Raw genomic sequence first — 288,358 nt, forward strand, 5'->3', positions numbered from 1 at the left:
CTTCGTCAGACAATTGTTAGCCTCATTTTCGTAATCTGCCACCACAAAACCACTCCTTTTTATAGATTTACATGCAGTTTTTTCGAAATTTTCCCAAATTTCTCCACCCTTTAACGTGTTTTGGCTGCAACACAACCACCTAACCTTTGTGAACATCGTTATTTACGAACCCAAGTTCACCACAGGATCAACATAGCTCAGCTTTAACCAACACTTTTTCGACTTTTTTCACACCACATCTCCAGTTGCTTTCTAGTTCACCTTTCTCTCTCCCCATATATTTTTATTTTCATTTTCATTTTCATTTCAGCTTCATGTTACAATTTTCCACCTTCTAATACCATGTCACCCTCACAACATCCCCACAATGACCCCATTATGTTTTATTTACATTCCCTCCGCAAACATGCCTTCGCCCTAGCCAGATTACTCCCCCACATTTTATTTATTCAGGTTTGTCTGACGTTTGGCATTACCCCCAAAGGCCTCACACTTAAAGTTCCCACATCTCGCTGTAACCCTTCTTTCCATCAGTCTCTATACCAGCTCCAAACTGAACAATCCATTGCCCTCACCCATCTAATCCTTCACCTACACATCAGCTCAGCCAATGAACACACCTGTCAACTCCTGTGCCTAACCAAAGTCCTCAATCTTTCCTCTCCCACATCTACAGCGGCTGTTCAGAGCATCCTCCTACAGGCCAACCACAAATTAGAACAGCATGCCACCCTCCACCTCAAAAAACTATCCAATCTCCTGGTTTCCCACCTCTGGAAAGGCAACTTACTCACCCTCCACAACCTTTCCAGCAAACCTCAACCTCCTCTCATTGCACACAGACCCAGTCTCTCCCATCTACTCAATCTCCCACTACCAGCTCCACTCCCCCCAAAACCTCAAAATTCCAATCAACACAATCTGGAACCACAACACCCTAATTCAGTAGTTAACCCTTCCTCCAAACCTCTCTCCCAATCCTAAACCTCTGTCCTATCCAAAGGCCTCACCTTCAGCCCTACTCCCAGATTCAACCAAACAGCCCTTGTCAAAGATTTACTGTCCTACACTCATACTCTATGCTGGAAATATCACTTTGCCATGAAAAAAAATAATCCTAATCCTACTCCTAATGATCCAACTCCCCAAGACACTATCCAAATTGAACCCAGCCTGGAACAGTTCCATCCTCCATCACAGTGGGATCCACCTCCTCTTCCTCAAAAGCACCCTCTCCAAACCTTCCAGGAATTTCTCACTTCCAGCCTTGCCTCTCAATCCTTCTTAAAAAACCTTCATCCTACTCCCAACATCACCACTGCTGAAGCCCAGGCTATCTGTGATCTGAAGGCTGACCGATCCATTGTAATTTTTATGGCGGACAAGGGTTCCACGACCGTGGTACTTGATCGTCGGGAGTATGTGGCTGAAGGACTGCGTCAGCTTTCAGATAACACTACATACAAAGTTTGCCAAGGTAATCCCATTCCTGATGTCCAGGTGGAGCTTCAAGGAATTCTCAGTACCTTAGGTGCCCTACAAAACCTTTCACCTGACGCCATCAACCTCCTGTTCCCACTGACACCCCACATCCCTACCTTCTCCCTACTTCCTAAAATTCATAAACCCAAACATCCCGGCCGCCCCATTGTAGCTGGTTACCAAGCTCCCACAGAACGTATCTCTGCCTATGTAGATCAACATCTTCAACCTATTACATGCAGTCTCCCATCCTTCATCAAAGACACCAACCACTTTCTCAAATGCCTGGAATCGTTACCCAATCTGTTATCCCCGGAAACCATCCTTGTAACCATTGATGCCACTTCCTCATACACAAATATCCCACACATTCAGGGTCTCGGTGTGAAAGAGCACTTCCTTTCACGCTGATCACCTGCCACCCTACCTAAAACATCTTTCCTCATTACCTTAGCCAGCTTCATTCTGACTCACAACATCTTCACTTTTGAAGGCCAGACATACCAACAATTAAGGGGAACAGCCATGAGTACCAGGATGGCCCTCTTGTATGCCAACCTATTTATGGGTCGCTTAGAGGAAGCCTTCTTGGTTACCCAGGCCTGCCAATCCAAAGTTTGGTACAGATTTATTGATGACCTCTTCATGATCTGGACTCACAGTGAAGAAGAACTCCAGAATTTCCTCTCCAACCTCAACTCCTTTGGTTCCATCAGATTCACCTAGTCCTATTCAGAATCCCATACCACTATCCTCGACGTTGACCTCCATCTGACCAATGGCCAGCTTCCGTCCACATCAAACCCACCAACAAACAACAGTACCTCCACTATGAAAGCTGCCACCCATTCCATATCAAACGGTCCCTTCCCTACAGCTTAGGTCTTTGTGGCAAACGAATCTGCTCCAGTCCTGAATCCCTGAACCATTACACTAATAACCTGAAAACAGCTTTCGCATCCCGCAACTACCCTCCCGACCTGGTACAGAAGGAAATAACCAGAGCCACTTCCTCATCCCCTCAAACCCAGAACCTCCCACAGAAGAACCCCAAAAGTGCCCCACTTGTGACAGGATACTTTCCGGGACTGGATCAGACTCTGAATGTGGCTCTCCAGCAGGGATATGACTTTATCAAATCCTGCCCTGAAATGAGATCCATCCTTCATGAAATCCTCCCCACTCCACCAAGCATGTCTTTCTGCCGTCCACCTAACCTTCGTAACCTCTTGGTTCATCCCTATGAAATCCCCAAACCACCTTCCCTACCCTCTGGCTCCCACCCTTGCAACCACCCCCAGTGTAAAACCTGTCCCATGCACCCTCCCACAACCACCTACTCCAGTCCTGTAACCCGGAAGGTGTACATGATCAAAGGCAGAGCCACGTGAGAAAGCACCCACGTGATTTACCGACTGACCTGCTTACACTGTGAAGCTTTCTATGTGGGAATGACCAGCAACAAACTGTCCATTCATATGAATGGACACAGACAGACAGCGTTTGTTAGTAATGAGGATCACCCTGAGGCTAAACATGCCTTGGTGCACGGCCAGCACATCTTGACACAGTGTTACACAATCCGGGTTATCTGGATACTTCCCACTGACACCAACCTATCAGAACTACAGAGATGGGAACTTGCCCTTCAATATATTCTCTCTTCCTGTTACCCACCAGGTCCCAACCTCTGCTAATTTCAAGTTTCCGCCCCTCGTACATCACTTCTCATTCAACAACATCTTTGCCCCTGTACTTTCGCCTCGACTGACATCTCTGCCCAACCTCTTTGCCTTTACATATGTCTGCCTGTGTCTGTATATGTGCAGAGGGATGTGTATGTGTGTGTGTGTGTGTGTGTGTGTGTGTGTGTGTGTGTGTGTGTGTGAGTGTATACCTGTTCTTTTTTCCCCCTAAGGTAAGTCTTTCTGCTCCTGGGACTGGAATGACTCCTTACCCTCTCCCTTAAAACCCATATCCTTTCGTCTTTCTCTCTCCTTCCCTCTTTCCTGATGAAGCAACCTTGGGTTAAGAAGCTTGAAATTTGTGTATGTGTTTTTGTGTTTTTTATTGTGTCTATCTACCAGTGCTTTCTCGTTTGGTAAGTCACAGCATCTTTGTTTTTATATATATTTTCCCCACGTGGAATGTTTCTTTTATATATATAAATACCACAGATAAATATTTATATGACTTAGTGCTGGCTATTTACAGGTTTTCTTGTGCAAAAATGACTAATTATTTCTATTCAAGAATTCCCTTATAGTACATATTGTTGAATGACAAGAGCTCAGATGGAAACCCAGTTCTAAGAAAGGAAGGGAAAGCAGAAAGGTGGAAGGAGTATATAGAGGGTCTATACAAGGACGATGTACATGAGGACAATATTATGGAAATGGAAGAGGATGTAGATGAAGATGAAATGGGAGATGCGATACTGTGTGAAGAGTGTGACAGAGCACTGAAAGACCTGAGTCGAAACAAGGCCCCGGGAGTAGAAAACATTCCATTGGAACTACTGACGGCCTTGGGAGAGCCAGTCCTGACAAAACTCTACCATCTGGTGAGCAAAATATATGAGCCAGCGAAATACCCTCAGACTTCAAGAAGAATATAATAATTCCAATCCCAAAGAAAGCAGGTGTTGATGACATTGTAATTCTGTCAGAGACAGCAGAGGACCTGGAAGAGCAGTTGAACGGAATGGCCAGTGTCTTGAAAGGAGGATATAAGATGAACATCAACAAAAGTAAAACGAGGATAATGGAATGTAGATGCTGAGGGAATTAGGTTAGGAAATGAGACACTTAAAGTAGTAAAGGAGTTTTGCTATTTGGGAAGCAAAATAACTGATGATGGTCGAAGTAGAGAGGATATAAAATGTAGACTGGCAATGGCAAGGAAAGCGTTTCTGAAGAAGAGAAATTTGTTAGTATCGAGTATAGATTTAAGTGTCAGGAAGTCGTTTCTGAAAGTATTTGTATGGAGTGTAGCCATGTATGGAAGTCAAACATGGACGATAAATAGTTTGGACAAGAAGAGAATAGAAGCTTTTGAAATGTGGTGCTACAGAAGAATGCTGAAAATTAGATGGGTAGATCACATAATTAATGAGGAGGTATTGAATAGAATTGGGGAGAAGAGGAGTTTGTGGCACAACTTGACAAGAAGAAGGGACCAGTTGATAGGACATGTTCTGAGGCATCAAGGGATCACAAATTTAGCATTGGAGGGCAGCGTGGAGGGTAAAAATCATAGAGGGAGACCAAGAGATGAATACACTAAGCAGATTCAGAAGGATGTAGGTTGCAGTAAGTACTGGGAGATGATGAAGCTTGCACAGGATAGAGTAGCATGGAGAGCTGCATCGAACCAATCTCAGGACTGAAGACAACAACAACAACAACATAAGAAGTTTTTGCTGAGAAACTTCTTTAAGCTACTTTTGAAAACACTTTTCCTATCTATTAGAAATTTTATTCACATGAATAGATTCTCAAACAGTTTTACAGCTGCATATTTCATTCTATTCTATGCCATAGTTAGATTCATTAAAGAATAATACAGATCATTTCTCCCTCTAATACTGTTACTCTCAAACACAGATGAACTGTAGATGGTAAATTTCATAAATGTACCGTGAGGCTGTGGTTAATACTCCTACCACTTGGAGATACCTGCAAGTTGCAGTGTGCTTGAACCCCAAACATAATCCTAATTAGTTTCTTTTGTGGAATGAATAATTTTTGCTGAAGGTAGCATTACAACTCTGCATGTGTGTTGGCCTCTTCAACAAGTTTCTCCCATTCTGCCTTTTGTACAGTTTCTCCTGGGTGGACATGAATGTGAAATGTGTAGATTACATTTTTTTTTGATGAGTATTGTATGAGTAACTTGTGAGTTTTACCAAGGAACAATATATTATGCTATAATGTATGCCTATTCCATGGAATTGAGATTCTGTGTTTGAACTCTGACCTCTTTTGTCATTACTAGTCTCCTTCTTGGCTTATGATCTGGACGTGATCCATAAGGTGTGTTTAACAAAGGTTCATCTTGCTGTATCAGCCAATGTAAGTTATTAACAAAACTGAAAACAGAGTTGTTTGGGACTTAAAAAATTGTGTCAGTGTTGAAATCATTTGCAATCCTAAACCTTGCTTGTCTAGAGTAGACATGTGCCTTTACAGAAATTCTTCATTGTTAGGCACCATCTTAAAAAATAATTAAGAACTTTTGTTTAGCTCATCATCAAGACGTGCCGCCAGTTAGAAAACTAAACCTTTCTTTCAGATTCTATGAGCCTGGTGGCTGCTGCAAATAATTTAATAAGATTCACTTTCAGATTTTGTAAAAGTTGCGAGATAACATCCCAGGCAGGAAAGCCTGGTCACAGGATTCTAGTTCTGGTATGAGATTTCATTTGCAAAAGCTACACTTGTTACCTTATATTGGGAATCAAGATGAAACCACAATTTTGAGTTACGGAATTCATTGTTGTACAGTGAACGGACTAGCAGCATCTACCATCAGCATATGCACATACCTTAGGTGACTTCATCCTCATGTAACCAGAAATTTGAAGCTTCCAAATGCAAGTTGAAAAGCGTTGCAAAGAGGGTGTGCCTTTGTCTGACTGCTTTACTAATGGTAAACCAATTATTTAGTTCTCCATCCACTCGCATCACAATCTGGAATCCAGCCAATGTTGCTTAAATGAATGAAATATACTAAAATGGTATACCAAGGAGTAGCAAATAATTTAGCATTTCAGCCCTGTCAAGACTATTAAAGACTTACTTGAAGTCTACAAGGAGTTTATGAAGCTCAATATTATACTCATATGCATTTTAATGTACTTACCTCAGTGCAAATATCTGATCTGTTGTTGATCTGTTAGGCTGAAATCCACACAGACATTCTCTCAGAATCACGTAAGTATATGGAGCTCGACTATTGTAGATAACACTAGACATAACTTCATAGGTTACATTCAGCAGCATAATTTTGCAGTAATGTGAACAAAAAGTCTTGTCTCCTTCCTTATGTATTGGTTGAATTACACATAAGGTCAGATCATGTAGGATTCTTTCCTAAATCCAAATCAACTTCATGAATTTTTAGGTTCACTTATGGAGATCATTTTCCTCATTATTCAATGTGTTTGCAGTTATTCCATCAGTTACTGGTGCTCTGAAAATTTTTTAGACAAAGTACTACCTTCTATGCTCCCTCTAATACGGGTCCGTCTATCTTTGGGCCTGTAGTGTGTGGTAGGGTATCTGCTCTCTCCTGGTAGGATTTTCTTCCAAAATTCCCTTGAAATACTCTTGATCTATCTGGGATACCTTGTTTATCTGTCAGCAAATTTTCCCCTTTGTTCTTGCAAGCTGATATTTGCAGTTTGTATTCTTGAGTTCCTTCTTTCATTTTCTTATAAATTCCATTCCATTGTTAGTGCTCCTCCATCTTCTCTATATCTTTATGAATTCCCTTATTTCCCTCCTACATATTCTTGCTGCCTCCTGCTCTCTCTGTTAATAATGCCTGATTTGATTTCATGTTTCATTGTAAGCATTTCTGTCTTGCTTCCTTTTTACATTCCACTCTGTCTGTCTACATTCATCATCATACCATTTCTCACTTCTAAGTCTACTCCCCCCCCCCCCCCCCCCCCGGTGTTTCACATAGTATTTTTAATAGAGCTATGTTCTTTGTCTATATGGTTCTCTGCCATCTTTTATTTGTAACGTCTCTCACAGCTTCTGTTGATATTTTTGAACAGTAGACTTATGTTATAGTTCTTCTGTATTCAATTTCTTTACTATGGTAGTATTTCCTTTGGCCATCATAGCAAGTTTCTGTTTCATTTTTGCTCCTACTAGGTAATGGTCAGAATAGGAATTAGCTCCTCAGAAAGTGCACACATTTTCCAAATCAGATTCCTACCTCTTCGATACCAATATATGGTCTCTTTGGTTTACTTCCTTTGTTCCTGATATTTCCCAGGTCCCTTTGTAGAAATTTTTGTAGGGAAACTTTAACCCACTGCCTTTAATATGCTTAATGTAGCAAACTGGGCAACTTTCATACAGTCATTATTAATTTCATCAGGCAAACTTTCTATACCAAACACACTTCTGAAAGCCTCTTCCTTGCCCTGTTTGGCATTGTATTCACCAAAGACTGTTTTATCACAAACTTCCTCATATGATCAAAGAAATCATCTACCATATCTTCATCTGATTCTTCTTTTGGTGCATCTATGTTCACAAAGGTTACATTGTGAAGTTTCTCTTTTATATGCAGAGTATATGGTCTTCATTATGTGGAGTGAAAGCAATAACAGATCTACATTTGTACTTGGAGATTACAAAACCAAATCCATATAGGTGTGCCATTTTAAAAGATAGCAGGATTAACAGATTCTACTCAAAATCCAACTTAAATAAAACTGATTTTGTCATTCTTCTAGATGGCTCAAATAACAGTTATTGCAATGAAGCGTCCAAGTTCATAAAAGAACTGAAGAAATGTTTAAATAACTTATTATATAGCGCTAATCACATTGTAAATGTAGTGCCTTGTTATTATTTGCCTTTCTGGTCCTGTGTTAACTGTAAAGTTTGTGTTTGAAATAAATAAATATCAGAAATATGTTTTAACTTTCAGAACACAGAAGTAATAGACATATACAGCTCAGATCGAAGGTTTTTCACAGCTCATGGACTCCATTTAAATATTTTAGGGAAAGAGCTACTAGCAGAAAAATAATGCACTCATGTCCTGAGGCAAAAAGTGCTAAGCTTTGAAATTACAGCAGAGCACTCTCAACAGCTTAAAGTTATTCCATCAAGATATGCAGTAGTGGAAACTAACCAAATACATGCAGCCAGTCCACCAGCTGAAACCAACCCACAACCAGTAGACAGTCCAACAGCAACAAACACTCTATTCCCAATTAGAAGTATCAAACAACTGTTACACCTAAAGGATTTTTTAGTGTCAGTAAGCCTAAAACAGGTAGGAAGGTAAAAAATGATTTCATTCAAGACTGTGCCAATTCCCAAACATTTCTACCAAAAAGTGTAAATATGAATTAATAGAGGGAAACATTCCACATGGAAAAAATATATCTAAAAACAAAGATGATGTGACTTACCAAACATATTTAAATATGTCTGCTTGTGTCTGTATATGTGTGGATGGATATGTGTGTGTGTGCGAGTGTATACCCGTCCTTTTTTCCCCCTAAGGTAAGTCTTTCCGCTCCCGGGATTGGAATGACTCCTTACCCTCTCCCTTAAAACCCACATCCTTTTGTCTTTCCCTCTCCTTCCCTCTTTCCTGATGGGGCAACAGTTTGTTGTGAAAGCTTGAATTTTGTGTGTATGTTTGTGTTTGTTTGTGTGTCTATCGACGTGCCAGCGCTTTCGTTTGGTAAGTCACATCATCTTTGTTTTTAGATATAAAAAGTGTAAATAAGAAAACAAATAAGAGGAAGTGTGACAGTCTTATAAGAATGCTATTCTTGAGACTTTAGACAGAAATACCAGTAGTTTCATAATGTACTTGAACATAAATGTACAACCAAACATAATAAAGAGTGAATAAAATTGATGAATTGTATACTTTAATTTCAGAATGGAAAAAATATTAAAATCATTTGTTTAAATGAGCATTGTCTTACAAAAATTTGTATTAAAGCCTTAAATAAGCTAAACAATTTCAAAGTAGTGTCAATTATTTGTAGAATAATAGCATGCTTGGAGGCTCCGGCATATTTGTAAATAATGTAGTAGGGTATAAAGTGAAAGATGATTTCAATTTTCTAAAATGCGTATTTGAAAACTGCTCAATTGAAGTAGGAAAACATAATGTTGTTATTGTATAAATATACAGAATCTCAATTGTAGAGGTAACAAAATTATTTTTATAATAGTTAATGGAAATAATGAGAATAGTTAATGAAAATAATAAGAAAAAGAAAAGGGTTTTAATAGCTGCTGATTATAATATAAATTTATCACATGAAACCAGTGACTCAATAAAGCCTACGGACTTAATCCAAAAATTTGGTTTCAATATTAACTTCCTGGAAGTCACAAGAAGAAATAAAAATACAATCTAATTATAAATTTGATGATTCAAGGAAGTTATGTGCATTTTAACATATTTTTAGGAAATGGTTGCATATATTCAATGAAGTATTTCTATTTAGAGTATGTCACACAAAAGTGTCTAATGAGCTACATTGGATCATTGTTGTATGAAATGTATCCAGTGGGGAAAAAAGACAACTGCACAAAATATGGCTACGATCCTGTTTTCATTAATTAAGTCATTAATTATGTATAAAATCACATTTAAAAACGTAGTAAAAACAGAAAAAGAAGTGGCTAATAATAATTACATATTGGCTCAGGAACACAAATCAAAGGCAGTTTAGTCTGTTGTAAAATAAGAACTGTGAATTAGAACTGTCAGCAAAGATATATCCAAAATTAAGGAGGGAAATAAAATTCTCACAAATCCAGCTCAGATGTCAAAAATCAGATGTAGATGCAGATGCTTATACAGAAAAATTACATTTAGGTCAGAAGGCAGAAGAATACTTTCACAAATTTGAGAAAATTGCAGCCAAAGATTTAGAAAAAACTATATTCCAGCTAAAAAACCGAAATTCTGCAGGGTGGAGTCACATACCTACCAAAGTAGTTAAAGCAGCTGCTAGGAAAATAGCGCTCCCCCTTTGCTCAGTAATTAATAATTGTTTGAAGAAGGCACCTTTCCAGATGCCCTAAAGTAGACAGAGGTAAAACCGTTGTTTAAAAAAGGCTCAAGAGAAGATGTAGGGAAGGACCACCCAATCTCTATTCTTCCAATATTTGCAAAAATATTTGAAAAATTGTTGGAAATGCAAATTAAAAAATAATACAAAAGCAAACATAATATCATATAATCAATATGGCTTTCAAAAAGCCAAAAGCACGATAGAAGACACTAATGAGGTTGTGAAAAAAATGAGTTCTGCCTTAGACAAGTAGAGAAAAGCTGCAGGATTATTCTGTGACCTCACAAAAGCATTTGATTGTGTAAAACATCATTTGCTCCTGTATAAAATGGAAAGATATGGAATTGGGGGTTGTGTTTTGAAATGGTTTAGGTAATATTACACAAACAGAAAACAAAGGTTAGTTATATCATCAAGCAAGAGAAATTTCTTCTCTGAATGGATAAGTATTTCACAAGGACTTCCACAAGGTTCAATTCTGGGTCCAATTTTATTTCTGCTTTATATAACTCAGTTTTATTCACCAATGATAATTCTGCCCTCGACAAAAGCAATGACTTGGAACAAGTTCCCTCAATTGCCACAAATCTACTAGGCAGTTTATAAAATTGGTTCCAACTAAATGGATTGAAACTGAATACTGGAAAAACATGTACTGCAATTTAAAACTAAATCCCACATTAATCATGGAAACCAAAACTTTAAAGAAGCAGGTCGTGTTAAGTTTTCAGGAATGCTTCTGGACCAAAATTTATCCTGGTCTTCACATATTAAGTACTTAGCACATAAATTAAACAGCCTGACCTTTGCAATGAAGATTTTGTCCTATTCAACTACCAAGCAGATTACCACATCTATTTTGAGTCAGTTATAAGTGACTTTTTGGAGTAACACAAGCAAAATGATTAGAATATTAAAATTACAAAAATCTGTTGTTATAAAAATCTGTAATGCAAAACCAAAAGAATCTTGTTGCCACGTGTTAAGAAATTAAAAAATATTAAATGCCCCTATTTGTACATTTATGAACTGATTATTTTTATCTACAGTAACCATAAGTTGTTCATAGACAATAATTTTAAACATCAGTACAACACTACACTAGGAACAAGGGGAATTTCATGCTTCCCTCTCATAGATTAAAGCTATATGCACAAACCCCAGAATACATGGGCATGAAAATTTATGGTATTCTCAAAACGAAACAAAGCCACACTATGGAGCTAGGGCAACTGAAACAAAAGCTATGAACATTGTTAGTACAGAAAATCTGTTATTTCTTAGAAGAATTTTCTAACAACAATGTGAAAATCTGAGCAATAAAGCAAATGGGTGTTAATTAAGCTTAGCAGTTTTAGGTCAAATGAATGACTGTAATAATTATTTTTTTATGTTAATGCTATTATTATACATTGTTTCTGTAACACATCTGAACTGTAACTTCAGTGTTGATGAGTACCCTGTACATTAAATCACTGATTTAACTGTGTATGTTATGGGAAAATAAAAATTCTTATTTCTAATTTCTCTTGTCTTTCATCTTTTTCTGAGTAATACAGAGATAATTTCTGTGTGTGTGTTATATATATCACAACTTCCCTCCCTACCTAATTTCCTGGAGTGCAACTACTTCCATTCCATATCTTAGTCCCTATTCACCTACAGCGATCACATGTCCTATTTGTAACGGTCTATGTGTTTCCCACGTTTCAAATTTGAGCACAGGTGTATCCATATTTCTGTTCCTTGGTGTAATTCATCTTTATGCAGGTAATATAAAATACTTTGTTAAATTGTTTGTGATGATAGGCTTTTTATAATGAAGGGGTCTTCTCCCAGTGCACAACTCTCGATCCTGGAGGGCCAGGCTTTTGTTTTGGTGTTAGCTCCCCAAGGGGGATTGTGAGAGGGTCCACTGGGTGGCAAAGTCAAAAAATATTCTTCATGTAACTTCTGTTTTCATATGAGGGTTGTTCAATAAGCAATGCAACACTTTTTTGTGAAAGTAGGCTGATTAATTCAAAATTTTCAAATTTGAGCACAGGTGTATCCATATTTCAGTTCCTTGGTGTAATTCATCCTTATGCAGGTAATATAAAATACTTCGTTAAATTGTTTGTGATGATAGGCTTTTTATAATGAAGGGGTATTCTCCCAGTGCACAACTCTCGATCCTGGAGGGCCAGGCTTTTGTTTTGGTGTTAGCTCCCCAAGGGGGATTGTGAGAGGGTCCACTGGGTGGCAAAGTCAAAAAATATTCTTCATGTAACTTTTGTTTTCATATAAGGGTTGTTCAATAAGCAATGCAACACTTTTTTTCTGAAAGTAGGCTGATTAATTCAAGATTCCAATGTTGTTGTTGTTATCTTCAGTCGAATAACTGGTTTGATGCAACTCTCCATACTACTCTATTATGTGGAAGCCTCTTCATCTCCGAGTAACTACTGCAACCTACATTCACTTGAATCTACTTACTATATTCATCTTTTTATCTACCTCTATGATTTTTACCTCCCATTCTTCCCTCCAGTACTAAACTGGTGATCACTTGATGCCTCAGAACGTGTCCTACCAATTGATCCCTTCTTGTGTCAGCTTGTGTCACAAATTTCTCTTCTCCCCAACTCTTCTCAGTACCTCCTCATTTGTTATGTGGTCTACCCATCTAACGTTCTGCATTCTTCTGTAGCATCACATTTCAAAAGCTTCTATTCTCTTCTTGTTTAAACTGTTTATTGTCCATGTTTCACTTCTATACATGGGCAACACTCCATACAAATTCTTTCAGAAAAGACTTCCTGACAGTTAAATCTATACTCGATGTTAATAAATTTCTCTTCTTCAGAAACACTTTCCTTGCCATTGCCAGTCTACATTTTATATCCCCTCTACTATGACCACCATCAGTTATTTTGCTGCCCCAATAGCATAACTCAGTTACTACTTTAAGTGCTATGTGTGGTAGCCGCATGGTCTTAGGCACCTTGCCACTGTTCGCATGGCTCCACCCACTGGAGGTTCAAGTCCTCCCTTGGGCATGGGTGTCATTAGCGTAAGTTAGTTTAAATTAGATTAAGTAGTGTGTAAGCCGAGGGACCAATGACCTCAGCAGTTTGGTCCCATTAAGAACTTATCACCAAACCAAACTCATTTCCTAATCTAATTCCTGCAGCATCATCTGATTTAATCTGATGACATTCCATTATCCTCGTTTTGCTTTTGTTGATGTTTATCTTATATTCTCCTTTCAAGACACTGTACATTCTGTTCAACTAAATACCTAGGAATTATAATTAAGAACAACTGAAATTGGAAGGAACACACAGAAAATGTTGTGGGGAAGCTAACCAAAGACTGTGTTTCATTGGCAGGACACTTAGAAAATGTAACAGATCTACTAAAGAGACTGCCTAAACTATGCTTGTCTGTACTCTTTTAGAATACTGCTGCATGGTGTGGGATCCTTACCCAATAGGAGTGATGGAGTACATCAAAAAAGTTTGTAGAAGGGCAGCACATTTTGTATTATCGTGAAACAGGGGAGAGAGTGTCACTGAAATGATACAGGATTTAGGGTGGACATCATTAAAACAAAGGCATTTTTCATTGCAGTGGAATCTTCTCACAAAATTCCAATCATCAACTTTCTCCTCTGAACGTGAAAATATTTTGTTGACACTGAACTACATAAGGAGAAATGATCACCATGATAAAATAAGGGAAATTAGAGCTTGCACGGAAAGATATAGATGTTCATTCTTTCCACACGCTATATGATATTGAAATATTAGAGAACTGTGAAGGTCGTTTGATCAACCCTCTGCCAGGCACTTAAATGCAATTTGCAGAGTATCCATGTAGATGCAGATGTAGAACTACTCTTCTAAGTCCTTTGCTCTGTCTGACAGAATCACAGTGTCATCGGCAAACCTACTAGTTTTTATTTTTTGTCCCTGGACTTTAATTCCTATTCCAATTTTTTCTTTTGTTTCCTTTACTGCTTGCTGAATATACAGATTGAATAACGTTGGGAATAGGTTATGGCCCTGTCTCACTCCCATCACATCAACCACTGCTTCCCTTTTGTGCCCCTCAACTCTTATAACTGCCATCTGGCTTTTGTACAAATTGTAAATAGCCTTTCATTCCCTGTATTTTACCCCTGCCACCTTTAGAATTTGAAAGAGAATATTCCAGTCAACATTGTCAAAAGCTTTCTCTAAGTCTACAAATGCTATAAACATAGGTTTGCCTTTCCTTAACCTGTCTTCTATGAGAAGTCGAAGGGTCAATATTGCCCCCAGGTGCCTACATTTCTCTGGAATTCAAACTTATCTTCCCTGATGTCAGCTTATACCAGTTGTTCCATTCTTCCGTAAACAATTAGTATTTTGCAGCCATGAGTTATTAATCTGGTAGTTCAGTAATTTTCATGCATGCCAGCACCTGATTTCTTTGGATTTGGAATTATTATATTCTTCTTGAAGTCTGCAAGTATTTCGCCTGTCTCATAAATCTTGCTCACTAGATGGAAGAGTTTTGTCATGGCTGGATCTCCCAAGGCTATCAGTAATTCCAACGGAATGTTGTCTACTCCCAGTGCCTTGTTTCGACTTAGATCTTTTTGTGCTCTGTCAATTTCTTTGCGCAGTACCATATCTCATCTTCATCTATGTCCTCTTCCATTTCCAGAATATTGCCCTCAAGTACATTTCCCTTGTATAGACAGTCTATATACTTCTTCCGCCTTTCTGCTTTCCCTTCTTTGCTTAGAACTAGTTTTCCATCTGAGCTCTTCTCCAAAGGTCTCTTTAATTTTCCAATAGGTGGTATCTATTTCACCACTAGTGATATATGCTTCTACATACTTTATGTTCTCTTTCACCTGCTTCATTTAACGCATTTTTATATTATCTCCTCTCATCAATTAAATACAATATCTCTTGTGTTACCCATCGATTTCTACTAGCCCTCATCTTTTTACCCACTTGATCCTATGCTGCCTTTACTATTTCATCTCTCAAATCTAGCCATTCTTGTTTTACTGTATTCATTTCCCCTTTTCTTGTCAATTGTTCTCACAAACTCCCTGTGACACTCTCTACAACCTCTGGGTCTTTCAGTTTATCCAGATTCGTATCTTTTTGCAGTTTCTTCAGTTTTAATCTCCAGTTTGTAACAAATAAATTGTGGTCAGAAACCACATCTGCCCCTGGAATTGTCTTACAATATGCACCTGCTTAGCTGGGTGGTAATGTGCTCGCATCCCATGCAAGCGGGCCCGGGTTCAATTCCCAGCCTGGTCCACTTGGGGACTGGGTATTGTGTTGTCCTCGTAATTGTTTCATCCTCATCACCAGCACAGAAGTCGCCCAACGTGGTGTCTGAAATAAGACTTGCACTTGGCGGCCGAACTTCCCTGGATGGGGCCTCCCACCCAATGATGCCATACGCTCATTTCCATTGTTTATCTTACAATTTAAAACCTGGATCAAAATCCCTGTCTTGCCAGTATGTAATCAGTCTGAAACCTTCCAGTGTCTCCAGATCTTTTCCACATATATTACCTTCTTTCATGATTCTTAAACCAAGTGTTAGCTATGATTGAATTATGCTCTCTGCAAAATTCTACCAGACAGCTTTCTCTTTCATTTCCCCCAGTCAATATTCTTTGTCTCCCTTAACTATCTGAATAATTTCTTTTATCTCATCATACATTTCTTTAATCTCTTCATCATCTGTGGAGCTAGTTGGCATATAAGGTTGTACTAGTGTGGTGGGTGGGTGCTTCATGTTTATCTTGGCTACAGTAATGGGATCACTATTTGCTGTCTATAGTAGCTTATTCACGTTCATATTTTTTTATTCATTACTAAATCTACTTCTGCATTACCACTATTTGTTTTTGTATTTACAACACAGTATTCACCTGACCAGAAATCCAGATCCTCCTGCCACTGAACTTCACTAACTCCCACTATATCTAGCTTTAACCTATTTGTTTCCCTTTTTAAATTTTCTAACCTACCTGCCCAAATAAGGGATCTGACATTCTACGCTCCAATCCGTAGAATGCCAGTTTTGTTTCCCCTGATAACGATGTTCTCCTGAGTAGTTCTCGCCCAGAGAATCAAATAGGGAACTATTTTACCTCTGGAATATTTTACGCAAGAGGATGCCATCATCATTTAACCATGCAGTTGAGCTGCAAGTCCTTGGGAAAAATTACGGCTGTAGTGTCCACTTGGTTCCAGTTGTTTGTCTGCACTAGCACAGCAAGGCCATTTGATGTTACAAGGACAGATCAATCAATCATCCAAACTGTTGCCCCTGCAACTACTGAAGCAACTGATGCCCCTCTTCAGGAACCACATGTTGGTCTAGCTTCTCAATAGATACCCCTCCATTATGGTTGCACCTATGGTATGGCTATCAGTATCACTGAGGCACACAAGCCTCCCAACCAACAGCAAGGTTCATAATACAGGATTCCAATAGATAATGTTATTTCCCACTCTTCTTGCTGCAAAATTCTTTTTTCAATGTAATCTATGTTCAATGCAACGGCCTTTCATCGACTTTCTGTGAGGGCCAACAGCAAGGTTCATAATACAGGATTCCAAAGATCATGTTATTTCCCACTCTTCTTGCTGCAAAACTCTTTTTTCAATGTAATCTATGTTCAATGCAACGGCCTTTCATCAACTTACTGTGAGGGCCTGTATGCCTGCATGGTACCTCTCTACTGATCAATGCTGCATCTTGCTGCATCAATAACCTCTGCATCATATACATACTGTTTCCCATGGAGTGCATCATTAGACCAAACAGATGAAAGTCGGAAGGTGTGTGATCTGGGCTGTAGGGTGACTAAGGAAGAACAACTGTCCAATGAAGTGTTGTGAGCTCACCTTGGGTGGGCAGATTTGTGTGAGGCCTTGCACTGCCATGTACAAGGGGAAGTTTTTTACATGTTTGTGGTGAGGAGCACATTGAACTCATTTCTTCAATTTCCCAGAGTAGCACAATACACTTCAGAGTTGATCATTGCACCACGAGGGAGAACATCAAACAGAATAACCCCTTCACAGACCCAGAAGATCATCACCATCATTTTACCAGCTGAGGGTGTGGCTTTGAACTCTTTTTTTGGAGGAGAGGTAGAGTAGTGCCACTCAATGGATTGCCATTTTGTTTCCAGTTTGAATGAATGAACCCATATTTCATCACCTGCGACAATGTTCAACAAAGAACTATCATGATCAGCCTCATAATCACGCAAACAATTCCACACAGATGGTAGTTGATTGCTCTTTATGGTCTCCTGTTAGGCAGCAAGAAACCTGGGCAAACACCCTTGAGTAACCCAACTGATGGACAAGAATATCAGCAGTACCAACAGAGATGTCCGGTTGTGCAGCGACCTGTTTGACTGTGATCTGTCAATCACCTCAGATAAGAGTCTCCACATGTTCCAACACTACAGGAGTCACAACTGTGTGTGGCCAGCTAGCATGTGGGAGATCGGACAGGTCTGTGCAGCCTTGTTGTGATGATGATGCCTCACCCAATGGCTCACTGTGCTTTTGTTCACTGCCAGGTCTCTGTAGACATACTGCAATTGTCTGTGAATATCTGTGATGCTCTGGTTTTCAGCCAAAAAAATCTCAATGACAGCTTTCTGCTTGTAATGCATCTCCATTATGGATGCTATTTTGAAGGCTATGTACAGCACTGCCACCTATCAGAACATTGTGAAATTAAAGAGGCTGAAGTGGGAATATTTCACAATGTCCCAGAACAAATTCTGCATTTTTTGCACTGAAATTGGCTGAGAAAAAAGAGTTACATTGCTTATTGAACGTCCCTCATGTATTAATTGTCAATTTTATTGTCTTGTATTTGAAATAATTTTAAAACTGATTTACATAGCTATTAACATCTATTATATGGGCTTGTACAAACGTGTTGTTAGTGTGAATATCTCAATAACACTTGTTATGCAATGAAACTGAATTGCAGATGTTTACGTAACATTTCTTATACGACATTGTTGATGAAGTTCAGCATTGTCTCCTCTGAGGAACTCCTTCATTATCCATGTGACATTGGAAACTCTTTATCATACTTGTGATGTAAAAGTGTCTACTGGTGATCTCCACCTGCTGCATGCTACCCGAAGAGAACGTCAGACAAATAACAAAATGACACAAACACATATACATACTGATACATAATACTGTACATAAAATGTGTAACTGTGTGCCATTATCATATGAATAAATGATAGGATTACTCATTTATACAAGATGATGAGGGTACAGAAAACTTTACATTTCTGACTTAAAATGGAAAATTCATTATTTAACCCTCGAGTGGGTGCGTCTGTGTATAAAGTGTGCCAACAAAAAATAAAATGATTTAGTACAGTTCCATTTTTGTTTCACAACTGCAGACCCATACCTATTCCTTCATTATTGCTTCAGGTGACACAATGATAATTTGTGTTGTCATACGCTCAAGTGAGCAGCAGTAATATAAAATATAAAGTGAGCTAGGCAGAAAAAATTTATGATCCATGCAACAAAAAAAAAGCCCCTGATTATGAGCTAGCAGCATAATGCTACATTGAGGCAGTTGTCTATGAGATAATTAGTGATCAAATAAGCAGCTGGATGGGATCTGATCCCACTGCATTGCTTAATGCTCTGACTGGGTCATTATTGTCTCTGTAACACCTGTCCTTGGCAACTGTGTGTTGTACTGAAAATTTATTTCGTTATTGTTTAATAAAACAGTGGTGTAGCTTATATTACATAAGTTAATTTTCTTGTTGTTTAAATAAACTAAGATTAAATTGTGATTTTGGTCTTACATGACTCACCTTGGCATAAATGAAGCTATTCTATATATGTGTACAAACAGGGGTGGCTCCTATACAGGTTTGCAGGTTTGCGCTACCCCCAAGGAATAATTTTGTTCAACTGTCTTTGCCTTCTGAGCATCCTATACTAGTGGAGAAGTAGCACTCCATTTATCTCTTTTGAAACGCCTAGGCTCCAATTGTCGAACGCAGCGGAGTTGGACAGAATGTGCCAATGGCAACAGGGAGTTGCACTGTGGCTGCAAACGTGGACTTGGGTGTCTCAGAGAGGGTGCGGGGTGCGGAGGCAACGCTTGGCAACACTGTAATTATATGTAGGTCTTGTGTGTATGAACACCTCACCCAGGCCACCCTGCCAGCCGCAGGAAGTGGGCCCGAACTCTTCCGAAGGGAAACAGAACTATCAGATCTTCAAACAAAGCAGGATTCTCGCGCCCCCTTACCAGTTCAGGTGTAGCTGCGAGCGAACTATTTCCTGTACATTGTGTTAGTTATTTTAGTGTGTGCTACAGTGAATTTTGAGGCTCAAGTGACAAGTGAATATGTGAAATAATGAATCAGGTAATTTCATTGCTCTCTGAACCCTTCAGTTCACGGAAGTTTGAAGCAAAATTAGAAATCAAGAGGATAGGTAGGCCGACTCCTGCTTTAACAATTTCGCAAACCGTTAAAATGAAAAGTCACCAATTCAATAGGAAATTTAACTCTGAATTATACAACAAGCATGAATGACTGTGTGGTTGTGACACGAAATATGCCTTATTTTGTTTTCCTTGTTTATTATTTGGAGGAGATCTTTCATGGTCTAAACACACAGCCTGTGACATTCAACACCTCCATGACAAAATTATAAAACACAAACTTTCTTCAGTCCATGTAAATAACGTTTTGGATATGGCAAGTCTGGGCAATATAAATATAGCTACCCAATTAGACAGTGGGTACAGATGGTCCGTGGCAACCAAAAAGTTACCAATAATAGGTACATATTGAATCTAATTATTAACCGTATTCGTTTCTGTGGTTCGTTGGAAATTGGCCTTAGAGGATATGAGGAGACTGAATCATCTTCCAATCCTGGTATTTTTCATTCCTTGATTAATTTTAGTGCAGAATTAGACTCTGTATTAAAATTGCATTTAGAGAAAGCTACAGTTTTCAAAGGAACCTCAGATCCATCCAGAATGAACTCCTCCAGTGCATGCTTCAAGTCTGCCAAGAGGAAATTAGAAAGGAAATTAAGGGTGCTGAGTTTATGGCCGTAATAGCTGACGAAAGCAGTGATGTAGCCTGTGTTTTCTAGATGGTTATAGTATATAGGTACATCATTAACGGAAAACTAGCTGAAAGATTTTGGGACTTCATAGCACCAGAAAAGCATGATGCCCAGTCTTTGGCAACGTCCATCATCAAATAGATAAATAGTGATTTGGGGAACTGTCCACATAAGCTAATAGCGCAAACATATGATGGTGCAGCAGTCATGAGTGGTTCATCACGTGGCGTGCAGGCTCTTGTTAAGGAAAAGTTTCTCAATGCTTCATACATTCATTGTTATGCCCACCAGTTGAATCTCATTATGCTTAAAGCCTCTTCCATTAATAAAAATGTGTGAATATTCTTCACTAAACTGCAGGGACTTTGCAGCTTCTTTTCAGCATCTCCTTAATGAACAGCTGTTCTCAATGACATAGTACGAAAACGACTGCCATGTTCAGTGCCTATTCGTTGGAATTTTCAGTCAAGGAGCGTCAATACTGTTTTTGAATATAGGGAAGATATTATCATGTGCATGAATAATATGAGCCAGGGGGAAAAACTGTGTAATGAGAACACGATCCTGTAAGCTTGTGGCTTAGTAACAATTTTGAAGGACGAAAAGTTCATTTTTTGGCTTTCATTTTTTCATAAAATCATGATCCGTGTGGATATTTTGTATAACCAGCTACAAAAAAGGGATATTGACCCGACTTATGCACCAAATCAGCTGACAGCTTTTGAGCATGAAATTGTGATCATTAGGGAATGAGTGAGTGAAAATTCAACAGGTTTACATGAGTACCATAAAAGAGAGAGAACTGAAGATGGCGCAGCGATGTGTAATCTACTGTGGGAATCAAAAGAAGTATGTGATGTCATAAGTTACGAGGCAAAAGAAAGATTCAAGTTCACTGGACACCTAGTTGTAGCCTCTCTCTTTCTACCAGAGAGATTTGCTACTTACTCTTCCAGTTTTCCAGAAACTTCTTTCAGAGCTACTATTGAATGCTACTCATTTTTGGAAGTAAAGTAACTTCGAACAGAACTCTCTGTTATTTATGGAAGAGAGGAGTTCAAAAGCATGTGTGGAGCTTTGAGCTTTCTGAATTACATAACAGACAATAATCTTTGTGGTACACTGAGCGAATCTGTGGAGCTCCTGAAAGGGATAATTACGATTCCAATGACCACATCAAAAGCAGAACGTTGTTTTTCTTCGCTGAAACACATCAAAACCTTCTTGCGGAATACTATGGAGCAAGAAAGACTATCAGCACTCACAATGCTCTCTACTGAACGAGACCTCGTTTTAGGAATTGCAGACTTCAATCAAAGAGTGATTGAAAGATTTGCAAATATGAAGGAAAGAAGAATAGAGTTCCTGTACAAGTGGTCACCAACACATCCAAATTCAGAGATAAAAGTGAACGGTGTTAGCATCAGTCCTGTTGAAAAAGGTTAGTAAGGCATGCCTACCACTTTTTGAGTACATAGAGCTGCAGTTGATTTTAATTCCTTTTATTCTGCAGAAGTAATACTTTATTCTGTGTACACCTTTTGGTTTTATTGTGAGTAGATGCCGGAGTGACATGAGCGATCATTCTGTTTATATCAGGTGTTACAAAAACATGAGAAGTGTACTGATTTTCTCTCATTTGTTGATGTTTTCCTTCGTGAGCAAAGTGCACCACCATCTTCTTTGGTTATGAGCCGCCACTGTGTACAAAGTGCACCACACGCCTGCTCGTGTTATGAAAAACGGCGTGTCCGCTTAAGGGTTAATAGGGCAAATTTCTGTATCCTCACAGCTGATAACCTAGTCTACAGAGCACGGACTGTGCTATGATGTGGGATACAGTTTGACTGGCTCCACTGCTAGGGTCAGTCTGACTTCGGTAACCCTGCCAGTAGCTACTCTACTGCTGGCATAGCCCCCAGCTTCCTCAGATCACAGAAGCCTATCACCTGGCATGGAAGATGCTTTCGACAAGGGAATGTTCCTTGGGGAGGGACTGATGAGTGACCCCAGAATATTATCTCGTAAGATTTCAGCGAATGAAAATATGCAAAATATGTTAACCTACTGACTTGTGTATCCTCAAAGTTTGCAATTATTCATAAGGCAAAAGCAGTTGGATATAAAAGTTTTAGCAGGTTAAATATATGGTTTTTCCAGTTTAAGTTTTCATCAATGTGTCCATGTAGAATGTTCTACCTTATTTATTATTTCTTATTGGCATATTAGTTTAATAGGAGGTGTGATATTTTTGACAGTACAAAACTTGATGAGCAATGTTTTTTCAATGTTTAAAGTTAGTCCATTTGTGCAAAAGCAGTTGGTAACTTTCACAAAAACATAATTTACTATTTTCTCTGATGATGCTTCCTTGCTCAGCTTTGCTTGTAAGCTTATATCATCTGTGAACAGGACTAATTCTGCCATCTGACTGAAATAAAATGGCATATCATTGACATAAAGTAAGAACAATTATGGGCCAGTGGTCAAACCCTGTGGGACTCCCACAGTAAGTTTTCCCCTACAGATGATGTGGCATCGCTCTGTGTGTTATTCAAACAGCCTGGGTTAACTTTCTGAATTCTTTTTCTTTAATAGGAACTAAGCCAGGCATATGCTGAATTATGTATTTCATAAAAACAACAATTTGGAAAGGGCAGATCGCTACTCGCAACATAGAGCAGATAAGGTGTTGGGTTTCAGAAAAGTACAATGAAGAAGTCAGCTTAATTTTTCTAATAAAATATCTTTTTTGACACAATCAAATGCCTTCAGTAAGTCACAGAAGATCTCAATTGGTTAAATGTTTTCATTCAAAGATTTTATTAAGTGCTCAGTAACCATATAAATAGCTGACTCAGTAGAATGGGCCTTTTGAAATCCAAACTGTTATTGGCTAAGTATCCTATTACTATACAGCTGGTAATACTACAATGTATACTACCTTCTCAAAAATTGTAGAAAATGATGTAAGGAGTGACAATGGGTGGGTATTTATTGACACCTGAAGAATGGGGATGTGAGATTAATTTTTATTTCACCAAATGTTCTCTGTATTGCTCTTTTGTGTATTGTTTTGTTTTCTCTTATGAACTATTTACACATTTTAATAACTAATTACTAAAAATATCTGCTACATATGAAACGTCTTTTACAATGCTCCATCTCTTTAACAAATACAGTATCATCTCCTGTGGCTTATTTCCCTGTCTCTCCTTAACAATATTTCCTATTGATTTGATTTTCTTGTCCGGTTTGTTAATTTCAGACAAGATGCACATACTCATAGATTCTTTACAACTTTTCTTAGCATGTTGCTGTACTGTTTATAAACTGAAAGTACCAGGAGATTCAAAAGGAAAGAACAGACTACAGTTGTTCATTACAGACAAACTATAAAAGATAGAAACATGGAATTTGTGCATAGTCAATCCATTGTTCAAGTGCAACTTGCATTTTCCCATTGATTCAGCAAGTAATCACCTCTCCATTAGAAGATTTATGACCGCCATAAAAAATTCTTGTAAGTTGGTTACATATGCAAAGGGAAGAGCACGTGTTGGCCACGCACGTCTGATGAAAATGTCAAGTGTATTTGAGATGCGTTCACATGGAGCCCATGGGGGAGGGGGGAGTCCAAAAGAAGGGCAGACTAGGAATTTCAACTTCTTCAAACAATGGTGTTGCATTATCTCAAATAATGCCTGCATAAGAAGCCTTACAAATTGCAGTTATTGCAGCAATTGCATCCCAGCAACCATAACAGAAGGTACAAATTTTGCATTTCAGTTCTCAAGGATACATGCATACATCAACCCTTGTTCCATAGATCATGAATACGACATTTGGTAATGATGTGGAATGTGTCACTTTAACATAAGTTCTCTTGATATAATTTTTTTTTTCAGATACTACCTCATATCTAAGTATTCATATATTGAATGGAAGGAGTTGTCATTCATTAATTCTGTTAATTTGCTTTTAAATGTTGGTTGGCTATCTGTCAGTCTTTTAATACTATTTGGCAAATGACCAAAGATTTTTGTGGCAGCATAATTCACTTCTTTCTGTGACAAAGTGAGATTTAATCAAGGATAGTGATATGGCAGAGAACACTTTCTCTGAATTATTGAATGAATCAACTTTTTGGATGAATTGACATTTCATCTATTGGGTAAAGTAAACCACCATAATGTAAGAATTTGGGGATCACAAATCCTGACATTGTCATCAAACATGAAAGAGAGAACTGAATGTGTTTTGTGCCATTTCTTTATTTATTTTATTTATTTATTTATTGTTCCGGGGGACCAAATTAAGGAGAAGTCTCTATGGTCATGGAATGAGTCAATACATGAAATTAAAACACGATATTAGAAACAGATAAAATGAAATATAAAAAAACATATTCAGCTGACAAGTCGTAAGTTTAAATGAAGAAAATCAACAATGTAACACTGAAATTTGCTTAATTTTTTAGCTTTTCCAGGAGCTCCTCGGCAGAATAGAAGGAGTGAGCCATGAGGAAACTCTTCAGTTTAGACTTAAAAGAGTTTGGGTTACTGCTAAGATTTTTGAGTTCTTGTGGTAGCTTATTGAAAATGGATGCAGCAGAATACTGCAGTCCTTTCTGCACAAGAGTCAAGGAAGTGCATTCTACATGCAGATTTGCTTTCTGCCTAGTATTAACTGAGTGAAAGCTGCTAACTCTTGGGAATAGGCTAATATTGCTAACAACAAACGGCATTAAAGAAAATATATACTGTGAGGGCAATGTCAGAATTCCCAGATTTTTGAATAGGGGTCAACAAGACGTTCTCGAACTTACACCACATATAGCTCGAACAGCCCGTTTTTGAGCCAAAAATACCCTTTTTGAATCAGAAGAATTACCCCAAAAAATAATACCATATGACATAAGTGTATGAAAATATGCGAAGTAGACTACTTTTCGTGTTGAAGTGTCACTTATTTCAGATACTGTTCTAATGGTAATTAAAGCAGCATTTAGCTTCTGAACAAGATCCTGGACATGGGCTTTCCATAACAGCTTACTATCTATCTGAACGCCTAGGAACTTGAACTGTTCCGTCTCGCTTATAATATGCCTATTCTGTCTGATCAAAATATCGGTTCTTGTTGAATTGTGAGTTAGAAACTGTAAAAACTGAGTCTTACTGTGATTTATCGTAAAATTATTTTCCACAAGCCACGAACGTATTAAATGAACTACATTATTTGTTACTGTTTCAATATTACACACAATATCCTTCACTATCAAGCTGGTGTCATCAGCAAACAGAAATATTTTTGAATCACCTGTAATACTAGAAGGCATATCATTTATATAAATAAGAAACAGCAGTGGCCCCAGCACCGACCCTTGGGGAACGCCACTTAACAGTGCCCCATTGGGACTGAACATCACTACCACTCTCAATATTGCCGACAATTACCCTCTTCTTTCTGTTCTTAAAGTATGAGGTGAACCAATTGCAAGCTACTCCCCTTGCTCCATAATGGTCCAACTTCTGCAATAATATTTTGTGGTCAACACAGTCAAAAGCCTTCGTTAAATCAAACAAAACACCTAGCGTTCGCAACCTTTTATTTAATCTGTCCAAAACCTCACAGAGAAAAGAGAATATAGCATTTTCAGTTGTTAAACCATTTCTAAAACCAAACTGAACATTTGACAGCAAATTATGTGAATTTAAATGCTCCAGTAACCTTGTATATACAACCTTCTCGATAACTTTAGCAAACACCAATGGCATAGAAATAGTTCTAAAATTGTCAACATTATCAATGTCTCCCTTTTTATAAAGTGGCTTCACCACCGAGTACTTTAATCGGTCATGAAACCAACCACTCCTAAAGGAAAAGTTACAGATATGGCTGAGAACTGGGCTAACATACATAGAACAATACTTCAGTATTCTTCTAGATACCCCGTCATATCCATGAGAGTTCTTGGTCTTTAGTGATTTAATTATTAACTCAATCTCCCTCTTGTCAGTATCATGGAGGAGCATTTCAGGTAACAGTCTCAGAACACTTTTTTCTAAGAGCGCTATATGAATCCCTGTTGGGACTAGGTTTCTATTTAGTTCACCTGCTATATTCAGAAAGTGATTATTAAATACTGTACATATATGCGACTTATCAGTAACACGGACATTCCCACTAAGCACTGATTCTATATCCTCGACCTGTCTCTGCACCCCCAGCAACTTCCTTTACTACTGACCATATGGTTTTAATTTTATCCTGAGACTTAGCTATTCTATCTGCATACCACATACTTTTTGCCTTCCTAGTAACATTTTAAGCACCTTACAATACTGTTTGTAATAGGCTGCTGCATTTAGATTTTCCATCTGTTGTTTTTCTATTTTCTATTCACAAAGTTTATGGATCATTCTTTATTGTGGAGGAAAGTGACAGGAATGTCATACCTGAACATGCTGCAAAATTGGGTGTTTTGTCAACCTCATAAAGATTCAAATGATTTCTTTTTTATGCATGACTGCATTCTGCCTCACTTTCACCTTGAGGTGCAGCATTATCTTATCAACATCATCCAACAATGTTGGATTGGAAGAGCCAGACAACAAGACCTTGTTCATTGCTTTTTGTCTCCCAGGTCACCAGAGCTCTCACATTGTGATTTTTTTCTATGGAGATATATAAAAGACAGTCTTTGTTCCACCTATGGCAACTACTCTTCAAGATCCACGAAATCAGATTGTTGAAGCTGTTGATTCAATATACAGGGATCTGTCAATTCATGTGTGGAATGAAATGGGCTACCATTTCGATGTGTAATGGGACAACCTCCTCTAACACTACCCTTTTTTTATATGGAAATAACCGATACCATGTATACTATCGATTCTTGTATAGGTGAACATTCTCAGGTTTTTCACTGAAGGAACTTCGTTTGATTTGTATGTGATGTTTTGTGCTTCAGACTAGAATGTATAAAAAGAAATTAAGTTGTTGCAATCGATACAGCTAAAATTATTTTTGTGTTAGAAATATCTGGCAGGCTTAAAAATTCATATTATTAATTGCACAATCTAGTGCTGATTATTAAATTTATTTTTTGATTCATTTACAAAATAATGCTATATCTTGGTGATGATTCTTCTTTTGTCAAGGAAGTTTGTAAACCATTTTGCTTTACTTTGGAATATTGTGAGTTTGCAGAATGTAACGTAGTAGTGGACATGCCTCTGATGGAGACAGACATATTTATATGATCGACACTAACAATGTAATTTGGTATATTAAGTGGAAATTTTTAAAAATGGTGTGATATTTAATAATGTGACAAAGAATAAAATTCAAGAAATATACAGGCAAATTTTCATCAGTTATTTAGTCATGACAAACCCACGACGTTAAATCAAAATTTCAACCATAAGAATGTACCCCTAGATGCAAGACTTGGAGCCAATAACAAGAGAAAAAGAAGATAAGTAAAAAAATTTTCTTTTGTGTATCTTACACCTCTCGAAGCTTTTGAAACTAATGAAGACACTAAGAAAAATTTAATAGCAATATGTGAGAGGGTAAGATTACAAGCGAGGGCATCAGCTGTGGTCTGTTGACTGATAACGAAGTTTTGTCTGTAGCAGAAGAAGAATGGATTTTGGATTTGTGTCATTTACAGATTGTATATAAATGAACTTCAATCACTCCATGAAAGAAGACCCAAGCACTGCCCTACAAAGTCAGATCAACAGTGACGAGATAATATTAACAATGATGGACTGGATGAATTGAAAGAGGACTTTACAGTTACGATGAGGGACAGCAATAAAAAAAAGGTAAGTATAGACTATTTGTGGAATTAATATTTTTGTGGACTCGGGTGATTGCTAGGAAAATGAACAGAGACAAGGATAGTGGTGATGAAGTGAAAGCTGTAGGACGTAGCCTAGACATGTTTGAACCAAATGAAAGTGTAGTCAGCAAAGAAACAATTAAAAATGATGCTAAGCAGTTGATTTTGGCAAAATTGAGTGCAGTTACTGATCATTTAACGGAAATATGAACTGTAAATAATGATAAAATGGACAGGGTACAGTACCAAATAGACCAACATAGTAATAAGGTTTTGGAACTGATAAATGGCTTGTCAGATGGTCTAAAAAGTGTGAATGAAAAAGCTGATGTATTAGAAAATATATTTATTGTTTTTGAAAACGAGTTCATGGCCTAACCTGCACAATAAACAAACAATGTTGATGACATCAGAGTTGAACAGAAAGCCATAGCAGGAAAAAAGGAACAGAACTTCAGTAGTTTAGATCAAAAAATTTTAAATGTTGAAAACAGCATGCTAACTAATGTAAATGTTTTACATCAAAAAAATTCAGTAGTTCAGGAAAATTATATGCACAACAATCTGTAATAAAATAATAATTGTATTGCGTGATCGAACATTCCAAAAAAAGTTTTCCATCAGTCAATTTACATCCAGTGGATTTTCTACACCACTGTAGAGATAATTTAGTGTTGGGCATGAGTGATGACGAAAAAATTAAATTTGTTAAAAGATGTCTTGAAGGTGAAGCTCTGTCTTGGGTAAATCTAAATTTAAGTCAGTGGGAAACATACCAAAGTTTCGAAAAAAGTTTTTTAAATAAATTTTGATCATAATCTGAAGAAGGGAGAATTAAAAGTGAATTTCTGAATGGCCCAAAGTATAGAAATATGGATGATACCCTGAAAGAGTTCTGTAAGAATCAACTTAAGAAATTAACTCATCTTGACAAACCATTTGACGAAATGACATTATTTGATGCACCAAAAAGGAGATTACCAGAAAGGTTGGAGTGGTATTCAGCACATGGATCTGACGATTGCCTTGAACAATTTTTACAATATGTTGACAGGTTGGAAAGGGCATTAGAAAGAAGCATGCATAATAATCGAAATGATAGAGATCACAATGGTAATAACTACACAAACAGAGATAACATGGTAATTTCTATCAGGGTCAAAATGGTAACAGAGACAGAAATTTTAACATCAGCAGAATAGCAATAATAGGGATAACCATGGGCAGTTCAATAGGAGAAACAATCATAGAGGTAACTACTCAGGAATCGGCAGTCTGTCTCAATGAAGGTCCACAGTTTTGGAACAAGGAAAAACAACAAATATGGGATCCCCAATTTACACTTGCAATTAGAGAATAATAACAGTGTTAATAATGTGGCACAGGTATCTGAAGTTGGACAGAAAGAGCATCAGGTATCTCATTTATGTTTTGATCAAAAGTTATGCCTTGCAGAATAATTCTAGGGACTTAGGAACCTGTTACACCGTACGTGCCATTTGGCTTCTCCCACCCAATACCAGTCCCTCAGAACTGCGGAGATGGGAACTTGCACTCCAACACATCCTTTCATCCCGCCATCTCCCTGGACTGACCTACGTTAACCAACCTCACCCCCATTTACTCTTCAGTCTTCTCCTCTTTCCCTTTCCTCTTTAGCCATTCACACATCTTTTCATCCTACATAGTTGTGTTTATCTTTATACTATATACCTCTTTACTTCTGTATGCATCCTTTTTGGTTTGAAGCTGGCACAGTACTTACAGTAGAATATCTTTGGCTTCCCTCTGACACCCATGCCTCCATCTTTGCTACCCTCCCTGTTTACCTTTCCCCTGTTGCTTCATAACTTGGGTTGTGAGTAACTGAATCTACTTTCCCTTCTTCCCCTTTTTTCTTCTCTCTCCTCCCTAACGAAGGAACAAAATTCAGAAAGCTAGGATAAAAATTTTCTGTTCTGTTTTGTGTATCTATCGGCTGTACTGAGCTGAGGTAAGTACTTGCCAGCCCCTCTATCTCTTTGTTAGTATTTGTTTCACAGCTTTATGTGAGATTTTCCACTAATCATTTAGATCACCTATATGGTCCACATCCTTCATTGTTTTGTCCATTTTGTTAGCTATTACTTACATCTGTCCATCTGTCATCTAAAGTTCCATGAGGCTTTTCGCGGATGATGCTGTAATATACAGAGAAGTTGCAGCATTAGAAAATTGTAGCGAAATGCAGGAAGATCTGCAGCGGATAGGCACTTGGTGCAGGGAGTGGCAACTGACCCTTAACATAGACAAATGTAATGTATTGCGAATACATAGAAAGAAGGATCCTTCATTGTATGATTTCATGATAGCGGAACAAACACTGGTAGCAGTTACTTCTGTAAAATATCTGGGAGTATGCATGCGGAACGATTTGAAGTGGAATGATCATATAAAATTAATTGTTGGTAAGGCGGGTACCAGGTTGAGATTCATTGGGAGAGTCCTTAGAAAATGTAGTCCATCAACAAAAGAGGTGGCTTACAAAACACTCGTTCGACCTATACTTGAGTATTGCTCATCAGTGTGGGATCTGTACCAGATCGGGTTAACGGAGGAGATAGAGAAGATCCAAAGAAGAGCGGCGCGTTTCGTCACAGGGATATTTAGTAACTGTGATAGCGTTACGGAGATGTTTAGCAAACTCAAGTGGCAGACTCTGCAAGAAAGGCGCTCTGCATCGCGGTGTAGCTTGCTCACCAGGTTTCGAGAGGGTGCGTTTCTGGATGAGGTATCGAATATATTGCTTCCCCCTACTTATACCTGCCGGCCGCAGTGGCCGTGCGGTTAAAGGCGCTGCAGTCTGGAACCGCAAGACCGCTACGGTCGCAGGCTCGAATCCTGCCTCAGGCATGGATGTTTGTGATGTCCTTAGGTTAGTTAGGTTTAACTAGTTCTAAGTTCTAGGGGACTAATGACCTCAGCAGTTGAGTCCCATAGTGCTCAGAGCCATTTGAACCATTTGAACCTACTTATACCTCCAGAGAAGATCACGAATGTAAAATTAGAGAGATTCGAGCGCGCGCGGAGGCTTTCAGACAGTCGTTCTACCCGCGAACCATACGCGACTGGAACAGAAAAGGGAGGTAATGACAGTGGCACGTAAAGTGCCCTCCGCCACACACCGTTGGGTGGATTGCGGAGTATAAATGTAGATGTAGATGTAGATGAAACACTTTCTCTTCTTCGGTGTCATATGTATATATATATTTTCGTCACCAATTGTGCTAGTTTCATTTCCCTCCCTCCAATTATCTTCTTCCGTTTACAGTCCACTTATCTTTATTTATTTATTGATTGATTTATTTATTTAACATTCGATAGTTTCAACGTTCGTTTTTCGCTGTTTCCCAGCCAACAATCACTACCAACAATCTATCTAACAAATTTCCACACCTACCAGTACCATCCATTTCCGTCGATTTCTTGTTGCTGGCGATCTTTTTATGCTATTGGCTATCTTTATCTGCCACAGCCAATTTTTTTGTGACATTTTTGCGCCACCCGCGATCTTTTATGCGCCACCCGCGATCTTTTTTTCGCCACTCGCGATCTTTATGCGCCACTTGCGATCTTTTTTGTGCAACGTGTGTTCGTTTCCCCTGATCTGGACATACTTGCTTGGTCTGGTCAACCGTTAAGCTTTTCGGTAGGGGAAGACCCCTCTCGGACGGTGGAGCGTTAGGAAGACAGAAAGATATTAAGGGCATCGTCCAGGGAGTGGAGAGGGTGCAGCTTGGACATCTGGACCTTGAAGGTCCGAACGAACCGTTCAGCCAATCCGTTGGACGCCGGGTGAAAAGGAGCGGTGTGAATCAAGCGGATGCCCAAGGTGGTGCAAAAAGCCTTGGATTCGGCTTAGGTAAACTGAGGGCCGTTGTCAGTCACCAGCGTCCTCGGAACACCCTCAATTGCAAAAATGCGGGAAAGCACTTGGATGGTTCGGGCGGACGTTGTGGAGGTCATGAAGGAGACATAAGGGAATCTGCTACCAGCGTCGACCAGGATAAGCCAGGAAAATCCAAGGAAGGGACCCGCAAAATTGAGGTGTAACCAGGACCATGGAGTAGGAGCATCCGGCCATGGGACAAGGCAGCGCGGTGGCGCCGCTTGCTGCTGCTGGCACGACGGACAGGAACCCACTATGTGCGCGATGCAATCTACAGAAAAGTAATCCAACAAGCAAAAAAATTATACAATGATAAATTTATAAAGGAATCTAACAATAAAATGAAAGGCTTGTGGACAGTTGTAAAAAATGAAACAAACAGTAAGCAGCATGTTATAAGCAAAACATTAAAACTAAACCTAAATGATCCCCACAAAATAGTAAATGGTTTTAATGACTACTTTAGCAAAATAGCAGAAAACTTGATAAAGAAAAACTGCCACAGGCCAAATACTCAACACCAAACACTAATGGAAACCATATCAGTACAGGCATCAATGTTTCTTCACAAAGTCTCCAATACTGAAGTACTTATAGCTGTAAAAGGACTAAAGAATAAGTACTCTAGTGGCAGTGACAACATTCCTGATTTAGTTGTAAAGAAATGTGGAGAATCCATTGTAGAACCCCTAACCCACATAATAAATGCATCCTTTACAAATGGAGCTTTCCCTGACCTACTAAAGACTTCTAAAATTACCCCACTTCACAAAAAGGGCCCTAAAAATTATGTAGCCAACTATAGGCTCATAGCACAACTCAGCTCATTCTGAAAAATGTTTGAAAAATTATTTCACACCAGATTGGAAGACTTTATTAACAAACTATCCTGATTAACAAAACACCAGCATGGTTTTAGAAAACAAAAGACAACTACCACAGCTATTTATGAGTATCTCAACAAAACCTTAAAAGCACTGGATAATAAGGAAATCACTACTGGTATCTTTTTAGATTTATCCAAAGCCTTTGACGTAATTGATCATACTATACTCCTTAAGAAGCTAGCAAATAAAGGTATAAGAGGAATTGCAAACAAATGGTTAGAATCTTACCTGTCAAACAGATTACAAAAAGTTGAAATTAATTTTGAATAAAAGAATACAACCACCCATCAATGTATTGTCCACTCGTCTGACACAATGCCTATTAGATATGGTGTACTTCAAGGCTCAATCCTGGGACGCATACTGTTTCTGCTATACATTGATGAGATAAGCACGAAACTTGTTACAAGACATACCACACTATTTGCTGATGACACGAGTATACTGATAACAGGTACTGATATAGAGGACTACAACCAAAAAATTAAACCGCTTATGTCATCACTCAGAAAATGGTTCAACGAGAACAAACTGATGATTAATATACAGAAAACAACGTACATCAATTTCAGACTCTCATCCCAAAAACAAGAAATGCCCAATGTGATTCTAAATAACCAAGAGCTTATGTGTGTGGACTCTCAAGTTTCTTGGCATATGGCTTGAAGGAAATCTTAAGTGGGAGACTCACACAAATTATATCTCAAAAAAGCTATCAACTGTGTGTTACATTTTAAGGATACTCAAAAAATCAGTCACAGAATCTGTTCTCATACATGTATATTATGCTTACTTCCACTCTACATTACAGTATGGAATCATATTTTGGGGGAACTCACATGGGGGTAGATATATTTTCAAAATGCGAAAAAGGCAATACACATAATATGTAACCTAAGACATAACGAATCATGCAGACAACATTTCAAAACAAATGGCATTGTGGCACTGCCCTCTGCTTACATTTATAATATTGTCTCATTTGTCAAGTCATACCTGTTAAACAATCACTGCATATTAAAATTCAATGGAGATATTCATAACTATGCAAAAAGGCAGCAATCTGACCAACATATGATTCAGTCCAGAACTAGCTGCTACCAAAAAAGTGTTTTAAATGTTGGGATACAAATGTAGAATAAATTACCAAATGAAATCAAAGCAACAAAGAACCCAAGAGCCTTCACACATAAGTTAAGAAAATATCTCTTGGACCAATGCTTTTATGCAGTTGTTTTTTTTTTTTTTTTTTTTTTTTTTTTTTTTTTTTTTTTTTTTTTTTTTTTTTTTTTGAAAGGGCTTAAAATTGTAAACAATTTTATAATAAATGTTCAATTAGGTTTGAAAATTATATACTGTGCATGTCTATGAAATATACTGGATTATTATATACTGTGCATGTCTATGAAATATACCGTACTGGATTATTTTACTATTACATTTGTATTTTACTTTACAACCTTTTTATTTACTGTTTTGTTAAAGATAGCTAACTTCCCCATTACAAAATAATGTAAAATCAATTTATTAAAAATTACTTGCAAATATGTCCTCTTGGTCTGTCCAATATCATATGTACAACCGTACAATTCTGTGATTTGTATTAACTGTTTTGTTTAAGATAGATAATTTCCTCGCTACAAAATAATGTAAAAATCAATTTGTAAAAATTACTTGTAAATATGCTCTCTTGACCTGTCCAATATCATATGTACAACTGTACAATACTATGATTGCCTGTATCAATAAAATACAATACAAAAATTGCTGCATCCAAACTCCAAGTTTTCGTTTCTCGTACATTTTCATGATTTCAATTTTTCCCTATAAAATCAAGTAATTTGCGTGTTTGCAAATGGTAGTACCACAGTCACGAAACACACACTTCTGAAGGTACAGTCGCAAAGGATATAGTTAACCATTTTGAATTCCCGAATGGTTATATCTTTGGCAGTCACATGAAACAACGCGCGCTACCTGTTGGTATGCACATTGTTGCCTTAAATTTCAGTAACTGTGCCTGTTGCCATGCTCTTTTTTAAGATATATTAACTGCATTGTGGAGGTAGTTTTCAGTGTACCCATTAGTCCTTAATAATGTTTATTACTTAGAAGAAATATGTTTGTAAAACCTGTCACACTTTTGCCGAATAATTTAAAAGTGTTCGTAGTTTAGAGGTGGCTGCTACTTCGTGGTGTCCGTTAGAAGTTTCTGTTGTGGCATTGGGATGTTAAGTTATCCAGCTACAGAATTTTGAAAATTAACGTATTTCAGATGGCGAAGCCACGTCTCATTCAGAGATTTGAGTGTACACCAGAACTTTTTCACTAGACACATTTAATTTGTATCCAAAAGTGTTACAGTGTATGAAGCTTTGAAATGCGATTTTATGTTTCTGAATAATCCTAGGTCGTGTAGATATTAATGTAACTCTGTCTGGAAGAAATGAATAATCGGATTGTCACGTTCTGTAAGTTCTAGTGAACTTTTCGGTGGGCTACAGGCATGCAAGAACGTTTCAGAGATAAACAACATGCTGAATCTCAGCCAAATTTTTCCTGGAATTTCATTTGAGATAACATAATCAATTCTGTTTTCAAGTCGGTGAGAAAGATAGACACCCCAAAACTATAGAAAAATTTTCCAGTTTTTTCAGAATGACTTTCTCTACTTAGCGCAGTGTGCGCCGAAATGAGAGGTCCTGCAATTACAATTAAATATTCGTAGTGAAATTCCAGAACGCAGTACGCAAAGACCCGCTGCAAGTTTCTTTGAGTTGTGGACGGAATGATTGGTAGACCGGAACGCGAAGAACTGTTTTTTGAGTCTTATAGGGGACTCATAGGGCGCTTGATGTAACAGAATTTTTGGCAGTGCTTCTACTCGTGAAGATGTACGCTACACTTGCCTCTAATTTCATTATTGAAGGATTAAAGAAAGAAAGCTCTAGTCACTAAAACGTCACGGAAGTGTTGTGCAGCATTGAGATGAATAGCCATATGAACTTTACGTTGGCATTTATCTCAGCGCATTACATATTTCACCCTTCACATGAGAATGAGATATGAATAATTAATTACGATGTATACCATATAGATGTATACAATTTTGCATTTTCTTGTTACACTGCATTATCGAATGTAGCATAAGGGTTTTGAATATGTAGATAAACGTGCAACGACGCCTGTTGCGAGAGAACAGTGTAGCGAGTAGCCGTTGTTGCGCCGCCAGTGTGCAACAAACAGCTGAAGTGCAGTATGCGCGTGACGTCACAGAGAAGCTCGCTTATTGATTACGGAGGAGACTATTCACAAGCAGAACGCAACTGACAGCGCACATGGCGGGGGAGTGAGGTGTGGAAGCGAGGCAGCACAAATTAAACTGACAGAGCTCAAGGTAAAACCGCGAGCGCATTGTTGCGAACAGTTTAGTTGCCTTCAATCCAAACGACATGTTACCCTGACATTAGAGATATCATTAAAATGCATTCCTTAACTCCGTACTACCGGTACTCTTTTCGGTCATCATTGATTATAGAGCCAAACGGAAGGTGGAGGAATGAAAGAAAACAGTCTTGTTTTCAAAAGCATTTGCGCTATTCTTCAATGTGCAACTCTGTGGAGTATAATTACGTTACAACCAGTAAAAATGAGAGGAAAAGAATGTTATTGCTCACCATGTACAGCAAATGTCTTTGCACAGTTGTGTTTAACTTAATAACATTGTAGATAGCTGATGAGAACTCCTCGAACAACTTAAGCAAAGAGCACAGTTTTCCATAGAATGTATATGAGCTTATATTTGAACGTATGTCAGGATACCGAAGTATGTCTCCTCATTTTCATATTTTTATTTTCATATTTATTTGCCTGTAGACAACTGTTGTGTTGTATAGGCATCGTCATATCAGGAGAATCTATTGTCTTTAGTGAAAGAAAATGGTGAAACAGCACTGACGACATGGACTGGGATTAATCATACTGTTTCATCATCTAGTATGAGCATCCATTACCTCCCATCCTACACCTTCCATAAGATCTGATATTCTGTTTCGCCAGAATCAATAATGCCTTCATAATAAAAATTTGTACACGACTGCTTCATCGCCTGTTTCTTATGGGTTGTAGACATAGTCGTAATGTTCAGAATTATTTGCCAGAATCACGGCAACCAGTTATATTAGGTAGAATTTAGGGTTACTTAATATCATTTGTATTCTATATCCAAGTGTATTATGCTGCCAAATTTTTCATGCAATTTAATTAACATTTTCACAATTATTTGTGATGTGTCAGTGTAGAGTCTACACTGTTAAGAGTGAAAATGTAGGCCGACAATAGTGGAAGAGAAAGGCAGTTGTAGTGCAGAATTGAACATTAATTGAGAAAGTAATAGCCATTAAATATAAATACTTAAAAAATGGCAATTATCATTATATATTGGTCTCAGAACCTATACAGTTTACCAGATTACTTATTCATATTATCTTCTGTCACTTGTAAACACTGTTTTGAAGTTGTAGTCATTCAAATGATTATGTGGTCTGTTCAATTGATTTAACAACATGTGACTACAGTTTCACCCTCAGCAGCATTTTACATACCTTACCTGTTGCATTCTCCTAGACTTCTGCTGATAACGTTTTTACATAAGTGATAATGAATGTTAATTCTTTGACATGTCCTATATTACACGTACGTTTACTGTACACAATGTAATCTTACAGGGTCAAATAAAATTCAATTCAATTCAACATATAATTCTTTTAGCATACTGGTGTCTCTAACCGCTCATCATATGCTTTCTATGTTCCACAAAGGGTGATACTGTTTCCTTCATTGCAGGCTGTCGAGAAGGTTTTAAAGATGCCTCTTCATTCAGCATTGGTGTACCTACTAACATAATACTCTTACAGAACAGTCTCTTTTCTTCCATTAGCTGTATGCTTATTTCTTCTGATGTCTCAATACATATTAAACCATTTCTCTGTGTGCTTCCCAGCCATTACATCTGTTCCTACAATCCAAAGATTAGGCTGTACACCAGGGTTGTTAAGTCAGAAGCAGCATAGTGAGTAAGAAAGGAGAAATGGAAGAAACAGAGGAGAAGGAAAGAAAATTTTTAAGGAAACACTCAGACCACAAAAAAGAAACAGTGTTACGTACGGCTACATATAAAAGAGGAAAAATGAAGATCCAAACAATGAGGTGGAGAAGATCACAGACAATGTACGCAAGAGAATGATGAAGTTTTATGGGCACGTGTTCCGTCACTTCTTCAAATACATGGATGTGAAATCTAAAATGCAATGTAGTAATGTGCTGTTTATGAAGTCTTTATTAAATCATCCTAGTAAAACCGTCCTCATTTTTTGCAAACTAAATTTATTAAACTTGTGGATAGGATCTTCTTTTAATAAACCTCCTCCATCTTGTGAAGTAAATAAACAGCAGTCACTGGTGACTGAAGCAAGAATTTCTATTGTATACCTAAATGTAGAGAGACAAGCTTTCAAGAAGAAATCATTTTTATCTTTGTAGGTACAGCAGTGTTCTGAGATAATTCGTGTTGGTAGGTTACAGGTCAAGCCCAGTGAGTGAATGCTTGTGAGCAATCTCTGTTGCAGTGGCTGTGTTACTTGGGAAAGACCACCACTGCCCATATGTGGTAAGGGACCCTCAAGCATGATCGAGGTTAAAATTCTCATGAAGTAACTGCTTTTAGTCTCCTTGCTGTTTAGCATGAATGTAAAATTTGGAGGAGTCTGACAATTACAGACTAGTAGGTAACTTAACAGGAATAGCACTTCCACTTACCTGACAGAATTTTGTATGACTAAAAGTAATTGTTAAGCAGAGTGATTTTTCAGCATAAACCTGGCTCTTCAGTGTTGTTGTTGTGTAGATAATACATTTTGGAAATGCCAGTGGATGGAAGATATGCTTGTGTTGCAGGGAGTATGAAAAATATTCTGAATTGTTGATTTACGATCCATCGAGTGTAGATGTAAGAGGTTGCCTTTCATCAAGAAATTCATAAAGGAATTCAAATAGTACACAGTCATTTATATGGTAAAATGGCAGGTCATTACAGAAATGTCACTATCATAATGTTGACATTAGGACTGCTAACTGAGTGGGAAAGATCTTGGAACTGTTGCACTGTGTGGTTTGAGGAATCCAGGCATTTCCTTCACCATTTACAGTGTAAATTAAGAACATTTCATCCCACCATTGTCTCTCAGGTCATTCTGGAGGCACATATACAACAGGCATAACCTAATGTCTGTATTTTCTTTGACCTTTAAAAGGCCTACAACATTATGTGGAGGTATAATATCCTGGGACAGCTCTGTGTGTGTCGCTTCCGTGAATGCCTCCATGTTTGTAGCTTTCTTTCTCTCCTTCTGTTATTTTTGATGTGGACTCAGTGATGGTATGTCAGACCTTTTAAACCAGAGAATGTTGTCTTTCAAGGCGGTATTGGGTCATTCCATGTCAAATCAACACACCTATTTTACCTCACCATTTTAGATTTTGCTAAAATTTAGTATACTTATAGTGGGTGCTGAGACTAAGAAAAATTCCAAATTTCAATTTTTTATCTCAAACCATTCCTGAAATATGAATATGTAAACTTTTCAGAAACTAGCCAAAAACATGTGAATGGATGTTTTTTAAATTGCCCTAGGGCTTGCCCTAATTGAGTTAGAGAGCTGGGAAATGTGTCATTTTGCAGCATTTTGGATGCTCTTTCCAGGGATACACAACAAAACATAGCTTCTAATTAATAACCTTTTTCAAAATACTAATTAATATTTTGATTTAATTTTTTTTACAAAAAGTACATAATTGAAAATTTTCAAAATATTTCCACAACTACTTCATACTGTTGTAAATCACATGGCAAAATATAAATGTGGGATGATGATGAGTCCATTGTTAAAAAAAATTATTCTGGACTCTTGTTTTTCACTAACAGCCGTAGTTTGGCCAAATTGGCTGTTAACAAACAGGAATGTCATTAATACTGAAAGGTAAGTAAAAAAAAAGTATTAGAAATATCAAAACATTACCTTATTAAAACAAAACTAATCAGCATATTTTATAATTGGTTGTTTAGTTTAATTTCATTCAACTTAACTAACAGTATATTAACTGATAAAACAAAAAAGTTTGATCATTTAACTACAAACTGAAATAAAGTATGAAAAATTACAAGTATTTACATAATACTTCTGGTCCATGATGTTTGGAATGAAACTATTTAAAAAATTAAATACAAAATGCTTGTTTTTGAGCTAAATTTAACACAATAGGTACTAACAGTAATTTTGAAACAACTTTCTATAAAATATATATTAACACTAACCTGAGAAAAAATTAAGTTTTGAGTTGAATGCAGTTTCCCAATAAATTGTCTTGGAACTTCACAGATTACATTTTAATAAAGCCAACTGGGTTTGGTTTACATCTCTTTCATTAAGAATGTATTTTCTCCCTGTCAGAGCAAATGGATTTACTTTTGTGAGAACATCCACAACTAACACCCACAGGACATCTGCATGTGCAGAATAGGAGAATGACTTAGCCAGTCCACATGGATGAAGAAAAATTATTTTCACTTCATCAAGCTCTTTGCTTTTTTTTTTCTCCATATGAATTCTTCAGAAGTTTTTTGAACAATTTCCAGATTACAGCGGTCAACTGACAGCCACTGTCAGAACTGAACTCATTCAATTAAGTTTTCATCAAAAGAGTCTTGTAAAATTTTAAGTATGACAGTTTCTCCTGGGCAATATTCACAGTTTCCCATGTTGCAATCAACTGATGATGGGTTGCAAAGCATTTTTGCAATGCACTGCTTACAATTGTTTAAGCTGGTGTTTGATACTGTATTTAGTTTGGCATTTTCTATCATTAATTTTGTATTTTGGTAAGCCAGCAAATACACAATCTTTCAGTCTCAACTCAGCAAATTTAGAGAAACCTATTTTTATGTTAGGAAACTTATCTTTAAAAAGGTTTGTAAGCTTCTTTAAGGTTACACAAAATAAGTCTTTTTGATATTTTTGTTTTACTTCACTTGTTTCTGTAACTGTCACACAATCTTTAATACCTCTCTAACTTCATCATTTTCATAAAATGAATGTACAGTTTTGACAGTTTCTGTTGGTAAACACTTCTGTGGTTTTGGGTTTGGACCTTCCATGAATCCTCTCTCTTTCAAAATTTTTTTGGACTGCTGAACAACGTAATTAGGAGCATTAAATTACCTCATTATTTTCCTGACACTCCACTTTTCAGGTAAACTTTATTAAAATGTAATCTGAGAAGTTCCAAGACAATTTATTGGGAAACTGCTCTCAAATCAAAACTTTATTAGTTTTTTTGCTGTACTTATAGAATTATTATAGTTTGTTTTGAGATTTTGAAGAATATATTCATCAGTATCTGACGGAGAAGTTTCAGCAGCAACAAAAATTTTACGCGTCACTGAGGAGGAGATTTTTTTTTTCATTTTTGATTTGGAGTAACGCCTAGATGCTACTTTTTTTCTTATCAATTGGGGACTCACCTATTTCTTGAAGTGATGTGTTAAGTTTTTGAACAACCAGTGAAGTGAGGGTCTTGGTCTGGGATGATTATCTCTGATCCAGAAGAATCTTCTTCAACACTTTTATCATTGATGGCCTCTAGTGTAATTTTCAATGGTATTTGTGGAAATAATTTAGGCATCCATGCTGTGACATTTCTCAGTTTTTTTTTCTGTCTAAATTAAAATGTTTGACTTCTTCAATGGATTACAACACTGCACTCTTACAGCACTGCACTTTTTACTTGGTTCCATATTTATACAAAAACCACTTATAAACTCTCCTACAATTTATTGATTTACTTGTAAATGAACTATTAAATATACTTGATACAAACTGGTCAGCATAGAGGTAACAATTGATTTGCACTAAAGCCACAGTGCACAATAATGCTGTAGGCACACTAAGCCTTAGAAAGCAACAATCTTATACCCTCTCAACAATGACTCCAGTCTCTGAATGATTGTAAAGACATTAAGCATTGTGCTTGTTTCAGCTTCTTCACAGCCTGCTGCATACATAGACAGGAACACAAGCATGCTCAGCCGTCATACAGTGGCTAAAGTCTGTGCTAATGAAATGTGCATTTTTGGACCAGAAGTGTTACATCAATAGTCTACTTACATGTTTTTCACACCTTATTTAAATCTAAGGTATAGGTCCCACACTCAACATTTCGTTTTGCCCGTTAATAGACTACTAGTTTAAACTGTAAGAAACTAAAAAAATAAGCAATCAGTTATAGAAAATGTTGTTTAGCTTTGTTTCACAAAGGTGATATTTTGATATTTCTAGTACTTTTTTACTTACCTTTCAGTATATTTTATTGAAATTCCTGTTTGTTGAAGGTCAGTTTGGTTAAACTATGGCTGTTAGTGAAAAGCATGAGTCCGGAATAATTTTTTTGAATAATGAACCCATCATCATCCCACATTTATATTTTGCCATGTGATTTACAATAGTATGAAGTAGTTATGGAAATATTTTGAAAATTTTCAATTATGTACTTTTGTAAAAAAATTAAATCAAAATATTAATCAGTATTTTGAAAAAGGTTATTAATTAGAAGCTATGTTTTGTTGCGTCTCCCTGGAAAGAGCATGAAAAATGCTGAAAAATGACACCTTTCCCAGCTCTCTAGCTCAATTAGGACGACTTCTAGAGCAATTTAAAAAAAGGCTGTTCACACATTTTTGGCCAGTTTTTGAAAAGTTTACATGCCCATATTTCAGGAATGGCTTGAGGTAAAAAATTGAAAGTTAGTATTTTTCTTAGTTTCAGCATATAAAGTATACCAACTTTCAGCAAAAGCTAAGGAGGTGAGGTCAAATTTTTATTTAAAGTGTGTTGATTTCACATGGAATGACCCTATTTTAAATGAATTCGGTTTTGTATATTACACATAAGAAGTAAAATGCCTACAAGGAACCCTATTCAGTGCTCCTTATCTGCATGTGATTTTTCAGTATTCTGCTTTTTGTCCAGCTTTGCAGCACCTAAACAACAGTTGCAACTACCACTAAGTTCCTGGAGGTAGGGCATTTCAACTAGTGACACTGTATTTTCGACTTTAGAATACTTAGAATTATGGTGATTACTTCAAATTTGGAAGATTAAAAAGTTTTTGTGTCTCAGTTTGAATTATTATTCCACCTACTAAAAGAATTGGAAGGTATTTTCCTTCAAGCATTCAACATTTTAAATTGCATCAGGCACTAGATATGAGGGAGCAATTTTTATTGAATATTCGTTGGACCCCAGGTTTGTATAGGTCTACTAGTGCTTCAAACTTGAAGACAGTTGGTGCAGTCTAGTATGAGAAAATTAGGCTGGCCAGATGTTCTTTTTGGGTCAGTCCAATTCACAAGCCTTGCATCAAGGTTGTTGAGCAGTTCCTTTGCTTCACATGGAACTCTTCTTGGTGCAGAAAGGCAATAAATGTGCACTACTCCACAACCGCTGATGCATGTAATCATTGTTCACCCTACCCCCCTCACTGGTATGATACTTCAACAGTCATTTGGGATCATCTTGGCATAGCATTGTGCACACTCACAATTGTTTGTACTTCTTGCAGAATGTTGTAGTGGAAAACTGGGGTGGAATTCATTATTTGTCTCATGACATAAATTAAGAGCTAAAATGATTTTACAGTTGGTTATAAATTGATATACGTGTCTACTGATTTACTATGTAAACCAAAAGAATCCCCCCACTGAAAATTTGGTGTAATGCCGTGTTATCTCTTTGAATCACTTAAATTTGAATAAGTTTGCAATAAAAGTTTGTTAGAATACTAAACTGTATGCAGTGAATATGTATGAAAAGCTGTTAGGATAGTTTTTGCAGTTTATAATGGTGCTGTGTTCCAGAAAACATAACTGAAGATGGTTGTCCCAATGCGCAACTGCTGCTCGGTGTTCACGCTTCGTCAGAGCACAATGCTAATAGCTATTGTTGAATTGGTGAGTTAACTATTATTATTATTATAATACATTATTTTCTTAGAAGTTGTCAGAATCAATAATGAAATAGTAACTCTAATGTGAACCACATCCTAGCCATGATAAATACTGTCCTGAGAATGACTAATTCTTAGATAGGTAGTAAAAGGCCATGGAATTTTGCAGAAATATTAGCGAAATATGTGGCTATTTGAATATTGAATTTCATATAGGCATTGGGACATTTGTGTGTGTTATTTTGTTCTATTATTATGACTTGTTCATATAGGACAAAAGCAAGTGTTCACTCTCAGATCAATCTGTGTTCTGATACAGTATGCATTGTAGCTGACTTGTCAGTTGTAATATACATACAGGACGAAGTTAATCTAAAGTTGTGGTGTACTAGGTGTTACATCTGTAGATAGATGAAATTAATCACCACTCAGCTAGACAAAATTAATCACCTGTATACGTACATAACAAAACAAGAGATATAATTACACATTCAGGTAGGTCCTACTTACAGATGAAGTAGCCTAATAAATAGTTATCACTCTTGAAATCTTCTACACTATAATAGCATTTACTGGTGAGGTCTTTTTCTAGATCTCCTTCAGTATTTTTGATGTATGTTGTTTCCACTTCCTAGTTTTATTTATAAATTTCATACCCACTTGTAAAATTTTTTCATGCAGGTTCATTCTCTGGCTAGATAATGTTACTTCTTCTTGCACCTATGTTCTTAGCCTACTTCCTGAAATTGTTCAAAAAATATATAGCTCAGTCTGTAAACATTCTGTTTACAATGATCATGTTGTTAATGGGTTCCATAGGGGTTCAGGTCTTTTTTACTTATAAATACTTTGTAGCAAGTCCCTGGCAGTGGAAACAATCTTCCTTCTGATATGAGTTTTCTTGAGGATGTGGACATGGTTATGGATAATGATGGTATTAATAAATTATGAGACAGAATTGATGGCCAATACTTACCTTGAGGAGGTGAAATGAGTTGTTTTGTTGAGGGACACATAAAGGTACAAGTGAAACTCTTCCTATAGATATGTTGGTGAAGGTTAAAAAGGAGGGATTGGTTTTACTGATGGCTAGAGATTAATTGAGCAAAAGACTATGTTGCCAATACTAAGTGTGATGATGAATAGACTGTCTAGGGATGGGTGCATGATATATCTCTCTTCCCTCATCCCTACGATTCTCTACTCTGGCTCACATTTGTGCTCAGAGGCGAACCCTGGAAATGTATCCTCTGGTGCTCTGCCTGTTCTACTTCTAGTGGTAAGGTGTCTCCTTTCTCTTCTTAATCAAATAAATTTCTGTCTCCATGCCTTACTAAGGTTGTATTCATGGTCACTGTTCATTAGCTGGTCTCTCAGTTGCATTTTGATGTAGTCATTAATGACACAGTACCAATATTTTAACATATGTGTCAAAACCGTACTGTGATCATAATCCGTTTTGTCCAATTCCAATAGACATGGCACTTCTACCACCAATTAGTTTGGTTGCAATAATAAGAGATACTGTTGGTGTTCATGGGGGCAGTCTTTGACAAAACCCCAGACACCAGGCTTAGATAGTACAAGAAAGTCCTTGACACTATCAGCAAATAGTGTCTGTAGCCAGTGGTGTTTCCTGAGATTCAGTTGACCTTTCCAAATAATACATCCATGTATTGGGCAAACACAAAAGCTACATTATTCTCAGGTTCCTCTTTCATTTCTGCCATTTTTACTGTTAGTGTGATGTAAAGAACTTGCAGAAGCTGCCATTCTGTATAGCTGTTCCTACAGAAAACTATATGCAGATATTCTAGTTCTTGGGTGAGACTCTCCATTTCCAAGAGGGTATGAGCCCAATGTACCAATATTTTGAGCATTGTGTTCCTTTTCACTTGATGGTGGTAGATGTTTGCTTGCAAGTACAAGTCATCTACATCCACATCTATACTCCAAACGACTGTGGAGTGCATGGCAAGGGATATGTCCCATTGTCTAGTTATTAGGATTTCTTCCCATTCCATTCATGTATGGAGTGTGGGAAGAATGATTGTTTGAATGCCTCTGTGCGAATTGTATTTATTCTAATCTTATCCTCATGATCAATATGTGAACAATAAATAGGTGGTTGTAGTATATTCCTAGAGTCATCATTTAAAGCCAATTCTTGAAACATTGTTAATAGCTTTTCTTAAGATACTTTACATCTATCTTCAAGAGTCTGCTGTTCAGTTTCTTCAGTATCTCTGTGAAACTTTCCTATGGATCAAACAAACTTATGACCATTTGTGCTGCTCCTCTCTGTATACATTCAGTATTGCCTGTTAGTTCTATTTGGTATAGGCCCTACATGCTTGAGCAGTATTCCAGAACTGGTCACACAAATGATTTATAAGCAGCCTCCTTTGTAGACTGATTACACTTCCCAGTATTCTGCCAATAAACCAAAGTCTATCACCTGCCTTACCCATGACTGAACCTATGTGATAATTCCATTTCATATCCCTACAAAGTGTTACACTCAGGTGTTTGCATGAGTTGGCTGATTCAAACAGTAACTCATTGATATTATAGTCACACAGTACCTCACTACAGATAACTGCATCATCTGCAAAATGCCTGAGGCTACTATTAATATTGTCTGAAAGGTCATTAATATAAAATATGAACAGCAAAGATCCCAACACACGTACTTGGGGCACATGCGAAGCTACTTCTACACCTGATGATGACTCTCCATCCAAGATGACATGCTGCATCCTCCCTAACAAAAAGTCCAGTCACAAATTTCACTTGATACTTCATATGATCAACCTGAAATCAAGAAATACTGCATCTACCTGTCTGCCTTGATCAAAAGCTTTCAGTATGTCATGTGAGAAAAGTGCAAGTTGAGTTTCACATGATTGATGTTTTCGGAATTCATGCTGTTTGACATGGAGGAGGTCATTCTGTTCGACATAGCTCACTTGGTTTAAGCTCAGAATATGTTCTAAGATTCTACAGCAAATAAATGTCAAAGATATTGGATGGTAGTTTTGTGGATCACTTCTACTACCATTTTTTGCAGATGGTGAAACAGCCACAACAGATTTTAGTTAGAAGAGGGACTAACAGCCACCAATTCAGTATAGAATCTTATGGGGATTTCAACGGTAGCTGGAGCTTTGTTCAGTTTTAACAATTTTAACTGTTTCTCAATACCACTGACACTAATACTTATTTCACTCATCATTTCAGCGGTATGAGGATTAAATTGGGGCACTTCTGTCTTACAGTAGAAGATTTCAGTATATCATTTCGGCATATATGGCAGGAAGGAGTCGAAGTAAAGGAAGAGAATATGCTAACAAAAGGAATGTCAGTAGATATAGAAATGATAAAATTGAACAAAGCTCCAGGGCCCGATGGAATCCCTATCAGATTCTATCCCAGATTTATGGCTGAGATAGCCTCTTTTCTAGCCATAATCTAGTTCGCAGATCCCTCTAACAAAAAGCCATGCCCATTTCCTGGAAGAGAGCACATATCATGCCAGTCTACAAGAAGGCTAGTAGATGTGATCCACAAAACTACCATCCAATATCCTTGACATCAATTTGTGTAGAATCTAGGAACACATTCTGATCTCAAACTTAGCGAGATATCTCAAACAAAATGACCTTCTCCATGTCAACCAGTGTGGATTCCGAAAACATCAACCATGTGAAACCCAACTCACACTTTTCTCACATGACATACTGAAAGCTTTGGATCAAGGCAGTCAGGTAGACGCAGTATTTCCTTATTTCTGAAAAACAATTGACTCAGTACCACATTTACACTTATTGTCAAAAGGACAGTCATATCGAGTAGACTTCGATTTATTGGTAGAATAGTGAGAAGCATAATCAGTCTACAAAGGAAATTTGTGCGACCAATTCTGGAATATGCATAAGAGTGTGGGACCCATACCAAATAGGACTAACAGGGGATATTGAATGTATACAGAGAAGGGCAGCACAAATGGTCATAGGTTTGTTTGATCCATAGGAAAGTGTCACAGAGATACTGAGTTAAATAAACTGGCAGACTCTTGAAGATCGACTTTTCAAGATAGATCTTGAGAAAGTCTACTAACCAAGTTTCAAGAACGAGCTTTGGATGATGACTCTAGGAATATACTACAACCCCCTATGTGTCGTTCACATAGGGATTGTGAGGATAAGATTAGAATAATTACAGTACACACAAATGGCATTCGAACAATCATCCTTGCTGCATTTCATATGTGACTTGAATGGTAATAACCCTGTTCACTGGTACAATGAGACATACCAACTGCCATGTACTTCATGGTGGTTTGCAGAGTAATGTAGTATGTAGATGTAGATGTAGAAGTAGATAACATGGTTAATAATAATAATAATAATAAAGATTTTATTGTCTTTAGGCCATTACAGCAATTGACAACATCAAATGAAGATACAATTTATAATACAGTGTGATAAGGTATTGACTACTGAAATATTTTTGCTTATATTACAATAAATGTACAGTGGGTCATCTGTTGGATTACTGCATTTTACAGTTGAAGAATTCATTGATATCATAGAATGGATGGGCAATAAACCATTCATGCAGTCTTTCTTTGAATGTATGTTCAGGAAGATCTTGTATAGCAAGTGGCAGCTTATTAAATAGTTTGTGCCCTGTGACTTCATAGCTATTTATTGATTTTGATAATCTGTGGTAAGGCGTGTATATGTGTTTGATGCTTCTTGTATTGTAACAATGTACATTTTCTCTATGTTTCACATCTTGTAGGTTCTTCTTCGTAAAGATTAAGACATTGTATATATAGAGGTTTATTACTGTCATAATTTTTTGTTTAGTAAATAAGGGTTTGCAGTGAGCCTTATGTGAAGAATTTGTAATTATCCTAATGGCTTTCTTCTGCAATAATAAAATGTCATGTATATGACTACAGTTACCCCACAAGATAATGCCATAGGATATTATACTTTGGAAAAAATGCAAAATAAGATGATCTGATGTATGTTTCAGGCACACAATTTCTGAGTTGTCTTAATAAATAAATTACTCTAGATAGCTTACTACTAATATAGTTTACATGGTGGTCCCAGGATAACTTTTCATCTAAATAAACTTCCAGGAATTTAACAGAAATAGGGTCATCAGATAGTGGCTTGTCTCTTAGAGTGAAGATTATCTGCTGAGTTTTATTTTCATTTAGCAGGAAACCATTTGCTCTGAACCAATATGCTGTGTGAGTGAGTGTATTTTCAGCACAGGTTTTAAGATCATTAAGATTGCTGAAGTTAACAAGAAGTCAGGGAAATAGAGCAAGGAGGCAAAGGTAGCAATTACTACAAAAATTAACAGAAATTCAGAATACAGTTTCCAAGGGAGAGCTGGATGATTTAAGATGTGATTAGGAGAAAAAAATATTAAGAATTAATAGGTCGCTAGAATGCTATAGTAAAAAAGCCTGAGAGACATATCAAAAAAGTAGAACAAGTATCTCAAAAAAAAAAAAAAGATTCAGAGCACAAGTAACAGCAAATAATGAGAAGAAGGATAAATTAAGAAAACACAGAACACACATAAACAACATAGAAAAATTACTGACAGTGGCCAAATCAAAAATAGAAGAATCTCACCTGGAAAATGAGAGCAAAATTGTGGCAATAGAAAAGACGGTGAATGTATGATTAAGTTCACTGGAAACAGTACAGAGGAAGACTAAAGAAGATATTGTAGTCACTGAACATGAATTTTTCCAAAAAAGAGGGGCCTAAATGCAGTAATATGAATGTTTCCAGACTGAATTTTCACTCTGCAGCAGAGTGTGCTCTGATATGTTTGCTGCACTGATATGAAACATTCTGACATTAAAATTGTGTGCTGGACTGAGGCTCAAACTCGAGACCTTTGTCGCTTGTGGGCAAATGCTCTATAGCACTGTAGTAGTAGTAGTAGTAGTAGTAGTAGTAATAGTCATAGTCATAGTAATGGTGATGCTGGTCATGATATGGAGGTTCCAGACGTGAACTAAGACATGAACCCTGCACCTTTGCCATTCGCGGGCAAGTTCTCTAGACCCATAAAAGACGAAGGTCTTGAGTTCGAGTCTCAGTCCAGCACACAGTTTCAATCTACCAGGAACTTTAATATGAAAGCTGTTGTGGCATGTAGTCACAAATGGAATTTATAAAAAGCAATCCATTTCACAGATTTAATGCCAAAGGTTGGTTACACCCAGTCATATTATTACAAAACTTCAATGCAAAGGTGAAAAAAGTCATTAAACATCCAACATTTAAACGACATGTCATAGTCAAAATATTAATTCAAAATGCACTTGTATGTGTGTGGTTCCCAATGAAGAAAATTCAGCAAAATATTTGCTTTGTTGACAGATTGGTAGAGGAGGAAACAGCAAACTAGATACAGCATCTACAAAAGGACAAGATAATGTATAAGGAATTTTGAGAATAACTTCGTAGCAAAGTGATGGTCACAAAGCCAACAGGAAGGCTTAATAAAAACTAATATTCACCAGCCATACAAGAGTGGGGAAGTGCTACTGGAACAAAAGCACTGTTTAGAAAGTCCATTCAAAGACGTCATACACTGGGTGTAAGACAGCAATTATTACTGTAACATATGTGGAACAGATCGTGAAATCAGCAGATCGACCATGCAGAAGATTAGTGGAAATTGAGGAAGAAGGATTAGTGAAAATGGAGATAGTATTGGATACCAAGCAAGAAACAATGATAACCAACGAGGAGAATTGGAGATAGGAAGAATGGAAGGGGTACAGATATAGATGACTTTTTACACCAAGAGAAGACAAAATGTGTAGTCAAAAATGTGAAAACAACAGGGAGAGGAATTGTAACAAGAGAAACATAGCTTAGTTCAAGTTAAGTCCTGTCTTGGAATTGTTGCAGAGGGATGGCAGATTAAATCAATAAAAATTATAAGGACAAACGGACTTAATGAAGACCAAGAGGAACTGCTAGAAGAAAAGGAAATTGTTGAACCAGAGATAGTTAACCCAATTATCACTCAACATATCTACAGTAGGGAAGTAGTAGGGCTCTTTGACTCAGTTAGCATAGTGTGTGTGTGGGAGAGGGAGGGGGGGGGGGGGGGGGGCACGCGTGCACATGTGCGTGCAGTTGCCAAGAGCTTATATGGGACATTAATAATTCAAAAGGCTGATATTCCAAGCCTTCCAGCTATCAGCTTTAGAGTAAGCCAGACAATTGTTTGTAGAAGTAGCTGTATAAAAAGTCAAGTATTGGTGGATGTTACAAAAGACAGAAGACAGTAGGAAGTAGTAGCATTAGTAATAGTGTACCCAAGTGTAAAATTTTTCATCACAACTGAGCGGATGGATAAGGTGGAACAAAATGAGACTATGCAACGGAGGGGGATATATGTAACTAGTTTCAAAAGGGAGAATGTAACAAATTATGTGCCAAAGTTTGCTAAGATATGCAGGAAGAACTGGTGACATCTGAAAATCTATAGCATGCAAGAGAAGAGCAAGAAGAATATATGTACAAAAAATGAAGTACAGAAGAAATTGGGAATTGCAAATAACAGATCCAGAGGAAAGTTGCAAATGTGTAAGGGTTAAGGTCAGTTGCAACACAACAAATGTCAAAGACGCTAATAAAATACCAAAGGGTTTTCTCTGAAGAAGTGTGTTGTAAACTTGGGTCACCATGCAAGATAAACATTAAACCACATCAACCTTTTCATATCAAATAGTACCTCATTTCAAGAACCCCTCCCAATAAAAAACTTGGTGGACGCTATCTTCAGGAATCATTATTGATATTGACAGAAATATGAGATTAACATCTAACAGTAATGGAGTAGATGCTGAAAAGGTTTGAAAATGTAGAATCATGATTAATCTTACGAAATCCAAGCCTGGAAGGAAATAAATGAAATTATCAGGTCACATTATAACAGTGAAAGAAAGAAATACATGTTTTTGTTGTTGTTGTTGTTGTTATTGTTGTGGTCTTCAGTCCTGAGGCTGGTTTGATGCAGCTCTCCATGCTACTCTATCCTGTGCAAGATGCTTCATCTCCCAGTATGTACTGCAGCCTACATCCTTCTGAATCTGCTTAGTATATTCATCTCTTGGTCTCCCTCTATGATTTTTACTCTCCACACTGCCTTCCAATACTAAATTGGTGATCCCTTGATGCCTCAGAACATGTCCTACCAACCAATCCCTTCTTCTAACCATTTTGTGTCACAAACTCCTATTCTCCCCAATTCTATTCAATACCTTCTCATTACTTACGTGATCTACCCATCTAATCTTCAGCATTCTTCTGTAGCACATTTCGAAAGCTTCTATTCTCTTCATTTCCAAACTATTTATCGTCCATGTTTCACTTCCATACATGGCTACACTCCATACAAATACTCTCAGAAACGACTTCCTGGCACTTAAATCTATACTTGATATTAACAAATATCTCTTCTTCAGAAACGCTTTCCTTGCCATTGCCAGTCTACATTTTATATCCTCTCTACTTCGACCATCATCAGTTATTTTGCTCCCCAAATACCAAAACTCCTTTACTACTTTAAGTGTCTCATTTCCTAATCTAATTCCCTCAGCATCACCTGACTTAATTCGACTACATTCCATTGTCCTCGTTTTGCTTGTGTTGGTGTTCATCTTATATCCTCCTTTCAAGACACTGTCCATTCCGTTCAACTGCTCTTCCAAGTCCTATGCTGCCGCTGACAGAATTACAATGTCATCGGCAAACCTCAAAGTTTTTATTTCTTCTCCATGGATTTTAATGCCTACTCCAAATTTTTCTTTTGTTTCCTTTATTGCTTGCTTAATATACAGATTGAATAACAATGGGGAGAGGCTACAACCCTGTCTCACTCCATTCCCAACCACTGCTTCCCTCTCATGTCCGTCGACTCTAATAACTGCCATCTGGTTTCTGTACAAGTTGTAAATAGCCTTTCGCTCCCTGTATTTTACCCCTGCCACCTTCAGAATTTGTTTATGATTCTTATGGCTCTTTTCTGGAGTTTGAAAATTGTGTTCATATTTTGTGCATTTGTTCCCCAAAAAAGAATGCCATAGCTAAGAAATGAGTGTACATATGAATAGTATGTAACTAAAAGACACTGCATGTTAGATTAGATTAGATTAGATTTACTTTCGTTCCGATTGATACATAGTAATGAGGTCCTCCAGGATGTGGAACATGTCAGAAAACAATAATACATGACAAATATTTACAACTAAAACAAATACGCTAATGTACCATTCCACAGGTCCCAAGTGGAATGATCATCATTTTTTAATGAACACTATATGAAAGAGTCATTTTACAAATACTAATGCATTGAATTTAAAATAAAAAAGTTTTTTATTTATTTATAAGGCAATAAACATGTAATACAACTACTATAATACTTATTTACAATGAACACCTTACTGCACTGAAATGGTGCAGAAGTTAGATTGTACTTACACACACACACACACACACACACACACACACACACACACACACAAATTTTCAATGAACACAATGCTGCACTGAAACTGTGCAGAAGTTATATTGTACTTATATACAAATCATTTGGTTTTACTGAGAAATTCATCAATGGAGTAGAAGGAGTTGGCCACCAATAAATCCTTTAGGCTTCTCTTAAACTGAATTCCATTGGTTGTTAAGCTTTTTATGGCTGCTGGCAAGTTATTGAAAATGTGTGTTCTTGAATAATGCACACCTTTTTGTACAAGACTAAGTGACTTTAAATCCCTGTGAAGATTATTCTTATTTCTAGTATTGATTCCATGAATTGAGCTGTTGATTTGAAAAAGTGATATATTTTTAATGACATTTCATTAAGGAATAAATACATTGGGAAGTTGCCTAAACAGGCTTCTGCAGGATGTTCTTGAGTGATGATAGGGTTCTAAGGGCATAACATACTGATGACATTCTGTTTGCAAGCAACTTTGTGTGTTCACACCACTTCAACTGAGAATCGGTATTCATTCCTCGAAATTTTTCATTTGTTACACAGTTTATAGAGGTGCCATCTACATTTAATTTAACATTGTCATTTTCCCTCTTCAAACTGAAATTAGTTTTCTTTATGTTCAGTGTCACTTTACTGTTTATTGACCAATTGTAAACTTCCTTGAGAGCTTCATTTGCTTTCTCTGCAAGGAGTTTTCTTGTTTTCTCAGTGGCTATAATATTGCTGTCATCAGCAAAGAGAATTTTTTCACCATGAGTGACACTACTAGGAAAGTCATTGATGTATACCAGGAATACTATTGGTCCTAATATGCTACCTTGTGGAACCACTATATTAATGTATTTTAGTTCTGATTAGTGTTTTACTAAATGTTTAGATCTATTTCAAGTACGTGTTATCTCTACTCTTTGTACCCTATCTGCTAGGTGTGATCGAAACCAGTCATTAGCTACCTCTATTACTCCTAAAGGTTCTAATTTATTTAACAGAATCTTGTGGTCAGCTGTATCAAATGCCTTATAAAGATCCAAAAATATATGTGTGACACACTCATCTTTGTCAAGAGCATCAAGTGCAACCTTTGTGAATTCTACTATGGCTGACTCCGTATTTTTGCCACTTCAGAAACTAAACTGTGATTCGCTTAAAAGATTGTATTTATTCAGGTAATTCATTAATCTGTCTTTCATAATTGCTTCTATTATTTTTGAGAATGCTGACAGCAGGGAAACGGGCCAGTAATTTTCCATGTCTTCTGCATTACCTTTCTTAAGCAAAGGCACAACTCTTGCCTGTTTTAACTGCTCTGGAAATGTCCCTGATATGAAAGATTCATTTATTATTTGTTAAGGGGCCTTGTATGACTTCTATACACTGTTTCAGCACACACATTGGTACTTCGTCTAAGACTACTGACTTTTTATTTTGTAGTTTTTCAACAGTTTTATTGACTTCATTCTCTATGGTTGGAAGTAACATCCTTGTATTTAGTGCAACATTATTTACAGGTGTTATATTTGTTATGGGGAATTTTTGCTGTAACTTCTCTGCAATACTTGAAAAATGCTCATTTACATAGTTTACTTAGTGTTGTGGATCATTTATTACCTTATCCCCCTCACTTAACAGTATGTTATTCTGCATTTCTTTGCCTCTCCCCATTTCCTTTTTTATAACATCCCGGACTGCTTTGCTTTTATTCTCTGCATTATATATTATTTTGTCATTAAATGACTTTTGCAGCAATCAGCACCTTACTGTATATCCTTTTGTATCTATGATAGAAATTTAAGAATTCTGGATCATTGTGACTCTTTTCCATGGGTCTGAGGTATTTAAGTGTTTGGAGGACTTCTAATACCTGCTGTTATCCATCTGTTTTTGTGAGATGTTGATACAGACATGCATACTTTTGGAAATTCCTTTTCAAAGTTCAATTTAAGTACTGTAGAGAAGTTAGAGAATTTCATATTCACATTGGTTCCTTATACACTTCATCCCACCTTTGTTTTGGTAGTTCCTTTGAAAAATCTTTTATTTTGATTTGTGATGGATGTCATTTGTAGGCTTGTAGTTTAGGGAATGATTCGATGGCTGATTTTACTGTTGTTATTTGGCAGAGATGGTCTGATAGTCCAAGATCTTTTACAGCTACATCACATTTTTCTTGTCCATATTTGTAACCAATTGGTCAATTACCGATTCAGTCATTGTAGTAACTCTTGCTGCACTATTGACCAATAGGGACATGCCAAACCTTTGAAGGATATTTATGAGGGTGCTGCTGGAGTCATTTATGATATTAGTGTTGTTGTTAATTTCCCCACACAGAATAATGTTGACCTTTGTACTTGAGACTTTATCTAGAACTTGTGTTAATTTATTGTAAAAAGTGTCCACACTACCACTGGGAGATCTATACACACATAAATGATTAATTTCTTGGTGATACCAACTCCTGTTAATTCAATAGCTGGTATTTCAATGTGTTTGCCTTCACTTGCTGTACTGAGGTCATGTCTTGATTTGAACTGTGTTCCTTTTCTGATATAAATGCATGATCCTCCACCCCTTGAGGTAGTTCTGCAGTAAGAGTTTGCCTTTTCATACAATGATAACACTACATGTTGGATTCCTGTCTCTCTACATCAGTGCTCAGCAACACAAAATACTGTGCAGGTCAAAGATTGGAGCTCAACTTCTAATAGTTGTATTTTATTTCTATTGATTGCATAATTTGAGGATTGTTAGGTTTGTGAAATGCCCGTGTCACTCTTTCCAATTGTTTATTTTTCTTTGTGACAAATGGTATGTGTGATATTTGGAGTGTTAAAATCTGTCTTGTGAGAGATTGTTTCAGCATTTTTTAAAGTGCTGGAGATATTCTTTTGGCAGGGGAACCTGTTATCTGGATTTATTTTAAAAAAGACTTACTTTTCCTATCCATGACAACAGGTATTTGACCATGTGTGACCCCGAGATCCACACCCTATACTTTCATGAATCAGCCTTACCAATCTTCCCTTCCCAGTCCTGTTTAGGTGTAGGCCATTCCTAGTGAAATACCATCTGTTGATAGCCCCAAAGGGCACCAGAGAAACATTGACAAAGCTGGCCGCCCTCAGAGCCATCCCTAACCCCACATTGATTCACCTCACAGCTCCATCAAGGTGTGGCCGATCATGACGCCAGAACAGCTCAACAAAGTGTACGTTGGGGCCATGAGTCAGGAAAGCTATCTTGTCCAGGTCAGCACTGAAGTCATATGCCCCATCCCTGTCCAAACTGTCCCCCTCCCCCCCCCCCCCCCCCTCCAACCCACTATCACTTCATGGTCCTCTTTTGTAAAGTCCATACATAAAGACCTAAGTCTTCTATCACATGACTTAGCCCTGCATTTGGCTTGAAGGTAACTGGTGGCCTGGTACGCTGCCCCTAAACTTTCCTGTAACTGAGGGCCTACACCTCAACCATGGCTACTACCTAGCACAGCAGCACTTTCTTCTTCCTAACACTTTATACAGTCCTAGGCTTCTTGGCCTTGGTTGAAGTGTGCTGCACGTTTTCTGCTCCTCATTCTACCTGAGGCTCTTCTCCACTTAGCTCTGGCAATGGTAGATACCTGTTTTTGGTGTTGATGATAAAACTGTCAGATCGTGTTCTCTCTCTTCCTATCCTCCTACCAGCTGCCAGTTCCCAACCACCCTCCTCCCCCTATCTCCCTTGATCCCTGTCAGTTCCTTCCTTGCTTCCTCCAACTGTCCTGTAAGGGCAAAGATTTTCCTTTCCTGTTCCCCAATCAAAATGTTCCTACTGCACACTCTGCAGTTCTAGGAGAGAGCCTCTTCTGTTCTCCCAACATTCTCCCCACTGCATCTCTCCAGTGGAAATATTTCCTACAAGATTGGCAACAAATCCCTCTACTCACTACCCTACAACAGCTACCAGATTTCTCACTCACGGTCAGTTTCAAAAGAATAATTAAGTTTAAAGAATGTTGTAAAATTTGTAAGGATGCAAGATTGGCTGTATGTAAACAAAAAAACGACACAAAGGTCTTATGTGCGGTGGTTGTTGTCTTTGTACTAATTTAGAGATACAATGACAGAAGAATGAATTAGTAATTACTTTGCTTTTAGAGAATTTATGTATCAAGCGTGTTTGGTCAGGTTTTTAAAACGTTTATAAGTTGGAAAAATTTAGGCCTAGATCGCATCTGTCTAACTAGTAAACAACCCGAAATGTGTTAGTTAAATATTAGAAACGTTTAGTTACACTTTTATTGCACAATAGACACTTATGACACTAGTAGCTGTCTTTTTTAACAAATTTTGCTTCATCAAGAAAATTTGAATTGAATGTTTTGTGTTTGTCACACAAAATTTTGGGTTATGTCGTGATTTTTGGGACTGCAGATAACACGAATTTTTTCAAGAACAAGCTCTGCTGGGACACTAATACTCAGCTGTGCAACAAGAATGGACATTACAGCAATATATGAAACAGAAAATTTAAATTTGACACTATTTCCTCTTAAATAAGTTCTTTAGTTGTTGTTGTTGTGGTCTTCAGTCCTGAGACTGGTTTGATGCAGCTCTCCATGCTACTCTATCCTGTGCAAGCTTTTTCATCTCCCAGTACCTACTGCAACCTACATCCTTCTGAATCTGCTTAGTGTATTCATCTCTTGGTCTCCCTCTACGATTTTTACCCTCCACGCTGCACTCCAATACTAAATTGGTGATCCCTTGATGCCTCAGAACATGTCCTACCAACCGATCCCTTCTTCTGGTCAAATTGTGCCACAAACTTCTCTTCTCCCCAATCCTATTCAATACTTCCTCATTAGTTATGTGATCTACCCATCTAATCTTCAGCATTCTTCTGTAGCACCACATTTCAAAAGCTTCTATTCTCTTCTTGTCCAAACTATTTATTGTCCATGTTTCACTTCCATACATGGCTACACTCCATACAAATACTTTCAGAAACGACTTCCTGACACTTAAATCAGTACTGGATGTTAACAAATTTCTCTTCTTCAGAAACGCTTTCCTTGCCATTGCCAGCCTACATTTTATATCCTCTCTACTTCGACCATCATCAGTTATTTTGCTCCCCAAATAGCAAAACTCCTTTACTACTTTAAGTGCCTCATTTCCTAATCTAATTCCCTCAGCATCACCCGACTTAATTAGACTACATTCCATTATCCTTGTTTTGCTTTTGTTGATGTTCATCTTATATCCTCCTTTCAAGACACTGTCCATTCCATTCAACTGCTCTTCCAAGTCCTTTGCTGTCTCTGACAGAATTACAATGTCATCGGCGAACCTCAAAGTTTTTATTTCTTCTCCATGAATTTTAATACCTACTCCGAATTTTTCTTATGTTTCCTTTACTGCTTGCTCAATATACAGATTGAACAACATCGGGGAGAGGCTACAACCCTGTCTTACTCCCTTCCCAACCACTGCTTCCCTTTCATGTCCCTCGACTCTTATAACTGCCATCTGGTTTCTGTACAAATTGTAAATAGCCTTTCGCTCCCTGTATTTTACCCCTGCCACCTTTAGAATTTGAAAGAGAGTATTCCAGTCAACATTGTCAAAAGCTTTCTCTAAGTCTACAAATGCTAGAAACGTAGGTTTGCCTTTCCTTAATCTTTCTTCTAAGATAAGTCGTAAGGTCAGTATTGCCTCACGTGTTCCAGTGTTTCTACAGAATCCAAACTGATCTTCCCCGAGGTTGGCTTCTAGTTTTTCCATTCGTCTGTAAAGAATTCGTGTTAGTATTTTGCAGCTGTGACTTATTAAACTGATAGTTCGGTAATTTTCACATCTGTCAACACCTGCTTTCTTTGGGATTGGAATTATTATATTCTTCTTGAAGTCTGAGGGTATTTCGCCTGTTTCATACATCTTGCTCACCAGATGGTAGAGTTTTGTCAGGACTGGCTCTCCCACGGCCGTCAGTAGTTCCAATGGAATATTGTCTACTCCGGGGGCCTTGTTTCGACTCAGGTCTTTCAGTGCTCTGTCAAACTCTTCACGCAGTATCATATCTCCCATTTCATCTTCATCTACATCCTCTTCCATTTCCATAATATTGTCCTCAAGTACATCGCCCTTGTATAGACCCTCTATATACTCCTTCCACCTTTCTGCTTTCCCTTCTTTGCTTAGAACTGGGTTTCCATCTGAGCTCTTGATATTCATACAAGTCGTTCTCTTATCTCCAAAGGTCTCTTTAATTTTCCTGTAGGCGGTATCTATCTTACCTCTAGTGAGATAGGCCTCTACATCCTTACATTTGTCCTCTAGCCATCCCTGCTTAGCCATTTTGCACTTCCTGTCGATCTCATTTTTGAGACGTTTGTATTCCTTTTTGCCTGTTTCACTTACTGCATTTTTATATTTTCTCCTTTCATCAATTAAATTCAATATTTCTTCTGTTACCCAAGGATTTCTACTAGCCCTCGTCTTTTTACCTACTTGATCCTCTGCTGCCTTCACTACTTCATCCCTCAAAGCTACCCATTCTTCTTCTACTGTATTTATTTCCCCCATTCCTGTCAATTGCTCCCTTATGCTCTCCCTGAATCTCTGTACAACCTCTGGTTCTTTTAGTTTATCCAGGTCCCATCTCCTTAAATTCCCACCTTTTTGCAGTTTCTTCAGTTTTAATCTACAGGTCATAACCAATAGATTGTGGTCAGAGTCCACATCTGCCCCTGGAAATGTCTTACAATTTAAAACCTGGTTCCTAAATCTCTGTCTTACCATTATATAATCTATCTGATACCTTTTAGTATCTCCAGGGTTCTTCCATGTATACAACCTTCTTTCATGATTCTTAAACCAAGTGTTAGTTATGATTATGTTGTGCTCTGTGCAAAATTCTACCAGGCGGCTTCCTCTTTCATTTCTGTCCCCCAATCCATATTCACCTACTATGTTTCCTTCTCTCCCTTTTCCTACTCTCGAATTCCATTCACCCATGACTATTAAATTTTCGTCTCCCTTCACTACCTGAATAATTTCTTTTATCTCATCATACATTTCATCAATTTCTTTGTCATCTGCAGAGCTAGTTGGCATATAAACTTGTACTATTGTAGTAGGCATGGGCTTCATGTCTATCTTGGCCACAATAACGTGTTCACTATGCTGTTTGTATTAGCTTACCCGCACTCCTATTTTTTTATTCATTATTAAACCTACTCCTGCATTACCCCTATTTGATTTTGTGTTTATAACCCTGTAGTCACCTGACCAGAAGTCTTGTTCCTCCTGCCACCGAACTTCACTAATTCCCACTATATCTAACTTCAACCTATCCATTTCCCTTTTTAAATTTTCTAACCTACCTGCCCGATTAAGGGATCTGACATTCCACGCTCCGATCCGTAGAACGCCAGTTTTCTTTCTCCTGATAACGACATCCTCTTGAGTAGTCCCCGCCCGGAGATCCGAATGGGGGACTATTTTACCTCCGGAATATTTTACCCAAGAGGACGCCATCATCATGTAATCATACAGTAAAGCTGCATGCCCTCGGGAAAAATTACGGCTGTAGTTTCCCCTTGCTTTCAGCCGTTCGCAGTACCAGCACAGCAAGGCCGTTTTGGTTATTGTTACAAGGCCAGATCAGTCAATCATCCAGACTGTTGCCCTTGCAACTACTGAAAAGGCTGCTGCCCCTCTTCAGGAACCACACGTTTGTCTGGCCTCTCAACAGATACCCCTCCGTTGTGGTTGCACCTACGGTACGGCTATCTGTATCGCTGAGGCACGCAAGCCTCCCCACCAACGGCAAGGTCCATGGTTCATGGGGGGGAGTTCTTTAGTGGACAAAGAAAATACCTGTGATCTCACTCGGCAGCCATCTTGTAACACATACATATGTGCACTCTTACACACACACACACACACACACACACACACACACACACACACACACACACTCCTGTGCAGCTACATTTTGTGTGTGTGTGTGTGTGTGTGTGTGTGGGCGCGCGCGCGATAACTTAGTGCTTCTACTGTCTGATGTGTTGTCTCTTTTACTCCAAAATTATTTACAAATTTAATAAATTGCGTGTTACCCCAGGATATCTACTGGGTCATGTCAGATTGCTTCCTTCTTCTTCCATTTCTTTCCTCCAGTCCATATTTGCCTATTTTTTCCCTCTCTTCCTTTTCCACATAGTACAGTGTATTATCTCTGTAACAGTCTGGATAATTCCTTTTATTACATCATACATTTATGATGTTTTTATGCAGAATGAAAATTTTACCAAGGCCGGGATTCAAACCCAGGTCTTCTGCTCATTAGGCCACCCTGGCACAGTGGCTTTGCGCAACTGCACTGAATACTACGCCTCCGTCCTCAATCTGAATCCGCATTCCTGCCTCAGCCCTCATGGTATTCCCCCAAAACTTGAACAGCATTGCAGATGCTCTCCAACTGTAATGGAATAGCACCTCAGAATTGAATGAAATGGGGTATCCTGCTTAAAACCCAGGCATAGGTGCTTTAATCAAATGAAATTATATGATGGTGTATATATACAGACTGAAGTGACAAATGAAAATTTTTATCGAGGCCTGGACTTGAACCCAGGTCTCCTGCTATTCCGGTACAGTTGGAGAGCTTCTACAATCTGTAATGCTTCTTGAGTATAGGGGTAATACCAAGTGGGTTGAGGTGGGAATGAGAATTTTGATTGAAGAGGGAGGTGTGCTAGGGTAGCATGTGCAGTTGTGCAAAGCCACTGTGCCAGGGTGGAGTAGTGGTCAGTGCATCCGCCTAGTGAGCAGGGGATCCAGCCTTGGTACAAAGTGTCATTCGTCACTTCAGTCTGTGTATGTACATTGTAGATGTTTGGAACTTGAAAAGGTCTCCAGAACCCTGTTGATTAATTTGCGTAAAATACCTGTTTTGAAAAATTTCAGTTTAGAATAATCTTGAAATCTTAAATCCAAGTGCCTATCACTATTATGAAACAGTTCATAATAGATGCAATTACAGTTGATATTTTTCCTCTTCAAAGGTTCTCCTACTTGCTCACAGTCATCAAGTAGCGCAGTTATGGAGTGGAGAGTTTCTTGGATTTTCTGTTCACAGTACAAAATCTCACTTGTTTGATTCTGATGGATATTGTACAATACAATGGTTGGAGTAAGTATTTGGTTAAATGTGTTCAAGAGGAAAACAAATTTGAAATCTTCTAAAGATGCCAAAAAGCCTTTAATTGGTGATAAAATATCTGAGTCAGTTTCTTGACAATGTTCTGCATAGCACTAAATGCATCGCAAGGTTTGGTTCTGTTTCTTCACACAGCGTTTACGAATCTTGATAATTCCATTGCTTTGCATGGACATGTGGATTATGATGTTGCAAAGATTTAACACATTTAAAAGACCTTGGAAAAAGAAGCTGCATGTCCATTAACCAAACTGAAAAACAGTTTACACTCTGGTATCCAAACTGTTACCACTGTAATTACTGAAAATACTGCTGCCTACCATCTTTAGGAACCAAATGTTAGTCTGGCTTCTCCACATCTACATCTACATAGATACTCCACAAGCCACTGCGTAATACGTGGCATCGGGTATCCTGTACCACTACTCGTCATTTCTCCTCCTGTTCCACTCAAAAATAGAGCGATGGAAAAACAACTGTCTCAATGCCCCTCCACATGAACCCTAATTTCTCATATCTTATCTTCGTGGTCCTTATGCCTGATGTATGTTGACGGGAGCAGAATCGTTTGACAGTCAGTTTCAAATGCTGGTTCTCTAAATTTTCTTAATAGTGTTTCCCGAAAAGAACGCTTCCTTCCCTACATTGCTTCCCATTTGAAGTTGTCAAAGCACCTCTGTAACACTTATGTTTTGTTTGACCCTACCGGTAACAAATGTAGCAGCTCTCCTCTGAATTGCCTCGATGTCTTCCTTGAATCCGACATGGTACAGATCCCAAACATTCAAGCAGTACTTAAGAATAGGTGCACCAGTGTCTTATATGTGTTCTCCTTTACAGGTAAACCACTCTTTCCTAAAATTCTCCCAATAAACCGAAGTTGACAGTTTGACTTCCCTACCATAGTTTTCACATACACCTCTTCAGTGTGGTTGCACCAGTGGTATGCTATCTGTATCATTGAGGCTTGCAAGCCACTCCATCATGGCAAGGTTCATGGTTTGTGGGCATGACAGATGTCACATTTAAAAATTTTACGTAGTAATGTATCTGAAGCGTTTATCGAGTATTATTGAGTTCTCTTTGTGCAACATATTGCAGAGTCATCATATAGGGTATTTAACATAATTCATTTCACATATCAGTTGAATACTGTGTTTTTAGTTAGTTTGTAACTCTTAACTTCTTGACATACTTTCCTCACTACAATTCAATGGTCACCATAGTTATTGTATTGACTTGAGAAACTGTTCATATTTTGCAGCCCAAAAAATGGTATCTGGATCTTCTTTAAGCGTGATATGAACCACATGATCCTACTGTATTTCTCATAGGAAATAAAGCTTTTTTATCTTTTTTTCAAGTTCATACATTTTGCTGTTTGCCTCCAAGGTGTAGTTTACCATATCTACATACATCAAAGAAAGTTTTGCATCACCTTGGTTCTGACAGTTCTGGAACCTGTACAGAAAATTGGTTTAAAGATCAACGTAAACATCATTTCAGCCCTTTTTATTGCTCATGAAAAGCTCACACTGCATGTTGTACCACCATACAGCCAGACCTTCAGAGGTGGTGGTCCAGATTACTGTACGACATCGGTATCTCTAATACACAGTTGCACGTCCTCTTGCATTGATGCATGCCTGTATTCGTCGTGGTATGCTATCCTCTAGTTCATCAAGGCACTGTTGGTCCAGATTGTCCCACTCCTCAACAGCGATTCGGCGTAGATCCCTCAGAGTGGTTGGTGGGTCACAGCCATTGTCAATCTAGCCCAGGCATGTTCGATAGGGTTCATGTCTGGAGAACATGCTGGCCACTCTAATCGAGCGATGTCATTATCCTGAAGGAAGTCATCACAAGATGTGCACGATGGTGGCGTGAATTGTCGTCATTGAAGACTATTGGCTTGCCAATATGCTGCTGATATGGTTGCGCTATCGGTCGGAGGATGGCATTCACGTATCGTACATCCGTTACGGTGCGTTCTGTGACCACCAGCAGGGTACATTGGCCCCACATAATGCCACCCCAAAACAGCAGGAAACCTCCACCTTGTTGCACTTACTGGACAGTGTGTCTTTGACATTCAGCCTGACCGGGCTGCCTCCATACGCGCTTCCGATGATTGTCTGGTTGAAGGTATATGCAACACTCATCGGTGAAGAGAACATGATTCTGATCATGAGCGGTCCATTCGGCATGTTGTTGGGACCATCTCTACTGCGCTGCGTGGTGTCGTGGTTACAAAGAGGGACGTCGGGAGTGAAGTTGCGCATCATGAAGCCTATTGTGCACAGTTTGAGTCATAACACGACATCCTGTGGCTGCACAAAAAGCTTTATTCAACATTGTGGCGTTGCTGTTAGGGTTCCTCCGAGCCATAATATGTATGTAACAGTGATCCACTGCAGTAGTAGCCCTTGGGTAGCCGGAGTGAGGCATGTCATTGACCATACCTGTCTCTCTGTATCTCCTCCATGTCCGAAGAACATCGCTTTGGTTCATTCTGAGACACATGGACACTTCCCTTGTTGAGAGCCCTTCCTGGCACAAAGTAACAATGCGGACATGATTGAACTGCAGTATTGACCATCTAGACATGGTTGAACTACAGATAAAATGAGCCATGTACCTCCTTCCTGGTGGAATGACTGGAATTTATAGGTTATCCGACCCTGTCTGTGTAATAGACGCTGCTCATGCATGTTTGTTTACATCTTTGGGTGGGTTTAGTGACATCTCTGAACAGTCAAAGAGACTGTGTCTGTGATACAATATCCACAGTCAACATCTGTCTTCAGGAGTTCTGGGAACCAGGGTGATGCAAAACTTCCTTGACTTGTGTATATGTTTATGTCATTGTTACACATAGCGTGTTGTCCTTTCCCTAGTCTGATCTTGTACTAGTGAAGTGTACCTGTATGTGAGGGCTGTGGTTTTTGATAGATTTTATTTCAACTGATATTCTAAATGCGAAAGTTTGTTTGTCTGTTACTTTTCATGACTAAACTGCTGAACACATTTTTTTTTAATTTAGTATAGAGATAACTTGGATGCTGAGGAAGAACGTACACCACTTTATAAAGTGTGTAGTACGAGATATTTATTGATATAAAGAATATAATGTGAATTAGGGAAAAATATTTTTCTTTGAAAAAGATATTTACTCTTTGACTTTTGAACTTTCTCATATATGTAAAAATGCTTTTGTTGGTTAATATGTTCTACATAACATGATTCGAAGTTATGAATACAATGTTTGTACAATCCTCAACATGTTTCATCCATACTTAAATATTGATATTATATGTGCAAAAGTAACTTTGTTACATTTTCACAACTAAACCACTGAAACGATTTAGATTACATTTGGTATACAGATAGCTTGAAGCCTGAGAAAGAATATAAGCTACCTTAGAAGGTTAAAAATCGACCACTAAGAAGGTGAAGTAGAGAATAGAACATCTGTTTTTACATCAGTGAACATAAACCATGTTGTAAAAAATTATTAAATTTGTTGCATAATGTACATCATGTAGTATAATGCTTCGATAGCATGATGCATAGATACATGCTCCTGCCCATCCCATCGTTCAGCAGCAACGCTACATGTGCTTCCATCATTGTGTGTTTGGGGGGGGGGGGGGGGTTGTTGATCACAAGCCGTGGTGCTGTCTACTATTTTGTCTGCTACCTCTGCCACTTTCACATCAGAGCATTTCTGATGTCTTTTTGCTAACACCATGTCCCATGAGCAACTCAGATGGAAACTGATGCCCCAGCTGACAAGATCATCATGTACTTGTACCTCTACTGTCTCTTTGAGGACTGAAAACCAGAACCTGATGGTGCAGCAGTGGACCTTTGTCTATTCAGAAACAAACATGGCCTTCATTGTTGCCTTCCTCTCCAGACTTGTCTGTTTGGTTGAGGCAAACACTCCTCACATGCTCTGAACAGCACTGTGATATGGGTCGCTGTGTGTAGCCAATGTACTGCATGCCACACTCACAACTGATGCTGTAGGTGCCAGGTGGTCTCTGACAGACCCAAGCATATTCTTGATTTTAACTATTTTCTGCTCAAAGGTTACAATCGAGAAAGACCAACTAAAACTGCAGGCACCTGGCGTCAGTTGCGAGTGTAGCTAGCAGTATGTGGTGTACGCGGAGCTGCAGTCTGCATATTTTGGTCACCACACTTACAGGTATGTTTCATGGACCAGGTACAGCCCCTGTCTGTTAATAAATAGAAGAGACAACGTACTGTTTACAGTCAATCTGCCAACAGCTGCCACAGTGTCTGGGGCTGCCAGCTTTGCCATTGTGGCATGCAAGTCACAACACACGGCACTGCAAAGTGTAGGCGCTAATCTATGTCCATGAGGCCACATGCTTTCATGATGCTGCACATGTATCCTTCTGCAGACCTGTACTTAGGGCAGCACTCCACCCAGTGAGGGTCAGTTACTTCCTGAGCTCCGAGCGATTAACAGCTGCCATAAGTTTCCACTACGAGTCTTCAATGGGCCCCACTGTCACTGCAATACCCTGCTGCCTGCCAAGGTGCTGTTGCCCTTGGACTGAGCCACATCTGCAACTGTGCTTCCACCAGCTGTTCCTTGTGCACCACTGCATAGTAGTCATTGTGACTGCCCATGAGTGGAACTATGTCATTACGACACCTTGCTGCTCACCAGTTGACTGCCTCTGAGCTCCCAGCCTCAGAGGACTGTGTCGTCATTCATCTTCCTTGCTCCTCAAGACATTACAATTCTCAAGTTGTGTAGACATTATTCTCAGAAGTTGTATTTAGTTTGATTCTTATAATAAACACTTGTTATTTCAAAGAGTACATTTCTCTACATTCAGGCACACCACTCAGCAAAGGATATTACACATTACATCAGCCGAACATTGTGATGTACCTTGCAGCTCTGTTTGGAGCAAGGGAGGAGCCTTCACCTTGGCCAGACTGACAAGTCTGCAGTGGCACAGATGATGTGCAATGCCAGCGAGTTGTGGGATTCGGTCATCAAGGAGGTGATGAAAACAAAAGTATATGATGATCTTGTCAACCAGTACAGTGGTTTCCAACTGAGCTCCTCATAGTATTCAGTGTTTGTGGTATTCAGTGCTTGCAAAAAGTACATCAGGAACATTGTTGTGAAAGTGGGAGCAGCAATAGGTAGAATAGACAGGCACATCAGGACCAGGGCTCAATGCCCAGACCTCCGTGGAAGGGCCAGCACCAGAATGGAATTTCTGGAACCCTTACCAGCCAGTCCTCCCTCCCTCCTGCCACAACCACTGGACATAACAGCTCCTCTGAAGGCAATGGGTTGGTCCACCTGTAAGGCTATCTGTAGAGAAATCTGTGGTCTAGTGGTTATGAATGAATGAACTGGGCATTAAACTGACATGTCACTTGAGGATGATGACTCAGTGACTTGTTGAAACATTGCAACAACATGACTGCACAGTGTGGCTGTTAATCTGAGAATTTCATCAGCAAAACAGTTTGACCTTACAAATTTGGCATACAATTTATCCACAGTGTTTATTACACCTCTTTACATGTTCTGAAGTTGACAGGTTTTTCCTTCATTGTTAACAAGGCTAGAAGTTGAGAAAAGGGGAGGGGGGGATACTTCATTGAACTCCACCTTTTACAATTTTTATCTTTAATGGGGGTTTCAAGCCAGAAAATTGTGAATGCTGGTAACAAGTAGTTCCATATGTACTACTAAAAATGCTGTCTACTGTGTGTGTTACTTTGTCTTCTTGTATTTATTTTCTTGTTTTTGAATTCAGCTGAACGTGTAATGTGCAGTAATGCAAAATACTCTCTTATGAATTAACACTTTTTTCCACAGACACCTTCATGTACCACATATTAAAAAAAAACCATTTCTCTGTGAAGCTACACTGAATTGATTTCAGTTCTTCACCTCTATTACCTTAATTACTGTAGAATGTAATTCAGCATATTCTGTGTAGGTCCTACGAAGCCTCTCCCTGTAGTATTTCTTCCATCAGACAACTAGCACTATATCTGTGGATTTCCTTCACCGTATAAATGACTTACACATTTATTATTCCCAATTAATGTCTTTATTTATTAAGCAGTTTCTGCATAGTAGTCAGTACCACACCAATTCTGCTTCTTCTTTTTCTACTGACTCTGCCTAATATTTCATGCCACAAACCATAATAAGACTCTTGACAGTGTTTCATTTAAATATCATATTTCTCATTTAACTGAACATCGTTTGCCAAATATCTATTATCATGCAAAACAGAACGCTTGATTGTGTCACTCTGAGTGCTGCATGTTATATGTTCATATGTAGATTGCTGTATAACAGTATTGCTCCTCAATTACATTATGTAACTTATCTCTGTTTCAGTTATTGACAGCAATTATCCTCTTTCTTTTGCTACTTGGTTCAGCACATGCCCAAGAAATAGCTAGGATGCTTCGGTATGACATTACAGATAGTGAAGAAAGGCAGGGAACTGAACCTGAAGATATTGACTTTTCAATGAAACGCACACCAATTACAAATAATGAACTCCAGTTACAAACTGCTGAACATGAGCTTTTGGGTGAGTGCAATAACTGCTCATTACCAGTTTGTCACATAGATGATTTTAGTGTGATTCTCTTTATGTTTACAGTAGATGAATGTTCTTCTTTTGACAGTTCATAAAATTTATTTGTTTGTCATGAAAGTAACATGACGTTATTTAAAATTACCAAACCCTGTACAATATTGATATCATTATCGTGTGTATTAGAAAAGACTAGTATAAAATGTACTATGTATGTATAAAACAGCTTCAAACATCTGATTACTTTCCAAGTGAGTTAATGTGTTAAATATTTGATGTTAAAATGTAAGCAAGACAAAGTTTAGAAAAGGTTTGAAATTATACTTTAACCCTGTGGCGATTAGCGTCCACTACAGTGGACAACTGTTAATGGTCACTTCTTTGGCATTTTCGATCAGTCCTGAGGCTGCAAATGCACACAGTTCACTGCAGTGTGCACTCCCTACTGGTGTTGTGTCCTGCATGCATTTGCAGCCTCATGACTGATTGGAAACGCCAGAGAATTGACCATTAAAAGTTGTCCACTGCAGGTTTAAGGTTTTTGGAAATTGATAAGTGTTCTCATTGTGAAACACTGGATGAATACAATCTCGATAATTTGAGCTCCACTGTAAGCAAGAGCAAGTTCTTCACACATCTCAATGTTTATGATGTCATATCTGCTGGACTATTTGTCATACTATGATATAATTTTGCAGGTATATTCAGTGATATATGTAGATACTGTCTCCAAACAGTGTTGCAAATAGAGTTGGTGGCAAAGAAGTAATGAATTTAAAAGCCATGCCTGATGCTGAAGTTCTACTGCATGAACAGTGAAAACGTAGTAAATGATAAACTTTTTTCTCATTAGTTTGTGAGAAATGTCACCAACAATAAGTGTCTCAGAGATTTGAAATTGTATGTAAAGTTTGCTGGAGGTTGCTAAGTGCTCTCATTCTCAAATATTGGATGAATGAAGTCCATGTATCTATGTGCTGTCAGTTACGCTGCTTCGAGACAAATACACAGTTTCCAGCTGTAATACTTGTCTTATTGTGTTCAACTTTTAACTAAGGTTGTATCTCTTAATGAGCAGATTATGGCATCATTTTAAATTTTGAAATTTGGCCAATAATTACACAAAGTATTGAAAATCAAGTTTTTGTTGGCCCTGGAGGCTATTATGCTACCTGCAACTGGTACTGGGTTCTGGGATAGTCACTTAGTAGTATTGATGGTTTATGACACAGCACTTTCACACAATGTTGATTCAGCAATTAGTGACATCAAACACTTCTGCTGTTACCTTTATAAGGTGTGCATTGGCCATGCAAAAACTGCTGTAGTAGGTGAGATGATATTTGTGGTGATCTTTATTCAGACATTGCTAACTCCATCTGAAAGCCCCACTTCTGCAGATTGCTTCAACAACTTGCAACTCCAAATCAGTCTGCTAAAAGACTTCCAGGTTGTCCACTGTTCTTTATGACACAGAGGCAGTTCTAATGCTTTAGATGACAAGAAGCGACGTGAAGCTGGTTTGCAAAGTTCCTACCTCTCACCCATAGGTTGACTTATTTGGTATACAGAGCCAGTCTTCTTCTCTGGATAGCTGGCCATGTCAATCTCCAAAAACTTCTTCTCCGAAGAATAATGCTGGTTAAGGGAATTTATCAGACTCTCTCTCTACTCTTGAAATAATTTGGTACTCAAAGAATACTTTTAGTTCAGTCATGGTATATTTCAACTTCCACAAAAAAACAAATTCACCACTTCTCATATAAATATTTGGACTTGTGCGAGTCAACGAAGTCGTCAAACATTAGGCTCTATTAGGATACATTTACAACAGGGTTGGTTTAATAACCACCAGAGAATATGAACATGTCTTGCTTCTAGCAAGTCCAACACATGAATTACTTAAAAGTCTGATCTCATTTCTTCATTTGGTCTTAACAATCATCCCAGTCACTAAACCACCAAAGAATAGCACAGGCTCTTCTCTACACATACACTGAAACTCTATGGATCGTGCAGCAGGTACTTGTCGGCTGCCGCATTGTCCACATTTTGCTTGTGACTGTTTTTAGACTGCACACACAAACATTCAATGCGCAGTAGGTTGGATTCATCTCTCTCGCACTTCCGTTTAAAATATTGTGGGTTCGAGATGGAGGAAGGCCAAGTGGTTCTAGAATTTACATGGAAATTCCCGAAGCACTACATATTTCCCCTCTCAGATCGAACACGCGATATTTTATATACCATCATTATGTACATGTATATCACATAGAATAACAATTCATCTTTCAACAGTATACCTTGTTCTTTTAAGAATCGTGAATACCCTTTTTCTTTTTATTTAGCTACGCCTTATTTTTTTCATTTTACTTTAATTATAAAACGCGAACATTTCAATCAGTGTTGGAGTTAGCTCTTTCAGTAGGCCTAAAAATCGTGAGGACCAATTTTTTATTCTATTTTTTCTGCTCTTTATCCAATCGTAAATTCCAGGTGTTCAGGACACTTGAGTACTTTATTCTTTATTCTAATTCCTTGTACTATTTTTCCTTAGTACATACTAGTATCATTATTTATAGTAGTTTGTAGTCTGGGGAAGTCTGGGCAAAATAAAAGTGTTCCCTTTTGACACTCGTAAACTTACCTAAAACATAATAAAGCTAGTGGTGTATAGAATTCAAACTTACCAGAATAATTCCTATTAAATGTGTGACTTCTGTCACGATAATGTCCTTTTCCCCTAGGATCAGTACCTATACCTTACATGTGGGTTGATCCTAGGAGTGCACTTCCTCCTTCTGTTCTGGTACGTACACCCCTTTATAAAATATCCCTATTCACCAGACCACAGGTCTTCCTATCTCTTTGTAGGTACACCTGCCCTTTATTCTTAGCAAATGCTGGGTATGTCCCCCTTATCCTTTATGAGTAGGCCTCATGGTTCATTGTCCTAGTATACATCTTTATGTACACTATAATTAAATATTTCCTGGTAAAAATAAATCTATTTTACACTTCACACTCACTTCTTAGTACCTCCTCTAATACCCTAGAGTCCTCTTCCACTTCTCAACTTCTATAATCTTGTAGATACTATGTCTACACATATTATTCAACTTGTGGTAGATACTATGTCTACCTGTATTAATCAACTCTTAGTAGATACTATGTCTACACATAATGATGGAGTCCCACTACTCTATGACTCACTCACACTTCATCAGAGTGTTTTCTACCCTGACTTTTCTTAAATGATTATCATGATTAACTCCAACCTTGCTTATCACTGTTTTATGATTATTCCACAAGCTTTCTCTATACACAAGATAACACAAAAAAAGGAACGACGTAGAACTGTCACTTAAAAAACAATGTGTGTATCTTTCCAGATGTACACATATCTTTTTCCCCTACAACCCTTGGTGGTTCTTAATCCTTCTAATCTGTAACTTCATTGTTTGTGTATTCGTATTTTTTTGTGTGTATGCAGAAGTGTTTTTGTGTAGTCTGATTCTTTGGCCTTCTTATCTGAAGAAAAGTTGAAGGTTATTGGAAACCACGGAAACTAGGAAGGACTTCTGTGATAGAAATAGATGAATATGGAAAGAAGGAGAAATAGATAGGTCCTCAAATGAGAAGTAAGAAAGGAAAAAAGGTAGATGTGGTTGCTAAGATTGAAGAAGAGAAAGAAGACAGCCCCAAAGACAGGAAACCATTCCCATCACCCTTCCCCAGGATCTCTACCTCGCCGGTACTTGAGTGAGAAGCCGGAGGAGGTATGGTGTTAAATCATCTCCTACAGAACAGACATTCCCACGTTCACCGTTGAGGTCCGCGAAGAAAATCTTAGCAACCCTATGGAAATGGCAAATAGTGAAGAATCAGGCACACTTGTTTGTGAGGGTCGTTTGAAAGGTGTGATGTGTGTTTTGTGTTAGTCACGATTTATCTGTCAGTGTAAATCATGCTTTTACCTACACTACCCCCCCCCCCCTTCCGACATTGATACAAACCCTCCCATCTCTCATAAAAGGTATAAAATATTCTGTACCAAGTATAAAATTATATATTACATTATAACAGTCATTTAATTAGTCAAACAATATTATGTTTTCCACAGATATAATATTCCATTCAGCTTACAAATAAAAATATGCTTCAATGACTTTAACTCGATTATCTTACATTCAGTGTGAGAATGGTATTCTCATGATTTCAGAAATTATTTTGAAAGTTACGTGCCAGATATGGTTCTCCCTACTTATGTAGAACTATGTGACAAACAAAGGATTACCAGGCAGCTTTCAAGAAAACAATTTTTGGAATCATTGTAATTATGATTCATATTAATAGAATAAACAAGTTAAATGACGTTGATTTCACCCAGACTTCTGGCCACAGATTTGCACAGAAAACTGGTGAAGAGATTAATTACAAGGACTAATTAAGGCAAAAATAAAACCTAACTGTATGTGGAGACCGCGTCAGCTGCAGTCAACATTGCAATCGAAACCACGGGAGAGAATGGCTGGCTAGGCAAATTTAATCATCTTATTTCAGGTATAATATGCGTACCAATTCCCACTTCATGTCACTGCCGAGTAAAGTAAGGATAAGTTGGGGCGAGCCGGGACGAGTCATGAAGACAGGTAGGGGCAACCCTGGAACAATAGAGGGAGACACAATCAAAATTCCTAGCGGGCACAACCCTCTAACAACCGAGTACAACGCAGTCAAAATTCCTAGTGGGAACAACCATCTAACAACCAAGGATGACGCAGTCAAAATTCCTAACAGGCACAACCCTCTAACAACCGAGGATGACGCAGTCACACACCAGGAGCAATTTTGGGTGACGTGATCACAATTTCTCAAATAACCTCTAAGTGGAGGTTGATAGAATAGTGTAAGAAGTTGGGGGAATTCAGTGCAGGTAAATTTTATTACAGAAGAAACACCGAAAACAGCTTGGGATCTGATGGTCGTCACTCTGCCCGTTAACACAGAATGTTAACGTCTCTGGGAGATATTCAACTTTATGTCCTTTACATTGTACTTTCCTTTTTATGACCCACTAAAAATAATGTCTTGGGATGGATTACTGTTCGAACCTGGTATTGTCCTTCATACATTTGGAAAAACCTGTGTGTGCTGTTTTACAAGGGCTAGGTCATCGACATTGTACCGTGGTTATACAGCTTTCTCATTATGCTTACTCACTCTTTGTCATGCCTTTTCAACTAAATTTCGAGAAACTATTTCCTGATTCAGTTCATAGTTGACAATAAGATGTCCAGACCAAGTAAAACATTTAATGAGAGGTTCTCCTACAAAGGGTTTGCCTATTACTTCCAAAGGTGTTAATCCAGTTGATAAATGTGGTAATTCATTTAAAATAAGTTCAAAATCTTTAATTTTCGTTGCCCATAAGGTATGTTTTTTGTGGCAGTAGGTGCAGCATAATTTCCCAATTTCGTTCATAACTCTTTCGTACGGGTTATAGTTGGATATTAATACTTAATGAATATTCTTCCATAGCTAGAAATTCTTTAAATTCGTTATTGACAAATTGTGACCCATTATCTGTGAGACATCGTTTTGATTTTCCCACCTCCAGAAAGTACTTTGCAAACAGTGTATAACCATCTGTGTATTTACCGTATTTACTCGAATCTAAGCCGCACTCGAATCTAAGCCGCACCTGAAGAATGAGACTCGAAATAAAGGAAAAAAAAAATTCCCGAATCTAAGCCGCACCTGAAATTTGAGACTCGAAATTCAAGGGGACAGAAAAGTTTTAGGCCGCACCTCCAAATAGAAACAAAGTTGGCCCATTGTGATACGAGACACAATTTAGGTCGAATGAATGACGATACAGCTACAGTAGTTTGGTTCGAGTCGTAACCTTAGCAGTTAAGCTTTGCCACGTAGCCATTGCTATGCGTCAGGCGCTCCGTCCGTATTTATACGGGTACCCTTCCTTTTTCACGTGTTTCGTCTGGTTTGAATCGATTGCTTATTTTGCTTTGGTCTGATAAGTGCCGTTTTCTTTGTTATAGGTGTTTGCGACACTCTTAAGCTGAAAATACATTACTGCACTGTGTCATGCATTGTTTGTCGCATTCTGATAGTGCGTGTTTACGGACTGTCGCGACTCGCGGCATGGCTTGCTTTTGTGCGCGCTACCGCCGCACCGCCGCGTACAATAAAAAGAGAGGAATCGTCTCATTAGCGAAACAATGGCAAGAGACGTTACTTACACTGCTGCTTTCTTTGATAATGATCAACAAGAATCAAATAATAGATAGAACATGTTCTGAACGAGGGTTAGGCGAAAATTTTCTCCGTTTGAAAATCTTTGCGGCCGCTTCTTTATTACATCAAATTCTGCACAGAAATTAGAGTCATCTTAGATTTAAAAATCTAGTCACTTGCCGTGCTTCATTTCTGACTGAATCACTATTAGGCATAAGAATAATACGAATATAAACATGACACGATACGTATATTCTTCCGCGTTTGCTGTTGTCTCATTCTAGTTTCGTAGTTTATTAGGCAGACAGGATTTAAATGAGATAGCAGCAAACACGAAAGAATACATTGCAAAATGTTTATATTCGTATTATTCTTATGGTGAAGAGAATACTGTATGTGATTCAAATTTCATCAGGTTCCTATTAGCAACTATCTCTTCTCACAGATAGGAAAAAATTCAGAACGTAGAGTTGGCCATATTGACAAACATCCCAAACAGTCTTGCCAGTCAGATTTTCGTAGTACACTGAAATTGTGCTACATTCGAAGATGAACAATATGGAATTTGTATTTACTTCGTTGGATAATGTATGAAAATGCAGTGGTCGAAACTCGCGGCGGAGAAAAAAAGCTCGTCTTCCACTTTTTTTAAAAAAAAAAAAATTATTTACTGACGCAGAGGTTTTGGCGCCAGTATTTATCTTTGTGCCTACAAAGCATGCCCGCGTAGCGCTACATATATTCGACGGTAGAAGTTAGTTGTGGTGGCACGTACCAACATTTTTCATAACTTCCGCTTGGTTTGCACTCGATTCTAAGCCGCAGGCGGTTTTTTGGATTACGAAAACCGGAAAAAAGTGCGGCTTCGATTCGAGTAAATACGGTACTCTTTTGATAGGATATAACTTAACGTATTTTGACCAGCACACTGTGATGACCAAAATGTATGACACATCTCCCTTTTCTTTAGGAACTGGTCCAAAAAAATCTGCTGCTGTAAGATCGTGTAACGATTTAGGAATAATTTGATACGTCTTGTATTTAACATGAGTGTTACTCTCTTTCACCTTTTGACAGAGTTCATAGGGCCTAAAAGATGCTACCTTATGTCTTAGCTTCTTAAAACAATAGAACTTATTCATATGAGCTATACACTTTTTCATTCCGAAGTGTCCATATTCGGTATGAATATATCAAACAATTTCACTTTCCATTAACTTCAGAATGCAAATGCGTCAATGTTGCGGTGTTATACTGTCTCTCCAAAACAAATTATGAACCTACAATTTTCCACTTTCCTGCTCGATTAGGAGGTAAGGAATTCCTGATACATATAGCAAACATTTCTGAAAAGTAGGGATCATGATGGATGTTGTATGTTATTCTTTGGGCCACCTCTTGTATCCTGGTGTGAGTATATTCTACTGTCATAAAATTAATTGCAAAAATTACGCAAGTCCCTCCGTATGTTTTAACTCTTCCATGTCTACTGGTAACCTAGACAAAGCGTCCAGTACAATATTCTCAGAACCTTTTACATACTGTATCCTAATGTCATATTCCTGTAGGAACAACATCCATTGCATTAATCTAGTATGTAACAACCGACTACTCATTAAAAAAGATAGAGCTTGGTGATCAGTATAGACATGGATTTCTGATCCCCAAACTAGTGTTTGGAATTTTTGGATACTCCATACTATTCCCAATAGTTCTTTTTCAGTAGCTGTGTAATTTAATTCATGTTTATTAAGACCACTGCTAGCAAAAACTATTGATCTACGATTTACATTATGTTGTGCACACTCTCCTTGAAAAAGTTCTTCTGCGATACCCCGAAATTTTAAATGGCTCACCCATACTCGGATGGTGTAATATGGGTGATTCTACCTGTGCTCTTTTTACATTTTCAAATGCATCATTTGGCTCTTGATCCCAAACCCATGGGTATTCCCTTTCTTAATAATCATAAAATTCTTGGGTTGTTCAGTTCTTGACATTGTATATACCACCTACAGTATCCGGCCATTCCTAAAAATCCCTTCAACTGTCTTACGTTTCTGGGGGATGGATTTTCTTTAATAGCTTTTATGCTCTCAGGATTCGGTCTAATCCCCTGCACCCCTACAATATGCCCTAGAAACTTAAGCTCTTGTCATGCAAAGTGCGATTTAGACAATTTCACTGTAATACCTTTTTCTTTAAATTTTTTCAGGGTCTTACTCAAGGTTAGACAATGTTCTTCCCAGGTAGCAGAGATTATGAGGATATCATCTACATATATTATTAAATCCTTCAATAAATCTCTTCCTAGTGCCTCATCCAGAGCACATATAAATATGGATACTGAGATATTTAGTCCGAACAGTAACACATTGAAATGATATGATTTACCATCAAACAGAAACACTGTATTCTTCTTTGATTTGCTAATATCCCACTGTCAGGACCATCATGCTAAAACACCTTGCTTTTTCAAATTTGGATACTAATTCATCGATGTTAATTTGTCTGTCTCATTCTGTCTCTATATGCTTATTCAATGTATGCGCATCTAGCACTAACTGCACACCTCCTGTAACCTTTTTCACCACTACTAAAGGGTTATTCATGACACTAGAACTATGTTCTATTATATTGTTGTCAATCATTTTGTCAATTTCCTCCTTAACTGCTTCTTTCAAACTTACCAGTATTGGATATGGCTTACAGAAAAATGGAATGTCATCTATGATTTTAAACTTACATGTGTAATTGCTGATATTACTGGGGCGATCGGAAAATACTACCTCATATTCCATTAGAATTTTATATAAATCTAGTTTTTGTTCACTGTTCAAATATTAGAGATTCATTTAGTTTGTTTTGTATGTCAGCTCGATGTGATACAGGAGTTACATTATCGATCTCTGGTGACTATCGTGCCGTAGCAGTTAATCGTAAACATTGACATTCAGTTGTTTGTCGTGCAATGTAATTATCAGTTACAAATGGTATCCAACATTTACTGTCATCTTTACCAAAGCAAATAAGACTTTCCTCGAAATTCAATATGATATTAAATAACCAATCTAGGCCAAATAAAACATCCCTGTTAATATTTTATACTATTAAAAGTGTTTGACGAAATCTGATATTTCTGATGTGGCAGTTCACTTGGGTTTCATGTTTCATAACCTCACTTTTCGTTCCGGCTATACCAACTGTGGAAGCTCCAGTTACTGGTAACAGCAGTAAGTAATGCTTAATCTGTAATGTGTTAAAGAACACACTAGAAATGGAGTGACACCCCACTCCCCGAGTCTATAAATATGTTAACTTCAGAAGTCTCCATGGTTACTGCTATTATTGGTTGTGGATTGCTGGTAGCCAAGCTTGGTTCTTTCAGTAACAACCATTCTTTTGTAGGTATTTTGTGTGTGAAATTAACATACTTATTCTGATTTTCACTTTGGTGTATGCTCTTGTTGTGATCCTTATTTAAGGCATCAAGTGCGTCCACAAAGGACAACAATTCTTCTACTGTTTTCCAGCTGCTACACAAGATGTCTTTTCTTGCATAGGTAGGTAGGCGTCTGATTAAAATTCAAACTAACCCCTCTTCTTCCATTGGCTTATCTAAGTACTTCACTCACATTAAAAGTCCAGTCAAAATACTTTCTCATTGTTCCCCGTGTATTATTGGTCCCACAAATCTGATATTAGTTTTTTGTGCGCACTAACGGACCAGTATTTTTCCTTAAATTTCTTCCCCAAGAAGAAAAGTTCTCGATATTTACAGTACCTCACTCTCCGTCTTCCCCTAAAAGATACCCAACAGTAAATTCAATCTTTTTTTAATCTTCCCAGTTCTTTGGCAAGGCTTGGTTAAATCTTTTCAGGAAATGAGTGGGATGTACTTCCCCCATTCGGCTTAAACTTAGGGAATTGCCTAGGTAACCCTGAATTGGCTCCCCATTGTAAACCCGTCATTACCTCACTAGTCAATACCACATTAGGAGAAGTCATCCTCTTATCTACCTTGTCCTGAATAAGTTTGAATTCTTTTCATAATTCATCCATACCTTTCTTGGTATCATTGAGTTCAGAAGATAAGACAGGAGATACGTTCTCAGAGATTACTCTCACGGCAACTTTTTGGTCAATTATTTCTTCTACCTGTTCCTCCAGACTACTTATATTTATTAAGTCTGAGGTTGCTAGTTTCTCTTTAAAGTTTCTTTCCACGTTATCTACTTGAGTGTTAACGCCTGCAATTTGCGATTGGACTATCAGTATTAACTTATCCTGCTTTTCAACACTCTCTCTCAAATTGTGCAGGCTTTGCTTTACAGCATCAAATGTAACATTACATACATTTTGAAATGATCCTAACTTCTCACTAAGTTCAGATTCTACATTATTACATTTATATTCAATATCAAATTCTAACTTCATTTCAGCTCCTGAAATTGCTCGTTTTGTCTCTGATTAAAGTCAGTGAACAGTTGATTTACATGACTGCTTAAAGAACTAGTTGGTTCATGTTTCAAATCTATTTTAAAATTTTCTACTTTAGTAGTTAAAGTGTCAAATTCAGTTTTCAAATTTTCCATGGCTTCACATAAATGGCTAAATTTCTTACTTTGTTCATCTACTTTAGCACTTAACAATCCTAAAGTTTCACTCTGAACATCCAATTTATTATTTAATTGAGTTTTCACTGAATCTAGTTTAAGACATTGAGCATTTGGAGTTGTATTTAGTTCCTTTCTTAAAGAAGCATTTTGAGCAGTTGAATCTGTCCTCTGGCCATCTATTTTATCATTTAAAGTTTTGATCAAATTCACTAATTCAGACCAGTCTGGCACCTACTTACTCACTTTCATTGCCATGGCTGGTTCTGAAGTTTCTCCAACCAACTGGACATTTTCCATGATTTTACCAATTTTAGATCCAGTAAGCATTTAAAAAAAATAATTCTAAGTATAATAAATACACAAATACAGTCTATTGAACAGTTTCTTCAACTTTATACTCAAACAATTATTGTTTTACGCTCACCTGGCGTAGAGTTTTAGGCTGCGTCAGTGAGCAGGTGTAGAATCAGCACCGGTGAACAGCAACTGGTGCGGGCGGCGTTTGTTGTTGGTTTCCACGTCGGCGTCACCACGATGTGTGTGAGAGCTGTATACCCCCCACAGTGGATCTTCTTAGTTGAATTATTCTCGTCGTATCTCTTCTCAGTCTAATACGTCGAGGTCTTCTTTCTGTTCTTTGAATGTTATTACTTCCTTATGTCTTTCCCTTTGCTGCATTCACAAATTTCCTTGTTCATTTGATTTCTGGGCTAAATCAAGTTTCTCGTAACTGTTTTCTCATCTTGTTATACTCGGGTGCTATGGCAACATGCAACATCAACTTTTCTCGTTTTCGTCTCTGTGTCCCATTTGTTCTTCGATTCCTTTTTGACCGGTCGCCATGTTCTAACTTGTTAGACAATAGAATGTGTGGAGTAAATATACAAACGTTATGTATTCACCAATTAATGAGGTGTTGGATTATGCAGAATAACATTCTCGCATTTCACACATAAATATCTCTGTCTTCTCATATTTCACTCATATTTTGAGCTTTAGAAACGAATTATATAAACATTCATAAGCGAGTTGGTTTAAGAACCACTTGTAATTTATGAACATGTCTTGCTTCTAGCAAGTCCAACACACAAATTACTTAAAAGTCTAACCTCATTTCTTCATTTGTTCTTAACAATCATCACAGTCACTATACCAGCAAAGAATGGCACCGGCTCTTCTCTACACATACACTGAAACTCTCTGGATTGTAAAGCAGGTACTTGCCAGCTGCCGTTCAGCCACTGCGTCCAAATTTTGCTAGTGACTGTTTTTAGACTTGCACACACAAACATGCAATGCGCAGTAGGTCGTGTTGGGAAGCAGCCTACTCACGCCATATGGAATTCATTTGCTTTCCATTGTGTGCCAGCCTAGTTCGCTGTAACTAGCTATGTCATCACCAATGTTGCGCAATACCTTAAAAGTAAAGTAAATAATCTGAAAGTTAATAGCATGTCAGGAATGATGCTAAAATGATAATGTGTTAAGTTTCAGTTTGGTAACTTTAACAGTTTTCGAAATTTGGCCGTTTTGCGTAAAAATAATCAGCTCAATAGGAAGGAGCTAGAAACTTCAAAATTTATATTTGGATTCCTCTTTCATTGTAATTTAATGGAAACAGCATGCTAGATCTCACAAAGTAATATTTTGGTTGAAATTCATGATTTTCTGTTTTTGTGTCCTAAAAGTACAGAAACAAGATAGATTAAGTAAGTAATTAGATAAAGCTAGGATGTTTAGACTTAGGTAGAATGGAGATACACTATAATAGCAAAGATGCGAGAAGTTTCCAAAAGGTAGCTATAAAACTAAAGCTGTAGCATCTCTTCAAAGGGGAAGTTCAGAGCTCATCTATTACGTGCAGTACAACTAAAATAATTCTCTCACTAAAAGTATTTAACCTAGCCACATCAGAATTTTATTATAGATACTTACCTTTGTGCCAATAGCACAATTAAATTGAGAGCTTCATTGGCCTTCAGCGAATGAAGCAATTAATTATTTAGTAACTTGGAGTGGTTCTCTGCTAGCCCCTGTGGCTATTCAGGAAGGCAAATGTTGTCGGCTGCACCTTCAGCAGTCCACATTGAGGCTATGTAAATAAGAGCACTGTGAGCTAGAGCAAGGCCCCAGTTCTCTTCTAGATTCGTATCAGTGCGCACTCCGTGTCAGAAGCCGCTTCACGTTTGTGCAGTTGCAAGGAACAGCCTTGGATGCCTTATTATGTAACTCGGTATGCATGTAACAGTGAGTTCGAATTGGGGTAAAGTGCTAATTGTGGAATGACTCCAGTGATTTATTCTCAGTTTGAGTATGTCATATTTTCACGTGTCGCCGCAGGACAGACCTTCTATCATTACTAGCGTGGCGTTTGATGAGTATTAACATCAAATTTTGGCGAGCATTCACTTAGAACATTTACATTGATAACGGTTATTGAACAGTTTCGTTATCTAGGGATAATAAGATCTACGCAATAGACTCTGAACAGCTCTGATAGTACAACAGTATATTTATTTGAAACTTTACACTTTATTGTTTTCAGAATATAGTGAAAATTGTTATAGTAAACTGCATTTTCTAAGAATCATCCTAAATCCTCAGAGTAATGAACTTCAATGATCAATAACTTTATTTCTCCATTAGAGTGGGCCCAGTGAACTTTAATTGCAGGCATCATGTATTTGCTAATCACTTTCTGGTTGCCAACATTGTAGTTAGAGAGCCTGTGTTGAGAATGGCAACAGTACTATAGAAATATAAATTTTCCACTCGCCGCCCCCAGTCAGATTCGTCTCTCTCACACTTCTATTTACAATGTTGTGGGTTCAAGATGGAGAAAGGCCAAGTGGTTCTAGAACTTACACGGAAATTCTCGAAGCACTGCCAAGTTTCTTACTTTGTGTAAGCCATTTTCAAAAAGTTTGAATATTTCATTCCTTTTATGGACTCAGGCTTGCCACCATGTTTTTAGTCATGGATGTGCTGGCTGATATACATAGAGAGGATGGGATTGAGAAGTTTCACCACTTCTAGGTGAATATGAGGAGTTGAAACTGGGGTCAGGCAGTAATCAGGTGCGGCCAAGTTGGCGAAGAATGTGCCCCTGCACCCAGCACTGCCTGCCAGAGTATAACAAATAAGGCACGCAAATTCTGCAATGTTCGTCAGGGGTGCGACCTGATACAACTATATCGTCCAGATAATTGGCACAACCAGGGACAGCGGCACACAACTGCTGCAAATAAGACTGAAAAATAGCAGGAGCCGAAGCACAACTGAACGGAAGGCGGCAAAACTTGAACAATCCAAGGTGTGTGTTGATTACAAAATAGCGCTGCGACTGTTCGTCGAGTGGAATCTGAAAGTATGTGTCCCGCAAGTCAACCATGGAAAAGAATTTTCCCGTGCCAAGCTTATCAAAAATGTCTTCAGGACGCAGTAAGGGGAATGTAGCTACCACTGTCTGGGGATTTACTGTTGACTTAAAATCAGCACAAATATGGAGACGACTGTTTGGTTTCTTCACACACACTATAGGCGAAGCCCATGGCGAAGCAGAAACAAGTTCAGTTACACCATTGTCTTGCAAATGCTTAAGTTCAGAAGCTATGGAGTCACGCAGTGTGTGCGCGCCGGAAAATAGGCATGGCATTGTGTTTGACTACAACATGCTCTGCAAAGTCCTTGGTGCACCACCAAGGCCATCAGAAAAGAGTTCAGCAAAATCATCGCATAGTGCGGCAACACTCTCTGCGTGGTCACTAGTGTTGATGCAAAGTACATTGTCCTGAATTGCAAGGCCAAAAAGTTCAAATGTGTCCATGCCAAAGATGTTCGTAGCATCACTAGAGTGGAGCACATGGAAAGACACTGTATGGGTCGGTGCATCATACATGGCTTCCAGACTACACGCTCTGAGTGCTGAGATTTCCTGTCCAGTAAATGCAGTCAGTGTGGAATGTGAACGATGAAGCGGGGACAAACCAAGCAAGTCATATGTTGTTTTGTTCAGTATAGAAACTAATGCACCAGTGTCCAGCTGCAAGCAAACAGAACAGTCAGTGTTCAATGTCACAAAAAGTTTCCTCACATCGCGCTGAATGCGAGAGGAAGTGTCTGGCAAAACTTGATTCAAACGACTAGCTATAGAAGCACATGAAGCAGAAAGCTTCCAATAAATGGCATTAACATCCATCGGCAGATGTGAATCATGATCATGGCGGTTGCCGTTTCGGTGATGCCCACACGAGTCACGGGAGACAAGTTCGGAATTATTGTTTCTCTTACTGCACACAGCTTGCACATGTCCTTCATTATTACAAAAGTAACGCTGTGCTTGACGGGATGGGCAACTGTCCTGTGGGTGAGTGCGAAAGCAGTTCTGACAGGATTTCAGTTTCTTAGAGGGTGCCTGGTTTGAACCATGTTTACGAGCGCATGAGCGGCATGGCGTGGCTGGCCGTGCTAGCGGGCGGGAGGGCACGTGTTGTGCCACACTAACAGTACACACACCCGGGGTCACGTCGAATGCGGAAATAGCCATGTCTAAAGTATCTTGTCTGTCTAGCAAGTCCACAACTTCCTGCAAAGATGGGTTTTTAAATTTGAGGATGTGGATGCGATGATCCGCCACATTCTGCGCAATAGCGTCTCTAATCATTATATCCGCTTATGTGCGTCCACATGAGCAATTACAGTCACAATCAGAAGTTAGTCCTTGCAGGTCAGCTAACAAAGATTTATACGACTGAGTAGGGCCACGCCGGAGACGAAAGAATTTGTATCGTGCAGCTACCACATTTACACTGTCAGGGAAGTGGGAGTTCAAAGTATCAATCACTTCGTCGTACATTTTATTTTCTGGGCAGGTGTTGGGAAACAATTTCATGAGCGCACGGTACAACACAACACCCGTACAATGAAAAAGGCAAGCCGCTCTGTACCTGGTATGTTGTAAGCTGCGATGTGTGCCTCGAGCTGGGCGATGTATTCTGGCCAGCGTTCAACGTCAGGATTGAAGGCACGAAATGGCGGTGCCGTCGCGACAGCGTCGGTACAGGCAGTGGCATTGGAGGCGCCGAAGTAGCTGCAGTTTGTAGTGTGACCAGTCCATTTATGGCAGCAAGCAGCTGCGTCATTTGCTGAGCCTGAAAACAGACAAGATCGGACAGTGTAGCCTGTTCCTGTGGCGAAGCCACGGTTTACACAAATGAAAGTCTATATAGTGAAAGGTGGGAGCACGCAGATACAGTCACTCAAAAAAAAAAAGGGCAGCACCAAGCAAAAAAGGAAAAGATAGGAGATACAAAAAAAGTCTCGTCGCCATCTTTTGTATCCCATCTGGAAGGCGGTACGTGGGTAGAAGCAGGAGCAAGAAAATTACATCAGTACTGCAGTGAGTAAAAATGGTTTACTGGAGCAAGAAGAATACATAACTTTGTACAGATGCGAAGTCTTAGACCCGTCGTATGTAGAGCAAAGCTGGCTGGCTGCACCTGATGAAATGGGGAGAATCTGTAGTGATGTTTGTAGAGCTCTCCAGTGCCAGCTAGAGGGCGCTGTCATCGGTGTCTGTCGTAGTGCCAATCTAAGCCGTGGCATCGTAGCTATTGATACCACAGTTAACTCCTCCCGGAAGCCCCAGTTCCGCAGGCTGCTTCTGCACCTAGCAACTCCAAATCACAGTCTGTTAAAAGGCTTCCAGATTGTCCACAGTTTTTTATGGCATGGGGTAAGTTTCTTACTTTGTGTAAGCCATTTTCTAAAAGATTTGAGTATTTCATGCCTTTCATGGACTCAGCCTTGCCACAATGTTTCTATAAGGGTCTCTAGTGTTCTGACGAAATTCTTTCTCGGTTTTAGTCATGGGTGTGCTGGCTGGTATCCATAGAGAGGGTGGGATTGAGAAGTTTCACGACTTCTAGGTGAATGCCAGGAGTTGAAATGGGTGTCAGGCAGTATATGGGCTGCAAGCCGCCTTTGGTAATGCGGAGGTTCTCATTAGACACAACATTAATGTATTTGGCATGGCTAGATCTATATTACACTAGATGTCCATATACAGGGAGAGGGGAATAGCACAGAGTTATTTAAGAGCTCAAACGTGTTTTCTGCTGTTCTCCCCACATGGCACATGTCACTTCCACACATTGTTCAGAGCTGCTAGTTTTTGCTTGATGTTTCAGCAATGTTTTGTGTAGGCAAGAGCTCAATCCAGACCCACTCGCAGGTATTTCAGAGTTTGCAGTGTTCTATTCTAACCCCTACACAGGTAATCTGAAATGATCTATCTTTTGTAGTAGATGAAATCAAACAATAGAAAAACCAGGATGGAATGTAACAATATTATAAAAAGGAAAGTTTCTACTCAGCGTTTAGTGGAGATGCTGAGTCACAGATAGGCACAACAAAAAGACTGTCTTTAATATGCTTTCAACCAGTAAGGCCTATTGACTGTAGTCTTTGGCTAGTGAAGTTACACTCAGTTGCCAGAGACTACAGTCGTGTGTATGTGAGTTGCATTTGTGTGTGTGTGTGTGTGTGTGTGTGTGTGTGTGTGTGTGTGTGTGTGTCGTCTATTTTTGATGAAGGCATTGCTGGCTGAAAGCTTATTTGTGACAACCTTTTCTTGTGCCTATCTATCACTCAGAATCTCTGCTATATAGTAATTAGAATCTCTGCTATATGGTGAGTAGTAACTTCCCTTTTCATAATATTGCAGTAGATGAAATGTTATTTGTAGTGATTGGTATTCACACACTTTTAACTCTTCGGGGAAGCCCCAGTTATGCAGGTTGCTTCTGCACCTAGCAACTCCAAATCACAGTCTGTTAAAAGACTTCCAAATTGTCCACAGTTTTTTATGGCATGGGGGAAGTTTCATACTTTGTGTAAGCCATTTTCTAAAAGGTTTAAATATTTCATGCAATTTGTAGACTTGAGCTTGTCTAAAGTGTTTTCTGCTGTTCTTCCTACATGGAACATGGCACTTACACACATTGTTCGTTGCTGCTAGTTTTAGCTTGATGTTTTGACAGTGTTTCTTGTAGGTGAGGGTTTAGTGCAGACCCACTCCCAGATATTTCAGATTTGTGGAGCACCCTAATCAAACTCCCAACCAGGTGATTTGAAATGATCTATCTACTTTTATGGTTTTGAGATGAAAATAACATGTTTGCTTCTTATTGAGGTTCAGGCTCAATTGATTCTACGGGTAGCAGATAGAAAGTTCATTCAGGTCATCAGAAAGCAACTGGTCAGTTGTCTCAAACTGGCTTGCTTGGCCTATAATAGCTTAACCATCCGCTGAAAATGATGATCTCATATCCTTTCTATAGAGGTTGGGCATTGGTGTAACTATTGAAAAATGAAAAGGTAAGTATGCTTCTCTGAGGTAGCCTGTTTCTGTGTGTGCTCTATCCATTTCTTTTCCTTGAAAATCATCTGTTCTACTGATGATTGATTATAATGATCAGCTTGTAATCTCTGGTGATGATACAGAGTTTTCGAATGAGTAGCCTGTTACTCTTGGTATCATGTATTCCTGACAGGTCCTGAAATTGCAGTGCATCAAAACAAGATTTTTAGCTATAAAAACTATCAGCAACTCAAGGTCTTGTGGTCAGCATCAATGACTCTTGATCAGTGGGTCCTGTCGATCTTGGCCAGATCGGGGATTTTCTCCACTTGGGATTGCCTTCATTATCATGATTAACATGCAGGTTACCAAAGTGGCATACAAACACACATTTAATTTCATTTTTATCGATAAACTATCAGTAATATGAATAGGGTCAACAGAAGCTCTTAAAATGGCTTGTATATTTTATGGGTTGTAGATTATAAACATTCTGAATATTTTTACACACTTTGTTTGGAAAAAAAAAAAACAAAAAAAAAAAAGAATAACTAATGTGTTCATCAGGAAGGTACATTTGTGTTAAATTTTTGATGTAATCTCATGTAGTCAGTAGAAAATGTATGTATACAGCTGTAAAATGATTCTGAAAAGATTGTAGTATTGGTACATAATGATGTAAAATATTGTCCATTCTACATTCAGAGGTAACAGTCTGAGAGCCACCTTTCTAGATGTGCAATTGCAGCTTTTTGTCTCTCTCAGCCACATGTGCTGCAATTTTCCAGAGAACCAGAAAAACAAATCCATTAATAAGAGAAATATGACCACATTTAAATGTTCCCAAGGTATCACTTATTCATGCAATACGACAGGTTTTCTCTCAAGTTATGTTACCGAGACATCTTTAAACAACAGAGAAATGGAATTTCTCATTCTCCTTCCTAACGAGAACTACAGCTAATTGCTAGGATTGTGGGATAGTCAAGGGTCTAACTTTCCCATGTCTTATTAAAATAATAAAATCTTTAGTTAATGTAACATGATACACTTCAGGTATCAACCTGTTTGGTATGTCTCCCAAGACTTGGATCTTGGGTGACATTTCTTTCATTCTTAATTCTTAGCAATCTTTTTTCCTCCACACTTTTCTGTATTCTGACTGGAGGTGGAGAACCTGCAGAGTTTTATCTTTCTATATGTTTTCATCCGTTGCCATTTGTTGAGTACCTATGGTATTGCTATAGAGTTTATTTGTGTCTGCATGTTTAGAAATACCAAGCCTGAAGTTATTTATTATGTGAAAATGATTGAGAAACCATTTATCTGTCCTTGAAATTCTAATTTTGAAAGATGATGCTGATATTCTCAAATGGTAATCAATCAGAATTAAATTATTATTCTCAGCAATAATCCGTTCCTTTGCCAGTTAATTCATGTACAATGTTCTTGAGCCAAGACTGATTATGTCAGTGAAAAAACTTAATAAATATCCTATTCACGTTTACTATTGCTAAGATTTTATTGATGTCCATAGTTGTGTTCACAGCAGTTGCTCATGCTGTGTACATTTCACACTGAAAGACAATTCTGAGCATCAGAATCGAATTTAAAATGATGGGTATTTGTTTTGAAATATGTCTCCCCACCACCCTGCCCCCCCCCCATTTTAAAAACCAACATCTGTATAATATACCGCAAAGTCTAATTTCTTTTACTTTTATTTTATTTCCCTGTTTACCAACATTTTCAGTAGTGAAACTCCCCTTTAATTGTAATGATTTGATAGTTTGTTATTTTCTGACTATTACTGACTAAAACGATCTTCCATGTCAGAATATCATTTAATTTTTATTACATATACATTGTCTGACAAAAAAGTGAAACATTTGGAAGACACACTCAGATGTGAATGTAACTTTGTATGTATACACACCATCGGTGGGTATTAAATGATTCGCATCGCAGTTGTCTTGAAAGATAGAATGGCCAATGCATTTGTGTTGTTGGTGTTTAATGTTGTTACGAGGCCTGGCAGGGTATACAATGGCAGTGAATAGCGTCATGTTAAGTGATCACTGTGAAGTACATAGAGATGCAGTGTGCTCAGGTGACAGCACCTGACAGAGTTTGAAAGGGGTCTCATTGTGGGTCTCCATTTGACCAACTGTTCAAATTGTGCAATATCCAGCTTTGTTGGGCATTCAGATGCTACAGTGACCCACTTGCTTTGGGAGACGATATGACAGCACTTTAATGCGCTTGATTATCTGGGCAGGTACTTAATCAGTTTTGTATATTTTTATTTTTAGTTTGCAAGCAATGCTCAAGATTGTTTTTGCTTTTTTCTTGCACAGTTTTGTTTTGTAGTATATATGGCTTGCTTTTCAATATTCGATAAAAGGATTGTATAACACTTGTATAAATTGAGTTTTACCTCCTGTTCACAATATATCCTCTGAATTAGAGATTTCCCTTACTGGTGTAAGATACTTTAATCGAACATATTACCCATGCCTTGTCCATGCTCCCTGCTTCTGTTTAATTTTGCCCACAATTGTTTAGGGGAAAACACTACTCACTGTGCTGAAAAATATGTTTAAGAAAGAGTTAAATTTCTCAGTAAAGCTACCTACTTCATAAATCTTATCCTGACTTTTCTCTAAACACCATGACCAAGTCACTGGCAATGTTTCTGTCATTTATAATATGCACCTATTCCCTCAGTAAGTTTTATTGTTGTCATTCAACTGCCATGATCAGATAAATCACTTTCTATTGTGTTTTCCAAGCTAGTATTTGTAGATTTAGAAAAGGTTTTGGCATCTTGAGTGAATACAATCTTTGGAAGTCTGAAGCTATCACGAATAAAGTACAAGGAGCAAAAAGTCATCTACTAATTGTACAAAAATAAGTCTGCTGTTCTTGAAACACCAATAAAAGTAAAAGAAGGTTAATGGATTATGGTAGAATTAAGTCAGGTGATGCTGAAGGAATTAGATTAGGAAATAAGGCAGTGAATGTAGTAGGTGAGATTTCTATTCGGGCAGCAAAGTAGGTAACAATGACAGAAGTAAGGAGGATATAAAATTAAACTGGTAATAGCAAGAAAAGCTTTCCTGCCAAAAAAAAATATATTAATACAGAACATAAATTTATGTGTTAGGAAGTCTTTTCTGAAAGTATTTGCTTGGAATGCAACGATACAAAGAAGTTAAATGTAAATGGTAAACAGTATAGCCAGAGGAGAACCTTGAAAAATTATGTTGCTTCAGAAGACTGTTGAAGATTAGATGGGTCAAGCGAGTAGCTAATGAAGAGTTCTGAATCAGAATGGGGAGAACAAGGGCTTTATGACACAAATATAACTAATGGAAGATGTATGTTGTTAGAACACATCTTAAGGCAGAGAACAAAGAATAGTTAATTTAGTAATGCAGGGAAGGAAGGTGGAGCATAAAAAAAAATGTGGAGGAAGAGTAAATCTTTAATACAGTAAGCAGGTTCAAACAGATGTAGGGTCCTTGGAGAAACCAGCACTGACTGGACTGGCAAACTACTTCCCAGGTTGGTGTTCCCAGCCTGTCTATCACAGCAGCTACTGAATCCAAGGTGGAATGTGGGTGTGGAGAGGTATACATCAGTGAGACTGATAGGCCAATAGCAATGTGCATATGAGAACATGAGTGTTACATTTGTCTCCAGTGGCCGAACACCAGCAAGACTTGGCATGGAAATCAAATTTAACGAAACGTACATACTCGCCAAGCAGCCGGGCTTGACAACGTGCAAGGTCAGAGAATCCATAGAAATAATAAAACATCCTAACAACTTGAACAGAAGGAATGAATACAGGCTTGCCCCATTCTGGCTGCCAGCCCTCAGAGTCCAACAAGCGACACCAGCAACATATGATGTGAGTGCTACAGGTGGGCAACTGCCACTGCGCCACTACTTCCAGCAGGAGGAAAACAGGAGCCCACATCCCATTCACTGATGAGCACCTGTCACAGCAAACAGTGCAAGAAGGAATAGGCAATGGCAGATCCATGCTCCCTCCATCGTAGCAACCTATTAAAATAAAGTTCGCACTCCTTCAGCCTCAAATTACCAATTATAACAATGACCTTTTCAAAACTGTGACATAATGGCATGCTCAGTGAGCAGCAATAACTGTGTATAAGCGACTCTACACAGCTAAACAACCTCAGTAAACCCAGAGGAAGGCCTGTAACTGTGTCGAAATGTTAGTTTCTCCATCATAGTCAACGTCCCCCCCCCCCCTCCGTCACTACCCCCCACCTCCCCCCCTTTTTTTTTTACATTATGATGCAGTGTGATGCTCAGAAAACTTTTATGTCAACTTATGCTGGCTGTGGAAGCCTACACAATTATAAACACAGCATTGGTTTTGTACTCTTAATTACTGAATGGATTTGGAAGTTAGAGCAAGCTGTTTATGGTAGTTGCACTGTAAACTTCAAACTTCAGTGGAAACTTTCGTGTGGTAAATAATTCAAGCTTGGATCTTAGTAACACAGGTGTCCTCAATACTCATGACCATTACCATCATGATTAGCATCAGTAGCCACGTGACATTCCCTACTCATCAAAACACAAAAAACGATTTACAGTCTTTCTTAAAATATCGTTAATATAAGGTACTGTTACATAACTACATTTTTCCAGCAATTTGTGATGAAAGCTTTTTTTCCAAAATCTGCACTACCTATTACCAGTTAGTTAAAGGACCTTAAGAGTTACCCTTCTGGTGGTTTCTAAATTTCTGGTGCTACTCACTAGTGTGTTTTCATTATCCACTCTTGTGATGCAGCATTCAAGGACATCTTCTCTTGTGACCTCATTCCTAAGTACCTGATATAGAACTTATCCATCAAGCACATGTCCAACAGAATATTCACTAACATGTCAGCCCTTGGACAGCAAACAAACTTTTTATGTATAAAGCCACTCTCATTTTAATTTTATTGGTACTATACCAACATAGGATGACATTAGCTCATATCCATCAACAAGTGTCTTAATCAGTGTCATTTTTTTCCAAATGATATTCTGATAAACACAGCACATCTACTGATACCATATTTGCCCTTTCATTCTTCTGTTAGCAACTATGAGGATTAGTTTTAATTATTACCTTTACAAAATAAAGTTACATAATTATTTTTTTGTTTGTAGGTACATGTATGCAGTCCTGGTACACACTTAAATTCACATGCCACAATATCTTAGCAAGCCACTAGAGAAGTCTGAACGAAATAGCATAGCCCATTGATAAAGTGGAGTATTGCGCAGTAATTGTTTTCTGCATTTGAACAATACTGCAACCTATGCTGAGTTCATGGATGTGTATGGCATATGAAATAATGGTTATGTGGTGCAGACCTTTACAATGTGGTCAGTTAAGTAATGATGGAGAATGAAGTGGCAGACCACCTCTCTGCAAACAATAGATAATCACAAGAGAAGTGAAGGCCCTGGTAGTCACAGAAATTGTATTACAATTGAGCTGACAAGGGAAAACTGGAAAATCAGTCATCAATTTTTAACATTTTACATGATATTTTGAACATGACAAAGGCCAAGCCTCACTGGACTCTGGGATTGCTCATGTACGTTCAAAAAGCACACTGAACTGAGGCAGTAGTGCAAATATTACAGCTGTTTTAAGCCAATCCAGATGACTTCTTTACCCACTTAATCACCATAAATGAGTGCTAGATGTATTATCTTGAGACAAATGAGCCAAACAAGCAGAGGAGATGCGGATTCACAGTTGTTGAAAAATACAAAGAACTGACCATCATTGAGCAGGTGATGCTGAATGCTCTTTGGTACTGCCATAGTGCGGTGCTAAGAGATTATGCTCACAAGAGGCAAACCCCATAGGAACATACTACTGAAGCCTTCTAACAAGGTTACTGGAGTCTGTCAAGAGAAATCATGTTGGGATGCTGTCCAAGGAGGTGTTAATTCATAAATCTGTAAGCCAGTCCTTAATAAGCTGTAGTTCTTAAACTGTCATAATAGATCTCCTAGTTCATGACATTTGTTTTAAAAGCACACCTGCATCGATTCAGATCACAAGGCACAGAAACACTCTTTGTGGAGGATGACCTTGACATTTGTTCAGAAAAAGAGTGTGTTATTCCACAGACTCCCTTAAGGCAGAAAGATCAGTGTTAAACATCCAGTCAACAGCAAGGTCATTAGAGGTGGAGCAGAAGGATGGTTCCTTTTTCAAAGGAACCATACCCACACTTGCCTGGAGCAATTTAGAGAAAGCACAGAAAACCTAAATCTGTGTAGCCAGATAGGTATTTGAACTATCATTCTCCCGGATTCAAGTCCACTATGCTAACCAGTGCGTTGCTTCACTCGGTGCTGCGATATTGGCCACCATCCAGTCAGCCATACTTTCAAATACATTTGCTGCCAGTCACGCCACTATGTTCCCTACAGCGACATCGCGGCACAAGACCACTACCACAAACACTGATGCTGCAACCAATGATATGCAAGCTTCTGCTCTCCGGAGCTCCAGCACTAGTCTACTTAAGTACAAACATTGCTGCGCAGAGCTCATTTTGTTTATTTGCTATTTCATAACATTTACAGACTTTCATAATGGTCAGGATGCATCATCTGTGGAACAGTCATTGTATTGAAGACTGACTGAATTGTAAACCTTTGTATCTGTATATGTTTCAACTTTCAGCTGTACTGTTAGCAACTTACACTGCAACTACAGCAAACAAAGTCATGTTTTACTTTTACTATTTGATATTAGATTTAGAATAAATTAATATCTGAATCTTCTGTCCACAAATTGCATCAGCTCCACCTCCTGTATCCACCTAAGGGACCACAAACTAGAATGAATGGATCCCAACTAGAGTGAAAGGATCCCCAAAAATATTATCTTTTATAATGAAGAAGCTTACGTGAAATGGTTGGAGGAAAAATGTGAGGAAATCAAAAAGGGAATGCTTGCCAAAAAATTAGATTCATCAAAAAAAAGCCAAATAAAGTTCACAGAATTAAAGAACGAAGCAATTTAAGAGTGCAAAACGAATTCTGTTGTTTGACACAGTGCATGTGGGTGGAAAAAATACGCTGAGGGCCTCAACAAGAGGGAGGAACTGCCTGTTAACATGATGGAAGTAGAAATGTGAAATGTGCATCAATTTGGAGGGCATAGAGGCTTCAGTATTACAGTCAGTCAACAGTGCATTAGGGGACTTGGAATCAAACAAGGCTAAAGGGACAGATAACATTCTTTTGTAATGGGGGGGGGGTAATAACAATACAAGTTAGTGTGTAGGATCTATGAAACTCAGTGCGTACCATTGGATACGTGGTAAAAAGTCAGCCACACAATCCTGCAGACTGCAAGGTCTGATAAATGTGGAAAGTACTGCACAGTCAGCTAACACTTCATCATCCAACTTACTGACCAGAGTAATATTCAGAAGAATGTGGAAGAGAAAGTTGTGAATCTGTTAGATGATGACCAGTTTGACTTCAGGAAATGTAAAGGCACCTGAGCGACAGTTCTGTCATTGCACCTGATACAGAGGCAACACTTCAGAAAAAATCAAGACACATTAATGGAATTTGTTGAATTAGATAAAGTGTTTGCAATGTGATGAAAGATGTTTGAAATTCTCAGAATAATGTGAATAGGGAAGACGGTAATATACAGTATGTATAAGAACCACGAGAGAATGGAAGACCAAGAGAGGAGTTCTCATATTAAAAGGGGTTTAAGGCAGTCTTTTTTTAACCTGTATGTCGAAGAAGCCATGAAAGAAATAAAAGAAAGATTTAGGTCTGAGAATAAAATTCAAGATGAAAGTATATCAGTGATAAGATTCATTGATGACAATTTTAGTTTAACATCCGACAGTGATTCATATTGGCTGTTGATATACTTTCCGGGATATGAGGTCATGGTCCAAGAACTTTTCTGCTCCTTACGTTTCGTCCAGGACTGCGCTGGACTTCCTCAGAGGCGCTGCTCTGCTGAGTCTTGCCGACTGACTGGTCGGGTGTCTGAGAGCGACTTATATATTGTGAGAAAGGGGGGCGTGGTTCAGGTGACACGTGATGAGCAGTGATAATCCATAGCAAAGAGGTAATCGATAGTCAACCTTATCTTTGCTATGGATTCACCCTAAATTCACTCTTGTTACAAATACCCTGAGAAAGTATGTGTATTGGCATGTAGTGTAAGAATTCCAGTGTAAGATTCCTAGTTCCCTGAAGAGGATTCAGTAAGATATTTGGTTATTAACTAAACACATTATTCTTAAAGCACACTTCCATGATGATGTTACACACTTATAAAGATGATGGAGAAGGGTAAATGTATCAATTTGGGGTAAGGGACCTTGGTCTGGAAACAACCGAGCTGAGCATTATAAGTGAAAATTGTTCACATACCTATGATGGTCGATACCTTCTACTGCGAACTCTTTGCTTTTCATATTTTGTAGGAGGTGGCATGGACCAAAACAAGAAACAAAGTTTAGTACACGTGGGCTCTAAAATGCATACTGTAAGAGCTACAGGGTGTTTCAAAAATGACCGGTATATTTGAAACGGCAATAAAAACTAAACGAGCAGCGATAGAAATACACCGTTTGTTGCAATATGCTTGGGACAACAGTACATTTTCAGGCAGACAAACTTTCGAAATTACAGTAGTTACAATTTTCAACAACAGATGGCGCTGCGGTCTGGGAAACTCTATAGTACGATATTTTCCACATATCCACCATGCGTAGCAATAATATGGCGTAGTCTCTGAATGAAATTACCCGAAACCTTTGACAACGTGTCTGGCGGAATGGCTTCACATGCAGATGAGATGTACTGCTTCAGCTGTTCAATTGTTTCCGGATTCTGGCGGTACACCCGGTCTTTCAAGTGTCCCCACAGAAAGAAGTCACAGGGGTTCATGTCTGGCGAATAGGGAGGCCAATCCACGCCACCTCCTGTATGTTTCGGATAGCCCAAAGCAATCACACGATCATCAAAATATTCATTCAGGAAATTAAAGACGTCGGCCGTGCGATGTGGCCGGGCACCACCTTGCATAAACCACGAGGTGTTCGCAGTGTCGTCTAAGGCAGTTTGTACCGTCACAAATTCACGAAGAATGTCCAGATAGCGTGATGCAGTGATTGTTTCGGATCTGAAAAATGGGCCAGTGATTCCTTTGGAAGAAATGGCGGCCCAGACCAGTACTTTTTGAGGATGCAGGGACGATGGGACTGCAACATGGGGCTTTTCGGTTCCCCATATGCGCCAGTTCTGTTTATTGACGAAGCCGTCCAGGTAAAAATAAGCTTCGTCAGTAAACCAAATGCTGCCCACATGCATATCGCCGTCATCAATCCTGTGCACTATATCGTTAGCGAATGTCTCTCGTGCAGCAATGGTAGCGGCGCTGAGGGGTTGCCGCGTTTGAATTTTGTGTGGATAGAGGTGTAAACTCTGGCGCATGAGACGATACGTGGACGTTGGCATCATTTGGACCGCAGCTGCAACACGGCGAACGGAAACCCGAGGCCGCTGTTGGATCACCTGCTGCACTAGCTGCGCGTTGCCCTCTGTGGTTGCCGTACGCGGTCGCCCTACCTTTCCAGCACGTTCATCCGTCACGTTCCCAGTCCGTTGAAATTTTTCAAACAGATCCTTTATTGTATCGCTTTTCGGTCCTTTGGTTACATTAAACCTCCGTTGAAAACTTCGTCTTGTTGCAACAACACTGTGTTCTAGGCGGTGGAATTCCAACACCAGAAAAATCCTCTGTTCTAAGGAATAAACCATGTTGTCTACAGCACACTTGCACGTTGTGAACAGCACACGCTTACAGCAGAAAGACGACATACAGAATGGCGCACCCACAGACTGCGTTGTCTTCTATATCTTTCACATCACTTGCAGCGCCATCTGTTGTTGAAAATTGTAACTACTGTAATTTCGAAAGTTTGTCTGCCTGAAAATGTACTGTTGTCCCAAGCATATTGCAACAAACAGTGTATTTCTATCGCTGCTCGTTAGTTTTTATTGCCGTTTCAAATATACCGGTCATTTTTGAAACACCCTGTATGTGCACTTGTTCAGAAGAAGAAATGAATTTCACAGTGGCAAAGATGAACTAGTGATTATACTTCTTAAGATATGCATTTTAGAGCCCAACTTTACTAGATAATTTTTTCGTGTTTCATGCTACGAACTTCCAAAATATGGAAATCAAAGCCCTTGTAACAGAAGAAGACTACTGTCAGAGGTAACAGAACGATTTTTGCTTGTAATTTTCAACTCCATCATTTCCGGACCAGGGTTCCTTATCTCAAATTGATTTATCCTTGACCATCATCCACAAAAGTTTATAACATCATCACAGAATCACCCTGTATACTTTTCTGACCTTAATTGCATCTCCCCAGATGATTATGGTATATGACAGTATTGAAAGAAAATGTACAAGGTACAGTTCCATCAACACATTGAGAGACATTTATAACCGCAAAGCATGTAGAAATGACCTTTTCGGTTACCTTATCCACTGTCTAGTGCAACTGCAGTGTGTTATCCATCTGGATGCCTGGTGAACTTCATACATGGAGCCTCATCCATTACGTGCTCATTGATGTCTTCTTCTGGTACCTGCTAGCTCTCTTAATACACTCCTGGAAATTGAAATAAGAACACCGTGAATTCATTGTCCCAGGGAGGGGAAACTTTATTGACACATTCCTGGGGTCAGATACATCACATGATCACACTGACAGAACCACAGGCACATAGACACAGGCAACAGAGCATGCACAATGTCGGCACTAGTACAGTGTATATCCACCTTTCGCAGCAATGCAGGCTGCTATTCTCCCATGGAGACGATCGTAGAGATGCTGGATGTAGTCCTGTGGAGCGGCTTGCCATGCCATTTCCACCTGGCGCCTCAGTTGGACCAGCGTTCGTGCTGGACGTGCAGACCGCGTGAGACGACGCTTCATCCAGTCCCAAACATGCTCAATGGGGGACAGATCCGGAGATCTTGCTGGCCAGGGTAGTTGACTTACACCTTCTAGAGCACGTTGGGTGGCACGGGATACATGCGGACGTGCATTGTCCTGTTGGAACAGCAAGTTCCCTTGCCGGTCTAGGAATGGTAGAACGATGGGTTCGATGACGGTTTGGATGTACCGTGCACTATTCAGTGTCCCCTTGACGATCACCAGTGGTGTACGGCCAGTGTAGGAGATCGCTCCCCACACCATGATGCCGGGTGTTGGCCCTGTGTGCCTCGGTCGTATGCAGTCCTGATTGTGGCGCTCACCTGCACGGCGCCAAACACGCATACGACCATCATTGGCACCAAGGCAGAAGCGACTCTCATCGCTGAAGACGACACGTCTCCATTCGTCCCTCCATTCACGCCTGTCGCGACACCACTGGAGGCGGGCTGCACGATGTTGGGGCGTGAGCGGAAGACGGCCTAACGGTGTGCGAGACCGTAGCCCAGCTTCATGGAGACGGCTGCGAATGGTCCTCGCCGATACCCCAGGAGCAACAGTGTCCCTAATTTGCTGGGAAGTGGCGGTGCGGTCCCCTATGGCACTGCGTAGGATCCTACTGTCTTGGCGTGCATCCGTGCGTCGCTGCAGTCCGGTCCCAGATCGACGGGCACATGCACCTTCTGCCGACCACTGGCGACAACATCGATGTACTGTGGAGACCTCACGCCCCACGTGTTGAGCAATTCGGCGGTACGTCCACCCGGCCTCCCGCATGCCCACTATACGCCCTCGCTCAAAGTCCGTCAACTGCACATACGGTTCACGTCCACACTGTCGCGGCATGCTACCAGTGTTAAAGACTGCGATGGAGCTCCGTATGCCACGGCAAAGTGGCTGACACTGACGGCGGCGGTGCACAAATGCTGCGCAGCTAGCGCCATTCGACGGCCAACACCGCGGTTCCTGGTGTGTCCGCTGTGCCGTGCGTGTGATCATTGTTTGTACAGCCCTCTCGCAGTGTCCTGATCAAGTATGGTGGGTCTGACACACCGGTGTCAACGTGTTCTTTTTTCCATTTCCAGGAGTGTATTTTTGGAATTGGATAACACGAGTCTTTGTAAGATTAAGGTTAGACTGTTTGCTGTGAATAAATATTAAGCCAGTTCTATTATTCCCCAGGTTGTGCTGGATATGTATATGTTTCAGGGAGTATGTTCAGGGTGTATACACCCCAGGGCAGCCAAGAAATCCTGGAAAAATGTAGGAATTTTTTCATCCAGGAAAAGCCTGGGAATTTTTTAATATGCCAGGAATCTTTCTTTGTTTTTATTTTCAGTTGAGTTTTTGTAATGTTGACTTGTAAGGACTGAGACAAAGGATTTTACTTTAGCCTGCTGTTCCAAAATAATATTACGGCGATAAAACATAAATGTGAGAATATCACCAAAATAAAACTTAAGATGCAAAGAAAATGTGTCATTTACAACAAGAAAACACAGTGCACACACAAGTGTCTGCCAACATCGAGAAGTGTCAAAGGCTTTAGGACGAAGATTATGCAATACTTTGTAATGACAAACTACTTTCGATGAGCGTGACGTAAAAATTATTTACATCCCTCACAGCTCGCAGGAAAATGCTGCAAATTGTGGTTTGGGAAGCGTTACTTTCAAAGTAAATTTCCTTTTATGAAAGATGAATTATGTTATGTGTGAGAATGTGCGATGAATTTCTTAAATCATGACACTTTGAGGACCAGCCACTTAGAAAAATTTTGGGCCCAAAAGACCAGCCATTTATACCAATAATCTGATAAACATATACAATACTGGCTGGTTGCTAATAACAGATCTTGGGTGTTCCATAGAAATTTTGTTTTGAATCCAAACTCTTTTATTATGTGTTTTGGACATGGCCCATCTCATGAGCACAAAAATGCTTCACGACCCATATAATAAAGCAAAATAAATGACAGACTAATTTACTGAATACATACCAGTATACATAATAAAGAAAGTTGCATAAGCACTGACATATAGCGCACAAGATTTCACAGAGAAAAACAGTCAAGTGCAATGTTTGAACATGAAAACTACAGTGAACAAATGTTAACCAGAGCAAACCAAACCAAAAGCCTGAGAGGTGGCGTACTGAACTTAGCACTCCAAATGAAGACAAATACAAGAAAAATTACAGAAAGCAACAAAAAGACTACAGTTAGCCATGTGTGACAATGAATATCATCAAAATTCTCAGCATTAATGAGAACAACTCATATAGTAAAGTAAAATACATTAAGTTATGCACAAACAGCAGCAGAAGACACACGTAAAAGATTATAATTAAACAATGAAAAATCCACGATGGAATGTAACAATATCATGACCACTCACCATATAGCGGAGAAGCATGGTCACAGATAGGCACAACAAAAAGACTCAAAAATAAGCTTTCGGCCAACAATGCCTTTGTCAATAACAGGCAACAGACTCGCGCGCACACTCACGGTTTGCGCGCGCACCTGTGTGTGTGTGTGTGTGTGTGTGTGTGTGTGTGTGTGTGTGTGTGGTCCATTTTTTACAAAGGCCTTGTTGGCTGTAAGCTTTTTGTTGTGCCTATCTGTGACTCAGCATCTTCGCTGTATGGTGAGTAGCAGCTTTCCTTTTCATAATAAAGATTATAATTACTTGTACTATTAAAATACATATATATTAAATGGCAGTAACAAATCATAACAGTAGCTTATGAAGAATTCAAACTAGAGACAGGGATACAAGGTGTGGAGGGAAGATCACTGAGTTTTGCACCCGCAATCATCAGTTTGACATTTTGATAATATAAACAAACACATATGGAGTGTGTCCCTGAGGATCCAGCTAAAATACACCACTTAGGGCAGAGGTAACAAAATTTTGACCATCCAATTTTGCATTCAGGATGAGAATTTTTGGAAGCTACATAAAGTTCATTTAAATTTGATCGCACTAGTCGTTTCGGCTTTGTTACTTTAACTCCATTTATAACAATTCTTTTGCTATCCTTGCAATGTGGGCACATTATACTGTTTTCATCCTCTTCAAAAACTGCTGGATCTTTTTAATTGTTTCTTCACTTACACCTACTGCTTTCTTCTTTGCTAAAACTGGAAGAATGCCTTGCTCTTTCACTAATTTTCAGGTTAGTGTAACCAAATGATGATAAATGTTGAATTCATGAACTATTTTTTAACTTGACCATGAGTCAAGGAGAAAATTTAAAATTTTAACCTTTTCCTCTTTAGATGGCACTGAATATTTAATTCTTAATTTCTTTACTAAGCTCAAATATTCAGTGTCAGGTGTTTCTGGTGGCAGGTTTTCTTCTTCTTCTTTAGAAATAATGTTGGTATCTGTATTATTAAAGCATGATTCCAAGTCTTTCCTAATTTGTCTGAAATTTGTTGTACCTTATTTTCAATAGCTGCTTTTCTTTTTCAGCTACTTAATTTTATTATTTACGTAGCAGGAGATACGTCTAACTTAGAACAAGCTAAATCCAATATGCTAACAGCTTCCTCATTAGGAATATAAATGTCATTAACAAGGTTGCATGATTCTGGTTCTGGATTCACAACAAATATTTTTGAGTAACAATTTGGGCACAGGGAATTTCCAGCAATCACATTTACGTTTCACTTGGGAAGCTGTTTCACTCTCACATAACAAGGACATATGTTCAAGTTTTGTTTCCCTCAAACTTTTAGTAATAGGCTTTTTATGAACTTTAAGTGGATCACATCTCTTTCTTCCAAAAATGTGGCTGTACTTCAGAATATATTTAATCTCATGATACTCACACAATGATGTTACAGAAGAACTTACTCAAAATTTAAACAAAGATTGTCTAACTTCATCAAAGTCATTGACATTTTTGAAGTTTTTTGAAACTGAACCGTAAACTGTTTTGTAACACACTTCACTTGCTCTCTGTCCAACAGAGCACTGTTCATCCATGTTACTGCATTCCAGTTAACCTCTCAAAATTAATTACAAATTACAGACAGAATAAAGCACATAACACATTCTACACTATCAATGAAGTATGTACATCCACCGCAACAGAGGTTTCAGAACAGACTAACTACAACAAGGCCACACCCAGCAATTATGTACTTCTACAATGCCACACCCAGCAATAATGTACTTCTTTATTGGGAATAAAACTAAATGCAATGGGCATTTTTACTACCATAAAACAAAAGTGAAAGCTCCTATTGTTTAATATTGCATTATTAAAAATAAATAAACTAAATGAATATTGGGTGATAGTGTTAATTAAATATATGTCACAATTACATTTTATTACAATGAAACAATAAACCATTTAAATAGGCAACAGCCATAAGATCAGTTGTAGAGTATTTCCTCATTTTAAAAAAATCATATTTTTTTTTCAGTCCCACCTGAGGTAACTTACCCCAAACTTAACAAAAAATGAAAATTTTCAAATTTCAAAAATTCATAAAAAATTAAGGATACACTTGTAAGCGTTCTTGCTCTCTATGAGGCTAGTAGTGTATGATATCTAACTATAAGAAAAGAAAATAAAATAAAAAAACAGACTCTCACAAATCACTCCTTGTTTGTTATTTTTGGGCCTAAAAAGTAGATTTTTGAAAATTTGGATACCAAATTTTGGAGGTAATATTGGCTGGTTATTTTTGAATTTAGTGTATTTTGTGTATTAGACAACGATACAGAGGATACTTTTCTAAAAACAATGTATTTTGTGTATTAGACAACGATATAGAGGATACTTTTCTAAAAACAATCATGTCAGTTGCAATGTTGTAACTTAACCCAGTGCAGAGGAATTCAAATTTTCGCTAATGTCTCCAGACTGAAAACTCATTGCGCACCTACAAATAAAAATGGCCACCATCCAGTAGAGGTGCAAGACAAATTATTTTAAAAAACTGTTTTGAACTTCTCAAATATAGGGCTATCACATATAAACAAAATTAAAATATTTAACATTGGTCAAGCAGCTATCACTGGACCACTTCATATGGATTGACCTACAAGGGCAATGTGCTTGAGGGCAATATTATGGAAATGGAAGAGGATGTAGATGAAGATGAGATGGGAGATATGATACTGCATGAAAAATTTGACAGGCATTGAAAGACATAATTAGAAAAAATGCCCCAGGAGTAGACAACATTCTGTTAGAATTACTGATAGCCTTAGGGGAGCCAGCCATGACCAAATCTTTCATCTGGTGAGCAAGATGTATGACACAGCTGAAATACCCTCAGACTTAAAAAAGAAATAATAATTCTGATTCCAAAGAAAGCAGTGTTGACACGTGTGAAAATTAGTGAACTATCAGTTTAATAAGTCGCGGTTGCGAAATATTAACATAAATTCTTTGCAGATGAATGGAAAAACTGGTAGAAGCTAACCTCGGGGAAGATCAGTTTGGATTCTGTAGGAATGTAGGAACATGTGTGCCAAAACTGACCCTACAACTTATCTTAGAAGCTAGGTTAAGGATAGGCAAACCTACATTTATAGCATTTGTAGACTTAACAGAAAGCTTTTGACAATGTTGACTCGAATACTCTCTTTCAAATTCTGAAGGTGGCAGGGGTAAAGTACAGGGAGCGAAATGCTATTTGTACAGAAACCAGAAGGCAGTTATAAAGAGTCTAGGGGCACAAAAGGGAAGCAACGGTTGAGAAGAGAGTGACAAAATTGTGGCCTATCCCTGATGTTATTCAATATGTACATTGAACAAGCAGTAAAGGAAACCAACAAAAAATTTGGAGTAGAAATTAAAATTCAGGGAAGAAATAAAAACTTTGAGGTTTGCCAATGACAGTGTAATTCTGTCAGAGACAGCACAGGACTTGCAAGAACAGTTGAATGGAATGGGAAGAGTCTTGAAAGGAGGATATAAGGTAAACATCAACAAAAGCAAAACAAGGATAACGGGATGTAGTCGAATTAAATCAGGGAATTAGATTAGGAACTGAGACACTTAAATTAGTAGATGAGTTGTGCTGTTTGGGCAGGAAAATATCTGAGAATGGTCAATGTAGTAGACTTATAGTAGCAAGAAAAGTGTTTCCGAAGAAGAGAAATTTGTTAACATCGAGTATAGATTTGCCAGAAAGTCTTTTCTGAAAGTATTTGTATGGAGAGTAGCAATGTATGGATATGAAACATAGACAATAAACAGTTTAGACAAGAAGGGAATATAAGCTTTTTAAATGTGGTGCTACAGAAGAAAGATGAAGATTAGATGGGTAGATTATGTAACTAATGAGGAGGTACTGAATAGAATTGGGGAGAAGAGCAATTTGACTAGAAGAAGGGATTGATTTGTAGGACACATTCTGAGGCATCAAGGGATCACCAATTTAGTACTGGAGGGAAGTGTGGAGGGTAAAAATCATAAGGGAGACCAAGAGATGAATACACTAAGCAGATTCAGAAGGAAGTAGGTTACAGTAGTTACTTGGAGATGAAGAGGCTTGCAATGGATAAAGTAACATGGAGAGCTGCATCAAACCAGTCTTTGGACTGAAGACCGCAACAACATGCGCTTAAAAAATTTATGTATATATTTCCTATTTGTGTTTTTGAGCTATTTAACAGTTATGTGGCTATTGGCTGACTACACCACATGTCCTATGCACTGAATATCTACTGTTGTTGGCTGGTGAGGTCATGTAAAGTGCATTATGATGGGTTGACATAACTGCATCACATAGTGCAATCTTAATTTCTGTGCTTCAGAAGCTATTTGGTGGAATTTGTATTTATACTTCTGTACTATGAAAATATGCAGTGTACATGTCGTCATGCATCAATGATCTTTCCAAAAAACATTATTTTTTGCTGGATACCATTTCCCAAAGTGCCAGAAAGTTCTGTGCTTGTGATGTCCTTTCACTCAGGAAAAAGTGAATTTTCACCCAGGAAAAAGTGCATTTTGCCCAGAAAAAAGTGCCCTTTTAGGTGGAGAAAGTTCGGGAATTTGTTTCCTTGTCTGCTTATACACAGTGTTTTTGTTTTTGTTGTCAGTATATTAGTGTTGACTACAAACTTCTCAGTCTTTGAAAGGTCCTCCAATGTTCTGGGTAAATCATTTATGCAGACAAAGGATGGGAGTGGGCCAAGCACTGAACCTTATAGTACACTATATTTAATGTCTCCTCGCTCAAAATTTAGTTGTATTCTTGTTAATGTGATGCTCTTTTTTTCTGTTGTTGGGATGTGACTCCCTCCTTGCAAGTAGAATGCCTGTACACTTGTGATTTTAGTTTTTGCTCAGTGGAGTGTTATGATGTACATAGTCAAAGATCTTGACAAGATCACAGAAATGTCAACAGAGTAATTTTTCTTGTTTAGTTATATCAGAACTGAATTCATGTCATATATTACTAGTAGTGGGTTACTATGGTTTCTTGCCAAAAAATACTGTCTCAGAATCCATCAGCACTTTCCTGTCACCATTAGACATTCTTATTTTCATTGTGATGACATAATCACTTCTGGTTCTCAGGCAGTTGTGCATGTTATATTTTGCTGATGTCAATATCAGCACATCATTATTAAGGCCACACCAACAAGCATTCCCTACCCCTGCGTGACCACTCCCCTCCCTCTCCCACCCCCACCCCCACCCCGGTCCCCAGCTCCGAATGCCCCCACTGAGCCAATTGTATGTGAATTCAGCTCCCAACCCTTTGAGCAATTTTAATTTGTATGTCGTCAGCCAGTGGCATGCAAGCACCCCACGTTTCGAGCAGTTTTAATTTGATTGTGCGCATAAGCATAATTAACAGCAGCAGTTTTCAGCTGGGAAGAAGAAGAAGAAGGAGCCTGTCAGTGAGTATTTGATTATTACTAGCAAAACCCACCAGCTAATGTCATACTGCTTCCGTGCATGGCTACATGTGAGATAAACTAAAAGGAAAGAATACCGTACCCCACAATAGCAAAGTTGTTATTTTTTTTTAAAGAAAGTGAACTTTTCTCAGGGGGAAAACGTCACTTAAGATGATATTAAAAAGTATGGTCTTCCGTTTTAAAAAGTTAGATGGACTAAAACTGTTACTAGAAAAAGCTCGTGTTATTGCAGCTCATACCATTTCCTTACACAAAATTGTAGGAAAGGACATGCACTCAGTCATATGGTTAGACAAAACCTTGGTCAACACTGGAGAATCAGTTGAGAGATGCTGGACAGATGATACTCCGAACAGCCAACAGGAAGAGGATCACGTTTAATTGTGGCCCATGCAGGATCGAAGGCTTTGTGCGTGAAGGACTTCTAGTTTTTCGATCGAAAGAAACCGGTGACTATCATGAGGATATGGACCATCCCCAGTTTCTGCTGTGGTTTAAAAATTTGTTGCTCCAGTTTCGTGTTCCAAAAGTTTTTGTGATGGACAATGCACCGTACCATTCCATGATTTTAGATAAAACTCCCACCACTAGTGACTGTAGAGAAACTATGGTGCAGTGGTTGCAGGCGAGAGACATTGCTGCAGACATGAGCATGACAAAGCTGCTGTTATACTCGCTTGTGAAACAAAATAAGCCTGTGATGCCTAAATACGTCGTAGATGAAATTGCAAGCGAACAGGGTCACTTGGTAATTAGGCTACTGCCTTATCACCGCCACTTTAATCCAATTGAATTGGTTTGGAGTGAAGTCAAGGCGTACATCAGAAGTAACAACAAGACTTTTACTACAACAGAAGCGGAAAGACAGCTACGTGAGGGTCTTGCTACTGTAGACGCTACCTCATGGAGGAAAAAGTAGACCATGTTGCTAAATTATAAGAGAAGCACAGACTATAGATGGCATTATAAATGAAAACAAGCATTTCATATTTCTCTTGATGATGATGATGATGACAACAGTTTTGGCGCCGATTCCGATGATAGTGAAAGAGAACTGGATGGAATTGCGCCATTGACATTGTAAATTGATGAGTGTAAATGTACATGGAATTAATTCTTTTTCTCTCTGCAGTCGGGTAGGCTATGCATGTTTTGCTTTATTTCTTTCTATGAGTGTGGATAGTGTGTTATTTAGTATGCTTAGATTTACATTATTATACGTTTTACATGCAGCTGTTACTGTAACGATTTGGAACAACTTTTCATAGATATTGTCATTAATTCAGGTGTTTTTATTTCCTGGTTTCATATACTATCAAATGCTTAGTCTCCGTCATTGTACTCTCCATTGTTAAAATAACGTACTTTGTTGCACTTATGTGTAAATGTTGATTGTAGATTACGTTTCCAAAACATACTTTTGAGTTGTGGAAATGTGCAGTGGCAGCTATTGCAACCTCGCAATCGCAGTGTAGCCAACCTCACATGACCTGTCAAGTGACTTGTTTCACTGGCCCGGGTATAATATCATATTTATACTTTGGTTTTTGTTGTTATTGTTACGGCCCTCAATCCAATGGTTGCTGAACTGCTGGACCAGGACATGCAGATGGTCCCCTTTGAACCACAGCAGCAGTCATCCTGTAATAAGTTGTACTTCGTAATTCAAGTAATATAGTCCAGGGACATAATTCTGACTGGGAAGAAATGATATATGGGGTTCCCCAAGGTTCAATCTTAGGTCCGCTACTATTCCTCATATGCTACTCAGAGTGTCATTCAACTATTGTTCTTATTGTAGAGTTTCAATTAAAGGGGGAGGGTCATGTTGCAGCGGCGCGGTTCTTTCCGTCCCTTTACAACGTACGTGCACCTACCTGTGAACATTGTCTTAGCATATCATCAGTAGGGAAGCTGAGCGAAACCTACTGTACTTCGATGTGAACCAGGCTGCAATTAAAGTCACTAATCCACGTTACAGGAGAAAGTTTTCACACGAAATGAAAGGTTGGAAATTTTGTCCTCAATTAATATATTCTGAAACTTAGGTGAACAAGTATCACTGCCAAGCCCATGCTAGTCTTAGTACAGTCACTCACAATCCCTTTCACTCACGTTAGCAAGTTTATGGTGTTGCATTTCCCGAAAACATAATAGCTACAAAAATACTGATTGTTTCTGATTGATAATGCTCACCAAATATTAAGTCTGTTGGTACCAAATGCAGTCACAGTTTTTAAGCCACCGACCTGCTCAATACGCCACAAAATTCACTTAAAAATTCCGAAATTTCTACATGCCCATTGGAATAATTATGCCGTCACTTTACCACACTTTTGATGTATGAAACACTACTAGATCGGGCAATTTATCGTTTCCATCTTAACTGTTTCATGACTAGGCTCCCACCCCTCCTTAGAATACTCTGTATTCTCTACCAGTAGAGAAAGGCGCGCGTGAAGAATATTGCTTTACCATTGGTCAGTTTACTGAACAGCCAATAGCAAAACAACATTCTCCCACGTCAATCCGCGCTTTTCACCAATAACCAATTGGAAAATAGTGAACCTAATGACTGCACTTTTTACCGACGTAATTATCTAATATGCTGAAGTTCTACTTATGCATAAAGTTATTTACTATTGTTATTTATACCTGAATTAACTTTCCCTTTACCATAAACTTACTTTACAAATCTATTCTACAAAAATCCCTTTTGTTCATATCCATACTTCTTCGAAATGTTCCCACACTAAGTCCTACTAAACAATTTGTTAAACAATTATCTTGATATTAACCTTAAACCACACTCGCGCATTATTCATACTGCTAAAACACATTTATAACATTTTACATACACAAAAAGACATAATAACACTTTATGAAAATACTAGAACAGTTTATGAAAAACATTCTATTACTTCAGTGCACTCTAGTGGGCACAATCGAAACTAAAATCACAGTCCCCCTATCCAATATTGTCCTCTATCGGCTGATACATAAACTACGTGCGCTTCCAGTCTCGCGTCACCATCTGTTATTATCTAGCTCTAAGACACATCTCCTACTTAACCGCCTCCAAGGCAAGATCGGTATACGGCGCTACGCCTCAATTAAGAATGAACTCTGATATAGGTAAGAAGTGACATTGTCTCTCTTCGTGAAGAAAAACACTTTGAAGTGTCAGCAATAGAGCTATCATCTCAAAATGTCTTCAAAAAACTTGTCATATTATGTGTATATTGTTCTCATAGTGGTGATTTTGAAAAATTCTGTGCAAAACTAATACAGAGTCGAGAACACGCATCAAGTACTAAAAGTAACATCTTGCTATGTGTAGATCTTAACTTAAACACAGCAAAAATAGATATTGTTACTAACGCTTTTCTGAACATTTTACATAGCTTTGGAATGACATCACTAGTCAGCTGTGCAACAAGGATGACGACACACTCAGGCTCTACTAATGATCATATAGCCACTGATACTGGCACAGAAAACTGTGTCTTAGAACTAAAAAATCTGGGTCTTTCAGATCATCTTTCTTAAATTGCACAAGTAAACATTCCTATTGGAAAAGCAACCAAGCTACATGATTATAAAAGAATCTACTCCAAATCAGCCATGCAAAATTTTACTATACAGTTAAGTCGCGAAACCTGGGACAATGTGTATGACAAACAGATGCCTACAAAAAGTTCTGCCATTTTATGTCATTGTTTAAGCTCAAATTTGAAGAATCATTTCCCAAAGTCCTACTTCCGGTTGGAGCACAGAGCAAAACAAAATGGATAACCAGTGGGATTACAAAATCTTGTTTAAGCTCACATTTGAAGAATCGTTTCCCTAAGTCCTACTTCCGGTTGGAGCATAGAGTAAAACAAAATGAATTACCAGTGGGATTACAAAATCTGCCCAAACCTTCAGACAACTCAGCTCCATGAAGAATACATGTAGTGACTCTGGTTTTTTAAGTTATTACAAAAACAACAAAAAAATCTACAGAAAGCTATTTAAGGTAGCTAAAAAGGCAGCTAATGACAAAGTCATAAAAAATGCAAATAACAAAAGTAAATCTGCTCGGACTTTAGTTAAATATGAGACTGGAAATAAAAAAGAGGCACTCAAACACTAAAATCAAGGAATCAGGCAATACAATGAGTGATCAGAAAGAGTTGGATAACTTCTTAAATTCATACTTCACCAGTATTGCAAAAGACCTGCAGAGTAAATTTCCAAAAAGATCTGCTATTCCAGTGCAAAATTGCATAAAAAATCCAATGTTTCTGCTCCCACTACTGAGAGAGAAGTAAGCAGTACCATAAAACAATTAAGAAACAAATCCTCAACAGGACTGGACAAAGTCCCAGTGTGTGTGTTAAAAGAGTGCATAGACAGCATTAAAGCCCCTTTAACTGACATCATTAACCAGTCTTTTAAGACTGTCTGCTTCCCAGACTGTCTGAAACTAGCTAAAATCATACCTCTTCACAAAAAAGTTGATGTTGAAAACGTAGAAAATTACAGGCCAATTGCTTTACTTCCAGTATTTTCCAAAATAGTGGAGACTTAAATAAATATAATCTTCTCTGCAAGGAACAGCAAGGCTTCAGACCGGGCAGAAGCACTGAAACCGCAATAGCTCAGTTTACAAAAATTGTTCTTGAATCACTAGACAAGGACAAGTATGTAACTCCAATTTTCCTAGATCCATTGAAGGCCTTCGATACCATTGACCACGACATTCTTCTACACAAGTTGGAGTCTCGTGGAATCAGGGGAGTGGCAAATAAATGGTTTCAATTGTACCTAAATAAGAGAGTGCAGAGAGTAGAAATTTCACATAGCACATCCAAATATGTGGTAAATCACTTATCCAACCCACAGTATGCTAATATAGGAGTCCCACAGGGAAGTGTTCTGGGCCCAATATTGTTCTTAATTTATATTAATGATTTTCCACAATGTGTGGAGCATGGAGAAAAAGTACTTTTTGATGATGACAGTACTGTACTGATTACCAGCAAGACACCTGACCTGCTATTTGAAAAAGGCAATGAAGCACTAGCAGATGTTTACAAATGGTCTGCAGAGAACAGAGCAATTCTCAACATTAAAAAACAAACAGCATGTACTTTAGAATAAACAAGAAGCACAAGTACATAAATTTGAAACTACGAAGAGCCTTTGAAAAGTCCGTGCAAAGTACGAGAGATGGCACCACCGGCTCGTATCGAGGTCATGTTTAGTTAGTAGCATCTTTGGAAAGAATGCGCACCAAGTTTCAGCCATATTGGTCAATTTCCTTGTGTTTGGCATTCATGTGAATCAAGGAAGTCGAGTGATTGTCAAAAAATGGACAAAAAAGAATTTTGTGTGGTGATTAAACATTACTTTATGAAATGCAAAGTGCCTCAGGAGACTAAAGAGAAGCTTGATAAACATTATGATGGCTCTGCACCTTTGATTAGAACAGTTTATAAGTGGTTTCAAAATTTTCGGAGTGGCCGTATGGGCATAAGTGATGCTGAATGTTCTGGATGCCCTGTGGAGGTTATGACTCCAGAAATCATAGATAAAATCCATGATATGGTGATGGATGACAGAAGAGTTAAGGTGCATGAGATTGCTAGTGCTGTGGGCATTTCAAATGTATGGGTACATAATATTTTGCATAAACATTTGGACATGAGAAAGCTATCCGTAAGATGGGTTCCGCGATTGCTCACGCTTGACCAAAAACAAAGTCATGTCAAGTGTTGCAAGGATGGTTTGCAGCTGTTCAGGAAGAACCCACAGGACTTTAAGCGTTGTTTTGTCACTATCGATGAAATATGGATACATTACTCTACTCCTGAGACCAAACAACAATATAAACAATGGGTTACCAAGGGAGAATCTGCACCAAAAAAGACAAAGACTATTCCATCGGCTGGAAAGGTTATGGTGACTGTCTTTTGGGATTCGCAAGGGATAATCCTCATTGACTAACTGGAAAAGAGTAAAACTATTACAGGTGCACATTATTCATTGTCATTGGACCATTTGAAAACCGAGCTGCAAGAAAAATGCCGGCAGTTGGACCGCAAAAAAGTCCTTTTCCATCACGACGATGCACCAGCACACACCGCAGCAGTTGTGGTCGCAAAATTAATGGAAACAGTATTCCAGCTCATTTTACATCCCCCCCCCCCCCCCCCCCCCCCCCCCCCATTCTCCAGGCTTCGCTCCCTTGGACTACTATTTGTTCCCCAATTTTAAGAAATGGCTGGCGGGACAAAGATTTTATTCAAACGAGGAGGTGATTGCAGCAACTAATTGCTATTTTGCAGACTTGGACAATTCATATTATTCGGAAGGGATCAACAAATTAGAACAGTGTTGGACAGAGTGTATAAGTCTAAAAGGAGACAATGTCGAAAAATAAAAAGAGGTTTACCCCAAACACGTAAGTAGTTTTTATTTTTGAACGGACTTTTCAAATGCCCCTTGTACTTATCTCAAAAAGGGTCTCCACAGCATGCTACAGACTAAGAGTTCTTGCATCCTTATGCAGTGACATCTGTGTAAGGTCAGCTTACTTTGGTTATGTGCTTGCCATCCTTAGCTATGGAATAATCTTTTGGGGAAATAGTACCCAGAATCTAAAAACAGTTTTCAGATTACAAAAGAGAGCTGGAAAAATAATGACAAAATGCAATAAATGGGCTCATTGCAAAGAATTTTTTAAAAAGCTGGACAATCTGACTGTTGCTTGTGAGTTTATTTTTTAGACCATAATGTATATCAGAAAAAATCTTGACAATTATAGCTTGAGTAACATTACTCATGATCATAACACAAGGTTGAGTCATTGCCTCCATTTAGATAGAAAAAATAAGCTCAGAACAGTCTTGATTATCGAGACATGATAATCTATAATGAGCTGCCACAGAATATAAAAGAAATTAGCAGTGTGTATTCTTCTTTTAAGAAAACTGTAAGACTGTTTTTGCAAGACCATTGTTTCTACACTTTGGACAAATATCTTAAATTAAAACCCAATAATTGTTGGTAACACTTAGCATAAGTTATACCTCACCTTTTTTTTTTTTTTTTTTTTTTTCATTCATGTATTATGTGTTTATGTCTGCTAGTCCCATATCAACACACCTAGTATATTTATTTAAACAATATAAATTATCTTTTTCATTTATGTAATATGTATGCTGGGCTTTGTATTTATGTACATTGGTTCTACATCAAAATACCTATGCTTATTAAACAATGTAAATGGCATTTGTTAAGAAAATATTTAGACTTCATACCATAATTTGTACATTCATTGACAACATCCATACAATGTATATTGTCTAAGGATGGATAAATAAATAAATATATAAAATAAATATGCAGTAGCACAGCTGCAGCAGCGGCTTCAATGAGCCCCTGACGAAGGACACTCACGTGTTCCCACTTGAACCACAGCAACAACAGTCACTCTTCACAGAATATCTTCCCAGTCTTTTGGACCTGCTGTTGTCCCACTATGCCGTAGCACAACCACAGCAACCATGTCCATGTCGTACAAGAATAGTGCTACTCAACAAAAAATACTGACTGCCAGTAGCTCTATACACGAGAATGCAGGATTGTCATTGAAGTTAGATGTCAATAATTACTGACCTGTTTCACTGCTTACATCATTCTCAAACATTTTTGAGATGATGATGTATACTAGAACAGTCTCTCACCTTAGCACTAATAGTATCCTTAGCAAATTCCAGTTTGAGATTCAGAGGGGTTGCTCTATTATTGAGAATCCCATTTACATGTTCATTCACCGGATTTTACAAGCACTAAATAATAAAATAGTGCTGGTTGGTATTTTCTGTGACCTCTCTATGGCATTTGACTGTGTTAATCACAGTAATCTCCTAGATAAATTGATGTTTTATGGGATTGATGGTATAACCAACCAATGGATAATGTCATATCTAGCCAAAAGAATTCATAAAATTGTACTTAGTAATTCCAGCAATATAGTCCAGGGACATAATTACAAGAATAGTGCTACTCAACAAAAAATACTGACTGCCAGTAGCTCTATACACGAGAATGCAGGATTGTCATTGAAGTTAGATGTCAATAATTACTGACCTGTTTCACTGCTTACATCATTCTCAAACATTTTTGAGATGATGATGTATACTAGAACAGTCTCTCACCTTAGCACTAATAGTATCCTTAGCAAATTCCAGTTTGAGATTCAGAGGGGTTGCTCTATTATTGAGAATCCCATTTACATGTTCATTCACCGGATTTTACAAGCACTAAATAATAAAATAGTGCTGGTTGGTATTTTCTGTGACCTCTCTATGGCATTTGACTGTGTTAATCACAGTAATCTCCTAGATAAATTGATGTTTTATGGGATTGATGGTATAACCAACCAATGGATAATGTCATATCTAGCCAAAAGAATTCATAAAATTGTACTTAGTAATTCCAGCAATATAGTCCAGGGACATAATTCTGACTGGGGAGAAATCACATATGGGGTTCCCCAATGTTCAATCTTAGGTCCTCTACTGTACTTAATATACATAAACAATCTTCCTTCTAGTACACAACAACCAGAATTAGCTCTCTTCACAGATGATACTAGTATTGTAATCAAACCATGCATACACACAGAAACTGAAGAAATAGCAAACAAAATTATTAAAAGTAACATTGCCTGGTTTTTGTGAATGGTCTCACCCTCAATTTTAAAAAGACATGACATATTCGGTTCTGTACATCTAGAGGATTACACTAGTGATAAGTGTAATAAATGGCGAGGAAATAGTAAATAGGGTGGAAGCTTCAGAATTCTTAGGGATCCATATTGATGAGAATTTAAGTTCAGAAAGACACATTTTGGAACTCCTAAAAGCACTTAGTTGAGCCACATTTGCACTTAGAATAATTGCAAATCGTGGGGAGAGACAAATCAATAAGTTGATGTATTTTGTGTGTTTGCATTCAATAGTGTCATATGACATAATGTTCTGGGGTAACTCACCTTTAAGAAAGAAAGTCTTCATTGCACAATTATGTGCTGTAAGAATAAGTGTGGTGCTAACCCACGATCATCTTCTAGACGTCTGTTTAAAGAGTTGGGCATTCTGAGTACTGCCTCACAGTACACTTATTCCCTCGTGAAGTTTGTTGTAAATAATCCACTACAGTTCAAAATGAACAATGAAGTACATAATTACAATACCAGAAGAAAAAGTGACATTCATTACTCCATATTGAGGTTGTCTTTAGCACAAAAATTGGTGCACAACGCTGCAACAAAAATTTTTGATCACTTACCCAGTGATATAAAATGACTGACAGGCAGCAAAGTAAAATTTGGTAACAAACTGAGAAATTTTCTCTGTGACAACTCCTTCTATCCCATAAAAGAATATCTATTACTGTAATGTGTGAAAGGTAGTGGGTAGGAATTAGTAACTCACATCTGTTTTTCTTTTTGTATATAAAAGAAAAACAGTTAGAAATATTCATAATGTAACCACATGTACAAATTAATTCGCAATGTGAATGTAAAATGACTCATTCCACATCCTTACAGTCTACCTGCAAAATGATCCATGGAACATATAACTAACAGAAAAAAGTATGTGTTTGTGCTGAAGTGCAGTTTTCATGATATAAATGGGGCTATCTATGCAGTATGATGGAATGTATAGAGAGAAAGATGGTGGACGTGTATCACCTTGACACTTACATGTTAGGTTGTAAAGGGTCTGTAGTAGATACATATGGATAGGCAATGCTAAAATTAACCACGTGGGACATGAGTATATATCTGAAATATTCATGTATGTTCTACTTGAAGACCTGTATTTTGCATTATCAATTGCAACAGATAGATTGTGCCATTGACACCCATGTGTAAGAGGGACATATTATGAATTTGTTGAGTATCTGCACAACAACAGTGTAAATATAGAGCAAGTGGAGCAATGCATCAATGTTTGAAGCCCCATTTACCAAAGTGTGTTATTGTTGAACCTGTACAATAAAATCTGTGGAGGCTGGATTTACTGAAGGATTATCCATGTGTGTATTTGCACCTATAGTCCTGAATATGATTCAGGCTGAATTCAGGACTGGACATACAGGAAAGAATTATTTGAACATTACTATAAAACTGTGTGGTTAAGTGTGTGTGTGAATAAAAAAGATGTTCTATAAAAACAATTGGTCATCTTTGCTACCACCCTACAATAATTTTAATGGCAAAAGTATCAAATAATAACACAGATATAGCAAAGTAACTCATGGTTTATTTTCAGTACCAATACATTTTTTTACAGAAAGAGATTGCAGGGATATCATACTAAGAGAGGAATATGATTTTTTCATACAATATTTACATTGCGTCAACTGATCACTAAAGTGGATTTTTTTTATATACAATGTTTACAGCGTCGCACACTATGCATGAAACATTATACTAAGAGAGGAGGATCAACTAATATGGACTATACACTGTATAGGGACTAGCCCCTGTAAGTGAAGAACCACTCACCCCCCCATCCCCCCCCCCCCCACACACACACGCAGTGCATGAGAAAAACGTACATGGCACAAAAAATAATATAAAGTAATGTGCAGTCATAGATACACACACACACACACACACACACACACACACACACACACACACACAATGACAAATACTTCACTTATCTGTTACACACACACAAAATCACTCAAGAGAATAGTGTGAGACTAGCAGGGTGCTGATCCCATCAGCACAAATGAATCTTTTATCATCACGGTGTGACAGACCAACTTTCAGTCGCAGTGCAGTATGTGTTTCATGACTCCATGACTGAAAGACAACTTGCTTCACCATAAGCAGAGACACACCAGTAACAAGCAGACACATCTTATGTTAGGCCACACAGTTCATACCATTAGCCTGTCCCAGGGTGGCACCTGGATCTACACAGTATTCATGTGTCTTTGATCTTTGATCATCATGCTGATAACATTGTTCTGAGGTGTTATTCTCAAAGGATCATCAGCTGCTTATCCAGACATGTCAAATTCCTCAGTATTGTACCTACTTACTTTATATGGATTGCAGTCATTCACCCAGTAGATGAAATTATATAAAGTCTACATCTACATACATACTCCGCAATCCACCATACGCTGTGTGGCAGAGGGCACCTCGTACCACAACTAGCATCTATCTTATCTTTGTGGTCTTTCCGCAAAATATAAGTTGGTGGCAGTAAAATTGTACTGCAGTCAGTCTCAAATGCTGGTTCTCTAAATTTCCTCAGTAGTGATTCACGAAAAGATCGCCTCCTTTCCTCCAGAGACTCCCACCCAAGTTCCTGAAGCATTTCTGTAACACTCGCATGGTGATCAAACCTACCAGTAACAAATCTAGCAGTCCGCCTCTGAATTGCTTCTATGTCCTCCCTCAATCCGACCTGACAGGGATCCCAAATGCTCAAGCAGTACTCAAGAATAGGTCGTATTAGTGTTTTATAAGCAGTCTCCTTTACAGATGAACCACATCTTCCCAAAATTCTATCAATGAACCGAAGACAACTATCCACCTTCCCCACAACTGCCATTACATGCTTGTCCCACTTCATATCGCTCTGCACTGTTACGCCCAAATATTTAATCGACGTGACTGTGTCAAGCGCTACACTACTAATGGAGTATTCAAACATTACAGGATTCTTTTTCCTATTCATCTGCATTAATTTACATTTATTTATATTTAGAGTTAGCTGCCATTCTTTACACCAATCACAAATCCTGTCCAAATCATCTTGTATCCTCCTACAGTCACTCAATGATGACACCTTCCCGTACACCACAGCATCATCAGCAAACAGCCGCACATTGCTATCCACCCTATCCTAAAAGATCATTTATGTAGATAGAAAACAACAGTGGACCTACCACACTTCCCTGGGCATTCCAGATGATACCCTCACCTCCGATGAATACTCACCATTGAGGACAATGTACTGGATTCTATTACTTAAGAAGTCTTCGAGCCACTCACATATTTGGGAACCAATCCCATTTGCTCGTACCTTAGTTAGGAGTCTGCAGTGGGGCACCAAGTCAAACGCTTTCCAGAAGTCAAGGAATATGGCATCCGTCTGATACCCTTCATCCATGGTTTGTGAGATATCATCTGAAAAAAGTGCAAGTTGTGTTTCGTGAAGTTTGGTTTTGGAAGCCCGTAGTGGAATTGGTACATTTGGAGTTTGGAGGGACCTAGAACAAACAGATGATAAAGAGAGGCTTCATGAACTCCACTGCAATCTTAGTCATTTTCACAGCCACTAGTACTTGTTCCATAAAAACACGGGAGAACTGCCGGATATCAGTAATGTCCTGCCACGATATTTCAGTGCAGAGTCTTCTGGCCATCTTCAGGTGAGTACCACTGTAGTAGTACTGGCGAGTACGTGCTGAGCTCCGCTATTTAAAGCCATACTGAGGTGACATTGCGCATGCGCTGCTCAGCATGCGAGTTCATAACAACTCCGTGCGCTATGCCTCGCACCATCCACGGTGAAAGCTTGGCGTATCGATATCAGGTCAATTTTCATCTTTATGCAGATAACTACGTCGACTACGAAGTTTCTCTGTAACAGGATTCCAAGCAGAGTTTAGCTGATAACCACTATCTTGATTGATGAGAGTCTTGTTGTCAGACAATCTTATTTCCACAGATTCATTGATAATCAAGCTCTGAAAGTTTGATGTATGGGCCAAAATTTTTGTGTCATTGTAATTCATGGAATGGTCTGTGGAAATACAATGTTTGGTGATTTCGGACATGGTGGGTTGGAGAAGGTGAGTATGCCATTGGTGTTCCACAATGCGTTTGTGTTGTTTGCCCTATATATGATTTGCCGCATTCACATGGGATTTTGTAAACACCTGATTTATGCAGGCCCAGGTCGTCTTTAACGGATCCCACCAGTGATGAAATTTTGGAAGGAGGGTGAAAGGTGACTCTCAGTTGATACTTTCTCAATAGTCTGCCTATCTGTGAAGAAATATTCCCAATAAATGGTAGATAAGCTGTCGACCTGAAGGCCTCTTCCTCTTCCTTGTTCCATCGTTTGTAGGTCTTCATCAGTCTGTTCACTTGCCTAGTTGAAAAGCCATTCTTCAGAAATACTTTTTGCAGGTGTTCCAGTTCCGCTTGAAGGCTGTCGGCGTCAGATATGGTATGGGCACGGTGGATCGAGGTTTTGAGAACGCTCATTGTTTGTGCTGGATGGTGACAACTAGTAGCTTGTAGATAAAGGTCTGTATGAGTGGGCTTTCTGTACACCGAGTGACCAAGTGTGCCATCCCTCTTCCATCGCACCTAGATGTCTAAAAATGGCAGACAACCATCTGTCTCTATCTCCATGGTAAACTTTATGTTTTCATGTATGGAGTTCATGTGACGTAAAAATTCTTGGAGACGGTCCAGACCATGAGGTCACACTATAAAAGTCAGCGTATCACCAAAATACTCCCTCTTCTCCAACCCACCAAGTCCACAGTCGCCGAACATTGTATTTCCACAGACCATTCCATGAATTATGATGACGCAAAAATTTTGGCCCATACCTCAAACTTTTGGAGCTCAATTATCAATGAATCTGTGGAAATAAGATTGTCTGACAACAAGACTCTTATCAATCGAGATAGCGGTTATCAGCTAAACTCTGTTTGGAATCCTGTTACAGAGAAACTTCATAATCGACGTAGTTATATGCATAAAGATGAAAATCGACTCGATATCGATATGCCAAGCTTTCACTGTGGAGGGCGCGAGGTGTAGCGCATGGAGTTCTTATGAACGCGCATGCTGAGAAGTGCATGCGGAATGTCACCTCAGTATGGCTTTAAATAGTGGAGCTCAGTGCCTACTTGCCAGTACTACTACAGTGGTACTCACCTGAAGATGGCCAGAAGACTCTGCGCCGAAATATCGTGGCAGGACATTATTGATATCCGGCAGTTCTCCCGTGTTTTTATGAAACAATCAGTATGCCGGGAAAGCTTTAAACATCACAGTAGTACTTCATTGAAGATTGTGGCCTGCTTACAATTTGGATTGGCTGTGTAATCTCTTGCAACATAACACCCGCTCCAGTGGTAAACAGGTTGAATTTCATGATAGTTTCTAACATTGTCCATGGTTTTGCCAAAAATGAATTATTCATTAATGTATAACAATTTTTTTTCAAAATCACATGTCATGAGAGCCCTCTTTTCGATATTAACATCAATGTAACCCTTCAACCAGGGACACTTGTCGAAGGAGATGCCACAGGTGATTCTAAGAATCACATCCCCAACCTGACAAACTGCTGGAGGTTTCTATAGTGTAGAACGTGTCTCTCCTTATTCCCCAACTTTGTCATCAGCTTGATGATGAAGCCATTTCATTGGATTAGGTGCTGTGGACACAGTGGCAAGTCACTGTGCTCATCATGCAAATTGGTGGGATATTCCAGGTCTACCTGTAGGACATATACCCTACCAGCATCAGCAGCGACATCTTGGATCTTATCCTTCAGCCCAACAAATCACTGGACAGCCATTGGAATGCTGGCCCGGTGTAATAGAAGGCATGATCCAGAGTGTATGTGCCTGGGCTCACACTCGAAAATTTCTCAAAATTGTCTGTGAGCAAACCCACATCTGTCTCCATGTACAATTTAGCATACCTATCTAAATTAGAAATGTTGAACTACTCTCAAACATTCACTGTGTGCGTATATTCTGCAACCATTAAGGCAGTGCCTGTGACTTTGCTGGTGAATGCAGTTATATCGGGTAACATGGTTTCATGGAGACTCACTATCGTATCCTTGTATTTGTATGGCAAGACCTCCTTCTTCATTATAAGCTGAAACTTTGCATTGTTTGGATATGTTGGTGTGATGATATGTATATCTTCTCCATGTTTTGTCGCAAGAAGTTTCTGAAGAGTTGCAAGAAGGAATTGTAAGGAATTCAGGAAATTGAGCTTTATTCTTGGCATGATTTACTTGGAGAATAAAATGTATTTTTCTGCATCGTTCTATATGATAATGACTTTATTATTCTTCAGCTTGAAATCATCCGAATGCTCAACAAGAAAGTGAGTGTAATCGCTCAAATTATGGAAGAAGATGGGTATGCGTCACGGCAATTTGTTTTTAAGTTGCATGCATTGTGAGCTGCATTGATGGACTTCCCTGTTAGATGACAATGACCTCTATGTGAAGTTTCCACTTTCATATTTGAGGCAGCCCACTTATATGACATTTAACTGCTTGTTTGTGTAAGGCATCATCCTCCTGCGAGTTGGTCATTGGAATAATGTTTGTCCTATAAAGAACATCACATGCTGTGCCAGTTTTTCAAACTGAGAGAGCAATCATCTCGGAGGATTATCCCCAATGTATGATTCAAATTTGTTGAGATTGGGGTCATATGAGCATACAGTTTGACACACTGCTGCATACAGTATGTGTCGTTCTGTGAAAGTCATGCGAGAAGTGTTGGGATCACCTTCACAATGCGCCACAGGAACTAGTAAGCACTCAGAGTCAGCGTATGCAACAGAGGGACAGCATTCCTGGTGGTAGGCATTTTTAAACTTTTAAGAACTTTTTATCCTCTGTGGGCATTTCCACGCGTGCTAGTTCCTGGCTCGAGCAATCGATCAGTCTTTCTAAATGCTCACACCTAGTAAAAATGTTGAGGCATCTGCAGAAAAAATGAGAAAAAATGCCTTGCCCCACTATTTTTACTCACTCTGGAGGAAAGTAGGAAGGACATGTTCTTGATCCAGATGTAGTGATGCTTCTCACCTTTGGAGAATAGCAGTAAATCTACATACTTAGCATGTTGACTGGTTACTTTGAAAAAGTAGAGGTGCCCAACCACTTTATACTTCTCATCTCATAGCTTGCTTTCTTTTTTTCATCTACATGTGAACACAAACATGAACCAAACAATTAGGGTTTTGCCTCTCAAATTTTGGCAAGTCTGTGATTGTGACAGGGAATAAGATGCCTCTGAAGTTATAATGTCTGCAGACGTTAGTTTTTTCTTATGTATCTGTAAGATATGCATAGTTTTGTAATTTCTATTTCAAGTCAGAAACAATGATGCAAAGCAATAATTATCCTCCCTTTTGGTACTCTGAACATTAATACATACCTCTTTAGTGGCACTATCTTTCGTAAGAGAGACGTAACTGGACGTCCCCATTAACTGTATTACAAACATGCGAGTACTCAACGAGGTGGAGAGCATGACTGAGTGCCTTTCTAGAACCTCTTCTGATCATATCAGAAAACTTCCTCAATGTCACACTTTCAGTAATAGTTCCATATCACTGTGCAACTGATTCGCTCCACAGTATCACACTATCCTTCCCCAAGACTTTTTTTCTTAGGCTAGGCGGTAATTTGAGGTGCTCTGATGAACACTCACCAGTCAATATGCAGTAAGGGAAGTCAAGTGGTACTCAGAATAAAGACACTTTGACTGTCATAATTTTGTCAGTGGAATGTCAAATTATTCGTAATGAAAACGAAGTATTTCGCAACGGCACTGATATGTAAAATATTCTCAATGTTCTTGCCACGTCGGTTCGGGATAAAATCTCAAGCTTTCGACGATAGCCTCCATTGTCATCGTCAGGAGCAACTGACTGTCTTCACTGCTGCTGTGGTGGCCTTATATAGCCCTTGGACAGCTTCTGATTGGTTGGCTTGTGATTAGTCAGTAATTATCTACTGCTATTGCTGACATTGTCAATGACTGTGCTGGTGACGCCACCACTTCGGTGGGAACGTAAACCCTGCAAGAGATGTCTCTGCTGCTTCTCTGTATTGAGTGTTCATTTCCATGCACCACTCAGATAGTATCCACTGTCATGGTTAAAGTTCTTCTTGCTCATTCTTATTTCAACAACCTCCTTAGTAAAAAATTCCAGTATGTGGAGGCATGGGACAAAACAGTATTTTTTATTTGTTTGTGAGGCCGTGCTCTGTGAAAATGCTGCACACTCACAGGATGAAACAACGATTGTGGTTCTTCCTTTTTGTGGTGCTATATCCACCAAAATAGGAAGAGCCCTGGGTGGACGGGGTATAAGACCGATTTTTCGTCCTACTAAGAAAATTAAGGGGATGATGTGCCCTGTTAAGGACAGTCCCGGCCTCAGAGTCCCAGGAATTTATAATATTCTCAGTGAGTGTGTAAGCAATTATATAGGTCTGACAATTCGTACCGTTTCTGATTGCTGTGCAGAACACCAATGACATATTAAAAATAGAGAACTGGAGAAATCGGCAATTGCGGAGCATAGCCTCACGAACAAACATAAAATACTGTTTGACGAAACAAAAATTTTGTCCCATGCCTCCACATACTGGGATTCTGTTATTAAGGGAGCTGTTGAAATAAGAATGAGTGAGAAGAACCTTAACCGTGATAGCAGATACTATCTGAGCGGTGCACAGTAATGAGCACTCGATGCAGAGAAGCAGCAGAGACATTCCTTGCAGGATTTACGTTCCCACAGAAGTGGTGGTACCACCAGTACAGACATCAACACTGTCTGCAACAGCAGTATATAATCGATGACCAATCACAAGCCCTCCACAGGCCATATAGGGCCACCACAGCAGCAGTGAAGACAGTCAGTTGCTCCTGATGATGACGCAGGAGGCTATCGTTGAAAGCTTGAGATTTTATTCCGAACCGACGTGGCAAGAAAACTGAGAATGTTTTGCATATGTGTAATGAAGTTCCCAAATTTATTGCACTTTAGGAAAGTTGTCATACTCAAATTATTCTTGGGACTGAGAGCTGGCTGGAACCTGAAGTGGAAAGCTCTGAGATATTTAGTGAGTCATGGAACTTATATTGGAAAGATAGATTAGAGGCCATAGGAGGGGGAGTGTTCATTGCAGTTGACAAAAATATTGTCTCTGTTGAGGTCAAAGTTGATTGTGACAGTGAAGTTATCTGGTCACGTATAACAGGTGAAACCATGTTAATTGTTGGATGTTTTTACAGGCCACCAAATTCTGCTGTGACACTTCTAAACTCATTCAAGAAAGTCTATGGTGAATATTACATAAATACCCTGATTATGCAATACTAGTGGAAATGACTTTAGCCTGCCAAGCATAGGCTGGGATGTCTATTGACTTAATGCGGGGGTACAGATAGAGAGTATGCCAAATACTTTTGAACATGTTTTCTGAAAACTGTCTTGAGCAGCAGATAAATGATGGAAAATATCCACCATAGTTTAATAAAGAAATTCGGAGGATTCTGAGGAAGCAGAAGCTGTTGCACTCTCAGTTCAAAACGGGACACACAAATGAAAACAAGTGAAGATTAGTAGAGATTTGTGTGTCTGTGTAAAGATGCATGCGCAAAGAATACAACTACCACCATCACACCTTAGCAAAAGATCTGGAAGAGAACCTGAGAAAGTTGTGGTCTTACATGAAATCACTAAGTAGGTCTAAAGCTTCCATTCAGTCCCTTATTGACCAGTCTGGTGTGGCAGTTGAAGACAGCAAAACAAAAACCGAAGATTTCAATTTCACACTCAAGAAATCATTCACACAGGAGAATCGTACAAACATCCTACCATTTGACCATTGGACGACATAGTAAGCATCCCTGGTGTAGAGAAACAACTGAAAAATTTGAAAGCACAGAAATCACCAGGTCTGAACGGAATCCCAATTTGATTTTACAAAAAGTACTATACAGCATTGGCCCCTTACCTACCCTTACCACTTATTGTGAATCTCTCGCCCAGCACAAAGTCCCAAGCACCTAGAAAAAAGCACAGGTGACTCCAGTATATAAGAAGGGTAAAAGAACAGACCCGCAACATTACAGACCAATATTCCTAACTTCATTTTGCTGCAGAATCCTTGAACACAGTCTCAGTTCAAATACATTAAACTTTCTTGAGACTGAGGAGCTTATGTCAATGAATCAGTGTGGTTTTAGAAAGCATCTCTCGTGTGAAACTCAGCTTTCCCTTTTTTTACGTGATATGCTGCAAACTATGGATGAACGGCAACAGGCTGATTCCATATTCCTAGATTTCCAAAAAGCATTTGACACAGTGCCCCATTGCAGGCTGTTAACAAAGGTATGAGCATATGGAATAATTTCACAGATGTGTGAGTGGCTTGAAGACTTCTTAAGTAATAGAAACCAGTATGTTGTCCTCAACGGTGAATGTTTATCAGAGACAAGGGCATCATCAGGAGTGCCCCAAGAACTGTAATAGGACAGCTGTTGTTCTCTATATACATAAATGATTTGGCAGACAGGGTGGGCAGCAATGTGCAGCTGTTTGCTGATGCTTTGTGTACAGTCATGTGTCGAAGTTGAGTGACTGTAGGAAGGTACAAGACTATTTGGACAAAATTTCCAGTTGGTGTGATGAGTGGCAGCTAACTCTATATGCGGAAAAATGTAAGTTAACACAGATGAGTAGGAAGAACAAGCCTGTAACGTTCAGATACAGTGTTACTAGTGTCCAGCTTGATCCAGTCAAGTTTTTTAAATATCTGAGCGTAACACTGCAAATTGATATGAAATGGGATAACAGTGGTCTGTGGTAGGGAAGGTGAATGGTTGACTTCAGTTTATTGGGAGAAATTTAGGAAAGAATGGCTCACCAGTAAAGGAGACCGCATATATGATGCTGTTGCAATGTATTCTTGAGTACTGCTTAAGTGGACCCACACCTGGTCAAAACAGAGGAACACATCAAAGCATTTCAGAGGTGGGCTGCTGGATTTGTTATCCATAGGTTCAAACAACATGTAAGTGTTATGGAGATGCCTCTGGAACTCAAATGGGAATTGCTGAAGGGAAGACGGCATTCTTTTCAAGAAACACTACTGAGAGAATTTAGAGAACTAGCATTTAAAGCTAGCTGCTAAATGATTCTACTGCCGCCAACATACATTGTGCGTAAGGACCATGAAGATAAGATATGAGAAGTTAGGGCTCATACGAAGGCATGTAGATAGTCATTTTTCCCTCACTCTGTTTGCGATTGGAATGGGAAAAGAAATGATTAGTAGTAGTACAGGGTACTCTCTGCCATGCACTGTGTGGTAGCTTGCGGAGTATCTATGTAAATGTAGATGCAGATTTTTTTCTCTACATCATCATTAATGCCCACTCAGTACCATGCATTGGTGTTATCAAGATCCTATCCCTGAATGCACATGCAGACACTGTCTAATGTTGCTGTGTGTTTTACCTGCCATTCATTAACAAGCCGGGCTGTGGGACTGCTTGTGCTACACTGGGAACGAGATGATGACAATGTAGATGTCAACAGTCCGCCCACTTAGGCTGGGGCAACAGCCAGACAGGTCCGTACGAGGTGACGTAGATGTCAGTAGCTGCATGACAATTGAACTGGCACTGGTGTTCAGCAACTCCAGGCTGTCAAGTAACACTGAAACACACACTTCACAACAGTCTATAAGTATTGTGTGAATTACACACAAACACACAAGTTTTACCAAAAAAAAATAAATTGTCATCTGAGAGCAGCATTGGAGATGAGGTGGTACTTCATATTTATTAAGCAATCATAGAAACTCTGTTCAACATCCATAGCTGACTCACTAGAACAAAAACTAAGATGTTTGCTGTTGTACTGGATGAAAATACAGTCACCAGTACAAATAGTCTGTTCTTTGCTTAGCTCCAGAAGGAGACTAAGTGGATGCTATGATACATAACATACTAGTTAACTTTATTACAACAAGATAAGAAGAATCAATTTCCACACAAATGTCATGAGCGTTTTCAACTGTCTCTGAAAGCACCAGAAACCATAGACTAGTCTGATGCTGCTGCGTATTTTATCTGGCAATCATCAACAAGTCAGGCTATGGGTGTACTACTGCTGTGCAGGGGTTGAGATGATAACACAGATGTTGACACTCCAGCCGTGCTTCTGCTCGGCCAGTACAATAGCCAGGCAGGCTCAGATGAGGAGGCATTTTACTTGATACAGACAAAATAAAAGTCTCTCACTTGAAGAACATTTAGCAATAACTTTCTCATTATGTTGCCTGATGATTGCGGACTGGGGCAGAACGGTTCACTGTTCAGCTGCGATTAACTCAACATATAATGCAAAATACTACCATGAGTTCTTTATAGAAGAATGGTTTGGATTCCGGAGAAATGTATGAACGTTTGAGGCAAAACTAACCCTACAACTTACCTTAGAAGATGGGTTAGGGGAAGGCAAACCTTTGTTTATAGCATTTGTAGACTTAGAGAAAGCTTTTGATGGTGTTGACTGGAGTATTCTCTTTTAAATTCTGAAGGTACCAGCGGTAAAATACAGGACGCAAAAGGCTATTTGCAGATAGCAGTTATAAGAGTCAAGGGGCATGAAAGGGAAGCAGTGGTTGAGAAGGGAGCGAGACAAGATTATAGCCTATCCCTGATGTTATTCAATCTGTACATTGAACAAGCAGTAAAGGAAACCAAAGAAAAATTTGTAGTAGGAATTAAAATTCAAAGAAGAAATAAAAACCTTGAGGTTTGCCAATGACATTGTAATTCTGTCAGAGACAGCAAAGGACTTGAAAGAGCAGTTGAACAGAACGGACAATGTCTCGAAAGGAGGATGTAAGATGAACATAAACAAAAGCAACACAAGGATACTGGAATGTAGGCGAATTAAATCAGGCAATGCTGAAGGAATTACATTAGGAAAAGAGGCACTTAAATTAGTAGACGAGCTTTGCTATTTAGGTAGCAAAACAACTGAGTATCACTGAAGTATGGAGGATGTAAAATGTAGACTGCCAATGGAAAGGAAAGTGTTTGTTAACACTGAATATAGATTTAAGTCAGGTTACCTTCCATTAGGAACGTGGGTGCACTCAGTGACTGTGATCTGATTTTATAAGTTATAGAGCACAGCAATCAGCCATCTAGTTTTTTTGCAGGTTTTATTTGCCAGATCCAGATTTCGGGTAGTGCCTAGCCATTATCAATACATTGTTTTCTGGTTTCAATGCATGTCAGTTCACTGTTGTTTAGACATCAGTCACAGTTCTTTCAATACAGCGGTATTCAATATTTGAATACAGTAGTATTCAAAGAACTGTTCTTTGAATACTACTGTATTCAAATATTGAATACCGCTGTATTGAAAGAACTGTGACTGACGTCTAAACAACAGTGAACTGACATGCATTGAAACCAGAAAACAATGTATTGATAATGGCTAGGCACTAGCCGAAATATGGATTTGCTAAATAAAACTGGAAAAAAAAGGACGGCTGATTGCTGTGCTCTATAATTTTTAAATAGATTTATGTGTTAGGAAATCTTTTTCTGACTGTAGTTGTATAGAATGTAGCCAACTATGGAAAACTTTGGCAGTAAATAATTTAGACAAGAGGAGAATAGAAGCTTTTGAAATGTGGTGCTACAGAAGAATTCTGAAGATTGAGGAGGTACTGAATAGAATTGGGAAGAAAAAGGACCAGTCAATAGACACATTCTGAGATATCAAGGGATCATCAGTTCAGTTCTGGAGGGAAGTGCGAGTGGTAAAAATCTTAAGAGGGAGATCAGCAGATGAATCCAGTAAGCAGATTCGGAAGGATATAAGTTGCAGTAGTTATTCAGAGATGAAGAGGTTTGCACAGGGTACAGTATGATGGGGGTACCCAAAGAACACCAGAATAACATTGCCGTGGGCGGAGCTTGTGTAGTATGCATTCCTGCTGCTAGGCATGTATAGCACAACTCATTGACAGTTCAGTGCTGCCTGTGTTGTCGACCTGGCTTGTTCTGTTCATCTGCAGTGACTGTTTTTGCTAGCACTGTTTTTTTCTTGTTTCATTTTTGTGATGGCAAGTTTAAGTGAACAACGTGCAGCTGTGAAATTTTGTTTTCTGCTCGATAAAAATGTTGCTGAAACTGTTTTAATCTTGGAAACAGCTTACCAAGACGACACTGTGGGAAAAACTCAAGCGTTCGAGTGATTTGCTCGATTTAAAAACAGCGACATGTCAGTTGATGACAAACCTCATTCTGGACATCTTTCAACTGCCTGAGTCGACGAAAATATTGAAAAAATTCAAGAGCTTGTGCTCACAGACCCTTGACAGACAATTGATCAACTGTCAGAGATTAGTGGGTTATCTTGGAGCTTGGTTCAGTGAATTTTAATGGACAATGTGGGCAAACAAGAGACTGGTTCTTCCACTATGACAACGCACCTGCACACACAGCCATCTCTGTTGGGCAGTTTTTGGCTAAAAATGGCATGGCTCCACTACCCCACAACCCTTATTCACCTGATATGGCTTTGTGACTTTTTCTTATTTACATGCATGAAAAGGGGCATGAAAAGATACTTATTTGACAACATTGGAAAAAAAAACCAAGGCAGGATCTGTCAGCCATTCCTAAAGATGACTGCAAAAAAATGCACCGGTGGGACAAATGAATTAGTTGTAATGGAGAGTATTTTGAAGGGGATAAGGTTGTTTTGTAAACAAATTGAAAATATATAGCTTTTAAAAAATAATTCCAGTTTCTTTGGGTACTCCTCATAGCATGGAGAGCTGCATCAAACCAGTCTTCAGCCTGAAGACCACAACAACAACAAAGTGTATCATTGAGAATGGGTGATGGGGGATTCTCATCATTCTTGAAGTGGTCACGCTTACTTGCTCCATCAATCTAATCGTGTGAAAATCATTTCATGACCAGTGCTGATCAGACTGAAATGGGTAGGAGCTATTCAGTGCTGATTATATATAGGCAACGGTCAGAATGCGTGTGCATCTGGTTGCAAGTACATTCCTTTTGTGAGAAATTGCCAAGCAAATTGCTGCTTCCAACAGTGTATTTCCATGGAATTACCTGATCCTGGTGTGACCAAGAGCTGTTACACAATCCCACGACAAAAAAAGATGTCCCACATTATCCTGTGATTGTGATCTGACTGGGAGCTGTCACACAATCCCACAACCATGTGGAAAGAAAAACAGTGATATCGTCCATTTTTCTCCAATTGTCATGAAATGAGTGCGCCTACAGCTGTGGAACATGAGTTGCACTAATTGCAGCAGCACAGTCTGAGAAAACCGCCGAGACAGCGGCACTGTAACTGCATCGGCCTACTGGCACAACCTGAGGACAGATGAGTCAAATGGCTCTTCCATTTATCAGCCAAGGCAGCACTGCACTGTGTCTGCGAGAGATGTGGATGCTGTGTGTACATCAGTTCATATATTATATATAAAAACAAAGATGAGGTGACTTACCGAACGAAAGTGCTGGCAGGTCGATAGACACACAAACAAACACAAACATACACACAGAATTCAAGCTTTCGCAACAAACTGTTGCCTCATCAGGAAAGAGGGAAGGAGAGGGAAAGACGAAAGGATGTGGGTTTTAAGGGAGAGGGTAAGGAGTCATTCCAATCCCCGGAGCGGGAAGACTTACCTTAGGGGGAAAAAAGGACGGGTATACACTCGCACACACACACATATCCATCCACACATATACAGGCATGTCTGCTTGTGCCTGTATATGTGTGGATGGATATGTGTGTGTGTGCGAGTGTATACCCGTCCTTTTTTCCCCCTAAGGTAAGTCTTCCCACTCCCGGGATTGGAATGACTCCTTACCCTCTACCTTAAAACCCACATCCTTTCGTCTTTCCCTCTCCTTCCCTCTTTCCTGATGAGGCAACAGTTTGTTGCGAAAGCTTGAATTTTGTGTGTATGTTTGTGTTTGTTTGTGTGTCTATCGACCTGCCAGCGCTTTCGTTCGGTAAGTCACCTCATCTTTGTTTTTATATATTATTTTTCCCACGTGGAATGTTTCCCTCTATTATATTGATATCAGTTCATATATTGGATGATTTGCATTTTACCATGTACAGAGAGGCTCACGAGGGCTCCTGGATGTAAGTAACCATCAACCACTGGTGGTTTGTATAGACAGTCTCCTACTCTTCATGAGGAACACAAACAGCATATGTTAAATACAAGAGGAAGTCAAATGGAAACCGAACACCCACCACATTGAGACCATGAAATGGTTGTATTGAAAAGTATTTACCACATGCATTAAGACATTTATCACACTGTGAACAAGATGATCAATTCCTGTTTCATAGAATGTGGTTGGCCCCTGACAGTTCCTTAACCACACTCACTCTTGCAGCTCCTTGTCCGACTGAAACTGATGTTCACACGTCTTTCTTCAGGTTTCCAAAGATGTAAAAATCACATGGTGAAAGATCCAGACTGTACACTGTTGCAGTGTTTCTCAACCAAATTGCTGAAGTGTAGCCTTTGTCAAATTGGAAGTGGGGTAGGTGTTACCATGCACAGGATGATTCCATCCAACAGCATTGCTGGGTATTTTGACTTTAAGGTGTTTTGCTGATTCCACAAAGTTTCTTCATACTGCTGTGCATTGTTTGCGGATCCACAGTTAAGGAACTCAAGAAACAGAGGTCCTATGTAGTCAAAGAAGATCATCATGACCTTACCGGAACTTGGGTGAGCAGCTTTGAATTTCTTTGGGGGGGCGAGTGGAATGTTTCTATTGTTGGCCTCGCTGTTTGCCCTCAGGTTATTGGGATGCTGTTGGATGGAATCACCTAATTACACGATAATGCCCGACCCTACACTACCAATTGGACAAAGGCTATGCTTCAGTAATTTGGTTGGGAAACACTGCAACATCTTCCACACAACCAGAATCTTCCACTGAGTGATTTGTTGATTACTTTTGAACAGAATTGTTCCATGGTCCCATTGTGGTGGGTGTTCATTTTTTGTTTGACTGCCCCTCATATTTACCTAAAACCAGTAACTGAGAAGTCGAAAAATAGGAAGTGAGTAAATAAATACGAAGTTTAAAAATATTATATATAGGTATATCATTTCAATAGTAGTTGTACTTTGTCTGAAGCGTTCATAAGTCATCTTGTCCATATATATATTTTGGCTGCTTGAGAGTAGGACATCCTTGTGTTTAAAGATTTTGAACAGATGCACTTTTATAAATTTTTTGAAACCAGCACATCTTCTCATGGCCTTTGTTGTAAACTATGCTGTCTCTATGATCAGAAGTTCAGAGCGATGAAACCTTATCTTCATACATTAACCCATCATCATCCCAGCATTTTGCATGGTAAAATCATTTCAACCACACTGCTGTTTTTCAAGTTTTAGTGCACGATACTCAGTGAAATTGTTTGGGTGAAGCAACGATTGTGAAATACTTCGTTAAAACTTGTCTGGTGTCAGAGAGTGTGATGAATCAATCATCTTTAAACACAACTCCGCCAAGTTGTAAAACCCTTTTGTGCCTGCAATGATGGTCACACTTTGAGGCATCAATACATGACATGTTGTGTAAGATCTCTACACTTATAATACACATTGTATAATTCATGCTAGTGACGAGTGGTTTTCGAGGCAGCCATGTAAGAATAGTGTGTATGTTGCTATGTCTGCAGGGAAGTTTTACAATGATTTGAATTCATTATGTACATCCATAGCTCCAATCTTCACTACCTCACATTGTATTGAACAATCTATCAGCACTATGAGTGATACATCCTTGAACTTCGGTGGGCTGAGTGTGCATCCAGCACCATCATCAATCTCATACTAAGATAGGTACAACTGTCCATATACTTTTTTGTCCCAGCTGTAAGTTATTGTATGGAAGAAACTGGGAGTTAAGGTAAACTCAAGCATTGTTTAATTCACAGTTGTCAAACATGCTCGAATCCTTTTTCAGACTCCCCTTCTACATCTACATGCATAGTCCGCAAACCACCATACAGTGCATGGCAGAGGGTACCTGTACCACTATTACTCATTTTCTTTCTGATTTCACTTGCAAATAGAAGGGAAAAACAACTGTCTAAGAACCTCCATATGAGCCCTAATTTCTCAATCTTCATGGTCCATATGCAAAATTTATCTTTACGACAGTCGAATCATTCAGCAGGCAGACTCAAATGCTGGTTCTCTAAATTTGTGCAATCGCGTCTTGCAGAAATAGCATCATCTTCCCTTCAGGGATTCCCATTTTTAGTTCCGAAGCATCTCAGTAATACTTGAATGCTGATCGAACCAACTGGTAACAAATGTAGCAACATTCCTCTGAATTGCTTCAATGTCTTCATTTAATCCGACCTGGTGAGGATCCCGAATGCTCGAGTAGCTCTCAAGAATGGGTCTCACTAACTTTCTGTACATCTCCTTTATGGATAAGCTACACCTCCCCAAAATTCTCTCAATAAAATGAAGTCGAGCATCCACCTTCCCTGCTATCAACATGAAAGGCTCCTTCCATTGCATATTGCTTTTCAGTATTATTAGTAGATATTTCATTGAAGTGGCTGTGTCAAGCTGCACCTTACTAATGCTGTATTCGAACATTACAGGGTTGTTTTTTGTGCTCATTTGCATTAACTTACATTTTTCTGCATTCAGAGCATGCTAACATTCAACACACCAATGATAAATTTTGTCTCGGTCATCTTGTGTAGTCGTATGGTTACTCAATGCGACACCTTCCGTACACCACAGCATCACCAGCAAAGAGCCGTAAATTGCTGCTCACCCTATCTGTTAGGTCATTTAAGTATATAGAGAATAAAATCAGTCCTGACACACTTCCCTGGGGCACTCCTACCAATACCCTTGTCTCTGATGAACACTCGCCTTTGAGGACTGTGTACTAGGTTCTATTACTTAAAGTCTTCAAGCCACTCGCATATCGGGGAACCTAAACCATATGCTTGGACCTTTGGCAACAGTCTGCAGTGAGGCACCATCCCAACACTTTCCGAAAATCTAGGAGTGTGGAATCTGCCTGTTTGGAGCACCAGAATGATAAATTGAGTATTTCTAGCTGAGCAGGTGTCTTAATTGTCCATGCTTGGTGAGATGATTGTGGAAGGACTGTATATCAAACCACTTCCATGAACATAAAGTAACTAAATGTAGCTGAGTTCTGGAATTCCGCAAACATATAAGTTTCAGATTTTTTCCTCTGGTAGAGATACATGCAGCACTTTCACATCAGTTCATTCAGCACAATTTTGAGCTCTTCTTTCCCATCCCCTAGAATGCATGAGTTATTATCAGCGGTACTTTGACCTAGAATCAGCTACTGTTTAGCATTCATAATAACACACTAACATTCTGAATGGGATACGCACACTAAAGGAGGCACCTGTCAACCTATCTATGAACCATCCAATGTTTTGTAAGGCATTCAGATTCGATGCTGATGCAGAGATGTATGTTTTAAGAGTTGATGAGATTCCATCATTTCTGGTGTGGTGAATTTCAGTGCCACTAAGTTTGTATCTTATTTCTTGAAACAGAAAGGTGAATGCAGTACATGTAAGTGCATTGTTACTGTTGCTGCATGGAGTCTTCTTAGATGTAAACACCCCTTCCAAATATAGGAAGCTTTTGCACGGTATTGTTAAACCATCTTGTTGTTGAATGAGAATTCTTATCTTGTTGTTTGTGGGGAAAATATTCCTGTGTCAATATGCCCATCATATTGAACTGGAGGCATTACATCGAATGACGTCAGTGCGAGGTTTCTGTCCTATGGATCTAAGAAACTCATAATTCTTGTGTGTTATCACATTTTACTTCTGCTGCAGATAGGTCTTCTGATGGTCGTGTGTGCTGTATTTATACTTCATAACCATAATACTATATCAAATGGAGACATACTATAATATCCTCACTGCGAAGCGTGACTAGATTGACATTCTGTTCGATAATATTCAGCTCGAGATGGTCTAACGTTCAAACAATGACTGTGAGGTATACTGGATTATTGGGAACCACTGTATTTTATAACCTGTACCCTTTGTAGGAGAAAAAAATCCACATATAGCATGGATTAAAATGTCATTAAGGTATAAATTTGTTATGATATTACACTCAGCATGAACTGTATTGACTGGCAGTATATCCACTAGCTGATTCAACTCATAAATTTTATCAGTATTATGCTCCAGCACTTGACAACTAGCAAAACTAGTAGTGATCCTACTGAACCTTTATGCCTGAAGTCCACTGTCTCTTCTGCTGTTTTTATTTCTTTTTTAAACATATTAACATTGACAGATAGCTCAAGCCCTTTTACAAATTGTTTTATATACACATTTAAATTGTCATCTCATAGAAGAGAGGAGGTGTTGCCACAGTTTTCCTGATTCCTGGACACAGTGTATTCTTTGCCTCAGTGACATTAGCTTTTACTATTGTAAGTTCCCAAGCCAATTGGTGTGATACTCCACTCCCCTAGATCTGTTTGAGGAAAGGGGTTGCTTTAAATGTAGACAAACATTAATTTAAAGTTAAGAGGTGTGACATCACAGTCAAACCTCATCTGATGTGTAGTGCATACTGCATGTTTTTATGCAACTGTCAGGAGAAACATTAAACATGTGTGACCAAAGAGTTATGAATTGAAGTCTTGGTAGTGTCAAAAATTGTAGAACACCTGGTTCTTGTTGGGGGAGTAACAACACAATTCTTCTATCTCAGAATGCCAAATTAATCAAAGTAGTAGATGGTATTCCAATTTATTTTAATATACACAACCCAGTGAATTTCTTGTCCCCTCTAAATTGACAATCCCACATTCTTTGGATTTCCACATTGTCTTTGACAATGTGTCATGCATAAACAAACCAAAAAATCTTGGGATTTTGAGGTTTCTGCGGACCTATATTTGTAAGCAGTCTGTCTTGTAGTGTTGCTACAATATTTTCTTTCCTTTTTTCATTTTTTATTTTATTTTATTTATTTTTTTTATTTTTTTAAGGATGCTGTCTTCATTTGTGGCATAACCAATAGTGTGCTCCTTGCAGGCATTGTCTAGTATATTAATTCCCTTATTGCCACTAGCTAGATACTTTTTCATCTTCGTTTTTGGGATGTGGAGTTCAGCTGGTACGGTGGGGTACTTCCCCCACCTTTGCTGATACACTTCCTAGCACTCATGTCATACTTCTGTATGGTTTGAAGTTGGCATGTCCTGTTATATAGCAAATCACGATCATTCACCTAACTGTTGTGCTTTGCTGAGAAGCCAAGTCATTTCACTAATGTCTTGCTCCCTTGACATCCTATGGACTACTCTGTGAGGAACACTTCTGTTTCAGAGCTTGCCTGTGATTCCTCTGTGTAAAAACTTGTTGCAATTCCTTCATCATTGCTATCCTTTAAGATGAAAGTTTGTGTTTGTTCACTGCACTTTGGAAACTGTAAATATCTCCATTGACCCAAATGCAGTTTTGTATTTTGAAATAGTACCAAATCACCTACTCGAACTTCTGCTTGTGTGGATCCACCACCTTAGTATGATTGTATACTGTATTTAGTAGTCCATTATCATGGAATCAATAGGGCTCATCATAACTGTATGATGAGTAATCTGATTATACTTGTCAATGATTTGTAGTGTAATGTGTAACAATTCGTGTAACCCTTGAAGATTAAGTGCCATCTGCAACTGTTTTTTGATCATCCTGTTCAACCATTCGACAATGCTAGCTTTCAAATCGGAGAATATTGAGTTCTAGTTTATTCCATGAACTTGTTCCATTACTGCTTTGATTGCCAATTGTAAAACTTGCCTCCATGGTCAGTTTGAAGGCTGCCAGGATTTGTTCCAGGCTGCAGTAATTGGCCCAACACCTCCATGGTTAGTTTGTAGGTTGTTATTTGTTGAGATTCCTTCCAGCCTGCAGCAATTGTTCAAACATCTCCACAACTTTTATTCCCATCTGTACCTTCACAAATAGAGTCCTTTCAAATTTGGAGTATGTATCTGTGACCATTGAATCATGAATATTTGCGCATATCTACAAGATCAGCATGCTATAAATCATGCAACCCTGCCTGCACAGGATGTTACATGTGTTGGCCTTTAGAGCCATGAACAACCATCTCCCTAATTACATGATAATGCACCTCTCTTGAAGCTCTGAAATTATTGATATGATTTCATTAGTGTGACCTGTATTCCCTATGGCAGGTGACCTGTATTCCCTACGGCAGGTGATACCATAAGTAGTCGTAATGTCTTATGATTTCATTCGGGTAACTGTAATAAATATACTCCAGAGGTAGATTGTTCAGACTTTTATGCTGAACTCCAACCCATTTGCCTGCACTATTTGCAGCTGTTAACACTGGTTTAATTATTTTCTTGTATTTGTCACTCTTTGAGGCTTTCATTCATCCTTTTGAGGAGTTGCCATTCCTATGCAAATTAACCATGCATAATATTTCACCATAACCTTTTATCTCTTTTGGGAAATACTTTTTGACATTTGAAATTTTTAAGGATAATAGCTCTAATAAATCAGGTGTTCTTTTGAATTATTTATTCCCAACTCATGCTGCATTCTCAGTTAAATGTATTGAATGATTACTTAATGTATATTGTTTCTTCTTGCTGACCCCTGTGTTCTGTATAACTCAGCATTACTGTGATGGTTAATGGAATTAGTAATAGCACACAATCCATCTTCTTCTCCTAACTCTTCTTTTTTTCTGCTGCTGTCCACAGTGTGTGACATCCTTTCTAGACTTTTAGTTATTGTTTGTAAATAAAAAATGACTTATCTTTCAGCACTGCATTTTATTTTGCCAGACGTGTTTAACCTTTTTTTCACTTTAAGGCATCATCAGTGGGATGGCTCTTCCTGTTTTTAGTTGACATCGGTGTTTCCTCTCATCTGGCCACATGGAGATAGCACTAATATTTTATTTATAAAACAAAAGCATGTTTTTGTGTTTTGAACATTTTTCTTCCTACTTTTCATTTTGTTTGCACTCTTGTCTTCTGTCACTAATATAGGTATAATTACTTTAAGCATGTTTCGTAAATAGAGCAGTAGTACATGCTCCATGAGACCAGATGAGAGGAAACTCCGATGCCAAGTAAAAACAGGAGGAACCATCCCACTGATGTCTTATTACAGTGAAAAAAGGTGAAACGTATTTGCAAAAATAAAGCACAGTGCAGCAAGAGCAGGTGTTTTTTATTTACAAAACTAATATTTCTGTGCTTGCTGTGGAGGATGGCAACGCAAACAAACTCATTCCAGTTACTGGTTTAAATGTTTCCAAGAGAGACTGATTCCATTGCAACTGCCTTATTTGAACAATTGTAATTTCCATGAAATAGCCTTCCGCTCTTCAATAACTTTACACTTTGTCAACAACATGTTGCCCATATACTAAGCCATTTTTGTGACAGCACACAACTTATCTGTACTCTGGGAGTACTGGTGATGGTGGGAGTCAAGTACCATAGCTGTTGCCTTGGTATATCCATGCACATACATTAGCTCTGTATTGACTTTTTCAATTTTCTCGTTCACATATAATTCACATTGCTATATTCTAGCATTGAAGCACTCCAACACTTCACCATTTCTAATCACCACCCCGATACAGTTTTCCAGTTTCACTAATTTAGCATTGATTTCCTCAGATTTTCTGTTAATGTATAGATGCATGTGTTTTTGCACCATCCGAACAAGTGTGCAACACACATGCAAATTTGTCCACAGTCTACAGTATACTGAAACAGTTACATTTTGATACACTGTCAGTTATGCAGAATCACATCAAAGTTTTGTCTGTATTGGCCCTAATTCAATTTCCTTACCGTATCTGTAACCAGTAATTCCTGCATATGGTAATGAATTCATTGACTGATATGTCAGTTTCTACATGTGATTGGGAAATATGCTTTTAATTCACATTGTCCTGTTTGAAAGTGATAATGAATTTTGCATTATCCTGGACCAACTGCTTCGAGAGCCTTGAGTATATTTGGCTCAAACAAAATATGTTGGCGTGCATATGGCAGCCGAAGCAGAATTATTTCTGGATCTCATTCTGGTTTTCTGCTGCGATGTCATCAAAGATGAGTATGCTCTTGGGCTTTACTTTTTCAGGCAGTGGAATATTGCTGCTTTCACTGAATGTGTGGTATGTTACTCCTTCAATGCCATGCAAAATCTCCTGCATCAGCCGATATTTTGGTTGAAATAGGGTTTTCGAAAATGTGTGTACTTGCTCGAAGCAGGCTCCCTCAGGATGTGTTAACAGTGTAGAAAAAGATTAGTCTTCCACAGTCTGAAGCTCCAATAATTAAAGCAAATGTGTTATTCAGAAAGTAATGGTCCAGTCTTCCTCTTCTTCCAGTTTCCAGCATCATCATTGCAGGCCTAGTCACTTACTATAAGACCTCTGCAGTGAGGTGGTTTCATCCACTTGGTCAGCATGGTAATTGCCCATTTACATTGGGATGCAGGAGTTTTATAGGTCAGTAAATGACATATGTGTAGCTCATAATTTTTTTTAAATGTATAAACATTTAGATATAGCTGGATACATAAAAACGTAAATAAGGTCATGGTTCTGTGCTCATGTCTATTAAAGTTGATTCATTCATTTCCACATTTATCAATGCACAGCATTTATTGCAGAGTTGAGCTATGGTTTCTTTTGATGGGTAGAGAGTTTGGAAAGCTAACTCCAGCAGATTACTCCACAATACATCATAGAATTGGAGAAGATATGACTGCCACCTTTGTTGACATGCTAGCTCATGCTGTATTGAATAGCTGGTAAACATTAAATTGTTAAATCATGGGTTTTCAAATACTCCTATCAGATAGAACTCCTGATTCGATATCATTCCAACACTTGTAACCTCCCCCTCACTTACCGACCTTAATGACAGTGAGAAATTAAACCGCGTGTACCTAATGGAAATTTGGGAAAAGCAATCGTCACCGAAGTTAATCTATCGGTAAAGAGGGAGGAAAGGGTTACATCTAAATGAAAGGAAAAATGCAAATGAAACTGGTGGAAATCAATTTTGAAAAGGGGTAAAGTTAATAAAGAAAGTAAATGTGCGGCCGTTACGTTAACAATTAACTAGCGGTAATTAGATATTTGAGATTTGGGGGAAATCACGGTCGCCAGTCCTAAGGACAATTACTATAGTAACTGAAAAAGAAAGGTTATTACACATATAATTAGCACTAGAAGCGTGGCAACTGAAGGTTGACACGTGTAGTGTGAAAACTGAAAGTTTGTCAGAAGTAATAAATTTCGCTACACTCTGACTTAATTTAGCAAAAGAATTAATAAAACCGGAAAATCGAAAATTAATTTAGTGACTGAAGTTAATAGTGAGCTTTCTTTCTGAAGCACATCGAAATCCAGTAATATACGGTTAGTCTTGGACTACCTCAACAATCATTTCAAAAGCAACTTGACTCTACGCAATTTAGAAACAAGATATTTAACTTTGAACTTGAATTAAATGATTCTGAACTATTAAGAATAGTAAAATTTAGTACGTACCAAGCTGAGCTGCAGTCACAGGTAAGCTAAAATATGCTAACAAAACTCGCACTCTAAATTTGTGCTCGTGTAACCTAAATATTGTAGCCAGCTACTGAACTTTGAAATTAAAGCAGTGAAATCTAATCATATTATTTTAATGCTGGCGTTTGAATTTCAACGACACTCGGGTTCATTTCGGAAAAGGAAGGAACCCTGCTTGGCAATGCAATTGGGACAATGAGCAACAAAGGTTCATGCTAAGTTGCTGTAATTTTGCGAGGCAAATGGAACAATTTGAAAAGCTGAGGTCTGCCATACAGTTCTGAAACTTTACGTGCTTTTAGTCTTCCTTGTTGGTTGATTGAAGGTTTGAAGCCGTCGATCGAGGAGGTGGCGACAGTCATTCATTGTCGGCCGTCGCTGCTGCAGAAGCTGGATGTTGGCGCGCCTTCTTCCCGACACGGTCACCAGGCGAAACGGGCTCTTGATGTGCGCCAGCTAATGCTTCCCGTCCGCGACACCATGTCAGAAACTATCATCGCGAGTCGAGCGCAATTACATGCTGCCAACCCCGAAAGCGCGGCAACTCGCGGGAGCGTCACACAACACCTGCTCCACTCGCTACTCCCGCCAGACTCTCACTGTTCTGCCCGCGCTTCACGCGGCAGAGTTAACACTACCAAAGATCCTACACACTTTGAGTCTTCACACGACCTATCGATGTAATCGTTCGATAGCAGTTTTCCCTAGGCAAGACCCAGCGTAAAAATACAAATAATATTTACGAAACAAACCAATTATACATCGACATAAATGCATAAATATATATACAAACAGTAAAGCAATTACAATATATAAAGAGACAGAAATGTCATATCTTGAGGTAACAAAACAAGGAAAAAAAATAATAGTACAATAGATGGAAATAGGAGTATATGCATTTCCGGCGTTACACGTGCCCCACATTGTCTGAGGATGTTCGTGTAACGTAAACAGACTCAGAAAATGTCCCAAAAAAGAAACAGCGGAAATGCATATGCTCAAAACATCAACAAAATTTTGCATTCGTCTAATTAACCATAAATCAATTTTTAGACCATAATAATTGAGTGGAGACACTCCTAATCTTATTCCACTCTGTCATCTTGCACAAAATAAAACAGGTTGACAACATATTAAAATTCATTGAAAACATAGAAAATGGTTTAGCTATTCTAAAATTGTCAAAATTCCCAACAGTATCAAGAAATGGAATACTATTTACAAAATTAATCAGAGTACATGGTCATAAAAACAGGTAGATCAAAATACGCAAATTAATAATTAATTACATAGAATACACATTTTTACATAACCCTTTCATAATTAATATTCTCGTCATGGGAGTCCATTAAACGCTAAACAAGAAAATAACACACATCAGATCGAAAAAAACATAAATATTGACAGTAGAATTCTTTCAGCTGTCCAGGAAGAAAAACAATTCCGCCTTCCGTACTCGCAAGTACAAAGAATGCCGACAGCGGCCCAAGAGCCAACAGCGGCACAAGAGCCGACAGCGGCTCGCCTCGCCAGTATTGTTGTGCCCGCGTGTGCGGCACGCTTGATCTCACTCGCCCTTGTGACGGCGTTTCCAGAACGTCCGTTCCACTGAATTCTTTCGGAAAAACTCACTCCCGAGTAATCTCAAGGAGTCCATAAACACTATCACAGTGGATAACTCAACACTGTCCATCATCACACATGTACAAGCCTGAAACTTAAAACAGCGTCTAAGTACATCGGCAATGACTAGTAAAACACATATTCATGAAATCTTACAGCTAGTTACAAAATCATATTTACATTGCTTAATCTACTGTGACTCAGCTGAAAACTTAAACTAGCAGCTTGGATTTTTCAGTTGATTAGATCATGATTAAATTGATTAAAATTAAATTGATTAATCAAAATTAATTACTTATTAATTACAACTTCTTTAATGACCTTGGTCAGTCAAAAGCATGGCAATCTAGCAAACCTTAAATCTTACACTCTATATTTACATATTGTACAAATTACCCATTGTGTGGTATTAATCGATCCTAGGTTGGTACAATTTCAAGTCTACAATATTCCGTAAGCATTTGTGTGAGGCATACCAATGACTTTATATGGTCCATTATAAACAAACTTAAATTTAGAGTTTTCATGGTCTATCTCGCTCGATTTCTCATGAGCTTTTACAAGTACTAAGTCTCCGATTGCAAACTTAGCAAAACGCGCTTTAGCGTCATGACGACGTATGCGAGCATCGGCTTTTAGCTTCATTACTTCTCACAAACGATCTTTTTTCACACCAATACTAATGTTAATCCGTGGAGGGAATTTGATTATCTCTTCCAATTCACTTTCTACACTTTTGTCAATGCCGAAATTCCTCATGTTATGGCAGTTCAAACTCATTCCTACGTCAATGTCATCTGGCCAGTTAACAATGTGTATAGGCTGGTATTGCCTATGCACACCGTCTCCTGCCTCGTCAAAACCAACTACCATTGTTTTATCTAGTGACATACATGTCAAAGTTTTGCTTTCGCAGTTAATCACTGCACGGTACTTTAATAGCCAATCTAACCCGATAATTACTTCCGTAGTTAAGTCTGGCACGACGACAAACTCTTGCTCAAATCGTGCCCCACATATCTCGAAGTTGACAAAAATCTGTTTTGTGACCGGTTTACTGGCCTTCCCAGTAGCACCGATAATTTTCACTCCTGTTACAGGCATAACTACGATGCCGGGTCTGTCTTTCAGTAACTCAAATATTTTCCCAGATACAGCACTCAATTCTGCACCGGTGTCAATCAACACGTTTAGTTGTAGGTCGTGCATATTAACAGACACTACTATCTGTCTACACCTGTCCTCGACAGTTTCTTTATTTTCCCACAGTAAATCCTCGTCTATATCCAGGTCATTCCAGAAAAAACCATCCGGCTTTGATCCTAAATTCGGCTTATCTGGCGGCTTTTTCAGCCTCTGTTCACATACAGTTTTAATTTCAACACGTTTGTCCTGAGGCATAGTCTGTAGCGTCGCCTCCAATACCGAAACCTTTTCCTGTAACCCGTCAACTAGTGAGTGTTGCTTTGCTATCACTTCACTAATTGTCACCTTCGTTGATTCCTCTTTGGTCAGATTGATCTCATCTGCCAATCTACCTGGAAGAATGTGCCCAGTAGCATCTGAAATTACTTCCTCTGGATCTGCACAACCCACACTGCTACCGTCTGACCGTATAACGTCAGCTCTAACCTCATACACGCTGTAATCTACGTGCTTTTCTACCAATCGTGTCCGGCTACCACTAAAATTTTCATAATCTTTCTCCTTAATACTCTCGCAATGTTTAAACTGGATGTTTGCGTCGGATGGGTCGGCTACTTCTACCACTATAACTTTCGGTAAAGTCTGCCGGTTAGGGCCAGAACTTTCCGTTACTACTTCAACATCTAACTCCTGCGGGACGAAACACGACGAATCTTGCTCGTGCTCCCCATTAACATCAACTATTTCTGGTAAAGTCTGCCGGTTAGGGCCAGAACTTTCCATCACTTCACAAATACTATCTTCCTGTGGGACGAGACGCGGCAAATCCTGCCCGCGCTCCCTATAAACACTCCTCCCGTACAGGCCCCTATAATCTCTTAGTTCGTCGTATAAGCGACCGAACTGCCTTAACCAGACCTCATCCCTCTCTGCATCCCCTCGCTCGATGACGGACGTTTTATCCGACATCTGATCTTCTCTCAACAATTGCGAATCATTCTTAAACTCAATCTCCAGTTCCGCTGTGGGTATTACAGCTGGCACCTTATAATCGATTTCCGGAACACTACTTAAATTGTTCTCACTGACAGTGAATGTACCTTCTACTGCCGTGTATACAGCTGATCTACTACTTGTGGGCGCACTCCTTTCTCTTAACACTGGCACACTCTCCCGCTGTTGATTATTCCATACGGAATTTTCATAACGACGACACCTGGGTTTTCTCCTGTTATTGGGCCGCCAAAATTTCTCCACACCTGGTCGGCCCCTCACCGGCGCGGCTAATGGTTTCCCTGTCTCGTCCCAGCAGATACGCTCCCCGGATGCTGCTGAGGCGGCTGATCACACCCTCTGGCGTTATTACTATTCTGTGAAGCCCGTATCACGTTAGTATGATACTGGTTTCCGTCATTCCTGTTATTATTTGCATTGTACCGATTGTTATTACGGTCCGAACCATTATTGTTATTGCTGCCATGGTTGCGGTATGCATTATTCCCGTGGTTATCGTTGTTGTGGTTGCTGTGGTACCCGTTGTTGTTACCACGGCCTCTACCACTGTCGCGATTATTGCGCCAATTGTCCTCGTCCTCCACTCTTTCCAGGAAATCATTTATTGTCCTGTAATTGCTTCCTACGTAGCGTTTTGTGTCATCTGGAAGCTTCATGTAGAGTTCCCAGACTATTTCGGATTCCGTGCGGCAATCACGCAAATATTCCAACTTGCGGATCCAGCCCTCACAAAACTCCTTCATCGAACCGCGCGAATTCGCATCGAAAGGCCTCGATACGACAAATTCGCGCCAGACACTTTGCTGTTTTTGCTCTGACCAGTATTCAGCCAGAAACAAATTTTTAAATTCGTCAAAAGTCAGGTTCGTAATGTTGAGGTTTAAGCCCCAACGCTTGGCATCACCAGCCAACACATCAATAATCGCATTAATTTTTCTCTCATCAGTCCATGATCTGGGTAAAACTCTTTCACAATTTTTAATGAAATCCGTCGGGTGTATACCACCTTTTTTCAAGGGGTCGAACCGCTCCTCTTTCGTCAACAACTCCGAACTATGTGCACAGATTGGCACATAGCTCTGTTTTTCGTCAAGTTTCCTTTCTAATTCCGACACCCTCGTAATCACTTGGCAAGTGGTTGTCGCAAGCGTTTCCACTTCCCTCTTTTTCTCTTCGCAGGTATTAGCCTGCTTCGTCACTTTGGTATCTACTTCGGATACTAAAGCCTTTAAAGTTTCCACCTTCTGTTGATCCTCTTTTCTCACTAATTGAATTTGTTCCGTCACCTTATTCTCGATGATCGGAGCAACTGCGTCTCCTACACTTTTCTCGATCCTGCTAATTTCGGAATCAAAACGAGTATTTATGCTCGCAATTTCCGCCTGAACGCCTATCATTTCCTGTTTAAGATTACCGATTTCGGTATTAATCACGACAATATCGTCTTTGATTTTATCAACTTTTGTGTTAACAACTTCAACATTGTTGTTAACAACATTAATAGCTTTGTTCTGATTGTCTAGCATTCGTTCAAATTTTTCAGACTGAGCTTCTTGCTTGGCCGATTGACTCTTGATTTCGTTAATCAAAACATTCAATAAATCAGTTACATTCCCGGAAACTACCGGTTTTACTTCCGTAGCGGCTTCCTCTTTAGTCACTTCCGATTCCGAAACATTTTCTAAAGTCTGGAATTCCATTTCTGCTCTTTGTTGCGTTTCGGCGGTCGCATCTTTCATGCTAGCCGCCTGCCCCGGAACAATGGGTACCGCTGTGCGCGTTTCCCACTGTCCGACCGATTGTTCCGTATCCAAGTCTACCAAATTTTGGCAATTGTTGCTTTCACTCATTTTAATAATTTTCAATATAAATGCCAAATCTCAAATATAATTAGGATTCCTCACACTAATATTCTCGCTGACGTATCGACCATTTCGTAACCAGTACTTTGTTACGAGATTTGTACAATGCAAAATTCGTGTCCAGAACAACCTCAAATTTGAAGATTGTCCTGTCACGAGGTCGCCACGTGTAACCTCCCCCTCACTTACCGACCTTAATGACAGTGAGAAATTAAACCGCGTGTACCTAATGGAAATTTGGGAAAAGCAATCGTCACCGAAGTTAATCTATCGGTAAAGAGGGAGGAAAGGGTTACATCTAAATGAAAGGAAAAATGCAAATGAAACTGGTGGAAATCAATTTTGAAAAGGGGTAAAGTTAATAAAGAAAGTAAATGTGCGGCCGTTACGTTAACAATTAACTAGCGGTAATTAGATATTTGAGATTTGGGGGAAATCATGGTCGCCAGTCCTAAGGACAGTTACTATAGTAACTGAAAAAGAAAGGTTATTACACATATAATTAGCACTAGAAGCGTGGCAACTGAAGGTTGACACGTGTAGTGTGAAAACTGAAAGTTTGTCAGAAGTAATAAATTTCGCTACACTCTGACTTAATTTAGCAAAAGAATTAATAAAACCGGAAAATCGAAAATTAATTTAGTGACTGAAGTTAATAGTGAGCTTTCTTTCTGAAGCACATCGAAATCCAGTAATATACGGTTAGTCTTGGACTACCTCAACAATCATTTCAAAAGCAACTTGACTCTACACAATTTAGAAACAAGATATTTAACTTTGAACTTGAATTAAATGATTCTGAACTATTAAGAATAGTAAAATTTAGTACGTACCAAGCTGAGCTGCAGTCACAGGTAAGCTAAAATATGCTAACAAAACTCGCACTCTAAATTTGTGCTCGTGTAACCTAAATATTGTAGCCAGCTACTGAACTTTGAAATTAAAGCAGTGAAATCTAATCATATTATTTTAATGCTGGCGTTTGAATTTCAACGACACTCGGGTTCATTTCGGAAAAGGAAGGAACCCTGCTTGGCAATGCAATTGGGACAATGAGCAACAAAGGTTCATGCTAAGTTGCTGTAATTTTGCGAGGCAAATGGAACAATTTGAAAAGCTGAGGTCTGCCATACAGTTCTGAAACTTTACGTGCTTTTAGTCTTCCTTGTTGGTTGATTGAAGGTTTGAAGCCGTCGATCGAGGAGGTGGCGACAGTCACTCATTGTCGGCCGTCGCTGCTGCAGAAGCTGGATGTTGGCGCGCCTTCTTCCCGACACGGTCACCAGGCGAAACGGGCTCTTGATGTGCGCCAGCTAATGCTTCCCGTCCGCGACACCATGTCAGAAACTATCATCGCGAGTCGAGCGCAATTACATGCTGCCAACCCCGAAAGCGCGGCAACTCGCGGGAGCGTCACACAACACCTGCTCCACTCGCTACTCCCGCCAGACTCTCACTGTTCTGCCCGTGCTTCACGCGGCAGAGTTAACACTACCAAAGATCCTACACACGTTGAGTCTTCACACGACCTATCGATGTAATCGTTCGATAGCAGTTTTCCCTAGGCAAGACCCAGCGTAAAAATACAAATAATATTTACGAAACAAACCAATTATACATCGACATAAATGCATAAATATATATACAAACAGTAAAGCAATTACAATATATAAAGAGACAGAAATGTCATATCTTGAGGTAACAAAACAAGGAAAAAAAATAATAGTACAATAGATGGAAATAGGAGTATATGCATTTCCGGCGTTACACACTGATGCACTTCCAGCCACTGTTGTTCAAACAGTAGGTGTGATTGAACAGCATTATTTCCACGTCATGTGGCTGTTGCTGCAGTGACTTCACCTCATCTGCAAGGATGAGGAATTATTAGCACAAATACCTACACTACCTCATGGCAGTGAGTGTTGATATACTGCTCAACATCTTTACTGTTTGATGGTGTTGTCACAAGTGGTTGAACTATTTATTGATTGCTGTAAATGTATATACTATTCTTGAGCTCTACTGTCAAGTCATCAATATTAATTATTATCTTTCATATTAAATGCAGGACAATGGCACTCGTTATCAACATGATAATAATTATTATTATAGATGAGTTCTTAATGCAGTTGCTAATGCTTCTTGCATGATAGGAGAGTGGACAGACTTGAGTGGGCAGACTTTTTAAAAATGGTGAACAATTCTAGCATATGCACCACAGTGTGTTGGTGGACCTAGCCAGGTAATGCATCTTCTTGCCATTCTGTTGCATTTTCATTAGTTGCTGAATAATATTCCTGATGTCTACAGTAATATGCTTCTCTGTTATGCTTTTCCATTCATGATGCAGAAAGCTGTGAATACATATTTCTGAAAGATCTGTACAACAAATAGACTTTTTAAATACTTCTTTGCCCAATGCAGGCATCTCGTTGGTTGAACACAAGTCCTAGATGTACATACAGACAGTGAAGAAATGATGGTGCTTATGTCGGTACTATGGGTTTTACGTATTAAGTTATTCTCATGAGGTCGGTGTGCTTTTGTCGGAACTGTGTATTTTACATATTAAGTTATTCTCATGATGTCAAAATCATAGGCTCCAGCAACTCACAGCAGTGCTAAAACTACAGTGCATGCATATTTAAAAAAAATTCTCAACAGTCGGGGAGCTGAAATTGCATGCAGTTGGTTGGGTGGTGGCACTTTGGGTGGGTGCATGGTATATGTGGGCTGGTGTTGGCCTTGATGATAAGAAAGCGTGAATGCTGACATCAGTAAAATATAACAAGCACAGTTGCCTGAGAAATTGTTGTGATGATGTTGTAATCTTGAAGATACAGGAGTGCTGATGCTGATAAGAAAATGCTGATTGATGTGGAGTCGGCATTTTTGACCAAGAACCAGTGACAAACTACTGTCGCTTTCTCAGAAGAGATGCCTTTACAGAAACTAAACTGAACATAGTGTATAGGATAGTGGGTATATGATCAGAGTTTTATACCACCATTTTCCAATTGTTTTACAAATCTGTTTCACTACCACATACTTCAGTTTTCCATGAGCTACACTTTGACTCATTAATTGGTGATAAAGGTAACTAAATGTGGGTCCTACCAAGTGAGCACACATTTAAGTACTTTGGTTGAGATACGATTAAGCCAAAGAGTAACTGCATTTTAGTGACCTACTGATTAAGTGATCCCTCTAAAAGACCATTTGCCAAAATTTATGTTTGGTGGTGGTATATGCAATGTTGGTTAAATAAGATACGTTTTATATTATTATTTGTTTTTAACCTGTATTATCAAGTTCTGTTAGGAAGAAGGCAAGTAACAGCTAATGATTTGAATTTAATATAACCTATCTTGCTGCTACTTTATTTAGGGAGTCAAATATTATTTTCTTTACCAAGTTTATTCATTTTATACGTAATAATACCAGTAATTACCAGTGTTTCATTTTTAGGATTTTGAATTTTATACAACAGTACAAAGTTCTTCCATTTTTGAGGATATAGTAAAGAATTTTACAGTACTGCTCGTCCCCTTTGGATTCATGATTAGATCTACTCCTTGAATTAAATAAAGCTCTCTTTTCCTCGCACAAGACATTAGACATCCTTTCTTTCAGCTTTCCACAATTGTTGTTCCTGTTTACCTTGTAAAGGAAAACTGAATTCTTAGTGTTGTAAGAATATTTTAGGAAAGTATTAAATTTCTCATCTTCTAGGTGTCCTTGGTAAATTTCTTCTCATTGATCAGTCTGTAATTTATATTTTAATGGATTAGAAATAATAGCCAACCAGCCGCAAAATAGAGGTTTATTAAACCTTGATCATGGTTTTGACAGTTGTAAAACCACCTTCTTCAGAAGATGTTATATGTAAAATCACATTGTCTGTAGTCGAACTGCGAGTCGTTGACTCTGTCTAGTACAAGTCATCCAATTAATCATGTTTCAAAATACATTATATAGAAGTAGTAGCCATCTACTGTAGAGCTTTGTTTTAAAACTTTTTAAAAAATTTTAAGCCATAGCTCTACAGTAGATAGCTACTAGTCTTACATAATGTATTTTAAATGGTGATTAAGTGGATCACATGTACTAGACAGAGTCAACAACCCCCACTTTGGCTATAGATAATGTGATTTTACATACAACACCTTCTGGAGAACACGGTTTTAAAACTGTAAAAAACATAGTCAAGGCTTAATAAACCTGTATTTTGCATCTGGTTCATTGTTATTTCTAATCCATTGAAGCTCTTGCTGTAGCGCAGCCACGTTAAAAATCTTTATATTTTAATAGTATAACTGAGACATTATTTATGATTGTGTGGCATTGTTTGCCTATTCTTTAAGTAAAATCTAACTGATGGAGATCCTTTATTGCTGCCTTTTCATAAACCAGTTATTAGAGGATTCACATCTATTTCATTAAGGAAATGTTGGATTTAGAAATAAATTTTAATTGCTTTTGCACTATGTCTTCCCATTCTTGTGTGGAATGTTACTGTGGAGACCAAATCAAAGCTGGACAGCAGAACTAAACTCTCTTGATCAGAACCATCCATGCTGAAGCTGTCCAGATAGCAGTTTGTGTTAAAGCGTCACTTCCAGGATGAAGAGATATGCCAGACCTGGACCAAACCTACCCAGCAGAGGGGCAATTTGCCGGCCAGCCTGGATGTGGTGTTTAGGCAGTTTCCCACGTCCCACTAGGTGAATACTGGGTTGTTACCCAAGTCCCACCTAGTAACATGATTCACAAATATCTACATCTACATTGATACCTGCATATCACATTTAAGTGCTAGGCAGAGGGTTCATCAAACCATCTTTACATTTCTCTATTATTCCAATCTCGTATAGTGTGCGGAAAGAACGAACACCTATATCTTTCCATACAAGCTCTGATTTCCCTTATTTTATCGGGGTGATTGTTTCTCCCTATGTAGGTTGGTGTCAGCAAAATATTTTCGCATTTGGGGGAGAAAGTTGGTGATTGGAATTTGATGAGAGATCCCGTTGCAACGAAAAACACCTTTCTTTTAATAATGTTCAGCCCAAATCCTGTATAATTTCAGTGACACCCTCTCCTATATTGCAACATGCTGGCCCTCTTTGAATTTTTTCGATGAACACCATCAGTCCTATCTAGTAAGGATCCCACACAACACAGCAGTATTCTAAAAGAGGACGGACAAGCTTAGTGTAGGCAGTCTCCTTAGTAGATCTGTTACATTTTCTAAGTGTCCTGTCAATAAAACACGGTCTTTGGTTAGCCTTCTCCACAACATTTCAATGTGTTCCTTCCAATTTAATTTGTTCATAATTGTAATTCCTAGGTATTCAGTTGAATTTACGGCCTTTAGATTTGGCTGATTTATCATGTAACTAAAGTTTAATGAATTCCTTTTAGGACTCATGTGGATAAGCTCACACTTTTTGTTATTTAGGGTCAACTACCAAGTTTTGCACCATTCAAATATCTCTTGTAAATCATTTTGCAATTTGTTTTGATCTTCTGATGACTTTATTAGTCGATAAATGACAGCGTCATCTGCAAACAACCTAAGACGGCTGCTCTGATTGTCTCCCAAATTGTTTATATAGATAAGAAACAGCAAAGGGCTTGTAACACTACCTTGGGGAATGCCAGAAATCACTTCTGTTTTACTCGATGACTTTCCATCAGTTACTACAAACTGTGACCTCTCTGACAAAAAATCACAATCCAGCCAAATAACTGAGATGATATTCCATAAGCACACAATTTCACTATGAGCCACTTGTGTGGTACAGTGTCAAAAGCCTTCCGGAAATCCAGGAGTATGAAATTGATCTGAAATCCCTTGTCAGTAGCACCCAACATTTCATGCGAATAAAAAGCTAGTTGTGTTTCACAAGAATGATGTTTTCTAAACCCATGTTGACTGTGTGTCAATAGACCATTTTCTTCGAGGTAATTCATAATGTTCGAACACAATATATGTTCCAAAATCCTGCTGCATATCGACGTTAACGATATGGGACTGTAATTAAGTGGATTACTCCTACTACCTTTCTTGACCTGTGCAACTTTCCAATCTACATCTACATCTACATCTACATCCATACTCCGCAAGCCACCTGACGGTGTGTGGCGGAGGGTATCTTGAGTACCTCTATCAGTTCTCCCTTCTATTCCAGTCTCGTATTGTTCGTGGAAAGAAAGATTGCCGGTATGCCTCTGTGTGAGCTCTAATCTCTCTGATTTTATCCTCATGGTCTCTTCACGAGATACACATGGGAGGGAACAATATACTGCTTGACTCCTCGGTGAAGGTATGTTCTTGAAACTTCAACAAAAGCCCGTACCAAGCTACTGAGTGTCTCTCTTGCAGAGTCTTCCACTGGAGTTTATCTATCATCTTCGTAACGCTTTCACAATTACTAAATGATCCTGTAACAAAGTGAGCTGCTCTCTATCTCTTCTATCAACCATATCTGGTACAGATCCCACACCAGTGAGCAGTATTCAAGCAGTGGGCGAACAAGTGTACTGCAGCCTACTTCCTTTGTTTTTGGACTGCATTTCCTTGGGATTCTTCCAATGAATCTGTCTGGCATCTGCTTTACTGACGATTAATTTTATATGGTCATTCCATTTTAAATCACTCCTAATGCCTACTCCCAGATAATTTATGGAGTTAACTGCTTTCAGTTGCTGACCTGCTGTATTGTAGCTAAACGATGAAGGATCTTTCTTTCTATGTATTCACAGCACATTACACTTGTCTGCATTGAAATTCAGTTGCCATTCCCTGCACCATGCGTCAATTCGTTGCAGATCCTCCTGCATTTCAGTACAATTTTCCATTGTTACAACCTCTCGATATACTACAGCATCATCTGCAAAAAGCCTCAGTGCACTTCCGATGTTATCCACAAGGTCATTTATATATATTGTGAATAGCAACGGTCCTACGACACTCCCCTACGGCACACCTGAAATCACTCTTACTTCGGAAGACTTCTCTCCATTGAGAATGACATGCTGCGTTCTGCTATCTAGGAACTCTTCAATCCAATCACACAATTGGTCTGATAGTCCATATGCTCTTACTTTGTTCATTAAACGACTGTGGGGAACTGTATCAAATGCCTTGCGGAAGTCGAGAAACACGGCGTCTACCTGGGAACCCGTGTCTATGGCCCTCGGAGTCTCATGGACAAATAACGCGAGCTGGGTTTCACACGATTGTCTTTTTCAAAACCCATGCTTACAGAGTAGATTTCTAGTCTCCAGAAAAGTCATTGTACTCGAACATAATACGTGTTTCAAAATTCTACAACCGATTGACGTTAGAGATACAGGTCTATAGTTTTGCACATCTGTTCGACGTCCCTTCTTGAAAACTGGGATGACCTGTGCCCTTTTCCAATCTTTTGGAACGCTACGCTCTTCTAGAGACCTACTGTACACTGCTGCAAGAAGGGGGGCAAGTTCCTTTGTGTACCCTGTGTAAAATCGAACTGGTATCCCATCAGGTCCAGTGGCCTTTCCTCTTTTGAGCAATTTTAATTGTTTTTCTAGCCCTCTGTCATCTATTTTGATATCTCCCATTTTGTCATCTGTGCGACAATCTAGAGAAGGAACTACAGTGCAGTCTTTCTCTGTGAAACAGCTTTGGAAAAAGACATTTAGTATTTCGGCCTTTAGTCTGTCATCCTCTGTTTCAGTACCATCTTGGTCACAGAGTGTCAGGACATTTTGTTTTGATCCACCTACCGCTTTGACATAAGACCAAAATTTCTTAGGATTTTCTGCCAAGTCATTACATAGAACTTTACTTTCAAATTCGTTGAACACCTCTCGCATAGCCCTCCTCACCCTACATTTAGCTTCACGTAATTTTTGTTTGTCTGCAAGGCTTTGGCTATGTTTATGTTTACTGTGAAGTTCACTTTGCTTCCGTAGCAGTTTTCTAACTCGGTTGTTGTACCACGGTGGCTCTTTTCCACCTCTTACGATCTTACTTGCACGTACTCATCTAATGCATATTGTACGATGGTTTTGAACTTTGTCCACTGATCCTCAACACTATCTATACTTGAGATAAAACTTTTGTGTTGAGCCTACAAGTACCCTGAAATCTGCTTTTTGTCACTTTTGCTAAACAGAAAAACCTTCCTACCTTTTTTTAATATTTCTATTTACGGCTGAAATCACCGATGCTGTAACCACTTTATGATCATTGATTCCCTTTTCTGCGTTAACTGTTGCAAATAGTTCGGGTCTGTTTGCACCAGAAGTTCTAATATGTTATCACCACGAGTCAGTTCTCTGTTTAATTGCTCAAGGTAGTTTACAGATAATGCACTTAAAAAAATTTCACTGGATTCTTTGTCCCTGCCACCCGTTAATAAACATTTGAGTCTCCCAGTCTATAACTGGTAAATTAAGATCTTGACCGAAAACTATAACATGGTCAGGAAATCTGCTCAAAATATTTTCCAAATTTTCCTTCAGGTGTTCTGCCACCACAGCTGCTGAGCCAGGGGGCCCATAGAGATATTATCCAATTACCATGTTTGAGCCTGCTTTGATCGTGACCTTCACTCAAATTATTTCACATTTCGGATTTCCGTCAATTTCCTTCGATGCTACTGCACTTTTTATGACTATAAACACGCCTCCCCCTTCACTGTCCAGCCTGTCTCTGCGGTATACATTCCAATCTGAGTTTAGAATTTCATTACTGTTTACATCAGGTTTCAGCCAACTTTCCATCCCTAATACATCTACATCTACATCTACATCTACATTGATACTCCGCAAGCCACCCAACGGTGTGTGGCGGAGGGCACTTTACATGCCACTGTCATTACCTCCCTTTCCTGTTCCAGTCGCGTATGGTTCGCGGGAAGAACGACTGTCTGAAAGCCTCCGTGCGCGCTCTAATCTCTCTAATTTTACATTCGTGATCTCCTCGGGAGGTATAAGTAGGGGGAAGCAATATATTCAATACCTCATCCAGAAATGCACCCTCTCGAAACCTGGCGAGCAAGCTACACCGCGATGCAGAGCGCCTCTCTTGCAGAGTCTGCCACTTGAGTTTATTAAACATCTCCGTAACGCTATCACGGTTACCAAATAACCCTGTGACGAAACGCGCCGCTCTTCTTTGGATCTTCTCTATCTCCTCCGTCAGACCGATCTGGTACGGATCCCACACTGATGAGCAATACTCAAGTATAGGTCGAACGAGTGTTTTGTAAGCCACCTCCTTTGTTGATGGACTACATTTTCTAAGCACTCTCCCAATGAATCTCAACCTGGTACCCGCCTTACCAACAATTAATTTTATATGATCATTCCACTTCAAATCGTTCCGCACGCATACTCCCAGATATTTTGCAGAAGTAACTGCTACCAGTGTTTGTTCCGCTATCATATAATCATACAATAAAGGATCCTTCTTTCTATGTATTCGCAATACATTACATTTGTCTATGTTAAGGGTCAGTTGCCACTCCCTGCACCAAGTGCCTATCCGCTGCAGATCTTCCTGCATTTCGCTACAATTTTCTAATGCTGCAACTTCTCTGTATATTACAGCATCATCCGCGAAAAGCCGCATGGAACTTCCGACACTATCTACTAGGTCATTTATATATATTGTGAAAAGCAATGGTCCCATAACACTCCCCTGTGGCACGCCAGAGGTTACTTTAACGTCTGTAGACGTCTCTCCATTGATAACAACATGCTGTGTTCTGTTTGCTAAAAACTCTTCAATCCAGCCACACTGCTGGTCTGATATTCCGTAGGCTCTTACTTTGTTTATCAGGCGACAGTGCGGAACTGTATCGAACGCCTTCCGGAAGTCAAGAAAAATAGCATCTACCTGGGAGCCTGTATCTAATATTTTCTGGGTCTCATGAAGAAATAAAGCGAGTTGGGTCTCACACGATCGCTGTTTCCGGAATCCATGTTGATTCCTACATAGTAGATTCTGGGTTTCCAGAAATGACGTGATACGCGAGCAAAAAACATGTTCTAAAATTCTACAAGAGATCGACGTCAGAGATATAGGTCTATAGTTTTGCGCATCTGCTCGACGACCCTTCTTGAAGACTGGGACTACCTGTGCTCTTTTCCAATCATTTGGAACCCTCCGTTCCTCTAGAGACTTGTGGTAAACGGCTGTTAGAAGGGGGGCAAGTTCTTTCGCATACTCTGTGTACAATGTGGGCATTGTGACCGTTTATTAACGAGAGCATTCTGGGACCTTTCTATAGACTCTCCTGCAGTTTACTATTACCACATTAATATTGTTATTCCCTGTTGTGTTTTGCCTACTGCTACCTTGTCTTGTCTCAGGAGGCATCTTGTCGAGCCTAGGGATGGAATTCTCTAACCTAAAAAACCCACATGTGCACTCCACACGTACTCCGCTACCCTTGTAGCCACTTCCTGCGTGTAGTGTAACCTGACCTATTCAGGATGACCCTACATTTCTCCATCCGATAGCGGAGGTCGAGAAATTTACACCCCAGATCTCCGCAGAATTATCTGAGCCTCTGGTTTAAGCCTTCCACTCGGCACCAAACCAGTGGACCTTGATCAGTTCTGGGAACAACACTACAAATAGTTAACTCAGATTCCACCCCGCGAGCGAGGCTTTCCACCTTCACCAACTCTGCCACCCGCGTGTATGAACTGAGGGTGACCTCTGAACCCAGACGGCAGGAGTCATTGGTGCCAACATGAGCAACAATTTGCAGTCGGGTGCACCCAGTGCTTTCTATCTCCACATCTCGGATGAGACCCCCCGGCAAGCAGACAGAGTGAACACTGGCCTTTTTCCCTGACCTTTCCGCTTTTTCCCTAAGGGGCTCCATCACCCGCCTAACATTGGAGCTCTGAATCACTAATAAACCACTCCCCCCGTGTGCCTGCTTTGACCTTACTGAAGGAGCAGGCGATGCCACATGGCCAGCCTCCACATTGACCCTCTGCCTCGAGTGACGTCAATGCCGTTTAACCCGCCACTCCCCTTGGGGAGAGGGTGGCCCAACTGCGCCAGGTCTCGACAGCAGGGACTGTGGGTGAAGCATGTAACACCTGGGGTGTACCATGCAACGCACCAGACTCCCCACTGCTGCTACACTCTGAGGCAGCAACCTGAAGACGGCTGACCGTGGCCATCAGCACGTTCAGCTGTTCGCGAACAGTGGCCAGCTCCTCCTGCGTCCGTACACAGCAGTCACACATCCTACCCATCCTAAGAAATCTACAATTTACTGTAGAGATTAAGTAATCAACTTTTAACTAGACTGCTAATTCACCAAAGGTGGCTGGTAGCTGACTAAACTGTGGTTACTAGACACTTCTTGTTGGAAACAATGAAAATAAGTGCTAACTGTCTCCGTACTGTGTTAAAAACAAACACAAAATCATTGGAACACTATTACTAGTACTCAAAAATTAAAGCTTCCTAAAAGGTAAAACACACGGAAAAAGAAGTGACAAGTAAGAAAAACACAGTTAATACTTAAATTTACCTAGCTTGCTGCAAAGGGATGTGAAACAGGCGGCAGTTACAACGACCCTGGCGGTACTGGCACTACAGCTGACTAAAGGGACTCTCTCTGACTGTATTCAAAACAGACATGAAATCTATGGAACACTATTACTAGTACTCAAAAATTAAAGCTTCCTAAAAGCAAAAACACACGGAAAAAGAAGTGACAAGTAAGAAAACACAGCTAATACTTAAATTTACATAGCTTGCTGCACAGGAGACAGATCTTTTGTTGAGCAAACGGTTATATACGATTGTTAAGTATGGAGCTAATGCATCAGCATACTCTGAAAGGAACCTAATTGGTATACAGTCTGGACCAGAAGACTTGCTTTTATTAAGTGATTTAAGTTACTTCAGTACTCCAGGGATATTTACTTCTATGTTACTCATGTTGGCAGTTGTTCTTGATTCTAATTCTGGAATATTTAATCATCTTCTTTCAAAATCTTTCACTCATTTTCACATGAATAACAGTACATGGGGTACACGTATTCTGTCACAGAAGGTAACTGGTTGGTGACAAAAAGCACACTGAGCCACTCCTTAAACAACCTGTGTCAATGTGGAAAAAGGCACCAGAAAAAAGAGAAGAATCATCCATGGTGAAATCAGTTCTGAAATCTCCTCATAAATTTACTCTCCGATTGTAATTATTTCTAATAAGTGTGTTTAGTACTTTCTGTAATTGCTTAATTAAGTTTAAAACATTTGATGTAGGGGCCTGTATGCAGTTGTAACTGTTGTCTTGTATGTTATTTTTCCTGAAGAGAGCTGCTTAATGCAGTACTCACATAAGTATTTGCCATGGAAATCCAGTTTCTGTGTATTTAGTGACTCCCCTTTTCCTTATACTAGGGCTAAATAATGTGATACTTGTACAGGAGGTGGGCAAAAATATGGAAACATCAAAAACACAACACATTACTATGTCTGATTTAATGTAGGGAAACTGTTGATGTTCAAAATGGCTTCCAGTCATCTTAAATGGATAAATACAGGTCCTGTTTGGTTTTCGTGGGAAACTTAAAACCATTCTTCCTGTAAAATAGTGACAATTTGGGTAATGACGATGAAGGTGAAGAGCGAGCACGAACCCTTATCTCTAAATTAGACCACAAAAGCTCAATAATTTTGAGATTTAGTTACTGTGGTGGCCAGGAGTGATGTGGCAATTCATCTGCATACTCACAAGACCAGTCCTGGATGATGTAAGTTGTGTATATAGGAGCCTTGTCGTCTAGGAACACAGTATCACCATTGGGGGACAATCATTGTACTCAAGGGATGGACCTGATCAGCCAAAATAGTCATTTAATCATTGACAGTAATGTTTCCTTGCATAATAACTGCGGTACCAATGGAATACCACAATATGGGTACCCAAATTATCAACAAACCCCTGCCACATTTCACTCTTGTGATGTAAACTCAGCCAGAAGTTGGAAACTGTGTGAAACAAGACTCATCCAACCAAATGACTTTATTCCTTGCTCTCTAGTCCAGGTTTTAGGGCTTTAGCACCACGGTTTCCTGTTACGGGCATTTGCATCTCTGATGAGTGGTTTATTTAACTGAAGTTCACCCAGAAATTCCCTGCTTATGGAGCTCCTCTTGTGTTATTTTGGTGCTGACAAGGTTCACGATTTGGACATTCAGTTCTGCAGTGAATTTTGCTGCTGTCATCTTCTTAGTTTTCATCACAATCCTCTTCAGTGACTATCTGTCATGATCACTCTACACACACTTTTGTCAGTCTTATGATTACGGATGATTTTTTTTCCAATTTTCCTGTGTGCAATATATATCTCAATAAAGTGCCTCTTGAAAACCGACACTTTGGCTACCTTGGAAAACCACTTTGAGGTGATGGCAGTGACACAGCTGTGACAGTCAACATAAATACAAAAAATTCAGCTTGGAGAGGCACAAAGGGTAATAATAACAAATATTTGCATATTCCTGACATATGCCAGTTTGAACAGCAACCAGTACAATCAGAAAAAAGTCACAATTTTTTATCTTTGCTACTGGCTACCAGTTTCAGTACACAGTGCCATAATAATAATAATAATAATAATAATAATAATAATAATAATAAAGATTTTATTGTCTTTAGGCCATTACAGCAATTGACAACGTCAAATGAAGTTACAATTTATAATACAGTGTGATAAGGTATTGACTACTTAAATATTTTAGCTTATATTACAATCAATGTACAGTGGGTCATCTGTTAGATTACTGCATTTTACAGTTGAAGAATTCATTGATATCATAGAATGGGTGGGCAATAAACCATTCATGCAGTCTTTCTTTGAATGTATGTTCAGGAAGATCCTGTATGGCATGTGGCAGCTTATTAAATAGCTTGTGCCCTGTGACTTCATAGCTATTTATTGATTTTGATAGTCTGTGGTAAGGCGTGTATATGTGTTTGATGCTTCTTGTGTTGTAACAATGTACATTTTCTCTACGTTTCACATCTTGTAGGTTCTTCTTCGTAAAGATTAAGACATTGTATATATAGAGGTTTATTACAGTCATAATTTTTTGTTTAGTAAATAAGGGTTTGCAGTGAGCCTTATGTGAAGAATTTGTAATTATCCTAATGGCTTTCTTCTGCAATAATAGGATGTCATGTATATGACTACAGTTACCCCACAAGATAATGCCATAGGATATTATGCTCTGGAAAAATGCAAAATAAGATGATCTGATGTATGTTTCAGGTACACAATTTCTGAGTTGTCTCAATAAATAAATTACTCTAGATAGTTTACTACTAATATAGTTTACATGTTGGCCCCAGGATAACTTTTCGTCTAAATAAACTCCCAGGAATTTAACAGAACTAGGGTCATCAGATAGTGGCTTGTCTCTTAGAGTGAAGATTATCTGCTGAGTTTTATTTTCATTTAGCAGGAAACTATTTGCTCTGAACCAATATGCTGCATGAGTGAGTGTATTTTCAGCACAGGTTTTAAGATCATTAAGACTGTTACTGCTATGGAGAAAAGTCGTATCATCTGCATACAATACAGTGGTGGATCTAATAAACGAGGGGAGGTCATTGATCATTATCAGAAACAGGAAGGGCCCCAGTACAGATCCCTGAGGCACACCTACTCTAACATTTTCTATGTTTGACATTTCCTTACCAACACAAACTACCTGTTTACGGTTGTTGAGATAAGCTTTTAATAGTCTGAGACTGTTTTCTTTGATGCCGTAGAATTCTAGTTTCTCTAGTAGTGGCATGTGCTCAACACAGTCGAAGGCTTTGCTTAGGTCACAGAATGAGACCTGAGCAAAGCCTTTGTTCTCAAAAACTTTGAGGATGTAACTGACTACCGTGTTGATTGCATCAATGGTCGACAGATTCTTCCTAAACCCGTATTGTGTAGCATTAATTATTCCTAGATTCTCAAAGTGAGATGATAATTGTTGGTACATGATGCATTCTATTACCTTGGAGAATGTGGGTACTATTGAAATAGGCCTGTAGCTAGATGGAGAGTCTTTATCTCCCTTTTTGTATACTGGGACGATCCTAGACAGTTTTAACTCATCAGGAAAATATCCCTCAAGTAAGCACTTGTTTATACAATGGGTTAAGGGGTAGAGAATGCAGTCACACACTTTTTTTAGCAGGTTGGATGATATGCCATATATATCTAAGCTATCAGATGATTTCAGTTGTTTTATGACCCCTTGTACATATCTAGGCGATACTTCGGAGAAGGTTACCATGCTTGTATTTAGTGACTGTCTACCCCAATTTTGGGAGAGTAACTCTGATGGACTAATGTCTGGTTTGATAATTGTGTCTCCTATTTCTTTCACTGAATTAATAAAAAACTCATTGAGTGTTTGTGGTGGGATATTAATTTTGTCTTTTTTAGTATCTCTGGCAGCACTGTTAATTACTTTCCACGCAGTTTTGCATTTATTGGTGGAATTATGTATGCTGTTGGCATTGTAGGTTTTTTTGGCTTGCAGGATGGCTTTTTTGTATTCATTCCTGCATTCCACATAGGCTGATTTGGCACAGTCAGACTTCATACTATTGTATATATTGTACAGTAACAAAACTTGTTTCTTTAGATCTGTCAGCTGTTTAGTGTACCATATATTTTGTCTGTTTTGAGATCTGGATTTGTGGCTGCTGTCCATTATTTTTATTTTCTTTATGGGAATACTATGGTTAAATAGGGTCAAGAATGCATTAAAAAATCTATCAAATATACATAAGCCGTTCTCAGCCACATAGTCTTCATGTTTGCTTCCCAAATGGGTGTTTCAAAAAAACACAGTACATGAAAATGAAAAATCTAAAGTTGCCTCTACAGATGTGCTATGTATAACAGAACGTCGTTTATAAGTAACAGAAATTGACCAAGTATGCCTAAGCAGATACAGAGATTGGACAAAAATAGAAACACTGTGAGAAATGCATGCTTGAATATAAATTCAGATGTGCGACATGCCTGCTGGTTGCAGTACACCTAATACTGTTCTGGCCATGAATGACACTTTCAATGTATTGAGGACAATGCACAGGTGCCATTTGTGGTGAAATACAACAGTGCAATCTGCAGGCTTGTGTAGCATCTGCATTAATGTTCAAGCACGCATTTCTCATGGTGTTTCTATTTTTGTCTGTGTTTGTTAAGATGTTCCTGATCAATTTCTGTTACTTATAAATTATGTACTGTTATGCATAGCACATCTGTAGAGACATCTTTAGCTTTTTTCATTTTCATGTACTGTGTTTTTGAAACACCCATTTGGGAAGCAAACATGATGACTTTGTGCATGGAACAACTGAAGTACTGTGTACCAAAACTGGTAGCCAGTAGCCAAGATAAAAAATTGTGACTTTTTCTGATTGTGTTGGTTGCTGTTCAGACTGACAGTATGTCAGGAATATGCAAATGTTTGTGATTGTTACCCTTTGTGCCGTCCAAGCTGAATTTTTTGTACAAAGGTCATTCAGTAGTTAAAGAGGCAAATTGGTCTGGAGAAAAAAGTGTTTATTTTTACAAAACAATACTTTTACTACTTTTCAACATAATCCCCTTGAAAATTTATGCAATTGTTCCAACGGGCTACAAGCTTTTTTATTCCGGCTGCAAAGAACTTTTTATCTTGATGTTTGAAACAATTTCCCACAGATTTTTTCACGTCCTCATTGTCCTGGAACCTCTTCCCATGTAATGCCTCCATAGTGCACCAAACAAATTGAAATACCAGGTAGTAAATTAGTGCTGTAAGGGGAATGAGGCAGTACTTCCCAGCACATTTTGTCTATGGTTTCATGGGTTAGTTGAGCAATATGAGGACGTGCATTGTCTTGCTGGAGAATCACACCTCTCCTCTGAGATCCACAATGTCGTAACAGGGGGTTTTGAATTTTTTCTTGACAGGTGAGTTGGTGTTCTTCCGTTCCATGCTTTGTCTTTTTGATTCTGGCTCATAATAGTGAACCCAAGTTTCATCACAAGTTAAAATTTTGTTGAGGAAATGCTCTTCTTCTCTTTCATAATATTCCTTTAGCTCTGTGCACACTCTCAACCTGATTTCCTTGTGTAGCTGCATCAGCTCCTTTGGGGCCCGTCTTGCACGTGTTTTGTGGTACTTCAGCTTTTTGCAGATAATGTTATGAACTGTACCAGTACTAACTTGAACTTTATCAGCTATCATTTCCACAGTCACACAGCAGTTGGCATGAATAATATCATCAATTGGACTTTCAAGTGAGGGAGTTGAAACTGCAACTGGTCGGCCAGAACAGTGTTCTGAAAAGGGTTTAGTGATAATATTGGAAATCACAGCGGTTTACAGATGGTGCTCTGGTTACACTGAACGCATCTGTAAATTAATTGTGCCAATAATCTTTTACTAGAAACATTTACAGTAGAGCGTCAACTATTCAAATGTCAGTCTTCCACGACTGCTTAACCAAACTGTTACTTGCTAGAGTGTGTGTGTTTGTTTTCACACTTCAGCTTTGCATTATTTCGGGCTGACTGGAAATCAACAATAACTGTGTGGCAGTTTTTGTATGCAAAGTCAAGTGAAATGGTGAGGATGTCAGAGACTTCCATCCACAACACATTACAGCTTTCAGAATAGTTAAACCATGAATTCAACAGATGGCAGCACCACAAATTAGACAGGCTACTGGCTGAAATTACCCCAGGTGGTCAAAGTTTGCACATTTTACAGTACATGAATCAGCTGCTTTTCAAAATTAAAGATGTCGTAATCATGTACCAGTTTTCCAGTTCTTTCTGCAAAAGATTGCTATTTGAGCCACATCATCACAGTGTCCCGCTGTTCATTATGTGAGGAAGCCACAGGAGTTAAGGCTGAGGACACAATCAGTGTGGCAGCATATTATGAGACATTGTGAAGGATGCACAGATCTATTCAGAACAAACAAAGAATCATGCTGCTGACAGATGTTGGCATTCTGCCTGACAATCCCTGGCAGCTTGCTGTTGCAAAAACTCAACAGCTTCTACCGTTAAAATGGGAGGTGTTGGATTAACCTGCGCAGATGACATGTCAAATGAGTAACTGCAGGATATCAAGATGACAATGCCTGGTGGGAAGGTGGCAGTCTTCTTTTTGTGTTAGCAGAAGAGCCAACATCGTGTTACGAGTTGAGGCCGAAGTGCATGCGTTTTAGCTCACGCAGGCTGGTGTGAAGAGGGAAGAACTATACTGACATGAGGTCTGGAACACGACAAGGAATGAGAATTCAGAAAGTGAATGTAATTAGTTTGATACTTAACTTTAATCCATTAATGATGAATGTTGCTCTTGACGGTACATGATTCACAATATTATCTGATCAGAATACATTCTTGAAGATAGTAATTACAGTAACTGAATATGGCGCCTTTCTAGATCGTAGCAAATGATGTAGCTGAAGGCTATGCTGAACTGTCGTCTCTGCAAATGAGAGCGTATGTAGACAGTGAACCATCGCTAGCAAAGTCGGCTGTACAACTGGGGCGAGTGCTAGGGAGTCTCTGTAGACTAGACCTGCCGTGTGGCAGCACTCGGTCTGCAATCACTGATAGTGGCGACATGCGGGTCCGATGTATACTACGGACCGCGGCCGATTTAAAGGCTACCACCTAGCAAGTGTGGTGTCTGGCTGTGACACCACACTTCTTACAGAGGGAATGTAAAAGTTGGTACATGGTTTAAAAAAATTCTTCAATAGCCATGGTGATTAAGTGGAAAATCAGTAAACCTGTAAATAAATTTTTACTTGTATTCACACTTCATCTGCTGTTCTTTTGGGAGTAATTTGGAGTCTTATGTGGTCATATTTTATTATTTTTATGTTTAACAAATTTAATTATTGTACACTTTTTGACATTTTCCCATGTACTAGAAAATAAAATAAATGCAATAATTTCTGTTAAAACTTAATTACTTAATAGTATATTACTTATCAGCATTACTTTTTTTCACCAGTTACAATTATTTCAATATACACTGGAATTGCCATGGTGACAATACATCTCATCAGCTGTGTGATGCTGCTATACGGTGCGATCATGGTAAGTAAACTGTTATAGTACTTATAAGGGGCGTTCAAAAAGAAATGAGCCAGAGGCATAATTACAGAAACCAGTACCTGTATGTTAGAAGTATTGACCCTGACTGTTGAGACACTTGTTCCACTGTGACACAAGGTGGTGAATGGCTGTCTCATAAAATTCCCGGGGCTGCGATGTTAACCAGTGCAGAACCATGCCAGTCAGCATGGATTCCAAAAACATCGATCATGTGAAACCCAACTCAACTTTTCTCACATGACATGCTGAGAGTTTTATATCAAGGCAGTCAGGTAGATGCAGTATTTCTTGATTTCTGAAAAGCATATGACTCAGTACCACATCTACACTTATTGCCAAAAGTTCCATCATATGGGATATAAACTGAAACTTCCGGGGCTGCGATGTTAACCAGTGCAGAACTGGTTAACATCGAACATAGCAGACCCGTGAATTTTATGAGACAGCTATTCACCCCCTTGCGTCACAGTGGGTCTGGTGTCTCAACACCCAGAGTCAGTACTTCTAACATACAGGTACTGGTGTGTGTAATTAAGCCTCCGGCTCATTTATTTTTGAACGACTCATATATATTAGCTATTTTTTAGTTTTGGTTAAAATCTTCTTTATAAAACTGTAGGACATTATTTTTGAATAGTTCATGTGGAAACCAGCCTTACATAGTTTCATGAACAAATAAATGTTAGTCTGCCTACTAAGTGTGAGAGCATGTAAAGTTAGCCCTAATGGAGTTACAGTGGAAGGCTACACCGCCTCAGTCAAGTACCATAGGTGATATGTTGATCACAGATTATATCAGCTGTTAGACAGACCACAGCCCAGTTAATGAGTGCTGCACAGCAACAACAAGAAAAGTGATGAATCTTGAACCGAATGACATCCACCAAGCCAGTCAGCATGGATTCCAAAAACATCGATCATGTGAAACCCAACTCATCTTTTCTCACATGATGTGCTGAGAGTTTTGTGTCAAGGCAGTCAGGTAGATGCAGTATTTCTTGATTTCTGAAAAGCATATGACTCAGTACCACATCTACACTTATTGCCAAAAGTTCCATCATATGGGGTATAAACTGAAATTTTTGACTGGATTGAGGACTTTTTGGTAGAGAGGAGACAGCATGTTATCTTGGATGGAGAGTCATCATCAGATGTAAAAGTAACTTGAGGTGTGTTCCAGGGAAATGTGTTGTGACCATTGCTGTTCATGTCTTGTATCAGTTACATTGTGGACAATATTAATAGTAACCTCAGACTTTTCACTTATGGTGCAGTTATCTATAATGAGGTACTGTTTGAAAGAAGCTGCTTAAATATTCAGTCACATCTTAATAATATTTCAAAGTCTCCCAAAGATTGACAACTTACTTTAAATGTTCAGAAATATAAAATTGTGCACTTCACAAAAGAAGAAAAATGTAGTTTGTTTGTTATGTTGTAAGATGCAAAAACAACCAAGGTCATACATACCCATGTCAGAACCATAGAACACAAAGATGAAGACAAGTTAAAAGTGACTACACATTAACTGAATCAATGGCAGGGAAGACAGCTCAAAACAGGGACTTGGAGAAAGATCCTTAAAATACATCATAGAGAGAATGGAGGCCCTGAACTAAAAGTTAAATGTCCTTCCTATATTACTACGACAGATAAAAAGTAAAATGCAGTCAACAACCTGCGTCCCCCCAGGGGGTCCACAACTCTTTTGTGGATACGTGCGTAGCGAGCACGGGACCCCGAGCTAGTGTGGCCCTCCTTCCTTTTCCTCATCCTTCCCCATCACCCATCTTGCCTCCACCCCCCCCCCCCCTCACCTCCACCTCTTCCTTTCCCTTTCTCCCCTTCTGGGAGTATGTTTAGTGCCTACATCTGGAGACGGACGCTTGAAACTGTAAATCGGTCTCTCTCCAATGCTTTCTCTGCTGGCAAGTCTTTGTCCTTCCTTTGCCCTTCTTTCTTTCTTACTTCTTCTCTTTACCCTTTCCTCCGCTTGCATTTGAGACCTCTCTTCTTTCCTTTCCTTTTCTTTGTTCCTTCCTTTCTCTTTCTCCCTCCCTGTGCGTGTCTGAAGGCCAACCCACGCATTCCCATGCGTAGCCGGTGACGGGTTAACGTGTAATTCCCCACCCCAGGTAGACAGGTAGGACATGTACGTACTTCCTGGTAATGGCCAGGCCCAGGGAGGGGTGATTACCCGAGCTGATACCTTCCAAAAGTGCGATTGGTCCCTCCGTCCGTTTCTTGGGAGGTGTGACCTGAGGTGTTAACAATCACCTAAGGCGGGAGTGCCCTCAGAGAGGTCCCCCACAAGGAAGGAGCACGCCATCGGAGATGCCGGTAATCATGGGGGATACTTCCACAATGGTTTCATCATCATCTACTGTGTCTGCTCACAAGCGTAAGTTCAATGAGTCTCAGCCACGGACAGTTCTTCCATTGTTGCCACAGTTCCTTGTTGTTTCTCGGTCGGACGACGGTCAAGGCTTCTCCACAGTCAACTCTTTCATTATTCAGAAAGGTGTCGATGCAATTGCAGGTCCTGTAAAGTCTTGTTCCCGTTTACGAAATGGCACCTTGTTGTTAGAAAAAGTCAGTGCCCTCCAGGCACAAAAATTGCTGCATGCTTCACTGCTACACACCTTTCGTGTCCGGGTGGAAGTGCACCACACTTTAAATTCATTATGTGGGGTCGTTTATACACGCTCCCTCGATGGATTGTCAGACGAGGAAATTCAAAACTACCTGTCTGACCAGGGCGTAACGGCTGTTCATCGAGTCATGAAAAGGGTTGACAAGGATTTGGTTCCAACCCGTACTGTCTTCTTGACATTTGACAGAGTTCATCTTCCATCGAACATAAAAGTGGGCTATGAGATAATTTCCGTTTGCGGTTACATCCCAAACCCTACGTGTTGCTATCGGTGTCAGTGGTTCAATCATACCAGCCAGTCCTGTTCCAATCTGGCCAAATGCGTTCCGTGTGGCAAGGATGCCCATGAGGGTGCTTGTCCACCTCCATCCTCTCGATGCATCAACTGTATGGGTGACCACGCTGCTTCCTCTTGAGATTGCCCCATTTTTAAAGACGAACGGCTCATTCAAGAAATCAGAGTGAAGGAAAAGGTGTCGACCTTTGCTGCTCGAAAGTTATTCGTCAGTCGAAAGCCCACTGTGCCTCACGCAGGTAACTACAGCACTGTCCTTGCCTCTCCTCGGCCAACAAAGGAGGCAGCCACGCAGACTTGTGATCTCACCTTTAGTGCCACGGTTGTCAGATCGGACAGTGCAGAGATCGCCTGTTCAACGTCTTCACTCTCACCTGCTCACTTTATGGCTCACCCTTCATCAGGTTCTGCTAAATCTCAAGCCCCAAAATCAGACATCCAGGCATCCAAAAAAGAGCCTACTCGTGAAGATTTTTTACGTACCACAACTTCACAACCATCGGTTCCTCCTTCATCTCAACGTTCTGTTTCCAAAAACGCTAATAAGAAACCCAGTTCTTCTCCTTCTCCACCACGGCGCGTGTCATCTACAGCACCGCCTGGTGGTAACCGCCCTCGGCTGTCTTCTGTGTCGCCGAGGTGCACTGCTGGCGGCCGATCAACCGGCCGATCGCTGGTGGCAGGAGCTGCTCCCGAACAACCTATGGATCAGGATCTTCTGCCTTCGGCTGAATGCTGTTCAACACTGTCGGTCGCAAGCTCTGAGCAGTCATTGAGTTGAGGGCAACCTTGGTCACATTCTTCAATTTTCTGTCCACCCTATGTCCATTATCCATTGGAATATCCATTACATTCGAGCCAATCGGGATGAATTGTTGATCCTCTTACGATCCTACTTGCCGGTCATCTTCTGTCTTCAGGAAACAAAGCTGCGTCCCCACGACCGCTTTGTTTTCCCCCATTTTCAGTCAGTTCGATTTGATCTCCCCTCTGTTGAAGGCACTCCAGCATATGGAGGACTCATGACTCTTCTCCATGATATTCTCCATTATCACCTAATCCCCTTAAACACTTCCTTCCAAGCTGTCGCTGTCCGTCTTTCCCTTTCTGGATACACCTTCACTCTTTGTACTGTCTACATTCCATCGTCCACACTAATGGCACGAGCTGATCTCCTTCATCTTCTTGGTCAGCTTCCGCCCCCCTATTTGCTGGTTGGGGACTTCAGTGTCCACCACCCGCTTTGGGGATCTCCGCATCCTTGTCCACGTGGTTCACTATTGATAGACGTCTTCCACCAAGTGGGTCTTGTTTGCCTCAACACTGGGGACCCTACGTTTTTGTCTGCCTCCACGACAAATTTCTCTTATTTGGACCTTTCGGTCGGTACTGTTCCGCTAGCTCAGCGCTTCGAATGGTTCGCTCCTGCTGATACACACTCAAGTGACCACTTTCCATGTGTCCTTCGATTGCAACCACAACTGCCATATATGTGCCTGAGACGCTGGAAGTTTGCCCAAGCCGATTGGACACTTTTTTCATCTCTAGTGACATTCAATGACCGTCACTTTCCTAGTGTCGACGATGAGGTCACACATATTACAGGAGTTATTCTTACAGCTGCGGAACGTTCAATACCTCGCACCTCCGAATTGCCCCGGCGCCCCCCCCCCCCCCCCCCCCCCCCCCCTCCCAGTTCCTTGGTGGAACGAGGCATGCTGTGACGCAATACGTGGGCAGTGACGTGCTCTTCACGTTTTCAGACACCATCCTACTTTGACCAACTGTATCCACTATAAGCAGTTCTGTGCGCGATGCCATCGCGTCATCCATGATAGCAAGAAGGCAAGCTGGGACATCTTTACCAGCTCCTTTAACACCTTCACTCCCTCCTCAGAAGTTTGGAGTCGGATTCGGTGGTTATCTGGAGTGCCTAGTTTCTCCCCGGTCTCTGGGATAACTGTCACACATGATACATTAGTGGACACCGTCACAATTTCTAACTCATTGGGTCAACACTTTGCTGAGATTTTGAGCTCTTCAAATTACCCGCCAGCGTTTCTCCCGAAGAAACATGCAGTGGAAGTGCAACCTCTTGCCCTCTCCTCTCAAAATCGCAAAAGCTACAATGCTGCTTTCTCCATGCAGGAACTCCAATATGCGCTCTCTTCTTCTCGCTCTTCCGTCCCAGGACCAGATGGTATCCACATCCAAATGTTGCTTCATTTATCATACCATAGTCTGCGTTACCTCCTTCACCTTTATAATCGAATTTGGACTGACAGTACTTTTCCCAGACGATGGCAGGAAGCTATCGTTGTTCCTGTTCTGAAACCTGGAAAGGACAAACATCACCCCTCTAGCTATCGCCCCATTTCTCTCATGAGTAGTGTATGTAAGGTTATGGAGCGTATGGTGAATTGCCGTTTAGTCTGGTGGCTGCAGTCCCGCAGTCTTTTAACAACTGCAACGAAAGCATCGTTCTGCAGTTGACCTTCTTGTTGCTCTCTCCACTTATATCATGAACAATTTTCTGTGGAAATGCCAAACAGTAGCGATATTTTTTGATCTGGAGAGAATATACGATACCTGTTGGAGAACAGGCATCCTCCGCACACTGTTCTCTTGGGGCTTTCGAGGTCGGCTGCCACTTTTTCTTCGTGAATTTATGGCAGAGCACACATTTAAAGTGCGGGTGAACACTACTCTCTCCCATACCCTCTCCCAAGAAAACGGGGTACCCCAGGCCTCCGTGCTAAGTGTTGTACTGTTTGCCATTGCCATAAATCCAATTATGGATTGTCTTCTTCCTGATGTCTCGGGCTCCCTCTTTCTGGACGATTTTGCGATCTACTACAGCTCTCAACAGACCAGCCTTCTTGAACGACGTCTTCAAGGATGTCTCGATCACCTCCACTCTTGGAGCATCGAAACCAGCTTCCGCTTTTCTCCCCGTAAGAACGTTTGTGTTAATTTTTGGCGTCGTACGGAGTTTCTTCTGCCTTCCTTACACCTAGGCCCTGTCAACCTTACGTTCACGGACGTCGCTAAATTCTTGGGTCTTATGTTTGACAGAAAGCTGTGCTAGTCCTCTCACATTTCCTATCTTTCGGCTCGCTGTCTGTGATCCCTCAACACCCTCCGTGTCCTGAATGGCACCTCCTGGGGAGTGGACCGAGTGGTCCTTCTCCACCTCTTTCGCGCCTTAGTGCACTCAAAATTGGACTATGGAAGCATAGTTTACTCCTCTGCTCGACCGTCTATTCTTCGGCGTCTCGACTCTATCCACCACCATGGATTATGTTTAGTGTCTGGAGCTTTTTACACCAGCCCTGTGGAAAGCCTTTATGCTGAGACTGCTGAACCTCCGCTGTCCAATCGGCGAGCTGTCCTTCTGAGTCGTTATGCTAGCCATCTGTCTTCCATGCCTGCAAATCCGGCCCATGACATTTTTTTCGACGACTCCTTGGATTTAGGGTATGCTGGCCGCCCCTCCTCCCTACTACCATTGGGAGTCCGCTTCCGTCAACTGCTCCGTTCTCTTTCCTTCCACTTGCCTAAAACTTTCTTGACAACTTGGGGTATGGCACCGCCTTGGCTCCGGCCCCGGACCTGCCTGCTCCGTGACCTTTGTATGTTTCCCAAGGATGGTACCCCTTCTCTTGTTTATCGTCGGGCATTTGCTGCTCTCTGCGCACAAATGAAGGCTGCCACATTTATTTACACTGATGGCTCAAAAACATTGTTTGGTGTTCAGAGTGCCTATATTGTTGGCGACACCCCACATCGATTTCGGTTTCCCGACCAGTGTTCGGTTTATACTGCGGAGCTTTACACTGTTCTCCAGACTGTCCAATACATCCGTTGCCATCAGCAGATCAGTATGTTATCTGCTCAGACTCTCTCAGCTTTCTCCTCAGTCTCCAAGCTTTCTATCCTGCCCACCCTCTGGTCCACCGGATTCAGGACTGCCTCCACTTGCTCCACTTGGGGGGCGTCTCTGTGGCATTCGTCTGGATCCCAGGACATGTTGGTATCTGTGGAAATGAGGTGGCCGATATAGCGGCCATGGCTGCAGTCTCTCTTCTTTGGCCAGCTATTTGCATGATTCCCTTCGCCGATCTACAGAGTGTTTTATGTCATCGCGTTGCTCTTTTATGGGCCGCCCATTGGTCGACACTTCCCACTTCGGGACGTGAAAGCTCTTCCCTGTACTTGGACCTCTTCCTCCCAACCTCGTCATCGAGAGGAGGTAATTTTAACTAGACTCTGCATAGGGCACTGTCTTTTTAGCCATCAACATCTTTTAAGCGGCAATCCTCCCCCACTCTGTTTCCAGTGCTCTCAACTGTGGACGGTGAGACACCTTTTACTTGAGTGCCCCTATTTTACTCCGTTACATGCCTGTCTACAGCTGTCGCCTGATACATCTTCCATTTTAGCAGATGAGACGTGATCAGCTGATCGCGTTCTCGAGTTCATTAGTGCCAGTGAGATGACATCAGTAATTTGAAGCTGTTTTTGGGGACAAACAACCCCCCTTCTATTGTGTTTTTTAAGCTTTCCTTCTGTTTTTGGTTTCCCCACTTTTTTGAGTTTTGCTCCCATTGCTGCTGGCAAGCATAAATTAGAACAAAGTGGTTAAAAAAAGGGCATTCAATCAGGAAATGGCGAACCATCAAAGGTTGAGGACAGTGGGCACGAAGTGGTGGGGGATCACCACTTAACTAATGGCGATGGCTATAAAGACAGTGCCGAATATGCATTCTGGCTAAAATGATCCCCTCATGGCGAGAGGGCTGAGAGGAGGTCAACCAAGCTGCTGGGAGAGGTTTAATTCTCCGGAGGCTGTTCCTATGAAGGGAAGATAAGTGGTGATGTTAAAGTGACAGACTGAAGCACAGAGCTCATCGGAGGGAATGGAAGAACTAGCAGGCAGAGGTAGGAGAACTGCAGCCTTGGCAGCAGTGTCGATGGCCTTGTTTCCTTTCAGACCAATGTGACCATGGACCCATATAAACATCACAGTGGCTCCATCAAGAGTGAGCAAGTGAAAGATTTCCTGGATCCATTGCACTAAGGGGTGGACGGCGTACAGCACACAGAGGCTCTGAAGGACGCTGAGAGAGTCAGAGCAAATGACACAATTGAAAATCCTGTCTTACTGGATGTAGTGCATGGCCTGATACAGGGCAAATAGTTCCGCTGTAAAAACTGAGCAGTGTTCTGGAAGTCAATAACAAAAATCATCAGTGCCAGTGATGGAGGCACACCCGACACCGTCGTCAGTCCGAGAGCCATCAGTGTACACAAAGGTACTGTCGCGAAGTCCCATGCTATGTTTGAGAAACTTACGACGATAGAGTGAGTCTGGAGTAGAGTCCTTATGAAGTGAATGAAGTCCAAGGTGAACATGGGCCGTCGCACGATGCCAAGGTGGTAAAGGTTTCACACCCTTCGGGAAAGTGGCAGGTAGCGTGAAGTTCAGCTGTCGGAGCAATAGCCAAAAGCAAACTCCAGGAGGTAACAGAGAAGAGGGATGCACCCCATACTGGCTGTCAAAGGAGTCATCGTAGAAGTAGGCACAGGATGTAGGCCAGGCATGGCAGATAAACTGTATGCATATTTGCTGAGGAGAACATTACTTCAGTAAGACAGCAGTAGTCCAGAAGCTTCTGCATACAGACTGTCAACCGGACTAGTGTAATAGGTACCAGTGGCCAAATGGATGCCACAATGATGGTTTGCATTGAGATGGGGTAAAATGGATGGATGTGCAGATGCATAAATGAAACACCCATAGTCTAGTTTTGAACGGAGAAGAGATAGGTACAAATGGAGTAGGGTGATTCAGTCTGCTCCCTTGGAAGTGCCACTGAGGACACATAGGACAGATGGTAGACTTTGGTTTATTGGTAAAATACTTGGGTAGTCCAACCAGTCTACAAAGAAGATTGCTTACAAATCACTCATGCAACTGGTTCTAGAGCAATGCTCAAGTGTGTAGGACTTGCACCAAATAGGACTAATAGGGAATACTGAATTTATACAGAGAAGGGCAGCACAAATGATCGCAGATTTGTTTGACCCATGGGACAGAGTTACACTGATGCTGAAGAAACTGAACTGGCAGACTCTTGAAGATAGACATAAACTGCCCCGAGAAAGCCTATTATAAAAGTTCCAAGAACCAGCTTTAAATGATGACTCCAGGAATATACCACAATTCCCTAGGTATTGCTCATGTGGGAATCGTGAAGATAAGATTAGAATAATTACTGCACACACAGAGGCATTCATAAAATCATTCTTGCCATACTCCATTCTTGAATGTAGTGTGAAGAAATCCTAATAACTAGTGTAACAGGATGTATCCTGTGCCATGCACTTCACAGTGGTTTGCAGAGTACGGATATAGATGGACATTTAGATTTAGAATGACGATAACTGGTAACTAGCCATATTATACAGAACCAACCCATTTCTTAAAATACATAAACCACCCTCCCACACTTATACTTCTGATTACTTCTATAACCTTAAGGTACAGACATTAGTATGATTTCAGGAATGGTGTGCTTGCAGTTGTTGCAGAGTTGTTTTCATTTTATGCCCGAGGTGAAAGGAGTGATATTTATCAACTTAACAGCAGCCTATGGCATTGTCAGTCACCAGCTGCTAATAGTTAAGATCTACAATCTAACTAAGGATTTTAACCTATGCAGTGTTCCACTGGTTCTTTACCATGATATTGGCAGGCAAAGTAAAGTCTGATCGGGAGCTAAGACTTCGTCTTATCCAACCTTGCTCACCTTAGTTATTTCTGTACACTTGGCAACCTCTTCTAATTGAACCTCATTTCACAAAGTGCTGCAGTTGCTGCTGCAAGTTAAGACCACAAATATAACATACAATTCGAAATAAATGCATTACTTCTGATAAACAACTCTTGTTTACAATGACCACATGATACAAAAGTCCTTCATCATTCAGAACATCATAATTAAAAAATTCCCCATGAAATCACAGGCATTCGCATATCTCCCTTCCTCCATGGCTTGCACCATATCTCCAAGGCAGGACCCGACAACACAGAATGAACTGCATGACCAGCAGGTTCCGCGAACATGGTATGATGTTTATCATTGTTCAAGCTTGCAGATATGCTGTGTTCATCCATTTCATAATGTGTGTATGAATAAAATGTACATCCAAACAGTAGATTATCAAATTACTTACAAAAATAAACTTTTTAGCCAATAATCATTTGTCGATTCGAAAAATGCTTGTGCAATGCATCAATTCACCAAAGTGATATGTTATAGCACAGGTTCCTCCCTGTAGGTGAGTGATGTTGTCACCACAATAAATATTCAAAGTCCAGAACTATCAACTACAAGCATCAATACCTTGTGTGTATTTGATGTACAACTGTAGCTGTACTTATATCCCATTTGTAATAAATATATTTATTGAAGTTTGTTAGATGTGGTATGTTCCACAACGAATTGTCAACCATCAGTCATAAGCATGTATTTGCTCAACTGTTATTTGATTAAATTTCCTAGCCTTTCTACCAGGTAATCATTCTTTTACTATGGATATGTGACATCGGATAACAAATGTTTATTACTCCTGTTTCATATAATCAAATATATTTCTTCCAGTATTCAAGCTTTTCTATCCATGCTCATAACATTTTCAGAAATCATTGGAGATTTGCTACACTTCGGGCATGCCTGAAAATACAGGTTTTAATAAATGGATATAAGATGGGTTCCATGATGGAGACTATTGAATGTGGTAAAGAGGAATGATACCCAAGGTACTCCAGGAGGAGAAGAAAGAAAGTCAAAGAAAGACTAAGCGTGTTAGGAGCTAAGAGAGGAAGAAAACAGACCCCAAAGACTGCTCCAGGATTTTGTCCCCTTACAGCTTCACTGAGGAGCTGGAGGATTAAGTTGTTCAGCATACCCTACAGAATGAACTTCCCCGTTTCACTGATACAGGTCCTGAGAAAATTTGCACTAACACCTTACTGTTCATGCCAAGTGGAGAGGGTAGCAACATGACACAGTACTAACCTTTGTCTTTGTAAATTCCACATTCAAATTAAAACAATTCCATGGATTAAAATAACCCAAAGCTCCCATAGAAAATTTTTATAAACGGTGTCACTTATCATTTCCAATAAAAAAAAAATGAAAAAGCAGAGAGTCATCTAGGAGAAGTATATGAGATGATACAAAACTCGCAAGAGTTGTACTGGGATATTGCCCTGTGTAGTTCTTACAGGGAACACCACATTCATTGTCATGAGGTCAGTTTCCTCATCAAAACCTTCAGCATTCATAAACTGTCACTGACCCACAGGAGTTACATGTTTTAAAAATGTGACAAGCATTTGTTGTCAGACATTCTATAATCAGTTACTTATGTTTCCGATCCTGAAGGATAACATACAAAACTCAGACACTTGCCTCTTTATTAGGTGATCTTTAAATCAGTGTTTGAAACAGATTAACAAACACAGGTAAATTCATCTACTTTGCTGTTTTGGAGGAACCACAAAACTAATGGTATCAATATCCATCATTTTGATTTGCAGCTCCTTGTATTGGCAGTGTATGCAGTTAAAATTGTTGGATGTGAGGTCCGCCAGTTATGCAAAACACCGTTTTTCTTAGTACCCAAACATGTTTTGGCACCACTGTACCATCATCAGTGGGTTTTCGTTTTTATTTATTCTGCAATGTGAACATTTTTGTTAAATTATTATGAAATTATGTGCATTTTTAGTTCTAACAACAGATCGTTTCTTTTTGTAAATACCTTTACATTTGGTGTGCACGAATTTCTGGATCACTTGTGTGTTTATTACTACAGGTAGCTTGGCATCTGCAACCAAACAATATTGGTGAGAAAGTTTTTTGCTGGGAGTTAACCTATCTGCTAGAATGTAATTCAGCTTTCCGCGATGTTTTCGTGCCTGTATTCGTTTTTACTTACGTTTTCGTGTCGCAAGCACTTCCATTCTCTGCATCATGCTGAGGTGTTGTGATGCACACGTAACTGTAACAAGTATTTTCCACAAATAATGTAGTAAAACACTTTTCACTTCACCAGAACACAGTGTGATTGTGGTTTGTTATGTGTCCCAGCCCCGTCAGTGTTCCTTTGTTCACCAGAGAGATTGGTGCCAAATTTGAATTTTGTTTGCATTTTATCTTTGTGTGTGTGTGTGTGTGTGTGTGTAGACTTTGTTTGTTTGTGCTGTTTGTATTTGTAAAGTTCTTTTAATGTGTTAAATAGTGTGCCCTTGCAGAGTGTAGTGTATTCATTTAAGACCTGCATTTTGTCCTACGTACACTGACTGGCAAGTGTTGCATGTAAGTTCATATATTCCTGATCTGTTAAATTTATCCATTGGTGTTTCTTGTGTTCTGATCTTTTTCTGTGTTGTGTTCTCCATCCTGTATCCTATTTGGAGTCTCTGTTTCTTTAATATGTTGCCTACACACACACACACACACACACACACACACACACACACACACACACACACACACAAAGATAAAATGCAAACAAAACTCAAATTTGGCACCTAACTCTCTGGTGAACAAAGGAACACTGACGGGGCTGGGACACATAACAAACCACAATCACACTGTGTTCTGGTGAAGTGAAAAGTGTTTTACTACTTTATTTATGTAAAATACTTGTTATAGTTATGTGTGCATCACAACACCTCAGCACGATGCAGAGAATGGACGCGGAAAACTGAATTCCATTCTAGAAGATAGGTTAACTCCCAGCAAAAAACTTTCTAACCAACATCGTTTATTGCAGATGACAAGCTACCTGTAGTAATTAACACACAAGTGATCCAGAAATTCGTGCACACCAAATGTAAAAGTATTTACAAAAAGAAACGATCTGTTGTTTGAACTAAAAATGCATGTAATTTTATAATCATTTGACAAAAATGTTCACATTGCAGAATAAATAAAAACAAAAACCCACTGATGATAGCACAGTGGTGCTGAAACATGTTTGAGTACTGAGAAAAACCGTGTTTTGCATAACTGGCAGACCTCACATCCAGTAATGGTACCAACTTATGTAGTAACTGTAAAGATGCACCTCTTTCCACAGAAAGATTATCTTTAAACATTCTTTTAATATTCCACAGTGATAGTGTCCCTATTTATGTATCCTCCTTTTTCTCTCAGTTATCGGTCATCCTTTTCCTCTGTGTTCACATATCTTATCAAACACACCATACACACTTACAGATTAGGGTACAATTTATGTTAATGATCACCTTTCTATCTGCCCATTTCATATATGTACTAACTGAGAAAACAAGCATTGCCCAAATATTCAGTTTGCCAGTTTTTTGTTAGAAACAAAAACAAAAAAATGAACTGTGTTTGTAGTGTAGTACTGAAAAAATTTCATTTCTGTGTATTCAAGAAAAGACCTTTGAAATTATAAAACAGTTGTACAAAGATATATGCTTGATGTACAAAAGTACAAGTACAGTGTTCAAATTTAGAAACGTAGTATGCAAAATACAAATTCAACATCCAGCTCTGCTTAGAAAAAGAAATATCTAATCTAGGTTGCTCAGTCTATTTGCTGGCTAAAGTTTGTTAATTTCTGTTGTTTGCCATGTACTAATGTAAAACCCTGGTAATTGTAAAAGAACTTTTCTTATGAGACTGTCTTTTGATCATCATAAAACTCTCATACACTACCTTTACTATTCCAGTATGACATGACTGTCAGTAATGCCACTTAAACTATTTTGAACACCATTCCTCGTATTAACAACGTGGCCATATTGCCTGACATATTCAGTAATAAGGTAATAAAACAAGAAACACACATAAATACAATTCGCACCAGGTTACAGAAGAGAGACATTGTGTTAGTAAAGCTCCAGGATGTTTCTAGACCAAGCGGTATACCCTCCTAAATTTTTTGCAACAGCAGACAAAATAACTGATTTCTGAACAGTTTTTCTAACATTACACAATGACACAAATTCATCTTAACACTATTCTTCCCCTCCAACAATAAACAAATAATTTGTGGATAATATCATTACCTCAGGTAAGTAAATAAGAGTAAACAAAATTGTCAAAATTGTAAAATTTTAACCAACATTGTAAACTAAATAAAAGTGCTTCCAGTACAGATACTGGTTTTTGAGAGGCAAACCTCATCAGAAATGCCCTGTGGTGTCCTCAACATAAAATAACTGAACTTCCTCTGGGATTTGGGCAATAGAAACATCTTAAATCTAGGCTACTACAAAAAGGTGACAAAAGTAATGGAATATCGATATGAACATATCTGGTTGTCAGTAGTATCATGTACACAAGGTATAAAAGGGCAGTGCATTGGCAGAACTGTCATTTGTACTGAGGCCATTCTTGTGAAAAGGATTCTGCCTTTGGATGAAGAATGGTATTTGGAGCTAGATGCATGGTTTTGTAAACCCTCATCTCAGTTTAGTAAATGCCTTTTCGTTACTGCTGTGGAAGCCGAGTTGCCACTGTTGTTATGGTAGGCCGAGGTTTTGAGTTTGTGAAACAGCTCGTGGTGCAGTACACCACTAAGTCAATTTCTCCCTGCCACTATTACACAGCTATGCCCCAGGTTCATGTAACAGGATAGGAGAACGAAGGTCCTACAGCACTCCAACAGATTATTAACAAAGTCACACAAATGAGTTAGAAAGGTTTTCTTATCTTTGCGAGTTGTTGAATAACAAAAGTCTGCAACACTGCATGTAATATATCACAAAAAAGGCCACCAATGGCTAGGTGCAAATAATCATAGGTACCCTTCACAGTATGTACCTAACAAATGCAATTTACAACTGTCTGTTCACTTCTAAGAGTTCACTAAACAATGTTTCCTGTCTAAGTCAGCCCTGGACAATGATCTATAAACAAGTGGGCGAGAGCTGTCCTTCTATCTTCTGAGTAGGCTTCTGTCCGTTACCGTCCAGTCATTTGCAGATTGTAGTCAGCTGGCAATTGGCCGAGGCAAAGTCGATATCTTCATCCTCAGTGCCGCCCGCAGTGCTGGAGGAACTCACATAAGTGATGAATCTCTTTGGCACTGGCACTAGCTTGCGTCTTTGTATCTGTGGTGCTTTTGCCCTGACTGTGTCTTGTTCGGATGACACAGCACATGCGACATTCCATTTTGGAAATTGTTAGGGAATTCAGTATTCGGAGATCCACAGTGAGAAGAATGTGCTGAGAATACCAAATTTCAGGCATAACTCTCAGCATGGACATTGACCTAGGGCAGCAGAATATGTGTAGAGTTATCAGTGCTAACAGAGAAGGGATTAGAATATTTCATCAAAATATAAGAGGTATTAGAGACAATGTTAGTGAACTGCTTATAGATGTTGACTCTGACATTATTGGTATATCAAAGCACCACTTATAATTTGACAATTCAGTGGCTCCCTTTACCAGGATACAGATTAGGTGACTGTTTTTCAAGGAGTTCTTTGCAGAGTTGGGGAATGGCCATGTACGTAAAAAAACAGTGTCCCATTTGAGTCCATAGACATATCACAGCACCGCACTGAACAGGTATGTGAATGTTGTGCAGGGGCAGTTGAATTTAGTGAAACTAAACTTCTAATTGTTGTTGTTTATAGGTCCCCTAACTCTGACTTCAGAGCATTTCTGCTCAAGCTAGAGAGGGTACTTTATTCACTTTATAGGAAGTGCCAAAAATTAGTTATATGTTGTGACTTCAATATTAATTTTGTATAAGATTGTTCAAGAAAAAGGATATTGGTAGATCTCCTAAACTTGTATGCTCTGATGCACACTGTGCTTTTTCCAATCAGCGTGCAGGGGAACAGTAGCACAGCCGTAGACAATATTTTTATTATTCTTCATTACTAGATGGGCATTCTGTTAGTAAAAAAATGAATGGCCTTTCAGACCATGATGGAAAAATTTTAACATTAAAAGGCTTTTGTACTCAAACAATTGTTATGTATAATTACAAATTACGTAGTAAAGCTAATCCAGTGGCAATCGTGAGTTTTTTAAACCCTGTTAAGGAACAAGAGTGGCAGGATGTTTACAGTGCCGATAACATAGATGACAAATATAATGCTTTCATTAACACGTTTCTCATGTTTTTTGAGAGTTGCTTCCCAAAGGAACATTCTAAAAAGTGTACTAGCAGTAAAAGGCAGTATGGGTGGTAGATTAGTGCGAGAAGGATACCATGCAGAACAAAGCAGGAATTATATCAAAATGTTAGAAGTAGTCACTGTCAAGCTACAGTAGCCCATAACAAACAGTATTGTAAGGTGCTTAAAAATATTATTAGGAAGGCAAAGAGTAGGAGGTATGCAAGTAGAATAGCTAATTCACAGTATAAAATTAAAACCATACGGTCAGTTGTGCAGGATGTGTCTGGTCAACAGCACAAGGTCGACAATATAAAGTCAGTTCGCAGTAAAAATATTTCTGTTACTGATAAGTCAGATATATGTGGCGTAAGTTTGTGAACCTCTGGTCGACCCCTGTTCACTAGTCTGGGTATTCTGGCATTGGCCTCCCAATATATATATTCTTTACTGTCATTTCTTGTTAACATTATAGGCTTATTCCCAAGAATTAGCAGCTTTCACTCAGTTAATACCAAGCAGAAATCCAATCTGCATTTGGATTGCACTTCCTTGACTCGTGCAGTATACTGCTGCATCCATTTTCAAAAAGCTACCACAAGAATTCAAAAATCTTAGCAGTAATCCAAGCATTTTCAAATAGAAACTAGAGAGTTTCCTTGTGAGTTAATCCTATTCTGTCGAGGTTTTCCTTGAAAAATTAAGCTGATTCCTATGTTACAATGTTGACTGCATTTATTTAAACTTACAGCTTGACTTTTTTTTGGGTTCATAAACATATTATTTTATCTGTTATTACTTTTACGTTGTAATTTCATGTACTGGCATGTTCCATGACCTCGGAGCTTTACTCCTCAATTTGGTCATACAGAACTAGACATGTAAATAAATAAATAAATAAATAAATAATAGACAAGCAACACTGCATGAAATAGCCACAGAAACCAATTTGGGATGTATGATGAATGTATCTGTTAGGACAGTGTGGCGAAATTTGGTGTTCATGGGCTATGGCAGCAGACGACTGATGCAAGTGCCTTTGCTAACAAAACATCGCCTCGAGTGCCTGTCCTGGGCTCATGACCATAACGGTTGGACCCTAGCCAACTGAGAAACCAAAGCCAGGTCAGATGAGTCTCAACATCAGTTGGTAAGAGCTGATGGTAGGGTTCGAGTGTGGCGCAGATCCCACGAAACCATGGACCAGAGTTGTTAAGAATGCATTGAGCAAGCTGATGGTGGCTCCATAATGGTGTGGGCTGTGTTTATATGGAATGGACTGGGTCCTCTGGTCCAACTGAACTGATAATTGAGTGCCAATGGTTAAGCTAGTTGGAGACCATTTGCAGCCATTCATAGACTTGATGTTATGAATGACAGTGTCACTCACTGTTTTATCTATTTCTGCATTAGATTGAGGTGACTTACAGATGATTCAATCTTTTATTGCAGTTTGTTATCAACTAAATGAACTATAAGCTCTCCAAACTCTGGTCACTGGTCTTATATCTATCGAGCATTCCTTGCATGGCATGTGTGCATGTTAAACATTAAAACCATATTCCTGCTGACCATCGTGGTGCGATGTGAAATTTTACTTGACTTGCTGGGTTGGTCTCATGTAATGTGAAGATAATGTCCTCAAATAGCTGCAGATAAAATTGTTCTTGCAGCAAGATGGGTCCCTGTTGGGGTGGAGGTGAGTCTACTGCAGGATGCTGCCAGTGTGTTGTCGTCAGCCAGTGGTGCAGTTGGTGGCCAGTTCCATGATGAGCTAATTGTAGGATTAACCTGAATCATCATAGAACACACATACACTCTACCTCGCAAGGAGTCTGTTGTCCTCTGCCGGCTGTGCATTGGGCACACCCGGATGACGCACAGCCACTTATTGCACCGTGAGGACCCACCTCTCTGTCGCTGTGGCTCCGCTTTGGCGGTGGTCAACATTTTGTCGGCCTGTCCCCTTTTAGCTGTTATCAGGCAGATGTTTGCACTGCCTGATACGCTCCCTGCCCTTTTAACAGATGACACTATCATGGCAGGCTTAGTTTTGTGTTTTATTTTGGCAGGAGGCTTTTATCACTTAATCTGAGTGTTCGTCATTTTTTTATTTTTGTGTCTGGCCTTTGGCCTACGATTTTAGCCTGGGTTTTTTTTGTGTGTTTCTAGGTGGTTGGCTTCTCCTTTTTTGTCACTATGGTCGGCCAACCACTGTCACACTCTGTGTGATTTTAATTCCTTTTGTCTGGTCTCTGTCTGAGTCTTTCTTGCCCTGTGTCATCTGTTGTCATCTCCATTGTTCGTTTTTATTCTGTGTGGATGTCTGAAGTTTTGGGAAAAGGGACCGATGACTGTAGCAGTCTGGTCCCTTCAATCCCACAAACCAACCAACCACATACACTCTGCCTGGTTCTGTCCCATAAAAGCAGAATTCTAGTATCTTTGTGCAGCAGACAAGTTGAATGCAACCTCGGAATGCACAGAGCGAGTTTCAGAGCTCAGTTCTGCACCCTCTGCTGTGCCGTGAAGTGAATTAGTGCCCTTCCCCCACATCATGACCACGTACTCTAACAGTGGTTTGACCATGTTCAGTAGAGTGTAATGCCATGGAGTGGCAGCAGTGACAACCGTAGATTAAGCAGTGGATACATGGCACAGAGATGTCCCAGTGCTCTGCTTCTGACGTCATGTATATGTTGGGGCCCAGGTGAGCCTTTGGTCAAGGATCAGCCCGAGGTACTTCACGGTCTTCATCCATAGGATGGGGACTTGGCACTCCTCCAAACTAGTAAGTGTATAGCCTGAAATAGGGGCCACATTTGAAAATCTTTGCTTTGTTCCAGTGCTCTAAATCTTACTTGACTGCTTGAGACCTGATTGTACATTGTGTTAAATTCTTGTTCAGTTAATTCTTATAATGTTTCAGGTCCTTATTCACATCTCTAAATTGCTCATTTACTTAATTTTAAACTAAATTTCACTGTTTCGGTGTTTCTGAATTTAGCTGTAATTGCAGTATACTAGTTCAATATCTTCCTTTTCCGATACATGACTCATTGATACACTGTTCTATTGCTTTGTTTGTTGTTTTTATTTCATTTTCTTTCAATTTGGTTCTAGTATTCTCTAGTGTTGTGGTTTTTTTTTTTTTATTATTATTATTTTGTTCCCTATATTGGATGCTGGTAGTAAATTCCTGTAAGTCATTACTCAGTTGCACCCTAAATGCTCTGAACCAAGCCACAAGATCCGAATCCATTCTTCTTGTCATCATGGGCATACATTGTCTACAGTAACATGTGTTTAATTAGCCTCAGTTTAATATTGTAATAAGTCTGGCTACGCCACTGTAGTCCACCCACAAACTCTAGTTGCAAACACACAAACAGTTTATCCCAAAATATACACACCACCACCAGAAAAAGGAAGATACTTTTGGATGAAGTAAAGTCTGGTGAAGTAAAGTCTGGTCAGGAGCTAAGATTTCATATTATACAGACTTGCATAACCCATTATTTCAGCACTCTCACCACTCTCTTCTGATCGAATTTTGTTTTGCCAGGTGTTGCAGCTACTGCTGGAAATTAAGAGTACATATCTAACATCCAGTTCTCTAAATAAATACGATGCTCTTGATTAATGACTTATGGTATATTGTACTCTTGTTTACAGTGACCATGCAATACAAAATTGCTTCATCATTCAGAACATCACAGTAAAATTGCTAAGGACAAAGTCCAAAAATGGTCTGTATTAGCAGATTCCAGTTGAGTGAGTCTATAAAAAGTTCATAGGCATAGTCATGGCCGATCTTTCTCCGTTCACACCATATCTCCAAGGTCAGACCCGATGACACAGAATAAACTGCCTGACCAGCAGATACCACGGATGTGGTACGATGTTTATCATCGTCCCGGCTTGCAAATACGCTACTCCCTACCAACTTCATGCTACATGTACATGAATAAAACAGTCATCCAAGCCCTAGATTACGTAATTTCTTCATAAAATAAGATTTTTATGGTGTTGATCATCATTTGTCGGTTCGAAAAATGCTAGTGTAGAACATCACTTCAGCAAAGGGATATGTTACACTACTTCTAACTAGTCTCATTACCACTCTTTTGCATAACCACAAGTTCTTTGTTGACTTGCAAGAATAGCGTAGGTGATGGAGGCTGCAGGAAAACAGCCTCCTGCAGGGAAGAGTGTTTGCTCCAATTCTGTTCAATATACAGGGTGATTTTTTCCACTGTGTACAAACTCCAGGGATTGAGCGATGAGAGGATATGGAATGAAAAACATCTAATGAACATATGTCCAGAAATGCATGGTTTACATGCTAGAGACAGTTTGTTCAATCATACTTTGTTACAGGGACTGTGGTCTAACATGCTCTGTACCATGCAGCCATCTTCTGCCATAGTAATTGGTAATGTAGCATCCAATGCACTTCTCTTGCTGACTCACCTTGTAGAGGATGTGTCACAGTGTGTATTTGAATCGAGAGCTTGCCGACATGGTGTTTGCTTATGGAAAGGCAAATGGCAACAGGCAGTGGGCAGCAAGGTTGTATCAGGAGACCTATCACCACCAACAACCACCATAGCATTCAGTGTTCGCAACAGTGTTTCTCCATTTGCCTGAGACAAAGTTGTTTCAGGAAGCAGGAAATCTTGAAGGACATACCCAAAATGTTTGTACACCAGACATGGAGGAAAATGTGTTCAACATAACCACCGTGTCAGTACCAGGCAGTTGGCCTGCCAGTACAGGGTAAGCCAGACGACCATGTGGAACAACCATGTGGAACATTCTCCTTGACAAATGTTACTATCTTAATCACTTACAGCATGTGCAAGGCATACTAGCAACAGACTTTCCACAATGCATGCATTGAGGCACATGGAATCCGTTTTCAACAATAATAATGTGACTGTGGCTGCATGGTACAGCTAGTATTAGACTGTAGTCTCTGCAACAATTTATGGTTGAATAAATGGTCTCTAGCATGGAAACCATAGATTTCTGGGCATAAATTCATTAGACCTTTTTTGTTCGGTATCCTCTCATCGATCAACCCCTAGAGTTTGTAAATGTTGGAAAACATCACCCTGTATATATGAATGATCATCCACAGCACCCAATAGCAGGAGCTTCTTGTATGCTGATGTTCCTGCTCTACCCACACCGAGCACAGACTTTGAGTCAGTGGAGAACACCATTTCGAATGCCCTTAAACAACTTAACAAAACCCCTCAAAGACACGTGTTTGCTTTACATTTGAGAAAAAAGGAAGCTAGTTGTAAATTAAAGATAGTATACTCAGGCTTCGAACTGGAATACTGTGAGACTGCAAAATATTTGGTAGTGACACTTGATAGATTTCTTACTTTCAAGAAGCACCACATGAACTGCAAGTCAGAAGTTTCCACCAGGAACTATCTTCTACAGAAACTGTCCAGATCACAATGGGGTACTAAATCTGAAATTGTACAAACTTCTGGAATGGTACTATGCTGTTCTGTGGCAGAGTATGCATGTACTGTTTAGTACAATTCATCAAATGCCAAACAGGTAGACATAGCTCTCAGTGACACATGCAGCATCGTAATAGGTTGCATCGACTCCAGACAAATGGCTTTAGCACCTCACAAGAACAGCACCACTTCCTATTTGAATAGAAATAGCTGTGAATGAGGAAAGAAGACAGTGGAGCAGGACAGAACCCATCCTCTGTATGGGGATGAACCGTACCCACAACTGAAATCAAGGAGGAGTTACTTTGTAATGTTGATGGCACTTAGAAATGCTGCTGAAAAGGCTAGGTTGTGGTTGGAAAGGAGTTTCTGAAACTTTATCCCCTCGCTATGATGAGGAATGGACGATGTGGAAGTCTATGAATAGAGTGAGATCTGGAGTTGGCAGATCAAAGTTACTTTGACAAGATGGGGTTACATTGGTCAAAATAATACCCAATGTGACTGTGGAAAAGACTAGACTGTTTGTCATATGCTTCAGTGCCAACAGTGTCCAACCCTTGCACACAAGATGAACTTCATCAAGGGACAGAAAATGCGTTGGAAGTGGCAAGTGTTGGGCAAACGTAATATATTCATAACTGTGTATACTATATATGTTACTGTTATGAGATGAAAAAAACAAATCATAAATGAATTAGATTTTCAGAAACCAAAGACATTTTTGTGAAATGACACTTTATCTGGTCACAGTCCAGGCAGCGTAACAGCACAACTCGCAGTATGTGAAGACCTGAAGGAGCTGACTGGGTCAGTCATTGAAATCTTGTGCATGAAATGGAAACAACAACTTGGCTGAAACCCAGAAGCAAACTATTATTCAGTCACACTGATGGAACTTGAAATGATTTCAGGAAGATTGATAATGGCAGGATATGAGTGTATTGAAAATTAGAGAAGGTAATGCATCCTGCATGCCAACCAGTTAAGGCATGTGATGGAGTTATTGTCATGTTGGAAATGTTGGCGTGAGGAGAACTGTGCCACCAGTGTGTGTGCCACCATCTCCTAGAGACAAACTATACAGGAATCTACTGTCCATTCATGAGCCTCCATTTGTTCGCATACTCATCCCTTGCTGGTGATCTGTACATTTTGTAGAACAATTCATCAACCCATGACTGTGTCACAGTGATTTGACAAAACATCCATAGAGAAGTGTGCGTGTGTGCTCCCTACCCCCAGTCCCCTCCTTCCTTTCTTTCGCATGACCTAAAATCTATTGAGAACATCTTAAAACCTGCTGAGAAAGATGTATACATCATGCATCAAGGTCCATCCACTGTCCATGAGTATTGGATTAGTAGTTGAATGGTTGTGAATGAGAATGACTCGTCATTGCTTTCAGTGTATTGTGGAATCCATTCTATGAAACAATGCCAGTAATAACAACGTGAAAGAGGGTGGTACATGGCATTAAATAGGTTTCTCTACTTCAGTTGCTTATTAGTGTAGAACGAATGAAGCCAACCACCTCTGGCCATAATAACGGCCTTAATACGCCTGGGCATTGAGTCAAACATCTTGGATGGTGTGTACGGGTACAGCTGCCCATGCAGCTTCAACACGATACCACAGTTCATCAAGAGTAGTGACTGGCATATTGTGACGAGCCAGTTCCTTGGCCATCATTGACCAGACGTTTTCAATTGGTGAGAGATCTGAAGATTGTGCTGGCCAGGGCAGCAGTCGAATATTTCCTGTATCCAGAATGGCCCGTACAGGACCTGCAACATGCGGTCGTGCATTATCCTGCTGAAATGTAGGGTTTCGCAGGGATCAAATGAAGGGTAGAGCCACGGGTCATAACACATCTGAAATGTAATGTCCACTGTTCAAAGTGCTGTCAATGCGAACAAGAGGTGACCGAGACGTGTAACCAATGGCACCCCATACCATCATGCCAGATGATACGCCAGTATGTCGATGACGAATACACGCTTCCAATGTGCGTTCACCACAGTGTTGCCAAACGTGGATGCGACCATCATGATGCTGTAAACAGAACCTGGATTCATCCGAAAAAATGACGTTTTGCCATTCGTTCACCCAGGTTCGTTGTTAAGTACACCACCGCAGGTGCTCCTGTCTGTGATGCTGCATCAAGGGTAACCGCAGCCATGATCTCCGAGCTGATAGTCCATGCTGCTGCAGATGTCGTCGAACTGTTCGTGCAGATGGTTATTGTCTTGCAAACGTCCCCATATGTTGACTCAGGGATCGAGATGTGGCTGCACGATCCGCTACACCCATGCGGATAAGATGCCTGTCATCTCGACTGCTAGTGATACGAGGCCATTGGGATCCAGCACAGCATTCCGTATTACCCTCCTAAACCCACTGATTCCATTTTCTGCTAACAGTCATTGGATCTCGACCAACGCGAGCAGCAATGTCGCGATACGATAAACCGCAATCACGATAGGCTACAATCCAACCTTTATCAAAGTTGGAAACGTGATGGTACGCATTTCTCCTCCTTACACAAGCCATCACAACAACGTTTCACCAGGCAATGCCGGTCAACTGCTGTTTGTGCATGAGAAATCGGTTGGAAACTTTCCTCATGTCAGCACGTTTTAAGTGTCACCACCAGTGCCAACCTTGTGTGAATGCTCTGAAAAGCTAATCATTTGCATATCACAGCCTCTTCTTCCTGTCGGTTAAATTTCGCATCTGTAGCACGTCATCCTCGTGGTGTAGCAATTTCAATGGCCAGTAGTGTATGTTGAAGTGCCCATGTAACCTCCACCTACCTAATTGGCCTACTGTATTGTGATATAACTGATCATGATCGTGTGTACCTAAAACAATTTTACAGTGAGTAAGGTTATCATTACCGAAGAACAATAATACTGGTTAGTGGAAGGAGAGTGTACAATAGACCCTTCTGAAGGAAGAATCTATTCTGAACCTAATGTAAATCCCGATAATAATTTTTAAATGGGTGGGGAACCACACTGGGGAAAGAGTACCACATAATATTTAATACAGAAAAAATACTGATTAGTAAAGTAAAAAAAAAGGAGGAAGATAATTAAACATTCACAAGCCCACCAGGGCAACGAATATCCACAATCCTAAGAAAGGTATTGGAAAAGTAAATTAAGCAACACTGGTGTGGCGACAGAAGGTTGGCACACTTTTCCATAAAACAACAATTCACAATAAAATAAATGAATCAGAAAGCACTGAGTTTGCAGTTACTTAGTCTGAAATACTAAATTTTGAAAGCAAAGTTAAATGAAGATGCTGGTTAAATAAATGACTGACTGTAACCGTGACTTCATTACATAACAAAAATTATTTTTTGTAACTTCAGGGTAACTTAATGCAAATGTTGGAAGGTGCAGACAATTTACTTTTAATTATTGAAAGATTGAATTGAATTTACTTTAAGCAAATGAGCAACTGATTTTACTTTTAACATAAGAACAATAAGGTACGCACTAAGCCAGCAGAAGTCATTCACTAAGCTGAATACAGAATAAATGAAACTGCACACTCTTAATTTGTGCTGTATCTTGAGTTATTAATTTTACCAGTGAAATTTTACTTTACTTTAAGTGAGTGAAGTTATTACTCAAAACTGCAAATTCATTAAGCCTCTGTTATGCAATACAAGAATGAACAGTTACTAGTCAGTAAAATTTAGACTGAAACTAGTCATTAGCAAACAATCAAAACTTGTAGTAAATAGTTAATCAATTTCCATATTTTTATACACTTGGTGATGCATGGAAGGGAAAGGGAGTCTGCTTGGTAATAATGTCTGAGGACAATAACATCACAGATGCCCTACAAGTCTTAACTATTGCAGGTTATTATTCAAGAAGGTTAGTCGAAGTTTGTGAAAGAAATGCCACGTGGTAGTGCCTGTAGAATATTAGTTACACTCTGTCAGTTAACAGTCCTATGATGTAGTAGTTGTATGGACGATGCAGACTGTAGTCGATGGCAGTGCTCAGCTGCTGGTGGTTGAGAACCACAAGTCATCTCCAGACCCATGGATAATTATGGGACAAGCAATAGTTAGCATTTTAGCTTCCTCTCAATACTCACGGTTTAACAATATAAGTGCGCCTCCAGTGGTTCAGTCATAGTGGCATACTGTGTCTGTGGGAGCACCCAAAAAACACTTCCACACTTTTTCATGACTCAAACTGCTCTGCTTCCTCTCTACTCATAGTGTGAAAGGGACTCTCCTTACACAATGATTAACAACAGCACAGCTACTGCCATTTCTTTGTTGGTATTGACACATTTAAATAAAGCTCCCATAGCTAATATCCAGCAATTTGCAATATTTACATTATAATTACAATCAGTTGTATACAATCACAAATGAATATGCTATTGCAACCATTGCATATTAAATTTAGTTTCTGTAATAAAGCTTACAGATTCAGAATTAGAAGCACAGTACAAGGTATCAATGGGTATTAAACAGCAAAAAATTTTGGGTGGTGCAGAAGGTATTTTATCTACATTTTTGGTGTTTATGTGCTCCACATTCCAAGAGTTTTTTACTGAAGGGAAACAGAGTCAGGGAATGTCCGAAGAAATACAAACGAAAATGCAGATGCATAAATGCATTCAGTTTTGTCAACATAAATTTTGTTAATCACTCGTTAAGCTTCTCATTAATTATAACAATTATGTGTGGGCATTTAATTAGCATGACTTATAACTCAAAACATCATAGAGTACCATAACAAATATTAAAAAACAAAATTGATTTTTTCAAAAAATAATTACGTTTGAATTCATTCATGTATTACGAAAATTTCATGTCAGACCTGTACAAGAAAACATAAGTAACATAGCAAAAGGTACGAAAATGGATAAGAAATCACTAATTACAGGGTTTACTTTACATAGTTTTTCATAATTGCTGAAAAGAAAATTGTCGCATTTCACACTTGTATTTACTAAGGATGTTCTAAGAGCGCACAGCAGCTCAGACCTGACATGGGGTGTTGCATGTGCCACAGTGGCACACTTGATATCCCCATTTCTTTGTGCAGTGGCATTCCAGAACGTCCACCTGCCTCGCATGAAAACTCACTCCTGAGTAATCTCAAAGGAGCCCTTACATTTCTGCCACAATGGATAACTGAATGCTGTCCAAATTCATACGCATACACAGACCTGAAACTTATACATTGTCTGGGTACATCAGTAGTCACTTACATAATACATGGATAAAAGAGTTTTTACAACATATGATTTACAAAATGGCAAATGATACATATAAAGAGTGACATTTGTAAGCGTTCATGATAAATTTGTTGATGACCGTCTTGTCCAAGAAATAAATTCATACATAATAAAGAAAATTACACTAATAATTAAGTTTATACTGGGAATTCCTTCTCACATTGACTGATACAATTTCAAGTCAACAATGTTATGTACACCTAACAGCTTGCCAGAATTAGGAAAAGCGAAACAGTAAGCTTCAGTGTGAGGTATACGGACAATCTTAAATGGTCCATTATAAATTAATTTAAATTAAATGGTCCATTATAAATTAATTTAAATTTTGAAATCTCATTATCAGTCTTGCTTGGTTTCTCATTTGTTTTAACAAGTATGAGATCACTAATTGCAAATTCAGCAAACCGTGCTTCTGCATCATGATGCCGTACTCTTGCCTTGGCTTTCATTCTTTCTTCAAGTCAGTGTCAATGCTAACGCACGGAGGGAAATCAGTTATCTCTTCCACCAAAGTCTTAGACCTATGGTGTAATAGGATTTCCTATGGAGTGAATCCTGTAGATTTATGCATCAAAGTATTCATAATCTTTTCAAAGTTGTTTATATATTTGCCCCTCGCTTTGTGATTGTATTGGCAATAAGTTCGGCAAAGTCACCGCAGCTCACGCATTGACCTGCTGGATTATTTGGTCAGACAATAGGCCAAAATATGTATCACTTCAACCCCATTGCTTTCCATACCTTCATTCTATAATTTGAGTGTAAACTGTGCCCCATTACCAGACAAAATCACTTTTCGTTTCTCGATACGCACAAAGTAATCATTCGCTAGTTTGTTATAAACTTCTTTAGCTGCTGTCTTTCCTATTGGATATTACTTGATGAACTTTGAAAAGGCTTCCAGTGCTACTAATACTGAGACAAAATTACCTGAGGTCTTTTGCAGGGGGCTATATAGGTCCATACACACTAACTCTAGTACATCGTCAGGGCTTATGCTCTGCATAGGACCAGGATTTGTGCAGTTTGCCTCTGACACCTATCGCAAGTCTTTATCCTATATGTTATTCTATTTAACTATTTAAGATGTTGAAAATTCACAACTTAAGCCATTTTCTCAGTACATTTCTTTGGTCCACAATGACCATAGGCTAAGTGATAAAACTCTACTATTTCACTGATGTACATGCTGGGCCAACACACCAGCCAAGTGTCACTATCCCCACCTTTGCGTGTATATAGGATACATCTTGTAATACTTTCTCAACTCTTCTCCGTCTTTAGTGTTTTCGTCACACTGGGTCATACTGGGTCTTCACTATTTTCAAGCTTTCGTTGATGCTTTGCTGATGACGCACATTTTTACAAATACTCCCTATCTTATTTAATCCTTCTTCAGTACACCTTTGGATTAATTTTCCCATAACAAGTCCTCATCCACATGAAGGTCATACCAGAAAAATCAGTCCAGCTGAAACACTGATTGCGGTTTATCTGGGGGTGTTTTAATTTTGTGTTCTTGGACATTCATAATTTCTGTCTGCCTGTTCTGTGCTTGTTGAAGCCATTTTGATGCCAACACTGCAACCTTTTACCAATTTCTTTTTTAAGGAACCTTATGGCTTTCAATTATTCACACCCAGTCATCATTGACAAACTTGTCTCGCCCCTCTTCAGAAATTTTGCCTCTGTTGTCTTTAGGACCAGTGTTATTGAGCATGGATACTTCACTAACTACAACATTTGGACAAGCCTGTCTCTTCAGTACAGAGCTTTACATTTCTTAATGAACGCTAATTTCATACGGGTCAAGTAGTGTCAAATATTGTCCACTCTCCCCATTAATTCTGTAATTCCTAAGTTCATCGTATATTTGACTGAACTTACCTAGCCACATCTCCTCGCATTCCACATTGCCCTGCGTGATAAGGGAAGTTTTATCTGATATTGGCTACTTTAATTTTGCCAGCAAATCTCACTGTATTTGAGCCTGGTACCATTGTTGCTTTATCAGTGGCCGCCTCTTCCTTAATGACTGGTACTCTATTTTCATCATTATTATGGGCAGTGATCACTTTTTCGACAGCCATTTCAACTTTAATTATTGTTACCGCTGGTGTGTTACTCACTCTGTCTTCCTGCACATTCCCCCATCGCTGAATTAGGCATTTGGATCTGTCATAGTGATGCTGCCTGTGCTTTCTTCTGGGCTGCCAAGGTCTTCCCACATCCGGTGGGCCCCAAACCAACGCGGCTAGTAGTTTCATTGATTAAGTATGATAGGCCCATTTCTATCTAGCTGTCACAATTGCTGATTTTGCTACTGCCTTCAATCATTCTGCTGAAATCCACATACCATGTTCACGGGATACTAGCCTCTGCCTTTTCTACTGTTATTGTTCCCACGATGACTGTTATAGTGGTGTGAGTTATTATTACCAAGGCTTTTAAAATTTTCACGGCGGTTCTGCCAGTTAACTTCATCTTCGACTTTTTCTAAGAACGCAGTAGTTGTTCTGTGACTACGTCTATCTACCTTTTGGAATTATCTGGTAGCTTCTTCCACAACGCCCAGACGATTTTCAGCTCAGTCTGTTAATCATGCAAATATTTTAATGTGCAAATCCAATTTCTGCCAAATTCTTTCATCGAGCTGTGCGAGTTTGCAACTCAGGATTTTGACACTACGAAATCAGGCCATACTTTCTCCTCCCTCTGCTCTGACCAGTATTGTTTCAAGAACACATTCTTAAATTCACAACATTGAGGTTTAAGCCCAATTGCTTAGTCTTGCACATTGAGTGCAGCATTAATTTTTATATGATCCATCCACGATTCAGCCAATACCCTTTGACAGTTTTCAATTAAGTCGGTAATATGTTATCCACTCTCTTTTTGAGGGGTTTGAGATGATCATACTTCGCTAATATTTCAGTATTACATGCTTGCATGACACATAGTGCAGCTTTTCGACTAATCTCATTTCAAGTTCAGTTGCTTTTTTAACTACTTGGCAGGTGGTCGTTGCTAATGTTTCCATTTCTTTCTTTTTCTTATTACACGTGGTCAGCTGTTTCTTCACTCTAGTGTCGAGTCTGATACTAAAGTTTGCAACTTCGTAACCTTTTGCGTATTGTCTTTTGATACTAATTCTATCTTTTCAGTTACTTTAATTTCAATAATGGGATCAGCAGTCTGTCCCAATTTCTGCTTGAACGTCACTACTTCCATCTAGAAATGACTGTTTATGCTTCCTATTTTTGACTGTATCTCTGTCATGTCCTGCCTAAGAGAACCAATTTTGGTATACTTTACAATTATTTCTTTCTTGATTCATGTACTTTCGTGTTAACAACTGCAATACTATCTTTAACAGTCTTCATTGCTTTGTCCTGATCATCCATTTTACTTAATTGTGCGTCTGTTTTACTGTTAATTGATTTGGATTGAGCTTTTATTGATTTGGACTGAGCATTAATTTTAGCATTAATTGATTGTTTAATTTGCTATGAATCTGCACAGTGCAAAATTCATGCCAAGAGCAATACCAAATTGATATTGTCCCATCACTAGCTTCTCCAGGGCTGGACTGCAATATAATTAACTATGTTCGTGTATGCCTAATGAAATTTTACAGTGAGTAAGGCTATCATTACTGAAGGAAAATAATACTGGTTAGTAGGAGAAAGTGTACAAGAGAACCTTCTGAAGGACGAATATATTCTAAAGCTGATGTAAATACTAATAATGATTTTTAAGTGGGTGAGGAACCATACATGGGAGAAAGGGTACAATGTAATATTTAAGAAAAAATAAAGGTTAATTAAACAGTCACCAGCCCACCAAGGCAATGAACATCCCAATCCTAAGAAAGGTAATGGCAGAGCAAATTAAGCAAATAATCAGTGGTGTGGCAACAGAAGGTTGCCACAATGTTCCATAACTCACCAGTTCACAAGAAAATAAATGAATCAGAAAGCACCAAGTTTGCAGTTAGTTAGTCTGAAGTATAAATTTTGAAAGCAAAGTTAAATGAAAATGCTGGTTTAATAAATGACTGACTGTAACTGGGACTTTGTTATGTGAAAAAAAATTAGTAACCACAGTGTAACTGAAAGCAAACTTCGGAAGGTGCAGGCAATTTACTTTTAATTATTGAAAGGTTGAATTGAATTTACTTTAGGCAAATAAGCAACTGATTTTACTTTTAACATAAGACCAATAAGGTATGTACCAAGCCAACATAAGTCATTCACTAAGATAAATACAGAATAAATGAAACTGCTCACTCTTAATTTGTGCTGTATCGTTAGTTATTAGTTTTGCCTGTGAAATTTTACGTTACTTAAAGTGAACACAGTTATTACTCAGAACTGCAAATTCATTAAACCTCTCTTATGCAATACATGAATGAACAGGTACTTAGGCAGCAAAATTTAGACTGAGACTAGTCATTAGCAAACAAACAAAACTTGCAGTTAATAGTTAATCAATTTTTGTATTTTTATGACACTCAGTGATTGCATGGAAAGGAAAGGAACTTGGTAATAATGTCTGAGGACAATAACAACACAGACGCCCTATGAGCTGTAACTATTGCAGGTTATTATTCAAAAAATTAGCCAAAGTTTGTGAAAGAAATGCCACTGGCTAATATCTGTACAGTATTATAAGGGGCATTCAAATGAAACCTGGTCACTAGTGTAAAGTAATGGTAACAATTTTATTAACTCAGAAATGTAGCTATACACAGTATACATACTCAGAAATAGTCGCCAAAACTGTTGGCACATTTATCCCATTGCGACACTAGCTGGTCGATTACATCCTTGAAGAAGCTAGTAGGCTGTTGTCGGATCCAGGCGTGGACCCAGTCACACATTTCATCGCCCATTGCATATCAATGTTGGTAAATAGTTTGTTTTAGAGGTCCAACCACATTAAGTCACATGGTGGATGTTCCAGCATTTCACACTGAAACTGCTTCAACGTTGTCTTCACCACAATGGCAGTGTGTGGGCGGGCATTATCATGCAGGGGGATAATGCCATTGGACAACATGCCTCAGCGTTTTGACTTGATGGCTCGTCTAAGGTTCTGTAAAGTGGCTTGATAATGCTGGGCATTGATGGTGGCTCCCTGTTCCAGGAACTTGACAAGCAGTGGGCCCTTGTGGTCAAAACAGAAGGACATCATGACCTTACCAGAACTGGTGTGCATAGCCTTTGATTTCTTTGGAGGTGGTGAAGTCGCATGTTTCCACTGCTTGCTCTGACGCTTTCTGGTTCAAAATGGTGATGCCATGTTTCATCACCTGTGACAATACGCGACAGAAAGCCATATCCCTCCTCATGATGATGTTGCAGATGACTCAAAGAGAGGGCTGTTAGGCGGTCAGCTGGTGGGGAACCAACTGTGCACAGATTATTCGAAAGTTCAAGTGTTGATGCGTTATGGTGTGGATGGTGCTCACGTTAATACCCAGTTACCAATGGATCCATCCACGATGATTCAGCGGTTGTCCAAGTCTAAAGCATTCACTTCCACAACCATTTCAGGTGTGATGATACAATGAGACGGCCCAGGGCGAGCATTACCTTCTAGTGACTCATGCCCCTCAAGGAATCGTTTGCACCATTCCACAACACTTGAACAACTCAGACTGTACTCACCATACACAGCCTTCATCCATCGATACATTTCACGGCCTCCCAACTCCCTCCACCACCAGAAATCGAATCACTCCTCATTGTTCCTGCTTACTCGCCTGCATGTTCGGTAGTGGATGATCAACTTGTGTGACCACCTTCTCTTTGGCATGAAACCACACTGGCGCTATGCAATATAAATGGTGTGCACACATCAGTCTCTCTACCAGTAGATAGCGCCACCATATTCACAGTTACGTGATGCCACCTTACGTGTAAGGCAAAGGTAGATGCACTGACCAGGTTTCATTTGAATGAACCTCATACTTACACTGTGTCAGTTACCAGTCTCACGATGTTGTAGTTGTGTGGATGATAAAGAATGTAGCCAATGACAGTACTCAGGTGCTGCTGTTGCTGGTTGAGAACCAAAAGTTGTCTCCAGAGCCATGGATAAGTATAGGACGGCAGTAGTTAGAATTGCAGCTTGTTCCACCTGTTCAGTCCTACTGGGCTCTCAGTACTCACGGGTTAACAAAGTAGGTGTGCCTAAAATGGTTCGATCAAAGCTGCACACCAAGTCTGCGGGAGCATCAAACAAACACTTCCACACTCTTTCATGACTCAAGTCACTCTACTTCCTCTCTGTTCGCAGCTTGACAGGGACTCTCCTCACGCAACGATTAACAACAGCACAGCTACTGCCATTTCATCGTTGCCATTGATACACTTAATACCTTTCCCTTAGCTATTATCCAGTAATTTACAATATTTTCATTATAATTACAATCAGTTGCATACATTCCCAAACAAATCCATTCTTACATCCATTACATATTAAGTATATTTTCTGTAATAATGCTTACAAATTCAGAATTAGAAGTGCAGTACAAGTTATCAATGGATATTAAACAGCAAACAATTTTGGGTGGTGCAGAAGGTATTTTATCTACATTTTTGGTGTTTCACGGACACACACACACACACACACACACACACACACACACACACACACACACACACACACACAAAAGCATGCCATAATTCACCTAGAATTCTTTTGTTGTCCTGGTGACATAAACATAAACAGCTACTAGGCTTGGCTGCAGATTCCTTGACTTGCGCCATAGGGTGGTGGGGTTTCGGGTTCCGCTGAATAGGTCAGGAGTTCACAACACTCAGCTGGCGGCTACACGGGTAGCGGAGGCTGTGTGGTGTGGACTGGGCGGTTTTTTAGGTTAGAAGGCCTCGGGAAAGTAATGGGTGGACTGCAATCTCAAAGGGTGCATGGCAAATACAGGACGTGCTTGGATCAAGGAACAGTCGGAATTGTAGTGTAGTTGTGCTGGGAAAGTCCCTGAGCTTCAAGTGCTAATAGAAAGCACAGAAGCTGAAATAGTTATAGATACAGAAAGCTGGCTGAAACCTGAAATAAGTTATGCAGAAATTTTTACGAAGTCTCAGACAGTGTTCAGGAAAGATAGATTAGGTAGAATTGGTGGTGGAGGGTTTGTGTCTGTCAGTAGTGGTTTATCTTGTAGTGAAGCCGAAGTAGATACTCCATACGAATTGGTATGGGTGGAGGTTATACTTAACTGCCGAACTAAGTTAATAATTGGCTCCTTCTACCGACCCCCAGACTCCGATGATACAGTTGCCGGACAGTTCAGAGAAAATTTGAGTCTCGTGACAAATAAATACCCCACTCATATGGTTATAGTTGGTGGGGACTTCAACCTTCCCTCAATATGTTGACAAAAATACTTGCTCAAAACCGGTGGTAGGCAGAAAACATCTTCCGAGATTGTCTTAAATGCTTTCTCCGAAAATTATTTCAAGCAGTTAGTCCACAAACCCACGCAAATTGTAAATGGTTGCGAAAACACACTTGACCTCTTAGCCACAAACAATCCAGAGCTAATAGAGAGCATCATGACTGATACAGGGATTAGTGATCACAAGGTCATTGTAGCTAGGCTTAATATCGTTTCTTTCAAATCCATCAGTAACAAACGTAAAATAATTTTATTTAAAAAAGCGGATAAAGTGTCACTAGTAGCCTTCCTAAGAGACAATCTCCATTCCTTCCGAACTGACTATGCAAATGTAGACGAGATGTTGCTCAAATTCAAAGATATAGTAGCAACAGCAACTGAGAGATTCATACCTCATAAATTGGTAAGAGATGGAACTGATCCCCCATGGTACACAAAACAGGTCTGAACGCTGTTGCAGAGGCAACGGAAAAAGCATGCGAAGTTCAGAAGAGCGCGAAATCTCGAAGATTGGCTAAAATTTACAGACGTGCGAAATTTGGCACGGACTTCAATGCGAGATGCCTTTAATAGGTTCTACAATGAAACAGTCTCGAAATTTGGTAGAAAATCCGAAGAAATTCTGGTCATATGTAAAGTACACAAGCGGCAAGGCGCAGTCAATACCTTCGCTGCGCAGTGCCGATGGTACTGTTACCGACGACTGTGCCGCTAAAGCGGAGTTATTGAACGCAGTTTTCCGAAATTCCTTCATCAGGGAAAACGAATGGAATATTCCAGAATTTGAAACACGGAACAGCTGCTAGCATGAGTTTCTTAGAAGTAGATACCTTAGGGGTTGCGAAGCAACTCAAATCGCTTGATACGGGCAAGTCTTCAGATCCAGATTGTATACCGATTAAGTTCCTTTCAGATTACGCTGATACAATACCTCCCTACAACCGCTCACTCACCGATAGATCTGTACCTGCAAATTGGAAAATTGCGCAGGTTGCACCAGTGTTTAAGAAGGGTAGTAGGAGTAATCCATCGAACTACAGACCTATATCATTGACGTCGGTTTGCAGTAAGGTTTTGGAGCATATAATGTATTCAAACATTATGAATCACCTCGAAGGGAACGATCTATTGATACGTAATCAGCATGGTTTCAGAAAACATCGTTCTTGTGCAACGCAGCTAGCTCTTTATTCGCACGAAGTAATGGCCGCTATCGACAGGGGATCTCAAGTTGATTCCATATTTCTAGATTTCCGGAAAGCTTTTGACACCGTTCCTCAAAAGCGACTTCTAATCAAGCTGCCAGTCTATGGGGTATCGTCTCAGTTGTGCTGCTGGATTCGTGATTTCCTGTCAGGAAGGTTGCAGTTCGTAGTAATAGACGGCAAATCATCGAGTAAAACTGGAGTGATATCAGGTGTTCCCCAGGGAAGCGTCCTGGGACCTCTGCTGTTCCTGATCTATATAAATGACCTGGGTGACAATCTGAGCAGTTCTCTTAGGTTGTTTGCAGATGATGCTGTAATTTACCGTCTAGTAAGGTCATCCGAAGACCAGTATCAGTTGCAAAGCGATTTAGAAAAGATTGCTGTACGGTGTGGCAGGTGGTAGTTGACGCTAAATAACGAAAAGTGGGAGGTGATCCACAGGAGTTCCAAAAGAAATCTGTTGGAATTCGATTGCTCGATAAATAGTACAATTCTCAAGGCTGTCAATTCAACTAAGTACTGGGTGTAAAAATTACGAACAACTTCAGTCGGAAAGACCACATAGATAATATTGTGGGGAAGGCAAGCCAAAGGTTGCGTTTCATTGGCAGGACACTTAGAAGATGCAACAAGTCCACTAAAGAGACAGCTTACACTACACTCGTTCGTCCTCTGTTAGAATATTGCTGCGCGGTGTGGGATCCTTACCAGGTGGGATTGATGGAGGACTTCGAAAGGGTGCAAAAAAGGGCAGCTCGTTTTGTATTATCATGCAATAGGGGAGAGAGTGTGGCAGATATGATACGCGAGTTGGGATGGAAGTCATTAAAGCAAAGACGTTTTTTCGTCGCGGCCAGATCTATTTACAAAATTTCAGTCACCAACTTTCTCTTCCGAATGCGAAAATATTTTGTTGAGCCCAACCTACATAGGTAGGAATGATCATCAAAATAAAATAAGAGAAATCAGAGCTCGAACAGAAAGGTTTAGGTGTTCGTTTTTCCCGCGCGCTGTTCGGGAGTGGAATGGTAGGGAGATAGTATGATTGTGGTTCGATGAACCCTCTGCCAAGCACTTAAATGTGAATTGCAGAGTAATCATGTAGATGTAGAGTTGTCAGCCAGTTTAATTCAATTTTCTATTTTTTCAAAATCATGCATATGCTCTCATAGCGAAACTTCAACTTCCATGTGGAATAACATCATCAGTTAAGAGTTGTATTGTGTTACTCAGCAGTTTTGCTTGAGATGTGGCACTTTCGTGGCACGACTATGCTAACTGCGTAAACAGTTTTTAATTCTATCTCATGCATTTTCTCATCAAGCAAATAGAAACAGAAGTAGAAACTCAAGAGCAGAGTGACAGCTGCAGTGAGTACGCAAAACATTACTGAAGGGGAACAGCATCCTATAGAATATCAACTGGATGTGAAAATACCTCTAGTAGTGATCTGGACATTAGTCGCAAATGTTCCAGTGATGAGAATGTAGGAATGAGGATGAATAAGTATCTGGCTCAAAAGACAGTGAAATCAGGGTGTATATGACCCGGGAAATCCGAGAAAAACCCGGAATCTTTTCATCTGGGAGAAAACCGGGAAATTTTTCGTTGTTTTAGCTTTCAGTTAAATTTTTGTAATGACTTTTAAGACTTGATTCTGTAGCAAAGAATGTTACTGTATCCTGCTACTGGAGAATGATACTGCAACAATAAAATATAAACGAGGGAGAAAAAAATAAAACTAGTGGCAAAGGAAATGCGCAATTTACAACAACAAAACTCTGTGCACGCACAAGCATTTGCAAATAGCAAAAATATGGCAAAGGCCGTAGGGCGAAGACTATGAAATTCTTCACGTAACAATAAACTGCTTGCTATGATCATGATGTCATAAATGTTCACATTAGGTTCGTTTGACCAGTTGCCAGTGGGCTGTTGCGCATGCGCAGTTGACTTACGTATAAGCAGTACCTTCTCCCGCTTCCCACTACTTGAAGTTTGGGTGTTAGCTGTATCGGCAGTAGCAGCAAGCAGCCAGATGCAAACGAGAAAAATTTTTCTCGCGCGCCCTAGCTGCCAGATTCGCACATGCACAGAGTTGTCTGAGTTGTAGTGGGGAGGGGGGTAGTCTCCACATGACCCGTGTTTACGTTAAGTGATTTCGCTGCTTTTCTTCGTGTACAGCTCGCACGTCAAATGAAAACAAAACGAATTTCTGTGACCGGGAGCTATCGAGTGAATTCAAATAAATTCACATAATTACGGAGGGCAAAAGTATTAGTTTCAGTTTTCTGATTTTATTTTATTTCCAAGTTAGTAGCAGTAAAGCATTAATCGCCATGCAGAACAGTGCAGTTATTTTTGCAACTCTGCTAAAGAAATTTGGCTTTATTAATCTTTCCGCTGAGGCAGTCATTTAATTTGAAACGAAGTGTTTCATTCTACAGTATTGGATACTTCCAACTCTTAGCTGAATTTCAGGTGCACGTAATCATCTTCTGCCATGTATGGCATTATGCCATAATAAAGAACCAAAAACGAGATCGTAGAGTACTGGTACTCCAAGAAAATTTACATCCCAAAAACCACACTGAAAAGCTTAATATCAGATGGGACATACTTCATTGTGATTCTGGAAAAGCCAATTTGCACTTCAAGCCGAATTGTGCATTTTAGTATGGTTTACGAAGTTCTGATGCTCTTTGGAGTATACTCTAATGCCCTGTTTCTTTTATGGTGTAATGTACGCTCTCTTAGTGCTTTATACACGAACATGCAGGCTTCCTACACCACTGCAGTTGCACACGCACAATAATGCCTGCTTTCTGGCGCTCTCTGGCAACTGGTAACCGGATAGTATTGCGAACGGTGGTTAGAAAAGCGTTACTTTCAAACTAAATTTCTTTTCACGTAAGATGAATTATGTTACGTGTGAGAAAGTGGGATGGATTTCTAAATCACAGAGCGTCCAAAACTGAACAGTTTGAGGACCAGCCATTTGCAAGAATTTCGAGCCAAGACATTTATGTCATAATTTTACATTTTCTGGCACATTTATGTGATGTATACTTTAAAAGTATAACACACGCAAAGAAAGATCAGTATTACATGTAATAATAATAATAACAATTTTAATGTCGTTCAGCTGATTACAGCAATAGACAAAGTCAAGAGCATATATTTCTACATAAACTACAATATCGATGTAAATTGGTTTACATAAAATAGGTACACGTTAGAATACAGTATTTTCATCTTCAAAGAATTCATCAATGGTGTAAAACAGATTGTTCACTAGTAGCTTGTATAATTTAGCTTTAAAGATACTTACAGGCAGTTCTTTAAAGTCAGCACTTAGTCTATTAAACATCCTTAGTCCAAGAACTAGGTAAGAGTTATGCAATTTTGATAATCTATGATATGGTACGTCTACAGATGTTCTGTTTCTAGTATTATGGCTATGAATATCACATCTCAACACAAAATTAGACACATTGTTTCTAATGTACATTAAAACATTGTAGATGAATAAGTTTACTACTGTAAGACACTGCAATTTGATAAACAGGGGTTTACAATGTTCTGTTTTATCAGAATTCATTATTATTCTTATTACTTTCTTCTGTAAAAGTAAAATGTCATTTACATGACAGCTACTACCCCACAGTAAAATTCCATTAGAGACGATGCTTTGGAAGAAGGCAAAATATGCTGATCTCACATAGTCATTGGGAACATGTCTTTTTAATTTTCTAATTAGATAAATAACTCTTGAGAGCCTAGCCAAAATATTTTTAATGTGTGGTTCCCACATCAATTTATTGTCAATAGTAACACCTAAAAATTTAACAGTTTCTAATTCCTGGTAGTTAGGAATCTCTTTGAGGCTAAAGTAAAGTGTCTCGGTTTTGTTTTCATTTAGCAAGAAGCCATTAGCTTTGAACCATAATGAGGACTGAGCAAGGGTATTTTCGGTCAGTGTTTTCAGTGTACCTAGAACAGAGCTTTTATGTAGAAAAGTTGTGTCATCAGCATACAATATTGTATGAGAATTTATGAATAAGGGCAGGTCATTAATCATTAGTATAAACAGTAAAGGTCCAAGCAGCGACCCTTGAGGCACTCCGTACCTAACATTAACCAAATTTGATTTCTCCCTACCAATGCACACAACTTGTTGACGGTTCTCTAGAAAAGACCTGAACATATTTATACTGTTGTCATCAAAACCTTAGTAAACTAGCTTATTCAGCACAGTGTCATGCTCTACACAGTCAAAGGTCACAAAATGTAGCCTGGGCATAGTCCCTAGCCTCGAACACATGTAGGACTAATTTTACGAGGGAGTCCATTGCATCCGTTGTGGATTTACCTTTCCTAAATCCAAACTGTTTATCACTAATTATATTTAGTTTACCCAAGTAGGCACTAACTTGCTCATACATAATCGTTTCTAAAATTTTTGAAAAAACTGGGTTTATGGATATAGGTCTGTAACTAGCGGGACAGTTCTTTTCCCCTTTTTTTGTATATGGGCACAGCTCTAGAAATTTTTAGTATGTCGGGGAACTTACTTTCAACTAGACATTTGTTAACACAAAAGGTTAAAGGATAAATCACACAATCAATAATATCTTTCAACAAATTACATGACATATCATAGTAATCAACACTAACTGAAGGTTTGAAATTTTTCACTATTTTTAGGATATTATTTGGGCTCACTTCTGTGAAAGTGAAGGGGGGAAGCTTTTCAAAGCAGCTGTCCATAATACTAAGTGCATTTTCAGGTGGTTTGATTATTGAACTACTAATTTCTTCAATGGACTGAATGCAATATTTATTAAATTCTTCTGGGGTAATGGCAATTTCCTCTTTGTGTTTAGTGTGTGCAATGGAGTTTATTACACTCCAAGCCTTCTTTCATTTATTGTTAGATTTTTCAATGTTTACTATGTTATGCAGTTTCTTTGCTTCATTTATTGCCTTCCTATACTTGCATTTAGCTTTAGCATACAGGTCTTTACACAGTTCTGATTTACTGGTTTTGTACAGACTAGAATACAGCATGACAGTATTTTTCAGTTGCCTTAACTGTGGAGTATACCATTCCTTCGTTTTCCTTTTCTTGTAATTACTACTAATACTCACTGTACATTTTTTCAGAGGGATGTTATTTTCAAATACATTTAAAAAGCTAGTTTGTTAATTGTTATGACAATTATATGGCTCTGAGCACTATGGGACTCAACTGCCAAGGTCATTAGTCCCCTAGAACTTAGAACTAGTTAAACCTAACTAACCTAAGGACATCACAAACATCCATGCCCGAGGCAGGATTCGAACCTGCGACCGTAGCGGTCTTGCGGTTCCAGACTGCAGCGCCTTTAACCGCACGGCCACTTCGGCCGGCTGACAATTATAGTGTAGTTGTAATTTATGATGGATCACCAGTGGTAATTCCAACTGTAGATAAAATACCAAATGCATTAGATCTCAGTCACTTCAGCAGTTTTAAAAGTGCGGCAGAATGGGGAGTAAAGCCATATTTGTTAAGAGTTAAACCATTATGCTATAATCGTAGAAATAAAAAAAATTAGATGACTACTCCATGAATATTACAGAAACAACAGCTGAAACATAAAAGAAGCTGACTAGCAGAAATTCAGGAATACTTTGTTAGAAAGAGTAAAAGGTACTGATCTGAAACTTTCTGGTCAAGAATGCTATAAAAAGCACTGATTGTAGTTAATGATGAAGCACACAGCTCTATCCCAAGACATAAAATAAAGACATAAAATAGTGGTCACAGATAGAAGTCGTGTAATATTCTGTTGTAATGTTGATTCTCAAAGGCAGTAGCAAGATGAAGATTGCCATTGAGGCGAAAGAGGAAAATTGAAACGGTTTTTTATTATTGCTTATCGATTTCAGTCACAGAGTGATCATCTTCAGTACTAAAATGAAATAAAACACACAAAGCTGTATGATAAATGTTCTCATATTGTGAGCAACTGTCATTGCACTATATAAGTGCTCGCCCAAAGTTATGATAACATCTTCCTGAGAGAATGATCAACATCTCATTTTTCAACTTGGGGAGACACCTAGCCCATGAAGAACTCTCAAAAATAGGTTGTTTTTATCACCATCTGCTCATCGAGCAGGACACAAACAGGCAATTTTTGATTGCCACAAGCCACACTCCTCCGGATTTAACGTCACAGCTTAATCAGCTTGCATATAGAGGCTAAGGGCTGATATCGCAATCACCTTGAAGAGATAGAGAAATTCTGCAGTCAAAAATCGCTTCACAGTTTCCTACTCAGTTAGTCATGAGGATGAAGAGCAGCAATTTTTGAGAGTTCTTCATGGGCTGATTGTCTCTCCAAGTTGAAAAAATGAGACATCCATCAGTCTCCCAGGAAGACATCAACACACCTTTCACTGTGTGTTTATATAGTGCCATGATAGTTGCTCTTAATATAAGAATATTTTGCCATACAGTTTATATTGAAATAGATGTATTTGGATTTGATACGCCACAGGGCATAGTTCTGTGATCTTGTTTTAGCTTTCAGTACCAGGAGGACAAGAGTTTTTAATGAGAAATAAGTGTATTTTAAATGTCTACTACAGTTTTCCTAATGATAACATGGTTTCCTTAACAAATGTATATAGAAAAGTCTATTCTTTTGGTACACAAGCAATTCGAAATTGTTTGTAAGTCCATCCAACAACCTAGCTAGCACTAGTAGCATTCATATTATCTTGCACTACGTTTTTATGGCAGTGTGTATTTAACGCTACAATTCTGTATTTTATTTAATATAAATCTCTGTCCAACCCACTGTATTCTAATGTACAAATAAAAACACTGTATCATAAATCTATTCAATAAAGAGGTTGTTGATGGCATCCACCACAAACATGGAACTTAGCTGTTTATTTATTTATTTCTTACTCCGCCAATCCACCTGTGATAAACACACAAGGATATAGAATGTGTCAGTAAACAATCTGTACTTAGGTTGTATAAAAGCAGTCAATCATACAAAAGTAATACTCCATGTTTGCATTATACGTAACTGGTAAGAATGACAGATTACAGCAAACATTAGACACATAGAGTGAAAAACAAATACAAAACCAGTGAAAATAACCATGAATATTACATGAGTATGGTAACAATATAATGAAAAGGAAAGTTGCTCACCGTATAGTGGAGTTGCTGAGGCACAGATAGGCACAACAAAAGACTGCCACAAAAAAGCTTTCGGCCAATGAGGCCTTTGTTGAAAGTAGAAATCTATTTTTGACAAAGGCGTTGTTGGCTGAAAGCTTATTTGTGACAGTCTTTTGTTGTGCCTATCTGTGACTCAGCATGTCCACTATATGGTGGGTAACAAATTTCTTTTTCATAATATTTTGACATTCCATCCTTGATTTTCCATTGTTTGATTTTTTCATGGGTATGGTATCCACATCATGGCTCAAACTTACACTGTGGTATATCGCACTCACAATTTCTGGTCCACAGATCTATTAGGTTTTTTCATTGTGGCTAAAAAAACTCTCCCAAATTGTAGAATGACCTTTCCAATAGAAATTGCTTCTGATGTTCCCTAAAAGAGGAATGTTTACCAAATTCACTTTTAATATCTGGAGGGACAACATTAAGAACTTTTGCGCCTGAGAACTGCACACCCTTTTGCACCATAGTCAGGTTTTTACAATCATTGTGGAAATTGTACTTTCTCCTAGTACTGTATCCATGGTATTCACTATTTTTTTCTACAAAACTCTCTATTTTTCCTGATGTGACACATAAGAGGAAATATGTACCGGGAACTAACAGTAAAAATTTTCTTGTTTCCGGAAAAGGGTTCTACAACTACATCTAGAGACTATGAAGCTCATTATTCTTACAGCACGTTTTTGGACCAAGAGGATTTTATTTGCTAGTGTTTGGTTTTCCCAAAATATAATATCATATGTTATAAGAGAATGGAAATATCCATATTATGCTACTTTCACTGTGTGTATATTTTCGCTCTTGGAGAGAACTTGCAGGGCAAAAAGTGATGAGCTGAGTCTCTTCTGAAGATTTGTTATATGATGAGACCAGTTTACTCTGTAGTCAATTACAGTACCAAAAAACTTGATTGTTTCAACTCTTTCTGTTGTTTCTGTGCCACACTTCACAGTTAACTCGCCCTTAGTTTTTGCATTTTCAGTGAACTGAATATAGTTAGTCTTATCGAAGTTCAACAAGGGTCTATTGATGCTAAACTATTTCATTAAATCAATAAGATTATTCGTAACAGATCCATGAAGATCTTCACATTATGACCCTCAATCATAATGTTGGTGTCATCTGCAAAACTGGTAAAAAAAGTACTGTAGTTTTGTACACAAAGCCAGGTCACTTATAAATGTGAGGAACAGTAAAGGACCAAGACTGAATCCTTGGAGCACTCCACATTTAATGGCTCTCCAATTAGAAGAAACCAGCCCAATATGGATGTCATCAGTACTATCTACTACTACTTTCTGCTTTTATCTTTGAGGTATGATTCTAAGCACATATTTGCTATGTCCCTTATTCCTAATAGGCCTGCCTTCTGTAATAGGTTTTTGTAAGCAGCTGGCTCAGTTTGAATATTACCTGCTAGTTGGCACGTTCTTCACTGTAAACACCTATGTTTGAAGTTATATTTGTTGTATGATTATATGAGTCCACTGGACATAGTCTTGGTATGAATGTTACCTTGTGAAACTCAATGTTCTCTATTGGAAATTGGGACATATGTTTTTGCATCGCTCATTTATGTTTGACTTTATGTGTTTTTATTTTATTTAATCACTGAAGAAGATCACTCTAACTGAAATCGACATACAATTAAAAAAAAAAAAAAAAAAAAAAAAAAAAAAAAAGGCTATCAAAGATAGAATTTACAAATAATACTACCAGTCATGAAACTTGGAAAGTATTCAAATACTAATCCCAATATTATGAAAAGGATAGCTCGGTTGCTATTCACCATATAGCAGAGATGTTGAGTCGCTGATAGGCACAACAAAAAGATTGTCAAACAAGTATGCTTTTGGCTAAAAAGGCCTTCATTGGAATTAGACAACATACCACAAACACAACTCATACACACATGACCACAGTCTCTGACTTCCGAGGCCAGAGTCTGGCCTCGGCAGCCAAAGACTGTGGCCTTGTGTGTACGAATTGTGTTTGTGTGAGTGTATGTGTGTATGTTGTTTAATTCTGATTACAGCCTTTTTGGCTGAAAGATTACTTGTTTGACTGCATTTTTGTTCACCTATCTGCGACTCAGCATTTCAGCTATATGGTGAATAGCAACCTATCCTCTCCGTAATTTTGTCATTATTCCATTATGGATTTTCCATTGTCAAATAACAATCAACTGCTTTGTCCCTGTGTATCAGAAATACTCCAGTAAGAACAGTCATACAGTGATTAAACTAGTGTATAGTATCAAATAGACTTTTGGTGGATGGTATTCGTCCAAACACAATTTGGGTTTTGTAGAGGAAATGTTACTTTAGATAGTTTAACATTATTATATGCAGATATAACTAGAGACTGGAAAAAAGAAAACAAAGTGACAGCATTGTTCTCAGATATCACTGGGGACTGTGATCATGTACTGGTACCAATCTTACAACAAAAACTGACATCATTAGGTCTTCCAGAGACTTTCAGTTTTGGAATACGTTCATTGCATCATAAAAACCCCATTATTGTTTATAACTTACACAAGAGACTTATAATTGTTATTTCAGCCACCATCATACTGTAGTGTGTGGATAATGTCTGCATTTATGCTCCATTGCAGTTTCCTTATCATTTCTGTGATATTACTTGTTCTTCTGTACTATCCCATTAACTGTTTGGCTGCCTTCCATTGGTACTTCTTCTGTCTCCTTAGACAGGTGTCTTTGCAGGGGATCCCATACTCCTGTCATGTACTCCAGTTGGTGTCTTCCAAGTGATGTATAGGCATCCTTCTTTGTATTCTTACTCTCACTTCAGCACCCTCATTAACGTGTGCAGAGACATATATACCTTGTTTATTGTCTTCCTGCAGACAGGAACAGGATCCAAAACAAATCCCCAAAAATGGAGATAACCAATGCCTTTTAATTTGTGCAATTATGGCAATGTCCAGACAACACAACACATAGTCATGCCCAAACTGCCTCAAGTCATGCAGCCTCATAGACCCCATTCAGCGACTCCTAATGCAGGTGTGGACTAAACTAGTCTGACTAATCTGTTCTGTTTTGTACATACATACTCGCCTTTTTCCTGTTGTTTGTTGTAAGTGTATTTGTCTTTTGTATTCCTATAACTTGTACTCTTTTTTTAATTTGTAATTTGGTGCTTCTGATATAAATTAGAGAAGTTGTAAATGTAAAAGACTACTCAGCTCTATTTTGCCTGTGTAATTTATGGATGTTTTGAAGCAGAGTTTGCAAGTATCAGACCGATGCATGCACTGCCATCTGTTACAAGTGTTAGAGGCAGCTTGTGTGATCATGTTTTGATGTACTTATACAAGACCTTTGATAGCATGTGTGACTTGTCTTGCTGTTGTAAGTAGACTGACCAGTGCACAAGGAACAACAAACCACATGATACTGATTCCTTGGTTGAAATGGATCATCACGCACAATAATCTATCTATGCTAGTGTAAACATTTTACTAGTATACCAGTAACATATTATTAAGGAATCATATGCCATTGAGTGCTCAAAAATAATTTTATGATAGTGAATCCTTCCAAATCTCCAGTGGTCTTTAACTTTCTGCCAAAACCATGTTTGCTTCTATCTTGTACCTGTTCTAGTGAATGACTAGTTCCAGAATAGGTGCAGCTGAACACTTCCAACCATTCAAAACAATGTTGGAAACCACATCAATAAGGTGCTCACCGAAGGCCATGTACCATGTGATAACTACTTAGTGTTTGCTTGTGGCTTTACTGTGGATTTATTTGAACATCTCTTTTCAATTGTGGAGTAACCGTGTATCAGTATGTAGTTGTTGGTGTGTACAAAAAAATGGTGTGGTTTGTTTCTTACTGAAGAAGGGTGCAATATCAATAGCTGAGTTACAACGTCCAGTTTCGTATTTGTATATTTATCAACTGCTCAACACTTCCTCTGCATAGCAAGTGATTTTCTTTGCTCATGCCGTTGTTTGTATTTCACTCAAGATTGTCCATTATCATATTAAAATGTACTCTTTTTGTCAAGCTATAATGCAAAATGTCATATTTGTTTGAGATTTTGTTTGCTCCCATTTCTGCTAATGAGTTTGACTGTACTATTTGAATAAGTTGATTTAAATTAATGTAGCTCTCATTTATTGATAAATGGACAGTGTCTTATTATCTTAAGGAAATGTAACACCTCTAAGTTGCCATAATGGATAAGAATATCCATTTCTGAATACCAAGTTAGGTGGCGCAGTTGTTAGCACACTGGACTCACATTCGGGAGAATGACGGTTCAAACCCGCATCCGACCATCCTGATTTAGGTTTTCTGTGATTTCCCTAAATTGCTTCAAGCAAACGCCAGGATGGTTTCTTTGAAAGTGCATGGCCGACTTCCTTCCCCATCCTTCCCTAATCTGATGGGAATGATGACCTCCCCCAAATCAACAAACCAAACAACATTTCTGAATGACACTTTCATTCAACAGTGGAGTGTGCACTATTGTGAAAACTTCCTATCTGTTAAAACTGTGTGTCAGACTTGAACTTAAATTGGTAAGGGTCATTCTTCTCAGTCTAGCATTGTTTTAATGTGTTGGGAAGTTTCACATTCTGTATACCTTCCACATACTTCTATGTGCACAGATTATACTTTCAATTACAAGAATGAAGGCTAATTACATGCAAAGTTTTAAAACAGGAATACTCATTTTTATCAACCTGACTTTAAGACAAGGAATATGTCTGTCAAAGGGCAGTTTATGATGAAAAACAGACAGCTATTTCAAGTAAAGACTACACCTAGAAGTAGATAGAGGACTTAGACATGCATAGTGATATAAAGTATAATGGAAATGTCTCATCATTTACGCAACTAACAGCTGTCATTAGAAAACACACACACACACACACACACACACACACACACACACACACACACGAGATCCACATAAATTATCATTGGTTATCCAAAATGGAACACGACATTAATTGCTAATCAGACAACTCCATTAAATTTTTGTGCTTGTATTTCATCTGGAATTTTATATTCAAAGTAAATGACAGATATTGTTGTTGTTTTGGTCTTCAGCTCAAAGACAGATTTGATTTAGCTCTCCACAATTAGCTATCTTCTTCATCTCTCCATAAGTACTGCAGCCTACATCCATGAGGTCCTGATTACTGTATTCATGCCTTGGTCTCCTCTACAATTTTTCCCTTCTATTGCCAAATTGACAATTCCTTGATGCCTCACAATGAGTTCTATTACTATGTTATCGGGAAACCTCAAACTCTATATTTCTCCTCCTCAACCTCCATTTCCAAATTTCTCTTTGGTTTCCTTTACTGATTGCTCATTGTGTAGAATGAATAACATGAGAGACAAGCGACAACCCCTCTCAGTCACTTCTCATCTGCTGCTTGCCTTTTGTGTTCTTTGACTCTCTGACTGCAGTCTATTTTCTGTACAATTTATAAATAACCTTTAAATCCCTGTATTTATCCCTTATAGATTTAGAATTTTGAAGAGTATATTCTAGTCAGCATTATCATTGCTTTTTTAAAAATCTACAAATGCTGTAAATGCAGTGTCTGTGTTGTTAACAAGAATGATGGAGTGTTCATTCGAACACACATGCACATCTGAAGGAACAGGCTCTGCAGCAACTACAGCCATTATGAAATACAGGGTTATTACAAATGATTGAAGCGATTTCACAGCTCTACAATAACTTTATTATTTGAGATATTTTCACAATGCTTTGCACACACGTACAAAAACTCAAAAAGTTTTTTTAGGCATTCACAAATGTTCGATATGTGCCCCTTTAGTGATTCGGCATACGTCAAGACGATAATCAAGTTCCTCCCACACTCGGCGCAGCATGTCCCCATCAATGAGTTCAAAAGCATCGTTGATGCGAGCTCCCAGTTCTGGCACATTTCTTGGTAGAGGAGGTTTAAACACTGAATCTTTCACATAACCCCACAGAAAGAAATCACATGGGGTTAAGTCGAGAGAGCGTGGAGGCCATGACATGAATTGCTGATCATGATCTCCACCACGACTGATCCATCGGTTTGCCAATCTCCTGTTTAAGAAATGCCGAACATCATGATGGAAGTGCGGTGGAGCACCATCCTGTTGAAAGATGAAGTCAGCGCTGTCGGTCTCCAGTTGTGGCATGAGCCAATTTTCCAGCATGTCCAGATACATGTGTCCTGTAACGTTTTTTTCGCAGAAGAAAAAGGGGCCGTAATCTTTAAACCGTGAGGTTGCACAAAACACGTTAACTTTTGGTGAATTGCGAATTTGCTGCACGAGTGCGTGAGGATTCTCTACCGTCCAGATTCGCACATTGTGTCTGTTCACTTCACCATTAAGAAAAAATGTTGCTTCATCACTGAAAACAAGTTTCGCACTGAACGCATCCTCTTCCATGAGCTATTGCAACCGCACCGAAAATTCAAAGCGTTTGACTTTGTCATCGGGTGTCAAGGCTTGTAGCAATTGTAAACGGTAAGGCTTCTGCTTTAGCCTTTTCCGTAAGATTTTCCAAACCGTCGGCTGTGGTACGTTTAGCTCCCTGCTTGCTTTATTCGTCGACTTCCGCGGGCTACGCGTGAAACTTGCCCGCACGCGTTCAACCGTTTCTTCGCTCACTGCAGGCCGACCCGTTGATTTCCCCTTACAGAGGCATGCAGAAGCTTTAAACTGCGCATACCATCGCCGAATGGAGTTAGCAGTTGGTGGATCTTTGTTGAACTTCGTCCTGAAGTGTCATTGCACTGTTATGACTGACTGATGTGAGTGCATTTCAAGCACAACATACACTTTCTCGGCTCCTGTCGCCATTTTGTCTCACTGCGCTCTCGAGCGCTCTGGCAGCAGAAACCTGAAGTGCGGTTTCAACCGAACAAAACTTTATGAGTTTTTCTATGTATCTGTAGTGTGTCGTGACCATATGTCAATGAATGAAGCTACAGTGAATTTATGAAATCGCTTCAATCATTTGTAATAGCCCTGTACATGAAATGTATTTGCAGTTGCAAATGTGAATGACCATCATCTGTATAAGGGAAAGATGACAGCAAAAATTTGTGCCACATCAGGACTCAAACCCGGATTTCCAATTTTTTCACAGCCAGACTCAAACTTCCATATGTTGTCATTCCTGCATCACAACCTACGCACATTATGTAATACCCTCACGAGGGGACGTTTTAATTGACAGATGCTACCAGGTTGTTGTTGTTGTGGTCTTCAGTCCTGAGACTGGTTTGATGCAGCTCTCCATGCTACTCTATCCTGTGCAAGCTTTTTCATCTCCCAGTACCTACTGCAACCTACATCCTTCTGAATCTGCTTAGTGTATTCATCTCTTGGTCTCCCTCTACGATTTTTACCCTCCACGCTGCCCTCCAATACTAAATTGGTGATCCCTTGATGCCTCAGAACATGTCCTACCAACCGATCCCTTCTTCTGGTCAAGTTGTGCCACAAACTTCTCTTCTCCCCAATCCTATTCAATACTTCCTCATTAGTTATGTGATCTACCCATCTAATCTTCAGCATTCTTCTGTAGCACCACATTTCGAAAGCTTCTATTCTCTTCTTGTCCAAACTATTTATCGTCCATGTTTCACTTCCATACATGGCTACGCTCCATACGAATACTTTCAGAAATGACTTCCTGACACTTAAATCTATACTCGATGTTAACAAATTTCTCTTCTTCAGAAACGCTTTCCTTGCCATTGCCAGCCTACATTTTATATCCTCTCTACTTCGACCATCATCAGGTATCGGCAGATAAATATGATATTGATATTGTTAAGAAGAACAATGCAGTGTTCCTTTGGACATGTATACATGTTCAAAGGAAAATTGCATCATTCTTCTTAGTGCAAGCATGTCCAAAGGGACAATGCATTGTTCTTCTTAACAACACTGGCACTACAATATCATAATTATCTGCCGATACCAGGCAGCGACTTCGAATCAAAATGTCCTCCCCTGTACGAGAATTACATAATGTGTGTACGAGTACAAGTTGTGATGCAGGAACAGTGACATATGGAAGTTTGGGTCTAGCCATAAGTTGTACATGGATACCCAAAGCAGTTAAGGCGACTCCTCATGTAAAGCAGGAAATCTGGGTTTGAGTCCTGGTCTGGCAAAAATTTTCATTGTCATCATTCCCCTATACAACTGATGGTTGTTTGCATTCATAACTGCAAATACATTTCACATATTTCTAGTTGCCGCAGTGCCTGTTTTCTAGGACTTGCACGCATGTCCAGTGGAGCATTGAATTGTCCTTGTTAACAACATGGCACTGCAACACTGTATTCATCAGCCAGTACTAGGCAGCAACTTTAAATTAAAATTTTCGCCTCTGTACAGCTTTACTATATGGTTAAATGATGATGGCATCCTCTTGGGTAAAATATTCTGGAGGTAAAATAGTCCCCCATTTGGATCTCCGGGCGGAGATTACTCAGGAGAACGTCGTTATCAGGAGAAAGAAAACTGGCGTTCTACGGATCGGAGCGTGGAATGTCAGATCCCTTAATCGGGCAGGTAGATTAGAAAATTTAAAAAGGGAAATGGATAGGTTAAAGTTAGATATAGTGGGAATTAGTGAAGTTCGGTGGCAGGAGGAACAAGACTTTTGGACAGGTGAATACAGTGTTATGAATACAAAATCAAATAGGGGTAATGCAGGAGTAGGTTTAATAATGAATAAAAAAATAGGAGTGCGGGTAAGCTAATACAAACAGCATAGTGAACACGTTATTGTGGCCAAGATAGACATGAAGCCCACGCCTACTACAATAGCACAAGTTTATATGCCAACTAGCTCTGCAGATGACAAAGAAATTGATGAAATGTATGATGAGATAAAAGAAATTATTCAGGTAGTGAAGGGAGACGAAAATTTAATAGTCATGGGTGAATGGAATTCGAGAGTAGGAAAAAGGGGAGAGAAGGAAACATAGTAAATGAATACGGATTGGGGGTAAGAAATGAAAGAGGAAGCCGTCCGGTAGAATTTTGTACTGAGCATAACTTAATCATAGCTAACACTTGGTACAAGAATCACGAGTGAAGGTTGTATACATGGAAGAATCCTGGAGATACTAGAAGGTATCAGATAGATTATATAATGGTAAGACAGAGATTTAGGAACCAGGTTTTAAATTGTAAGACATTTCCAGGGGCAGATGTGGACTCTGACCATAATCTATTGGTTATGAACTGTAGATTAAAACTGAAGAAACTGCAAAAAGATGGGAATTTAAGGAGATGGGATAAACTGAAAGAACCAGAGGTTGTAGAGAGTTTCAGGGAGAGCATTAGGGAATGATTGAAAAGAAGGAGCGAAAGAAATACAGTAGAAGAAGAATGGGTAGCTTTGAGAGATGAAATAGTGAAGGCAGCAGAGGATCAAGTAGGTAAAAAGACGAGGGCTAGTAGAAATCCTTGGGTAACAGAAGAAATGTTGAATTTAATTGATGAAAGGAGAAAATATAAAAATGCAGTAAATGAAGCATGCAGAAAGGAATACAAACGTCTCAAAAATGAGATCGACAAGAAGTGCAAAATGGCTAAGCAGGGATGGCTAGAGAACAAATGTAAGGATATAGAGGCTTATCTCACTAGGGGTAAGATAAATGCTGCCTATAGGAAAATTAAAGAGACCTTTGGAGAGAAGAGAACCACTTTTATGAATATCAAGAGCTCAGATGGAAACCCAGTTATAAGCAAAGAAGGGAAAGCAGAGAGGCGGAAGGAGTATGTAGTGGGGCTATACAAGGGCGATGTACTTGAGGACAATGTTATGGAAATGGAAGAGGATGTAGATGAAGATGAAATGGGAGATACGATACTGCGTGAAGAGTTTGACAGGGCACTGAAAGACCTGAGTCAAAACAAGGTCCCGGGAGTAGACAACATTCCATTAGAACTACTGACGGCCTTGGGAGAGCCAGTCCTGACAAAAATCTACCATCAGGTGAGCAAGATGTGTGAGACAGGCGAAATACCCTGCGACTTCAAGAAGAATATAATAATTCCAATCCCAAAGAAAGCAGGTGTTGACAGATGTGAAAATTACCAAACTATCAGTTTAATAAGTCACAGCTGCAAAATATTAACACGAATTCTTTACAGACGAATGGAAAAACTGGTAGAAGCCGACCTCGGGGAAGATCAGTTTGGATTCCGTAGAAATATTGGAACACGTGAGGCAATACTGACCTTACGACTTATCTTAGAAGAAAGATTAAGGAAAGGCAAACCTACGTTTCTAAGGCAAACCTACGTTTCTAGCATTTGTAGACTTAGAGAAAGCTTTTGACAATGTTGACTGGAATACTCTCTTTCAAACTCTAAAGGTGGCAGGGGTAAAATACAGGGAGCGAAAGGCTATTTACAATTTGTACAGAAACCAGATGGCAGTTATAAGAGTCGAGGGACATGAAAGGGAAGCAGTGGTTGGGAAGGGAGTGAGACAGGGTTGTAGCCTCTCCCCGATGCTATTCAATCGGTATATTGAGCAAGCAGTAAAAGAAACAAAAGAAAAATTCGGAGTAGGTATTAAAATCCATGGAGAAGAAATAAAAACTTTGAGGTTTGCCGATGACATTGTAATTCTATCAGAGACAGCAAAGGACTTGGAAGAGTAGTTGAACGGAATGGACAGTGTCTTGGAAGGAGGATATGAGATGAACATCAACAAAAGCAAAACAAGGATAATGGAACATAGTCGAATTAAGTCGGGTGATGCTGAGGGAATTATATTAGGAAATGAGACACGTAAAGTAGCAAAGGAGTTTTTTGTTTGGGGAGCAAAATAACTGATGATGTTCGAAGTAGAGAAGATATAAAATATAGACTGGCAATGGCAAGGAAAGCGTATCTGAAGAAGAGAAATTTGTTAACATCGAGTATATATTTAAGTGTCAGGAATTCGTTTCTGAAAGTATTTGTATGGAGTGTAACCATGTATGGAAGTGAAACGTGGATGATAAATAGTTTGGACAAGAAGAGAATAGAAGCTTTCGAAATGTGGTGCTACAGAAGAATGCTGAAGATTAGATGGATAGATCACATAACTAATGAGGAAGTACTGAATAGAAATGGGGAGAAGAGAAATTTATGGCACAACTTGACTAGAAGAAGGGATCGGTTGGTAGGACATGTTCTGAGGCATCAAGGGATCACAAATTTAGCATTGGAGGTCAGTGTGGAGGGTAAAAAATCATAGAGGGAGACCAAGAGATGAATACACTAAACAGATTCAGAAGGATGTAGGTTGCAGTAAGTACTGGGAGATGAAGAAGCTTGCAGAGGATAGGGTAGCATGGAGAGCTGCATCAAACCAGTCTCAGGACTGAAGACCACAACAACAACACCTCAGACAGGAACTGCATAATGTGTTTACAAGTATAGGTTGTGTCATGGGAACAGTTACATGTGGAAGTTTGGGTCTGGCTGCGAGTCGTGCACGGATAGCCTGATCCGTTAAGTGAACTGCACACATAAAGTGGGAAATTCATGTTCAATTCCTGGTCTGGCACAAGTTTTCATTGTCATCATTCCTTTCTACAGGTGGTGGTTATTCATATTTGCAACTATGAGTTAAGTAAAACTCCATTTTTACATTTCTGCATTTTACATTTACCCACTTTTGATTTTCATTTTTGTCGGTTCCAACAGAAGTACTGTCATCTCAATACAATGATTTCCTATCATTAACGATTGTGTGTTACAACATTTCCTGCATTTTAAGTTTTCTTTGACATCACAAACTTTAACATTCATTTTCATACAGATTTTGGCTAAAAGTGCCTCATATTCCTGCTCAAAGTCAGCCTTTGAATAAAGCAGAAAATGCAGACTATCTGCAGAGTTATTGATCATGTAATGTAGAATTAGTGCAGTAAGCGAGATTTTCATTGTTAATTTGTTGGGTTATAGCAGCCTGTATTATAGGTTTGCAGTTGCCTTAGCGATATCCAGCAACAACCTTCCTTCTGCTAATTGTGTTGTACTGCAACAGCTTTAATTTAATTTACAGTCATTTACACAAATAAACATCACTTTTGAAGATAGCTGTCTCTATAATGGGCTTTCACAAATTGTTTTTACTTCCACATCAAATATTTAATTTGTACTAAGTGCGCAGTCCTCTGGTTGGTACGACCTGACGTCAGACATAAACATTCCTCCTCAAGATGCTTCATAACAAGACAACAATTTCCACCCTCTTTCTCACTCAGGATGTCCCTGAGCCGAGTGACCTCCTCATTAGCAACAAGCTGTCATTTCATGCCTATTGTTCTCTCTTTACGAAGATTGCCAACTTAAGTGTTTTAACCAATATTGTGTTTCTAGTTTTAATTACTGTAATTTTATAATGATTATCAATAATAAATCTCACATTATAACACAAATATATTTCTAATGCGGTTTCACGAAAAACTTTTGCTTCCATGTTTTATTTACACTACCAGACATGATCAGAATGCAGAGGGAAATATGCATGCATGCATGTTTGTGCGTGTATCATCACTTGGCCATTGCCTTTGTGGTTGATGCTTTGTTTACCGTGAAGAGAGAAGTTGAGCTACGTGCTGTTAAGAAGAAACAAAATCAATTAATTATTTCAGATTTTTTTATTAGCCAAAATTTAACAACATAAACAAATGGCAGTAATAGTAATTTATTCATTTTTGCTTGTTGTGTTTCCTATGCCTCCCAGTATTTTACACTTTCCTGCATTTTTCACTTTTTTGGGTCTTTCCGCTGAAAAGTGTAAAAACAGGATCTTACAATAGCTTTCTTCAGTCTTCTTCTAAATATTATTTGTAATAATAATACTTGCATTTTTTAACAATTCTGTTGCAGCAAGTGCGTCAACTGCTTGCGCCTTGGATTGGAGTTGTGTTCGTGGGAATGATAGTGGTCGTCATTAGTTTGATTGCCTATGGTGTCACAGGTGAAGGATCAACAACCCTGTTTGTGTGTACAGGACTTGCTATACAAATCCGTGAGTACACTATCTCACAATATGCTCGTTAATGCCCTGTATGATAATTATATGTTTTTAGAGACAATTCAGACAAAAATGAAGTGGTATTTTAAATTAAATATCATGTGCTTTCAATCTCATGTTTGGTTGTGTAGTTTCAGCTATAGTACGTGGGTAGAAGTTAACTATTATTAATCAAAGTTTACTCATTAACTTAGGACTGTTCTGCTATCTTCCATCGGCATGCAGGTATATCAAATCAGATTTCATTATTTTTCTCAATTATGGGATTATAGCTCAGTGTTGCTTTAGGATGTTCTCCATTTGATCATATATAGTAATACTTTGAGTAAGGTGAAAAAGGTGTTACTAGCACCATTGTTTTGGGTTTGTAAACATAAAATGTAGGAAGGGAAAGGAAAGGGAAAAGATGGATTGGAAATTGTGACAGTTTGCCACACAGGGCCTTGTTTACCACTTCTCATGAGCAGTTGCCTTAACCTCTTTGACCATATGGATACTGACGCAAAATGTGTTCGTAGTTGTGAATATGGACTACCATCAGCTGTATAAAGGAATGACAACAATGAAAATTTGTGCCACAATGGGACTCGAATTCAGATTTCCTGCTTATCGCTAATCTGGATTTGATCCCAGACCGGCACAAATTTTCATTGTCATCATTCCATTATAAGCTGATGGTAGTCCATATCTGTAATTGCGAATACATTTCATGTCTTTCATAATGACTGTAGTCACTGAAGTGCTTGCTCTTTCAGACATGCATGCATTGCTGAAGGAACTTTGCATTGGAATTCGGACACTGCAATATCATATGGATACTGTCCCTGACTGACTCAAATTTCCAACTTGTCAAACATTTCAATGTAGATTATTATTACTATTATTATTATTATTGTTGTTGTTGTTGTTTGATGATAAATGGATGTATCTCTAATTAGCATGTAAAATATTACACACACACGCACACTGCTGGAAAAAAAATTGGTACATCCTTTTAAAGCTTTCCAATTCACTCAAGATTTATTGTTGCAACAGTGCATATGGAGTACCTGAAATGGTTACGTTTACAGATTAATAGCACAAGCAGTTCTGAGGTACCAGGTACCTACGCATGCTGCAACCCCCTGTTAGTAAGTGATGTAGTCTCCACTGACAGCAATGCAAGCACTGATTCTGGCATCCAGTCGATTGTGCGGATGGTGAATACTGTCGTGGAATACGTTATGCCACACCTCCTTGACATGTTCACATAGTTCTGTAAGAGTTGTTGGTTGGCGAGTCGTATGGGTCACATCTCGCACCATCATATCCCTCACTTGCTCAATTGGAGATAGTGCTGGCCAGGGAAGCTGCTGTACTTTGCATAGCACACTGAGCTTCACAGGCAGAGTGGGGGTGAGCACTAGCCCACTGGAACAACACATCTGCTTCCTGTTGTAAGGACGAGTCTAACAAAATTCTGCACATACCGAACACTGATTAGTGTCACCTCCAGCAATCCCAATGTTGTAACATTTAAATGCACCACAGACCATAAAGCCTATGGTGGGGCCAGTCTGTCCAGGATGAATGCACTTTATGAGACAGTGATTAACAGGGTCTATGTCATATATGCTGACACCACTTGCATGCAGGCAGTGTGCCATTCCATCTTCAAAGTAATCTGCAGATGGCATCAGTCAACCCGTGCACATTGATGCTGTGGTGTGAGTGCTAATAACCAGTTTTCAAGAGTTCATGTTGTCATGTGTAGTCTCACAAGCTCTCTTATCTGTGCTGCGGTAGCTGTATGAACTGCGTCCGTGGCTCGTGGTCTTGCGATAGCATTCTTGCTTCCCGCGCAGGGGGTCCCGGGTTTGATTCCCGGCGGGGTCAGGGATTTTCTCAGCCTCGTGATGACTGGATGTTGTGTGTCTTTCATCATCATTGACTTGCAAGTCGCCGAAGTGGCGTCAGCTAAAATGGACTTGCAATTCCGGCGGTCGAACACCTCGCATGGGGTCTCGTGGCCAACAATGCCGTATGATCATTTCATTTTTTGTATGATCTGCCACTGCTGTTCTTAAAATATGATGATCCTGGGAGGGGGGGGGGGGGGGCACTGTGCTGTGTGGACATCCAGAACCTTGTCTACATTTGTGGGAATGTTCACTAGACCACTGTTACACAACTAATGCAGAAATTCTCCAAAAGGACCATCGTGCCACTCAGGAGGCCACAATTTGACCCCTTTCAAAATCACTCGTTTGGCTGTAGGAACCGTGAGTGCATCTCCATGGCATGGTTGCCTGCGTGCTTCATATGTTTTCACCATGCTGAGCCTTCTGACCTTGAGCATTCCTTATTAATGGGTAGACACGGATGGTGCCCTGGTAATAATCCCGCTATGCTAACTGTTGGCTGACGCTGAAACCATTATCAGCACATATGCCATCCCCCATATATGTCATCATCGAGGCAAGATCAATATCATCTTTCCAGGTGTTCTAATTCCCCCGCCCCTTCCCCTCGTCCCCTTGGCAGTGTATATTGGTCTAGCCTACTTCAGTAAACTGTCAGAGACTTGAGGGGCTGTTTATTGCTGTGCTTTGATACAATTGACCTTACCAAGGCAAATGACTCGCAATATGGAATATTCAGGTGACATTTGTTTTTCTGTATCTTGTAAATATCATCCAAGGAAAGCATCTGCACAAAGTATTTTTTGGAGTGACTTATGACATTGAGGTCTCTCTGAGTTGAAGTCAGCGCATTGATCACTGACTGCGACCACAACACCATATGAGCCCCAATGAATACCTCCTACAGAATTTATAAAATACAAGCAGGAACATAACCTAGCGTCATTTCAGTATGACACACACACACACACACACACACACACACACACACACACACACACACACACACACAGTTTGGTCGTGTGTGTGTGCCAGACCGAGACTCGAACTCGGGACCCTTGCCTTTCGTGGGCAAGTGCTCTACCAACTGAGCGACCCAAGCACGGCTCACACCCCATCCTCACAGGTTTAGTTCTGCCAGTACCTCGTCTCCTACCTTCCAGACTTTGCAGAAGCTCTCCTGCGAACCTTGCAGAACTAGCACTCCTGAAAGAAAGGATATTGCGGAGACATGGCTTAGCCACAGCCTGGGGGATGTTTCCAGAATGAGATTTTTCACTCTGCAGTGGAGTGTGCGCTGGTATGAAACTTCCTGGCAGATTAAAACTGTGTGTCGGGTCGAGACTCGAACTTGGGACCTGACGGGGTGTGAGTCGTGCTTGGGTAGCTCAGTTGGTAGAGCACTTGCCCGTGAAAGGCAAAGGTCCCGAGTTTGAGTCTCGGTCTGGCACACAGTTTTAATCTGCCAGAAAGTTTCATATCAGCGTACACTCCGCTGATTCTGGATACATTCCCCAGGCTGTTGCTAAGCCATGTCTTCGCAATATCCTTTCTTTCAGGAGTGCTTGTTCTGCAAGGTTCGCAGCAGAGCTTCTGTAAAGTTTTGAAGGTAGGAGGCGAGGTACTGGCAGAACTAGAGTTGTGAGGAAGGGGTGTGAGTCGTGCTTGGGTAGCTCAGTTGGTAGAGCACTTGCCCGCGAAAGGCAAAGGTCCCGAGTTCACTCCAGCGCAGAGTGAAAATCTCATTCAGGAAAAATGTTTTTATGGTACCTGGTATGTGTGCATCCCTGAAATGACCTTGGCCATGTTTCCACACAAACTCACTCGGTGGCAGGGCTGTGCTTTGCAAAACACTGTTTGGATTCTTGGTGCATTATTTACGGTGACACAATGAATGCTGACTGTGAGCAAAGAGTGAGCATTAAGTTATGCATTGAGCTCGGGAAATCTTCTAGTGAAATGTGGACAATGATTAAGCAAGAATATGCATGTGAGGCACTTTTAAGAAGTCATGTTTTTGAGTTGTACAAAAAGTTTTGTGAAAGCAGAGATTCAGTGCAAGATGATCCCAGAGCTGGTCGCCCATCTACAACACATATCGATGCAAATGTGGAGCATGCAAGTCCATTATTACAAGAAAACCATCATGTAACCATGTGTATGACATCAGAAGAACTTAATTTGAATTGTAAAGTGTGCCACAACATTTTAAATGAAGATTTATGGAAATGGAAACTTAATGCATAACTCGACCCTCACACGGTAACAGATGAACAGGATGGGGAAAGATGAAGAATTTCTGCAGAATTACTGGATAGAGCCAGACATGATCCTACATTTGTGTCGATGATTATTGCTGGGGATGAAAGTTGGTGCTACCAGTATGGCCGTCACATGAAGCATCAAAGTGCTAAATGGCAGAGTCTGGATCACCAACCTCGAAAAAAGGTAAAGTCAAACGATGTCCTTCAAGAACAAAGACAACATTGATTGTATTCTTTGATAGTAAAGGATTTGTTCACCATGAGTGTTCCTCCAGGTCAAACAGTGAACCAAGCTCTTTACATTGAAGTCTTGAAATGTTTGTGACATGCAATTCAACATCACCGCCCTGACTTATTGCATTTTCAGCACTGTTTCATAGTGCATGACAATGCAAGTTCCCATACTGCTTTATCTGTTACTGAGTATCTGGCTAGACATTCTGTTATTGCCATCTCACATCCGCCATATTCACCTGACCTCTTGCATTGAGATTTTTTCTTGTTTCCACAAGTGTCAGTGGGACTGGAAGGAAAGCTTCATCAAGATATTTCAGACAACGAAAGGTCTGTGACAAATAAGCTTATAAGCATTGCAGTTGAAAATTTCCGTGCTTACTTCTCAGACCTCCATAAACATTGGCAACTGTGTATAGATCAGGAAGCCTACTTTGATTTTTAAAAAACCTGTCCTGGAATGTTTCTAACAAAGGGAGTGAAACAGACAAGTTGTTGAATTTATTTACAATATATCTTAATAATAAAGTTGTTCGTTCATCATTTCTCAATTGTGGCTATTATGAAGCCTCATATGTGTCAAGAGAGAGAGAGAGAGAGAGAGAGAGAGAGAGAGAGAGAGAGAGAGAAAGAGAGTGTGTGTGTGAGAGAGAGAGAGATTAGGTAAGATGTAACACCCTTTTTATTTCATGAATGGTTGCAAGTACAGAGATTAGGTTATCAGAAAATGATAGTACACTAAAGAGCATGTACTTTCTGATGTTGTAAAATGTCTTACCTCTTATATTGATTGAGGTATGGAAGCAAGTACGATTTCTTAAATATAATGATAAACTTTTTTAACGGCACCCAAAAGTGCTTGAAAAGTGAGTATTGTGATATAATGCTTGTCAATATTGAGGCTGAAACTCTTTGCAAATGAATCCAAGAAATGTATTAAATTGGAAGTTGTGGCCAGAGTTAGCTATTGTGATGTAAACACTTCCAAACAGAGCTCTCACGCAGGGCTCTGCAATTATATGCAGGAAGACGGGCCTACGCTACTAAGATAAAACATTTTCCCATATGAATAGGTACAGTGTCACATAATTTTTGTATATGGACCACGACATATGCTAGATTCTGGCATGTCAGATTGGGCTTAGGAAAACTCTTTCAAAGGTTGTACTTTTCCAGATTTTGTGGAAACAACTACATACAGTTTCATAGGCAGTTTTTCATTTAAATGCTGTCTGTTGCTGCTTGCTTGTCAAAACCAAAACTCAGCTACTGTATTAACATTCTTAAATATGAAAAAAATAATAGTAATACCTGATCTGTCTTTGACTGGAGATGCCTGAATGCTCCTAAAGTAAACCACCCAGTGTTAGATAAATGTGTCTATAAATACTATTTGAAACTGTAATTGGATGGAGTACACTTTAAATAAACTAAACAGTTTATTCAGAATGGCTGACAACATGTCACCCACAAAATAAATACTTTTCTTACTGAAACATAGTTTTACACTTTACTTAAGTACATGCTCAAATTGTTTACCATTAACTGCAAGACATATGTGCAATTGCTATTTGAGAGATAGATGAACAGATGAAGGCCTTTGGATGATATGCCCTTTGCACACTATGGTAATTCAGTGGCGCATATCTTCTGGCATAGTTCGGACCTTCATCATAGACTTCATCTTTCAGTGCTCCCCATAGAAAGTAATCAAGAGGAGTCAAATCAAGAGACCTGGCCAGCCATTGTACTGCAGCATCACATTGCATTCAGTGGTCACAAAACTTATATTCAATATTTGCATTGCAACTCAGAGTCACTAATCCACTGGTACATCTTCTACATTGAAGCTCCAAAAAAACTGGTATAGGGATGCGTATTCAAATACAGAGTTATGTAAACAGGCAGAATATGGTGCTGTGGTCAGCAACACCTATGTAAGACAACATATGTGTGGCACAGTTGTTAGATCAGTTACTGCTGTTACAATGGTAGGATATCAAGATTTAAGTGAGTTTGAACGTGGTGTTATAGTTGGCGCATGAGCAATGGTACACAGCATCTCTGAGGTAGCAATGAAGTGGGGATTTTTCTGTACAACCATTTCACGAGTGTACGGTGAATATCAGGAATCCGGTAAAACATCAAATCTCCAACATCGCTGCAGCTGGAAAAAGATCATGCAAGAACTGTCTGCAAATTGCTGCAGATTTCAATGCTGGATCATCAGTAAGTCCCAGCCTATGAACCATTCAACGAAACATCACCAATATGGGCTTTTGGAGCTGAAGGCACACTCATGTACCCTTGATGACTGCACGACACAAAGCTTTACTCCTTGCCTGAGGCCTTCAACATCAAAATTGGACTGTTGATGACTGGAAACATGTTGCCTGGTCAAACGAGTCTCATTTCAGATTGTATCGAGTGGATGGATGTGTATGGGTATGGAGACAACCTCCTGAATCCATGGACCCTGCATGTCAGCAGAGGACTGTTCAAGCTGGTGGAGGCACTGTAAAGGTGTGAGCGTGTGCAGTTGGAGTGATGTGCTACCCCTGATGTGTCTAGATAAGACTCTGACAGGTGACGTGTGTAAGCATCCTGCCTTATCACCTGCATCCATTCATGCCCACTGTGCATTCCGACAGACTTGGACAATTCCAGCAGGACAATGCAACATCCCACAGGTACAGAATTACTACAGAGTGGCTCCAGGAACACTCCTCTGAGTTTAAACACTGTCACTGTTCACCAAATGAAAGGGGTGTTATGTCTTACATGACTCATCTTTCATATGTGTATAAGTGCAACATTCAAGCTGGAGAAACGTATTTTTCTCAATCCATGACATTTTTGTCCATAATACTGTCAAATATATAGCCAAGGTTTATTTGTCAAAAGTGCCTATACAGTTGTGACATATTACTTCATTCCACATACAGCTCACAATGGTAAAATCCAGAAAATTCGATTAATCCGTAGGTTTACCAACAATCATTGCTCAGGTACATTGCAGAGCTTTTTTTAAATGTGTGGAGTAATTGTGTCTAACGAGTGTCATAAACTATGTGAAAATTGATGATACAGTCTTCCAACACTATTTGTGATTCATCAGTCAACTTACTGGGGTCAGATCCTGGAAAATTTACCAATTGAACCAAGATTGCGCAGCATGTTACTTTGTGATGTTGCATTTGCAAATATGGCTGGCAGCAGCTTCACCTTCCCAGAGGTTTTTGCTACTGGTATGGATAATCATCATCAACAAAAAAGTATTTTGCTGGTGGTAGGCATTCTGATCATACTGCTATGCTAAATGCATTGCAAGCATGGGGAGATGTGTGGGTTATGTAGGGGTATGCTTCTTTAAACTGCCAGCAGAATACTTTGTTTGTTAGTCAGTAATTCCTGTGTGAGATTGTAATCATCAAAAATGTGCAGGATAGTTCTTCTTTTTCAGTATATTTTTCTGTTTCTTGTGCAACGATGCAATATACATGTCTAGCTATGTTATAAGCATCACTTTAATACATTATACGTCTCTAAGTTTCCTTCCTCAGTTGTGATTGTTGCTGCATTAGTGGTGGTATGTATAATGTTGGAAGGAAACGCCCAGAGAGTACATTGCAGTGATATACGAGGGTAATCCCAAAAGTAAGGTCTCCCATATTTTATAAGTACATAGACCTGTTTATTTCTACAATGGTTTACATCAGTTTACAGCTTGAACATTTAGCTATTTTTCGACATAATCATCATTTCTGTCGATGCATTTTTGTAGATGCTGTGGCAGTTTTTGTATGCCTGTGTCATCGCTGAGACCACAATTAATGCTGACAGGTGCCACGAGACTGAAAAAACTCAAATGGGCAATTCAGAACCGGAGAAGAGGAATGTTGAGCAAGGGCGTACACATTCTCCATGACAATGCTCGCCCGCACATCACTCAGCAAACTGTTGGTCTCCTGCAACAGTTTCAGTGGAACATTATCACCCAGCCACCCTATAGTCCTGACTTGGCACCCAGTTACTATCACCTGTTCCCTAGGTTAAAAGAACATTTGGCCAGAAAGCGATTCAGCTCCGACAATGAGGTGAAAGAAGAGGTTCATAACTTTCTGAACAGCATGGCAGCAAGCTGGAATGACATGGACATACAAAAACTGCCACAGCATCTACAAAATTGCTTTGACAGAAATGGTGATTATGTCGAAAAATAGCTAAATATTCAAGCTGTAAACTGATGTAAACCATTGTAGAAATAAACAGGTCTATGTACTTATAAGAAAATAGGAGACCTTTCTTTTGGGATTACCCTTGTATATTACTTCCTCACACAAGTCTAGCAAAATGCCTAAAATGAGAAATTACAGATATTTACTGACATCTATTCTTTTCAAGTGAATGGAGCTTGATAAGTGTTAATGTATTCTTCGCAACACGGTATGTTGGTGCACGGGTGTTAAACACCTTATTACTCAGTATAGTTCTCCTATATATAAGGTAGGATCATCACAAAAAAGTGTTGTAGTTTTGAATGTCCTTTAAATTCCTAAAAATTTATGTAGATCGCACAGACAACTAAATACGATGAGTTTGTGAAGGATCCATGTGGGGGTAGTATATACTCTAGTTGAACTCTGTTATGATGCATATTCTATGCTAAGAAAAGTATGATGAAATTTATAGTCTTCTTTGATCATTGCTCTGGAGAGCTACAAATCTACCTCTACCTATATTCTTGCCCTTAATGAAACTATTATGATCAAGATTTATGGTAAATTTCATGTTCCTGTGTTTGAAAATGCAGTTACATTATTGTTGTCAGCAATCATATTTCTGTAATTGTTACATCACAGTTTTTTAAGATGCAAGATGACTTGATTGTAGCAAAGGAAAAGCACAAGGAATGTGAAGATGAGTATGGTTACATATCAAGACATTTCACCGGTTGTTACAAATTTTGTACCTGATACAAAAACATAACAGTCACCTCATCTTATCAGTTACATGATATAGGCCAACAGGAAGATATTTTAACCAGTAAAGTTCGTAATTTTAACACAGACTGGACATTCAGCATTGATGATGGTTTTTATCAATTGAGGAGGGCTGGAAAGTTTCCCTAGCAACACCAACTGTTAATCTGTGGCTTTCTGTAACTCCCTGTACCATATGACACAGCTTTTTGTGTGGGTATCTAATTGACTTAAATAAATACAACTACAGTGGACTATTAGACTTTTCATTCATTTTTATATTTTTAAACATTCAACACCTGCATTTAAAAACCTATTGTGCTTCATGATTCGTCAGTCAGTTGTGTATAATTATTTTAGTTGTGGCTGCCCCAGTTTTCAAATTATATGTGTCTGGATACGCCATTAGCTTGGCGAACAGTTGCCCAAAACATGCACTGTGCCACTGTCACAGCCTGATGCAGGCAGTATCATGCTGTGTGTGAAATTCTCCTGAGCTTTCATAGAATAGTAATGACACTTGATAGTAATCAAAGGCACAGTTATAGCTGTGGATTATGATAGCATTATTGGGTCCACCTGCATCCTTTCATGCTACAGCATCTTCCAGCAGGGTAACTGCCCATGTCAAAAGGCTGAAACCATGCTACAGTGGTTTGAGGTGCACATTAGTGAGCTGATGTTGATATCTTGGTCACCAAATTTGACACTTCTGCTGTTTGGTGAATTATGTTGGCTACTAAATATCCCTTCACTGCTTTTCTGGGTTATGTTTACTATTGTGAATGAGGTTTCTTCCATTATGAAATTACATAACTCAATTCAGTTTAAACTTTATTTTTTTAACATCAGTCAACACTTCATCATGCAGTGGGAACTACAAGTAGGAATATCAACTACATAAGGAAAAGGATACATTGCTACTCACCATAGAGATGACACATTGATTTACAGACGGGCACAACAAAAAACTGTTACACATTTAGTTTTTGGCCAAAGCCTTCTTCAGAAAAGAAGACACACACACATATTCATCATACAAGCAAGCAAGCACTCCTCATGCACACGTGACCACTGTCTACGACAGCTTGGATCGAAATGCCAATTCTTTTCCTTATATTGTTATTCTTCATCACACAAACATTTCAAAATATATATTCATAGCTAATACTGTGTGACAGTAAATCAAAAATGAAAATCTTTTTTTTTTATGATCCTTCCCATGGCTCACTGCAGTCATACACAAATTACTCTCGGCTTGCCATATCTGCTACTAATAACTGTCGGTGTCAGTGATTATTTTAAATTCAAAACATGCAAAGGTACATATCTCCACCAAAATCAAAACTTTGATACTAAATTAATTGAGAAATGAAATTTAACATGCAATTAACATTCAAAAAATTAAGCATAGAAATTCATTGATTATTAATTAATTGTTACAGTGGTATAAGTAATTTCTGTGTGTGGATGACATCCTAATAGCTATTCTAATATCAGATATCATCATTGTGTTTTTAACTGAATAATTATACACTAATTGCACAAATATCCCATGTAGAAGTGTGAACCATTGTTTTAGCTACCATTAAAACTTTACAAGAAGGATCTATCACAGAGTGAAGCAAAATACTTATGACAAAGGCAATCTTATCACTTGTACATATTGCATCAACACAAACATCAGCTTTATATCTCAAAAATCTGGGTGCGTTGTATCAATATTGTGAAAAGGAAAGTTGCTACTCACCATATAGCGGAGATGCTAAGTCACAGATAGGCACAACAAAAAGATTGTCACTTTGTTGTGGCTATTGCTGACTCGGTATCTCCACTACATGGTGAGTAGCAACTTTCCTTTTCACAGTAATGTTACATTCCATCGTGGATTTTCCATTGTTTGATGCTTTGCTGCTTTGTTTTATCACAGATTTACTTAAAGGAAAAGAAAACACTTATGCATGTTTGTAAAACAAGATAAGTTACATAAAAATAATAAAAAGTATGCACACAACCTATATGTTATCAGTGAAGCACTTGTTTTAAACAAAAGTAGCAAAAGAGGGCAAACACACTGTTTATGTGCAGTCTTCTGTAGTGTAGTTTCACGTAAATAATAACTTACTCATTAAAAGTGCAAAGATGACAAACCTTTTAATCATTAAATTGAATGTGAGATAAGATACACAAATACTTACACATATTATATTATTATTATTATTATTATTATTATTATTTTATTGCGAGTTCTGTAGATCCTGATAGCAATGGAGTTGCAAGGATATGGAACGAGTCAGTATTTTTACAGTGTTAACAACACAGCAGCACACAATGTGGTTGATTCATGACAAGACTCATAGTAACAACATGGTACATTAGAAGAAGTAAAAACATATTACATACATCAGAATTAACACTTATGTGTACACTTTTAAGATTAACAATATCAAAGTATTTGAGGAACAATACAACAGTACAGCAACAAGTAGTTTACATTTATGCTTAAATTGCATGGCTAACTCGGTTGTATAATAAAAACGTGCTCCTATGCCCAAAAAAATCATTAATTGAATAGAATGACTTTTGTATTAAGTATTCCTTCAGTTTTCTCTTGAACTTTGGTGTTTCAGGAGCAAGACTTTTGATGACACTGGCTAGAGCATTACAAATTTTGATACCTGTATAATTTACTCCTTTCTGTACAAGGGTGAAGTTTGATTGGTTATTATGAAAGTCCTCTTTTGACCTTGTGTTGTGACCACGGTATTCACTATTGGTTTTGAAGAGAGAGTAGTTTTTATTAATGAATATACAAGGGAGTATATGTACTGAGATGTCATTGTAAATATCTGTAGTTTCCAAAACAGATTCCTTCAGGAGTGCCTTGGTTGCTCACCACTCATGATACGTATTGCTCTCTTCTGAGCAAGAAAAACTTTTTTTGCCAAGGGCTGGTTGTCCCAAAAGATGATTCCGTAAGACAAAAATGCATCGAAATATCCGAAGTAAGCAGCTCTTGTGGCCTCCTTATGTGTACTGAGATATCATTGTAAATACCTAGAGTTTCCAAAACAGATTCCTGCATGGGTGCCTTAGTTGCTCACCACTCATGGTATGTATAGCTCTCTTCTGAGCAATAAAAACTTTTTTTGCCAAGGTCTCGTTGTCCCAAAAGATGATTCTGTAGTACAAAAATGCATGGAAATATCCGAAGTAAGCAGCTCATATGGCCTCCTTATGTGTGGTTGATGCAATTATGAGTAAGACAAATGTTGCAGAAACCAGCCTTTTTTTATAGATCTAGGATATGGTTGGACCAATTTAGTTTGCAGTCTATGTACACATCCAGGAACTTAGCTGAGTCGACTTGCTTTATTTTTTGTCCATTACATTCTATATTTATATCCCCTGGTTCTTTATGTGCCATATGAAACTGTACACGATGAGGTTTTTTATATTCAGAGAGAGTCCATTAGAGTTAAATCATTTCAGAATGTCATCAAGTGCATTGTTCGCGTGTGTTTTCCGGTTGTTCCCTGTTGCTTGATCAACTAGAAGAGAAGTATCATCAGCGAATAGGGTGAACTTGGTCGCTGACATGGTGCTGTGTGGGATGTAATTTATAAATATAAGAAACAGTGAAGGTCTCAGTACCGAGCCTTGAGGCACTCCAGTGTTAACTGTGCCCCACTTGGACAGAGCTGGGATTCCGTTATTGTCAGTAATTATTATCCTTTGTTTCTTATCTGTAAGGTAGGATGTAATCCCTGTCCCCATTATTCCACTTAACCCATAATAGTCTGCTTTATTTAGCAGAATTTCGTGGTTGATACAGTCAAAAGCTTTGGATAGGTCACATAGGGTTCCAACTGGTGCCAATTTTCTGTTAAGAGATTCAAGAATATGATCGGTGAAAGAGAAAATAGCATCATCAATTGATAGACCTTGCTGGAAACCAAACTGTCATTGACTGAGAGTGTTGTGGCTGTTCAGATGATTAACAATTCTATGGAACCAGTTTCTCAAGGACCTTTGAAAAACATGTTAGCAAAGATATTGGTCAGTAGTTTGTTGCATCAGTTTCCCTGTTATACAGAAAAAGTCATCTACTCTGAAAAATAAATGAAATCCATGAAATGTCATAACCTAATTACTAGTGCTCGGCATTTGTAGCAATGTGACAAGAAAGATAAACTCGATTAAAGTAATTGAATATAAAGTTGGGCTGAATGGAATTACAATGATTAGTTAAATTTTTAAAATGTTATAAATTTAAGTACTGAATCAATGAAAATTAACAGTTGCCACATCACTACATGAGCAAAATTCCTGTCTTTTAAAACTGAGAAAATTACATCACAATGCTTGGTTTTGTTGCAAGGTGAAAGCAGCACAAAATCCGCACATACTGTTCTGACGTAATTTCAAATGGATATGTCACAGTCAACAAATACCTATCAGTTAAGTGGCAACTGATGGAAATCAATCAGTAAGAATCAAAGACCAACAAAATGTCATTAGTAGTAAACAGTTATGTAAATGCAAAAATCTTGTGACATCACTCACTGTAATGCTTACTGTCTTTAATGTTACTCAAAAAGTTATTTATCTTTATTTTTTACTGAATGCTGCCTTTAAGCTTGAAAATTATTGTAATGATATAGCATCAATTTCCTGTGAGTTACAGTTATGTAATTTGCAATGTCAAAATTTCAGTTGTAAAAGAATGGCACATTTCATGATTTGATTTTATTGGTTTCATGCAACTTCAACTTTTATTACTACTCATTAACAATTACTGCTAATTACTTTGTGCAATTACTACTGTCATTTGCTCAAGATATTAACTAATATTTCTGACTGACTGCAGTTGCATAAAATTGAAAACTAATTTATCCATGAAAAATTATCAAAAAATATCTTATGCTAAATCTTGCTCTGTTAAGTACTGTCTTTCAAATTACTATTTTCAAGAGTTGAGCACTTCTGTTAATTGCAGTCTTGAAAATTATTGAAATTTTAATTACTATTATTTCTTTCATAAAACACTGCAATAGTTTCTCAATCATCGGGACTCTCTCAGATCATCAGTAATGGATAGGGTGGATTCTTCTTAGGTATTTTTCCTTGGGCGAAATTGAAGGTCACCACATTAGTATAACTCGGCATCATTCGCGCAAAAATGAACTACGAAACTGGCTAGCTGTATAAAAGTCTGACCAAATATTTAGTTGGATCTTACATCACTTTGAGATGTTGTTGGTGCAATGTAAGGCATTGTTTGTTGGCATGTGTGGCACAGGCTTGTTTTCTTGTAGCTCCATAACAAATTAAACTGGCCCCACAGTACTCTTCATGTTGATTTGCATCCTCTTGTAATTTTACTGTGCCCCTTTAAGGCCATATACTTTGCCTGTCAACAATAAAATTATTTGCTGAGCCATTATATACTTTAGCACCACTGCATTATGACCATTTCTCAACAAAAGAGACGCTGTGTGACTCGACTTGTCTGTCTCTCTCTCAACACTCTCCTACATTCTACTTTGCATTCCACCGAATTGCTGGTATGCTTGCACACCCAGTGATAATGCAGCTACCTTTTCACTATACACTTTGACAATATCTTATCACCCTGTCTGAGCCAGCAAGTCTACTTACACTAGCTTACAACAAACATTTACTTACCTTTACAATGAGGAAACATTTCACATCTTCATACAAACATTAGTACACTTATTTATAATGTCTGATTCATCGAAAAATACATCAAAAAGTAACACTGCAAGGAAAAATTTTAGTAGGCCACAGAGTTGTGTTATAGCATGTCTTTGCATAGCATGTTGACTACTCCAGGTGTGGTTTGGATGGCCTAGCTGGTGTTGCCACTTCACCTGAAATTTTGATTTCTAACAGTTGGCTTCTTATCTCAGAAATACTCAGTTTATGAATTTCTATCATTTGGTAAAATTTTGACTCAAAATATTTTGAGCACAGTATGTTTGAGAAGTCAAAATTATTCCATTTATAGCAAATATTCTCTAATGACTTAAGTATCATCATAGATATGAAACTGCATTATCCTTCCTTTGAAAAATAATGAATTGCACATTTCAGGTAGTAAAGCTCTTTTGGGAATGGGAATCCCCCCCACACACAGAGAGAGAGAGAGAGAGAGAGAGAAAATTTAATTACTATGTAAGATGTGCAGGAAGATTTATTTATTTTTAATTATGTTTGCCGTTTTGTGAAAGTTGCAATTTTCTACATATCAGTAAATGCTATACACTTTGTTTACAAATTCTACTTCACCCTTCTTCAAAGGAGAAAGGAACTTGAGCACTAACAGAACTGTGTTTGCTAAATACTTTGTAATTTAGCTTTGAAAACTGCCAAAGAAGTATAGTTGCACACATAATATTTTAAAATTAGTTTCAGATTTTTTTACATTGACAATGGATACTTCATTTTTCACATTTTGTTCTTCTGACTCACACCAACAAACTGACCAATACATCATTTTAAATACTATTGTTATTATTATTATTATTTTTATGCAGAGGATATATTTCCCAATTTCTTGCTTTATTTATCAGTGATGCTGCTATGGTGTTATTATGATGTAGCTATGTGACATGTGTATGTAAACTCGACAAAAGGCAACAGTTGGCTGCGTGATCTTGAAGGAAAATGGCAATCAGCATGAACCCTCACCAACTGATACTGTGGCAACTGACCTACATGTGAATATGTCAGTCATGTGCAGCATATTTCTATTCTAACCCAGCATCTCTCTGCATGCCTCTAAACAAGCATCAGTATTTTCATTTGATGTCAGTGTTCTGTTGCCTGTTTCTCAGTAGTTTAGAAAGATACACATTTGATTAGTGTGCCTTTGTGGACATTTTAAATATTAATATCCTTCATAGAGGCCAGAGTGTTTCTCAGTTACTTGCCTGCCTTTATCAGCTACTCATGTTCAATATCAGCTTGTTACAGTGCTAGTGCTGTAACCACTGTAAATCTACAAGGATTATTGAATTAGTAGGCCTGATTTTGGAGTCATAGTTTTTAATAAACTTAAATGTTTTCTTTGACCCCCCCACCCAATCTGTGCACTTCTAACTGAAGTGATCAGTGGAAGAAAGTGCTAAGCCTCAGTTTAATGAAAATTAGGCTGATCATGCTATCTGTTTTGGTTTCAACTGCACTACATGCTGGCAACCAGTAGTTTTCATTTGAAGTACTAGAAAGCATTTGTTGGCCATACCTTTTTTGCATTACCATATTTATGTTCTTTTCTTTGGATGAAAACAGTGCCACCCCACAATATGAATATGGCAGTGACATCAAAATCTTGTAACCGAGTACAGTGGACATATAGATGCTGGACAAGGGTGTTATTGACTACAGTGTTCAATTTATTACTCATTTCACAACTGATATCTGACAGTGATACATATCCTGATTGTGCACCAGGGAATACATCTGACGTGAAGATACCACAAGTTTAGCTTACAGCATTATATTGGCACCAGTCTAATCTCTTAAAGTTTTAGACACTGCATTTGTTAAATTTTTGAGGAATTCTTTAGTGTTGAAAACATACAAATGCAATGAATATTTACCTATAAATGCTTGTAAGGTTGTTTCAGTCACTGTTTCACTTTACATTGCAACAACAGGAAATAAAGCAGGAAATAAAACTCTGATGATGGCCAAGCCATTAACTTCAAACATGATGTTTGCCTTAAATGAGAATACATGATTCCTGTGCCAATGAAACATCAAGTGGATGCAGACTTTTTAAATGTTTCATTACAAAAAAGAAGTAGAGCCAATTCCTACTATCTTGGAGTTAGGAAAAGAATATGATAGACCTAATCTAGGGCTGCCATACATCTGGATTTCCCCAGATTTTTCCTAGTTTTGAGGAAATCCAAGGGTGTCCTGGGGGGAGGGGGGGTATCCATTGCGTATAAAGCTCTCAGAAGTATGAACTGCTGACACTCAGTCAAAAAATGCCACAGTGTTTCACCTACTCAAACATAAATGAGGGCTGGTGCATAGGTAGTTATTGCCTGCTGTTTATTAAAAAAGACAGCGTCAAGAACAGTTAAACACTCTTCTGTACATACATTTTCCACACTTCTTTATTGGCCCATTTTTCATGGACAGACTGTATATGTCCAGGAAAATAATCCAATTTGATCCAAATGTCCAAAATTTCAAAGTCTTTGTCCAGGGTTGACAGTTTAAATGATGGGTGTTGGCCTAACTCTATCCTGTTAAGAAAAAAAAAGAGTTTTAAAACAGTTACCAGTGAATAAAGAAGAAAATGAAGATTCAAAATTGCTTTATTAGTTTCGTGACTATGCTTAAAAAAAAAAAAAAAAAAAAAAAAAAACCAAAATTTCTGCCTTGAGTGTTTTATGAATATCGAAGTACAGTTTATTTGTGGGACAAGTTTTCACTGACCAGTATTCTGTTTTCTGATGCAAAAAAATATGATCACAAAAGTTTGAAACCACTTTATGCATTAACTTATCATACAGAAAATCAAACTTTGTGACTTTGTCTCTATTTTAAGGCTCTTAGCAGTATTACTAAGAATGTTTTTACCCATTTAAGAGATTACATATGTAACCAAATAGTGTAACAATTTGTAGAAAAAATTACAAATAGATCCACCTTGATTTACAATTTAGGGATTTAACCAAACATATAACATACAAAAACTCAAAACTATGCTCTCATGAGTTAGCACATTTTTCCACCGACTCCTTTGGTTGCAACATTTAGTTCTGTATAATTATGTAGAATACATTTAGCAATTTTTCTTAAAAGTATATAAAAATTTACAGGTTTCTGTCAGTGGATGGTCGTGTTCAGCTACTACCGTCAACTTGTTGAGGCCAGCAATGCTCCGTGCTCAGCCACTACAGTGATAACCCCTGAAGCTACATGTGTTACATCAGCCAATTTTGGTTATCCAGAACCTTTGCTCAAGCCCTCAGAAGTATGAACTGCTGACACTCAGTCAAAAAACGCCACAGGGTTTCACCTACTCAAACATATCTACATTTTGTTATACAGCAATTTTACTATGTTCCATTTATTGCCAATGAAAAATAAATTCATTTATTATTTCTCCTTGTTTAGGCTTACAACACTTTCAAATTAACTTTGTATTTTTGTTTTTTGAAACCATAAATTTTTGGTAATATGTTGTTAGATAAAGCATTATGTTTAGAATAGCTTATGATTTGAAATTAATTAAAACTGATCTCTTAGTTCAAAATAATGTATTAATGTAAACAGGTGGTGAAGAGCCCTCTTATGTCATTAATAAATGTATTGTAAAATACCTATTTAAGAAAGGATTTTTGTCTTTTCTCAGCATTGCATTATTTTCCTTTTAGTGTTAGCAAAAGCATGATATTACATCTCATACACGTATGAAGACACATCAGTTTTCGCTACATAGAAGTTCTGAGTTCCAGACAAACACATTGAAAGTACAATAAATTTCTTAGTTTTTAAAACCCTTCTTCTGAACTCTTGGTTATGTTGAATTGCTGTATAAAAGCCATTTTGGCATGAAACCTCAATGGTAACATGGACATTTCTTATATAATACCCCATGCTCGATTCTCAGATACGAAAACAATTTAAGCAGTCGACAGAAATCAGTGACAAGGAATCCTAAATAGAATCTAGCCAAAGTCTGTAATGCAGGGTATCTATATTGCTTCTGCACACTTACAAATGAGGCATCCTGAAGCAAACCACAGTAAATCCACTTTTTCCCAAAAATATGTTGTTGCCACCATTTTATTTCCTATGATGCTCACTTACACTCTTAAAACAAGAGAAAAACAGTTTGTGTCAACCCTAAAATGTATCTGCAAAATAGCCTACAGGTGCACAAGTTGGTGTGTCCAGTTCTCTTTGCAAAGCAAAACTAAGTGAATCCATTGTGTGATAGAACTTGGTTTATCCTTAACAAGTTTCATTATCTAAGTAGGTTTGAAGATGTAAAACTTGCTTTGTAAACATTATGTATTTTCTCTGAATAATGTTACTTTCTCAGCCCGTTACTTCATGAATATTAGTTTTGTGCCTCTATGTGGCAGTTTTGTCAGGTTTCCTATGTTGCATGATACCATGAAATGTAAAACAGCAGCACATTGTTACATATCCATATTGGTGCGTTTTTCGTGGCTTGCAACAAATAATGTGAGTGTATGGAGAATGTTTATGTTGTTTTTGGTTGGACAAAATGTCAAGAATGCTTTATCTTTTCCTCCATAATCATGAATGTTAATGATGGAATATGTGTACAATCACTTTCAAAAGGCAAAGGCTGTAACAGATCAGCAAATCCTTCTGACTGGATAAGGAATGGAACAAAACGATTAAGGTAAGATTTGCTCATCAATGCCTGTATTTTGTGCCATTTCACAGCAGGGAAATAATAAGAACTTCATTATTAGTATATATGAAAACAGTAATTTACACTGTGATGAGGTTCTTCAGGAGCAGGTCGGCCTGGCCGGCTTGTGTATGCTTGGGCACGGACGTCAGATGGAACAGTTACTGTCTTCTTCTTGCACTTTTAAGGGTGCGTCTTGGGTTCACTGTACTTTTCATGGATGCCTTGGGGAAGGTTCAGTGGTGTGCCATGTGTCCCACTCTTTGGCAGCTGTAGCACCAGCGTGAGACCTTCTTGCTCCATAGACATTTTCTCTTCACTTAAATCACTTGACAATCACCAGGAGTGAACTTAACTCTCTCTGCATATGGACGGATTTGTTGCACATCATTGTATGTACACCAAATCTGATATCCTCCAGGACTTTTTTTTTAGGTGGCACTGCAGGTTTGTAGTCCCTCTTGAACTCCATGATGATGGGTGGAAGCTGATGGTGTGACCGCCCAACAGGGAGTGCCAGATGGGAACTGGCCACATCTGCGGGTTGGTTTTCGGCCATTTCTGCAGCCTGCCTCTTTTCCACCACCAGTGTTTGATACTGGAATCAGTGTTGAAAGGATGCAGTTGCTGATGTCATTAAGCCACTTGATCGGTGGCACTCCAGACTTGCCCCTGTAAAGTGGATTGTGATCACCAGGAGTAGAAATGGATCACATTAGTAAAAGGTGAAGTGGCCTGCAAAATGGACGCTGATGAAGGGAGAGGGATATGCAGATCAAGCAAAGCCTACTTGTCCAGGGAACAAATTGATGCCCAAACTGGAAGAGACTTAAAGGGAGCAAAAGTGAGGGACATTTATTTCCTTCTCAAAAAGCATTTCCGGGAGACTTGGGAAGAAACCAAAATCTTGCTTTCTACAGGAATATAATCAATTGGCAAAAAGCTGTGAACAATGCAGAGGAGAGCTTAGACTTTGAAATTCATCCAGAGGATAATGATGTGCCAGTGTAATTTAGGCAGGCCAGGATAGGACTTTTAAGCTTGTGACACATTAACTACCTCAAACTTTTGTTTAATGTCACATGCTTTGTAGTAACAGTAAAGTGTATTCAGTAAATTGTTTTCTTTTCTCCTCTGTGTCACTATTAAGGTGAATTTTTATGTTATGTTACAATAATAGTAAACTGTCGTGGAAAGCCCCTGTTTAGGATATTGTTCAAAGACTTAATGCTGCCGTTTTTACTATTAGAGCAATAGCTGAAGTAAGTGATAGTTCGGTGCGAAAAGTAGTCTGCTTTGCTTATTTTCATTCACTTATGGCGTATGATATTGTATTTTGGGGTAAGTCTTCCCATTATCAAAGGGAATTTTTTGCTCAGAAACGGGTGGTTCGGGCAATGACCCTTGTTCATTAGCCTGGGTATTCTGACATTGGCACATATTCCTGATGAAGCAACCATTGGTTGCGAAAGCTTGAATTTTGTGTGTATGTTTGTGTTTGTTTGTGTATCTATCAACATGCCAGCGCTTTCGTTTGGTAAGTCACATTATCTTTGTTTTTAGATATATTTTTCCCACATGGAATGTTTCCTTCTATTATATTCATATCATTAATTTGAACCCAACAATTACGTTTGTTATTGTCACTGTTGCATATCGAAATCTTTTCTGTCATCTTACTTTCTCTTTCTGTTTTTGCAAGTAGTTTCACTTTGTATTCACCTTCTCCTTTTTACCGTAATCTACCATACAATTTTATCCTGCCTATATATACTCAATAATACGTAACCCACTTCCAAACCATAACCAAACCTTCCCTCTTTCCTGATGAAGCAACTGTTGGGTGCGAAAGCTTGAATTGTGTGTGTATGTTTGTGTTTGTTTGTGCATCTATCAACATGCCAGCACTTTCGTTTGGTAATCTTTGTTTTTCTTTACTGTTATTTCTTGATAACAATGTCAGCTTATTCACAAGAATTAGCAGTTTTCACTCAGTTAATACTAGGCAGAAATACAATCTGCATTTGGATCGTACCTCCTTGACTCTTGTGCAGGAAGGCCTACAGTATTCTGCTGCATCCATTTTGAATAAGCTCCAAGAGTTCAAAAATCTTATCAGTAATTCATGTGCTTTCAAATGTAAACTGAAGAGTTTCCTTGTGGGTATCTCCTCCTATTCTGTCAAGGAGTTCCTTGAAGAATTAGTGATTCCTGTGTTATATTGTTGATTGCATTTACATAAATGTATAGCTTGATGTCCCTTTAGGATTCATTTCATTTTATTTTTTTATTACTTTTGTGTTGTAATTTCATGTACTGATACAGTCTGTGACCATGGAGGTTTGCTCCTCAATTTGTTCCTAAGGATCTAGACATATAAAATTTAAAACATAAACGAATACATTAGTTTATAACTAGTATTAGATAAGTTGAATATTTTAGTGATTGTCAGAAACATAGCCCTTGGGTAAAATAAAATCTATGATGAAAAGGAATGTCAAATGCCTGCCATATGAAGGAAGTAAGAATTTTTTGTCTTTCCTGAATAAAATGTTCTGATGCACTCACTGCAGTTTGCTTCTGGATGCCTCAGATGTGATATAAGATGACAAAAGCCACCTAATTTCACTTAATGAAACTGAAAGAGTGTTTGGCTTTTTACCTTACATACATTTCCATGGCGAGTAAGATTTGAACTCCTGAACCACTCTTTCATGTAATCAGACACAGAAATGTTTGCAAAATAGGCTTATTTTATGACTTTTGATGACTGTTTTTTTGCTTCATGATCAGTTTTGGGCAAAGTTGCCCACTTTCAGATCATTTCTTGTAGTTATAGAATAATCAGTCATAACAAAACTATCAGTCTCACTGTCACTTTTTGAATAGGTCACTCAAAACTTAGATTTAAAGATTTAAAGGTCTCTTGAGGTGCAAAGAGTAATTGAGGCAGGAACAAAGGAAACGGTATTTATTGCACTACTTTCAATGAAGGGATGACCAACACGTAGCTGACTGATTACATGACTGGACAAAGACAAATTGTCCGCCATAGGGGTACTAAGAATCCAGTTTTTGACCATATAGTATAGAATTGCTCATGAGATGTGAGCACTGTACATGTTAGGCTGGTAACAGGTGGGGAACCGAGGTGCTTTTTCTACATGTAAAATTTCAGAGGGGAAAATGGGTTTTATTCCAAAGAACTACCACTAAGGGATACAATCTTCATGAAAACTGGGTACGACTGCACAGTGAACCGCATATTGTAGGGAACGAGCATTTTGCCCTCGATAGGAAGGACTTTACAGAGGGTGAGGAAGCTGACAGGCAAGAGAGTGACCTGCTGTTGTGGCCAGTCCCTAGCTAACCGTCTTGCATACCTCACATGATGGCACCCAGTCCTCCCATTGGCAGATTTGTGGCAGAAAGTTGGTGTCTCTCACTCAGCAACACCATGGTAGCGTCCCTGTTGTTGTTGTGGTCTTCAGTCCTGAGACTGGTTTGATGCAGCTCTCCATGCTACTCTATCCTGTGCAAGCTTTTTCATCTCCCAGTACCTACTGCAACCTACATCCTTCTGAATCTGCTTAGTGTATTCATCTCTTGGTCTCCCTCTACGATTTTTACCCTCCACGCTGCCCTCCAATACTAAATTGGTGATCCCTTGATGCCTCAGAACATGTCCTACCAACCGATCCCTTCTTCTGGTCAAGTTGTGCCACAAACTTCTCTTCTCCCCAATCCTATTCAATACTTCCTCATTAGTTATGTGATCTACCCATCTAATCTTCAGCATTCTTCTGTAGCACCACATTTCGAAAGCTTCTATTCTCTTCTTGTCCAAACTATTTATCGTCCATGTTTCACTTCCATACATGGCTACACTCCATACAAATACTTTCAGAAATGACTTCCTGACACTTAAATCTATACTCGATGTTAACAAATTTCTCTTCTTCAGAAACGCTTTCCTTACCATTGCCAGTCTACATTTTATATCCTCTCTACTTCGACCATCATCAGTTATTTTACTCCCCAAATAGCAAAACTCCTTTACTACTTTAAATGTCTCATTTCCTAATCTAATTCCCTCAGCATCACCCGACTTAATTAGACTACATTCCATTATCCTTGTTTTGCTTTTGTTGATGTTCATCTTATATCCTCCTTTCAAGACACTGTCCATTCCATTCAACTGCTCTTCCAAGTCCTTTGCTGTCTCTGACAGAATTACAATGTCATCGGCAAACCTCAAAGTTTTTATTTCTTCTCCATGAATTTTAATACCTACTCCGAATTTTTCTTTTGTTTCCTTTACTGCTTGCTCAATATACAGATTGAACAACATCGGGGAGAGGCTACAACCCTGTCTTACTCCCTTCCCAACCACTGCTTCCCTTTCATGTCCCTATAATAGCGTGGGAGCCAGCCACAAGTACTGTGGAGTAGCTTATGTAACTGCTCATGTCACTGCCTGAGGCTACATTAAAATGATGGAAATAGAATACAATAAAAAAGTTTTACCATTATTACCCGTTACCATGTACAATTCCTTCCCCCTTCCATGACAGCTGGTTACAGGTCTATGATTGCTACAATGGTTGACACTAATGACTTTTAATGACCAATTCAAAACACAAAAAGATTTTCTTTTGACGTACGTGGAAGGTGAATGACATTTAGTGTTCTTAAAACCAATAGAGGGTTGAATTCTCATTTCAAAAAATTGATCATGAAATATGCAGTAGGGCCAGAGGTACAAAGTTTGTGTTTTTACTTTACAGTATCATTATCCATTGGTGTCACTAGAGTCCTTAATAATTGGAAGTATCTGGTAATATAATGTCTTTTTCTACACACTTTGCAAAACCGATGGAGTCAGTGCAGCAGCCAGTAGTCGATCAAGTGCGTGAAGCCACGGCAGTTGTGGGTGCAATGGCAGCGACCAGCTGGGCTGCAGCTGAATCGAAATGCATAATCACCCGGGCGCTGTAATATGGACCCAGATTCTAAATAATTAGAGAGCTGGCTGGCCGAATGAGAGCGTTCCAGTGACTGCTACACTCACAGGCAGGAATCGTGTCAATGGAGGCCAAGTGACTCACAATAAATTGGGTAAACTAACAATAAGTGATAAATTGGCAATTTATCAAAACACTTATCAAACATTTTCATTACATATAGTTAGTTTGTTTTTACTCCTGGCATCTGAAAACTACTTTTCCATAAATTGTTTGAAACAAATTTAGTGCAGTTACACAAAACTCTATAGCTTAATGTATTGGGAGGGCCATGCCTGTGAAGTAATGTGACTTATCAGACGATACTCATTGTGTTCACTATCTGGCTTGGGATCTGGTACAACCTGTGGTGGTGGCTCGCGGGGTTTACTGTAGCCATATGTATACCAAATCCATGCAATATTGGCAGTGACCAATACAACTACAGGCATAGCTGTAATGCTTGAAATGAACACTCAATTGGAACAATCCTGAGTGAGCCATCCAGCAATGTGCGCTGTAGGAAATAGAGTGGCAAATGAAAACAGTTTAGTGGCAACCAACTAGCAGAAAAGTTGTATTTCTGTCCTTTAAGGTTAGGCATGCGTTACCGAAGGGCAAAGCATTCGCTACCTTTGTAAGGCTTTGCTTTCTGACATATACTTGGTTACTTAATTAATTAGGACACTGTTGACACTTTGACCTGAGTAAGCGAGACAGATCACTACAACAAGAGAGGACTGAACCTAGGAATAATGTGACTGGAAAAGGATGTAGTAGTAGTAGTAGTAGTAGTAGTAGTAGTAGTTTATTCATCCAGAGACAATTTACATTGCATGGATTTCGTCAAAAACTACATAGTATATATGCACACACATATAGGGTGAACAATACTATACAAAATACAGATGTGCATAGTACACTACATAACATCAGACCACATTGAAATAGCATGTACAACTTTGATTATTTACATTAATGTATGAGAAAGACTTTTTACATGGAATACACAGTTGATATTTAGATATAACACATACAATTCTAGCACTTTTGTACATATTATTTATTTAGATCATAGCAACAGTCAGATAAAAATTACTATTGGCACAGAGTACATAAATATAATTGTTTAGTATGAAGCTATTCCAGGTATTCTTTTACACTATAATAGCAGTTGGTCATTAAAAATTTGAATACTGCTTCTTTAAATGAAGACAATTTTTTTATTTCTTTTATCTTTACCAGTAGTTTGTTATACAATCTGCTTCCTTGTATGTTTGTTTGTTTCTGCGCCAAAGCCTTGTTAACTCTCTTTATATGAATGTCATTGCACTTTCTTGTGTTGTAAGTATGTAGATCCGAGTTGGATTGGAAATTGTTAATATTTCGTTTTACATTAATTATGCTTTTCTGTATATAGAGGCACGGTAGGGGTAGAATATACAGCTGTTTAAATAATTGCTTTGAAGGAGTTAGCCTTGAACTGTTGGTAATTATTCTAACAGCTCGTTTTTGTAGAGTGAAGATGGTTTTGAGATTTTTCTTACTATGACCCCAGAAGATGAGGCCATTGGTAATAGCAGAATGTATATAAGCAAAGTAAACAGCTCTGCTACATTCCCTACTACATACAAAGCTAATAACGCGTAAAGCAAAGCAAGCAGAGTCTTGGCACTATCAGAGGACTTAGTCCCAATTAATCTGGCTAGCTCCTTCTCAACAGGAGAAAGAAATACAGAACAGAGCTGACAAAATGCCAATAGGGTAAGAGATAAAAGTGGGAGGGTTAAAAAATTAACTGCAACAGTATGTGGTTATGGGTGCCCACTGACAACTCCAGTAGAATGGGTGTACATGTGCCATGCCCTGTCAGTAGCTTAAATAACCATTTTGTCAGAATAAATCTAAGCTTATTCGGTCTACCATAGAAATTAATAGGTGTTTAGTCTTGCGTCAATCGACAGATTGTGTATTTCGGTGCTTCTGTTTGCCTAAGGGGGTAGTGGCTAGGCCACTAAGCAAGTTCTACGCAAGTTGGTGTGCCTTATTTTGGCATACACGAGAGCTTGTGGCATCACCGAGACAATGATTCTAAATATATTTTAGTGCAGGTAACTACTAACAGTTCTCATGGGCTAATATTTTCCTGTCTCCTGTTCTGTTGGGGATTGGTACTGTACCTAAATTACTGAAGTAACATGCGTCATGGTGCATGCACTGTGCTTGGATTCAGCATGAAAAGTATATGCTGCGTAAAGTGTACGGTGTGTACATCTCTCAATGAAAGCAAATAAATATTTATCATATTTAGATGAGGAAGTAGGTCCTTGTATTTGGGATGTTTCCCTCAACTGCTATTTTCAAATGAACAGAGCTGCAATACTCTATATTTGCTTTTTCTCAACAGACTAGTTTGAGCATCCTCTTAACTGCATTGAACACTTTTATATATGACATAATAAAACAAAAATAAAAACACACTTGAAAGTGGGGAGACAAGCTCAGAGAGAGAAGGGATAGATTGTCAGATAAAATACATAATGAAATACCAAGGCATGCATGCGGAGCTCCAAAATCTTACACTAAACACAATAAACATTTTCACATATATTTCTCCCATTATCTCTGCTGTCATTTACCTCTGATTATAGGTTGGTATAATTCACATGAAAGTAATGAGCAATTCACGCTGAACTATTCTCCGTATATCTTATTGTGCATCATGAATTCCAGATTACTTCCACTTGTTATAAGACACGATCTTCTTAACAATTTTTGGCTCTATCAGATGTTTTAATACTGAGGTGATATATTCATTGATGATCTTGTATCATCATGTGTTTTGTTTCTTTGTGCCTGTACTCTTTGTTACCATAAGTCCTGATTGACGACCTCTGTGGTGATTTATGCAACCTACCTGCAATATCCTATGAATTGCTACGCTGCATCGAAGAGTCTCGCAGACAGTGACAGTTGATTTTCCAGCGATGATGTTAACTTCAAATCAGAAAACTGCAAGTAATTGTTGTAAATCATGAAAAGTAGCTTGAAGTGTGTGTGTTTGTTTTTTGTGTATTTTGTAAGGACACATATAACTGTTTTTGGTAAAGTCAGTATGCTATTTTCATGCACGAAGGGAAGATTGCGGCTGTATTCCAAAGTTTTCTAACTGCATTATGTAACGATGCTCGACGCTGTAGCTAAGCGAGGGTTCGTGCAGCCACTGTGGTGTGATACTGGTGGTATGTGTTATAGGCAGCAGGATCTGGTGTCATGTTGGTAGCGAGTGTACCTCTGGAGCACTTGCTGCTTGCCCAGTGTCTTCACGACAAAACAGTATTCATGTGGCTGAGAAATGGTAGAAAATGTATCTGGCTGATTGGCACTGTGGTAGAATCAATATCAATTTGTAATAATCGATAGTTTTCTGTCATTGTTACATGTGCAAAGCACATAATTCACATCAACTACGTTTTGTGACATAAGGATATGACTGGACATACTGCAGATTGATAAGCTGGTTATGCATAGTCACTTTTAGATGCTCAAGTTCTCATACTGTGCTTGCGGCTACAAAATAAATGGCAGTTACCGCTCTAATTTGAGTGAAGCATTACCGAAAACGATCAATAATTGGCATTACTTGCATGGTATCATGAGTAGACCTCAGTATTTGTATCTAAATATGCAAGTTCTGCTCAGTTTAAAATCTCTGTTAGGAATACATTTACTGGGGCAGGATTTGACTATACTGGTGTGTTATATTGTCTCTCTGACACGTAGCAAGGATTTCCACGAACACACATATCGTAGTGGGCGTCCTTGCTAAAATATGGATCTCCGTTAATCACTTCTGCTACAGTGACAGATAAGATGGCCAAATCTGGCGGGAAGTGTTAACTGAAATATCTAATGGGGCTGGTAGACTTGTGTTTACTCAAAACTCTGTCCATTTAGGCTGTGCTTCTTCAATCACACAACGGAGTCAAGTTGTGTGAGAAACCAGAAATATTTTCGTTTATCCAATGAAAGCTATTAGCATTAGCTTGCATGTCCGCCCCCGGTAGCTGAGTGGTCAGCGTGACGGACTGTCAATCCTAATCGCCCGGATTCGATTCCCGGCTGGGTCGGAGAGTTTCTCCGCTCAGGGTCTGGGTATTGTGTTTCCTAATCATCATTTCATCCCCATCAACACGCAGGTCGCCGAAGTGGCGTCAACTCGCAAGACCTGCACCAGGCAAACGGTCTACCCGGCGGGAGGCCCTCGCCACATGACATTTTTATTTTTTTTATTAGCTTGCATGCTAGTACTGCAATGGTTAATTGTGCAGAATGGTTTCAGGTGAGCTCTAAGCCGTCTAACATTGGACATTGGCAAGTGCATTACTGTTTATTTGATAATGGATTTACTGTTGTAACTTTACATTTCAATAATTCTTTGCCAAGCTGGGATACAGTGGGTGTTTTATGAAGGGGACTAATCTTCTGGTATTCTCTGGTTAGTACAGAAATGCATGTGTGCAGATCAAAAACAACTAGCGCATGTGGCTGGACAGCTGAACACTGTACCATGTCAGAGCGATGGCTGCCGCTCGGCACTGGAAGTGGTGGTGGAGCTAGCAGGCATTTGAACCTCCGAGCACAGGCAACAATGTGGCATAACTTGCTGTATCGGCTGAGTTTTTTGAATTGTAACTCTATTAATATTTCCTATTAGGAGGATAGAAAGATGTTTACCAGGTGGTTGATAAATGATTGTATGGTGTAGAAACCTTTAGTGACATGCTTATTGCCCTGTTGCCTCTAAACTGACAAGAGTAAGTTTATCTTTATTAGTTTCTTGTTTTATAATAAATTTTCCTTATTACCAGATAATAAACAACAATTTTGAACCTAAAAGGGATTGAATTGCTGCCACAGTGTGTGAAATCTGAGTATAAAACAACAGCCAGGGCTTTGTTTTAAAAGTAGGGTTTTAACTCAACTCGTGTAAGTATTAAGTGTTGCATAGAAGTTACCTGTGTTAGTGAACCGTTCCATCTTTGTGTAAGTAACATTGGGTGACTTCAAAAGTAATGGCAGTGGGTAACATGGTACGCTTGTATTACACCCTTTGTAGACATACATAGCAATTTCCTCATGGCAATATAAATAGTTGACTGACAAAACATCTCATAATACTTGTTAAGAAATAGAACTGCACTATGCGTGAAGCATTGTAGGAAGAAATGAAACAACTGACTGGTAACAGTTGTTACGTGCAAGTATGAGATTTTATGTCTCAAGCTCTTCAGTGTTACTAGTAACATTGAGTGAGGTGGCAATAAACTTACTGCATTTTTTGGTGTTCAAATTATGGCACAAGAAGTAGTTTCTGACTGACTCTCAGGTGTAGCATAACTTGTGTTCTTCACGTGTATGTAACATTTGCATTCACTTGCAACCACATATGTATCTAAGGAATGGATTACTATTAAGCATTTGAGAAGCCTTTTGCTATATTTGGCATCTATTTTCCTTATAGTTACATTATGCAACTGACTCAGTTTACTATAAGCCTTGTGGAGGCCTTTTGTCTCCCTGGGCTTGCATTAATTAAACTTAAGCATTGTGCTACTGTGGTTCACAACAACTTATTCTGTTTAGCTCTTCTGTTCATGACCAAATGCAAGTGGCAGGCTGTGTCTAACTTACTGCTGTATCACAAACTTACTCATACTTCCACATTTTCCTGTAACTGGAAGAAATTTACCACAACTGAAAAAGCATTAACTAATTAGTCATTTACCAATTAACCAGATCAGCAATTTCAATCTCTCTTTCTTTCTGTACTCCATCAATGTATATGTCAGTTTCTTTACTAAATTCCACCTTTATTTGTTCTATACATGACCAAGGAATAGTGATTTTGCATTACCGTCTTGAAATACTTCCCCATGAACCATGGACCTTGCCATTGGTGGGGAGGCTTGCGTGCCTCAGCGATACAGATGGCCGTACCGTACGTGCAACCACAACGGAGGGGTATCTGTTGAGAGTCCAGACAAACGTGTGGTTCCTGAAGAGGGGCAGCAGCCTTTTCAGTAGTTGCAGGGGCAACAGTCTGGATGATTGACTGACCTGGCCTTGCAACATTAACCAAAATGGCCTTGCAGTGCTGGTACTGCGAACGGCTGAGAGCAAGGGGAAACTACGGCCGTAATTTTTCCTGAGGGCATGCAGCTTTACTGTATGGATAAATGATGATGGCGTCCTCTTGGGTAAAATATTCCGGAGGTAAAATAGTCCCCCATTCAGGTCTCTGGGCGGGGACTACTCAGGAGGACGTCGTTATCAGGAAAAAGAAAACTGGCGTTCTACGGATCGCAGCGTGGAATGTCAGATCCCTTAACCGGGCAGGTAGATTAGATAATTTGAAAAGGGAAATGGATAAGTTATAGTTAGATATAGTGGGAATTAGTGAAGTTCGATGGCAGGAGGAACAAGACTTTTGGTCAGGTGAATACAGGGTTATAAACACAAAATCAAATAGGGGTAATGCAGGAGTAGGTTTAATAATGAATAAAAAAATAGGAGTGCGGGTAAGCTACTACAAACAGCATAGTGAACATGTTACTGTGGCCAAGATAGACACGAAGCCCACGCCTACTACAGTAGTACAAGTTTATATGCCAACTAGTTCTGCAGATGATGAAGAAATTGAAGAAATGTATGATGAGATAAAAGAAATTATTCAGGTAGTGAAGGGAGATGAAAATTTAATAGTCATGGGTGACTGGAATTCGAGAGTAGGAAAAGGGAGAGAAGGAAACATAGTAGGTGAATATGGACTGGGGCTAAGAAATGAAAGAGGAAGCCGTGTGGTAGAGTTTTGCACAGAGCATAACTTAATCATAGCTAACACTTGGTTCAAGAATCATGAAAGAAGGTTGTATACATGGAAGAATCCTGGAGATACTAGAAGGTATCAGATAGATTATATAATGGTAAGACAGAGATTTAGGAACCAGGTTTTAAATTGTAAGACATTTCCAGGGGCAGATGTGGACTCTGACCACAATCTATTGGTTATGAACTGTAGATTAAAACCGAAGAAACTGCAAAAAGGTGGGAATTTAAGGGGATGGGACCTGGATAAACTGAAAGAACCAGAGGTTGTAGAGAGTTTCAGGGAGAGCATAAGGGAACAATTGACAGAAATAGGGGAAAGAAGTACAGTAGAAGAAGAATGGATAGCTTTGAGGGATGAAGTAGTGAAGGCAGCAGAGGATCAAGTAGGTAAAAAGACGAGGGCTAGTAGAACTCCTTGGGTAACAGAAGAAATATTGAACTTAATTGATGAAAGGGGAAAATATAAAAATGCAATAAATGAAGCAGGCAAAAAGGAATACAGACGTCTCAAAAACGAGATCGACAGGAAGTGCAAAATGGCTAAGCAGGGATGGCTAGAGGACAAATGTAAGGATGTAGAGGCTTATCTCACTAGGGGTAAGATGGATACTGCCTACAGGAAAATTAAAGAGACCTTTGGAGAAAAGAGAACCACTTGTATGAATATCAAGAGCTCAGATGGAAACCCAGTTCTAAGCAAAGAAGGGAAAGCAGAGAGGTGGAAGGAGTATATAGAGGGTCTATACAAGGGCGATGTACTTGAGGACAATATTATGGAAATGGAAGAGGATGTAGATGAAAATGAAATGGGAGATACAATACTGCGTGAAGAGTTTGACAGAGCATTGAAAGACCTGAGTCAAAACAAGGCCCCAGGAGTAGACAACATTCCATTAGAACTACTGATGGCCTTGGGAGAGCCAGTCCTGACAAAACTCTACCATCTGGTGAGCAAGATGTATGAAACAGGCGAAATACCCTCAGACATCAAGAAGAATATAATAATTCCAATCCCAAAGAAAGCAGGTGTTGCCAGATGTGAAAATTACCTAACTATCAGTTTAATAAGTCACAGCTGCAAAATACTAACGCGAATTCTTTACAGACGAATGGAAAAACTGGTAGAAGCCAACCTCGGGGAAGATCAGTTTGGATTCCATAGAAAATTGAAACACGTGAGGCAATACTGACCTTACGACTTATCTTAGAAGAAAGATTAAGAAAAGGCAAACCTACGTTTCTAGCATTTGTAGACTTAGAGAAAGCTTTTGACAATGTCGACTGGAATACTCTCTTTCAAACTCTAAAGGTGGCAGGGGTAAAATACAGGGAGCGAAAGGCTATTTACAATTTGTACAGAAACCAGATGGCAGTTATAAGAGTCGAGGGGCATGAAAGGGAAGCAGTGGTTGGGAAGGGAGTGAGACAGGGTTGTAGCCTCTCCCCGATGCTATTCAATCTGTATATTGAGCAAGCAGTAAAAGAAACAAAAGAAAAATTCGGAGTAGCTATTAAAATCCATGGAGAAGAAATAAAAACTTTGAGGTTTGCCGATGACATTGTAATTCTATCAGAGACAGCAAAGGACTTGGAAGAGTAGTTGAACGGAATGGACAGTGTCTTGAAAGGAGGATAAAGATGAACATCAACAAAAGCAAAACAAGGATAATGGAAAGTGGTCGAATTAAGTCGGGTGAGGCTGAGGGAATTAGATTAGGGAATGAGACACTTAAAGTAGTAAAGGAGTTTTGCTATTTGGGGAGCAAAATAACTGATGATGGTCGAAGTAGAGAGGATATAAAATGTAGACTGGCAATGGCAAGGAAAGCGTTTCTGAAGAAGAGAAATTTGTTAACATCGAGTATAGATTTAAGTGTCAGGAAGTCGTTTCTGAAAGTATTTGTATGGAGTGTAGCCATGTATGGAAGTGAAACATGGATGATAAATAGTTTGGACAAGAAGAGAATAGAAGCTTTCGAAATGTGGTGCTACAGAAGAATGCTGACGATTAGATGGGTAGATCACATAACTAATGATGAAGTATTGAATAGAATTGGGGAAAAGAGGAGTATGTGGCACAACTTGACAAAAAGGAGGGACCAGTTAGTAGGACACGTTCTGAGGCATCAAGGGATCACAAATTTAGCATTGGAGGGCAGCGTGGAGGGTAAAAATTGTAGAGGGAGACCAAGAGTTGAATACACTATGCAGATTCAGAAGGATGTGGGTTGCAGTAAGTACTGGGAGATGAAGAAGCTTGCACAGGATAGGGTAGCATGGAGAGCTGCATCAAACCAGTCTCAGGACTGAAGACCACAACAACAACCAATTAGTTCTCATAACTTGAATCTTATCATTTTCCTCTGCTCTAGCTCCTGATGCTTAACACTACTACTTACATTATAACATGACATAACTAGAAGCATAAAAGAGCACAAGCAATCCTTGAAAATTATTTAGTTTTAGAGGAACACCATGCATCTCTGTTGCAGTCAGTTGTTTCCTGCTAATACATTTTGAAGATACAAACAAATAAGTAAATTATTCTTATCTTTCTTATCCTGTTTGGACATTCTTATCACCACATCTTTCTCATTTAGTCGTTGGACCTCAGGGCGTAAGGATGCTTGTTTCTTAAGACATAACGATGATGTGCTGGTAACACCCTATCTTTCTTATTCTTATTCTTCTTCTTCTTTTGCTTTGTTGTGATGACACCTTTATCTGACAGAATGATTTTAGGGGTAGAAGCAAGTGTATTTCTTAGACCAAAAGGCATGCACGCATTTCTTAGACCAAAAGGCTTGCATAAGAATTCATACAATCCAGATGGGACCACAAAATCAGTTTTAGGTTTATTGTATGGTGCAGTCAGACTCTGATGATATCCAGAATGCATGTCCAGGGTGGTAAGGTATTTACAATTTCCTAACCTGTCTAAGGTCTCATCAATATGTGGCAGAGGGTAAGTGTCTGTTGTGGCAACCTTGTTTACTGCTCTCACACCAACACATAGATGGTAGGTTTTCTCCACATACATTGATTTTTTGGCCCAAGGGCTTGCAGAAGGTTGAATTTTCCCTGCAGCCAACTGCTGTTGCATCATATCTTCAACAACAGATTGTAATTGATGGGGTAAACGATACAGATTCTGTGCTATTGGTCTAGCATCCCCTGTGGGAATTCTGTGCTGTATGAGATCCCGTGGGAATTTCATGCTGATGAGATCAGTTGCTGGCAAGTATTGCCTTTCTTCGAATAACTACGCATGTTCCTCCAAAACGGGGTACAAAAGATTTTGCTCTGACTCCAGCAAATGTGCCAACTTCTCTTTCAACTGATTTCTTAACGAAGGTGCTAATTGACACTGTTTCTGGTCTGAAACTTTCATTTGCATAACTTCTTCGCCACTGGCTAGTATTGTGCCATGTGAGATATCTACATCCCACTGACCAAAATTGTCAATACACACTGGTGTTTGAAACCAGTTCCCTTTTACTTCAGGTCTACTTAGACCTCTCTTAACATGAATTTGCAGCCCGTCAAGAAAGTCATTCTGGGCGAGCCAGTTGACCAGAAAGTCCGATCTTGGCAGTACCCAGTCTATGATTTCAGTCCAGAGAACTTTTTCCATTCCAGAGCTAATTGTTACAAGTGTGATAGTTTTCAACATCCATTTATGGGGTTCAATTGGAACTTGCGAGGTAGGCCTCCCTACACAGGTTCCTCACAAATAAGACACATGCTCACTGCCCGATAACCGAAACAATGTGCGTCCTATAATCTATCACAGCATGATAGAGTGTCAGGAAATGATATCAAAATCCCATCTGCACTTCCTCACTACTTCCTTATAAAACAAACATTTTTTCCCTTCAATGTGCAGGTCTGTTGTACAAGTGCCTGCAGGAATAATAATTTCATCTCCAAGTCCACTTATATTATAGTGTGGCGGTTTTAGCACACACCTATCATTATTAGAAATAAAAGGAACACTAGTCTGAGCTCTGGTATCTACAAGAATTTTGTGAATCTTCCCTTTGAGCCTCCCCTCTAAAACTAAATTTGCCACCTCAGTGGGTTCTCCCCTTTTTATAGGGTTCACGTATTTCATTGGGAGGGAGGGTGGGTGGCAACCCTATGCTCGTTTCCTCGTGGAGTAGTACTCCTGTTTGATTATTATTTCTTTTGTTACCTGCTGGCATGTTCCTCTTGGGGTAATTCAGCCACTTATTTTGCAGATAATGATCCTGTTCGTGTCCGACGGTATGGTATTTATTACAACAGGAAGCTCAGCAGTGCTCGGCCATAGGGTTGGGCTTCCCACGTCTTTGGCATTTTGTGTAGTTAATTAATACATGACATGCTTCACTGGCACACCTGGGGCCGGATACAAATCTTCCCACTTCCTTGTGTAATAGAGCCAAGTCTGACTGCTTCATGCGAGGTGGGGAGGAGGCTACCTTTACCTCACTTCCTATATATGAATTGATTCCTCACATGAATACATCAATTACTCACACTTCAGCTTCTTCAATTAACACTTCATTATGTGTATTATCACTTCCTAGGGTGTACGTGATACAAGATACTGCCCTAATTCTGTCTGCAAATGCTTCAAAGTCCTCCCTGCTTTTCTTTCTAAGGGTGGCAACCGACCACAGTAATAGTTAACCTCACACTCATCGGAGTAGTGCTCTGCTAATCCCTTTGCCAAGAATTCAGAAGTTGGTGCTTCCCACAACACATCTACTGATTCAACATAAGTTCACGCATCACCCTAAAGTTTCAGTTTGGTGACGTTTAACAAAAATTGGTCTGGCCATGTGCATATACGTCCCTTGTCTCCTGGGTTCTGCAAAAATATTGTTCCATTTTCGCCTGGGTTTCCAGCAAAAGAAGGTACAAAAGTTACTGCTGGAAGCTTACTGACTATATCTGATACTAATTTTTCTGTTTCAACTTTAGAAGCTCTTGAATTTCCCACAGCTGCCGCATTTTCAGCAGCTGTGGCTTCATGTTTGCGAGTAATTGCATTGAGCTGCTCCTGTAGCTCTCTTTTTTCAAGTGACAGGGTGTTTGTCTGCTGTTGCAGTAAAATAATGCAATCAAACTCACTTGGGGCCACAGCATCGGGAGCCGATTTGGTCCTTTCCACTGGTTGGCAAGGACATAAATCAGGCATGGTTACAAAACTGGGACTGAGACTGAACAGATGTACAGAAAAAAAGATCTCATTCTATTCTAGGCAATGAAAAGATCCCTCGGCAGAAGTTCATTGAAGTTGTTAACTAGTAGAACATATTGTAGTGACACTTACTTCACATGGCGGTGGAGGCAGCGTCGCACGCAGGTGACATCTACATTGAGGGTGGCGATGGCAAGATGTGCCTGTCCCTTTGCAGCACAAAGCAGCGGCGCAGCCTACAGCAATTCTTCTACGGCCACCAGCTCACCCCAGCATGGGACACGATGTAGCAGTGCATGGCCGTACAATGCGCTCACATGCCTGATTGGACCGTCACAGTCTAACACGTTGTCATGCAGGCCTGAAGACGCATCTAGTGCAGACAGCTAAGCAGCCTATGGCAGCATATTGTAACAGGGTGTATACGACCCAGGAGATCCGGGAAAAACCCAGGAATTTTTTCATCCGGGAGAAAACCGGGAAAAACCCGGGATATTTTTAGAATTCCGGGAATTTTTTGTTGTTTAAGTTTTCAGTTGGATTTTTGTAATTTTGACTGGTAAGAACCGATACTCTAACAAAGGATATTACCGTATCCCGCTACTGCAGAATAATACTTCAACAATACAACACAAATGAGAGAAAAAAACCAAAATAACTTAAATTGCAAAGGAAATGCGCCATATACAACAACAACACACAGTGCTCATGCAAGCGTCTGCCAATTGAAAATGTGTAAAGGCTTTAGGAAGATTATGCAGGGCTTCATAACAACAAATTGCCTCCAATCTACTGGGAAAAGGGGGCGCCAAATTCATATTCTTGAGGAAAAAAAACTTGTTTCACAAAGCGCCTAGCATCCAGCACACGTTTGTCAATCGATTATTCATATGATTTTGGAACGCTTCCCTGTTAGTTTTTGAAAATTTCTGAACACATTTTAAGTTGATTTCTGAATGAATCATAAGTTAACTTATGAATGCATGCATAGTGCATGTGATGTCTCTGTCAGGAGAATCCTCGTCGCATCTAGAAATAAACTTTCCGCAGACAAAAGGGGATGGGGCTATACGAGCTGAGGGAGTAAAGCCGAACGGATGAATGCCAATCGCTGTCTGACTATATGGTGATTGGGTTTGCGAATGATCAGCATTGTTTTAATTACTAGCGAAATCCGTAGATTCAGACTACCAGATTGGAAATAAACGACTGACAGGAATAACAGGTGAGAAAGATTATGTATTATCTTCTTGGTGTATCCAAGAAAATGAAATTTTGACAGAAAATTTTTGGCCAGATCACTACACTAGTAAGGAACAGTTGTACAGTCCCTGGCTAGTAGTTCTATTTTGGAAGTAACGCAGAAAACGCTTTCTACGAATATGTAAAACGCATAACTGCAGAATGGTTCAAATGGCTCTGAGCACTATGGGACTTAACTGCTGAGGTCATCAGTCCCCTAGAACTTAGAACTACTTAAACCTAACTAACCTAAGGACGTCACACTCATCCATGCCCGAGGCAGGATTCGAACCTGCGACCGTAGCGGTCGTGCGGTTCCGGACTGCAGCGCCTAGAACCGCTCGGCCACCCCAACCAGCGCAGAATAACTGCATGGTAACTAAACCTGTGATTCTGGCAGGGTTAATCGGTGAACAAATTTTGACAGTGGCAGCAATAGCTACAGAATTGGTGATGACAAGATTTTTTGTTAGAATGAAGAAGGAGAAGAAACGGGTTATATCACACAAATTATGGAAGAATAAGACGATTCCAAATTTATATAAAAATATCATAATACTACTTTTCGATCTCATGCTTAAGAAGCTGGTGCATATGAATGAAATGTGAAACTATTTCCTAACATAAAGCTTTTTGCTTGTAGTAGGCCTAATAGGCATTTGATATTGGTACTTTGTGGATTATATTCTGCCGTGTTATAAAAATGGCCATTTGTGCCAAAACAGTCTCGTTTATTTGGTGTGTTACAAAATTACTGCCATATTAGAAAGGCCTATTTCGTTTTATCTAGAAGACAGTGACAAAATAGACGTAATCGCATGGAGAAACCACACCAGTCTTGGTTATCATTTGTATTAACAGCTTTTTCAGTATTAGATAACGACATTTCGATTTTTCATGTAGCAAAACGTTTGACGAACTTTGATGAGGTAATAGATTCTTTCGCAGAAAGGAAAGCATGCCATGTAAAGCTGTAGCAAGATTAGAGAGAAAAAAAATGCTAGGAGCTAAGGTTTGAAGAAATGTGTAATTTCTTGCTTAACTCTTATCAGTATTGGTTTTATATATCCTATATTTAATTTTATGTCACACAAAACAGCAAGTTATTAACTACTAGGGAATAAAGAGTTCAGATTTTCTGAAGAGTTCTTGTTCTCTCGATTACAAATAATCCCATCCGCTATTAATTGTGATATTTTTTTAAGAGGGGCAGGCTGTCAAACCGGCCAACTGGGAGAAGGAGAGCCACCACAGGACATTTCAGTTTCCACTATCCTGAAGATAGTTTGGACGTACAGTAGAAAAATGCTTTATGAAGAGTCGTGGCACTGCACTTTAGCATACTTAAGACCAAATAATATGTCTTACATTTCCTCAAATACTTATGTTTTATGTTTCAGACTTTTCAGAAAGATGTGCGCTACAAGTTGAACATATTTTGAAAATTCGATTTTTTTTTTAGTATTGACCCGGTTCACAAATGTCGTAGATCCGGGGCTGATGTGCAGAGCAGTCTGAGTTATAGTGGGTAGTCTCCACGTGACCCGTGTTTACATTTAGTGATGTTGCTGTTTCCCCTTCGTTTACTCTCACGTCAAATGAAAACAAAACGGATATCTGTGGCCGGGAGCTCTCAAGTGAATTAAAACACATTCACATAATTACGGAAGGCTGAAATGGCTGAAATATGACATTAGTTTCAGATTTTATCTTATTTTCACCTTTCTGACAGTCAAGCATTAATCGCCTTGTGGAATAATGAGGTTATTTTTGTCTGTTTGCTAAAGAAATTTGACTTTTGTTAACCTTTTCTGCAGAGGCTGTCAATGTATTTGAAATGAAATGTTTAATTCCACAGTACTGGCTAGTTCCAACTGTTCGCTGCATTTCAAGTGCACGTTTTCATTTTCTAGCACGTATGGCATTATGCCATAATAAAGAACCAAACATGATATAATACAGTACTGGTGTTCCAAGAAAATTTACATCCCGAAAACCACACTGAAAAGCTTAATATAAAGTCGAGGTCTACTTCATTGGGAATCTGGACATATGAATGTGCCCTTTAAGTAAGCACTCTAAATGTGCACATTTTAATATGATTCACAAAATTTCAGTGCTCTTGCAGTATCCTCTGATGTCTTGTTTCCTTTATGACAATGTATGATCTTCCAATGTTTTACACGTACGTACATATGGGCTTCCTACATTGTGATAGCCACCCAAGTGCGATGTCGCCTGTTATCTGCGCTCTCTGGCAACTGCTGAAATGAACCTATTTCTAACAGGTCGCAGGTAAATATTGCAAATGGTGGTTTGAAAAGCGTCACTTTTAAAGTAAATATCTTTTACGTAAGTTGGCCTATGTGCAAGAATGTACCATGAATTTATTAAATCACAGAGCGTTTGACTCTCATTTAAAAATCAACTCTTTGATGATGAGCCATTTAGAAGAATTTCAAACCCTGAAGATCAGACATTTATGCCATTATTAAAAATTTTACTGGGACATTTGTGTGATATATCTTAAAAGAGTAACACGCTCCAAAAAGATCAACAGTACATGCGAAAGTGTAGCTTCTCTTGCAGCTTGAGACCAATATTATATGTGAAAGCTTTGCTTTTCTTGTAGCAACACTATGTATATTAATTTTTACTATTAACTTTCCCTGTTTATGTGTTTGTGCTACTTATCAGTGATGTTGCTGTTGGCTGACTACATCGTGTGTCCTATGCTCTCAATATCCAATGTCATCGGCTGGCGAGGTCATGTGACGTGAATTACAAATGGCTTACAAAAGTGCATCAAAATCTCAATTTCAGTGATTCGGAAAGTAACATGCGGTATTTGGAAGAATTCCAATGTATTCTTTTGAAATACGAATTACACAGCGTACATGTTGCTGCACATCAAAGATATTTCCAAAACGTATCTCTTTCCCTGAGTTTTGTTTTCTGAAGTGCCGGGAAATTGTACGCCTGTGTATAAAACCATAAACATTCAAAGGATTGATAAGGGAAAATATACTGTCACACGGGAGAAAGTGTATTTTTAATGAGGAAATCCAGGAATTTTTTTCCTTGTCCATATATACACCCTGTCTAAGGCATTGCTATGGTAATTTGCCTTCCACACATCCTTTCATTCTGCTGACCACAGAAACTCAGCATACATAAGATTGCCAGCACATGGGATTGGCAGGAAAATACTGATTCAGATCGAGAGGTGGGAAAGATTTTGCTTCCGGACACCAGTCTGTGCATGTCAGGATGATAGCAGGTGGGCATCTGGGGTGTTTTTCCTACAAGTAAAATGATAAATGCCAGGATTCAGGAAAAAATGGGTTTTATTCCCAAGAACTACCACTAAGGGATACAATATTCATGAAAATGCTACAGCCACAGAATGAACAGAAAGAACATTTCTCCCTCAATAGGAAGGACTACTGAACACGTCCACAGGGTACGGAAGCTGGCAGGCAGTAGAGCAACCAACTGTTGTGGTCCCTACCTTGCCGACCTTCTTGCATACCTCACATGATGGCACCTGGTCCTCTCATTGGCAGGTTTGTGGCAGAAAGTTGGTGTCTGTTATTCAGCAATACCATGGTGGCGTCCCTAGCTCACCATAATAGCGTGGGAGCCAGCCGCAAGTTCTATAGAGTAATTTACATAACTTCTCATGCCACTACCTGAGGCTATGTTAAAGTGATGGAAGCAGAATACAATAAAAAACTTTTACCATTATTACCCATTACCACGTGCAGTACTTATTATGCTACATGGACCAAATAGGACTAATTTGCCTTAACATTCAAAATGGAAAATTGCCTTCCCACACATCCTTTAATTCTGCTGACCACAAAAACTCGTTATACATAAGATTTTCATTCTTCCCTATCTCTCCCCTACCAAACAGTGTGTCTGCTTTTCAGTTCTTTGACTTCTTTTTTTCTTAGTGAGCCTCTCTATTATTTTAGTGTTACATCCCACTTCCATCACCTCACTGTCCTCTTCTTACAATTACTTATCACCCAAAAAATCTCCCCTCTCCCACTCCAACTTCCCTTGCCTCTTTGCCACTCCCTCTCTACTCTCTCACTTTTCCGTATTGTCCTTATATTTATTTCACATTTTTATTCAGTCATTTTATTTTGCTTTCTGTCCTCTCTTATTTGGCACTAGTCCACAATTTGTTAACAGTTTGGTGATATATTTTATCTGCATGCATGCGACAGCATGCTTACCAATATGTTCCAAAATGCAGCGCGTAAAAACAGGATTTTTCAGTGCTCATAGCTAGGGTTCTACAAGTGATAAAAACATAGTGTCACATGTTTTGTGTAGCTCTTGGGATAGAGATCATTTGTACACCCAACAGGAGGACTTTTTTAGTGCACAATATCAAAGTATGAATATTACACACTTCCTTCTGCTTAGGCAAATGGTACAAATTGGTTGGTTCCTTTTGCATTTCATGTGGTCTACAGTGGGCTTGACAGATCTTATGAAGGCACCATTAGTTCGTGGACAGTTCACCAGAAAAGCCCAGAAAAGTGATTTTTTATTATAATTTTGCTGTCACCAGGGAACAAAATGCAGCTGGTGATTCCAAGATAGCTGTGGACAGCAAACAGCTGGAATTTTTACAATATATTCCTAAGATTGTGGTTTGCACCAAAACTGCAAATTTCTTGGTATCTTTACCCATTTACAAGATACAAGAGGTTCGGAGTTAACACTATTTGTGTAAGTACCTTTCACACATAAAAATTATTAAATAAATTGAATGACGATGGCTATATCTGTGATACCCCCAGATTTAAATAGACAGGTATACTGATGATGAATGGATGATGCATTTGCTAAATTTTCAGGTACAATTTGTCAAAATTGTATTACCTGTTAGCATAAAAAATTGTTGAAAACATGTTTTCTTTTTCTTTTTTGTACCGAACCCCAGCCATGGATTCCAAGACAGCTATGCCCAGTAAATGGCTGAACTTTTTACAGTAAGGGATGTTTGAAAAATAACTCCCTGGTTTTAAGTATAAATTTAATGAGGAAATAATTGAAAAATTACATCAGTGAGTACATACAAGGGTTGACTGAAAAGTAATGCCTCCACCTTCGTAACACTTCAGCAGTTGGCAGCATTGGTATGCAGCAGGTACTGGCTTGTTCTGTAGCCTTTTCTCTACAGCTCCAGTTGGCGGGAAGCCTTACCATTGAACGGTTGTGTTGTGTAAAGTATGGAACCCTGCATAGACAGTCGGTCAATGCGATTTAAGCAATGTGCAGTCATTGAGTTCTTGACAATAGAAGGTGTCACCCCAAAGGAGATTCATCAGAGAATGAAAGCAGTTTATGGTGATTGTGTTGATGTCAGTACTGAGCATCATTGGGCGAGTAAGTTTAAAAGTGTTGAGGCAGGAACATCTGACCTGCGTGACAAACAGAGTTGGACATCCTGTTACAGCAACCACAGAGTTTCATAAGCAAAATGTTGACAGATTGATTCAGGACAATCACCGTATCACTGAGAGAGAAATTGCAAGCACAATCAGCATTTCACAAGAATGTGTGGGTCACATTATTGCTTTGCTTGCTATCAGAAGATCTGTGCATGATGGGTACTCCGGATGCTGACTCCTGAAATGAAAGCACTCAGGCTTGAAATTTGCCAGGAACTCCTCTCTCATTACGATAATGAAGGGGATGCCTTTCTCCATTCAACTGTGACAAGAGACGAAATGTGGGTACACCATTACGACCCGGAGACAAAACGTCAGTCTATGGAATATCGACACAAAGACTTACCCCAGAAAAAGAAATCCAAGATGCAGCGCTCAGGTAGAAAAATCATGGTCACAGTGTTCTGGGCCACAAATGATGTTATCCATGTTGATTTCCTTGATCGTGGAACAACAATAAATTCAGAGTATTACATAGCAATGCTGCGGACTCTGAAACAAGGGTCTGAAAGGAAAAAGAAATGTTTTCTTCCAGCATGACAATGCCAAACCACACACTTCACGTGCCACCACAGTAGAACTTAAAGAGACTGAATCTCACCACCATACGGCATCCTCCATACAGTCCAGATTTAGCACCGTCTGACTTCCATCTGTTCCCAATATGCGGGGACATCATTATGCTTATGATGAAGATGTTGATAGGACTGTGAAACTGTGGTTGCGGAAACAGAGTGTCAACTACTTCTGTGACAACTTCAGAAAACTTGTTCATCGTTGGCAGAAATGTATCCAATTGGCTGGTGATTATGAGGAAAAGTTAATATGGGTAATTAAAGATCACATTCTAAGGATTATTTCTGCATTTGATTTATTAAAATATTCCCACCCAAACCCAATTAACAAAGGCGGAGGCATTACTTTTCATTCAACCTTTGTATCATGAAAGAGAATTGCTTCAAGTTTTGTTTAATGTTAGTAGAAGTCAACATGGGATCCATTTGTTGCCCTACACACATTGAGACGATATTCCACTTCTCGCCATGTATTCACCAATATTTCAGGTGTAACTGTCCCAACTGCCATGACGATTCTTTCCCGTAAATGATTGATGTCGCTGATCTTTTCACTGTACACAACATTTTTTATGTGGCCCCAAAAGAAAAAGTCCAGTGGGGTAAAGTCTGAGCTTCGTGGTGGTCAAGGTATTGGGCCAGCCCTGCCCATCCACCTTCCTGATTCCTGGAAAGTGAGTGTCAAGAGCCACACGCACATGGTTACTGTAATTGGGGGGGGGGGGGGGGGGGGCACTCCTAATTGTAGACTACGCCTGGCCAATGACTTCTTTAGGATCCAAACACACAAAACACAGATCTGTTCAACATCTTCAGAATTTATAAATTATAGAATGCAGCAATCAGTCGTCCTTTTCTTTGCAGTTTTATTTGACATATCCAGATTTTGATTAGTGCCTAGCCGTTATCAATGTACTATTTTCTAGTCTCAATGCATGTCAGTTCCTTGTTTTTCGGGTGTCATTCACAGTTCTTTGAATACTACTGTATAATCAGAAGTTCTCGATCTACCTTTTAAAACACTACCGATTTCCTTGAAAGACTTTAGCCAATGATGGATAGTTTTTGCTGTAGGTGGTTCATCACCATAATGATGTTTAAAATTACTTTGCATTGTTATAACTGAATCAGTTTTCTGAAGCCAAATAACACACTCCGCTTTCTGTTGCGGGGTACACATTGTTGCTGAGTTACTCTGCACTGTACGCATGCCTAGACTGAACTGAAGGAAGAGAGGGGGGGGAAAAAAAAGAGAGAGAGAGAGCACTGATGCTGTTTCAAGATCAAGTAGACCTGCCAACCGCAGGGGAGCCAAACTAGGAGAGTTGATGAATCAAAAACCACAAACTAGAATAGTGCATGACACTTTGTACAGATTCTAGGACACATTAAAACTAGGGAGCTCTTGTTCAAACACCCTGTGTATTTCTAATATCCCAATCTCAGACAACATCAAAAATTTTCTTGATATCCCTCCCTTTCCTAGATACAGAGGCTCAAAATCACCCTAATTGTAAATGTAAATTATGCACATAAAATTAAATAAATTGATTGATGACATATTAAATCAATGATTTAACTAAACAGATGGGTATACCCATGAATGTATGAATGGATAAGTGATGCATTTGCGTAAATTCATGCACAATTCCCGAGGAATATGTCCCTCGTCAAAAGAAAAGGTCATTTTTCACCATCAGCAGTGGACCAAACCTCAGTTGCGGATTCCAAGATGGCTATGCACAGCAAATGGTTGTAATTTTTATGATATATCCCTAAGATTCCGATCCTAAACAACTTTTAAAATTTTCTAGATTTCTTTATCTGTTTCTGAGATACAGACGATCAGAGTTACCATACTTGTACATGTAGAATACGCACATAAAATATAGTGACAGAAGAAAACAGTTTATAAAGTGACTTAGCATGGAGAAATATGATGTAAAGTGTCTGTATTATCATCAGAAGGGTTCTATGAACTCCACATTGTAGTACTAAAGCACACACAAAGATTTTGTGCACATAAAATCCAGTCTGAGATTGAAAATTAGTTTTGCTTTACTTCAATTTGACAAAAATAGACTATCAAAATTTTATTGAACTGTCAGGTTCTTTTCATATGAGTGGCACACCTTGCTGTGGCAGGGAAAAGAAGGGAACCAGCAGAAAAATGCTCCTACTGGAGCACAAAGAAGGTGACTATGCTCATGTTTATTAAAAGACTCTGACTGAAAAGTGGACAACAAAGAAGAGAGAGCAGTAGTGGGAAGGAGTGAATTGAATGGGATAGTAGCAATAAGAGAGATGGGAGACCGTGACAGTGAGAGGAGAGAGTAGTAGTAGGACAAAACAAAGGTGACTGTGTGTGTGAGACAGGGGACAGTGACAGTTGGAGAGCAACAAAGAGATAATGACACCAGAATGAGCTGAATGACTGAATGGGCCATTAGGGGGGATAGATGTGAGAGACACAGCACTGTACTACTGGGCATGAGCTTGTTACAGTTAGTTCAGCTTGTGGGGATGAGACGTGAGCAGTATGTTAAAAAGAGTGTGAATATGTTTGCATGTCAGTATTTTTATGAAAATTTATAGAAGTTCTGCAGAAGGTAGAAAGAGACAGCTGGTACCCCACTTTTCAGTCAAAGCCTGTTAATAAAGAGGAGCATATTCGCCTTTTTTGTGCTGCGATAGGAGCATTTTTCTGCTGATTAATAATATTCCAACTCCACTCACAATATTTTTATTTTCTAATTCCTGTTCAACACTTTTCAGAGTGACAACTACATTATAAAGGACTATAAGGTCATAGGAGTGTTTTGCACCTAACAGTAACAGAAGGGCGCAGTTGTTAGTTTTATGAGAAAACCGTTTCAGGTGCAACTGATTAGAGACAAAGTAGGAACATAAAGTATTACATCATCTTATCTGCTTTTGACCATGTAACATTTGCCATGTAACATTTGCCTTCTTTACAAGACTTCCACATTTGCATTTACATTCTGAGCAGTTTAGCCTGTTTATGACAATAATACATGACTAATGAAATTAAATGACGTATACATATGTACATATTGACACACAAGAAACTTAAGTTTGTCTTTACATCTGAGCATCCAGTCCTTCAATCCAGCACACTGCATCTGGAGTTGCCAGCAGGAAGTCCTCTTCGGCACCGTGATAGGCTCGAATCCTGCCTTCACTGACAATGTGGTGAACAGTCTGGTATGGAGCCCCGCAGTCACAGGCTGGATCAGGCAGCTTCTTCCACTTAAAGAGAGCATCCCTGCATCGGCCATGGCTGGTATGGATTCTGTTGAGAGTAGTCGAGGTCTTGAGTGGTAGGTTGAATCCACTTGGAAGTTTAGCACCTGAGAAGATGTTATGCAGGTGCACATCTGTCACTGCTTCCCACCAACCTTTCCATTCTTCAAGAGGTTTGAAATCCTTAGCAACCATGTCAGCAGCATCGCACAGAGTTGGATGGCATGATTTCAGTCTCTTACAATTTAAAAGTGGCAGGTCGCTATGCACGGGTAGGTTAGAATTCCTGGAGATCTTGTGGAATTCTCTCATAAGGGCAGTACATCTGCGTAGATCAGGAGGCATATTATCGGTTAACAGTGGAAACCAATAAACTGGACTAGACCTGATTGCACCAGATATTATGTACATTGTCGTATTCAACTGGGTATCAACAAGTCTTGTATGATGACTGTTCGTTCAAACAGGTGCACAATATTCAGCACTTGAGTACACCAAGCCCAGAGCTGAAGATCGCGGGGTGGTTGCTGAAGATCCCCAGGTAGTTTTGCATAGCCTATGGAGGATGTTGTTTTGAGTCCTCAACTTTTGAGCTACATTTCAAAATTAAAATCAAACTGACACCTAAATGAAAAAGCAACCTCAAATGTTACATACAAAGAGAACATACGAACCTAGTTACATTATTAATAATCAGACATATTACAAGAGATCAAAAATACCTTTGAGTGACAATCTCGAAGCCACCGTCAGTCAATTAAAAGCCTTGGCTGGAGAAGTAGCTCCTGTATGGAAACACAAGAAACATGCTTGGTGGAATGAGGACTGTGATGTAGCAATTAAACATAGACATAAGGCCTGGTTAAATGACCAACAAAAGAGAACTGAAAGCTCCAGGGAGGAATTAATAAATGCTAGATGATCAACTGCCAAAGAAATTAGAAGAGTCGAAAGGCAATTACATAAGGACTCACTAAAACCTCTCGAGGATGCTTTCAATTGCCACACGACAAGAGATTACTATCAGGCATTCAAAACAGTACCAGTCAAAATACACTCCACTTACTCTTATGATGAAGGATACAAATGGAAAGGTAGCACATAACAATTATGACACTTCAATGATATTGGCTAAATATTTCAAACAGTTACTAAATAGCATGGAACCTGAACATCATTTGGAATTTGACCCCTATCCAAGAAACAAAATGCATTTAGAAAGAGTTATACCACCACATCTAGATGAAGTACAAGCAGCGATTAACTCACTTCAGAATTATAAAGCAGCAGGTGAGAACCAACTAGTGGCAGAACTTTGGAAATATGCAAATGTACAAACTATTTGGAACTTACACAAACACCGTACTGACATTTGGAATACTGAGAAGTTACCAGAGGAATGGAATGTTGCAATAATCCATCCACTACACAAAAAAGGAGATAGATTGGATCCAAATAATTATAGGGGTATATCCCTGCTGGATATTACTTACAATTTTTTTCCAAGGTTCTGTATTTCAGAATTCATTAACAGCTTGATGGTGAACTAGGCAAATATCAAGGAGGCTTTTGTCCAGGACAAAGCTGTCCTGATCAAATTATTAGTCTCAAATGGATAATAAAACATCAAAGGGTCATGAACAAGAAGCTAGTGATCACCTTTGTCGATTTTTAAAAAGCCTACGATCCATCGTGAATCTATACTGTCAATTCTTAATGAATTTGGTTTACATCAGAAACTTGTCAACCTCATTGCAGTTACCCTACAAAATACCAAAGCTAGAGTAAGGTTCAGAAATGAATTCTCTGAACATTTTGAGATTCATATTGGCCTTCGACAAGGTGATGGATTGTCTCCATTATTGTTCAATTGTGTGCTGGAGAAAATCATGCGGGAATGGAACAAGATATGCTCACCATCTGTTGAGATTGGAAGAAAGATTCGACTTAACTGCCTAGCACTTGCAGATGATTTAGCGCTGTTAGCAAACAATATTGATGAAGCAAAGGTTCAGATAGAACAACTAGAATGATTAGCAGCAAAGGTTGGATTGCAAATTTCGTTTGAGAAAACAGAAACGATGCCCAGCTTCCCAGTTGACACAGCCCATATCATACTCCACAATGATCAAAAAATTAAAGTAGTTAAAAAGTTTAAACATCTTGTGAGATTATTACCTGGAATGCTAATGAAAGAGCATCAATAGAGAGTAGAGAACCACATGCCCAACCTACAAAAAACGATCTCTCTCAATAAATGCTAAATTTCAACATTACTCCTCCGTCGTTAAATCGGAAGCAACATATGAAAGTGAAGCACTATTCAAACTAAATACTCAAGCAACAACAGACAAACTGCAGAAAGTTGATAGAAGAATACTCGGAACAATTATCAGTAAAAAACATCAAGTTAATGGGCAATGGAGACTTTTGCCCAATTCAGTAGTGTATAAAGAAAGTGAATCCCTTAATGATACAATGAGGAAAAGAAGAATCACATTTTTTGGCCATGTATCTCACCTACCAAATACTAGAATGCTCAAGCAACTTTTCGACTAGTTCTGGAACATTAAAGCCAAAAACATCTGGTTTAAAGAAGTACAAAGTGATCTGGATGAACTGAACATCACCACACACCAAATTCGACGCAGAGAAGAGAAACTGCTTCTGAAGAACAAATAGGCATAGCTGACATTCAGACCATCAGAATGGAAGCAGTATGTCATATCTGCAGAAGAACGAGCAGATTAACTGCCAGTTGTTCAAGATGACTGCTACTGAACTGAACAAAAATGCCACGAGTTTGTGTTAACAGTGCTGACACATTTTGCTGTGTGTGTGGAGAAGTGACATTTTCTTCACAAAAACAGCAAATAACTCCCTTGATTAAGAAAGCTTACAGTTGTTATTTTGGGTGCAAAATAGGTGATCAGGATAAACCTTGGGCTCCACATGTTATCTGCAACACTTGTGCCAGCAACCTCAGGAAATGGATGCCTGGGAAAGGACATTGAATGCCATTTGCAGTGCCCATGATCTGGCGTGAGCCAACTAACCATGTCAGTGACTGCTACTTTTGTATGGTTCCTCCTACGAAGAAGGGAATATCTAAGAAGAAGAGGTGGACAGTGACCTATCCTAACATTCCATCTGCCATACATCCAGTTCTACATGGGGAAGGATTGCCAATACCTGAACCACTGACAGAGTACGAAATTACTTCTGATGGGGATTCTGAATGTCCTGAACCATGTACGAGGGCAATTCGAAAAGTAAAGATACAATGGCTCGTAGTCCTTAAATAGAACATTTATTTAGAAACGTCAGTTACATCTTATTAACCGGATTATTTGTTATTTTTCAACATAATCACCCCCGTTATCCAAACATTCGTTAAGTCAGTGCACAAGCTTTTGTATCCCACAGTCATAGAAGGTTGCCACCTGTTGTCGGAACCACATTTCAACTTCATCTTTGATCTCTTCATCATCATGGAATGATTTTCCACCTAGATGTGACTTCAGGTAATGGAAGACATGGAAGTAGGTAGACGCAAGGTCCGGGCTGTATGGCGGATGATCCAATACATCCCATTAGAATTGTTTGTGTAGTGCTTTGGTTACAAGTGCTGTGTGAGGTCGAGCATTGTCATGAAGCAAGCGATCTCCACTTGTCAGCATTCCCCTGCATTTGTTTTGAATTGCCCTTCAAAGACATTTCAAAGTCTGGCAATATGCAGCAGCATTTATTGTCGTTCCAGGAGGCATAAATTCCAACAGAGGAATGCCTTGTCTGTCCCAAAAAACAGAAGCCATGATTTTCTTCATTGAAATCGACGTTTTGCATTTCTTGGCTTTTGGTGAATTTGAGTGGCGCCATTGCACTGATTGTTGCTTGGATTCAGGTGTATGGTGATAAACCCACATCTCGTCACCTGTCACAGTGTGAGCAAGGTACTCATCAACTGCTTCAGCATAGCGTTGAGGAAGTTGAGTGCAATGCCCATCCTTTTCTTTTTGTGTTCTTTCATTAACAGTTTTGGAACCGAGAGCACACACAATTTCCTGTACCCTAACTCGACAGTCACAACATCATAAAGAGTTGTCATTGACACGTCCAGTATGATCTGATGCAATTCTTTCAATGTGCAATGTCTATTCGCACGAATTGCTTCCTCCGTTCCCCAAAGAAGGGCATCAGAGATCACAGATGGCCACCTGTTCTTTGTTCGTCATGAACATCGGTCTTCCCTAAAGAGAAATGACGACACCATTTCGTTACATTTTGTCGATTCATAATGTTCCCATAAACAGAAACAATTTCTTTGTGAATAACTGCTCGTCGCTGACCTTTTGCTTAAAGAAAACGTATGACGGAGCGCACTTCACATTTGGCGGGATTCTGAATCGGCACAGCTATTTTAAACACGACCTACTCCAACCAGAAGCAACGTTCAACTGCTGAATGACCGCGAGGAGAAAGCTAAGGGTTCCAGGTTAACACCAGTGTTGCCAACTTGCTCGCGAAAACTCTTCTGTTCCTCTGGCGTACAGTGTATCTTTACTTTCTGAGATACCCTCATATATCACAAGATCCAGAGTTTCTTCCAGATATATTATCATCTGATGATCCACAAAAATTGTCTCAAAATGAGTTAAGTGATCTCAGAGATTTGGAGCTCTCTAAAGCTAAGGTTGAGACCTTAGCATCAAGATTGCAGCAGCTCAGTTTTCTGGAAAGCAATGTAAATGTTTAATTCTACTGCAGAAGAGAGCAACAATTCACTCCTTTTTTTAACATTCAAGATAGTGTTGTCGCATGTGTAGACATAAAGACTCTCAGAATTAATTACAACCCTGATGAGTGGAGACTCTTTATTGATTTGTCAAAATTGAGCTTAAAAGCAGTGCTTTTACATATTGGTGATGAGCTTCCTTCTATTCCAGTTTGGTATAGTGTGCATATGAAAGAGTCATACCAAAACGTGAAAATTTCACTAGAAGCCATCACGTATAATGACTCTCAATGGGAGATTTGTGGTGACTTGAAAGTGGTTCCCCTGCTATTAGGTACGCAGTTAGGGTTTACTAACTATGGCTGCTTTCTCTGTAAATGGGATAGCTGTGCTCGTGCATCTCATTACAGTAAACATGAATGGCCCACCAGTAAATCTCTTCAACCAGGTATAAAGAACATTAAGTGAACCTCTAGTAGACACTAAAAATATTCTGCTCCCTCCCTTATACATCAAGTTGGGTCTCATGGAAAACTTCGTTAAGGGATTGAACAAAGATGGTGACGTGTTTAAGTACTTAAGGCAAAAATCCCCTTCCTTAAGTGATGCTAAAGTAAAAGAGGACATCTTTGTAGGCCCACAGATTCAAGAGCTTTTTGGAGACCATACTTTTGATGGAATCATACAAGGTGATGAGATACATGCATGGGAACGTTTTAAGACAGTCTGTTTACAGTTCTTTGGGAACAAATGAGCAATACAAGGAGATTGTAGATAACTTGTTGTCATCAGGGAACAAATGAGCAATACAAGGAGATTGTAGATAACTTGTTGTCATCTTATGAAAAACTTGGTTGCAACATGTCATTGAAAATGCATTTCTTACATAGTCATCTTGACTTCTTCCCCAAAGATTGTGGTGCAGTAAGTGATGAACATGGGGAGTGATTTCATCACGGTATTGCCACATTTGAAAAGAGGTATGTCAGAAAGTGGAGCCCTTCTATTTTAGCAGATTACTGCTGGAATGTCATAAGGGATGTTCCCAAGTATGTATATAAACGTGAAGCCAAGCGAAAGCGATCATCTTCTGAATTTATCTCTGAACAAACTATGTAATTGTATATATTGTACATATGAACATTTAACATTTGTAATTCTTTATATACATTTGTGACCAGTTAATTTATATATTTTCTTTTGTGCTTTACATATTCCTGGATGAAAGTAGACTTAGACAGTATTTTCATTCATGTAATATTATCTTCATTTTTTCTTAATATTTTACTTTTGTACTTCCAGAACGGCACAGAAATTTATCACTGCACAACACACAACATAATTCAAGTAATTATTCACTTAAAATTTGTTATGCTGGATCATGAAACATGAATGCATATTTAGTTAGCGAGTTATTTATGCAAAAATGTAGATTACTTTTTAAAACAACTAGAGCTAAATATTATGAAGATTATGATATTGTATCATTTTATACTGGAATAAACATAACTAAGCCAAAATCATGCAATTTACACTTTCACTTCAAATTTGTTGTTCAGTGTTATGTATATTTAACTATGTTACTGTGATGTGATGGAATATTGACATCCATATTATTTCTGATTACTTAGATTGGTATATATATATATAAAAAAAAAACAAAGATGAGGTGACTTACCGAACGAAAGCGCTGGCAGGTCGATAGACACACAAACAAATATGTCTGCTTGTGTCTGTATGTGTGGATGGATATGTGTGTGTGTGCGAGTGTATACCTGTCCTTTTTCCCCCTAAGGTAAGTCTTTCCGCTCCCGGGATTGGAATGACTCCTTACCCTCTCCCTTAAAACCCACATCCTTTCGTCTTTCCCTCTCCTTCCCTCTTTCCTGATGAGGCAACAGTTTGTTGCGAAAGCTTGAATTTTGTGTGTATGTTTGTGTTTGTTTGTGTGTCTATCGACCTGCCAGCGCTTTCGTTCGGTAAGTCACCTCATCTTTGTTTTTATATATGTCTGCTTGTGTCTGTATATGTGTGGATGGATATGTGTGTGTGTGCGAGTGTATACCTGTCCTTTTTTTCCCCCTAAGGTAAGTCTTTCCGCTCCCGGGATTGGAATGACTCCTTACCCTCTCCCTTAAAACCCACATCCTTTCGTCTTTCCCTCTCCTTCCCTCTTTCCTGATGAGGCAACAGTTTGTTGCGAAAGCTTGAATTTTGTGTGTATGTTTGTGTTTGTTTGTGTGTCTATCGACCTGCCAGCGCTTTCGTTCGGTAAGTCACCTCATCTTTGTTTTTATATATGTCTGCTTGTGTCTGTATATGTGTGGATGGATATGTGTGTGTGTGCGAGTGTATACCCGTCCTTTTTTCCCCCTAAGGCAAGTCTTTCCGCTCCCGGGATTGGAATGACTCCTTACCCTCTCCCTTAAAACCCACATCCTTTCGTCTTTCCCTCTCCTTCCCTCTTTCCTGATGAGGCAACAGTTAGTTGCGAAAGCTTGAATTTTGTGTGTATGTTTGTGTTCGTTTGTTTGTCTGTCGACCTGCCAGCACTTTCATTGGTAAGTCACATCATCTTTGTTTTTAGATATATTTTTCCTATGTGGAATGTTTCCCTCTATTTTTTTATATATATATATATATATATATATATATATATATATATGGAAGTGAAACATGGACGATAAATAGTTTGGACAAGAAGAGAATAGAAGCTTTCGAAATGTGGTGCTACAGAAGAATGCTGAAGATTAGATGGGTAGATCACATAACTAATGAGGAAGTATTGAATAGGATTGGGGAGAAGAGAAGTTTGTGGCACAACTTGACCAGAAGAAGGGATCGGTTGGTAGGACATGTTCTGAGGCATCAAGGGATCACCAATTTAGTATTGGAGGGCAGCGTGGAGGGTAAAAATCGTAGAGGGAGACCAAGAGATGACTACACTAAGCAGATTCAGAAGGATGTAGGTTGCAGTAGGTACTGGGAGATGAAGAAGCTTGCACAGGATAGAGTAGCATGGAGAGCTGCATCAAACCAGTCTCAGGACTGAAGACCACAACTATATATATATATATATATATATATATATATATATATATATATAAAAACGAAGATGAGGTGACTTACCGAACAAAAGCGCTGGCAGGTCGATAGATACACAAACAAACACAAACATACACACAAAATTCAAGCCTTCGCAACAAACTGTTGCCTCATCAGGAAAGAGGGAAGGAGAGTGGAAGACGAAAGGAAGTGGGTTTTAAGGGAGAGGGTAAGGAGTCATTCCAATCCCGGGAGCGGAAAGACTTACCTTAGGGGGAAAAAAGGACAGGTATACACTAGCACACAAGCACATATCCATCCATACATACAGACACAAGCAGACTATTTTATCCCGCCTATATATTGTGCTAGTGTATACCTGTCCTTTTTTCCCCCTAAGGTAAGTCTTTCCGCTCCCGGGATTGGAATGACTCCTTACCCTCTCCCTTAAAACCCACTTCCTTTCGTCTTCCACTCTCCTTCCCTCTTTCCTGATGAGGCAACAGTTTGTTGCGAAAGCTTGAATTTTGTGTGTATGTTTGTGTTTGTTTGTGTATCTATCGACCTGCCAGCGCTTTTGTTCGGTAAGTCACCTCATCTTTGGTTTTATATATAATTTTTCCCACGTGGAATGTTTCCTTCCATTATATATATATATATATATATATATATATATATATATATATATATATATATATATATATATATATATATATATATATAGGAGAGACAGTCAACAATTTTTGTTTTATATTCTTTCATGTTCAACACAAGATTTAACATGCTTATTGACATTCAGAGTGACTCAAAATACTTGTTATAATGTACCACTTCTATTCCTAAGTGGATAATTTATACTGCTGAGGTTGTAACATGGTAATAACAGCATACTAAGGTTATGTGTACAAATGAAATAAAATAGAGTATTGCAAAACGACAGTGAGTACAATGTGGGGGATAGTGGCAGGCACAGGAGGACGCAGTGAAAAGGGACGGAGAAAGAAAGAGAGACCAGCGTAAGTGGAGTGAGACGGTGTATTCATTTTTGAGACAAGGATAAGGAACAGTGTTCATTACTTCTTGTTAGGCTGCTGTATTAAGAGACACTCATTACTGAATACAGAAGGTAATGTATTCTATCAACTGTCTGTCTTTTCATTCAGCATGTCAGTGGGTTGGAAAATCTGTTGTCCGCACATTTCTAGAGTCTCTAGTAAGATGAGCTTCGTGCAGGAGGGTTGTCTATGTCAGACTGTGAGATCTTTATCAATATTTGGAAGACTCAGGTTTATGTTGTATATTTAAATGCAGAGTTGTCATGTATTCCTTATATATTGTAAGACTAATTGCCTGCTTTCCCTACCTACGTAAAAACTGGGATGATCTGGGTGTGGGTGCATGGTTGCCTATGTATGTATTTTATTGTTTGCGGAATAGATCAATTCAGTGCCATACCTTTTGGACTGATTGGCAATATTATAACAGCCTCTTCCTATGAATGGAATACTGAAATATTTTTGGCTTTAGTACTTATTAGTGACAAGTGTGTTGTTTCATTTATGTTTTCTTTTTTTCATGTTATTAAAAAGCTGATCAATTGTGCATGGTAAATTTCCATTATTGGTGGATATTTGTTTATTGGCATCTGATCACAAAGATTTTGTTGTGCCATTGGGATATTCACTGCCTTACTAATCATACTACTACTGTATATGCTGCCAATTTTTGTGTAGTGGGATGCATGGTGCTGTTATAAATAGTTCTATTGGTAGGTGTTTTCTTTCTGTATGCAGTGGTGGTATGTCTGGTTTTTTTTTTTTTTTTTTTTTTTTTTTTTGTGTGTTAACTGTTAAGTCTAGGATATTTTATGCTTTGTCTACATTATTCTCAATGGTGAATTTAATATTGGAATGGAACGAACTGAAAAGGTTACGTAGTTGCTCTACTTCAGTTTTATTGCCTGGAAAAATATGAAATGCGATAATGTCATCTACATATCCATAAAAGTAAATTATTTTACTAATGCAGGATTTGAATAAAGAATCTAGTTTACTAAATGATTAATATAAATGTCAGCCAACAAGCTAAAGAGACTTAATCTGTGGCTAAACCACCTGTTAATTTTTTATTTATTTATTTAAGTTTTTATCTATTTAGTTATTTATTTATTTATTATGGTTTTAGGGCACAAAACTGCCACGGTCATTAGCGCCCAGTCTGTGGCTTAGGAAAAGGTACAAGAACCAAACTGGAAATCAGCAGCAATGGGAGCGAAACTCAAAAAAGTGGGTAAACTAAAAAACAGAAGGGAAGCTTAGAAAACTACTATAGAAAGAGGGGGTTGATCGTCACCAAAAAGAGCTTCAAATGACTGACGTCATCTCACTGATATTAATAAACTCGAGAACGCGATCGGCTGAGTGCGTGTCATCTGGTAAAATGGAAGATATATCAGGCGGCAGCTGTAGACTGGCACGTAACAGAGTAAAATAGGGCCACTCAAGTAAAAGGTGTCTCACCGTCCACAGTTGAGAGCAGTGGGGACAAAGTGGGGGAGGATCGCCACATAAAAGATGTCAGTGGCTAAGAAGACAGTGCCCTATCCGGAATCTAGTTAAAATTACCTCCTCCCGATGACGAGGTTGGGAGGAAGAGGTCCAAGCAAAGGAAGAGCTTTCACGTCCCGCAATTTATTATTGGGAAGTGTAGACCAATGTGTGTGCCATAAAATAGCAACACGACGACATAAAACACTCTGTAGATTGGCGAAGGGAACCATGCGAACAACAGGCTGAAGAAGAAAGACTGCAGCCTTGGCCGCTATATCGGCCGCCTCGTTTCCATGGATACCAACGTGTCCTGGAATCCAGAAGAACACCACAGAGGTGCCCCCCAAGTGGAGCAAGTGGAGGCAGTCCAGAATCCGGTGGACCAGAGGGTGGACAGGGTAGAGAGCTTGGAGACTGAGGAGAGAGCTGACCGAATCTGAGTGTATAATATACTGTATCCGCTGATGGCGACGGATGTATTGGACAGCCTGGAAAACAGCATAAATCTCCACAGTAAAAACCGACCACTGGTTGGGAAGCCGAAATTGATTAGGGTTGTCACCAACAATATAGGCACTCCCTATACCAAATGATGTTTTTGAGCCGTCAGTGTAAATAAATGTGGCATCCTTCATTTGTGCGCATACAGCAGCAAATGCCCTACGATAAATGAGAGAGAGGGTACCATCCTTGGGAAACTGACAAAGGTCACAGAACAAGTAGGTCAGGGGGCGGAGCCAAGGCAGTGCTGTACCCCAAGTTGTCAAGAGGAAAGTGGAAGGAAAGAGAACGTAGCAATTGATGGAAGTAGACTCCCAGTGGTAGTAGAGAGGAAGGGCGGCCTGCATACCCTAAATCCAAGGAGTCGTCGAAAAAAATGTCATGGGCCGGATTAGCAGGCATGCAAGACAGATGGCTAGCATAACGACTCAGAAGGACAGCTTGTGGATTGGACAGCGGAGGTTCAGCAGTCCCTGCATAAAGGCTTTCCACAGGGCTGGTGTAAAAAGCTCCAGATGCTAAACCCAATCCACGGTGGTGGACAAGGTCGAGACGCCAAAGAATAGACGTCCGAGCAGAGGAGTAAACTATGCTTCCATAGTCCAATTTCAAGCGCACTAAGGTGCGATAGAGGCGGAGAAGGACCACTCGGTCCGCTCCCCAGGAGGTACCATTCAGGACACGGAAGGTGTTGAGGGATCGCAGACAGCGAGCCGAAAGATAGGAAACGTGGGAGGACCAGCACAGTTTCCTGTCAAACATAAGACCCAAGAATTTAGTGACGTCCACAAACAGAAGGTTGACAGGGCCTAGATGTAGGGAAGCCAGAAGAAACTCCATACGACGCCAAAAATGGACACAAACGGTCTTACTGGGAGAAAAGCGGAAGCTGGTTTCGCTGCTCCAAGAGTGGAGGCGATCAAGACATCCTTGAAGACATCGTTTAAGAAGGCTGGTCTTTTGAGAGCTGTAGTAGATCGCAAAATCGTCCACAAAGATGGAGCCCGAGACATTGGGAAGGAGACAGTCCATAATTGGATTTATGGCAATGGCAAACAGTACAACACTTAGCACGGAGCCCTGGGGTACCCCGTTTTCTTGGGAGAAAGTACAGGAGAGAGTGGTGTTCACCCGCACTTTAAATGTGTGCTCTGCCATAAATTCACAAATAAAAAGGGGCAGCCGATCTGAAAAGCCCCAAGAGAACAGTGCGCAGAGGATGCCTGTCCTCCAACGGGTATCGTATGCTCTCTCCAGATCAAAAAATATCGCTACTGTTTGGCGTTTCCTAAGAAAATTGTTCACAAGATAAGTGGAGAGAGCAACAAGATGGTCAACCGCAGAACGATGCTTTTGGAAACCTTATTGGGCAGGTGTTAAAAGGCTTCGGAACTCCAGCCACCAGGCTAAATGGCAATTCACCATACACTCCAAAACCTTACATACACTATTTGTGATTGAAATGGGGCGACAGCTGGAGGGAAGATGTTTGTCCTTTCCAGGTTTCAGAACAGGAATGATGATAGCTTCCCGCCATCTTCTGGGAAAAGTACTGTGGGTCCAAATTCAATTATAAAGGTGAAGGAGGTAGTGCAGACTAAGGTATGATAAATGCAGCAACATTTGGATGTGGATACCATCCGGTCCTGAGGTGGAAGAGCGAGAAGAAGAGAGTGTGTGTTGGAGTTTCTGCATGGAGAAAACAGTATTAAAGCTTTCGCTATTTTGAGAAGAGAAAGCAAGAGGTCGCACTTCCACTGCATGTTTCTTCAGGAGAAAGACTGGCGGGTAATTTGAAGAGCTCGAAATCTCAGCAAAGTGTTGACCCAATGAGTTAGAAATTACGACTGCTTCCACTAAAGTATCATGTGCGACAGTGAGCCCAGAAATCGGGGAGAAATTAGGCGCGCCAGATAAACGCCGAATTCGACTCCAAACTTCGGAGGAGGGAGTGAAGGTGTTAAAAAGAGCTAGTAAAGAAGCCCCAGCTTGCCTTCTTGCTATCATGGATGACATGACGGCATCGCACACGTAACTCCTTATAGTGGATACAGTTGGCCAAAGTAGGATGGTGGCGGAAAACGCGAAGAGCATGTCTCTCTTTACGTATTGCGTCACGGCACGCCTCGTTCCACCAAGGAACTGGGGGGCGCCGGGGCAAATCAGAGGTGCGAGGTATTGAACGTTCTGCCGCTGTAAGAATAACTTCTGTAATATGAGTGACCTGATCATTGACGCTATGAAAATGACGGTCATCAAATGTCGCTAGAGACGAAAAAAGTGTCCAATCAGCTTGGGCCAACTTCCAGCGTTTCGGGCGCATAGATGGCAGTTGTGGCTGGAATCTAAGGACACATGGAAAATGGTCACTCGAGTGTGTACCAGCAAGAGTGAACCATTCAAAGCGCTGAGCTAGCTGAACAGTACCGACCGAAAGATCCAAATTAGAGAAATTTGTCGTGGAGGCACACAAAAATGTAGGGTCCCCAGTGTTGAGGCAAACAAGATCCTATTGGTGGAATACATCAATTAATAGGGAGCTTCGCGGACAAGGACGCGGAGATCCCCAAAGCGGGTGATGGACATTGAAGTCAACAACCAGCAAATAGGGGGGCGTGGGCTGACCAAGTAGATGAAGATCAACTTTGGCCATCGGTGTGGATGATGGAATATATACAGTACAAAGAGAGAAGGTGTATCCAGAAAGGGAAAGGTGGACAGCAACAGCTTGGAAGGAACTGTTTATGGGGATTGGGTGACAATGAACAGTATCATGGAGAAGAATCATGAGTCCTCCACGTGCTGGAGTGCCATCAACAGAGGGGAGATCAATCCGGATTGACTGAAAATGAGGGAAAACAAAGCGATTGTGGGGATGCAACTTTGTTTCCTGAAGAAAGGAGATGACCGGCGAGTAGGATCGTAAGAGGATCGACAATTCATCCTGATTGGCTCTAATGCCATGGATATTCCAATGGATAATGGACATAGGGTGGACAGAAAAGGGAAGAATCTTACCACGGTTGCCCTCAACTCAATGACTGCTGAGAGCTGGTGGCCAACAGCCTGGAACGCCATTCAGCCAAAGGCAGAAGATCCTGATCCATAGATTGTTCGGGAGCAGCTCCTGCCACCAGCGATTGGCCGCCAGCAGTGCACCTTGGTGACACGAAAGACAGCCGAGGGCGGCTACTGCCAGGTGGTGCTGTAGATGAGACACATCATGGCAGAGAAGGAACTGGGTTTCTTATGAGCCTTCTTGGAAACAGGACATTGAGATGAGGGAGAAATCGATGGTTGTGAAGTCGAGGTACATAAAAAATCTTTGCATGTAGGCTCTTTTTTGGAAGACCAGGTGCCTGATTTTGGGGCTTGTGATTTAGCAGAAGCCAATGAAGGGTGAGCCGTAGAGCGAGCAGGTGATAGTGGGAAGGTAGGACGGGCGATCTTTGCACTGGCTGATCTGACAACCATGCCAATACAGGTGAGATCACAAGTCTGTGTGGCTGCCTCCTTAGCAGGCCAAGGAGATGCAAGGACAGTGCATATTTACCAGCGGGAGGCACAGTGGGCTTGCAACTGGCAAATAACTTACGAGCAACAGACGTCAACACCTTTTCCTTCACTCTGATTTCCTGAATAAGCCTTTCATCTTTGAAAATGGGGCAATCTCGGGAGGAAGCAGCATGGTCACCCACACAGTTGATGCAACGAGAGGATGGAGGTGGAAAAACACCCTGATTAGCATCCTTGCCACAAGTAACGCATTTAGCCAGGTCGACACCTTTCTGAATAATGAAAGGGTTGACTGTGGAGAAGTCTTGACCTTCGTCCGACTGAGAAACAACAAGGAACAGTGGCACTGATGGAAGAATTGTCCATGGCTGAGACTCATTTAACTTTCGCTTGTGAGCAGATATAGTAGATGATGAGGAAACCATTGTGTAAGTATCCCCCATGATTACCGGCATCTCCGATGGCGTGCCCCTTCCTTGTGGGGGCCCTCTCTGAGGGCACGCCTGCCTTAGGTGATTGTTCACACCTCGGGTCACACCTCGCAAGAAACAGACGGAGGGACCAATCGGCACATTCAGAAGGTACCAGCTCGGGTAATCACCCCTCCCTGGGCCTGGCCGCTACCAGGGGTATGTACGTGTCCTACCTGTCTACCCGGGGTGGGGAATTATGCATTACCCTGTCACCGGCTACACATGAGAATGCGTGGGTCGGCCTTCAGTCACACACAGGGAGGAAAAAAAAGGAAAGGGACAAACAAAGAAAAGGAAAGGAAAGAAGAGGGGTGTCAAATGCCGCAGTGGAGAAGAGGGTAAAGAGAAGAGGCAAGGAAAAGATAAGGACAGAGACTTTCCAGCAGAGAAAGCAAAGATGAGAGACTGTCTTACAGTTACAGGTATCCGTCTCCGGACGTAGGCACAAAACATACTCCCAGAGGGGGAGAAGGGGAACGGAAGAGGTGAAGGTGAGGGGGGAGGGGGGGGGGGGGGGGGAAGGATGGGGGATGGGGAAGGATGTGGAAAAGGAAGGTATGCAGCCCGGAAAGGAAAGAGGGCCACACTAGCTCAGGGTCCCGTGCTCGCCACGCATGTATCCACAAAAGAGTTGTGGACCCGCTGGGGTGGGGTGGCATCTGTTAATGTGAAATACAAGACTTCAATATAAGTCGTAGGATGTCGATTAGCTATTTGATTTCTGTTGCTACAATTGACTTAATTTTATTTTTGTTAATGATGTTTAATGTTGGTGTTACTAGCGTCATTAACATACTGATTCACAGTACCACAAGATGCTAGTCTAGCTTCACTGGGTACCTGTAAGTCCTTGACTGACTTAGTGAAGTATCTGTTGTTCTTAGTAGACCTTCTGTTTTCAAAGGAGTATGCTTTCTTAGCTATTGAACAGTCTGCTCTTTAGTGCGAATGCTGGGCTTTTTGTAGAATTTGCTAAAGGTCTAATGAGGACACCTTCTTTATTCATGATGGGTTGGGCTTTTAAAGCAGGTACTTGTGGGTACATCATGATTATGTCTTAAGTTTCTTAAACCATAGAAAAGAAATTACTGTCCTTCACTGGCACTTTGATCTATCTTTGGAAGGCTTCAATCACAATATTATATATAGAACTGTGGTCGATGTTCCAACATGAAATTACCTCTGATACTAGTCTCGACTGTAAAATTTTTTCATGAATCAGAGGTCTTCATAAGGGATGCTCTGTGCTTCAAAATTATGCCTTTTACAAGGTACCTAGCAATTTCTGGAGCTTCGGCAGACAGCACAGCATTGGTGACAGCATAGGAGCAAAGACTGTCAGAGCAGGCTATTATACATCGATTTCCATTTGTCAACTTCTGGAAAGTCCCCAAAAGGTCAGTCCCACAAGACCACATGTTGAAGCTTTGTGGAAATACTTCAGAATAGCTGGCCGTAGATGGGCTTGGACGACGAGCAACCAAGGATCATAGTCCATCTTAGACAATGTTCTGTTTATTAATTGGAATACTCCTTTGGTAGATTCTTCCTGCTTTAAGGCTTATGTGATTTTCTGCGTTAATGGATCTGTTCATCAGCAGTGTCGTTGAATACAGCAATAACAGATTTCATCCCCCTGTGTCCTGTGGAAGAAGTCATTGATGGGTAGTCAGTGTACTTGCGTTTTTATCTGCTTTTGTGTACCACTGTGATGTCATACTCCTAAATCAGTGCCCACAGCGCCAGTCAACCCAACAGACCCTTCAGGATAGTAAGCCAGAATAGAGAATAGCAGTCCATCACAGTGGTGAGTAGTTTGCCAAACATATATGGCTTGAATTTGCCGATGGCATGAACAACTGGAAGGTGCACTTTTCTCTGTTGTAGAGTTGTTCATCTCAGAGAGTACTCTGCCATCATAAGCCATCAACTTTCCAGCATCTTCCTGGGTTTGCACATGAACTGCACCAATTCCACAACTGCTGTCAGTGTGAAGATCATTCTCACCATTCTCATCATACTACGCAATGACTGGAGAAGATGTTAATGCCTCCTTAAGGACAAGGAAAGATCTTTCATCACATTATTCCACGAAAATTTAGTGTCTACCTGCAGCAGTTTGTGCAAGGGACTTGTTTTCATACAGAAGTCCCTTATGAAATGTCAGTACTATGAGCCATTCTGAAAAAACTTCTCACATCCAGTCAGGCAGCAGTAGCCGGCCGAGACACAAGCAGCAACAGGGAAGTAACCGATATTGTGACTTTCATAAGTTCCTAAGCAGGAGTGAATTTTATATCATCATCTGTGTGCTTTAATAGTTTAGTTTCTTGTGTTTCTGCATGTTTATTTAATATCTAACAGCCACAGTTCTCGTTGCTCGGAAAGTAAATCGATTCTGTGACATATTACAAATTCCTAATCGGGGCAAATTATTTAGTTTCACCTGAGTGCTTTGGTAGTTTGATTTTTGAATCTCTGCATATTAATCTAATTTATTAGACACAGTGCCTGCATTTTTGTCAGGGTCTACAGTAGAGTTGTGCAGCACATGCCGATAGTCCGTTTTTATCTGCATAGTATAGTTTTCCACAGTCTTTATTATGGACAAGAATGCGATTGTTGTGTGTGGATGCAAGCCGAGCTGGTGACACTTCACTCTCAGCTTCAGGCTGTTATGGCTTCGGTTACACAGCTTGAGGCTGCAGTGGATGAGCACCACTGTTGTCGGCTGGCTGTGGGGATCCAGCGGACATCCAGCATGTCCGAGTCCTCTGATCGGTCCTCACCAGTGGCCTCCCCAGTTACTGCGCACACTGATGTTGATCCCTCACCTGTGGTTGAGTGGGAGGTCGCCCCAGGGTGTACCAGGTGGTGAATGACTTCCCAGGTGGCCACATGTAAGGCCTCCCTGGTTTGTCTGACAAACAAGTTCCACGTGCTGTCTGTGGTTGACACTATCACTGAGCCAGATGCTGTCACCTGTCCTGTTTCAGAGGAAACCACTCAGCCTGCAAGATCCAGACAATCGCAGAGGGTGGGATTATTGGTAGTTGGGAGCTCCAACATTAGGCGAGTTATGGGGCTCCTTAGGGACTTGGCCGACAAGGAGGGTAAGAAATCCAATGTACACTCCATGTGCATACCGGGTGGAGTCATTCCAGATGTGGAAAGGCCTCCCGGATGCCATGAGGAGCACAGATTGCAGCCAACTGCACGTGGTGGCTCACATCGGTACCAATGATGTGTGTCACTTTGGATCAGAAGAGATTCTCTCTGGTTTCGAGCGGTTAACAGAAGTGGTAAAGGCTGCCAGTCTTGCTTGCAAGATGAAAGCAGAGCTGACCATTTGCAGCATAGTCGACAGGACCAATTGCAGACCTCTGGTACAGAGCTGGGTGGAGGGTCTGAATCAGAGGCTCAGACGGTTCTGCGACCGTGTAGGCTGCAGATTCCTTGACTTGCGCCAAAGGGTGGTTGGGTTTCGGGTTCCACTGAATAGGTCAGGTGTCCACTATATGCAGGAGGCAGCTACACGGATAGCAAGGGCTGTGTGGCGTGGACTGGATGGTTTTTTAAGTTAGAGGGTCTTGGGAAAACACAAGAAGGGCTTCAGCCACAAAGGGAGCAGGCTGAACACAGGAAGAACATAGATAAAGGAACCACTGGTACAACAGTTGTAAATTGTCGTAGCTATGTTGGGAAAGTACCAGAGCTCCAAGCGCTAATAGAAAGCACTGAAAGCTGGATAAAGCCGGACATAAGTTCAGACGAAATTTTTGCGAAGAACCTAATGGTGTTCTGAAAGGATAGGCTAAACATGGCTGGCGGTGGCGTGTTTATTGCTGTCAGAAGTAGTTTAACTTGTCACGAAATTGAAGTAGATACTTCCTGTGAGTTAGTATGGGTAGAGGTCATTGTTGGCAACCAGAATAAAATACTAATTGGATCCTTTTAGCAAACTCCTAATTCAAACGATACAGTTGCTGAAAGGTTCAAAGAAAACTTGAGTTTGATTTCGATCATGTACCCGACTCATACGTTTATAGTTGGTGGTGACTTTAATTTCCCCTTGATATGTTGGCGGAAATACATGTTTAATTCCAGAGGTACGCATAAAATATCA

General features: G+C 39.3%; 1 protein-coding gene across 1 annotated transcript; it reads left to right on the forward strand.

The window, feature by feature from the left end:
• The first annotated feature begins 36,377 nt into the window (after nucleotides 1–36,377).
• On the forward strand, nucleotides 36,378–240,664 carry LOC124777536. The gene is made up of 6 exons (XM_047252987.1): nucleotides 36,378–36,500; nucleotides 44,073–44,165; nucleotides 69,342–69,540; nucleotides 166,012–166,097; nucleotides 221,813–221,954; nucleotides 240,206–240,664. The coding sequence occupies exons 2-6, from the start codon at nucleotides 44,088–44,090 to the stop codon at nucleotides 240,364–240,366; spliced, it is 666 nt and encodes a 221-aa protein (XP_047108943.1). The 5' UTR covers nucleotides 36,378–36,500; nucleotides 44,073–44,087; the 3' UTR covers nucleotides 240,367–240,664.
• The last annotated feature ends 47,694 nt before the right edge of the window (nucleotides 240,665–288,358 follow it).

Source organism: Schistocerca piceifrons, chromosome 2, assembly GCF_021461385.2.
Source record: "Schistocerca piceifrons isolate TAMUIC-IGC-003096 chromosome 2, iqSchPice1.1, whole genome shotgun sequence".
NCBI lineage: Eukaryota > Metazoa > Arthropoda > Insecta > Orthoptera > Acrididae > Schistocerca > Schistocerca piceifrons.

What these genes read in the sequence shown, in the direction of transcription:
- LOC124777536 (XM_047252987.1), top strand. Translation starts at nt 44,088, where the DNA reads ATGGTTGTCCCAATGCGCAACTGCTGCTCGGTGTTCACGCTTCGTCAG. An exon ending in TGCTGAACATGAGCTTTTGG is followed by an intron (nt 69,541 to 166,011) that starts GTGAGTGCAATA and finishes TTTTTTCACCAG; the next exon opens with TTACAATTATTTCAATATAC. An exon ending in TGCTATACGGTGCGATCATG is followed by an intron (nt 166,098 to 221,812) that starts GTAAGTAAACTG and finishes ATTCTGTTGCAG; the next exon opens with CAAGTGCGTCAACTGCTTGC.